At 42.0% G+C, this 221,976-nt stretch overlaps 21 protein-coding genes across 43 annotated transcripts; 8 read left to right on the forward strand and 13 right to left on the reverse strand.

Moving 5' to 3' along the window:
* The first annotated feature begins 11,424 nt into the window (after positions 1 to 11,424).
* Positions 11,425 to 12,393, forward strand: LOC128457639 (olfactory receptor 52D1-like). The gene has a single exon (XM_053442422.1). It carries the CDS (start codon positions 11,425 to 11,427, stop codon positions 12,391 to 12,393), a length of 969 nt encoding a protein of 322 aa, XP_053298397.1.
* A 3,963-nt stretch (positions 12,394 to 16,356) lies between these two features.
* On the forward strand, positions 16,357 to 17,298 carry LOC128457431 (olfactory receptor 52D1-like). The gene has a single exon (XM_053442113.1). It carries the CDS (start codon positions 16,357 to 16,359, stop codon positions 17,296 to 17,298), a length of 942 nt encoding a protein of 313 aa, XP_053298088.1.
* Positions 17,299 to 23,516: 6,218 nt separating this feature from the next.
* LOC128456673 (connector enhancer of kinase suppressor of ras 2) lies at positions 23,517 to 50,885 on the reverse strand. The gene is made up of 22 exons (XM_053440947.1): positions 50,822 to 50,885; positions 46,231 to 46,394; positions 43,784 to 43,986; positions 42,658 to 42,763; positions 41,735 to 41,776; positions 41,520 to 41,639; positions 39,692 to 39,751; positions 39,473 to 39,541; positions 34,461 to 34,607; positions 32,917 to 33,050; positions 31,767 to 32,020; positions 31,484 to 31,573; positions 30,504 to 30,694; positions 30,326 to 30,374; positions 30,041 to 30,219; positions 29,862 to 29,935; positions 28,710 to 28,781; positions 28,328 to 28,395; positions 26,942 to 27,042; positions 26,361 to 26,847; positions 23,652 to 23,851; positions 23,517 to 23,564 (listed from the first exon to the last, which is right to left on the reverse strand). Exons 1-22 carry the CDS (start codon positions 50,883 to 50,885, stop codon positions 23,517 to 23,519), a joined length of 2,922 nt encoding a protein of 973 aa, XP_053296922.1.
* A 3,922-nt stretch (positions 50,886 to 54,807) lies between these two features.
* Positions 54,808 to 59,545, forward strand: nlrc3l1 (NLR family, CARD domain containing 3-like 1). Its single transcript, XM_053440952.1, has 7 exons — positions 54,808 to 54,911; positions 55,893 to 56,174; positions 56,292 to 56,393; positions 56,541 to 56,618; positions 56,734 to 56,842; positions 56,941 to 57,181; positions 57,262 to 59,545. Exons 2-7 carry the CDS (start codon positions 55,990 to 55,992, stop codon positions 58,833 to 58,835), a joined length of 2,289 nt encoding a protein of 762 aa, XP_053296927.1. The 5' UTR covers positions 54,808 to 54,911; positions 55,893 to 55,989; the 3' UTR covers positions 58,836 to 59,545.
* Positions 59,170 to 61,853, reverse strand: LOC128456678 (interleukin-1 receptor accessory protein). The gene is made up of 5 exons (XM_053440954.1): positions 61,760 to 61,853; positions 61,639 to 61,680; positions 61,500 to 61,562; positions 60,842 to 60,971; positions 59,170 to 60,637 (listed from the first exon to the last, which is right to left on the reverse strand). The coding sequence occupies exons 1-5, from the start codon at positions 61,782 to 61,784 to the stop codon at positions 60,475 to 60,477; spliced, it is 423 nt and encodes a 140-aa protein (XP_053296929.1). The 5' UTR covers positions 61,785 to 61,853; the 3' UTR covers positions 59,170 to 60,474.
* Positions 61,854 to 62,764: 911 nt separating this feature from the next.
* Positions 62,765 to 69,364, reverse strand: rnf121 (ring finger protein 121). Its single transcript, XM_053440953.1, has 9 exons — positions 69,210 to 69,364; positions 67,529 to 67,566; positions 66,976 to 67,117; positions 66,405 to 66,559; positions 66,190 to 66,297; positions 64,874 to 64,994; positions 64,642 to 64,775; positions 63,804 to 63,905; positions 62,765 to 63,293 (listed from the first exon to the last, which is right to left on the reverse strand). Exons 1-9 carry the CDS (start codon positions 69,285 to 69,287, stop codon positions 63,173 to 63,175), a joined length of 999 nt encoding a protein of 332 aa, XP_053296928.1. The 5' UTR covers positions 69,288 to 69,364; the 3' UTR covers positions 62,765 to 63,172.
* Positions 69,365 to 69,830: 466 nt separating this feature from the next.
* On the forward strand, positions 69,831 to 78,257 carry LOC128456674 (ribonucleoside-diphosphate reductase large subunit). 2 transcript variants are annotated; one of them, XM_053440949.1, is made up of 20 exons: positions 69,831 to 70,055; positions 72,110 to 72,409; positions 73,003 to 73,091; positions 73,324 to 73,501; positions 73,762 to 73,862; positions 73,942 to 74,001; positions 74,091 to 74,130; positions 74,245 to 74,407; positions 74,496 to 74,637; positions 74,746 to 74,829; positions 75,097 to 75,258; positions 75,347 to 75,426; positions 75,506 to 75,707; positions 76,269 to 76,418; positions 76,514 to 76,735; positions 76,834 to 76,910; positions 77,027 to 77,162; positions 77,255 to 77,350; positions 77,457 to 77,645; positions 77,738 to 78,257. In XM_053440949.1, the coding sequence occupies exons 2-20, from the start codon at positions 72,391 to 72,393 to the stop codon at positions 77,936 to 77,938; spliced, it is 2,391 nt and encodes a 796-aa protein (XP_053296924.1). In that variant the 5' UTR covers positions 69,831 to 70,055; positions 72,110 to 72,390; the 3' UTR covers positions 77,939 to 78,257. The 2 variants fall into 2 exon arrangements, with proteins under 2 accessions (XP_053296924.1, XP_053296925.1); XM_053440950.1 differs by having other exon boundaries at positions 72,338 to 72,409.
* A 741-nt stretch (positions 78,258 to 78,998) lies between these two features.
* Positions 78,999 to 85,756, reverse strand: LOC128456675 (short transient receptor potential channel 2). Its single transcript, XM_053440951.1, has 13 exons — positions 85,736 to 85,756; positions 84,678 to 85,370; positions 84,389 to 84,589; positions 84,140 to 84,304; positions 83,876 to 84,050; positions 83,590 to 83,790; positions 83,324 to 83,486; positions 83,107 to 83,199; positions 82,277 to 82,469; positions 82,054 to 82,181; positions 81,896 to 81,968; positions 81,664 to 81,781; positions 78,999 to 80,908 (listed from the first exon to the last, which is right to left on the reverse strand). Exons 1-13 carry the CDS (start codon positions 85,748 to 85,750, stop codon positions 80,076 to 80,078), a joined length of 3,051 nt encoding a protein of 1,016 aa, XP_053296926.1. The 5' UTR covers positions 85,751 to 85,756; the 3' UTR covers positions 78,999 to 80,075.
* A 1,442-nt stretch (positions 85,757 to 87,198) lies between these two features.
* rb1 (retinoblastoma 1) lies at positions 87,199 to 106,290 on the reverse strand. The gene is made up of 27 exons (XM_053440986.1): positions 105,831 to 106,290; positions 105,314 to 105,434; positions 104,232 to 104,335; positions 103,597 to 103,731; positions 103,469 to 103,507; positions 103,275 to 103,324; positions 102,938 to 103,048; positions 102,121 to 102,266; positions 101,938 to 102,012; positions 101,091 to 101,200; positions 100,917 to 100,994; positions 100,129 to 100,216; positions 99,910 to 100,026; positions 99,759 to 99,815; positions 99,425 to 99,456; positions 99,219 to 99,295; positions 98,859 to 99,079; positions 91,313 to 91,428; positions 90,888 to 91,042; positions 89,782 to 89,927; positions 89,543 to 89,647; positions 89,324 to 89,437; positions 89,058 to 89,206; positions 88,918 to 88,948; positions 88,673 to 88,815; positions 88,377 to 88,423; positions 87,199 to 88,284 (listed from the first exon to the last, which is right to left on the reverse strand). Exons 1-27 carry the CDS (start codon positions 105,938 to 105,940, stop codon positions 88,220 to 88,222), a joined length of 2,742 nt encoding a protein of 913 aa, XP_053296961.1. The 5' UTR covers positions 105,941 to 106,290; the 3' UTR covers positions 87,199 to 88,219.
* On the forward strand, positions 92,524 to 94,540 carry LOC128456702 (lysophosphatidic acid receptor 6). Its single transcript, XM_053440989.1, has one exon. It carries the CDS (start codon positions 93,005 to 93,007, stop codon positions 94,061 to 94,063), a length of 1,059 nt encoding a protein of 352 aa, XP_053296964.1. The 5' UTR covers positions 92,524 to 93,004; the 3' UTR covers positions 94,064 to 94,540.
* On the forward strand, positions 96,746 to 98,366 carry LOC128456703 (lysophosphatidic acid receptor 6). Its single transcript, XM_053440990.1, has one exon. The coding sequence runs from the start codon at positions 97,305 to 97,307 to the stop codon at positions 98,295 to 98,297; it is 993 nt and encodes a 330-aa protein (XP_053296965.1). The 5' UTR covers positions 96,746 to 97,304; the 3' UTR covers positions 98,298 to 98,366.
* A 965-nt stretch (positions 106,291 to 107,255) lies between the features above and the next one.
* slc6a7 (solute carrier family 6 member 7) lies at positions 107,256 to 117,800 on the reverse strand. Of its 2 annotated transcripts, none has more exons than XM_053440987.1 (14): positions 117,454 to 117,800; positions 115,601 to 115,832; positions 115,017 to 115,148; positions 114,011 to 114,221; positions 112,542 to 112,680; positions 112,225 to 112,359; positions 112,017 to 112,120; positions 111,806 to 111,930; positions 111,508 to 111,620; positions 111,275 to 111,412; positions 111,071 to 111,170; positions 109,722 to 109,840; positions 108,162 to 108,335; positions 107,256 to 107,987 (listed from the first exon to the last, which is right to left on the reverse strand). In XM_053440987.1, the coding sequence occupies exons 1-14, from the start codon at positions 117,514 to 117,516 to the stop codon at positions 107,817 to 107,819; spliced, it is 1,956 nt and encodes a 651-aa protein (XP_053296962.1). In that variant the 5' UTR covers positions 117,517 to 117,800; the 3' UTR covers positions 107,256 to 107,816. The 2 variants fall into 2 exon arrangements, with proteins under 2 accessions (XP_053296962.1, XP_053296963.1); XM_053440988.1 differs by having other exon boundaries at positions 115,601 to 115,829; positions 117,454 to 117,781.
* Positions 117,801 to 123,724: 5,924 nt separating this feature from the next.
* On the reverse strand, positions 123,725 to 138,052 carry taf1 (TAF1 RNA polymerase II, TATA box binding protein (TBP)-associated factor). 2 transcript variants are annotated; one of them, XM_053441565.1, is made up of 41 exons: positions 137,738 to 138,052; positions 137,044 to 137,158; positions 136,752 to 136,875; positions 136,546 to 136,662; positions 135,623 to 135,745; positions 135,122 to 135,363; positions 134,778 to 134,993; positions 134,356 to 134,598; positions 134,046 to 134,274; positions 133,813 to 133,920; positions 133,538 to 133,705; positions 133,285 to 133,412; positions 132,896 to 133,003; positions 132,639 to 132,812; positions 132,358 to 132,531; positions 131,883 to 131,987; positions 131,576 to 131,776; positions 131,350 to 131,491; positions 130,756 to 130,886; positions 130,586 to 130,666; positions 130,327 to 130,476; positions 130,116 to 130,235; positions 129,724 to 129,899; positions 129,402 to 129,634; positions 129,091 to 129,298; positions 128,676 to 128,847; positions 128,336 to 128,547; positions 128,099 to 128,207; positions 127,919 to 128,017; positions 127,628 to 127,805; positions 127,472 to 127,539; positions 127,257 to 127,379; positions 127,030 to 127,122; positions 126,831 to 126,915; positions 126,634 to 126,701; positions 126,137 to 126,253; positions 125,678 to 125,785; positions 125,411 to 125,506; positions 124,847 to 125,075; positions 124,457 to 124,628; positions 123,725 to 124,257 (listed from the first exon to the last, which is right to left on the reverse strand). In XM_053441565.1, exons 2-41 carry the CDS (start codon positions 137,155 to 137,157, stop codon positions 124,017 to 124,019), a joined length of 5,985 nt encoding a protein of 1,994 aa, XP_053297540.1. In that variant the 5' UTR covers position 137,158; positions 137,738 to 138,052; the 3' UTR covers positions 123,725 to 124,016. The 2 variants fall into 2 exon arrangements, with proteins under 2 accessions (XP_053297540.1, XP_053297539.1); XM_053441564.1 differs by lacking the exon at positions 125,678 to 125,785.
* A 445-nt stretch (positions 138,053 to 138,497) lies between these two features.
* fam76b (family with sequence similarity 76 member B) lies at positions 138,498 to 143,452 on the reverse strand. Of its 2 annotated transcripts, none has more exons than XM_053442035.1 (10): positions 142,909 to 143,452; positions 141,811 to 141,875; positions 141,634 to 141,688; positions 141,363 to 141,518; positions 141,086 to 141,270; positions 140,920 to 140,970; positions 140,743 to 140,820; positions 140,468 to 140,600; positions 140,278 to 140,379; positions 138,498 to 139,645 (listed from the first exon to the last, which is right to left on the reverse strand). In XM_053442035.1, the coding sequence occupies exons 1-10, from the start codon at positions 142,993 to 142,995 to the stop codon at positions 139,556 to 139,558; spliced, it is 1,002 nt and encodes a 333-aa protein (XP_053298010.1). In that variant the 5' UTR covers positions 142,996 to 143,452; the 3' UTR covers positions 138,498 to 139,555. The 2 variants fall into 2 exon arrangements, with proteins under 2 accessions (XP_053298010.1, XP_053298009.1); XM_053442034.1 differs by having other exon boundaries at positions 140,468 to 140,603; positions 142,909 to 143,449.
* A 1,158-nt stretch (positions 143,453 to 144,610) lies between these two features.
* On the reverse strand, positions 144,611 to 151,143 carry mtmr2 (myotubularin related protein 2). Its single transcript, XM_053441889.1, has 16 exons — positions 150,889 to 151,143; positions 149,963 to 150,065; positions 149,833 to 149,856; positions 149,645 to 149,708; positions 149,431 to 149,525; positions 149,252 to 149,356; positions 148,936 to 149,040; positions 148,763 to 148,846; positions 148,532 to 148,681; positions 148,255 to 148,443; positions 147,847 to 148,032; positions 147,537 to 147,743; positions 147,336 to 147,428; positions 147,135 to 147,248; positions 146,836 to 147,012; positions 144,611 to 145,846 (listed from the first exon to the last, which is right to left on the reverse strand). The coding sequence occupies exons 1-16, from the start codon at positions 150,966 to 150,968 to the stop codon at positions 145,682 to 145,684; spliced, it is 1,941 nt and encodes a 646-aa protein (XP_053297864.1). The 5' UTR covers positions 150,969 to 151,143; the 3' UTR covers positions 144,611 to 145,681.
* Positions 151,144 to 152,031: 888 nt separating this feature from the next.
* Positions 152,032 to 154,594, reverse strand: cwc15 (CWC15 spliceosome associated protein homolog). 2 transcript variants are annotated; one of them, XM_053441352.1, is made up of 7 exons: positions 154,454 to 154,594; positions 153,658 to 153,802; positions 153,205 to 153,317; positions 152,998 to 153,095; positions 152,800 to 152,910; positions 152,560 to 152,690; positions 152,032 to 152,440 (listed from the first exon to the last, which is right to left on the reverse strand). In XM_053441352.1, exons 2-7 carry the CDS (start codon positions 153,786 to 153,788, stop codon positions 152,311 to 152,313), a joined length of 714 nt encoding a protein of 237 aa, XP_053297327.1. In that variant the 5' UTR covers positions 153,789 to 153,802; positions 154,454 to 154,594; the 3' UTR covers positions 152,032 to 152,310. The 2 variants fall into 2 exon arrangements, with proteins under 2 accessions (XP_053297327.1, XP_053297328.1); XM_053441353.1 differs by having other exon boundaries at positions 153,658 to 153,799; positions 154,454 to 154,523.
* Positions 154,595 to 155,764: 1,170 nt separating this feature from the next.
* si:dkey-125i10.3 (neurofilament heavy polypeptide) lies at positions 155,765 to 166,635 on the forward strand. Its single transcript, XM_053442330.1, has 10 exons — positions 155,765 to 155,888; positions 156,493 to 156,530; positions 156,617 to 156,728; positions 156,922 to 156,999; positions 163,584 to 163,631; positions 163,837 to 163,944; positions 164,048 to 165,499; positions 165,600 to 165,662; positions 165,804 to 165,906; positions 166,257 to 166,635. The coding sequence occupies exons 2-10, from the start codon at positions 156,521 to 156,523 to the stop codon at positions 166,359 to 166,361; spliced, it is 2,079 nt and encodes a 692-aa protein (XP_053298305.1). The 5' UTR covers positions 155,765 to 155,888; positions 156,493 to 156,520; the 3' UTR covers positions 166,362 to 166,635.
* Positions 157,254 to 162,156, reverse strand: LOC128457575 (uncharacterized). Of its 15 annotated transcripts, none has more exons than XM_053442334.1 (4): positions 162,094 to 162,156; positions 161,868 to 161,953; positions 161,566 to 161,669; positions 157,254 to 160,837 (listed from the first exon to the last, which is right to left on the reverse strand). In XM_053442334.1, the coding sequence occupies exons 1-4, from the start codon at positions 162,100 to 162,102 to the stop codon at positions 159,537 to 159,539; spliced, it is 1,500 nt and encodes a 499-aa protein (XP_053298309.1). In that variant the 5' UTR covers positions 162,103 to 162,156; the 3' UTR covers positions 157,254 to 159,536. The 15 variants fall into 15 exon arrangements, with proteins under 15 accessions (XP_053298309.1, XP_053298311.1, XP_053298308.1 ...); XM_053442336.1 differs by lacking the exon at positions 161,566 to 161,669 and adding an exon at positions 160,979 to 161,065 and having other exon boundaries at positions 161,868 to 161,956; positions 162,094 to 162,140; XM_053442333.1 differs by having other exon boundaries at positions 161,868 to 161,956; positions 162,094 to 162,139.
* A 67-nt stretch (positions 166,636 to 166,702) lies between the features above and the next one.
* On the reverse strand, positions 166,703 to 172,116 carry plp1b (proteolipid protein 1b). Of its 2 annotated transcripts, none has more exons than XM_053442348.1 (7): positions 171,995 to 172,116; positions 169,859 to 170,045; positions 169,604 to 169,760; positions 168,770 to 168,947; positions 168,425 to 168,498; positions 168,133 to 168,198; positions 166,703 to 167,455 (listed from the first exon to the last, which is right to left on the reverse strand). In XM_053442348.1, exons 1-7 carry the CDS (start codon positions 171,996 to 171,998, stop codon positions 167,384 to 167,386), a joined length of 738 nt encoding a protein of 245 aa, XP_053298323.1. In that variant the 5' UTR covers positions 171,999 to 172,116; the 3' UTR covers positions 166,703 to 167,383. The 2 variants fall into 2 exon arrangements, with proteins under 2 accessions (XP_053298323.1, XP_053298322.1); XM_053442347.1 differs by lacking the exon at positions 171,995 to 172,116 and adding an exon at positions 170,433 to 170,472.
* A 5,677-nt stretch (positions 172,117 to 177,793) lies between these two features.
* nlgn3b (neuroligin 3b) lies at positions 177,794 to 191,531 on the reverse strand. Of its 3 annotated transcripts, XM_053441532.1 has the most exons (7): positions 191,420 to 191,531; positions 187,796 to 188,468; positions 185,513 to 185,572; positions 184,457 to 184,606; positions 183,470 to 183,655; positions 180,646 to 181,435; positions 177,794 to 178,586 (listed from the first exon to the last, which is right to left on the reverse strand). In XM_053441532.1, exons 2-7 carry the CDS (start codon positions 188,274 to 188,276, stop codon positions 177,794 to 177,796), a joined length of 2,460 nt encoding a protein of 819 aa, XP_053297507.1. In that variant the 5' UTR covers positions 188,277 to 188,468; positions 191,420 to 191,531. The 3 variants fall into 3 exon arrangements, with proteins under 3 accessions (XP_053297507.1, XP_053297508.1, XP_053297509.1); XM_053441533.1 differs by lacking the exons at positions 185,513 to 185,572; positions 191,420 to 191,531 and having other exon boundaries at positions 180,646 to 181,452; positions 183,457 to 183,655; positions 187,796 to 188,015; XM_053441534.1 differs by lacking the exons at positions 185,513 to 185,572; positions 191,420 to 191,531 and having other exon boundaries at positions 184,457 to 184,599; positions 187,786 to 188,015.
* Positions 191,532 to 196,426: 4,895 nt separating this feature from the next.
* cchcr1 (coiled-coil alpha-helical rod protein 1) lies at positions 196,427 to 204,189 on the forward strand. Its single transcript, XM_053441341.1, has 19 exons — positions 196,427 to 196,789; positions 197,065 to 197,359; positions 197,448 to 197,615; positions 197,755 to 197,872; positions 198,083 to 198,277; positions 198,434 to 198,597; positions 198,695 to 198,809; positions 198,983 to 199,093; positions 199,227 to 199,370; positions 199,458 to 199,568; positions 199,842 to 199,948; positions 200,074 to 200,186; positions 200,273 to 200,345; positions 200,998 to 201,116; positions 201,227 to 201,415; positions 202,351 to 202,452; positions 202,619 to 202,764; positions 202,849 to 203,002; positions 203,103 to 204,189. The coding sequence occupies exons 1-19, from the start codon at positions 196,720 to 196,722 to the stop codon at positions 203,252 to 203,254; spliced, it is 2,646 nt and encodes an 881-aa protein (XP_053297316.1). The 5' UTR covers positions 196,427 to 196,719; the 3' UTR covers positions 203,255 to 204,189.
* Positions 204,190 to 221,976: the final 17,787 nt, after the last annotated feature.

A 221,976-nucleotide genomic window follows, 5' to 3' on the forward strand; every position in this document is an offset into this window, starting at 1 on the left:
CAAGAGTAAGGAGAACTATTTCAAAAATCCCTATTAACAGGGGGAAAAGAACGTAGAAACCTCAGAGAGAGCAACATATGAGTGATCATTCTCCCTGGACGGACAGAGGTGCAAGAGATGCCACATGTAACTGAGAACTTTTAGAAAGATAAGAGTATTAATCAAATTGATTAGAATAAACAGTTTGTAGCATAATGGAAGGTAAATTAATTGAGGAATCATTGTCAGTAATGGTCGAGTATCTGAGAAGACATATTGTAAAAAAAGCAGTCTTGTTGTAATCATAGTCATTTTTTTACAAAATGTACTTTTCTAGATTGCTTGCACTAACAGCTGTGGAGAACACTCTCACTGGGGACAGACGTTTATTAAGGGCTGGTATGACTTGCTGGCTGCAAAGCGGAGTGGACAAGAGGGAACTTCATAACGTGGCTCGATTACTTTCAGAATGAGTTTGACCCCTGCAATCTCAACAACACACGAACAGTCACATATCTGATGGGAGGGTCTTCGGTCACTATGACCACGAGCCTACAGCACATACGGCCTTTCGCTAAAGTTGTCCCTCTGGAATTTGAGATCCGTACACACACAAATATGTTACTCACTTCGACTTCCTGCACTCGTGCATACCGAACTGAAAGGCCCATACACCCCTAGTGACAATTGATCAAAAGCTGAAGCAGTTCCCTCAAGCGACTTGAGATATCACATTCAAATTCAACACATTTCAACACTTTTTAATCAGTGAGTCCAAATTAACATTTGTGCCAAATTCAAAATAATTCCCTTGAGAAGTTCCTGGGATACATTTACAAAGTTTGAGAGGTCAAATTCGAATCAAGTCATCAATGAGTCAATGTGAATTTTACCAGATTAAATCAAATTCCCTTCAGGCAATCCTGATAGATCTTGTTCACGGACCCTGAGGTCACTGTGACCTTGACCGTGATCTTCAGGCACCAAAACCAATAGGTTCATCTCTGAGTTCAAGTGAACATTTGACATTCCCTCAAGGCATTCTTGAGATATCGCGTTCGCAAGAACAAGACGGACGGCCCACCCGAAAACATAATGCCTCCGGCTACTGGCAGATGCCTGGCCAGAGGCAATATGTTTCCCGGCGGCATAAAGTATAGATCTACAAGGCCCAACAGAAATCTGCTTTTCATAACCAGCAGTGTAGATGCTTAAAATAATAATAGCTTCAATCTATATACTGCCTGTAAAGAGACCCAAGGACGCTTAAGTAATTTTACCACTAATCCAAGAGTTCTCTCATTCACCAGAGATGAAACCTTTTCACAGACGATGGTGTGAACCTGCCCTGAGCATATAAGAATATACACTTTGGATAACTTATAATTGTCTATTTACCTTTCAAAGAGCCACTCCCCTGCCTTTTTCCCTTCACATGTACTGATCTCATACACGGAATCCAACTGACAGTTGGTTTTATGCTACCAATGGAACATTTTAATCTCTTTATTGATATGACAACATTGTATTTAATTTTTACCATGGGAACAGGGTAAAACTTACAAATTGTCTCCTTCTGTCAGTCTGTCCTTATATTCACAACACCCGCCGATTCTACCAACTTCAAATTTGTTGGTTGTGTTGCTGAGGATCCTGGGAAGGATATTGTTGACTGTGAACTATTATTATATAAATGTAGAGTTAGGGTTAAGGTTGGGGTTTCCAGAAGCACTCGACTGCACTTCAAAGGGTCCTCAGCAATACATTGAGCCCTGAGGTTTGAAGTGGATGAGCAGTTGTGTGAAGGGACCTACAGACGGACAGTAATTCCTCCTTTTCATTATATTATAACCTTTTCAATACGTCCCTTATGGTGCCTGGGATTGTTTATAAAGAAATTTACTAGCCTTTGTTTATTGGGTTGGTATGTGTGTATGTATTGTTAGGAGGGTGGCCTCGTTGAATATATATAGCATGCCAAAAGGAAAATTTGCTGGTTCTAGCTTGGCTAAAATACTATAAGGTGAAGATACAAAGAAGCATAATCAAAGCTCCCATAATAACCACGATCTAGATATAATGCAAGCAAATAGTTAAATATTTGAATTTGGGGTGTGAATCAACTCACTAAAATCTGTCATTGAAATTGATGAAAGGCTATCAGATATCTACCAAGTAGTGTCAGATCTATAAATTTAGATACAAATCAAAGTTACATGAACAAAATCTACCAAGGATGTTTGATGTAATTTTTTATTCCATCTCAGCCATTTTAGATGCATTAAGGTTAACAACAAAGTGGTTAATTCTACGTCCTAACATCCACAGGGTTAAAAGCCAAATGTTATCCTCCAAAACAATGTCTTCTGTCTGTCTTATCTTGTGTGATGCTCATCAAGTGTTACAGTGGCTGAGTGATATTCTGCATGACTGCAGTGACAGATCAGACTTCTCTTCTCATGTCATTCAGGTGTCATAGAAAATGAGACACGCAACACCTGGAAATAAAAGAAAGAAATAAACAATGTATGAATCAATTTCACTCGCAAACACATACATAGAATGTATTCATATGCTGCATCTGGGTATCTGAACTTACAAGAAGCCTTTCCCACAGCCCAGGGGTCCAAAGAACATTTCTGTTGGGAGGCAAACCTTCTTACATACTCCACTTAGACTAGGGCAAGAAAATGGAAAGGATGCAGCCTCATTCTCTGCAACTGTAACCACATATGGGAAACATCAGCCATGTTAAAGCAATTTCACTTAGAACGCATGTCATTCACAGATGTAGGTTAAAGGTGCTGTACAGGGATATTCAAAAGAAAAAAGAGATACATTTTAAAGGAAAAAGCACAGTTTTGCTTCAAATTCAGGCAAAAAATTAAAGAGATTAAAAAGAGAAAAATAAATATTTAAAAATAATACAACACAAATTTATAGAGCTGTGTAAAACAATAAAATAGAAATAGAATAAAATACAATAATGGTAAGATCTTGTACAACAGTTTAGTTGAAGGCGAGTGTGAATAAAGACATTCTATCTGGTTTTTAAAAACTGCAAGGGATGGGGCCTTGAAATTTAGATTTTCCCTGGGTACCACTAGCAGACCACCCCGCCAAGTGATCTCAGAGGTCTCACAGGGGGGCAGTGGACTAAAATGGCTGTTAGGTATTTGGGAGCGTTAACAGATTTTAAAACGAGCAGTTAAACTTCAAAATCAATCCTGTGGCATGATGGAAGCCAGTGTAGAAATTGAAGAACACAGGTGACGTATTTTCAGATTTGATTAAAGGTTAACATTAGAAAAATAACTGTGCATCAATACATTAAGACTTACCATTCAGCAGTAAGACAACAAGAAGCACAAAAAACACCACGCGATAGCAAGACATCCTTGCGTCTGAAAGTGTTGCTCCGAAATGAAGATTTGGCCCCGGACTTCTTTGTATTTTGGTCAAAAGGGGAGGAGTGAACATAATAGGGAACATCACACTGGTCACTAGGTTCTGTATTACAGAGTTATAACGTCTGTGAGAGAACATGCTTTTCTTAATCACATTAAGCCCAGCTTGTGTTGTGAGTGTTGTCATGAGGAGAACATGAGGAGCTCTCTGCGGCTGATTTAAAACACATGCACATCCTTAATGCTAACTGCTCCCTGAGAATGAGGCCATGAGCACAAAGGGCAGCTTTTTATACATTAAACTGCTTGTCCTCTATCGGATCTCAGCAACACTCGCCAACTCAATATTTGATCGCATTACTGCTTCTTGGGTTGTGTGAATGATTTATGAGTTCGGTCAATTCCTTGTTTTGCGGCGGTGTCACTAGTGAGAAGCAGGAAGCAGTCTTGTCAGTCTTTATCAGACAAATGTATTTAATTCACAAAATACATTTGATTTTCTATCTCTCTGGCTAGAGAGAGAAAGAGAGGCTTGTAAGAGCAGCACTGAAAGTTTGATTCTTTTGACCAGACCAACTAGAATTACCGCACTGCGGTTGTATGCCTCAGGGAGCCAAAGAGCAAAGGTCAAGGTCACAATGGCCTCATAAAGTATGTTTATGTTTTTCTTGAAAGTGATATCCGAAGATCAGCATGTGAGAATGTCCTCAAATTTGAACTGATACCTGGAGGTCAAAGATCAAGGTCACAGTGAACTAATGTTCCTGTAAATGGGATATATCAGGACTACAGGAAGGAAATGTCAATGCATGTGACCCAATTCACTTGTTTTGCCTTGACAATGTAATATCTCAGGAACACCTCAACCTAATTCTATCAAATGTGTACTTAGATAACAGTGGCAGTTTACACTAGTTAAGTTTTTTCCTTCACCACTGAACAAAGGTCTCAGCCTCATAATTATCGCTTATTTGTTGAGTGTACAACCTAATGTGCAGTGGAAGATGGGTAAAACAAGAATACTGTCAGAAATTGTTTTTTATTCACCCGAAACCAGTTACCCTTTGGTTTAGCTCTCTCTGCATCTATATGTTCACTTCATTATACACCATAAGGGGACTGGTATAAGGGGACATAAAACATCCACCACACAGCCAAAGAGAGGCAATGGGGCTGGAGAAGAAGAACATTTTTTGGGATTACGAAGGGCACCATTTCTTTGTTTAGTATTCTTCAACACAAAGATCATCACATCCCTGCCCATTGGATTATCCCTGGCAGGATGCGTACACAAGAATGGGCCCATTAGCATCTTGTTTAAGTGGCAGACAACTGTTGACATATCCACAGCAGGGCACACAATATATATAGGCCCCAACTGATTCTGCTAACTTGAGGACTGTGGCCAGTGATTAGAGGAGGACTTATAAACAACATGTCCAAACCTACAACAGACAGCCAGAGCTACGTCAGCATGCCAACTCCAAGACCTGCTGAGGTAGAGGGGAATGTATTGCAGATGAGAAGACCAAGAACAGCTTTACACACTGACTGATCATCATAATTTATCATTGTATCTGTCGGCCGCAATTGAAGGTGCTTTCGAAACTGTCTATTAACAATCAGTTTTCAAATGCCGCCTCTGAAGGTTGCAGCCCCTGCATTGATACAAACCTTGGATGTGAAAACAAATAAAACAGTTTGAAAAACATTGCTGTCTTGATGAATTGAACAAAGTTCTACTGTAAGTAAGGTTGGTTGGTGGGTGGACATAAGTTGGACACACTTACACAGACATAAACACCTGACCTGATTATTGCTTTGAAGTCGGACACAGTTTCATCATGGTCACATTAGCGTTCTCTAAAGGGAGGTCATTACTGTTTTCATATGCTTCTATTCTCCAGGTGCTGGACAGAACTAATTGCTTTCTAGAGGAATTGAAACATAATGAGGATCCATGGCCTCTAATGAGTGTGTTTATCCAATTATGCTGAAAATGTTCCAACACCTGAAGAGTGGTAGATCTAACTTGTAACCACAAACTTTTAAAGTAAATACAGGACGTAGTATTTTTATCCATGTCATAAGAACATGTCAGACTAAACATGACAATTGACCACTGAGGAAGATTTCTTGACTTCAAGTATAACTAAGTCCAGTTGCCCTTGATAGAACCATGTTTGGATTGGATTTTGCATGATATAACCAATATGCAACTATGCACACAACCTCGCTGGTCAAGGCCTCTAGCTTTGGGGAGGCCTTATCTTAGCTGAAAAGGCTTGACCAGTTTTTTGTAAAGGTCCAGCTTATCTGAATCCTACATGGCATCAAATGACAATCCCGTGTTTATCAATGCTCCCCTTGAATGAATCTGTTTTTTGTTGCTTGAACAATCTCTCTGCTGTGCTCACTTTATTTCTCCAGGTCTCTTTTGGTCAAACACACACACAAACGTTCAGTTCATATGTACTTGCCCAGGTGTTATAGGCCCAATGTGATGGCTTGTGATGTTCAAGTAATGACACACACACAAACAAGGCTGGTTGGATCACTGTTTAAAGGCCAATTTTCTGATAATGTTACGGTTTGTGGAAAGGAGATGGACCCACGGGCAGAGGTAGTTAACAAAAAGAGTATTTAATATAAAAAGAATGTTAAAGGGGACATATTATGCCCATTTCACCACAGTTGATATGGCTCCTTGGGGTCTTAATGAAATGTCTGTAATATTTTTTGGTCAAAATACCACAAGGCTCATTTAAAACAGCACCCTTTTTACCCTGTCTAAAACAGCCTTCCTCAGATTGACCTGTTTTGAGTGCCCCCCCCCCCCCCCCTTCACCGCCCGCCCCCCCCTCTCACAAACAACCCACCCCCCCCTCTCACCGCCCTGCCCCCAACACACACACACACACAGACACACACGCACACACATCTTAAATTTCCGCCATTAGCATATTTAAGGTTGTTAAAATCATTTTAAGTCACATATTTCTTTATCCGTTTGTTGTGTTTCTTACGGTGGCCCTGAGAGCTCAACGAACAGCAACTTTAGAAAACACATGCAAGTTGACAAAACACAAGCAAAGTAAGAAAACATCTTCATCAATTTCACAACACAACACAACACATTACAGAAACGCGCAGCAAATAGACAAACGCCCTGCAAATAGACAAACGTGCTGCAAATAGACAAACGCGCTGCAAATAGACAAATGCGCAGCAAATAGAGATATACGCGCAGCAAGTTATGGACACTGCTGGCACAAAAACGTCCAATACACCATACAAATTCGGTTCCACACAGGGGTCGGCCACCCGCGGCTCTGGAGCCGAACGCTTTTCAGCCCCTCTGCAGTGGCTGTACAGTACAGTGTTGTGCATATGTTTCGCGAACGCTGAACATAGCGAATAAGTTTTCATATTGTTAACGTGAACGTAACGATGAACGTGAGTGAACGTCACGTTAATTTTTTTAATTATCATCATATCAGAACATCATGAAATACCAGGAGCGGGCGAGTGTTAGCTCCGGGCTGATTCGTTCAGCTGCTAACGTCATTGCTGTGCTGCGTTCAGGGTAACTCGAATATCCTGATCTCCTGCCACATAGCGAACATGCTGTAGTTTTCATCGATATATACACACACACACACACACACACACACACACACACACACCGACCAACCGACCGACCGACCGACCGACAGACAGAGAGACAGACAGACAGACAGACAGACAAAGGGATCGTGGAGGGGCTACAGCTTTGGAGGCTAACACTGCTGCAACTTTTGCGGCGAAATGCACTTAAAATCTCGGTTATGAGTCTATTTTAAAACGAGCGACGGAGGCAGCAACGAGCTGCTGGTGACCGGCACCGGTTCGTGCAGCTCGGGGTGCGTGGAGAAAATCTGTACGGGCCACAAAAGTTGTAAGGCGCAGCTCTCCCCCCCCTCCTGCTCCGCTTCGCCACCCGGGCATCACAGGAGAGGCTGTCGGCTGCAGCCGGAGACCGGGGGGGGGTCCTGGAACACGTTCCGGTGCTATTTTCTAACAAAGCTCCACAAACAGCTGTTTTAAGTTATACCTGCTGTTTCAACCGGGCGACACACACAGACGCAACGACTCGGGTTAGCCTCCGAGTGCATTGTTTTCTATTAATAGGTGCTGCGTCTACCGTGGCGAAACACACACACACACACACAAGCTACGACTCCGAGAGCATTGTTCCTCCACTCCGGATCCGAAATGGGATCTCTCCCCCCACATCCCAGTCCGATGCTTCCCGGCCGGGGTTCCACATGCAATACTGCTGTAAATACGTTCACAAGCAGCCATTCCAGAAAGTGCGGCAGCTTTAAACACAAACTAACAGCAAACTAGCGTTAGCCCGCTGCTGCTAACCGTAGCGGGACACACACAGGGGACACACAGGCTGGAGATTTGTCACAGATCGATAATGATCAATGATGAAAATGAGACATACCCTGCAGACGTGGGGAACCCTAAGCCACCGCCACCACCGACGCCGTACTGATTACTATGAGGCTAACGCCACCTAGCTTACATGTCACCATCAATTACCGAAACAAAACAACAGCTTTTCTAGTTGAAGACACTCAATGCGACACGAGACACGCACTGTCAACGCTCCCCTGTCCGTGGGGAGAACAGTCAGGCGGCTCCTGCTAAGCGTAAACAAACACCGACAGGTCCACCAGAAGCGAGCCGCTGACATGGAGCCAGCATCCCGATGACATCACCCTGCGAGCCCGAGCTGAGGAGGGGGCTTGGGCTTGTGACTTACCCCGACCGCAGGCTCTGCTTCTGGGCCAGATCTCCGCCTCTCACCCCGCTCACCGGCTGGTTAGCGTCCCCCCTCGGCTAGCTTCCCAGCTAACACCCGCCGCCTCGAGCTGAGGAGGGTGCTGTGGCTCGTAACGTAACCCGGTCTCCTCCTCCACCAGATCTCCGCCTCCAGGGGGGGGGGGGGGGGGCTATGCCATGTAGACCGACTGTGACGTAAATTTTGGTCGTATTCCCATTCGACGCACTCTATCGTATAGTTTCTTACATAGAGGAACCACAACAAATCGCGGGAATTGTTTTTTTCCAGAGTTTTTGGGACGGTAGACATGCCAGATACCCACATTAACGTGTAAAAGCACTACAAAAGTGGATTTTTCATAATATGTCCCCTTTAAATAGCCAAAAACAGAAAACATAAACACTAATAAAGTGGAAAAACTGCAAAGACAAGAACAAGAGGACAAAAACACAAAGAAACTTACACGAGGCTCAGGAGACCAGGACAAGGCAGGAACACAGGAAAGGACAGCACCAAGAAACACCGACGAGAACGACAAGAGGAACCAGACCAAGAACAGCAAGACAGCAAGAAGAGCAACAACACAAGAACAATCCGACAAGGACAAAAGGAAGGACAGAGGCTTATATACACAGAGGGAAGGCAGGGCCAATTAAACACAGGTGAAACAAATGAGGACTGGGAATCCGGGACGTGGACAGAGTCTCGGATGGACGCTCAGGGGCAGAGTTCTGAGACTCGGGAGGGCTGCGCCGTGGCCGCTCAGGGACAGAGTTCTAAGGCTCAGGAGGGCTGCACCTTGGCCGCTCAAGTGCAGAGTTCTGAGGCTCAGGATGGTGGCACCGTGGCCGCTCAAAGGCAGAGAACAATGCCTCCGGTGGACGGCCCGGAGGCCGGTCAGGAGCCAAGCACGGGAGCTCCTCAGGCGGGCTGCCCGAAGACCGGTCAGGGGCAGAGGGCAAGAGCTCCAACCTCAGCTCCGGACATGGGGCAGGAACTGGAGCTGGCACCGTGAGGACCTCCGACGCCGGAACCAGAGTGGCGTCTGCCGGGACCCTCCGGCATAGGACAGGGACTGGAGCAGGGACTGGAGCAGGGACTGGAGCTGACAGGGCGAGGACCTCCGACGCCGAAACCAGAGTGGCGTCTGCCGGGCCCTCGGACGCGTGACAGGGACTGGAGCTGGCACCGCGAGGACCTCCGACGCCTGAACCAGAGTGGCGTCTGCCAGGACCCTCCAGCGCGGGACAGGGACTGGAGAGTGCGACCCAGCCGGGACTGGAGGTGGCTGGTGCCTCTCAGTGCCTATGTCGCTCTGTCCCTGAGCGACATAGTTCTGAGGCACAGGAAGGTGGCACCGTGGCCGCTCAAAGGCAGAGTTCTGAGGCTCGGGAGGGAGGACCCGTGGCCGCTCAAAGGCCGAGTTCTGAGGCTCGGGTTGGCGGCGCCGTGGCCGCTCAAGGGCAGAGTTCTGAGGCTCGGGATGGCGGCGCCGTGGCCGCTCAAGGGTAGAGTTCTGAGGCTCAGGAGGTAGGCACCTGGAACCAGAATGGCGTCTGCCGGGACCCTCCGGCGCGGGACACGGATTAGAGCGGGGAATGGAGCATGCACCGCGAGGACCTCCGACGCCGGAACCAGAGTGGTGTCTGCCGGGACCCTCCGGCGCGGGACAGGGACTGGAGCTGGCACCTGCGAGGCCCTCCAATGCCGGAACCAGAGTGGCGTCTGCTGGGACCCTCCGGCGCGGGACAGGGACTGGAGACTGCGACACAGTCGGGACTGGAGGTGGCTGGTGCCTCTGAGCAGACTGCTGAGAGAGGCTTCTGCTGTTAATGCCCCCTCTCCAACGTCCACCACCCACACCAGAAGCCTTTTGGATGCTGCGGGGTCCCCCAGGAGCCCAACAGCCCCCCAGGTACTGGTCAGCGGATGAGGCTGGTGGCTGGTTCCTCTGAGCAGGCTGTAGAGGTGAGGGTTTTCTGCATCTGCCCCCCATAGCAGACACTCTTTGCAGGCTCCGGGATCCACCCAGAGCCAGACGGCTTCCCGCATCCAGGTCTGTGGCTGGTACTGGAGGGTTGCGGAGTCTTTTTAGTCTGCCGCACCTCCACCAGGTACGGCACAAAATGACTCACTCAAGGGCGATCTTTTAGCCATAATTCAATGACCGAGATCTCCTCAAGGGTCTCAGCAAGACAGCAAGACAGCAAGAAGAGTAACAACACAAGAACAGTCCGACAAGGACAAAGGGAAGGACAGAGGCTTATATATACACAGAGGCAGGGCCAATTAAACTTAGGTGAAACACATGAGGACTGAGGATACATTCACCGACAGGAAGTGAAGACAGAAACAACACACAAGAAACAGAGACTACAAAATAAAGCAGGAAACAGAAACAGAGTGTAAACATGAAAACAACTCAAACAGAAAACAGAGAACAGAATTAAGCCTGACAAATACAATATAAATTGCCAGACTGTTACACTTAATACCAAAACTCAGAATAGCTTCTGTTCCTAAACTGATTTGAGTCCCGGTTAAAAAATATTTATACTGGAATTAAAAAAAGTTAAATCCAGAAGTTCAGAAATTCTGGTCTATGTCCACCTATCGATCAATCCAATTTTATTTGTACAGCCCATATTCACAAATCACAATTTGTCTTATATGTCAGAATGGAGGTGATGCTTTAGCCATGCATATAGTTTGCAATGCATGTGAAGCAGAAAATGGATTTCTTAGTTAGAATGCATAACAGTAAATGGTGTTGTCTTTTCCTCACCAAACACTAGTGATTGTTATTGTGAAGGAGTTAAGGGAAGTTAACTTTGGTATCCGTGGTAATAAGAAACAGATTAATGAAAAACAAACTTTGGCCGGTGACATCAGCGCAGCAGCAATGTTAAAAGGCCGCCCATCCCGGAGCGACAGACTTCAGCTGCATGGAGAGGAAGAAATTCGCACAGCCCACTGAACTCCCCACTATAGTTCCTGAATGTGAGTGCCTGTTGTCTGTGTCAGTAGCTTTGACAGATATCTGTGTATTGAATTTGGTATGACGCTGGGTAATATTTTTCTGCAACATAGACTCAAATGTTTTATATACCCATAACCTTTGGTTAAGCTATAAGCTATGAATTAACCCATAACTCGTAAAACTCTTCCTTGCAATATTTTCTTTCCAGAGAATTCTACTGAAAGATGGACAACGAAACGGCACTAACATTCACAATGAGTGTATACGCTGTCATGGAAAACTACAAGTATTGGCTGTTTATACTATTCCTCCTGCTTTATCTGACTATTATCTTTTTGAATGTACTGCTCATTTCTGTCGTACACCAAAACAAAAAGTTGCATCAGCCTATGAATGTGTTCCCGTGTATATTATCCATCAATGAAATATACGGCAGTACTGCATTGTTACCCACAATAATGGCTGTGCTCTTATCTGAGATACATGAGTTAAGTGTACAGTGGTGCATTGCTCAAGTCTATTTCCTGCACACATATGCAAGTGCTGAGTTTAGCATTTTAGCAATTATGGGATACGACAGGTATGTTGCCATCTGTAACCCACTGCAATACCACAGCATCATATCTAATTCAAAGACAGGCAAGCTTGCTTTACTAGCAGGCATGTACCCAGCTGTTGTGTTCGGAGGTTTCTACTCACTGACCATCCGGTTGAGATTCTGTGGGAAAGTGCTGCCGAAAATGTACTGTGTGAACATGGAACTGGTCAAAAACTCCTGTTCGCCTGCACCGTACATAAGCATTGTGGGACTTGTATTTATTCTATTACTCGTTGTGCCTCAGATCCTGGTGATAGTTTTCTCCTATGCACAAATTTCAAGAGTGTGTCGGAAGTTGCCGAGAGAATCTCAACGCAACGCTCTCAAAACTTGCGTCCCACATTTACTGTCATTGACAAACTTCACAATCGCTTCCTTATTTGAAATTATCCAAAGCAGATTTAACATGAGTCATATAGCTATTGAGGCACGCATCTTCCTGTCTTTGTACTTTATCATCCTTCCGCCCATTACCAACCCTGTGCTGTATGGGCTCGGTACTCAAATGGTCAGAGTTAATCTACTGAAACTGTTTGTTAGATATAAGATGCTGCCAACACTGTTAGCAAAGGCAGTTGCTGTAGCTTCAGTATAGACTATCCTCCTCTTTCTTTCTTTGATAATTTAGGTTTGAGTCTAATCTGTAATAAAATATGAATAGTTTCAATAGAAATGCTCAGTGAGCATTTATATCCAATGATAATAACTTCTGTAATATGTTCTATATTGTCATTTAAAGCTATGGTTTCCATACGAAAGTGGAAAACAAAAATGCATATTTCATATTAGAAAATGAGGGTATTGCTAAAGTTGATGATACTAATTGACTTGGAGTTAACTCGGATGTATCAGTAAATAAATATAAAGGCATAAAATATCAAATTCACTGTTTATGATTGTGCATTTTAATCATCAGTCACTGTATGAAGACTTGTTTTGGCTATGTGTATGTTGTTTGCATGTTAAATACTGCTTGGATTTAAATTAAAACAGTTACCGGGTATTATGAACACAAACTGGCAAAAGAAATGTTTTCAGGATGATCAAAATGTAACTGATAAAAGGTACTTTGTCAAAATGTGACAGCAATAACAAGTCATCGCAACCGCTCCTGAATTTTTTTCTCAACCTTCTTTTCATTCCCGGTGTAACCTCCCTGCACTTTTCAATTTTATCAAGTTTAATATTGTGAAATCAAATACTTTTTATATCAACAATAATACACGTGGGAAGCAAATGTATTTGTCCTATTTACGTGAAATAAATGACAATGTGACTATTCTAATTTGTGACTTTGTTTCATTAGCATCTAAACCATCCCATTTATATATTCATTTAAATAGAAAAAATTGTTCGAACAGACAGTTTTTTATTTCACACTTGATACATGTTCAACCAATAAGATCACCTGTTTCTTCCCAATCACATGACATCTTGGTCTACCAAACAACTATCAAAACACATTTATATATGTCTAAATAAATCAACCACGACTACAGTTGAATCATAACAACTCATTTTTACGGTGGCCCTGAGAGCTCAACGCACTGCAACTTTAGAAAACACATGCAAGTGGCCAAAACACAAGCAAAGTAAGAAAACATATTCAGCAATTTGACAACAGAACACATTACGCACAATACAACAAATTGCAGAAACGCCCTGCAAATACAGGAAAACAGAAATTTTTTCAGAGGACTCCTAAAAGTGATTTTGCTGCACAGTTTGGAATTTTTAAGGCGCTGTCCGTCAGTGATTTTGGAAAATTAGCTAAACTCTACACGTTTTTGGTTTATTTTAATAAATAATCAACTTTATTACTGCCGATGTCTACTGTCAACCCTCTGAGACCCACTGGGCCATATACCATTTCAAATATCATGTTGTCTTTAGAGTGTCATGACTCCTCATGACGCTGGTTTGAGCTAGAGACGTGACGTTTTTTCCTGTTACAACTGAATACACAGTGCTAACAAGCAAGCCCCTGTTTGTGAGTAATTTACAGCACTTAGCATTCACATTCTTCCTTTTCTCCAGGCAATGTATCGTCCATATTGTGGAACCGAATTTGTTGGACGTATGGAAACACCCTCTATCAAGCTCTGTAGTGCATGAAGTTAAACACATAGTCTCACACTGTTAGTAGCAGGTACATCGTAGTTTGTTATAATTAAACATCTGCAGTAACATCTACAGCAGCTGCAGCTGAAGGGAAAGCTTGTGCACAATTCCTGACAAGCATCTGATGTTATTCACTTTATCATAAAATGAAAGAAGCAACAAGGAAGTCACATAGGACATGTGCACTGAAAAGAAAAAACACCTGCAGCATTTGGTGGGACTCAAAAGGGATTCAACTATTTATCTTAACAATTGAGTTGAATTTTTTATACAGACAGTATAATATACAGTATTCTCTAGAGGATATGGTTTGGGAGAGCACTAATGTCTGCTTTTTAAATGAATCTGACCATTTGTATTACCGTTGTGGTTGATCTGTCATTTTGTATTTTGGGGTGGGAGTTTGGCTAGTTAATTAGCAACTCCTAATTAGTTATTAGTTCATAATGTTTCACTTGATTCCAAACAAAAGCGTATGCAGGCATTTATAAGAAAGCAGAAAATTAAGGCAAATAACTGGTGTAATGGTTATCACACAACCCTAAGATGAATACACACAGTAGTTACTTTGCTTATATCACTAAAAATACTAAACCTAAGCCCCTGTGTGCAAATATGTGTAGGTTTTTAAATTGTGACAAATTTTATATTACAATGGTCATGACAAATCAAAACATAACAACAAATCACAAATGGCACAAATAAAGGTAGTTTGAGGATGCAAGTGGAAAAGCCAAAGTGACAATTGTATTCCGTTTATTCACTTTTCATAGATATTGCACATATGTATGCCAATAAGTTAATTTGGTTTTGTAATGTGAAGTACATAATGCACAGTGAACTCCACACATCAATTGTGTTCTGTTTAGACGACTACATAGTTTAAAGCTTTGTGTTCAGTACTGTCGCAATGCCTTTCGATGTGTGTTCATTTACCGAGGGAGACCAGGAAACAGCTAGACGGAAAAATATGCTCATTAGCGGTCAGTGTCTTACATCCCATTGGAAGCAATTAGGATGTGCTTCATAATGACAGTGAGACCAGAGTTGACCTGGGCACAATACCTGGGGAATAAATGACCATGTAAACATGTGTATCTATATATACACTTGTGTTAACATGCATATATGGTTATCATGAATATTTTTGCAAATAAGATTGATTACAAAAATAAGTGAAGCAATTCCAATAGGGTCATCGCACGTCAGTGCTCGGGCCCTAAAAAAAGAACGGGGTCAATAAAAAAGAATCGATCTTAATAATTAAACAGGAGTTATGCGATATGCCAGTTTCAGAGATAACATGAAAAGGATAACCCTCCAGATTACAGACACACACTTAACATGATTTCATGTATAACTCTTTTCATAGCGGTTCAGCTGTGTATGGTTTTGAAAAACAGAACCAGTCATCCCTGTCCTGTCTCATATCCCAATTTGCCTCAAATGGCTTAACAAGAGTAAAGAAATAACAATTAACAGGGGTAAAACAATTCAAAAACCATAGAGAGAGCCGCAAGTTAAGGATCCTTCTCCTCCACATATGCATGCAACAGAGCACGTTAATAAAAAAACTATATTTACAACATTCAAGAGAAAAGTCTACGTAAATATAGGTGTATCAATGTATTTATACAGAAGACAAATGTCTGACAGCAATGAGAATAGTAATGTTATGTTGGCTTAAAACGTAAGACCCTAATTTTGGCGCAAGCATTTGAGTTGTTTGTATTCACATCATATCATTTTATATTTTGTTTTTTTTGTATTGTGTTGTATTTTACCCTTTGCTGCATTTCGCTTTGTATTTCCTGTTATTGTACTGCACTTTGATCGACTGTAAACCTGCGTTGACTTGCTCTAAGTAAATAGTACAAATAAATTGTGTGTCCTTTTTTTTTATTAGCAATATTAATATCAATAAAGCTTAAAACCTTCAGGCCGCTTCTTTGACCATTATAACTTCATGGTTGATCAGATAAACAGAACTGCGGCCATTTTACAACTCATTAGGTCAAAGGTCAGGAATATCCCATCTCTGGGTGTCAGGTCGATGTGTATAGATGTCTGTGTGAAACACTGAGGATTGAGAATATTTAACATTTATTCTATATATTCTATTCTATAATGCAGTGGAGGGCCAGAGTTGGAACTAACTTTAACATATTAACCATCTCATCAAATATGTTACTTTATCTCAAATTAAGTTTCAGTTATTTGCTTTGCAGTGAAGAAAAAGATTCATGCATGCAACACCCTCACTAATTACAACCGTGAATAGCAATGAGTTGACGTATGATCACCTGACTTACTTCCATGTGGGAAGAAGAGTACAGGATAAAAGGCTGCTTGCAACAGTTAAACACAGGTGGGTGGGGGGGATCAGTGTACAAAGTGCAGCACCGTGCAGCATATTCTGTATTCTGAGTTGGTAAGAATGAACAATTCCTCTGAAGTGACGTCTTTTATTCTGTCTGATTACTACGGCATGAAGGACCTGAAGCCGCTGCACTTCTGCATGTTCCTGATTTTATACATAACTATTATTGTTGAAAATGTTGCATTGATTTGGGTGGTCTATCGTGAAAAGCACCTGCATGAGCCGATGTATTTGCTGCTGTGTAACTTGGCTGTGAATGGTTTGTATGGAGGCAGCGCTCTGCTGCCGGCGCTGCTGAGCATCATGCTCTCCCACACCTATGAGATATCTCTGTCGCTGTGTCAGACGCAGATCTACGCCATCCACACGTTTGCCGCCATTGAATTCACAATTCTCGCTGTGATGAGTTACGACAGATACGTGGCCATTTGTCATCCTCTGCCATATCATGCGATCATGTCACAGAAACTTGTGAAACTCATCATTTTCATGTGGCTGTTCCCGTTGCTGGCGTTTTTAACAGTTTTCATTTTCACTCTTCAGCTGAGGTTTTGTAATAGATCCATTGAGAAGGTGTACTGTGCTAACTTCCTCCTGGTGAAACTTGCTTGCACGGATACCTCTGTTTTTAACATATTATTATTGTTATCTTTAGGTGTCTACACATTACCACAGCTTATCATGATATTTTATTCATATGCACACATCCTAAGGATATGTGCGCTGTCATTCGGCAAATCCGGGTTCAAAGCCTTAAGGACTTGCACGCCGCACCTACTAGCAATCATTAACTTCTCCATCGGGTGTTTTTTTGAAGTAGTACAAAGTCGATTCAACATTAGGAACATGCCTTACGGAGTAAAGTTGTTTTTATCTTTGTACTTTTTGATATTCCCACCCATCCTTAATCCAGCGATCTATGGTTTGGGTATCCGAAGCATAAGGGTGCAATTGTTTAAGCATTTCAGCAGAAAAAGTAAGCAAGTGCGAATGATGTAAAGCCAAGAGGGCTGTTGTTATTGTGCAGTGAAAGAGTGTCCTGCTCGGGGCCAGTAAGACTGGGGCCTCTGGTGAAGAAACATGACATGTGTAATCTCCTGCTGTTTAATCTCATTTGCAGAGCAGACCTGCCGATGCACAGAAAAACATGTGGACTGTTCTTAATGCATGTCATGCCTCGTGAAATTACCGAAGCATCAGCAGGCTGCAGCTCAGGCTTTGTGATATGAACAGTAATGTTCTGAGTTTTCTGTCGGAATGTCTTATCTTCCACGGACCATGACTTATAATGCAGAAGGGCTGTAAACACACACTGTCTCACCTGTTTTGACCTAAATATACGATATAGGCCTGTAGCACTGAAATGTTGAAAACACATCTTTGTCTTTCATTGTCCTGTCTGCACTTCAAACTGTTAAATAGGACTGTTTGTTTACTTGTCTTGGTTGATAAAGTGTTTCAGTTATGAATAAAAGTGGTGATGGAAATCTAAAGTGTCTTGCTTTTTTAGAGTTGGGATCATGATGATGAAAGTGTGGGGGGGAGGGAGAAAGAGGTTGTGAAATAATTGAAATTATGTTGAATTTTCCTTTTTTTCGTGCAATGGAGACCGAACAAAAACTAGCAATAGATAGTTAATGACTTTCTTCCGGTTTATAAATGTCCTCTTTTCTCCCCTGTGATTATTGTTCAAACAGAAATGTCAGCTGTAAAAGAGAGAGAGTGAGGAACAGGGTTGTTAGAGCATGAAACACCACTTCACTCATTAAAACACGATGTATAAAGAGTTTAAGTACAACACTATCATTTCAAGTGTAAAAGATCAACCGACAATATTATTTGGCATTTTCAGTATTTTATGTGCATGTTAATGAATCAATAGGATTATTAATAAATTCAATAAATCATTCAAAAATAATGTTGTAAAGCCCATATTCACAAATCAAAATTTGTCTCATAGGGTTTTAACAAGGTACAATATCCTTTTCTCTAATCCTCGACAAGAGTGAGGAAAAACTACCACAAACAAAAACTATTCACAGGGGAAAGAATGTAGAAACCTCAGAGAGAGCGACATGTGAGGGATCCCTATCCCCAGACGGACAGAAGTGCAATAGATGCCACGTGTAACTGAGAACATCAACAACATAACAGTAACTACAATATTGACTGGAAGAAACAAATTAAAGTAGAGAAATTGTTTTATTTCCCCATACATACTGTCATGCAATTTCTTATGCATATACATTATATATACACACATTTGCGTGAGTGTGTGGTATAGGTATTACTTATGTTGGGGATTTGTCTTTTTTATGGGGACAAAAAGCAAGTCCCCATAAGGGGACAATATGATGTCCTCTGAATTCATGGAGACACAACAACTGTGTGTGTGTGTGTGTGTGTGAGTGTGTGTGTGTGTGTGTGTGTGTGTGTGTGTGTGTGTGTGTGTGTGTGTGTGTGTGTGCACTCATATTTCTTACTTTCTGAGGTCCAGTGACGTGGCAAGGAGCACACCAACGGTAAGGGGCCCAAATGCCATGTTGTGTCCACCATTTTGGGCCCCGTTTATTGCTTTAAATGAGCTGAGGAGCCGTGTGTGTGTGTGTGTGTGTGTGTGTGTGTGTGTGTGTGTGTGTGTGTGTGTGTGTGTGTGTGTGTGTGTGTGTGTGTGTGTGTGTGTGTGTGTGTGTCTGTGTGTTTTTGTGTGGGTGGGTGTGTGTGTGTGTGTGAAGTACCTTAAATATTTGTGCTGCCAGTGTTTGACAGGCACTCACATGGTAAACCTCATGAAACCTAATGGCTGTTTCTCTGAGCAGGCACATTCCGTGCATAATGGTCACTCAGACTCCTCTTTTGTGCACTCCCCTACCGCAGCTGCAGTCTCTTGTCTGATAGTTGGGTTCTCCACATGGAGAAACCTCTGGTAGTTTTGGAATAAAGGGTATGGCAGAAAGGTAATTCAGGTTAGTGACAATAATGTGTTAGAAATTCTTGGTTGCAACTGCCAAATACAAATGAATGGTACAGCTTTACAAAAGGATCAAGATTCATAGCGAGTCTGTGAAAATCTGAGACTGCAGTAAAATAGTCAAGCAACACAGGTGCTTCAAAATATTTAGAGATGTTCATCCAAAGTATTTTAAGTCAAAGTAGAGCTATGGCAATGGCAATTAAATGGAGCGATGGTTGGAGCTAGTTCAGGCAGCCATCTCAGGCTGTGCTGCTCCAATCATGTGACTCACATCATGTGACACACCTCACTCTCGACAATCATCTATAATAACCACCCACCCTATTAGGCGGTCTATTTAAGCAGAGAAAATGTCCCATCACTCCCTTTGCTTGCCCCTCTGCTGCCTCAGTATTACTGCCAGTTGCTTCAGCCCCTCCACCACCTCAGCATGCACCTGTAGCACCCCAAAGGTGGGTTATAAGTATTTGCTCATCCCTCTCATCATATTTATGTAATCATATCTGGGGGATTGACTAAGACGTCTGAGGATGACATATCTGACTCACTTGACATGTTTGTGTAGTGAATTTAAACGACAAATGCAGCACCAGAACTATATGTTCTGTCATCATGGAAAAAGCTCTTTATACCTGTCTTCCTTTATGATTAGTCATGCGTTGCCATGTTGTTAATGGAAATGGGAATAAAGTCCTAATATCTTCACACACATCCACATTTTCTCATGTATACATGCCTACACAAGGGAGAAGTGGCCTCATAAAGTCTCTCAGAAGATCCATGGATCACATTGAAGTTTCTTTGCATACCTGCACATAGTCTTACCATAAACTCTTGTTCTTTCAGATTTAGACTCACGCCTTGAACCTTGCAGATGTGAATTGGTGCTACTATTTCACCAAAGAGCCTCATGACAGGAACCCTGAATTACCCACCCCCATTCCACAGCAGGAGGATCACTCCTTCCATTAGCATTGGCATAGTGCCGAGTACAAATGTGAGATCAGCGGCCATCAGTTGAGATGACGACACATGTCATAAACGCAATGTTTTGCCATCAATCTCGGGGCCTAACCACCTCAGCAGCAGATGGAGACCCAGCAGGAAGGCATAGCGCATGCCCTTAGTCTCCTGTTTCACCACAGAGCGCACACGGCGGGAGTAAGAGGGGCCAGAGCTGTAGGTGAGACCCGGAACCGAACCTCCTGTGGATACAGCTCTGGATAAAGTCATAATAGCCTCCATGATTAATTAAAGACAAATGTATAACATTACTGCTGTGTAAGACAAGAAGTTTGTATTTAATTTGGATAGTCAATGGTCTTGCAACCCTCTAATGGGGGTTGTATAATCATCATAGACTGTATATAAAATTCATCATGAGACCACCTACTGGTAGCCACAGGTAAAACTGTTCCTCAACTACAAGATGTGCAGTTACACGCAAGTCACTGGAGCTGTTGAACAAATGTTGTATGTCCACCACCTATGGCTGAGTATCTGACCAACTCATTTGGCACAAATCATTCTCCGACTAATAATGCATACAAGTAAGCTTTTGTTCTGCTGCTAAGACAAATCTCAGTTCTAAAAGTTAGATTAACGATTTATTAACGTTTCAAGACGTACATCAAGGATGAAGGTCAAGTATTGTTTTATACAGTACATGACAGTTTAGTGTGGAGCGGATATTCTGGTACTCTAGTACCCATGAACAAGTCGATACTGCTTTCAAATTCATGTTCTCCCAACGGCACTGAGAAACTATTAGTTCATGAGAAAACTCTGAGAGCACAGGAACATTAAACTAAAAAGTCTATCTTGCCATCAGCACCAGAGTGTGTGCAGATACTTAGACTAACGGCATGAGATTAAGTGTGCTTAAGGTATTCCAACCTTAAGCACACTTGCTATTATCTTTAATGCTTTAGTTCTGTTCTTTAATGTCACTACATTAATACAGTTACTGTGTTTTATAATCCAGTAAATCGACAGGAGATGACTTTGAAGCAGCACATTATCATTATGTGTGTCTGTAGTGTATAGTGTCTGTGATTGTGGTGCTTGATGCAGAGGTCAGTAAAGAGGCTTCACTGCCCTCTTGTGGTGAATATATATGATACTGTGCCCAAAGTGTTTTGTACTATGTTGGTCTTGGTCTACTTGAGGAAGATTGTGCACTGAGATAAAGAACCAAGCAAAAATAATAAACTGAGAAAAAATAAAGACATGGGACACTGACAAAATACGGATGGAAAGGATACTTGTATATAACAGATTTTTATGAATGAAAGGAATCTAAATCCAACATTCCCTTTAGGATCAGTAAAGTATCTATCTATCCATCTATCCATCTATCCATCTATCCATCTATCCATCTATCCATCTATCCATCTATCTATCCATCTATCCATCTATCTATTTATCTCTTTTATCTATTTATCTATCCATTTATCTATCTATCTTTAATAAGCTGAAGTCAAAAGATTATCTGCAACCACAATCACCTTCTGTCAATCAGGAAGTAACTGAACTCTGTACTAAGCCTTTGTAAAAATAGATAAAAAAAAAACATTTTAAATAGCAAAATGTCACTTGCTGTATTTATTGTTTTAGTCTTAAAGTCTGTTATGCACTGATGTATGAATATAGGATGTGACTAACGTGCATCTCTATGTGTTTGGGCCTGACTCAGTGCAGGAGTCCTTGTTCTTTGCGTTTCTGGAGTGAAACGTACCCTGGAGGACGGCAGCAAGTTCCTTGTGGTTTCAGAACCACACCACCCTTTTCACATTTAAAAAATAACAGCATTGGAAATAATTATTCCTACTTCACCTTTCCAAGTTTATTCTGTGTTTTTGAGATTCGCTTTTAAACATCATAGTGTGTGTTTCCTCTAGACACCAGTTTTCAGATGAATAGACCCCCCCCTCTGTGTAATTATGTTGATTATTACACTGACCATATCCTATAAGAAGGCCCGAGGCTTTGTACAAACCAGGAATGGGTGTTTCATGTTTGAATATTATTATCATCCTGTGAGGGCAGTATACCTCAGCTGCCTGGAGGGAGGAGAATGTAAAAATTAAACATGTTACAGTGTGTCTTATGTGTGCCCGTGTCATTCTTTATTTAATAAAAAAAAAAGAAAAACGTATCTACAATGTGGCACACTTGAGAAATGTCAGTCAATTTCAAATGGCATGGTAATGTGTTTTAGTTATGCAAAGCATGCTTGTACATTAAACACTCAATAAATACAGTTCTTCCTCTTTCTGTGGTGAACACTTCAAAAAAAGAACCTCTCTGGGGTCAAATTGGAAAATAGGTCTCAATACACAATGTGGTAGAGGGGTGGACTCACTGAGAAATACAAAACCGTTTTACAAACAATCAGGTAGACGGCATGCATACAAAAATAGACGACTAATCTCATCATTCCTTTGTGATTTACAAGATTACTTCATTATTGCCTATTGTTTTATTTTTGTGCCCTTGTTTGGAGGAAGAGCTTCCTTTCTACGTCATCCCTTGTCTTTCATGGAGAAGTACAATGTACATTCACAATCACTGAGGCACAGAACTTGTTTTACTATTTGTATACTGTAAGTACCCCAAGTCACTGTTGCTGTAGCAATGTAATATTAAATATATATATATATATATATATATATATATATATATATATACACATATATATATACATATATTTATAGGTTTATATGTTTAACACCCTGTACATCCATGGAACAAACGTACCCAATATTCATACACACATGCATAACAACATTTTGTGTACATCCAAAATAGCTTTGTTACCAAATCCTGTTATTGTCAAAGCCTTTCAGAGCAGCTGTACACGACTCCCCTGCATGTTGTTGCAGTGACGGGAGGTGGCCATGCATATGAGCGGTAATTTACAAAGCTCTCCGGCAAATCTTTGACGAGGACAAAAAGTGCATAAATGCCAGTCAGAAACCCTGATGAGTCAACAAGTTCATTCTGTCGAGACATCTCTTTTTGCCTTTCTGTGACAGCCCTCATCTTCAAAACGGTGAGGTCAGGCGGGGCTCCTGCGCAGTAAGTGGGGTGCAGGGAGCAGTACAAGGAGAACAGATGGAAAGGTCAAGCAGGGAAAACGATTTTTGGTGCCTTTTTATCTCCAGCGAAGGAATGCTGGCTGTGTGAGGCACAGGCAGAGGCGATACGGTCAAGGTTTTATCAACATAATGATCCTGACAGGTTACCCTAAATAACCCAAGGACCGGTTTGTGTCTTGAAGAGGGATATTCTGCAAAAAAAAATGGAGGTACTGATTAGGCAAATGCAACACTTAAATATTTATACAGATATAAACGCACTCAACATGTTGTTATACCTTCAGTGAGCTGTTGAGGATGCGGAGGCGATGAAGCTTGTCATTTAGCAGGGGGTCATTAACTCGGCGGACAAATGAGCGCTTGTACTCCAGGCGGCTGGCTGATCTGTGATCAGCCGAGGTGGACAGACTCGTCTGCTCCAGAGCCCGATACAAGTCCCCCAGAGAGTCTGCCTGCATCCTGCAGTCCCGTCCACGACCTGCCGTGAAAGAAGAGCAAAGATTAACAACAAGGATTTCTCAATAAACTGAAGTGAGGGATGAGTTTTCTTACCTTTTCTTTTTTTTACAAAAAACACACTAAGAGTCCTTCTACTTTAAACCAAATAAAAACACTAGAGATTTTACACAAAATAATTGTAGCAGTGGATCTCTAAGCACTCCATCATATGAAAGTGAAAGCAGCCTCTCCCTGCCCACAAGCTGCCCACCTGCTTGCCACGAAATGACAGAAAGCTGAAACTAATAAGGGGCTGTTGAAGGGACTTATATATATATAACATATTCATACATAACACACACACACTCACACACATCACCAGCAAAGGTACTGTACTATCACAAGAAACACGTGTAGTATATGTATATAAAAGCCAAACTAAAAAGTGCTCATCATTTTACTTTTACTTCACAATTTTGTATTATTTAATTATTACAGATAAATCTTTTGCTGCAATTATTTCCTGAACTAATAATTTTCTGTTGGATTGTGAATCTTAAAAATAGTGTTATTAGTCAAATCTAAACATATTAACTTTATTCAAATTGTGTTTATAAAAGCCGGTACACATATTATTAAAGATGCTGGAACATTTACTGTTTGTCATGTTTTCTTAATTTGAATAATTTTTATTAAATACAATTGACTTATTAGAAAATCGCAATAATCCTTTCAGCTGCTTGCTACTGAACTATGATGCCCAATACAGTACCGAACTGCAAATAAAACTAAAGCTATCTTAAAATGAAAATCAGTTTTTATGATTTGGATGAACTAACTATTACTTTATTTATTTATTTCCATTCATTCTGTCAATATGTAATTTTCCATAACACGGGAGCCATTATCCTACCAGCGCCCTCATGTCTCCTGTTGGGATACACTGCCCTCTGTTGGGATGATACTCACACTACACTCGAGCTGAATCGGTTGTCACTCTATTTTGTGTTTTAGAAAGAGGGTGGCAGGTTCTGAAGCGCTCTGACGCGTCCTGGCTGTGCCTTGAAATGTATCATGCTGTATTTGCTGCTTGTTTATCTGTTTGCCTCCCTTCTTCGCAGGCAACGGTGGAGAGAGCGAAGTGTAAGATAAATGAGGACAAGAAGAGAGGGGCCTAGGGCGTGCTTCTTTATCCTGTTCAGAATCCAACATTAACACTGGCTGAAAGGATTCCTCCTCGCTTCACCATCCAAACCGTGCCAAGAGGCACAATGACATCTCGATTGGGCAAGAGAAGAGAATGGAGAGAGAAAGTGAGAGAGTGTGTGTGTGTGTGTGAGACACAGAGAGAGAGAGAGAGAGAGAGAGAGAGAGAGAGAGAGAGAGAGAGAGAGAGAGAGAGAGAGAGAGAGAGAGTGAACTGCCAAGATAAATCAGTATCAAATAAGACACTAAATTTCATCTCACTTGAACAAGTGCCCTGGAGCAAATGGGCTGGCTGCAAATCCAATCCAATAAAGCAATGACAGCCAGTAGACGACCTCTGACACTTGCCGGCTCTGACTCTCCTGTTAGCGGCTTTAATCGAATTACTGATGACGAATAAGTTCCCTTGCTCAACACCATGCAGATAGGAAGACTGATCTTAACAGATACTTAAAAAATAACAATTTGCAGGAGAGGATGAGCCCAGTGACACCTCAGGTTTCCTCTAGTGGCAGAGCCTCCGAAACTCTGTCAGATGAGGTAAGTGTCCCTTTATAGCTGTTTCAGACAAGCCCATTTGAACTGGCTTTATACTGGATGTCATTTTACACTGGTGCTTATACATAGGTGTATACTGTTAGATAACTTTCTCATATAAGACCCAGTGATCCTGTGAATGTAACAACTCATTACTTCTTGAGTGTTTGGACTTCTCTGCTCTCGTAAAGGTATATTTTAGTCATAGCTATAGAAGAAATAATTGAACACAGAATTAAACAGCAACACTGTGTATATCAGCTAAAAGGCTGTAGTTTAATAATAAAAAAACAATTATGAATTATATAAAATATGAAATAATTGATCCACATGAAATTATACACACAAAAAAAATGTTTTCCCTCTAAATATGTCCACCACTTGTACCAAGATTTAATGGTAGTTTTTGCATAAGCCTGCTAACAAATACACCAACAAAGAACTGCAGGAGCACCTCAGAGAAATATGAACAGATGATTAATCTGTCAAAGTTCTGAACCTATAAAAGAAAAAAGCTCCATTATTGTGTGTTGATGAACTGTAGAGTTGAAACTATAAATAACAGTTACAGTTTCCCAAAGTGAGCGGATTTCCTTGATTGTATAATTCAGCGGACATTGAGCCAGAGGCAGAGTTCACCCTGGACAGGTCGCCAGCCAATCAGAGGGCTCACATACAGAGACAAACAACCATTCAGGCTAACTTTTACACCTCAATCAGTTTTCTATTAATCAAACAAATAAGTCAAAAGCATCTAGTACAATTCAATTGGAATGGTCTATGCTTGCGGTACATGTGATGCTGACCTGTGTCCCTGACCCGGTCCCGCTGGTAGTGCTGGGACTCTCTGGGATCCGACGCAGCTGCAGTGGCGGCCAGGATGGCGTGCAGCCCGCTGTCCCTTGGTAGCGTGAAACTTCGAGGTTTTCCACCCGCCTCTGAATCGATGCTGGACCTGAGGGGCAGAGGCAGGGCTCTGTATTGTTCCTGCAGCAGGCTGCGTGGCGCCGGCAGGGTGGACTGCCTGCGGTACTCAACCGCCAGGTGTTCCCTGCCATCAGGCAGCAGGGATTCCTCCACGGGGAACGTCTGGAGGTAGTGCATCCTGGTGCTGCTCTCCATCTGGTCATGCCACGAGTTTAGATGGCCGCTCGTCTTCTGCCCGGGGGAGACGCTGTTGTTGCTGATGCTGCCTTCGCGAGGCTCCGAGTGGAACTCTTCATGGGAAGAGCGGGAATGGAACGTGTCCGAGGAGGAGAGATGGCCTCGTTTCGGTTCCAGGTAGGGACTCACCTGTGTACAGACAGATTGTTAGTGAAAGAAAGCGACGTCTGCCACATAGTGCGAAGTCCGGTGGGTCTAATCAACTGCAGGCTGACAGACTCACTGAGGATGCTCTGGGAAAGGTGTCATACGGTGGTGGCGGACTGTCCTGTTTAGGCATCGAGGGCATTTCCATGTCCTCGTGATCACTCTCACTCCAGTAATCTGTCATACACAAACAGATCCTGTCATATTTCTGTAACAAACATTCCAAACCAAGCTTATTACATGCAATACGAAGGACTATGAGACCATTCAGATGATTATAGTGAGTACAAAAATCCAGCTGCTGTGTCGTGTCAGAAAAATCATCTGCCTGCGCCTGTGGATGACTATTCTGAAAAGGGTATCTGCAGCGTTGGTGTGGTGTAGGTGTGATCAGGAAGGTGAGGATGAATCTAAGATGTGAGAACTTCTGGCTACGACTTCTGGAGGTGTTAAGGATCTAATTTAACAACTTGCTTGTGCAGGAAGAAGCTTCAGTGACAAACCTGCTCTCACACGCCCACCTTTGCTGGGTTCATATATAGGCTGCTTTTAAATAACTTTATAGGGTATGAGGGGGTATCATTTCCTGTCCGTTTGTAAGAAGCAAAAGAACATGACTATATAGACATTAAAAAAAAAGCTTTTAGCAATAACATTTGCATTTGTACAGCGCATAGCAGAGGGGCTTGAATCAGATGTGAAGTGAAAGTGAAACAGGAGAGAGGAGTTGAACCCTCCTTCTGCGGATCTAGAAATGGCACCTTTCTAGAAACCCCAGGACGCCTTACGTTATATCATAAATAAACATATGAAACCAAGCATAAAAATCAGATTCGGAGATACAAACACCTATCATTACGACATGTATAACACAATAAAAAAAAAGTAAAACCAGGATTAAAGCCTGGTTTTTACATGACGCCTCCAACTTTGTTAAGACACAACAAAGAGGAGACTATGTTCATTTAAGCTGAAGTGGAAAGAGTAGCTCTTCAAGTGCAATGTGTGCAAAGCTACAAATGTGCGACAAATGCAGCTAAAAGACAACATCCTGACCTCTAAAGACCTCACATGATATTAAACATCCACAGTAATATGCTCATGTGAAAGATTTTATAATCCTGCAGAAATGATACATAGGGAGTCTTGTTTTCTGAAGACATTTTAAGCAGTGAAAAGCACATATTGTGTATTTCAAACACAAGGAGCCTGTAGCTCTGAGCTGCTTTTTTGCAGCATGGAGCTGAAGGAGCAGATACATTGTGACAGCGAACGCACTAAGTGAGGGACGAGGCAAAATAATCGTCCATGCATTCGTCGTGACTTATTTGGACGTGATTTTTTACAGCTTGGCTTGTCGCAGCTTTATATAACCGTAAACCAGCGACCTGTAACAGATGAAGAGTGTTTTTTTCCCTCTTCTTTTGCAACACTGGGAAACAGCGTCTGTGACTAATCTCACCTTGGTCCTGGTGAATTTTCTCCTGCTCGGAGTAGCCTGCCACCGCCATACTGAGACGGCTCAGCCACCTGTGTGGGAGAAGAACGGGCATGACGCACAGAAGCTGGACTTGCAATGAAACGTCTTCTGCATGTGCTTTGTGTGTGTGTGTGTGTGTGTGTGTGTGTGTGTGTGTGTGTGTGTGTTTGTGTGTGTGTGTGTGTGTGTGTGTGTTGATCAATCACCTCACAGAACTGCCTGGTGTTAAGGAGAGTGGGCAGTCCAGTGGGGGGGATTTAATTTCCGGCCAGGAGACGGGTTGGGGGGGGGTTGTTAAATGTGGTTGCAGATGTGAGATTGTGGGAGTTTATAGAGCATGACTATCACAGCCTCGTTAACTCACCGGGACATGTCGTCTACATTTTCCGCCGCGAAGTAGAAGGTTTTTATCTTCGGATGGCACGCCTTGAAAGCGCTGAAAGGGAACCGAGGGTATATTTAAGCAAGTGTAAGAACAGATACGGTGACATAAAGGCGTTCATTAACATATGAATAGACACGACTGCCAAAATAAACTGGCACCTGATTACACAAACTGCCATTCAGACTGACGCAAAACAGCAAGACTTCGCATCATTGCATAAGCAGCTCCTGTTTATTTTTGGCATGTTTAAGACAAGTAAACAAACATAATTCTGAAACACAACGATTTTCAGAAACCCCTGAATTAGTTGGCATTCAACCTAAGAGTGAACAATAAGCCTATACATGATAAATGGTATGTTTTTATACAACTCACGCACGCATTCATGCAGCACTTCTGCACCCAGTGCTTTTGTATCACACACCATTCATACACTGTCGGCCGTCAGGGGCCATTTGGGGTTCAGTATCTTGCCTAAGAACACTTCTGAATGCAGACTGGAGGTGCCGGGGATCGAACCCCCGACCCTCTGCTTTTATCTCCTGCCCCCCAAAAATGGTTAACAGCTGTTTTTCAACAGATATGCGGTTAACAATATACTGAAATAGCTATGTGGGATTTTTAAGAACTTTCTTTGGGATTACACTTTAACTTTATGAAATTGATTTAATAATTACATATTTTTCCTTGAAAACTGTAGAGCCAGTGAAGGTGGTTATGTACCGTTCTCCCTGTGTTACTAACCGCTCGTTATCATGAATATCAGTTCCCTTACACACCTCTGATTTTATTCATCAAGAGCCCCAAATAATTCAGTGGAAATCAGGAAAATGTCAACTCAAAGAAAGAGAGAAAAGTAAAAAAATGGATTCCTGGACCTGTCACACCAACATTTTATGAGTTCATCCCTGACCCATTCCACATCCTTCCACCAGGTTTTGTGGTAATCAGTCCAGTTTTTGTGTTTTTCCTGTTCTTCTTTTATCTTTATGTATCTTCATAAAGTCTCTGCCTTTGGCTTATTGAATCATTACAAGACTTTTGCATCTGGTTCTGTCTAAATTTGAAGCTTAATGGAAATACTTAATTGTAGGTTGGATGTTTGTTGTCCAGATGAACAAAAATACTCACAACTTCCTCCTGCACTCAGTGGCCCGGTCGATGTTAAACTCCGAGAGGCTGACGAAGCCCTCTGCCTTCTCATCCTGTTACAAGCAAAAGCTAAGTGAAATCAAAACGCCAAATAATGAAAACCAAAAAGATTCTGGGATTTGTTCTTTTAAAAAAAAGAATTTAAAGAATATATTCACCTCCTCATTCATGTACCAGTACAGGCACGTGTCTTTCAGGATGAACCAGTACTTCTTCCACTTCTGTGAAAAATATGTTTTGGCATCCTTCTTCTTCCACAGCCAGCCCTCGCAGTCGCCCTGACCCAAGTCCCTGCAGGAAATCCGTCGCTTGCTGATTGAAGACATGGGGCTTTCAACTGCAGGGCAACAGAACAGACGGGGGGGGAGGTCAGAAAACACCCCTCGTGAAGCCCCTGCTCATGTCTGGATTCACGTCAAACACCTTGAAAGAAACGCTCCTACCTTTACTCTTCTTCTTTGACCTCGACAAAAGTGAGGACCGCTCAAACACCTGCAGGGTAAAAACAAAACAGAATGACGACATGCAGACGGATTCTGTGCTCAGCTCGTGCTTCTGTGTATTTTCTTAAACTAGCTCCCAACAAAATATTTGACTTTTCACCGACACCGAGGGACTGACATGGTAGAGGGACGCAGAGTCCGAGCTGGACGTGGACAGGGACACTTCCATCTGAAGGGCGGGGATGAGCGTGTAATGGGTGGGGCTCCCTCGTCGCTCCGTCTTCCTCCTGTTCTGACTCAGGCTGCGTCCCAGCAGGAAGTCCTGGGCCTGCGTTTTATCTTCGCTCGCGAAACGCAGCAAGGAGTTTTCTGCCGGGACACAACCGAAGCAATCGCTCAGTTTTGCACAAACTTTATAAAATAGCAATTACACTTTGAAATAAATATCAAATGCTTTGTAAAGTTCTGCTGCACACAAATGAACTGATGAATCTTTGTAAGTCCCGTTTGCCTGTGATCAGATAATGTGAACATTTCAAAAGATTTCCTTTGACAATATTGAAAGGTGTTAAAAATCTACAGAGGAAAGCTGTTGTCAGGCAGAAGGGCCTCAAGAGTTCCTAATACTGTCTCGGTAGATAAATATAGCTCCGTCACTTTAGTGAAAAGCCAAAAGGAGCAACATATCAGCAGCATCCCCAGAGGAAACAGACACATCACTCAGGCCCATCTTTGAGACTGAAATAAAGCAAATTCAGTCTCCTCCCACTCCATTTGCCACCTAGCACAACCAAACGCAAACATCTCAGGGAAAAATACACTCCTGCCGTTGCCAAAGCAACAGTGCACTTTCTATATCCAAAACAGCAAGAGCTAGAAGGAGAGAACCGGGGGAAGAGAGGGATGGAGGGAGTAAAGGAGCAGTGATAGATTACTAACGTACGGAGGAGATGGAGACAGGAGCAGATCTCCAGCATGTTATCGGCTTTGACAGGCCATGCTCATCCTTCTACTTTTTGGCTCACGGATCTGAGAGGGTGAGGATATTATGAGATATCAGCCCCCTCACCTCACATAGCTCTGTCCCTCTCTGTCATCCTTCTTTCTCTGCCTCCCTTTCTTTTCTTTTTTTGCTCTCTCCCACGGCCTCCCACTCACCTCTCCGGCTCTCTCTCTTCAGCTTGGCCGGGTCTTCGTTGTCTCCCACCCAGTTGTATTCCACTGGCATTGAGATGGGCCTGAGCCTGCCTGGAGCACAGGGAACGTCAATATCACAAAGCTGCCCACCCCACACACACACACACACGCACAAACATCATCAAACAGCTGCAGACATCTTAAATACATCTCAAGAACAAGCAGACGACACATTTACAGGGCTTTGAGCTCTTGCCTCTCACGACTGAGTCCTCGGATGAAGGAGGCCAAGACAAGGTCTTACCATAGGTGGGAGTGCTCCCCCTGCGGACTGATGACACCTCTGGGTTCTGGTCATACTCGTAACAGTACAGTATAGCATCCTCCTCCACCAGAGGGAAGCGCCGGCGACACTCCTGGTCCAGGTAGGAGTTTGGTGAATCAGATCCTTCCGCGACGTGGTCGTCCGATTGAGGATCGTCGTCTGCCAGATTTCCCTTGTCGTCTCTGCCATAACGGGAAGTGGGAAAGTCATTTGAATGTCGCTGAGGACCTGGACTAATGAGTGAGAAAAAATGAGGAATGGCAATCTCAGAAAATACTGTAGGATGAAAACAGCTACTTTAAAGGATAGTGGCCGTATCTGCTATGGTCAACAAATCTCATGAAAACACCAAAATCAACATCTCTTAATTCTTTGAGAGAGCCTGTGGCTCTCAGCCCCAATGGCCACTTGTTCTTAGTGAAGATGTACATTTACAAGAGAACATCAATATATCGTCATTGTTTTTTTAACAACAATATTTAGCAAACATAACTCAAACACTAGAAAACAGAGCACTCCCAAGGGACTAATACTTAATTGGTTCTTATTTCATTTTTATAATACTTTTGTATTTTAATGCTCAAACAATTATTGCAGCATTAGAACAGGTTTAGTGTTTGGTGTCATAGGCTCCAACTTAATCACTCCCCCATATGATTACAGAGGAATGATGGTAGTGATGAGCAAATTATAACCTTATATAAACGTATAACCCCCCGTTGGAGCCTAAAGGTGGATGCTGGGGTGGTGGAGGGGCTGAAGTAACTGGTAGCAGTACCGCAGCTGCAGTGCGAGCAAAGGGAGCAATGGGAGATTTCTCTCTGCTTAAATAGACCACCTGATAGGTTGGATGTGTATTATAGATGGGTTGTGGAGAGTGAGGTATGTCACATGATGTATGTCACATGATTGGAGCAGCGCAGCTCGAGTTGGCTGCCTGAACTTGCTCGCAGGCGTCGCTCCATTTATTCCAACTTTTTTCGAAAGTGAGCACCACCACCACCTTTCAATTGTTGAAAACATGAAACCTGTTTGTATATCAAATTATCAATTTGTTAGCACACATGCATGTGTGTCCTTGTGCTAGAGCATCAAACCAACTAAGAGGGAAGAAAGTGTGCGAGTTCACCTAGGGGTGTACGGCTCGGCAGGAGGCGGGGGTATGAAGAGCTCCTGCAGGGCACAGCTACTCCTCCTGGATGGCGTGCTTAAAGTGCTGGTGGGCGTGGCGACGCTGCTGCTGGGACTCTGGGGGAAGATTGGCTGTGTGAGCGTGATCGTGTGTGTGTGTGTGTGTGTGTGTGTGTGTATGTGTGCGTGTGGTAAGAAAAGGGGAGAGAGAGCGAGACAGGCAGACAGAGAGAGAGGAAGGAGGGGAACAGTTACAGGGATTGACACATCGAAAATTTGGAGTTAAGCAGTTCAGTCAGTCAGTCAGTCTGGGGCTGTTCCTTCGGGTTCAGACTGTGCTGCCTTGCATCTCATTCGTGAAATCCGTATACTGTATGTTTCTGATGCTCCAGTTCTAACTGGTGCACACGAGAGGACAGGTTGCTGTGCGGCTGAGTTGTCCCTCTCATTCAGGTCAAGGAAAATCTGGTTATAACCTACATAGTCTGTTAAATACAGCCCATGGACACCGATTTATCTGTAATACCATTGTAGCAATATATGGATGTAATATCTTTTTAATCACTCACTCATTTTTTATATCAAAGTAGCAGGATGACAAATCAGCAAAGTCACTTGACTAGTCAGAGTGATGTCGCACAATCACAAGATTCAGTTATAAAACATGGACTCTAAATGAAGAAGAGCTGAAGTTGAGAATACTAATTTATCAATGCTCAAAGTATGCTAATATATATAACTTGCAACTGACTAATATCAGTGATGTACTATCAGGAGATACACTCCCCCGTAAAACCATTAAGCATGTCGGAGTTTCTACAAGGCTTCAGAACAGTCTCCATGTTCGTCTTTCCACTTTTTGTCCTTGAAAATGCAGGCAGGAATGTGAATTCGATTTAGGTGGAGAACAGGGATGTGAGAATGTGGAAGGGGGGAGAAGGAGGCTGAGCTGGACGACTACGCCTCAGGGCCTCGGGGAGGGGACGTTTTCTCTGGCCTGGGACTCAAAAGAAAGGCTGGACTACTTTTGCGCATTCCCTCTCATTTCCACCCATTCTGGCTCAGGCGCACGATCCTAATAATGTAATTGCTTTGGCCAAAGTAGGACAGCAGATGCCACTTAGAGCTGAAATGTTAACTTGTGAGGGAAGGATGCTGGAACCTTCAACCAATTAGTTGGTTGAAGTTTTGGTCCCGAAAAAAGAGGTGGTCGCAATAAAGGCAATACCAGTGCAATGCAGTGCAACTCCCAAAACAGCTCATAGTGCAAAACTATCTTTAGGAAAATTTGAACACTTCGAGTTTTGTAATACTAAATGGTTTTGGATGCATGCTGTTGGTATTTATGGAAACACGGAACACGGATTTTGGTGTCTAGGTTCAGAAGTCTGGAGTATTTTTAACATGAACAGCGACAGAGGAACAAAGACATACTGTACACTCCAAAAAACGGAGATCACACTAGCACAGAAAACATGATGGGACCCCTTTTTGTGTGTGCGTGTGTGTGTGTGTGTTTGTGGAGCAGGAAAGCAGATGTACCTGCAGAGCCAGCGGTTTCCATCTCATGTTTTTGAGCAGAGCCGGGGTGGAGGTGAGCGTGCTCTGCGGGCGTTTCTTCAGCGTCAGGGTCACACCTGCAGGGTCCCCGCGCAACGAGTTCACTAGGTTCTTCAACTGCCAGCCCACCTAACAAACAACAACAAGCTGTGAGTTTCCTCCAAACGCAAACGCAGACGACAGAAATAAGAAGCTGAGGTTCCGCAATTAACTTCCATTTGGTATCGTAAACCGTGTATAAAGATGGACGTCATAACATCTCCACAAAAAATGAAGCCAAGCATGTCAATTGCCACCTGGTGGCTGGCTGCAGTAAAGGTCATAACCCCGTCCTCCTCCATGTTGGTGGATGGACCAAACATCAGGTCAAATAAATGTTTGTCAATGATGGTTTCTGTCATTGAGTTAGTTGTTATCACAGGGATGTTCGGTAAATTTTACATTTTTCTGTTAGTTTATTTATTTTAGGATATAAAGAATAGGCTGAATGATTGACAGCAAAGACTGACTTGTAAGTGGTCAAGTGTGTATTGGCAGGACCTTGGAACCATTGCTCAACACCACTTGGACGGATCTATGGATTCGACATGTTTCCAGTTCATAAAAATGCTATATCTGCTTGTCTAAATAGAGCAGATTTAACATATACGTGAGTTTGTTTTTCATATAGTTCACACCCTTTCTAACATGAAGAGGACGACTCCGGTTTTATTCAATCATCCTATTCAAGGTGCTGCTGTGGTCATTGTAACGATACAGTACATGTGACTCCTGATGGTTGGGACCTGAGGCACAGTCCCAAGGCCTCGCGGTAATGAGGATGTTTCATGCAAAGCTAGGAGCCAAAGGGCAACTTGTACAGCTCCTGGGACGACAATCTGCGGGCGCTGTCATGATGTGGAAAGTGCCCAGTGTTGTTAACAGCTGCGTGCCTTGTAAATAGTCTTTAACCCAGTTTAGATGATATTTGGCACAAAAAACATCTTGCCCCGAGGAACACTGTCTGCTGCTGAACCAAATATGCCAGGTCCAGTTTGGGGAGGAAATATCCTCTCTTGCTTGGCTGGCTTCACTGAGTTTCACTACGTCTTTTCCATGCAGCCGGAGTCTGGGCATTTTACAGGCAATGACCTCCCAATCACTTTTTTCCTTTCCAAGTCATTTTTCACTGTGACAGGCACTACACAGAGAGGGCATTAAAGAGACAGGCAGACTGAAACAGCTTGAAACTGCTTGAAAGTTTCTGCTTTAAGGTCCAGTGTGTAAGATTTTGGTGTAAGGGATCTATTGGCAGAAATTGAATATAAAATAATCCTAGTGATGGTTTTCACTGGTGTGTTTCATCTAAATTGTACGAATTGTTGTTTTCTTTACCATTGAATAGGGCCTTTATATTTAGATACTATATAATTACATCTGGAGCAGGTCCTCTCTACGAAGGCTGCCATGTTTTTTTACCATCCTCCAGACTGGTCAGACTGTTTTTCACCGGTTCTCTTTCATGATGGAAGAGAAGGGTGAATGAGGGGCATTCAGCTGCAACATGCAACTTTACCACTAGATGCCACTAAATGCCACACACTGAACCTTTAAGGTGTTTCTTATAAAGCATTGTGTCACTGTTTTTTGATGTTTCATTATATTTCTTTTTCATTCTGTTGACAATCTCCAGTGTTAAACAGTTAAGGTCTGGAGCATTGACGCCTTCCACCTTTATTGACCAATCCTGCTCCAGAAACCTGTTGTAAAATCTTTCACGGGTATAATTCTCCATTTATATACATGTTATTACATTTTCAAAGCCTTTGCCTCACAGGACTTTTCCTTCATTCATTTTCTTCTATCTGTGGAAAAAGATGCTCAAATCAAAGTTTCCCATAAGCACCGTCTGTCACAAAAAATAAAAGCATTTGCAGACGACTTCTTTCTGACTGTTTCGAGTCATGTCCCTGCCACTTTTTTCATTATCTTACAACTTTAACCAGATGAAGGATGGATCTTAAATTATTAGAAAAACAAGCTGAACAAACAGCTGCTCTCTCAGCCCCTCAATTTGAGAAACACTGATATCTAATGTAAACATCCATTTGCGTTAGTAATAAAGAGTCCTCTAAAAAAACACAGGAAAAACAAACACTGATCTTAACCTAAGAATAAAACAGCAAAAATGTAAATACTGCAATTTGTTATGACACCTTTAAAAGAAACAGAAGAAAAGAACACAGCTTTTTAAGAGCTTTTTCTTTCCTTGGTGGCATCTTTTAAAAAAAATGTTTCTCTCCTTCATTTTATTTTAAGTGCTTCTCTTCTATGTTTTCATTTTCTTGTGAGAAAAGATGCTGTGAGGAATCCTGGGCCGCCACAGACACATGTAGTGTTCAGTGCAGTCATCACCTTGTTTGTCCAAAGGTTTCTTCTTTGCTGATGCACAACCTTAATGGGATGGGATCACTTGATCTTAAATTAAATGTATTGAATTAAATGTATTAACAGCAGTGAAGCTACTTATGGCAGCCATTATGAGTGAGAGTGCAGTTTCGGTTGAGCAAACATGTCTCAGTTTACAGTTTGACATCACATATACTTAAGATGTCAAATTCACTCAGCTGCTGTTCATTTCAGCAACATAAGACAGGACCGTGCATCACTCTGTCACGCACAACCCCTCCAGCATCCACAAGGGAACACATACTGTATGGTTCACTTCCATACCACATACTGAAACAATTCAGTAAACACTATACAGAAATATTCATTTTAACCTGTTTTTTTGTAGCTACTATTAATGTGTTTCACTGTTTTGTACTGGTATTAGATGATACATTGGTAGGCCCTGATAGATGTCAATCATGCTGCCACTTTGAAATAGCTGCTGTCAGTCAAACTGTAAATGAGAGCTGAATGTTTAATAAACATAAATGATGGCTCGGTTTCATTTTGGCTCTTTCCAGGATGCTGGTAATGTTCAGTCATGGTCTATGTGATGGAGATCACTGAGCAGATGTCTTTGGCTGAAACATTGACTGAAACTTGTCCGGGGATAATAGAGATGAGCAGCCCAACTTAAGACTCTTTAATGACACATGATTCAGATGGTCTCTGCCAGAGACTTGGTTTATCACATCTTTTGCAAGCGTAAGGTGTGTGCTTCAACCTTGGTTGCCATGGCAACTGCCTCTGGGCACTGGGCATAGTTTGACCATTAGTGTCAGATATTGGACGATTGGTTTTAGGGTCTACTTGTTAGTGACCTGTATTGTGTAATACCATGTAAACTAACCAACGAGCATTACGAAAAGTCAGGGCAGGATAATAAAATCCCTGAGCCATCGTTACTTTTTCTTTCTATGACATGTCAAAATGTCTGCTGTAAACAAAATGTTGGACAGTAAAAAGAACATGCAGTGACAGTGAGCGGAAGATGTCTCTTTAAAAATGGTTGCATTCAGTGGGTGAGCTGAGAGACTGAAATGAACCTGACTTGAGCTGTGCAATTATCATACGTCTGGCTGGTCCACACACAAGCAGTAATTATTTCAGACAAAGGGTGCTATATTTAAATTGTGCAACACAGGAAATTTTAGTTTTCATCTGCATTGATTGTACACACGATGCTCTGTGCACTTTAGTAACAAGCAGTTTCGAAAATATTTCAAACAATTATGGCTCAGCTCGAGTTGCTTGAGTTGAATTTGCTATGCTATACCTCTAACACTAATATGGGGTGTCCTTGTGGCTAAGAAGCTTAAGTCATTAACCATAAATGGCAAAGGCACTAGTTCCAGCCCTTTCCCCATCTTTGGTTCACTTGGTACTGCTATTTCTCACTGTGTATCTCCAATAAAGAAAATAATTTTTTTTAAGGGGGTTTAGGTGTAGTGTAAGGTGTAGAGCGAGGTAATAGGGAAAGACTGACGACACTCCACACGCAGAGGACAACTGCAGTGGACAGGTGCCCATCCAACAAACCTCCGTCTAAGACGAGACCTTTCCTGACCCAGAGCACGGACTCTATTCACGGCACGTATTCACTATGCACAGGAATACTTCCCATCACGCCAAGCTGGGAGCCTGGCGTGGCGGAAGGGGACGCATCAGATACCGTGTCCTGGTTGACAAGCCTGCATATGGAAGACGTTGGAAAGTTCTGCTGAAGAGTGTGAGTAATCCATGACCTCACTAGTCAGTTCTTCTGCCTACACATAGGTGAGTGAGGCATACGATACAAATAGACTGCATACACCGACCGCATGCATGGGAATTAATTAAACGTTGCAAGGTGAATGTGAAGGAATTGCTTTGTGAGTAGGACTAGCTATTAATAACAGCGAGCCAGTTCATTTCGCCTCATAAAACAAAAGTATCCCTAAACGCAATCAAGCTGCACCAAATATCACACACTTCACACATTACATCACACAACAGTCCCCAAATTATGCCCCTTCTCCCAATGTTAAAACAGTGAGAGAAAAAACTACTTCTTCAAAAGACCCACTAACATCTGGCCTTTGTCTGCAAAGGGAAATGGATTCATTTGCTAATCACTCCTGGGTCAAACGACTCTGCAACAATCACGTTTGTGAAGTCAAATGAGACTCACCGGGGAAAATGAAACAGAGGAAAAACTCCTCTACTGGCAAAACGGAGTCAATCAATTTTCTTACGGGTTTATCAACATTTAAAACCCAGTGTATACACTCTAAGTTTGGTTTAACAAGGTATTGGACAAAACCCTAACCCTAGCACTCTTGTGTGCATTACATATAAAAGACTGATCCTATAAGCAAACATTTTCATCCAGAGAAAATGTTCACATCAACAATTGATAACTACATTGCAGCTCTTACACTTTACAGCACAGGTCCAGTGGCGCTGCAGTGGAACAGTGTGGATGTTCTGCAGCACAATGGTTATAAGGGAACAGGATGCACATGCACACCATAGGCATGAGGCTAAAGCAAACAAAAGCCAGTGAGCAAAGAACATGGTCTTACCACTGTCTGATGATTAACCTGAATGACTTCATCTCCGGCATGGATTTTCTTACAGCGGTCAGCCAGGGACTGATGGAGACACAGAGAGGCAGAGTCATTAACTTCTGCTTCGTTTCACTGTCATGACAGGGATGACAACCGCAAGTGACAACATGTCAGTCTGCGTGTTGCACCGGGGAGAGGATCTACACAGGTGAACCCAAAGAGGCTTGTACTTACTCCTTCTGTCGTCCCGGTGATAACGTGCAAACCGTCGTATGTTGATTTGATGTACATGCCCTGTGAGAAGACAGAAGGAATCTGATTCACATTTACATAACTCAGACACATGGTTCGTTTATTGCAGTGCATCCCGAGGCAGAAATGTAGCCATGTGCAGGTCACACCACGGTCATGGCGTATTTGCGAATATTAGCATTAGTTTTAATCAGCTTTCTGTGCAAAGAGTTTAAATCTGGTTAGATCTCAAATGAATTTAGTAGCAGTTAAAGATATTAGTGTTTTCTATTACTTTAATATTTCGCATATAGAATACGTTTGAATGAATACAGGAGGGTCCTTAAATATCAAATATCAAACATCAATAAGTGAGTATCCATCAAATGCAGATGGAATCAAACATAGTGGATTATTTATCTGCAAATGCTGTTTTTTTTGTTGCAAAAATAAAGAAGCTAAAACTCAAAGCTTCCACTAAAAGGGGTCTAAAGTGCAGGACACACGCACACCCAGACACATGTTTCTCAAACAGATGTGCATGAGTACACACACATACTGGCACAGATACACTGAAGCAGCGTGCCAGTCTTCAAGATGAATGTAAGAGGTTTATTTTTAGGTCACTTGACCCACTGTTGTGTTCAGGTTTCACTGAACGGATGAGAGAACTTCCATGCCCCCTGCTAGCATTAGTGGGGGGAGGGGGGGTGCGTACCGTGGCCCCAAGCAGGGAGCTTGTGTGTGAGTGTAGGTCAGTGCTGATGGACAGTTAGTGGCAGAAGGAACGAGTGTCCTCTTTTCTACCTAACACGGTATCTACTATCTTCAGTTGCTCCAAAAAAAAAGGAAGTGCGCACACAGCCGGTTGTTGATTTGCACATTTTAGCTGTTCATATTTTAACATGCACAACATGCTCATGTCATGTTGCCTTGCAGCAGCTGACTCACGCTCTCCAACCCAGTTTTGGAACAGCTACTAATGACCTTCATACGATACCAGACAGCAGCCACAGTGTTTGGGCTATATCTCAATACTTTTACTTCTTTGAAATGTGAAATGAAACCACACCTGATGTTTAAAGTGCCAATGTAAAAATGTTAAAAGCCACTTCCAGACACAACATACTAAATACTGTGGAAAATCGTTAACAGCAAAGTATTAAGATTAACCCAAGCAACAGGGACACGTTTCTTTGTCTGTTTCTTTTATCGTTTTCTTTTATAATTGTTTTAAAGTGATAGTGTATTATTTTATTTGCTGTTTTTGATTCTAGATCTTGTATTATTTCATGTATATGGTTTAAGCCCACAATCGGCATCCAGTGAGTCAGACTATGGTTATTTATAACATGAAGTCCAACATAAGGTAGGCTGTGCAGTGAAACTACAGCTGAAGATGTTTATTACTCAATAACTATTATATCATAACTTCTTCACTTGTACCTATACATCCTTACAGATCATTTCAATACAATTCCTACGTTTTTCTGCTTACATCTGACTCCTTCTTACTCAATGGCCATTTGTTGTTACTACTAGTTATTAGTTATTACTATTATTACTATGCAATCAATTAGCCTGTAGTTAATTATATATTTTAAATCTAACATTTTCTCTATAACTGAAATCCTCTGAAGGGAGGGATCTTCAGCCATTGAAGCAGATTTTTTCAGACAACATTTTGTGGGTTTAGATGAATCATTTACTCCAAATAACTGCTGTAGTAAGACCACAGAAACACACAGAGCTTCCTCTCATGAAACACTGAGACGAGAATCTCCCAGAGGATGAGTGTGGTTCTCCCAGTCTGACTGAGGGAGAGTCTTACCAGTCCTTCTGTGGATTTTATGTTGGGTAGCTGCACCACCTCCAGATGTGCAGCCTGGGACACCATGGGATCCGAGGACAGAGAGATAATGTGGTCGCACACTTCAGACAGAGTTTTACACTGGGGACGACACATTAGGGAAGATTACAAGCTTGAAGTGGGAGCATTATAGTGTCAACTTTATCAGATAGGGCAGAGTAGAGTCGACAACTCACCACATGCAGGATTTTGTTTTCTGTTTCATACACAGAGCAGTCCTGTGGAACGAGCACAGAGCACTGTTACCACAGGAGAATGAGTCAAAATTGAGTTATTATTGGCATTTCTGCTGTAGGTGGATATAAGCAAAAACAACACAAAAAGGAAAAATGAGCTGCTTGGCGCCTATAACCCCCAACCCTCCCACACAGGCACGCACAAACACAAAACAAATGAATCACCAATGCGGAGGCATGTCTCTCTCTCTCTCTATTTCTTCCTCGGTGCCTGTCATCCTCTCTCGCCCTTCAACTCGTTCCTTTTCTCCCTCTTTCACGCCCACTTTTGAATTTTTCCCACCTGAACCTTTCACTGAACTCCTGATAAACTTATAAAGACCAAGCTAAAACTTTTTTATGGATAAGTCCTGAAAATACATTTATAGATATAATGTTATAACTATATACAAATTTATTCACACACAGAATGGCGTTCATTCCTTCTCTTATCAGGGATCAGCCGACCTGAAGGAGGTATACATTATGCATACTGTAAATTACGTTTTCACTGTTTAAATGGATTGCAGAATTTCCGTTTCTCTATGTTCTGTTGTCTGAACTCTTTACTACTGTTTGAATATGTATTTGTATATATAAATACAAAGTGCGCAAAACTAGATTTGTCAGGTTCTCTTTTCGTGTAATGTACAGAAATTTCTAATACTATTGAATATATCATAGTTGCACTTGTGCATAAGTGTATTTAATAGCATAGACAATGTATAATACATTATGGGATCACCATAATATTCTTATGCAGGGAACAAGGTTTCTATTTCCGGTGGAGGTATTGGATCTCGCTGTTGTATTAGGATTAAAAAAAAATATTCACAGCGCTTGGACAGATTATAATGTATTTTTATATCATACAATTTATTTACCTGTTGTACAATTGTGGTGAGCTCCAGACACAGCTGGATCACATTGTTCCTGGTCAGGGAGTAATCCGCCACAGCAGCAAACGGAGATCTGAAAAAGAAGGAGCACCTGGAATGAACCATTAGATCATTCTTCCTTTGAGACTAAATCACTGGTCAATCTGTGGGATTATTTCCAAACAGAGTTTTGTGCATGAGTGCCCACAGATTTTAGAAACTATTACAAGATTCAGTGATTAATTAATCAGATAAAAATAAATGTAGTCATTATATTTGAGAAAAGACAACAATAGCTGCCACTGAAGACCACATGTGGAGACCAATATGCTAAAAATAATTCCAACCGTATCATATTGACGCATCAATCGTGTATTTTCAAATTTGAAAATAAAGGATAAATGTATTCTGTTTATTTGTTGTATTTGACTCAGAATATATGTTGCAGAATATGGCTGCAATTTTTCAGTTAGTCTGTTGAATGTTGTCTGCTTTGAACTTCCAAAATCATCACAGACACACACACACACACACACACACACACACACACACACACACGCAGATAAAAACACACAGCCACAATCCCACAGAGAAGCAAAGGGATAAAGCAACATATAAATAGACTTGCTCTGTGCCTTTTTGGCCATCCTGTCAAAATACTACTTACATAAGGCCCTTACGAATCTTTTCTTGTCAGCTGATTGGTCATGGACATAACAATAAAAAAAAACAGAACCGGTCTGTTTTTGATAAGAATTGAAGTTTCAACAAAACGCTCAAAGAACCATCACATAAAGCCACATAAGCAATATTTCTTTGCCTTTTTTTAGGCAAATTTGTCTTCATTTAATCTTCTACATGACAGCAAGCAGTGTTTTTTTCCAAACGACATAATATGTAAAGAAAATATATAAAATTCAAAAGGTTCCTCATATCAAGTTGAAGCCAGAGACAATTACTTAAAAGTAAGTTGCTGCAAAAACAGCCATGCCGCTGTAAACTACAAAACCTAAAGGGATAACTTTCCCAAAAACAGGGGAATGAATGTATCAGAGTGTGTATTTCTATGTGTATTCAGTGCCTTTTAAGATGTTTACATATGTTACAGATTGCACCTTTTTGCAAATCTCACCTGTCCAGCCACGCCAGAAGGCTTTTGGCCGCAGCGATCAGGTCCACCACGGAGGTAAGGAAGTCATTGGGAAGCTTGTGGGTGGCTCGGCCATCGTAGTGGCCGCTGCGTCGCCTGCCTGTGATGAAGTTCTGCAGGTTCTTGGCGGATGCATTCAGCTTATGAGAGAGTGTCTTCAGATTCTCAGTCTCCAGGCCATAATTCTGCAGGAGAGAGGACAGGTCAGTTCACTCTGTTTGTTTGTGGTGACACTGCTCTGTGGAGTAGAAAGACCACAGGCAGAGCAGCCCACCTTGTCCAGTGACACAGATGCCGCTGATATGACAAACATGTGAGGAAATAAGACCAGCAGCCCATCCACTTAGCCCCGCTCTCCCCCAGCTGTCACTTTGCATGTCTAGGGATCGCCGAACACTCATTACCCTGTACGGCAAACTGCACGTGCAAGGCCTGTGGGCGTCAGGGTTTCTTGGGAGGAGAGAGCGCGGCAGGAGGGCCACTAATCATATTTAATACAGCAGGGCCTGAGAGACTTTAAACTAAATCCCAGTTACATAAGGAGCTTTGGGGCTGAAGCAGGGCCCCCCCGTGCAGCGATGCAGGATGAGAGGACTTTAGATTCAGATTGCATCTGTGACCTCGGCCCGCTAAATCTTCATCCAGTCTCTCTATGTCTCTCTTAGGCGAACAAACACACATCTTCATCGCTTTTCCACCCGCTTACCTTCCTTCCTACTTCTCATTCTCCCTTCATCTTTCCTCAGCTTTTATATTCCCTCAGTCTAAGACTTCAGCTCAGTGCGTCAAGCCTTTGAAAACACTGGAGACTTCTGTATTAAAGCACCAAATTGGTATTTCATGCTCTGTGTTGTCCTTTGTGAGTACAAATAAAAAACAGGGTCTGGAGAGGAAGGATATTAAAGCATCTTAAGAAATGTACCATTCAAACAATATAGTTATTGTACCAGAAAAAGTGTTGTACATTTACATTTACAGTTACATACATACTAAATTAAGATAACTTATACCACTACTATATCAAAAGGACAGTACCTGCTACAACGGGAATGAATATGTAGATGAGGGGTTGAATAATTGTAAAAAAATGTATGTATTATATATTTTCTAAATATCACCTATTTTAGCTTCTGAAATGTGAGGATGTGCTGCTTCTCTTTGTTCTTCTTCTGCTCATTAACTCTGTGAAGTTTTTTTTTGTCTCCTGTTATTATCCTGAGCTGTTATTCATCACTTAAAAAAAAAAGAAAAGACATTTGAATTGAATTAAATTGAATTTGCCTCAACAAACCTGAAGAATTATCAATGAGACAGGCTCTTTGAACATCGCCTGGATAAGTAACATTTTCTTTTAAAACAAAAAAGCTCACGGCAAACAAAATATTGTGGATATGGAAAAATCCTGTGTGTCCATCTGAGGTATAACTGGTGACTACTCTGTATTTCTATCTCCTGGGGCAAAACATTTCTCAGCCTTTTCAGCCATTGATATCTGTGTAAACATTTCAATATTTAGCGACTAATTTACAGATCTATTGACGCATTTTCAGATTTGTCTACACACGTACAAATCTTATTATAGGTTCACAGATTTTTTACATGTTTGCAAATCTAATTACACACAAACACAGACCCTGATCAGATTATTGTACACGTTTTCAGGTCTCAGTGCACATTTTCTGATTCTGAGTTTATGCACTTTAAAATGTCGGGTTTGGAAAAAAAATATGAAAAGATAAACACAGACAGCCTGACTGATATTCAGCATTTGCTCTATTAAGAAGTACTAGGTTCCACGGCGGAGGAAGAAACTCTCATGACCAAGACATTTATGGGCCGCTGTTTTCTCTTTCGTGACCTGGATCACTTCAGTGGTACATGAAGAAAGTGTTTACAGGTTTGACATTATTCTCTAACTCTTTCGGCTGCACTTCAGAGTAATCAGCAGAACTGCGGGCTGTCGTGCCGACCCAGACACTAAACTTGTGTTTCTAGGATGAAGAGTAGACATGAGTTGGAGAGGAGGCTGTAATCCATGTCAGTGCTAATGACAGCTGCAAGATTTGCCTGTGGAGGATATTTTGGCCAGATTATTAGCTCTGCCAGATTTGCTAAGATGTTTAAACATTGAGGCCGAAGCAATTTTCCCTCTGTTGTGAAGTCGTAAGCTCTTAGTGATACTTGTAAGAATGTTATATCTATTTTAATTAAGCGATGACTTTGCGTGGGAAAAACTTTGGTCTTAAATATCCAAATTATGACAGTATCAGGACTAAAGAAACAACCTTATTTTGTAGCTTGAACCCGATACTTTTCCTCGATGAGCTGGGGAGGCGACAAATGTGCCACAGAAACATTGTTTGACAGCGCTGGGGCGAGACTCTCTGAAGTGACAGTAGAAAGCAGTGGTGCCACAGCAGGGGACTCACCAGCGCACAGAGCAAGTCCACAGCTTCCAGTACGAGCTCCTGGTGGCCGATCCGGGACACCCCCAGATCCTCCAGCTCCTGGTGGGTGATTCGCAGCAGCTGGTCCCCTCCTACTTTCTCCTTCTCAAAGGTCTTGATGTACTGCTGCAGGCAGTCGTCCAGGCCTGAGAGACGCACACGGAATGAGAGGAAAAATACTTTGAGTACAAGGCAACAAGATGATAAGTCTGTTGGCTGGTGGTTTCAGGACTTAATTTGAATGGCGTGCTCTGACTGGGCTGCATATTGCCTTCAATGCCAGAAACAGTGCTGTAACTGTGAAGTGTAAACACGGCATGCTTCTTTTTTCTGCGTGTGTGTGAATCTGTGAATATTGGACAAGGATTCTACACTTTTCCTCTACATCAACAGAGCCAATAGAAAATATTCAGCCTTAAACTTGAATATCCTTTCGGTAGTCTTTCGGTAAATCAGTTGATGAAGTCCAGCTGACTAGAGCAAACAGACTAATTCTAAGAGGCATTTTGTTTAAAAAGTGTTTGCATTACATTCGTCTCGGAGGTTGTGTTTTCACCTCTGTCCATTTGCTGGTTAGTTGTTTTCTCTGTGAGCAGGAATTCGCAAAACAGAACAGATCTCCATGAAACTTGGAAGGACAGGACATGGGCCAAGAAAGAACCCATTCAACTTTGTATCAGGGGGCACGTCCAGGAATTTTTTGATCGCTTTCTTTAACATTGCAAGATATTTATATATATATATATATATATGTATTGTAAGAAATAATTCATGGCTTTTGATCAGAATCAGGCACATTTATTTTTATTTGTGAGTCTTAATTGAATCAAGGAGAAAGAGGAATGAGCTCTCCTGAGTTCTATTGTAACTGAAAATTGTTATTACAAGTGTTGATAGAGTAAATACAGCAGGTCATCATTCAATGAGGAACTCTTGCAGAAGAAAAGCATCACACACTCAAATCCTCGACAACGGCCGTGAGAGACTTTAAAGGAACTTCTCTCTGACATAATTACATTGCATCTGCCCTGATCATGTAGAATTATGTTGAAACCAAGGACACTGGATGAAGTTACAAATAGATCCAACATTTAGATTTTTGCTCTGTAAACAAATTTTGATTTGATAACTGATGTTTCTGCCTCAGGGTTACTTGACTGTTACAGTTTTTACAGTTTCATCCACTTTCTAATCAAGAAAACACACAAATTAGTTGCAAAAACAATCGCTCATTTTTGTATATGTCATAGAGGTGAATGTCACTAGAGAGTGCTCGGCATGCTAAATGGCCATCCTTTTAGCAGTGGAGACAGAGACTAGTCTTTGTCAAGTGTATTTTCTATACACTCGGTCTGTTTCTATTCTCTCAGTAAGAGAGGGACACACACACATACACACACACAACTCCATGCTCAGCTCGTCTTTTCATTGCTGCGGACCAATCGTGTACATGTGACTCGGGGCTGTGCCTAAACCTGATCAAGCATTCACATCGGGTCCTGCTGGCAGCTAAATGTTGGAGGGGGAAAACATCGGGAGTTTCATGGCTTTGCATACAATTTAAAGGCTTAACTAATCAGCCTCTTTACCAAGTTAATTGAGACTCATTACATCGATGAAAGTATACCCAGTGTTGCCATAGGAACCCTGAAGCAGAGCTTTGGCAGGGATTCTCCCTGACCACGGGACAAAATAAAGAAATAAGTGAAGAGAGGACAGGACGCGTTCCAAAAAGTGGCTGTGTGGCAGCATGAGACATCTCGCCCGCTTAGCTGTCTGCTGATTTCATTAAGTCACACAGGATTTTACATTTCTAAATGTCACTGTAGAGGATCATGTTTCACTACATTGACAGGCGCTGTACAAATTAAGGTTACAGCTCTAATTGAAAGTCTCGAATGATTGCTGTTCACAGAGTTTGGTGGGCTTGAACTGATCCTCGATATCTTGTTACATGACTCTGCTCTTCTAAAAGAAGAGAGTGGTGCCATGTAAAGCCTTTCCAGATGGAGAATACTTTGTTGATTGCACTGAGCAATCTCAACTACATCAGTTTTGCTGTCCATTTCATTCAGATTATCCGGCACGCTGGAAAGGGACATTAAAAGCGCAGCCCTGACACGTCCCGATCTCCATTCGAGATAATCCGCTGGTAATGTGAGGTAAGAGAGTTCTTATGGCTGTTAGCATTGTTATAATGTCATTGATCACTGTGTGTGTGTGTGTGTGTGTGTGTGTGTGTGTGTGTGTGTGTGTGTGTGTGTGTGTGTGTGTGTGTGTGTGTGTGTATGTGTGTGTGTGTGCGTGTGTGTGTGTGTGTGTGTGTGTGTGTGTGTGTGTGTGTTTGTGTGTGCGTTTGAGAGTGGGTGTGTGGGTGGGTGGATGGGAGTTAGACAACAAGCGAGTGAGAGCACAAAGATGAAACTGATAGAGCTCACAAAACAGGAATTATACTAATGCATACAGTCATAAAGAATTGAGCTATTACACTAAGCCTGCATTACAATGCTGACAGCATGATGTGTAATATGTGTTTGCACGGCGACTGTACACTTGTCAAGAATACATCTTCAGTCAGAGCAGGAATTCCTTTGTGTTTTTTGAGACCAGAATCTTTTCTTAAAGGCGGCTTTGTCACAGCTGGGAATGGAGCGTAGTCAAACACACACACACACAAGGGGAGGGGGGGGGGGCGCACAGCATGATTGTGGGAAGGTCACAGAGGCCCCTATTTGGCCTCCAGTGACATCACCGAGCGGTATGCTAATAATGGGAACCGTGAATGCTTTGGGCAAAATGCTGCCGTTCCTTAGGAGCTCTCATGAGGCGAGAAAGGATGGGAGACACCCCCTCCACCCAGCCACCATCACCACCCCCATTCCTTCTCTCTCTCTCTCTCTCTCTCTCTCTGTGTCTCTCAGTACCACTCTGTCCCTCACTTTAAATTACCATTACTGGGCTCAGGGCACAGGAATTGTCTCTGCTCCACTTGTCAGATGTGGGACACTGAAGAGCCCTCGCTCACATCTCATCTCCGCTTCTTGCTGCCTGCATTTCTCACAAGTGCTATAAGCTTATGCACCCATCTTCTCAACATCTCACTTTAACTGCTGTGGTCATCTGTCTTTGCCTTTCTCCAAACATCATTCATCCTCCCAGTGTCTCCAAATGATAAACAATGTGCTTAAAAAGGCCGCATCACATTCAAGTACAGCTTGTAAAACCCAACTACTGCTGAAAGAGGTCTGATCCTGGCAATCATAATATGTCTGATCCAGCAGAAAAAGGCCTTCGGGCTTAGAATTATGACTGTGTGTGCGTGTGTGTTTGTGTGTCCATGTGTGTGTGTGTGTGTGTGTGTAGGCAGTAAAGATTACTGTATACATGTGTACATCTTATCTGGAGCATCTCCGAAGGGCTGTGGCCTGACACGTGAGCACATGGCTCAGCAAAACACCACAGCATGCCGCTGAAACACTTACATCGCTCCCAGTCACACACGCACACACACAAACACACGGCCCTCTTCTACTGGGTTCAACATTGAATCACCGTGCCATGATGATTTTTTTTTTTTTATGCAAACAGACAAAATGCAGCTAATGAGTAATGTGTGCCCTCAAAGTGTCCAGACAGGTAGATGTGGTCCACTGTTCTTCGTGTTTGCAGTGATTATGCAGACGTTGCTCTGAAGAACTTCTATGATTAATTCATTTTAACATCTGCACATTAATATCTATCAATCCAATAAATATCCCGCTGAATGCCCAGACCTCAACAGCAACTGGCCTTACAAGTCCTTTTTTATCAAACTGAAATGTGCATGCGTCTTTCAACCTCATTATTCTGCTGCATGTTTCCCAAACATTAAGAGGTGTTCTCTTAAAATGTTGCAAATGTACTCTCAAAATACTTATGGGCCTCGCATTATATTCCAGTACAGAATTGGGAGCTTTTTCAAACTGTCAAGTCTTAGGCCTGCATGACGCTATTCCAAGTCAGCTGTGACTTCTTAAGGACTTGGGGCATCTGTGGATCCACATATTTTGCACAGATGGCTTGTACCATACGAAGCCATGGCTCGAAATTATGTTATCCATGCACATAAGGACCCTGAGCTCAAATCCAGAGAGAAGGGGGTGGTTGACTATTTGGGGGCTGGATCCCTCCTCTATGTTTGCCAGCCTCCTGCGTGAACAATAACCACCGCAGGACAATAGAGGGTCTTTTGGGGCGTTTTGTGCCATTTGAGTGCGTCAGGCTGAGCTGTGTGTGTGTGTGTGTGTGTGTGTGTGTGTGTGTGTGTGTGTGTGTGTGTGTGTGTGTGTGTGTGTGTGTGTGTTAGGACAAGTCGTCCCCACGTTGTGAGTGCGCGGCAAAACAGATCGATCGAACGATTAAAGGGTGTAATTAAAAGGCTCCCGGAGGCAAAACACCCCGAGGCTCAGCAGGTGTTTTGTTCTCCCCGGGCATCTCGCAGCGCATGCAACAGCAGACTGGGCTCAGTGCAAAGCAGCGGTCCGCTGATGTGTTGTTATTTCTGTTCGGCCACCGTCGTGATTCACAGCCCTACCTTTCATCCAGTCCACCACTTGACTGGAGCTCCACTTGCTCACAGGCTCCATCACCAGTGCCATGGGTAGAAGTTTGGCGTGACAAAAGAAAGAAGAACACACCCAACAATCCCTGCACCCTCCTCGTCCGATGTCAGAAAAATCAACAACAAAAAAAAGGACGACAAAATTCAACACATGGATTCTGCTCAGCGGAGGCCGGGTGTTTACAAACAAAACGGGGGTAGCTCCATCAGGTCCGAAATAAAAATGTCGCTTTAAGCAGCAGGAGCGCAGCCCAGCGGACTCGTGCACATTCCTGAGCTCGGCTAACAGAGACCTCCTGCACTTGTCATTCACGTCAGGCTCAGTGGCGGTGATGCTGGTGGGTCGCTGCTGCCCGAGCCCCCTTCCAAAACACGTCCCTGTACCATCCAGGACAGAGGAGAGCAGCGCACAGGCTGATGGTCATCCTGCTGTCTGGAGAGGCTGGCTGCGCTCTGAGCATCCTCCCTCCCTCACACACACACACACACACACACACACACGTAAACACACACGCAAACACGCGCGCAAACACACACTCATAGACATGGAGTCATAGTCCTCAGCATGCGAAGTGTGTGTGTCTGTATGAGGCGCGATTAGTGCCACAAGGCTTGTGGGTGGAATCTGAGGAGGGTTACACCGGATTTTGGTGACAGGACGTGGTGAATGAAAGAGAAAAGCCAGTTGCAGACAGGAACTACTAAATATCGGTCCCCTACACAAGCGTGATTTAAAATTTACTGAGAAATTGAGGAATATTTTCCAAAAAAAATCCTTATACTTCAATGTTTAAAGTAGACACAAATTTGCTGGATCCATACCAACATTTTATAGGCACCTCTGTGACTCATACCACATCCTTACCCCAAGTTCTGCGTTATCTTGCGAACAAAGTTGTGCAGGCTCGAAGAAGTAGAAGGTTATGACCAATGGTTGACATTACCAAAGTTAAAGTTCAACAGCTGACCAATCAGAGGAGACTGGGCTTAAAGAGCCAGCAGCTAAAACAATTGATTCAGGCAAAGGCTGAAGTTTAAGAAAGTAAATCCTTTCAAGTAATAAATACAATTTCAATTATGCACCCTGAATATGAGTATAATATCTCTATAAAATGTTGGTGGTTTTGACTAGAAAACATACATTTTGCTCCATGATTCTGCTCCTCTGAAAAGAGAATCATGCAATAGAAAAAGCATCCTGAGAGCTAACTGTTCCGAGCAATCTCCACTGGCTAAACTGGCCTCAAATAAAGTCATATAGACTATGTTTTTGTCTGGAATAGTGGAAATGCATAAATGTGTGAAGACAGGCAAGTGCCCAGATAGACCCCTAGTGGTGCCAGTTTTTTCTTTATTCATCAATATTTAAGAATTGAAATTATTCTCTCTGTCATCAATTCCCCCAAATGTGTTATGATATCTGATGGGCATTTATTTGAGTTCTTGAGAGAATTTCGCCACGACATGCTCCACGGTGCTCACAAGCCCCCGCTGCGCCCCTCCCTCCTCATGCAGTGCTGAGCGCCAAACGGCTGCAGCCCCTCTTATCGGACCTGCAGCATCAGACAAACAGGTAATGAGCGTGTTTGTTCAATCCTCGGACGTTGTTTGTTGATAATTAACCACAACATTAGCGCCGCTGAAAACATTACGTCACAACTGGTCCGACGTTTCCTAAAAAATAAACAAACAAAAAACTCACGAAATCCATGATTTCAAAGCCTTGTCCAGCTGTTTACTGACGTTTGTCATGTTTAATGAAGAGAGAGAGGGAGAGAGATACAGGCGGGCAGACGGACAGACAGGCAGGCAGGCAGGCAGACAGACAGACAGGCAGGCAGGCAGACAGACAGGCAGGCAGGTAGGCAGAGAATTTAAAGGCAGTTTTACTGTTCTACAAATTACACAAGTTCACTAGTTTTGTTTAATTTAAAATCGTAATTATTTAAATGAAAGGTAGGTCTTAAGTTGAGCTACATGACAGTCTGGTGAGGTATATAGTGGTATATTATTAGTGTAATGCTGCTAATGCTTCAACTCTGTCAGTTGGCCTTGTTTTGTCTGTTTTTGCCTGTTATTCATTTAATTATTCAATTTGATCATTTGAGTTACTTTATTTTTTTTATATATGATTTATTTGTAGAAAGAAAATTACGAAAGCAAACAAAACACAACAACAACAACTGGCGAGTTAGTTTGTCAACAAAAATAAATATATAAGTTGAAAATATCCTACTGTGTTTTTAATTAATTAAGTAATTATTATTATTTTTAAGTTCATAAATAATTTTGGCGATGGGTGCCCTTTTTTGGGGGGTTTGAGCACCTGCCCCCCAAAATGTCTGTGCACGTGCCTTAGTGAACATCTCGAGGTACGATAGGCCCACAAGAAATCATGCAGATGCAGCCATCACTTCTAGCCTATATCTGGACAATTAGCTCCACTGCCCCCTCCACAAGGAGCCCCGAGCACCCAGAGGGATCCCCTGTGCCACAATGAAGACATGATCCATCACAAAATGTCCACCCTATGGATGCCATGGGTGAACCAAGATGGAAGCACTGGAGCCATGGAGAGGGCCCCAAGATCTATGCAGTTGCTGGTGGAATATTTTAAAGGCACAAACAGTTGCACAAGTTCAACTTTTCCAAATGCACAAGGCTTTTGTGCATTAATAATGAGCTAATGTAAACAACAGTTTTACTCCTGAAAACAGCATACACAATGAATAAATGCTTTCATCCCAATTCATCCCTTGTGCACTGCCTCCCCTTCCAATCCCACGGGCACTAATCACCCCTCATACCACCACTGTTTCCTGCTGCCGCCTTTGTCACTGCTCAGCCTCCATCACACAAAGCGCAGTGTGGTGGAAACTCGTTGGGGTCTCGGTCGCCAGAGAGACGAGGATTCTGCTGATTCTGTTACAGTTTCACGATGTAAACATCCGCTGCCTGATCAGTTATTATATACATGCCAGTAAACTGTATTGTCAAATCATATAGATCGATAGTTAAATGTTATATACTTCCAACAAATCATATATCCTTTCACTAGAATAACTTAACAATTATTCAACTAGACAAAAGCTGTGGTTTATTCAGCTCAAATCAAGTCAATAGGCTACGCTGAAATCATAATACCTCCAGAGTGACTAAAGAGCATGACAACCAGGATTTCACCGGTGAGAAGTGTTACCTATAAACAATGCAGCAGAAAGCTCAACAGTGTTAGTTCTGACATCAGTTTAATCAATAATCATGAATAAATACTGAGTCATACAATGTGAAGCTGGATAATATGCTCTCTCTTAGAAATGGAGTTGATACAATTATGATATACGAGCAAATGCACTGCTCTTATAGCAGCTGGTATGAATCATAGTTTGCAGTAGAAGGATATTGCAGTGCTGCTCTGGCCCTGCACACAAACACTAGTCGGAGTTACATTTGACATAAATCTCGTCTGACTGCAGCGCCACACTACATATGAAGGTGGATAGATTTCTCTTGCTAAGGGATGCAATAATTCATTTATTTTGTAAATATTAAGCAATGAACTGTTCTAATGCTAGTGAGTACTCCTTATTAATGGTAAAATTAGATTTATTAAGTGCCACAACCTCCAGCAAAATACACTTTTATGATGAAAATAATCATTAGCTACTGTGGTAATAGCATAATCAACTAAACACAATAATATTACATTATAAGAGGATATTTTCTGTGCAAGTACTTTTAATTTTTTGATAATGATTTAGATTTTTACAGCCTACGAAACTACTTGCCATAGAGCACAGCCTGCTGTGTGGTACTTAAAGTTTCATCTACGCAAAAGATACATATTCTCAAAATAATACAATAAAACTTTATTTTATATAAAATAGAGGGGGTCATTTTGAGGAGCTCTCATGTTTGAGTGCATGTTATTCATTTTCTGAACCACTAGGGGGCGTAACCTGTTTTACGTTTTACTACAAGAAGAAGCAGAAGAAGAAGTAGAGGAAGAAGAAGTAGAAGAAGAAGCAGAAGAAGAACAACAACCAGAAACATTAAATTTAAGGTCAGTCGGTTTCTACTCTATTTAATTACAAGTAATAATAACATGCTGATATGCGTCATTGACTTGTTTGGCAGATGACAGTTTTCGGTCTCAGACGTCGAGGCGGAAGTTTAAAGTTCAAATAATGAAAATGTCAAAAGTCAGATAAGATCGTGTCCGTCAGTTACAGACCTTCAGTCTGTGACATGTATATTATTACATGAGATAATGGTGGGCAGGCCGCACACGTCTCCTTGCATCGGGTGAATACACCTGCAGGTTCACTGTGTGATCTGGGAGGAATATTACCTGTTTATATGAGGCCTATGACTAAGGTTATTACACTGGTTTCAAAAGGGAGTCACATTTAATACAAGGGGTCAAAGGTTGACTGTTGTAACAAGAGAGGGCAAAAATTACGATATTAGGTTTACTGTCTCTCTTACTAAACATGTGAAGAACATGTTTAACATATGTAAAACTTTACAGTAACTCTGTAAAACGCAAAAAGTTAGAGCATTTGTTCATCTTTCTGTTATTTATCAAGTGTGAGACACTAAACTCTTGTTGTTCCACTCAGTTGGAAGTTCAGAATCCGAGTGGTGATCAGAAGCCGAATACAATGAACTACTCCAGTCACCTACAGAAACTGAAACAACTATCATTTAGGGAATTGTTGTAATGTTTAATGTTCAGCTGATTAAATAATCCTTATAGCTCCTAACAAGGATATGATCGCACTTTCTTTGTAGTCGAAGGATTGTGTGTCTAAGGTTTGTTTTTTTTGGTTTGAATTTAGTGTTTTTGTACATTCAAACTGAGCAATCATAGCTCACATACAGAATGTTAGCCATTTCCATGTTTAAAGTAAATGGACATGAACTTTTAGACTAGGTATTGCATTAACCCACTCAATACACAGAATCCTGAATGTGTCCTGATATCGATTTTGAGGACTGATATACTGATGTTTCCTCCATGTTTGCTTTTCTACACGTACAGACAGGTTACAGTCCAGAGACTGTCCCTGGAAAACCAAAAGGGATCACTGCTCACATGCTCGTCATGTTAGCCTTTGGCTGACCTCCTCAGTGACACAATGGAGGACGCTGAACCGGTTGCGATGGCCTTGGGGTCGGATAGCTCTTCAGTCGGAGAAGCTGTGTCTGGTAGAGGACAACAGATTGTGTCAAATGAAGACGACGATCTCTACTACATCCCTGAGAGAAGACCGTCTCTGGATCTGGGACAATGGACAACAAGTCCAATGGATACCAGCCACAGGTAATGAAGTAGAAATAGGAAAATAACAACTTGTCTCTAGTCTTATGTGTGTCCTGCACACTTTTTGTTATTAGGCCAACAAGCGATTAAACATTTGCAATCCTTCTGTTTTTAAAGGCATCATGTGGCCCGGGCCCAATCTCCAGTTCTGAGCTACACATCACTGGCATCTGAGGAGAGCTCAATAGAAATGGGTGATGGAGATGAATCTTCCACAAGGTACAAACAGGACAAAGTATTCAGTCCATACATTCATCACATTACGCAGCTGTGCCTAACAATATACTGTAGTTTACATTGTATCCATTAAAGATCTAATGACATCTTTTAATTCTAACACAAGCCCTGTTGTCTGTGTTATTTTAGGATCCAGCTGGAAAGATCAGATTCGTTCTCCAGCTCCTACTCCTTCGACAGTGACAATTGTGAAAAGATAAACCTCAAGTAAGAAATACACCCATGGCAAGGCACAACAACGTTTGTGCATGTGTTTGATTACACTACATTTGTTGGCTGACGCTAAAAACATGTTTAAATCTCTCCACTGTGCCCACTCCAGATCCAAAAGCAATGATGATATGGTCTCGGGACCTTTTGTCACACCTGAGTTTATCCAATCCCAGAGTGAGAGCAGCCACCCTTCTCTGACGGTGGCATTCACCTTTAAGGTCAGTCTGTCTTCCCCTATTGTTTGTAATCGATTGCATACAAAACACCCTTCAATTTACAACAACAATGCTGAATTTCTTCTTTCTTTTGGAATCAGGCAATCTTTGATACCCTAGGGAAGTTGTCAGCGGGAGCTTTCAAGACTTTCAAGATGATGCTGTGGAAGCATTACCCGCAGACGTTCAACACTCCTCCCCAGGACATGGACATACTGAACCTTGTGGACCGGCTGGTCGAGTGTTACAGCCTGGATGCGTCTTTGCAGATCACCAAAATCGTTCTCGGGGAGATGGGGGAAAAAAAGATGGTTGATTGTCTCCAGACTTTGTGTCTAAGACGTAAGTTCACTCCTCTAATGTCTTCATGGCTAAATACTGTGAATTAAATCTTAATATAACACACATTCACCTTTTTTCAGATGAAGTACGTCACGACTTATGTGAGACTCTGAAGAGGATGTATGGTGAAGTATGTGAGGATATGGCCGTGCAGGAAGAGAAGAGGCCATTTTACGACATCTTCACTGACCTGTACATAACCTCAACATGCGATAACGGCCCAAATATTGAACATGAGGTTATGACCATAGAAAAACTGGACAGCAACCGGAATGAAAAGCAGCGTCTTTCCACAGAGGATATTTTTAACTCTGAAAGCCCGGAGTACTCCAACACAAAGTTACTGTTGATGACTGGAGTGGCAGGGTCGGGAAAGTCAATGGCGGTCAAAAGGTTAGTCCTGGATTGGATTGGAGGGCGCTCCCACCAACACGTGTCTTTTTTGTTTCCTGTGCCGTTCAGGGAACTCAAACAGTTTGAGGATTCCACAGCCTCCTTTTTGGAAATAATACAAAAACTCTACCCTGAATCTAAAAAACTGAGAGATGAGGACTACAGATGCGAGGACTGCAAAATAATGTTTGTCTTTGACGGACTTGACGAGTACAATGGGAAGCTTGACTTTGAAAACACTATGCTTCTCAGCGACCACACAGAGCCCACCACCCTGAACGTCATCGTGGTCAACCTCCTCAGAGGGAGGCTGCTCTACCGCGGCCTCTTCCTGGTCACTTCTCGGCCGCAGGTAAAGCCCTGCATCCCCTGGGACACGCACTATGATGAGATCGAAGTGCGTGGATTCTGTGACCCGGAAAGGGAGGATTACTTTAGGAGGAGATTTAAAGACCCAGATCAAGCAGCCAGAGTTATTGCATATATCAAGTCTCTCAGAACCCTGCGCATCATGTGCCACCTGCCCTTGTTCTGCTCACTGGTTGCTGATGAGGGCTATCGCATTTTTAGAGAACAGGGGCCAGGGGCAGAGCTGCCCAGGAGCATCACGTACCTGTACACAAAGCTAGTGCTAGTGCTCACACGCCAGCATCGCATATTGAGAGCTCCAGATTTGAGCCTGGAGGAAGAGAGAGACTTCCTTATGAAACTTGGAGAGTTGGCCTTCAACATGTTAGAAGGAGGCCAGTTCAAAATCACCAGGCCCAACTGGAAACACACTGGAATCAACGACAAGGAGGCGGTGATTAACAGTGGCCTGTGCACACAATATATCACAAAGCCACATGTCTTGTTTCAGGAGAATGTCCTGAGCTTTATCCACCCCACCGTGCAGGAGTACCTGGCCGCCCTGTATGTGTTTCTCTCCTTTAGAAACCAGGGGAAGAACGTTTTGGAGCAGCAACCTAGAGTCAAGCTCAAGATGTTCAAGGGACATAAAGTCATGGAGCTGTACAAGAGCGCTGTGGACAGAAGCATGCTCAGTGAGGACGGCAAACTGGACATTTTCCTACGTTTCCTGTTAGGGATGGAGCGCAAGCCCAACCTGGAGCTCCTCCAGCCACTCTGCACATCCCCTGTAAAGTGGCCAACAGTGATTGAAGAGGCTGCCATCCTCATCAGGAAGAGGATCAGAGAAAATAAGTATCCTGGCAGAAATGACAATTTGCAGCACTGCTTGGAGGAGCTGGGTGTATGTTAGCATCAGAGGAACTATCAAAATACTAACTGCACCAAATCGTCACAGGAGAAAATATTTCCCACCTTGCTCACCCTCCTGATAAAGAAAAATGTTTCTCTTCAACCAACATTTGCACTAAGTTAGTTTGGAAACATTAAAGAGTCTAAAAGCAACCACATTGTTATAATCAGGTTGACACAGGACGGAGGCGTAATTCACGTTTTTATCAGTGTCGTATATACAAGTAGTCGTTCGAGCCTTTGCATGGACACATGCATTTGTTTACAAGCTGATGGAAAAGGAACCAGCAACTTTTGAACCATGTTCACTGACAGAGTAGAGTAATGTTACAGGATTGAAAACAAGTGCATAGTTTTATTTGTTGGGACATCTCAGATGACTCTTAACAAAAAGAATGGAGAGCATATGAGCAGAGAAGCATACCCTACATGAATGTTGTGTAAAGGCTAATGTATATACACACCGTATTTATCATAATACATTTTGACATTTAAACAACATAAAGGTCTTGAACTTTGTGTTTTTCTTTGTTGTTTCATTGTAGAGCTGTTTGCAGCATCACTTACTCTGCAACAAATCAAACCAGAGTAACACTGTGTTGTTGCGGGCGTTGCAGGAGCACTGTGGCGATCACAGAGATGCAATTCTTCATGTTATACGTTTGTGTGCCATCAAAATGAAATTAAAAAGTTTTTGGAGAGTAAAAAAAACAACTACTTTGTGCTGCTTTAAGTTCCACAGTCACATTACAATCTTTTAAGGGAATGGGGATGTTATTTAATGTGTGACAATATAGAATAAATTCACAGGTGTGATTTATGAAGGAGCTTCACTTTTGTTAAGTTTTTAATATATATCATTAATTACTAACAGACTGTTTTACTATATATCACTTTGCATCAAACCTGGGAAAAGGACAGATTTTAAGGGGACAAATTGCTTTTTAATTCCTACACTATTAAGGTCATATAAAGTATCATGAAGATTATAACTATTAGCTGTGTGGTGAAAGTGTGAAAACTGAATCTGCTGATCAGTTACTGCAGTCGACACATTAAAGAGCTGCAGTTCTGTCATTGCGTACATTACACAACTAAAACACCCTTCACTCTAAACCCTGTAGCTCACATCACTACCACAGTGTTCAGTCTACTTTCACATGAGACTAACAGTGGGGTAGAGACAGTGACACAACCGTTCAGACAGACGCAAGTTGTCTGTTTGAAATAAATGGTATAAATATATAGGAAAACAACCTCAGGGTTCAATCAGCACTAAACACTTTAGTTTGCGAGTGAAATGACAGCAAATGCTTCAATGGTTTACACATAAAAAAAAAATCTTTATGCCAGCAGACACAGGAATGATACAGAACCACAGCAAATCAAAGTGTAACAATATTCTCTCTATATTCTGCAGATAAATGACAAACCTGCTTTCCTTCAACTGTATCAAAGGTACATTCAGTTCCACGTTAAAATGCTCTGTGTAAAATAGAAAGGGTGCTAATATACTTCACTTGCTGTTTGGTCTGTATTGGCTCTCACCAAACAGTGTAACATCTAATATAAAATTCACAGATTTAATTTGATTCGCCGTTATAAAAAAATTAAGAGAATCCCATTGGTGTCACTAACATTCAGTGTTTTCCGTTCTTTCTTATTCTTCTTATCTTTATTTGCTTCTGGGCCATTCCAACAGCGCTCGTCACCACACAGGTGAAGCTGGATTTGAAGTCCTCTAGTGTGACGTTCTTCAACAGCAATCTCCTCTGGAGGATTGTACCGTTCTCCAACGGTAATCTAAAAACACACAAAGAGTCACGACAGCTCTATCTTCAGAATTCTTGTACTCCAATCACTGTTTACACTGCTTCTGTTGAAAGCAAGGATCCACTGCAGCTTGATATTCAACATGTGTGTGGATTATCCTCCTTAAATGGACACAATGCTGCTGTGATATGCTAATTTTCATTTAAGTGTTGATATAAAAGTCATAATACTCACTGGTCTGATTCTATTATTCTGTCCCTGCTGGGTATATCCTCAGGAAAAGAGCCATTGACGAGCCAGTAGATCAGCGTCACTCCATCTTTACTATTTGTAACTGCATCACAGTCAAGAATCAGTGGCTCACCTGTGAGCAGAACACACCCAAACAGTCTCAGTACATATATGTGTAAAAGCCAAAAAAACGCATGGCCTACGCCCAGATTACATCAAAATTTGGCAACAAATAAAAAATGCTGGAATAATTTACAGAACGATCTGAAATTGTCAGAGCTGGTTACTATGGGGGAATTTATGTCCATTTATAATTGAGAAAAATAGCTCTTATTGCCACTGTGGAAAAAATGCTTTACAGTTTTTAAAAAATTCTGAAATTCTATTTGATAGATTATGTATTTAGTAAACGATACAACAAACTGATATATGATGGCTGGATCTTTGTATTGTTTTTATTGTAACCATGTTTTCCATTTGGACAGGTCTCTCTTCAAATAGAGATTTGAACCTCAATGACACTTTATCCTTGTTAAATTAAGAATATTATATAAATATATGTACAGAAACCCTGATATTAAACTAATCCTTAACTGCGTAGCATGACAATTTAAAATATAATCAACACTTGATAGCAGTTGGTAATTTACATGGGTACTACCTGGATGAGCTTTGATATGGACTCGATCTGCCCCAATGATGCGTGGAGATCCATCCGCAGACACTGAAGAACAAATTCATGTTAGCAAAAAACTGAAATATAAAATATACATCTATTTCACCCATAAAACTAACTGTACCTGGGAATCCATCTGCAAGCAGCATACACAGAGATGTCAAGACTGCAGCAGGGAGACAACACATTAACAGTCTGTCGCCAGAACGATAGAAAACGAAAGGGTTGGTGTAATTAAATAATACCTTTTACAACAGAGGGCAGCTTCATGGTGATGACTCCAGTGAGAGGTGTTCGCTGTGCACTGCCGTTAAGAGTTACTCTATATATACACACGCCGATATAATTAACTTCCTCTCCGCCCACTCAAAAAAAATTACATAATTTCATTGTGGGGTTTTCCTCAGGGTGACCCAGTCTGGTTCTGACTGTTTCCATCAGCAGTCACTGAGTTAAAGGATCATTCCAGGACCTTTTCTCTCCTCATCCTCGACATACGTTATTTGAACAATTAATGGTTTCATTTCAGTTACTAGCTGATACGTAGCTTTGGTTTGTGCTAATTTTAGAAATGCCTTAATTTACCCAAATTACAGAAAGATAGCTTCTAAAGTCTCATAGTAGCTACCCATTCAGATAGATTTAGGTTTATAGCCAGCTGGACTTTCTGCTGCAAAACTCAAAATAGTGGAGGTAGATTAAGTGTACTTATTAATACCAACATAACAAATAAGACATTTAAGTAATTGTAAAGAAATACGTCTTACCTGAAACTTAACTTAATCCACAGAACACAGCTGATAGCTACATGAATTAGAACTAACAGCAGGAATAGATAAACAGAGAGCGAAGTAAGGAAACATTTTTTGTACATTTCTAAGTGAACCGATGCTTAAATTGAATTAAATGTGTACTTAAACATTAATGAAACAAAGAGTGAAATCAAAGACAGTTGTGTCATTAATGAGTGTCCGTGAAGACAATCACGACATTTTGAAATCCTGTCATTAAAAGATCTGTCCGAGAAATCTTCTGGTCATTTATGATTCACACTTTATACCCATGACAAGACTTTCGGTCACAAGGTCTTTTACTGTAAATGCTTAGGAAACTATCCACCGTTGCACTTCAGGTCAAAGAATGGAATCAGTCAGGGTCAAACAGGTTCATATCAGCGATTATCTTTAACCACAAGTGACGCAGCTGAAGAGGAAGTCTGTGTGTGCTGAAGAGGCAAAGGGGGCAATGACTTAAACTATTTCCATACAGTATTTATTTGTCATGTCATCAACATGAGGAAGAAAAAAACCAGCATGATCCTTCCACTATCAACACGCACACTTAAGACATAGATTATTAAAATGAGAACCTCTCTAATGATTTCCAAAAAAACGTTTTACTAGACTGTAAGATGCACGAACCTATTAAAGTGTAACGCTGGTGTAAAGCAAATCTTGGGAAACTGACATCAAATTTCAAATTGCTAATAAAATTCAAATAATCTGTAAAATGCAGACAATGTGCCTATAAATACATACAAAAAAAAGGTATAGACACTTTTTATTGGTATTTTTAGTTCAATGTTAGGCCCACAGTCTTTTGGAGCCACTGCACATCTTCTATGTGTAGCGTGTATGTCCTTTACTGCCAGTCTCAGGTCACTCCAGACCCAGGATGTAGTTGATACCTTGCACAAATCCAATAATAACAGGCTGCCAGGCAACCAGATACCGAAGCCAGTCCAAAAGTTGTCCATACATGACGTGTGGCCTCTCCCACCTGAAACATGGGTTAAGGAAAAACTAGGCTTTCAACAGCAAGAGGTCATTGTTCATGGTTAGTTTACATGAAAGCATTATTTAGTGTATGGAGTCACAGTTGTCAGAGCTGCCTGAAGGGTGAACTCTGAACCACAAAAAGGAACAGGAACTTTGTAGGCAACCTTTAAATGTCTCATCTCTAGTTCCTAACAGTCTGCAATTAAGCTGTCGGAACAACAAAAAAATCTCATGAATGTTTATGTCTAAACTTCTGTTACAAGAAAAACTTCCTCTTACCAGGCATAACTGTTTCCTGGATATTGATTGGGTATCTGTGGCTGGAAATTACCTATCAACTCTTATAATTCCGAAAATACTTCCTGCATGTTTGTCCTCAACTGGGATTTCCTACACTGCAGGAACAGTCTGTATATTTATAGATATGATCTCTGACACTGCATAAAGAGATTATTGAGTCCAGTGAAAAGGGTAAATCTATCATGTGAGAATCCAACAATAAAAAGGATACGGGTTACTGAACATCCTCTGCAGATCCACCTTCTCCTTGCAGTAAGGGCACATCTGCTTCTTTCCGACGATACACCATCCTCTTATGCAGAACTCATGGAACCTGGATGTGGAGTTAAGGCTTGGTAAAGAAGTATCAGTAGTCACAGTTCCAACCAATACACCGGCCCAGAATTATGAAATTAAACTAAATAATGCAACAACTTGTTGAATCAATAATGGATTGAAAGATCAATAGATTTTCTGATTCCATTTCCATCAACTACACCGATTGTCCCTTGATGGCACTTTACGGATTCCAAATCACTAAATAAATGTGTTATTAGAATAGAATAACACAACAAATTACAGATTAAACAAAAACTAGAATAAAAAAAGATCATTACACATAATGATTAAGAAAAATTAAGATTAGAAATTTCTCAACATAATGTGCAAGGTTGTGCAAACGGACTTCCAACATCCTGTCAAATCCATCTCGCAAGGAACTTAGACTATTTGAGAACAAAGGGAGACCCTCCCCACTATCACTAAAACACCCACACTGTGTCATTTGATAAGGTTGCATGCTATTTACAGTTTGTGAGCAGCAATAGAAAAATAGTGGGGGAAGTAATGTAAGTTCAGATGCCCAGTCGTAGCATCAACATCCTGGAACAAAGGTCAAGTTAACTGTCAGTTCCCCTTTACTGCTGTACTGATAATTCCATTAATATACCTCCTATAGAAATCAAATTCTCCATATTGTGCCCCAACTTTTTCTACAATTAATGCAAGTAGATACACATAATAAAGCAGTAATAGTATGAGAATATGTCAATAACTGGTAGGCAGGATACACATGGTTGCAGGACAATCTGTACGTGTTCTCAATAATCCCTTCCTCACTGACGTCTACGAGGATGGGCTGACCGCACACGGCACAGATATTGTCAGCGAGGTGTTTGGTTGGCATGCCGGATGCGCTGTAATACTTAAGAAGAAAAGAAAAGAGGGAATGAGACACCAGTGAGTATGATATTTTAACAACAGGGCACAAAAACATGCAGCGTCTTCAATCTGCCCACTTACCCCAACGGTTGAGGCCATGAAGTCTGCACACATTTCCGCAAAGTCCCTCCCCAGGACGCCATAGTACAGACCGTAGAATAGTAAAGAAACACCAAAGTCCATGGCATCCTCTGGCTTTATCCTGGAGAGAGAAAGCATGGTGTGTTAATAATGGCTCCGACTGATCCTCCTGCATCAGGGTTCAATGTCAACATCTGTTTATGTCATTATGTTTTATATTTGGTGTGTAGACCATGTTAAAATAAGAGTCAGAAACATATCAAAAGCTAAAAATCAACTAATCCAAAAAATAACAAAGATAGCCCTCTTTCTCAGAGTATCCTAGTCAAGTGAGCTGTACAAGAATATGCTTTTCTATTTATATTGTTTGAAACTAGTCAGAAAAACAGATGTAGCTACAGACACAGCTGCCATCAAAGGACGACTACATCTCAATCGTCAACAAAAGTTTATCATAAATAAAAAACTGACCTCGTCCTTAAGACTTGACCAGTATAAAAATACTGGAATATATGGACTAAATACTCCATGGGATGTATCTCACTCTATGTTTAACTGAACAACTTGAACTGTACTGTTGTGTTGTGTTGTCCCGAGCAAACCCTGTTCCCCTTTTAGTCTTTTGTCTATTTTCTATTTGATTGTTCTGAAATAAAAAGAACGACTTGACTTATGATAATGCCGTCCATCACATTTCCTAAGCTCCAGGTAACATCTTCAAACACTTGTCATTAGAAACAAACACAAGAGACAGTTGTCATTTCCTTGTCTAAATAGAAGTTGTTGTCATAACTATTTAGGTATGCATACATTGAGAATGATAATATCCGAAAGCAACACAGTACTACTTAAAACTTATGAAATTATGTTGACTGTGCGAGTCATGTGACCAGAGTTAACGTCTAAATACACAAACCTGGGGTCATGAAACAGGCACAACAAGAATGTTGTTTGTTGTCTATTTCAGATAAAGTCTGTGAAATTCTGTAATCCTGTTAGGTGAAGGATTTTGTAAAGAAGTTTATTGTTGGGTGTTAAGGAACATAAAAGGAAAAAGGGGCGAGCAAGACGCCTCTCAGTTGGATATTCAGATAAATGATGAATGTTGTGAGAGTCTGATATTGAAATCGAAAATAAGTTTGAAGTTTGGAAAGATGGCTACTCTTCCAAAGAGCAGCCTAGATTTTATTTAAAGAGTTTTAAGAGGTAATGTCCCCTCATTTGAACAACTATGTAGTTGTATTATAGGAAAGGACAGAAAAGGTTAAAACGTTCATTCATCAGCAAAGACATGCTGTGGACCTGACAATACGTACCTGAATATTAGGTTGATACCAAAAAGTGTAAACATGATGACACTGTAACCAACTATTCCTGTAGCATAGCTGACTTTGTAGAGGAGGAGGAACCACTTATACACCAACCTACAGGAGGCAGAAAAGGACATTTGTCATATCATGCCATAAAAGGTTATCAGCAGTTCAATGCCTTTTCATAAATGGAAAGGCTCATCTCTTAGATATAGTTGTACCTCGGTGTGGTGCAGGCCAATGGCTTGCGGGTGGCACGGAAGGAGATGTAGGCTGTGACGACAGAGAAGATAAACCACGTGGTCAGGAACCTCCACCAGTGGAGTTTGGTAGTAAAGTAGAGAGGAACTACCCACATCTGGAACAGAGTCACTAGCTACAAGACAGCAGAGCGTACAGATTAGAACGTGTGTGTACATCAGAGATAGAGGCGATTGCATTATGACACATCTTTTCAACGTCAAGACAGACACTACTGACAGCAATTCATATATGGAGAGAATGGAGCAAGGGTGAAAATACAATATTTGTCTTTAACTGAGAAAATATGTAAAGATAGAGTCGTGAATCATGCATCTAAGAGCCAATGCAGGTGTTTGAGAGACAACGCTTTCAGTGCAGGTACTTCTATCCCTTCCTTGATCGTAAACAAACACAACCCACTGACACCTAATCTGTGTCTGTAGCCAAAACAGAAAAATGTCTTTCAAGTATGTGTCTTCACACTCGGGCATTTCCAGACTTTGCAATCACAACTTCAAACATATTTATTGTGTGACTTTTGTTTCTTACATTGTATGACTTTGTATGTCTCTGTTTCCACTGCACAAGGACTAACTGGGCGACGACCAGGGTGACGATGAGGATGAGCACCATCTCTGCGTGCATGGCCTCATGGCCTTTGTGTTTGGCGTGCATTCTTGCATGCTCCACCCTGTGGAAGAAGAAAAAGAGGAAGAACGTGCTTAACGTTGCCAAGTGCCAAACCATTTGATGATTCAAAACATTGCAGGACAGGCGTGTCTGAAAAACTGCAGTAGACTTCTTATACACTGGTGACTCCCGATGGTAATGAATGAGAACTGTTTGAAAAAGTGTCATGTAGGTGATGAGCAGTTGCTCTGGGCAGAGCTTTGTAACTGTAGCCTACTTTCTAAAACCTTGTGGTTAAGTAATGTGTCAGTACAAAAAAACCTCTTTCAAGCCAATCCAAAAACCTTCAATTGGAATGTAAAGTTACTTTACCAAAACCTAGTTTAGAAAGTGATTAAAAAATATATTTAGCATGAAAAACAAGAGAATGTTACTAAATTAAATCCATTAAATGTGTAATAGAGACACTTACCTCCACTTTTCTTCTGGTGAGAGCTTGGACACGTCAATCTAAAGACAGAAAGGGACAAAATAATGACTTTTATCTTTAAAACTACTGTAATTTGCCCTAGCAGAGTACATTGTATGAATCTATTTTGATCAAAGACAAACTAGTTGAACTTCTAAGCAAGATTCCTTGATGACTTGCAGTAAGGAAAGAGTTGCACTGGGAGACAACAAGACGGTCACAGTTGATTGAGGCTGCTGAGCATTACCTCTCACACAGTTGGCTTCAAACACCCAAAACTTACATTGCATACCAATTAAACGGCAGCTGAAGTACAATCTGCCTCAGACCATTTAGGTTTAGTTGTGCCGGAAATGGAAATGTTTGTGGGTTCGATACCATGTTTTGGGGTTGTTGCTAATATCACACTTCCTGATGTACACACTGGCAAATACTTTAGTTTCATTTAGGCCCCATAAAAAACATTTAAAAAAAGCGTATGTCAAATGTGTGAATAACAAAGTCTCGCCAAACTTGAATCAGTCTCAGTCCTCAGATCAGAACATTTTAAGAGTTTACATCATGTGACAGGAGAGAAACAGGTTATCAGAGCGCACAAGGTCCAACAGAGATCGTCACTGGACCAAACACAAGGATCCCATGTGCATTTCAATTAGGTCACTGTGATGACAGCCATCTACAGTATATGTACTGACTACACTTCATATGTATGAGCTAACAGGATCCTTAATGACCAGTAACTCTATTCAATAAGGAAACGTGTTGATTCGGCCATGTATCTCACTACCCTTTGCACTGTGACTGGCACATTGAGCACTCTGGTTATTATGTTTCAACCCCAGTATTTGATTTTCATCTTTTATGCATTATTTCCTTCTTGTGTTGATAGGGCAGGTGCAATATTCAACTCACTTTTATTCTGCATTATTATTCTGATTCTTACACGATATATCTGTGTGTAGGGTTTTTTATTGTCCGTTAAACAATGTACATTACTGCCGTACAGTTCTCTCAAGAAAGATTTTTCCATGGGGACAATAAAGAATATTTGATTTGATTGATCACTAGTTTTTCTTGTACTTTATGAACACCTGCTCTAACATCACTTCAACATTTATATGTTAGTTTGACCTCAAGCTTGAAATCCTACAGGAAGTGGTTAGGGTACCTCCCCTGGCTTGACACTTGCAAACCATTAAGCCCATTGCAGAGAAGCCCATAGATGACCTTTGACCCGATGGGCCACATCATCATTATTCAAAGGGACATTTAAGAACATGGCCGTGACAACGGGGTTTAAGTTGACTAAACAAAGGATAATTTTATCATTAAAGTTCCAATGTTTGCTCCTTGAACCAGGGTAACAACATGACTGTAAGGTTAGCCAGTTAGCTAGTTTGGCGATGCTAAATGACATCTCCCTGCTGCTTTAGCAAGCACGGCTCTTTTTGCTGAGCCAAACCCACCCAGTAATGTTCAGTGCACCGTGTGGTTACCGGTGAACCATGCCCCTGCTTGGTGACAGATGGCTGTGCACCGGAGGCTAGCTGCTGACGCTATGCTAAACCTATGTGTAGCAGCTAGCACGAGAGTTCCGTGTTTGCGGCTAGCAGCAACATCGTGAACCCAACCCCGGCGTGTTTTATCCGCCGTCACACGTCGGTGTTTCCCGTCCGTCTCTCACCTGGTGCGGTTCATCGTGGTGCCCCAGTCCGTGGTCGTGCTCCACACCATCAACCTCCACCTCAAACACCCCAGCCATCGTCGGAGTGCTGCTTCACCCTTCTGGGGCCATTAGCGTTAGCATGAAACCGGTCCTGTTTGGCGTGCTTCCCTCCCCTTTCAAAATAAAGTTCGGGGTTAATGTAGGTCAAACATTGAGCCGGTGACAGATTGAGTTAATCACAGGATGTGTGAAGCTTTTTGTTTACGAGTAAGAGTATGTTGATTTTCCCAGGACAATTTTTTGTTTCGACCTTTACACAGAGATTGACTTGATCACATGTGACCTGCTTGTGAGGATGCAAAACAGGGAAATGTTGAATGACACTGATGGAAGAAGTCATCAGATCTTTTACTAAAAAATAACAATACAACAGTGCGAAAATACACAAGCAGAAGTCACGCATTAAAAGTATAAATGATAGATGTGGTCAATAAAAGAACAGTAAGATTAATTGTGGAGTGAGATGCTAGAAATCCTCTACTAATCGAATGTGACCAAGGAGGACGAGAGGAGGGTTTCAAAACCACTGTATATGGTTATGAAACAAAGGATATTGTCACAGTTGAAGATTACAAGTACCTGGGCGTCCACATCAACAACGGACTGGAGAGGATAACCAACACCAAGGCTGTGTACAAGAAAGGGATGAGCCGACTCAATTTCCTGAGGAAGCTGAGATCTTACAACATGTGCAGCAACATGTTGGACATCTTCTATCAGTCTGTTGTAGCCAGTGCACTGAAGAGCCGCTGACACCACAGAATCAACAAGCTGATTAAGAAGGCTGACTCTTCTGAAGTGGCGGTGAGGCTTTGAACAAACTATTATCCATCATTGACAATCACAAGCACCCTCTCAACCGCCTAGTGGATAGACCGGGCAGCACTTTCTCCAACAGACTGGTTCAGCTACAGATACAGGAAGTCTTTCCTGCCCACAGCAATAAGACTGTCCAGTTCTCACCTTTCTATCGCACACCAAAACTCTCTGAGTAATCCTCCTGCAATAACTGTGAACTTGTTTTTTCTTTTCGCACATAATTTATTCTTATTCATTTTTTTCTGCACACCTCATAGTCATATTTATTTATTTGGTCATTTTTCAAACAAATGCGAATATGTGAGATATTTTGCCCTTGACATGCTGTTACAATACAATAATTACAAGAATACAATCATTTCCCAAATTGGGATCAATAAAGTACATTATCTATCTATCTATCTATCTATCTGATTATCTATCTATCTATCTATCTATCTATCTATCTATCTATCTATCTATCTATCTGTCTATTATGCTTGATTATTAGTATTGGGTGATCCATCATCTATAATTAGGTACTGAGCACTGACAGGCACTGACAGACAGTGAAGCCCTATTTAAATTGTAAGGAATATTATTATTATTTTTCAGGCAAATTAATTGGCTTTTTGAGGGCTTTAATATGCTAAAATTCTTACAAAAAATTTGCGAAATTTATTGAAAGAAGAGAAATTATTTAATTTTAATTTAATTTGTTAATAATATAATTATATAAATTCCTGCGCAGAAGCAAGCTGCGCACATTAATTTAATTTAATTTATTATTTTGTTTATGTTTCAAAATATGCATAAGATATTTGGATTGGATTACCTAAGTAATCCTGTACTTACTTATTACCTAAGTAAGTACAGGAAGATGATTGGACAAATTATTCTGTGTGTGTGTGTGTGTGTGTGTGTGTGTGTGTGTGTGTGTGTGTGTCTGTGTGTGTGTGTGTGTCTGTGTCATTCTATGCTGCTTTTGCTACACATTTCAGAGAAAACCATGGTAGTTTCTACTTTACTACATATTTTTGACAACCATACTTGAAAGTTACTTTTATATTTTTGGATTTTAAATACTGGATGATTTAACATGCTTAAGAAACTTATTGTTAGAGAATAACCCAGTAGTTTCCAGCCTTGGCTTCGGACGCCTTACAAGAATCACAGTGTGGGACACATTTCATTTATTATAATTCTGAAAATTCATGCAAAACCTTCTTGTTTATATTCGGTGATCAAATAAATGACATATTGTTCCCATCAACTAGCACAAGGAGCAAGGGTCACTCATTACTCATTAATTTATTATATATTTCAGAGGTATCACTATGATGTTGCAGATGTAAAAAAAAATGGGGCTGCTTAACAAAAGATTTAGGATACTGCCAGGTAGTTTATCTACAGTAATACATCATAAGAGTATGTAAACATATCATATATTAATAAATGTAGTTAATACAATATGTACAATATTGGTATGTGAAGTGAAATTTAATGAAACGCAGAGCATGAAATAGAAGCAATGAAAATTTTAATCCAATCGCAGTATTCAGTGTTTTAGAATTACTTGGCTAACTGATTGTTAAAATCACTCAATAATTCAAAAACTAAAAACGCATAAATCTTGCTATTGTCTGTGGTGGTAAATCATTATGTACAAATCATCCTCATACTTTCTGCTACCATTGTAAAGCATCTTGTGGTGAGATTTTGAAAAGTGCTTTATACATAAAGTTTAGTATTATATTGTTTTTCTCCAACTTTTCTCGAATGCTCGAATGCTTTATCTTTCTGAAGTGACACCGAAACTGATGATTTATGATGATTTCCAGCCCATTATATTACCTAAACATCCACAGATATTTATATTAAACGTTTTGTGTATTTCATTGATTTAAACTGCTTGCTTTGTGATGACAATAACACAAGTGGATGTCACTTATAAACTGCAACACACACACTGTAGGCTAACAGACTCCGTCCTGTTGCGGAAATGAAACACAATAATTACATTTGACAACTTGAGCTCTTGTTTGATAACGTCCCGCCAGGTTTGGGCCGGAAAAGGAGACCGGATGCTGTGAATGTCTCGAGCGCTGGGTCGTGATTGGCTCAGAGGTCTGCAGGGCTCTCCTCTGATTGGCTGAGCCACTGACACAAAGCAGTGTAACTGGCCGGGCGGCTTGTTCGCGCCGTCAGTTTGAGATTCAACTGTATTATTTGATCGTTCTTACGGTGTCATAAGCCGCTGTAAATCAGCTCCTTTCACCTGATTCCAGAGAGAAACACCTGCAGCCCCCGTGGGACCGGACTCAGCCGCTCGGCCGCCATCATGCACGTCATTAAACGAGGTACAGTCGCTTTTTTATCAAATAGTGTAAGATAATGCAATAGTAGGATGCGGGACATGTGCAGAAAAAAATTAATGCATTTAAGCTCTGATAATAACAATACAAAAAAATGTAAGACTTTATGTGGACTTCAGCTCCAGTGTTGAAACGTGTCTTTTTGTTGTTTCTTTGCTCGGTGCGTGTACGACGACACAAACAAAGAACCGGGGCTTATCAAGAGGGCACATACTGATTGGGGTTTTGCTCAGATGGCAGATGTACAGCTTGTTTTATCTCCATTTTAAATACCGCTCAGTGTTGTACACACTTTTTTTTAATGATTATTAGTTGCAGTACAGCAGAGATTTTAACTTATTTTCTTTTCTGTGCATTTATATCACAGTGAACTTTTCCATAAGTGATGTGTAAGAGGAGGGTTGTCATCAGGAGGTATTGATATTGTTTGGTTATGGCGCGAAGCAGCTGAGGCTTTTGCTGCGATAATAACTGGTTAGACAGGTGTTCGTGTGGTTAACAGCTGCCACCATAAACATCAATATTCACCAGGCTTCAGTAAATGCGCTCATACGAGGAACACGTTGCTTGTGTTTCAGATGGTCGTGAGGAGGAAGTCACCTTTGATAAAATCACCTCTCGTATTCAGAAGCTTTGCTATGGACTCAACTCGGACTTTGTGGACCCTGTAAGTTCCAAACACTTCAGTGCAACTACATCCACTTTAAAGGAAACATCAGGTGCAGGCCAATGTCAGATCACTTATATTCTGCCTTGTGTAGTTTCAGAGATTTACTTCAGATAAACCTTTATGGATCCCACTCAGCAGATAGTTAAGATGGGGTAGACAAGAGAATAAAAAAGGCAAAAGAACGAAAATGAAATGTTCATGTGGAAACCCTTTGTCTCTGCTCCTGCAGACCCAGATTACCATGAAGGTGATCCAGGGTCTTTATGACAGAGTCACCACCGTGGAGCTGGACACCCTGGCAGCAGAGACCGCTGCCACCCTCACCACCAACCACCCTGACTACGCAATCCTGGCTGCACGAATAGCTGTGTCAAACCTGCACAAGGAGACAAAGAAAGTGTTCAGTGGTGAGTAAAAGTGTTAGAATCGACAGAGGTTCTGCCCAATGACAAACTGAGTGATTTGTGTAATTAGAATTGCATTGAAATAAATGAGAGCCCATGTTACTTTGTGTATTTTATCCATGGTGTTTGCTTTCGGCATTCATTTTTTTAATCTTCTCTTTAAAACGTAATCAAATTTTGTTTAATTTTAATAAAATATATGTGTTTTAATATGTTTGAGGATTTACTGTTTTTACACCTTCTTTCCTTTTTCTCTGTTGCAGATGTGATGGAAGACCTGTACAGATACGTGAACCCGTTAAATAGACTTCATTCTCCCATGATCTCCAAGGAGACGCTCGACATTGTGCTTGACAACAAGAATGTACGTCAACTTGGACGATATATTTTGTTCGGTAATGAAGTTTCACATTTATTAACAGAATGTCCCCTTTCATTTGCAGCGCCTCAACTCAGCCATCATTTTCGACAGAGACTTCTCTTACAATTTCTTTGGATTTAAGGTAATTACAAATTTTCACTAGGCCTACATTGAACATCTCACTCAGATGATTCTGACGTGTAAATCTTACTTTTTCTTTTGCTCCGATAGACTCTTGAGAGGTCGTACTTGTTGAAGATCAATGGGAAAGGTGAGAGTCGTTTTTGTTCTTGCTGAAAACTTCTTCGGAAGTGCATCTTTTGTTGTTTAGATTTTTTTTTCAATCATTGTTAGTTTTATCGCTAATCAAGTTCTGTCCCTGCAGTTGCTGAGAGACCCCAGCACATGCTGATGAGAGTGTCTGTCGGGATTCACAAAAGAGACATCGATGCAGCCATTGAGACGTACAACTTGCTGTCAGAAAAGTGGTTCACCCACGCCTCACCTACACTGTTCAATGCCGGCACCAACAGACCACAAATGTCCAGGTAAATAAAGAAATATTGCTCTGAACAAATTTAACCCAAATGTCTGAAACTTGATTTTTGTTACTAATACTTGTTTCCTTTTTTGCAGTTGTTTCCTACTATCCATGAAGGAGGACAGCATCGATGGTATTTACGACACACTGAGGCAGTGCGCACTCATCTCCAAATCAGCTGGAGGCATTGGATTGGCCATCAGCTGTATCCGAGCAACAGGCAGCTACATTGCTGGGGTGAGAGAAATAAACATAACAAAATATTGTATTAATAGAGGAGCTTACATGTACATGTTGTACACTATGTAAAGTTCTTTATGACTTAAACTGGTGTGTGTATTTCAGACAAATGGCAACTCCAACGGGCTGGTTCCCATGCTTCGAGTTTACAACAACACGGCACGGTATGTCGACCAGGGTGGCAACAAGGTAATAACAGAGATAAACAATACACAAAAATGTTATTGATATTGTTACAGAACAGAGTCAGAGTATATTTTAAGTATAATTTTGGGGCTTTTATGGCCTTTAATTTTTGATAGAAAGGAGAGCAAGCTGTGACGGGGGGGGGGGGGGAGGACAGGATGCAAAGGGCCACAGGTTGGAACCGAACCCTGGTTGCTACGGTGCAGGCACTGCCTCGTTGGGGCGGCAGCATTTTTTAAATCACCTGACTCTCTGCGTTCGCCCGTTCAGAGACCCGGGGCCTTCGCCGTGTACCTGGAGCCGTGGCATTTGGACGTGTTTGAGTTCTTAGAGATGAAGAAGAACACAGGTAAAGAGGAGCAGAGGGCCAGAGACCTGTTCTTTGCCCTGTGGATCCCAGACCTCTTCATGAAACGAGTGGAAAGCAATCAGGTGAATACTGGAAGCATTTCCCACCCTAACTCAGATACTACATCTTCTAAGGCTCCTCAGTCTTATCGGTCCTCTGATATTCTTGTAGGACTGGTCTCTGATGTGCCCCAGTGAGTGTCCCGGGTTGGAGGAGTGCTGGGGAGAGAAGTTCGAGGAGCTCTACACAAGGTCCAATAAGCACCACCAAACCTTGTTCTCAACGAACCACTCATTTCTCCACATTAACTTGTCTCATGATCGTCCTCAGATACGAGAAGGAGGGCCGGGCTAAGCGTGTGGTGAAGGCTCAGCAGCTGTGGTACGCCATCATCGAGTCACAGACTGAAACGGGTACGCCGTACATGCTCTACAAGGACGCCTGCAACGGGAAGAGCAACCAGCAGAATCTGGGAACCATCAAATCCAGCAATCTGTGCACAGAGATAGTGGAGTACACCAGCAAAGATGAGGTGAGGGGATGGAGACATCATGTTGGTGCCAAGTCAAGACAATCCGATATGGATTTTGGGGGGGTCAATGTCAATATATTATACATTTTTGATACTGATATATTGGCCATTGCATACATTTATATAGAGGGGAATTTATACAGCCTTTCTGTACGAGAAAATCTATGTAAGCATCACTGCTCACATGCTTCTACGAGTCTTTTTACATGAGCGTGGTTGTTAAACAAAGTGTCCACTGGAGGGCAGCGCAGTGTGAAGAGTCAACTGAGACAACAACAAATATGGCAGTGAAAGAGGATGTCGTCATAATGTACCTCTTAAGAAAGAGATGCCTGTTTCTTACTAACCTTGCTAAGTCTCTCCAAAAAGTTCCGCCATTGTTGAAGCTTCTTCCTCATGTTTTATTTTTATGTCACTTTGATTATTAGCTACAGTGCCAACAGATATGTCAGTCCAGATCTAGTACCAATAGATTCAGCTTGCTTCCTTCTGTAAACTTCTTTTGTGCAGCAACATTATTTTGTCAGTTTTCGTATAAAAATTGATTTGTTCTTTCTTCAGGTTGCTGTGTGTAACCTGGCTTCCATTGCACTCAACATGTACGTCACCCCAGAGAAAACCTTTGACTTCAAAAGGCTTGCTTCTGTCACCAAAGTCATCGTTAAAAACCTGAACAAGATTATTGAGATCAACTACTACCCTGTGCCGGAGGTAAGCTCCCTTGTCTCGTGTTGCATCTTGATCGACCCTGCAGCCGAGTCGTGTGTGCTCTGTCTGAACAACGTTCCCTCTCTCCTGCTTTACAGGCTGAGAGATCCAACAGGCGTCACAGGCCGATTGGAATCGGTGTGCAGGGTCTGGCTGATGCCTTCATCCTTATGCGTTATCCGTTTGAAAGCCCGGAGGCCCAGCTACTCAACATTCAGATCTTCGAGACCATCTACTACGCTGCCCTGGAGGCCAGCTGTGAGCTTGCAGAGGAGTTTGGCGCTTATGAAACCTACGCCGGCTCTCCTGTCAGCAAAGGAGTGAGTAGCTTTCCCGACGTCTCGAATCCAACATGGGGTACAGCTTAGTCGTTTTGGCTCAGGTCGTAATTGAATGTCTTGGTTTCTTTGTTTTCTAGATTCTTCAGTACGACATGTGGGATAAAGTCCCAACAGATTTATTGGACTGGAAGGCATTGAAGGAGAAAATCGCTGAGTAGGTCTTCCTGATTGTCCTCATTGTTCCTGATTGTTCTGATGTCATATCTGCTGTATGTTGAAATCATAGCTCATCCCTGACCTGCACCACCCCTCGTTCCTGTGTGTCTTCAGGCACGGCGTAAGGAACAGTCTGCTCTTGGCCCCAATGCCCACCGCTTCCACTGCCCAGATCCTGGGCAACAATGAGTCCATTGAGCCGTACACCAGCAACATCTACACCCGCAGGGTGCTCTCTGGAGAGTTTCAGGTCAGCACTGAATCCATCTGCTGCTTTCAGCCTCTAAAGTCCTGTTTAATAGAGGGAGGAGTTGCTCAGTGTCATTTCTGCGTCTCCTATAGATTGTGAATCCTCACCTGCTGAAGGACCTCACAGAAAGAGGTCTGTGGAGTGATGAGATGAAGAACCAGCTGATTGCTCAGAACGGCTCCATCCAGGTAATACAATCTTATCTGATTCGATTATTTATATCACTCTTATATACTGTACATGCCCTTATTTTTCAAGCCTAAGCAAGTTACTTTATGTCTGACTTGTCCACAGGACATTGAAGAGATTCCTGATGATCTGAAGCAGCTCTATAAAACAGTGTGGGAAGTCTCCCAAAAAACCATCCTCAAGATGGCAGCAGACCGTGGTGCCTACATCGACCAGAGCCAGTCACTTAACATCCACATCGCTGAACCAAACTATGGCAAACTGACCAGCATGCACTTTTACGGTTGGAAGTTGGTAAGTCAGCCCTGAGGGAATGCAGGCTGGACAGATGCTGTGTCACACGGTAAAGAAACATCATCTTTAACCTTATATTCTTGTCTCTGCAGGGCCTGAAAACCGGCATGTATTACCTGCGGACGAAGCCCGCTGCCAACCCCATTCAGTTCACCCTGAACAAGGAGAAACTAAAGGAGGCTCAATCAGGCAACAGTACCGAGGAGGGGGAGGCGGAGGACAAGGAGCGCAACACCGCTGCTATGGTGTGTTCCTTAGCAAACAGAGACGATTGTCTGATGTGCGGCTCCTGAGGGGAGGTTCAATCATCCAGGCACACTCCCTCTTAAACTCCCATTGAAATAGCTTTTTTTATTTTTGTATTTGTATATGATGCCATAATAACAGGTGTTTAACACATGCCACTGTCTTCTTTACAGTCTTTATTTAATGTGTGCTGGTTTTTCATCATGAGGTGTATGTTGTATGTACAGAATCAACAGGGTGCAGTGAAGTGATGAACTTGTAACTCTTTTTTTTTATATAGTTTTGTAATAAGTGGGTCACATTAATGAACTGCTTGGTGGTCTGTATTTTAGCTGTTTGGAAAAATACATTTTGTTATGCAATGATGTTAATCTAAGTTTCCTTATTACATTTTCTAAAATATGAGTTATCTGTCAGAATCCAAGTATTTATACATCCATCCATCATCTATACCACTTATCCTGCATGTATATATACATAATGTATACATGCATAATAAGCATATGTAGACTTACAGTTATTAAACCAAGAACTATTGTTTAAAAAGCTACATAGATAACTTAGCTAACTAAGGCTGGATAAGTAGTAAACATGCTGATCTGTATTTCTTTTACTGGGAATTGAGAGGGAGGGAAGAGTCTTTCTCCAGGGACGTTCCAACAGCTGCTGTAGCAGGATGGAGAGTGTGAAACAACATGCCACTACAATATGAACACAATTTAGTTGATGGTTTACGTTGGAGTGTGTTTGAACTCTGCTGGCAGCTTGGAGAAGAAGAAACCGACGCTAAAAGAAGGTGGAAATGGTGATGACATCAGTCGTGCAATGCTAGAGAGAGCCACAATGTGTTTTCCACTGGAAGAGTCTGGATACAGTGTGCGACCCAGGGGCACAAGAGGCTGCAGGCCATTAATTAATGAACTGGTGTGTGTTCAGGCCTGCAGCCTCATGGGACACGTGTGTGTATGTGTGGCGTGTGTGAGTGTGAAGCAAGCTGAGACCTGCACTGTCACACTGTTGCAGCAGGTGTCGATACACAGAGGAAACATTGATTCATAACCCCAGACGTCCAATTCTCCCACAAACGGAGTCAGTGAGACACAGAGACTACTTCAAAGTTTTTATTTGTTTTACAAAGACACTTCTGACAAACCTGGATGGAACAGAAGTCTATTTTCGTGCAATATCTGAACGTCACATAAAAAGAAACCAGCGAGACGGACACAGAATCTTTGCTATTTAACAGTGAAGGTGTGGCAGTGAGAAGGAGAGAGGCCCAGTGTAACTGAGCAGTGCAACTACGACATGTGACTCACAGATCTGACAATTAAACTCAATTAAAAAAAATGACAGTTGGTCGCTGCTTGAAATGTCATAAGGCACCTAAACCCAACCTTACTTAACACTCAAGTTTGTGGAGGTGAACTAGTGCATCTGCTATGAACTAATCTCTTCAGGCTGCTGAATTTACGGTGTTAACTGACTTTAAAAAAAAACATTGGTCACTTAAAGAGGACTGGCTACAAAGTCATCTTTCTTATTACGTAATCACAAGAGACGAGCACATTGACACCATCGTGGAATGACTTTTCTATTTTCATGACTAAATCTGAATGCTTGAATTTGTCATATTCATGTAAGAAGGCCTCAGATTTTCAAAAAAATTACTTTTTAAGACGAAAGAAAAACATTTTTATTCTTTGAGGGTTTTTCTGCATCAGTATCATTATAGAAATATCCAGAATATTACAGAGTTTTACTCGACTACAGTCACACAAGATGACAAATGCAAAGATTAGATTATAAAATACAAGAGACACTTCATCTACAGCCACTGAGTTTTCTAGAAACCTTTTCGAGGATCAAAAGAGTTCGAGAGGGAATTTTGATGAATCTAAACCAGTCTCAATTAGAGGGGTTGAATATTTGGTATGTAGCTGTTAGAAAATGTAGAAATAAAATCGCCACCGTTGGGCCGGTCACTACGAGAGCTGAGATGAAAGAGCTGCAGGGCCATGAAAAAAAACAAAAAACCTGCTGCCGTCTGTTGAAGTCACATATCTCCCTGCAGTCAACGTTTATTTGTGCAGCCGGAGCACAATCTTCCCCAAATATTGGATAAGGTAACCAAAAGGCCCAACCCTGAAGAAGTCAGCGTGGTTTCTAACTGTGATGTCACTAAGGTTACGGTGTCACTAGCGACCCAACGATGGACCCCTCCCCTTCCTGGGAACCGAAGCCCGTGTCCTGGGAGATGCTGCTGCCCGTCGGCGAGGGAATGGTTTTCTTGGCGCCGGGTTTGTCGTTGCCCTCCCTGACGCCAGACTTCTCTGCTACATTGTGCTCGAACTTTCTGCCCTTCCCCCATCTCACCTCTGCTTTTTGTTCTTGCAGCACTATGTCTTTCATCTTGTTAACAATTTTTTTTACGTCTGTCTTCTCACTGCTGACTTGGAGGCTCTCAGCTTGTCCAGCGTTGGCCTCTCTGAGTCCCTCTCCTTCCTTTATTTTCTCCACCTCATCCTGTGTGGCCTCGCCTTTCACCTTCCCTTCAAGATTACTGCAGCTGTTCCCTGCTGCCCCCTCGCTTTTTATTTTATTGTCAGTGTTTTCATCCTTTTCTGCTTCCAACTGCTCTTTTTTCTCAGTTTGCCTCTCATCTCCTGACTCTACTTTAACTCTGCCTTCCTCCATCTTCACCACGTCACAGTCGGTCACCTGACTCTGCTGCATGTCTGTCTCCTGTTTTGTGTCTGAGTCAACTTTGTCCACCTCTTCCTCTTCCTGGTGCACTGTCATATTAGGTGACGTGTTTTTGAATTCATGTATGCTGTTAAAACCTCTGAAATTGTTCCTGGCACCATGGATGTATTTCCCCAGTATGGAGGAGCCCTCCTTACTGGTCACCGGATCACTTGCAGAGTGTTCGTCCTCCGTCAGCAGCTGCTGGATCACCTTGATGTCACCGTGCATCCTGCCGATCGCTTTGCTCAACTCGGTGATGCGATTACCGATGTCTGAGGCGAGAAGAGACACACCACAATCACAACACAGCATCAAAACATTTACAGAGGAGGTTAATGTTTTCATCCTTTTATTCCTTTGTTTGGTTTTGTTTGTTTCTAATCAAGATAATGCTGGACATATTACCTTAAAACTTGATAAAAGGATGCAATATAAAACAAAGAAGAACCCTTTAAATTTTGGTGTGGATCCAGATCAGGGCATGGATCCAGGAATTTGGTTTCAATTTCTTGAATTTTGCCAGATTTGGTGATTTTCCAAATGTTCTCCTCATTGATAAAAAAAAAACAATGATTTTGGGAACTGATATTTGTTTGTGTAATTTGGTGTAAATCCAATGAGTGGACAGTGACATCAGCTCTACTGAGGGACATTCTACCTATAACTTCATCATATCTAACTTATTATTTGAATTAAAAAAATGTGACAATAAAAGCAGTTTTCTTCTTCTATCAAAACCATAGATTGACTCTCTCTCAAGCTGCGTATAAAACAAACAACAACATGGTTGACAAAGGAGCACCAGGGTGTTAAATATTGGATAATAAAAATCTGTATCACACAAAAAATGAGAAGATAACTTAAAATCAATATTTTTCTAAATTACACTGACTTCCTGACAGGGATTACTGAAACGAAAGCATTCATTTCATTTATAGAGATGAGAGAAGGGGAGGCGTGAGGAAGTAAAGCTGCTGTGTGAGCTGACAGGACTTTTTGTTTCTTGACAGACTGATGCCAGACTAACCTTTCCTCTTGGTCTCCTCGAACTCTCTGCGAGCCGACTCGATGTAGCGCTGCACCAGAGCCCTGATCACCTGCTGCCGGTACGGTAACTGGGCTTCCTCAGATTCCTTGTCATTGGCCTTATTGCATGAAACAGAAACCATGTTAATAATCCCACACATCAGCGCAGCGTATGATTGCAGAATAATTTTGTAGCTTGAAAATATTTCTCCTACTACATCGGACACACTCACCATGTTGGTTATAGGGGGATATTCTTGCACAGAATTACAGTTGCAGCAGCAGCAGATTCTCCTGAAGATGGCCCTGGAAGAGAAATTAAACTGAGTGAATGAAAAAACACCAACACAGGGATCTGTTCTTGCAGATTTTCTGAGGTTTTAGGGCCCACCTCAAGATGTAGAAGAAAGCTTTGGGTGAGGGGATGATGTTGAAGGGCACCGGCATGGTGAGGCCCTCTCTGAAGTAACTGAGGTACAGCTTTGACCGGGCAAACTTCCACTCCACATCTGCATCATCCTGAGATTAAAAATGACGAGATGTGAGAGATCATCAGAGGAGGTTCTGCTTTCTTCTTATTGCAGATGTGACGTAAAAAAAAAAAATCTCTTAACCTCAATTTTCTGAAAGGTGTTGGTGATCATAGCAATGAGCATGTTGAGCAGGACGATGACAATGACGAGCGTGAAGATGCCGTAGAGAATCCTGCCAACAAACTCTGCCAACATAAACTGTGGCATGTCCACGTAGTCCTGGTTGGCTACACCGAACATGGTCCAGAATAAGAAGTGGAACGTCTCATTAAACCTGCCGTGGAGAAGTGGAAAATCTGGATCTATACCTTTATTCAACCCGATTAGGGGAGTGGAGCATAGTGAACCACACACAAACAGTCTTCTGTATCTCTCTATTCTCACTGAGATGCTAAATAAAGAGCTTTATAGATCAGTATGATTAAATTGATTAAAGGATGAAGTCTAAACAAATATGTATATATGACTAGTCAAAATAGAAAGATATGAATAAAATATCCATCCTAAATATGTATTATTACATTTTCAATTTGTGTTTTGATAAATAAATAACCAGATTTATTGGGCAAACATTGCATGAAATGCCACCTGACCAAAACTGCATTTCTGGGACTGACAGGGTAATGACACATCAGTAGATATTTCTTCACATAAAACGTATTATATAAAAACATTGTGAAAATAATCAATAAAATATGTCTCCACTGGTTTCCTGATGACCCCACAGTGACTGGAAGAATGCATTTTTCGCATCTAAATCTTATTCAGCTGTCTTATGTGAGCTCATTATTGTATGTATTGGCTCAGGTAATATTTCAATGAACGGCTCAATCAATTACATCTTATTTGTATAACCCATATTCAAAAATCACAATTTGCCACATAGAGCTGCTTAATCAGCAGATTCTTACCTGCCAAGATGTGGAGAGATGACATATGGAACATACACGTTGTTAATGCCACAGAGAAAGGCTGTTCCAATGATCATCAGTATGAACATGAATCTATGGAAGAAAAAATATATATATCCTCACTGGCTCTGACATGTGCTCTGACCTTCCTTCCAGGCACGGATCACACACACGCAGTTGTTTGTGATGCAGGAGGCTGAATGAAAAATGCTTGCACCTCATCATGTCGTCAATCATCTTTCCGATGGAGATCTGTAGAGTTCCCAGAGACTCGTGGGCCGGCAGGATGTAAGCCAGCCGCGTGAAGCTCAACATGCTGGTGACTGCAAACAGCACCTCCGCAATCAGCTGGGGGTCCTCCTGGCGCCAGTCCTCACGCACTGAGGGACAGTGTCACACAGCAACAGACCGGCTGAGCCTTAAACTCAAAAAAATACCTACCAACAGTCAATTTGGACAAAAACTGTGACATGATGTTCTCACCAGTCTGGGTGAAATAAACACAGTCGTCCGTGCCGCTGTGTTCTTGGCAGAGGAGGTAGCCTTTGAGCATGATGAGCACCCGTAAAGCGAAGGATGCCAGGTACATGCTGAGCACCATCATGTCCAAGCAGTTCCACCAGTCCAGGAAGTAGCACCGCAGCCCCTCGATCCACACTTCCTTACACTCGTACCAGAAGAATCCTGCATGTGGCGGCACAGAATGATTTAAAACCTTTCCATCAGTGCCATCACGGACACCGAGTAAACACAGAGAGAGTGAACGTACCAACCACCCACACCATGTGGAAGGAGCTGTGCAGGATGTTCTGCTGCCTCGAGGCAAACTTGTCTCGATACATCTCCATCGTTATCGATTCTCCGAGCAATGTGATGAGAAACCAGAGATATGAGGCAGAGTGGAGGAGGAACTTGATCACAGGAACCCTCAGGATCTTTCCTACCTGGTGAAAACACAAAAGCCAGGTTTAGCTTCCTGTTTCCGTGTTTTAATCAGAATCCTCTATGTTTGGAGATTTCTGCGCCCTGCGACCTTTGACTTTGGTGCGATCCAGTAGACGAGGCAGAGTAACGGCATGGTGAGAAAGATCCCCACAGAGACAAACAGCTTCCAGGCGGTCCTGCTGCCTCTCCATCCTTCCAGGTTCCCACACCAGATGGATGAGAGCACCTGCTGACAGATTGGGTGCGCCACAAACTGCAGGAAAACAGAGAGGGAGAGAGATGTTACAGATCGCGTATATGCCTCTTTTTTTTTTTACTGGTTTCAGTTTGTTCATACCTCCTTCTGGTTGTAGTTAACAGCAAGCCGCAGTCGTGACAGGTTGGGTATCCCCTCCTCGAAGGCCTGCTGATCCAAGGCATCCTGGCTCTCGTCTCCGCAGCTGTTGAGGATCGTGGTCACCTCGCTCTGGTTGCGACACATGCCCAGTAACTCAACCGCAAAATCCTGACAGAGCTGCTCCAGGCCCAGGTACTGAGGCTGCAGGAGAGAGGCACCACAGCCCAGGTCAAGCAACAACAAACATGAGTCGAACATAGAGCTGGGATATCGAGGAACGCCGTTGCACCTTGAACTCGGGCTCTTTCTGCGAGAGCTTGCGGAGCTCCCTGCTGAGACTGAAAGCGCTGAGCATGGCGTCGTCGGAGGTGACGGACAGGAAGGCTCGGCTGGCGATCCCACGGTAGGTGTTGATGCGAGACAAGGAGAACTTCAGCAGGTCGTACTGACGCCCGTTCCGACACTCCAGACAGGCGCAGGAGATCTTGTGTGGCCACGGGATGATGTGGCCTTTTAGGGTGAGCATGGTCACGATGTCATACAGGTCTTTCTGGCAGGCTAAGGTCAGAGGGGTCACCCCTGGGGCAAACTGGGAGTTGTCAATGGAGTGGTCAAAGATGGCCTGAGAGAAAGAGTGCACGTCCATCTTGTTGCCTTTCTCTTGGTCCAGCCGGTCCAGCAGACGCTTCACCACTCTGGGCTGGTTGGTGTCCACGGCGACCAGCAGAGCCTCGTGAATCTGACGGAAGTCGAACTTGACCCCTTGCAGGAGGGTGACCATGGCGTCCTCATTGCCCAGGCGGATGGACAGGTTGAGGGCCTCTCTCCACTGGCGGTCCTCGGACTCCTCCAGCTGGCGGACGATGCCGTCGCCGGTCTTCAGCAGTCCACACAGCTGCTCGATTTTCCCCTCCTGAATGGCCCCGATGAGCTCCGGGGGGAACTGCAACTTCTTGTTCATAATCTCGCGCCATTGCTCTGGCTGAGAGACGGAACAAGTCAGTGAGCAACAGCAGCAGCAGTAGAAATGCATTCATTCATATGTATAGGATGGAAGAAAACAGGGAAAAGGGGCAGCTCACAATAAGATTTTTTAAAAGCAAAACAAAGTCTCAATAAAAATATAAATAACACATATTTAACATTTTCTTGACTGGGGACATTTTAAGACATCAAGGAAAACACGACTTGTTGATAAAGCAGCGATTTTATATTATTCTGAATGATTAAACAAAGCTGTAAACATTAGACTGGAAGAGCAGTATGTCTAGACTATTGTCTATTTTTTTATCCTCACTTCAATCTGTTGAATGATAAAGAACCATGGTAGAATAAAACTCTACCTACCGTGAGGTTTTCCATCCCTGAAGACAAAACAACACAACCTTGAAGCAGTGATCCTACGGTGAAAAAATCACATTCTCTGGAGACATAAAAAAATATGTACAGTATATATACATATACATATATTTTTTAAACTTCAAAGGTGAAGGTGAGAGATGTGGGTATCGATCTCACAAGTAGCTCTAATCAGAGGACTGAGCGCTGAAGTGTCCTGCGATCATGTGCAAACAGCTGACTGCATAAAACCAGCACCAACAAACTCAATAACACACTTCAACCCCCTATGGGGCAAAGCCAATTAAAATTCAAAGTGTTTCATGCTTGGCCGGGCCCAAACCTTACTGTTACCGCCTTCGAACAGGAATTAACTCTGGTCTCCCACTTGGAAACAGTGCCACGGTACAATTAAGATAGCTGTTACTGAACAGGCAGCAGCTGTCATCCCATTCCCCAGAGGAGCTGGACGGGCTTCTCAGCAGTGGGAAAAACAAGGAGCTGCAAGCAAAAGATTTACAGATTATTTCACCTCCTCTCTTTTCTTGTAGTTGGCTTTGTGGTCCATTCTGTCCAATCGTTCACATTAGACGTGATTTATTTTGGTCTCGTTCTTTCATCTTGGTTTCAACTTTTCAATCTCTTCATCTAACTCTGATTTATGTCTCTGCTTTTGAGAAGTTTTGCAGATATCTGTGGCTCTCCATCAGAGTAGAGTCATTTCAGCTGGAATGTATAACTGCACTGCATACATTATATAAATGTAGAGAGATGGGTAGATGTTATGATGATCAATATATTTTTCTTTAAAAACAGCAGATAATCATTGTTTTTCTAGAATGAATCCTTCAGCGGATCCCAGGTCATCTTACAGAGCAGAAATGTTTAGAGGAGAAGCCAGCTGCTTCGTGTGAGCATAATGTTGCATGGCAGAGGGAAGGAATGGACAACTTCAGACTTTAAAATCAGACTGTTTGATGTTGGCTGGCTCAGGAGGTAAAAAAACATGACTAAAAAAAATCTTGTTCTTTTAAGTGTGCAAAGAATTTGCCTTGTGAGATCATCGTGACCTTCTTTGACCACCAAAATCTAATCAGTTCATTCTTGAGTCCAAGTGAATATTTGTACCAGATTCGAGGAAATTCCCTCAAGGCATTCTTGATTTGGGACGAACGGACGTACAAACAAAAACATTATGTCTTTAGTCACTGGCTGTCACCGGCTCGAATGCATACACAAAACCAGGGATTTAAAACAAAGCTCTAAATGTGTCCTTTGTGAGAAGCTGGAAAGGAACATAAAATACTTTGACAGATAACAATCAGAAAAGAATCCAAGAACACTGTCAGTGTGATGAGAGAAAATACAAAAACCAGATAGCTACTAAATGTTTCTTCATTTTGTTATACGGTATATCTCTCTGCTTTCTATGTGTGCTATTGTCTTCACGATATCAAAATTAGAGTCATAGCTATTGTTAAGTTTTAATGTCTCGTTGCAAAGAAAAAGAAAAACATATTTTTTACGCAAATATTTATGTAAAAGTACTACTTCAATAAAGTACAATATAAACACATTTACTTTACAAAATCTCTGGTAGTTTAGTCCTATTTACTCACAGAGTCCTCATTTACATGAAATATTTGGTGTGAATAGATCACTGTACTTTTCCCCTCTTTTCCGTAACCCTTCAAATCATTTCCAAACATTTAAATGAACCAACATATTTGACTTCAAACATTTAAAAAATCCTTAAGCTGGATCTTATAAGCAGTTTTCATTAGATGTATTGTGCGATTTTACTACCAATAATTAAAGTAAAATCTATTAAACTATATGCAACACATAAGAGAAACCTGACATGCAACCTTTGAAACTAATATACAGCATAATAATGAATTTTGGTTGAGTGCAAACAATGTAAGATCACTTTATGTCACAAATAAGAAATTCCCGATTTTGAATAAAAAAAAAAAAAAATCACCTAAAAAGTATAACTTGTGCATTTAAAGATGTAGTGATTTTCCACTGGGCGGACTTTTTGTCCTTTTTGAGGAGAGTGATCATGATCCTTCAAACACCTGAAATGTTGCATCGTGCATAAAACTATTGAAATACTAACATTTTAAATGAATCTCAAAAGTCTAACTGGTGGTAGCAAAAAGCAAACAATGAGTAAGATCGTGTCACTACTATACAGTGATTTCTTATAACATCTAAAAATGTATATCAACTTTAAAAACAAACACACTTAATCTCAAACAATTCATCTGAAATTCAATGATTTAGTAAAAACACTCAGTGGAAGCTTCGACAAGCGAGCGAGAGGAGAACGACTCTATATTCACATGTTACTCCTCAAACACAAACTTAAATACTAAAACTAAAAAACATTGCTAAATGTACAGAGAAACGAACTTTTCACTTTGTGTGTGAACAGAGTGTCGTCTTCACGCTGCGACAAACAGCAGGTCAGTTCAGTAGGTTGTAGAGTTACTCCTTCCTTGCTTCCGCGTCCTCCTTCAGCTTCTGCTCCTGCATACGACTTCGAGCGGAGCCTAAAGAAAAAAGAAAAAGAAAAAAAATCATAAACGGAAGAACATACATCCACCTATTTAATTCTGTTGAGAATACAGTAGTGTTTACTTACTCATCTCTGCAAGCTTCTGTATCAGTGTAGAATCTCCACCAGATTTGCTGTAAAATTGAAATATATGAGGTGAGCTCCATTCATCCATTTTAGTTGTTTACTAAGCTTAAATAAACTGTAATAATATTAAATAAGTTTCTACAGTACAAATGTCATCTATTTTCAGTTGGGCTGAAACTGACACTCATTGCTTGTTGTATAAATACTATGTTCATGTGTTTAGCCACTTTGATGTGAGGTAAATAAATCAGGTTGCCTGTGTTACATTAGCAAATATAACACCATTTGTGACCAACCTGCCGTCAGCTTCATCTTGTCCGTCGACATCGAACCGTAGCCTCTTCAGAGGCTTAGGAGCCGAGCCGAGATCCAGAGTCCTCTTAAAGGAGCGATCGCTGCTGTTGACCATCTGGTTGATCTTCTGGAACCGACTGGACAGCTGAAGACGAACAAAGAAAAACATAAGCAGCAGAGTCAGTGAAGAAAAGATCAGACATATTTCTTTAACAAGTGAAAAAGCTAATAAAAAAGGGTAACATACCCCAAAAGATTCGCCGATCGATACCAGCATTCTGTAAAGGTGAAAAAAAGGGGGTAAATGCAGGGGTTATTTTTTAAAATCTATTTAAAGGATCCAGCCTCTGGACAAGTGTCAAACTGCTGTGAATGTGAAGAGCTGACCTGGAGCGGGGAGTCATGATACTCGGGGAATTGCGTGGGCTCTTCAGAGGGGAGATGTACACGTTGTTGCTGCCAGGCACACGCAGAGGGGAATTCAGGATTTTGTAGGGACTGCGTGGTATTTGTGGGATTGGAGAGAGGGTAGGCGGCTAGAAAAAATAAAAACAGACACAATGAGAGGGTATCTTCGATGTACACATTCTCGGCATCTGATTTGTGCATGTGGTGAGATTAAACTGTGGCTCCTGATGGGGAAGGCGTCTCACCCTGGTGGACGCATACTGCAGGATGTTGGTTTTCAACCTCTGCATGAACACTTGATTGTAGAAGATTATGATGGAGTCAAAGTGGCCCTCAGTGATCAACACGTGCTTAAAGGTCTGCAACACGGAGCCACAGGAAGAGATGCAAAACAAAGTATTTTATATTATTATTCAACATGAGGCATGGGAACAGAAACAGTAACTATTGAAAGGTTAAGTCACCTCCTGGTTGGTGTTGGGCAAGTTCTTGTAAGCCGTGACAATGGTCTTGAAGCGCAGATCAACACTCTTCACTTTACATATGGCATACATGGCTGACATCATCAACTGTAGGAACAACACGGAGCAGTTTGAGAAAAACACATGGAGAGATGCTGAGAAAACAAGAGAGCAAGAGACCGAGAGAACGAGCAGGAGAAATGAAAGACATAGAATTGAAAGCAGCAGGCTCATCAGGCTACCTGGTCGAGGTGGCGGTCTCGCATCAGCTCGTACTCGTGCTGAAGCGTGTGCTGGAAAAGTGTCCACATGATGGGCTCCAGTTCAGGGTGGGAGGAGAGCAGGTAGGAGCAGAGGATCTTCAGCCTCGTGTAGGCAAGACGGTACACTGCAGAGAGGGGAGAACCTGGAGGATTACTGCACTGGAAAATACCAATACCACAAACATTTGTGTCATTATATAATACTTTCAAATACAAATACATGTAAAATGTAAGAATAATTCATGTCACTATTCTATATATTTTTTTAAATCATCACTGAAGTGCAGTTGATACCATCATATTTTGTTTTTCATGCCGGCTATGTGAATTCGGGGGGCGACAGTGCTGAGACCAAAGGTGGAAAACCTCCACAAAAAAATGTCAAACTCTCATGGTTTAGTGAAGAAAATTGTAGTCGAACATGTCCGAAGTGGAGTTCGCTTCTAGCTGTGTGACTGTCAGGTCACAGTCTGGGTGAATGAAAAGCATTTGTAGCTGTGATCGCTGACAGGCATCACGGTGACTGACAAGAAAAGTAGATGTGGAATGCTGCACTTTCCAAGAGTGTTGTTGAGTAAAGGAGGAGTCGTGTAATCACTTTGATGAAAATATCCAATATGCTGTTGTAGGCCCTAAAACATAATAACAAAGAGCTCAAAGCTCAGTGCAACAACTTCCCACTGCTCCAATTTGATAAACTCAAATTCTGAGGATTTTAAATTGCATATATTTGGTAGAACCTACGAATCTACCAGAAAACCAGCTGCGAACATCATCATCACTATCATCTGACATCAGACACCTCGATGCAGGAGCAGCCATTGCATTAGAGTGGTTTTTATGATGATGTATACAAATTCCATAATCAGATATGGCCCTTAAAAGGACATTATAAAATTGAAATGGCTGTTGATGGTAAAATTCCCACTCCTGGTCTAGAATTTTATTGTCTGCACATCTTTATGATACAGAATTTATCCAAACAATATCTTGAGAAAATGAAGGTTTACGGAAACATTGCAGATCTCAACCAAAAAGAATCTGCACTGATCAAAAAGAAGGTAAGAAGTTGAACGATATCTTACATTTTTTATAGAAGAGGCTGAGAGAGTTGGACTTGGGGTGTCGTGGAATCGGAGTAGGCGGCTGGGTTGGAGCGTGAGAGGAAGCCTGAGAGTTGACCGTGCCTGGAGACTCAGGAGGCAAGACACGATGGCCCGGACGCACGGGGGACAGATATCTGTGAGAAAAGTGAGTTAAACCAATATTATTGTAAAGTAGTAAATGTGAAACACGAGGGGTTTAAGAATAACGAGGAAGACATTGGGCTCGCTGTGAATGAACGTCATGGAACCTTTTTTTATGATGTCTATATGACTCAAAGGGAGAAGCTGTTGTATTAACGACTTCCAGTAGTTTCACAACAGCCAAAAGGGGTTTAGGTCAAAGAAGGTTTCTTAGTTGCTGCATACCAGCAGCTGAAAAACAGATTGTTGGGAAAAGGACTCACAGGTCAGCCGCGGTGTGGTTGTGCTGCAGTGGTTGGTTGAAACTGGCTGGGGTCTCCACCTGCTCGGCTGCTCCGCTGTCATGCTCCTGTTTCAGCAGCTCAAATAGCGGGGAGCCCTGTAGAGACACAAACATGATGATTACATTTAACTACACTTGAATAGAAACATATATACTGCTTACTGGACAATGTAATGAGTAAACCTTGGAGCAAAGAAAAAAAAACCCCTGACAGCTGACATAGGGGAAAGTTGAAAGTGAAGTTTTACTGATAGAAATGACTTGAGCAGCCAGTTAACACATAAAAACACAAAAACTCTATTAAAATGTCTTATTAATTTATAATTCAATTAATATTTTAGCTAATCTTAATCACATTGTACATTGTATATTATTTTAATGTTTTATGATTAGAAATAATTTAAAGAGTAGTCATTTTCAGTTTCCCAGAGCCAATGATAACCTCTTTAAAGTCTGTTATTGTCCAACGCCCCAATCTGTCCAATTTACAAAGATGCAAAATTGAGAAAAGCAGCAAATCCCCTCGTCTTACTGACAATTGGAAACCACAGGACAAAATAGAATCAGGGATGTTAATCTACTGAAAGAATTTAAATGAAAAAAATGCTGAAAAATACAAATAGACTGATAATAAACCGGTTTTCGCATTTTATGTTGATAAGGACATATCCTATCTGATCATATATCAGGGAGAGAGAAATCAGAAATGAGATCATAAAGGGAAGTGGGTGTAGCTACTACTCAGCATTTTACCCAGTGAGGGCAGGTACAGACCTATTCTGAGTACATTCTTCATGTCACTGCTGCCACACCCGGCTTACGCAACTGACACATAACACACAAGGAGTACACCGGCCAGTGATCTGAATCCACAGCATTCGATGAAATGTGTTTACTATAAACTTGTGTTAAATTTAAAGTATCTAGATTTAGCTGGATATTTGTTTGAAAACTGTAAATGAAACCACCACAAACAACTACAGCCATAAACAGGATGATCTAAGCTTTCAAGAAGAAAAGCCCATGATTTAAGTTCGTAGTTGAACAAAGGGATAGTGAATATGGGGAGCAACACACATTTCTGATTAGTGTCTTTATTCAAATTTCAGGTAAATGCAGGAACAAATCAGCAATGGGAGGACTTTGCTCCCAGTGGAGGCTCCTCCCTCTATGTTGCAACAGACCAGTGAGTTGGAGCCTTTCACTTGCAGCCTGCTCTGAGGGATCAGATTTACAGTCCGACAGGAGCAGGGTAACAATCACCATGCCCCCCCCCCCACACAAAGGGCTGTTGCCGGAACAGACAGAAGAACGAGAGAGGGGGATATCCGGTCAACTGTTCGCAGAGTTGAAAAGACACATGGAACTTCTCTCCGAAAAGGATCAACATTCTGAAGGTGGACGACAACTGAAAAACTCGACTTAAATGAGGAATATTAGACGTGGACAGCAGTCACAGAAGAAAAAACTAAAGTTCCGAACTTTGGATTCGATCCCAGGTATTTTGCAGAGTTGCTGTCTCCTTTTCGTCTCGGCATTTCCCAACATAAAAACAGTTTTTGGTGCTTGTTGCACACAGTTGGATTAACAAGTTAAACTTTTATTTTTTTGGACACTCCGGGACAAGGCTGAGGTCTTCACTCTGCAGACGTTCCAGACTCATCAGTTAAAGATGAATAATAACACTAGCTGCAGTAAGAGCGATGGCTTTAAGTACCCTCTGTACAGCTCGGTTTTCAGCCTGGTTTTTGTAATTGGACTTTCTCTCAACATGGTGGCTGTATATATCTTTGGCTGCACATTGAAGCTGCGAAATGAGACCACGACATACATGATAAACCTTGTGGTTTCAGACTCTCTCTTTGTTCTCACCTTGCCTTTTCGAATCGTTTACTTCATTAGACGCAAGTGGTTATTTGGAAGTGTACTCTGCAAGATCTCGGTGTCCCTATTTTACACCAACATGTATGGCAGCATCTTTTTCCTCACCTGCATCAGTGTTGACCGCTTCCTGGCCATTGTGCACCCATTCCGGTCACAGGCTATCCGCACTAAGAGGAATGCCAAACTAGCCTGCTGTGTGGTGTGGGTGATGATTCTTTCGGGGAGTATACCCACAGGGTTTCTTTTGGACACCTCTTCGGAAGAAAATGTCAACTCATCCTCAAACTTCTGCTTTGAAAACTACTCCAAAGACCAGTGGAAGAGTGAGCTGTCGAAAGTGGTGGTGTTCATTGAGACTGTGGGCTTCTTAATCCCGTTGATGCTCAACGTGTTCTGCTCTGTCATGGTGCTGCGGACACTAAGTAAACCGCAAACCATTAGCCGTGGGGGGAGCCTCAACAAAAGAAAAATCCTGAGGATGATCCTTGTGCATCTGTTCTTCTTCTGCTTCTGCTTCATCCCCTACAATATCAATCTCATCTTCTACGCCCTGGTGCGCTCCAATGTCCTGAAGGGGTGCGATGCAGAATATGTGGTCAGAGTTATCAACCCTATAGCTCTGTGCATAGCAGTGACCAACTGCTGCTTTGACCCAGTCATTTACTACTTCACTTCTGAGACCATTCAGAGCTCCATCAAACGCAAGTCCACAGTGTGGCACAATGGGGCTCGGCTATTCGAGAGACTGCAGGGGGACAGCTCACAAAGCAGCCCCATCTCATCACCAAAGAACCTGACACTGAGAAGTCTCAGGTCCAAAATGTCTATCAGTGAGTCAACAGTCTAATGAAAAGTCAATAATGTGACAGGATTATTAATTCAGGTGAAACTCAAAGCAGAGTGGAAACAGAGTGGCCTTAAAGACCATAACAGCACAGACCACTGTTTCTAAGGAGTCACTGGACGCCAAGGAGAGTTATGATTGGGACTCATGACACTGAGACAAGTCAGACATCGGAGTGTGTTGCGGCATAAATACTGTTTGGTACTTTCACAATGCATTTTTGAGAAAAGAAGATGGAATAAGAATGTGCATGGTGCTTTTGCAGAAAAGACATTGTACTTGTTCTGTTAATTCTTAGAGCAGATTTTAATTTTTGATTTTTTTAAAGCAATGCTGCACCTGTATAACTTTTTATATGAACTGTGCTGTGGTTATTTTAAGCATTTGTGGCCTAAGAAAAGGCTTTTGAGCACTTTAAATCGCAGCCTGTTAAAGCATGTATCCATTATACTGAAAGAAAATAAACAGTTATTAATTTAAGATATTGGAGTTTTAAATTGACTACTTCAGAAATGTCTGACATTAGAATGGTTGCAGTTGTGTGTATGCCTTTCAGTTGGGTGCTACTAATCTCTCACTTATCTGGATCAATTATTCATACAGGTAAGATCAGCAGAGCAACACAAATTGTGTTTGGCCAATTCCATGACTGCATAATGACTCAATAGTTTTCAAAGACAGATTACAGGTGTGGTGAATGATTGACGGCAGCGCTGCACTAACGCAGCCTTATCTGGATAACTGGGCTTTTCTGTAGAGAATGAGGGAAGGATAAAAACTGATTTAGAATAAGCAACACAAACTAATAGTGAAAACACAGCTCACAGTGGAATGGTAGCTTGGTGTATGGTGTGGCTTGAATGCAGCTTGTTTCTTCTTGTAAACGTTGTGCGCTGCAAGACTCAGCACTACTGCATTCCTGTTGTGTTGCCCTGAGGGTCTGCGCTGACGTGGGGAGTCTCATCATCACTACGCAAGAGTGAGAATGCTTGAGAAACCGAAGCAGACGAGCGACGACATGCCTCCCGAAAGAGAAGAACGTTTCCAGAAAACAGTACAGAAGTAGTGGACGCAATCATGAGTCAGAACTGGTGACTAGTGCATAGCATCATTGAGATAAATAAAGGATTTTGCAATTTCTTTAAAAGGGATAGTTCACAGGAGCAGTATGGTGGCATGTTATGTTTTCTTCTCTTGTTTTATTACGTCTGAAGAAGAGCTCGCCTTGGCTGAAACAAAATTCACTTAACTTTAGAATGCAAATGGACCTTCTCCACCCTGAACAAATATTTGTACAAGATAAAAAAATGAATCTGATTGTGAATAATGATATTAATTGTATAAAAGGATTTATTGAACAGTAAGAACAATTTATTCGATATTATAATCTACGTTGATATTCACAGTGTGAAGTTGGTATTCATTTTTTTACAGAGCAGGATAATGAATTTAACCAGTTATTTTGCAATCAAGAAATATTGTGTCTTTCACTCGTCTATATTTGTATCTCATTCAGATTTGTGTAACGTGGTGTGTAAAGTTTGTATGGCTAATTCATAATTTGTACCAGAGAAACTAATATTCTCCTAATTAAAAGTATTCAATCAGAGACTCGATAGCTCAACACTGGTTTAATCATAGCTCAATTGAAATGGTGAAGATTGGTTGTCTTATTGTAAAGTGTACCTAACAATCTGACTTGGACAATAGGTGCAAAGACTAATTCATTTATGACATATATGGCATCACACAGTTTTTCTCTGGTTGCCACACTACTTCTTTCAACGATTCATTACTTAGTCCAACATCTGACCAATAAAGTTAATGATCAACTCATTTTTAACAAGTGCCCATAAACATAAATGTAATGAAACTGTATGTGTGTAACTGTAAGACTGATCACAAATTTGGTTTAGTAAGAAAACCAGTTCTAATATGTCCGATCTGAACATCTAATCAAGTGTTTCAGACCTTTGAGGCTTACTAAATAATTTCACTAAGTCAGCTAAAGCTTAAACAAACTGTTTGTGCATTTGCACATGTGTGCATGTGTCTGGGGAGAGAGAGTGGGCGATAGCTGGAGGGAAAGGGGGGAGAGGGTGCGAGTGTCTTTTCCAGTCAGTGGTATTAGTCCAGTTGCAGCATCCCATCTAGTTATCCTGCTGCAGAACACCAGCTAACAGGAAAACTAACCATCAAAAGGTCACTGTACCAATGCGATCCTTATACTGGTGAGTAATTAAGTTCTTCTCAACATATTTCGTATATAATGGATCAAGATATGACAATTTATATTTTAAAAGAAATACTTTGATTAATTAAAATCAGCATGTGTAAATTAATGAGGATGTTTATATCAGTTGTTAGTGGCACTCTCACTTTTTTATTTAAAAAATGATTCATTATTTAAAATTTTCCCCAAAAAAACATCTTGATCACATCAAGCAGACTTTAAAAGTTACTTTTCAGAGAGTGAGGGTGATAACAGCTACAGTATAATTATTTAGTTATGAGACTGCCAAAGTAAGTAAAGTAACTAAATTTTGTATATATGTATATATACATTTTGTTTTTACAGGATCAGTGATTTAATATGATATGGACATTAAATAATGTTATGGAGAATGAAAAAGTGCGCATTAAGATTCTACTTGAAGGCTAAACGAAGATGGTAAGAGATACTTCATTAATTGGTATATATTTGTTTTTATATATTTCACAATTGTATTTCTTAAATACAACATAAATATACAGAATCATGATATAACTAATATTAAGAAAATACTGAAAATATTACACAAGAAGTCAGCGGGACCGTTTTAATTTGAACAGTGTTGTCATTTCTCGACTGGGAAACTTCATTAAATGTTTAATGAAGTATAATTACTGCAGAGCAGTGACATTGGGAAATTGTTTTTCGTTCTTTTTTCCACGCTCTGCATGACATGAAACCGAATGTTTGCTTGTTTTATGGGAGCAGCACATAGCAGTTAAAACTTTATTGACAGAATTCGTTCCAACCTTCCTCCTACACATCAAACATTAATTCAGCTGTGTCGGCTATAGTGGGGCATTCCCCTCTGTGAATTTACATCCCATAAAACGGGAGACATTTTGAGTCTATTAAGCTTTTACTGCTCCGGCAGATGCTACTGAACATGCTCCTAACTTGATTTTATGTTTACTTCAGATTTGAGAGCGACACAATGATTGAAGGTTCTGGGGCAGAAAATCATTTTGGGACATGGAGCAGTGGAATATGAGTGATGCTCCAGTCAAATCATTCTCACTATTGTCTAACTGCACCATGGACACCAGCTACCGCTTCACTTTCTACCAAGTGTCCTACAGTGTCATCTTCGTGCTGGGATTGGCCACCAACACCCTGGCTCTGCGCAGACTGTGTCGATCGCCCTTCACCGTCAATAGCACAGCCATCTACATGGTCAGCCTGTCCACTGCCGACTTGTTTTTTGTCTTCTCCCTTCCTCTGAGAATCTACCACTATTACCAAAAGGCTCAAGCCTCTTCCTCCACCACGAGAGAGCTGTCCAGCTGGACTCCCGGAGTAGCATTCTGCCACCTTACTTTCACCCTCAAATACATCAGCCTGTATGGGGGCATCTTCTTCCTGGTGTGCATTGCCGTGGACCGTTACTTTGCTGTGGTGCACCCTCTTGCATCAACAGTCCGCCGGCTGCGTGTTGCACAGCTGGTGAGTGGGGGGATCTGGTGCCTGGTGCTAGGGCTGAGTGTGGGTCTGTCTCTGCTGCGATCAGCAGCTGCTCACCAACACCAGCCCTGTCTCCTGGACCCGACCTCCCAGCGCCACCGCACCATCATACTGGCGGTCCTCTGCACAGTGCTGGGCTTATTTCTGTTTCCCACTATGCTGCTTCTCTACAGTTACTGCAAAGTGCTGAGCGTGCTGAGCCAGTCCAGACACCGCTCCCGTAGTCAGCGCTACAGCCGCAAGCACACTCTCACAATCATTTACTGGGTTCTGGCCATCTTCCTGTTGTGCTTCCTCCCCTATCACATCAACCTGCTGGGATACACACTCACTCATTTGGGGCTGCTGTCCCATTGTGGCCTGGCCAAAGTGACCAAGGCTGTGCACCCTGTGATGCTGTCACTAGCCAGCTCCAACTGCTGCCTGAACCCACTCATCTACTATTTCTCCAGCAGCCTGGCGCACAGGGAGGCGCCTGGCAGTGGAGGCAGCGGCAGTCGGTGACACCGATCGTTTCATATAAGCATGGAAAATGACACAATCGTAAAAAGCACTAGGGCTGTTTTATTGAAATTAAGTTACCAATACTTAGTCTATTCACGTAGAGTATTCAGTTCCCCATACTGTGTGCAATACTTTGTTGTAGATCGCCACATAAAATAGGTAATCAGCATTTAGCATGAATTGCAATAGATTTAACAAGTTTTGTGTGTTTTCACTTTGGTTCACTGCAGAGTGTTGTGTCTCTGCAGCAGGTTCCAGAGGGTCGGGCTCAGTGCCACACTAAAAAGTATTGTTGGCTGTGGTTAGCTGAGTCACTTTGCTCTGTATATTTCATTAGTGAAACTTTAATATGTTTGTGAGAAAATGATATGCAATGAGACTTTTCATGTGGAATCTGCCTCTATCTGTATTGGTCCAACATTATGGATATGGTTTATATGTTGTGTGTTCTTTCATGGGCCAATAAATGCCATATAAAGTATGTGTATCTGTATGTTGTGATGTAATGAAATCTTCGCAATATAAGTATGCATGTATGTGTAATGAAGTGATGAAACTGACCGTCCTCCATGCGATCCTCTCCATGATGAGGTTCTCGCAAGTTTCCAGATGTTTAACAATATCTTTGCTCAGTGTGGGGTAGGCCTTGATGAAACTCTCGATGACTTTGTAGAAGTCGAAGGCGGCGAGGTTGAACACATCCAGTATCCAGGGGAAACAAACATCTGTCCCAGCTGAGTCACCACCGCCATGGTTGTATCCTCCAGCCTTAAAACCGCTCTCTGAGCATGAGGAGCAGACAACATAGATTCGACTCGTCACAAATCTACTAGACATTTAAACATTGATGTGATTATTCATCGATGTAAGACACAACACGAAAATATTGATCTTATTTGGAAGCAATTCAACGGGACACACCTCCATATGCTGCCATGACCACCTCCAGAGCACAGGCCAAAAGTGATGTGTGGAATGTGGAGTCATTGAGGAGTTTACTGGAATGGAAATCATAGGACTCTGCTCAAGGCAAATAATGCTCGACTACACATCAAACAACAAAAGGCTTCAATAAAAGTTGAATAATAATTCTCTTTTGAATAAAACTATTTTTTTGTAATACATACCTGAAATTTTGCACAGACAGTCGCTTCTCTTCCTACAGACAGAAAATAAAAGTATTGCAAAAAAAACAACAGTTATGACATTGTCATATGTTAAGTACAAGTGGGAGAACTTCTGCTATAACGTCTACACTTCCTTTCAGTTACTTCCTGTTGACAGAGGCCATTTTTTCTCAACTATATTGCTATGTAAGCAGAAGTTACGAGGGCATGAACAGTGAAAGAACATATTGGAAAATGTTACGGAGTTGAGTTCTCTTCAGCCTCCAAATAAATACATTAACAATAAAAATACTGAATGAAATGGTTGAAAAATAAATCAAATAGGTCACTGTACCGATTTCAACATTGCCTCCATGACTCTATAATACAGTTGTACTCCGAGGCTAAATCGCTGAAAGACAAAAGAGCATTGCAAGTTGAACATTTCAATCATTTCAGCACATGTGGCCATTGTTTTCATTTTCGAGTTCAGTGTTAGTTCATACCTGCTTTCCAAGGACGATACAGCGCGGGCCGACTGCCTGACCAAAACTCCTGCTAAACTCCTGATCGAGGGTCTCCAAGCGCTTCAGCACGTCTTGTGTCGGGTCCACAGTGCAATTCTGACAACAGGTAAGAAGAAAACAGGAAATATGTCAAATGAAGGTGGCGAGATGCAGCTTCAAGGTCCATTTTATTTAGAGGAAGCACTTGCAGGGACCCACATTGAAATATGAATACAGGTTAGTAGATGGCTGGTCCCCAGTGGAGAAGAGATCAATCCTCAACTGTTGAATGGAGGTCATGGCAGCTCTGACGAAACAAAACAAAAATCAGACAGTGTTAAAGGACAAATTCAATAAACATAGTGGACAGTACAACCAATCACAGAGCCAGCTGCCATGTTTGGTTTCTTATTTGTTGACTTATATACACATTCAATACTGATAAACTTAGCTTTTTACATCTTCAAAATATTTTGAGTTATAACCTAATATTTGCAAACTAAATTATTATTAAAATGCTGGTTAATGCCATTATTTTCTACATATATATATATATATATATATATTTAAATATAATTGAATTGGGAGTCATCACACATCTTTCCAATGCAGTTAAACCTGGTGCTCACTTAGTAGGAAGGTGGTTTTGGTTTGATACCAAGTGAAACCAGATTCAGAGGAAAAGTGTATTAGTCCATATAAGATAAGCTAAATTGATCGTTTGTGTTAATATTGGATTTGATTTTTTCATTTACTGTAGCACCCAGTGGTGATGCATGTACGTTTGCTTACATGTCAGTAGTTTTTTGAGTGGGAGATCTTGTCAGCGTTGAAAATTCTAGATATCACTTGGAATCCCCATTCAGGGTCTGATGTAAATAGATTTCCCCACACTGACAGCTTTTCCAACAGTATAATTGATGTGATGCAAGCACAGCTTCAGTCCTTCTACCACACATTACAATAACTAACAGAAAAGAACTGTTGAGCTACGGCTAACCGCTCACCTGATTGGTGTCTGTGGAGGGATGAGTACAGCGTCTTCATCTGCCAGGTTCTTCTTTGGCGTCATCTCCACCTCTGATCTGGAAGCATCAGGAGCAGATAATTAAGCACTTTACTCTAAATCATATGAACTCACCAATATCCAAAACATTGAATAGAGAATAAAAGAAAATTACACTTCAACTTTAGGCACAACAACAGTCTCGTCTCTGTCAAAAAACAGCCGTCCATCGATGTCTCTAGTCTTGAGGTAGTGTTCTTCATATTGTTGATCAAGATCATGCACCTGGGGTGAAAATTAAAGGTTGAGGTTACGTGCAGGTAAATTTCAACACAAAATATAAACACCATCCCTGTGTTTCACTTGTGCCCAATAGGTTGAGTTTTGTCCATTTAATCCTGCATTTACCCAGGAGCCAAATACAAAAGAACTAAACACTACAACTAAAATAAAGATTAGAAAAACAACACTGAAATAAGGTAAAGATTCGGTTTGTTTGCAACTAGTCTAGGAAAACAGACCAATCGTAATAAAACAATCTGGACCAAAATCACAAGTCTTCACTTTTTATTTCCAGCTACCCAGGCCCGTCATGGATGAGATAAAATTAGGTGAAAAACTTGCACATTAGTCATATCAGACACTTGTGTAAATGATGTGCACCACCTGTCCGTTACTGGGGTAATGGAACAGTAAAATAAATATGTCCAGTGTCCTTCGGAGGAGAGTGTCACTGTCTGCAAACAGAAATATCCTGTGTCTCTTGTTGTCATAACTGTTGATATATAACCCCTGACACACTACATAGGGTCCCCTGCTTGAGTACACATTTTCCTGACACCATGTATGTGTAATCAAACATGTGAGAGCAGCAAAGACAACCACCAACAGCTGTCAGACACTCAAGTGTCCAACAGCAGCCACCACAAGCAGGAAGAGATAGCTAATGGAAACAGTAAGTGCAGAGTGAGCAAAGGGAAATCAAACAGTGGAGCAGGTGTTGTCAAAATCACACCATTTACCTGAGGAAAATCTGGACATCTGAAAACCAGTGACTCAAGGAAAGCCGTGAAACTGGTCTGGTAAACATTCTTCACCTGCAAATACAATCGTATTGAGGACACATAAGGCAAAGAAAACCACACAGGAGGAGGTCGAAAATTGTAAATATAAGTGTATACAAGTATAAATATAAGTGTTCAGACCTCCTCTACATTGCATTCATTCTCATTGCACAAGGTTTCAAGAAGCTGCACATCCATCTCTGGCTCAAGAGGTCGGGCCTTGACTTTGCTCTGGTTACGACGAGATGTTCGTGTTGGGGGGCTCTGGACTTTACTGATGGCTGATTCTGAGAGAAAACATGTCAAACATTAGTAAATATATGCTCGCCATAAACAACCAATCTTTTCATGAAACAGAATATCTGAAGTAATTCTGTTTTCCAGAGCCCACGGCTGAGAAATATGACACACAGGCTTAACGCAGCAGGTGGTTATCTGCACACGGCTTCACAGCAGCAACAAATGCATTATTCAGGCAAGAGGTGGAGCAGCCGGGTGCAGCAGGCAGACGTGTTAACTCCGCTGCGGGATCACGGTATTTTGTTTACAGAACTCAGAATCCACCGTGAACTCTTTTCACGACAAACTATCTTGACATCTTTGTCGGTGTCACCTCTTTCTCACTGGGAGATATTTGTTTTCTTCTGGTTCCTTTTAATTTTGGCGTGTGTTGCGTGTTAGAAGCGTAATCAACCCCCCCCCCCCCACTCGTTGAAGTAAATCCAGCGGGTGATCCCCTGCTGTGCTCACACATCAACTTCTCCTGGATTTCTATGGACTTTATACTAGAAGGTCAGCTGGATAAATTCCATAGAAACATACAGTCAATGTGGAGACATATCTACATCACTCAAAAATGTGTTATTATTCTATAAAAAAATTGTTCCACCTAATTTTTTGACACTTTTAAAGTTTATTAAAGAAACCAGATAGTAAAGTGAATGAGACTTTATCTTACTGTAAAGAGGCTGCAGAAGGTCTGAAGGGCAGCGCTTGATGAATAGCTCCAGCATACAGAGCAGCAGCTGGAATGATATGACCAGGTCATCCTCCATCTGTAAGACCCTTCCTGCAGACAGCACAGATGTTACACACTAGATGCACCATCACAACAATACTGTTGCACAATGGAGACGACAGCGCTGCAACAATGAGGTGGAAAACTTTCCGATACATTTGAGCTCTGCAGCTGAGCACTCAGGGGGAAGGAAGGATTAAAACTATTCCATCAAGTGTGTTAACAGCTTGAACTTTCTTGTTTTTGTTCTTGGTATCGTGTCAAAAGCTTAACCTACCTTTGGCCAAGAGAAACATTGTCCAGCAGCTCCGCGTGGTCTCCCTCTCCCTTGAAAATAAGACACTGAACCATTAACCTCTCACTAGCTCTGCACGCAATTATCATCATCTCTATTAACTAGAGAATATAAAGATACTCAAAAAGCAGTGCGTTTAATGCATTTAATTTGAGTCAAATCAGTATCAAACTTACGTGCCATCAGAAACCATAGTGAAGATCTTCTTGCAGGTCCTGAAACAAGGATATTATGTTAAGTTCAAATGTTAAATTTCCCCACAAACAGTTTTATATCAATGAAGCCGTGGAATGTGTTCACTCACTTTTCAAACCTCTGGTAAAGAGCCAGAGTCATGTCATACTTCTTCTCCAGTCGTGTCATTGCTGAATTCACCTTGGTGGTAATCGTATCCAAGTTCACATCCAACTTCCTTACCAGATCCATGAACTGTTTAACACTACAAAAGTAAGGACGACGTATTAATTCCACTGCAGAAATCGACAGTGTGTGTACACATCGAAATCTGTGTCGGCTGGTATCAGTAAAAGCCCTCGAATGTCTTTTTCGACATTGACTGCAGTTATATCATTTCTTTTTAATCCTGAAATAAATATTATTTTAGTTTTTCTAGTTTCACATCTGCCGTGTGTCAGACACCTTATCAACATGGCCACGTGCTTTACATTTTCCAACTGTGTTCTTATATCCCCTTAGTCTAGACATTTTACTAGTGGGCTGGCAGGAAAACTTCTGGAAAATTACCAGAGCAACTGACAAGCAAAATTGCGTTCTCACATACATCCCATCTGGACATTTTCAGGGAAATGTCCAGAGTTCAGTGAATGTCTAACAGAAGATTAAGAAACTTTGCAATATCCCCTCAGTGCTCAGCCCAGACATACTGTATATTATTTGTGTTCTAGAGAGTTTTGCTAACAACGCCCGACGAGTACTTACTTCAGACAAACTGCTTTCAGAACCTGAGTTAGGGTGAAACAGGAGGCATCCATGTCTGTCACCGTCACAAACAGACAAGCACCCCACAGCCTTTTCTGACTGTCCTGAAATACAATGAACAAAGAGATCTTGATTTGAGATGCTGTTTCATCTACTTCTCCAAGTAGAGGTCATTTCTGATACTGTTCTCAGTGACCAAAGACAAGCTAAAAAAATTGCAAGAGGACAACACAGATTGGATATTGCTTTCTGTAAAGCATGGCTGATGCTGACAAATGGGAAGTTTGGTATTTATGTTGAGTTTCAAAACTAAACCACTTTCAGTCAGTTATCCTTTGCAGTAACAGGAACACAAACTAATCTGAAAATCTTTCATAGGAAGGTTAAACTCAGCACTCACTGATAACACGGATTAATTACCTTAATCGATGATGATTTTAGTGTGCTTGTCGGGTTAACTTGTGTTTGTATCGTACCGAATATGTTGTGACCATTTTAGATGAGAAAAAGTCTAACCAGGGACAAGGACTGCAAATTATCTTTGGCTACAAACATGCAGTAAATGTTTGTTGAGTTCTTGCAACCTGTTACAATCTTTCTCTGCTTTGTCCCCGACAAAGAAACAAATATATAAATAATAAAATAAACTAATGAAAGTCAGCCGTCTCTAAAAAGGACTTGCATGTTATCTTGCTATCTGTGCAGTATTCATTTAATCATCAATGATTCATGTCACCTTTAAACACTGTGCAATAACAATCATATCAAACCACTTAAATACACACCATGCAATATTCATATATGTATTGTTCATCATACTTATGAACCTTTATTACCTTGGTTTATGTTTACTCATATTTTAGTGAAGAACTTAGAACTTTAGTAAAGGGTTTGTTATTTGTTTATATTTGTACCTGTCCTTTGCAAATCTTTAAAACAGGCAGTTTTTTAATCTTGAGTCTTACATAACAGCGTTCACACAAACTAATACAGATCCCACCAATGACCTTTCCTTCGCTTCACTATGACGACAAGATCATAACAAGTCTACTGTCACTTTGAGTACATATGCAAATACTTACAGTGACTTCCTCCATGGACTCTTGCACAGTTTTACACAGGGTCCAGGCTCTGTCACACACCACGTCTGTGACGTGCAGGCTCTTGCACAGGGTCACAAACTCTGCATCCTTGTCTCTGTGTCTGGAGGAGAGAGACATGCATCAATGATCACTACGGAGAACACAAACACAACTACCGCCTCCCTGACTGTTTACCTCACTGTGCGTCGGTTAACTTATGTGTGTTTAAGTGTTATAACAGTGTAACAACAGTGTCACAACAAATGACAATGACCTGTGACACGTGGACGCCGTTGTGTGAATGAAAGAAACTAAGCGACATTATGTTAACACACAGGCCTAGCTTAGTGCGAAGCCGCAGCTAGCTAAACAGCCTCACGATCAGTCCCTGCTAAAGTCAAACACCAGTAAAGATAACGTTAGCTTCATATGGCGGCTACAGCGTGTAAACAGTTTCCAGAGCAGCTGGACAAGTCGCTGCTGAGACGAGAGAGCAGCACCAGAACACGGATCTTACTTTTTAACAGATAACTCTGGACTGTCCTTCTTGTCCGGGGAGACACTTTCAGCCCTGGGCTTCAGCACTTTGCTCTGCGGTGTCACGGAGCCGCGCTTCTTGGGTGGCATCTCTGTGTTCGCTTAGCGACGAGCTAATAGTGAACGTTTTCAAAGTAAAGCCGCGTCTATGGAGGAGCGGAGAGGATGTTTACTAAGTTTAAAGCCCCCCGCACGAATTCCGTAGCAACACTACAACAAAACCCCGCTGCCGACTTCCTGTGTGTGCGCTCGATTTGTAACATGGCAGTGCGCGGCGGGGTCTCAGCTGTTAGACTCACTCAACGACCAGAAGTCCCACTAACGATAATATTCACATCCCCACTGAGATTCGATTATGTTTTATCTTGATTTAAAAAATAATAGCGGTGCAGAAAGTGTCGATAAATAACCAGATTACAGCCTCCCGTGTGGTCAACACGGATCTCTGTGAACATAAACAGTACTCGGTGTGTGTGTGTGTTCGGTGGGATCACGTGACGCACCAGAAACGAACGAACCCAAACGCACGAGAAGAAAACGCGGGAAAGGTTACCACGCAACATCCGCTCTTTTGAGTTTATCCCGCTAACCAGAGCAGTCACAAAGGATTTCTCCGCTGCTCAGTGCGTCATGTAGAGGAGCGATTGTCTCATTGTTCCAGCTGATGTGATGAAGCTCTGTAGTCGCTCCAGAGGATAGATCCTTCAGCGCCTGACGTTGTTTCACATGTGATTACGCACTGATGTCTTGACCCATTTATCTTATCCAGGGGCATTTCACTCTTCTTAAATGGGATCATCATTCAAAATCTTCTCTTTAACAAGTATCACAAGCTTTTTAGTTAAACTATGTATTACAAATGCCCTCTCTGCCTCCTGATCGATATACAACACTGCCCTCTTCGGGTTAAATACACGTATTGTTATTTTTTACGCCTGAGTCGTTCACCATGAGTTAAGTCTTGTTTATATAGTAAATAGCCTAGAGAATCGACTCAAATTTAATACATAGGAATAGGTGATCAAAACTAATTAACATGTTCATATAAGGTATCTTATTACGAACCATTTTCACAATTAAATTCACAATAGAATCAAAGGGAAATGTTGTGCTTTGTGTCACTGGATAAAAGTCAGTCGAGGTGTTTGGACACATGAGGGCCAACGTAGCACTGACTCTGATGGCATACTACACACTTAACCTTTAAAAGCCTGTCTGCAATATAATGTTGAATGTGTATGTAAGTGTGACAATATCATATTATTCTCAGGAAAAAAATGAATAGGAGAGAACAGTTTTCCATGTTTTCTGCAGATATGCTAATTTGCAATATATTTGCGATATGCTAATGCAAACCATCAGACTAGCCTGTAGGGATCAATGAACAGTAACTTGAAGAAAAAAGTTAATTTGTCAAGCCATTTTTGGTACCTTTATTTATACTAGGAATCATTTTTAAAATCCTTAATTTAAAATGTAAAACAAATTAAAATAGTTCCAGACTGAGGTTCACTAGAGTGAACCCAATTTAGTCTGGCCGGCTGATGACTGGTGTGGTCACTTCTCCAGGTGATGCTGTGGCGAGTAGCAGCCAGGATTCCCTGCACTTTGTCCCTCCTCCTTGTACAGGATAAACTAAATCTGTGCATTCATTGTACTACACAGCTATGACAATAAATACACATTCAGGCATATGCACATACAAATACTACAATGAAAAATGAGTTTGATCCAAACTTTACAGCTCCGATCTTATATGCTACACAATGTAAAAAAAAAGTTAAAAAATACTTTGCAATCATACATGATAGTATAAATAAAGCAATTCATCCACTCTGCCCTGCAGGACACCGTCTGTTTCGCCACCAGAGCCAGGCTCGGGGCCAATGTCTTAACGATAAATTCCTCTCCCTCTTGACAACGTAGTTTGCTCAATGCTGTGCTTTCATCGCCGCTCTCCACGCTGTCACGCCTGGTATCCCTCCTCCCACGTCATCGCATTGAAGTCCATGTCTGTAAGCGTGACAGTGAACGGAGCCTCCACCCTCTCGGGCTCCACACTCTCCTGGGCTGCCCTGGTGCTGTTCAGGTTGTTAACTCTCCAGGAATTCAGAGGTCGAATCGATTTCTGGAAACGCTGTTGGAACAAGAAGGAGGAGACTCAAGTCAGAAAACGTCCTACACAGGCCATTTCATCTACAAATATATTTAAACAGATGGAGCGGTGGTGTTTGGTTGGTTCGTGTGACCAGAGTAGCAGAGGTGTAACCAGACCTCCCACCAACAACAGTGACATAGTGGTGATACTCACTTCTCTCAGTGTTCCAGTTTCCTTGCAGATGGCCACAATGGCCCAGATGAGGATCTGCAGGCAGCAGGTCGCACCGATGCACACGCCCAGCGCTTTACCCCACAGAGGGTACACGTAGGACCCGTAGTGGAGGGACGTTCTGTACATCTCAATGAAGATGTACGTCAGGATGAGCTACAGCCACAAGGGGAAAGGCACAGAGTGAACAGAGGGATGTTTTCCTCACAACTAAGAAGAGGAAGAATGACAGAGGAGGAGCAGAGAAATGCTGCAGGGGGAACTTGGATTGAATGTCAGTTTCTTCTTTTGAAATGTTCACCACTGTTGTTGTGAAGATTCCAGCACAGCTGGCTACATTTCATAAGAGAGATGTCCTTTTAGTTTATTTGATATTTTGTAATCATTTTTAATTGAGTGATTACGCTTTTTTTTCCCCAGCTATTTAATGGGATATTTTCTAATTTTCAGGGGCTCATCCCAGATCAAGTTACAACCTGAGAGTACAAAAATACAAAACAATAAAGGAGCTATTTCAATATCAGTCAACCTTGATTCTGTTACAGGCCACATAAAGAGAGGAACAGCAGAAATGTGAGAGGGAGTGATGTCACATGCAAAATGATACCAACCAACAATATTATATAAACTGTAGATGATACTCGTTCTAGCTCAATAGGTCACTTAGGCTGGTAGTGAAGGTCACGACTTCTTATTAGTAATAACTAGGTTACATATATATATATATATATATAAATAAAAATTATATTTTCTTTCTCTCTTCACATAATATATTACCAACCGCCACAAAGAAATCTCAAGTTATGTTATTTTTAGTTTGAAGTGCTCTGCAGAGGTCATATTGATTTCCAATAGTCTAATCATGTGACCTGAGGCAATTTGAAAATCTAAAAGTAAATCAGGAACACAATGGACCAAGTGAACATCAACATTTCTAAGAACCAAAAGGGATCTGCTATTAACTAGTGACCCCAAAGGGATTTCATCCACAACAAAAGTTCCTCATTATTGTGTCAGCTGTTCTCCTTGTAGGAAGGAAGAAAAGAATCCTCATTGATTCGGTGTCAGGTGTTGTCCATGAGAACAAACAAGGCAGGTTATTTTTACTTCAGAGTGAGGAGTAGCTAAAGCAGTATAATGTCCATGCATTGCGATCAGGGCTGGGCCATATGGTTTCAAATTATGTCAAGATAAAATCCTCATGTTAAAACATCACATCATCATTTCTAAGCTTAAAGGTTCAGCTCCTGAGTGAAGGTTGTGGTTTTAAAATATTATTTCTTCTCCAACACTTGATAAAACCCTTGATAAAAATCAATTTATCAGTATATATATATATATATATTGTATTTATTATATTGCTGTTGATGAAAACTCTATTGGGATAGTTACTGATTTGGATTGAACCCCTCGGATTTTAGAGATCCGATGACACAATGAGCCAGCCACCCTCATGGAAGTTTAATTCTGATATTCTGAAAAGCAATTGTGTCCCATTGTACCTGCACCTGGCCAAATACCCACAATATTGTGTTTACTCACCAGTAGAAGAACCGGAGTGAAGAAAACCCAGCATGCTTTGAAGTAAAGCAGCACTTTTCTGCACCAGGGAGGGCAGGGGTTGATCATATCAAGAATATCTTGACAAAACTGGTTGACTCCTGAAAAGAAAAGTTCATAAGGAGATGTGTATTATGAACGCTAGAAAAACCAACATACCACTGGGGCAATCATATAATAGAAAACTGTGATCAGATTATTATTATTAAGTAAGAAACAAGACTGTGAAATTGTGTGATGTGAAGTGGTTAAAATAACTGCTTGATATCTATGCAGTTTTAAAAGGAAACATATTCTTCTTATAGCCTGGTTTGGGATTATAATTTGGATAATTACATGAATTAGTTTAAATGCTCTAATGTTTAGAATGTTCACTCTTCTTTTGCACCACCTCTTTTCAGATACTATTGGTTCTTTACGCCCTGTCACTCTGGATAAAGGGGGGAGTGCATTATGAAAAAAACACAAACAACGTACTCGAGAAAAGGGGAAATACTATGTCTCCTTTAAAATTTTTTGAACGGCCCCGGTTCTGGAAGTAAATTTCCACTTTTTCGTTTCAGAAAATCTCTATAGAAAGAGTTTTCTCATCTCAAGCAGGCTAACCAGCTACTCGATGAATGTGACCATAAAATATTTAATTCAGGGCAAAATAAATATTGGAAAATGGAAATAAGGGTAGAGGTACAAGACTGTGTACATAATCATCTTAACAGTAAATGAACTACTCATCCCATAAACCATTTCAAATGAATACTTTAAAAAACTTGAATTTGCCCCTTTGGACTCTTTTCTTCATCTCTAAAAAACCTTGCAACTGAGTCAAAGAGGGAAACCATGGTTGCTCTGTGGTAAACGTAATGTAACGCTGAATGATCTGATCGTAGCCAACATGATTTGCACGGTTGTGATGAACATTTCCATGGTAACAGTAAGCTCCACAAATCAGGGAGGTCACTATATCACCTGAGGATTGTGGGTAGTGTAGAATATCTCTGACACCGTGGATAAAACACGTTTGTCTTAAGTTATACTTGTATCATACGCACCTGTGGCTTCTACAGGAGCACATAACGTTGTTTCACAGTCTCGGAGAGTCTACTTTGGATGGTTACAATATTATGGCTGATCATCAAAATCTCTATTGAGAATAAACAGGACTTTTACTTTCGAAACAACACTGTTGATCTCTAGAGAAACTGGATTTGCTTAACAACACAGAAGCTCAGGTTTCTCTTCTTTTAGAACTTGCGTGTCTTGGATGAGACTTATACAGAGGAACAGTGTGTTGTTAGTTTGATGTGAAGGTTAGGGGGAGTGAGATGGACTACCATAGAAGAAGGAGATGCCAATGCACATGAAGAGGGTGATGATGATGAGGCCGAAGCTAGTGCTGAAGGAGTCAATGAGGGTGAACCAGTAAATCCCTCCCTATGAAGACACAGACAACACAGGGGCATGTGAGCGAGATCAAGGAGCAGATGCATTTGCAGACAAATTCCTTGGTTACTGCAGTTCACTGAAAACAAACTCACGTTGGTCACTAACAAGAGACCCATAAGGTAGAAGCAGAAACACAGCACGCCCAAGAACAGCGACTTGTGCAGCGCGTTCCCTCTGAGCTGTGGAAATTCATCTATCACGGCGGTTGTGATGCCCTCCATGTTGCCAAACTGTGAGGCGGCAGAGCAGAAGTCATCACACATGAGGACTTCAAAAGTGTTTTTGCCAGCATGCACCAGCCGGTTGATTGAGTGTGCGTACTTACCAGTGTATCAATACCAAGCATAAAGAGCATGATGAAGAACAGGATGGACCAGAACACCGAGCCTGGCAGGAGAGCAAGGGCCTCTGGGTAAGCAACAAAGGCCAAACCAGGACCTGGAGGCAAAAAAGTTCAAGAACACAGGCAAGACAATGAAATATTACTGACTGACTGCAAAGAAAAAAAGTAAAACTAGATTAAATCCATAAAGAGAGAAGCACAGACATATATAATTCTTAAAAACTGCAGAGAGGAGCATTAAAGTGGGATTTTTTAAGTTTTAAGTGGTTGAAGTAACTACCCGTATCAGCCACCTCTCCAACAGGTACCCCCTTCCTCCAAGCCATGTGGCCCAGGATTGAGAATATAGCAAATCCCGCTAAGAAGCTGGTGGTGCAGTTTCCTGTCGTGATAATCAAGGTATCCCTGAAATAGAGAGAACCACGATTAAGAGCCTGAAACTGTCTGGATGGCAGCAGCAGAGGAAAAGTTGGAGCAAAGCGCTAACTCACCTGATGACGTTGTTGTCGAACTTATTGTAAGAGGCCATAGAAAGCAGCCCTCCGACTCCAATACCTAAGGAGTAGAAGACCTGTGAGGCCGCGTCATTCCACACCTGCAGAGTTTCAAAGAAAAGTTAAAAACAATGAAAATATCTATTGTTATTTTTTTATATAGTAACAGAGCATTGACATTAACAGAGTCTATCGTCCAAAGTACCTGTGCATTAGATAGTCTGCCCCAGTCCGGGGTGAGGTAGAAGGCAACACCCTGAAGGGAGCCCTCCAGTGTCGCACCTCTGATGATCAGAACAAGGAGCACAAAGTACGGGAAGGTGGCTGTTACATAAACCACCTGAAACCCAGACAACACAGACATGTATTAGTATAGGAAGTTGAAGCAGCAAAGGGCAGGACTGTGTGTGTGTGTGTGCGTGTGTGTTCGTGTGTGTGGGTATGTTCGTGTGTGTGTGTGTTCGTGTGTGTGTGCGCGTGTGTTTCATGGGAACTAATAATAGCAACATTATGTATATTCACCTTGCCAGAGCTGCGGATGCCCTTGAGCATACACAGGAAGATGATGATCCAGGCAGCCAGGAGGCACAGGGCCAGTTGCCACCGAACAGGGCCCGGGTCATGAAGGCCTTCGCTGTGTACTACACCCAGCACACGCTCACTGCAACACAGGTCACACACAAATATGTATCACTGCACACCCACTACACACTTAATACAGATTAACTGATGCAAAACAAACAAGAGTTGTTAGAGTTGGCCATATTTATGAGTCTGAATAAAAGATAATTATTCATTCAATTATGGTATTGTTCTTTTTATTGTCTTCTTTTATTTAAATTTTTTTTTAGTCCATTACTATAAATGTAAACTATAAAAGTACTTGACGGATAACATTATACGTGGAAGAAGGATGTGGTGTGGGTCAGGGAAGAACTCGTCAAAGTTTTGTTTGGATCTGGACTTTCCACTTTCTTTAACATTGTGAGACAAGGCATTAGTCAATATTTTCCTTGTTTTCCAAGATTTTGATGAAAAAATAAATCCCACAGGTGATATCTACAAGTGTGTACAGTTTGGTGCAGTTCCAAATAAAATCAAGATCTAGCGAATATAAATGTGGTTTCAGAAGGAGATGGTGGAGATATGGCTCCTACTAAATTAAATTCTGGTATTTTCTAGGAAATCTTAAACTATAGCGGGTTATGTATTAACATGTCCAGCATATTCCCTTTGGACCATCACAGAGCAGAGAACGAGAAAGAAGCTCTGGAGTGTTCGGTCACAGGTCGACCTTTCCCTGCACAGTAAGGAGCAGCAGGAGCACAAGGCCCCTGTTGTCTAAATGCTCCACTGAAAGTTTTTTGTTTTGTTTTTGACTCTTTCATGAGCAACGTTGATGAAATTTCTAAATAAAAGGAATTCAGGTATTTTTAAGAAATAACATCTCAATCAGTTCAGTCTTCTCTAAAACACCATCCTAGCATTTCGAAACTAGTTCTCTGGTTATAGTGTAAACAAACTTCTGGCTCAATCATTATATCTGGCCTCATCCTGAGACCTCTGGTTTGTTTGCTGTATATCAGTAAAGCTTCACTTTCTCTCAGAGCAGACAGTAAGCTGTTATCACTGCACTATGGCTGAACATATCATTATCAGCAAGCTCACAACACCACACAACCTTTCATGCAGTGGTTTTTTAAAGTTCTTTGTCACCTTAGCTGAAAAGAGACGGTTTAACGGCTCTAGTCATTGTAAACTATGGTGGCGCATGCTGAAAAAAAGTCAAATATTTGAACAAGGTTTGTGTTTGTACTGCCAGAGCAATTTGCAAGTCTGACAAAAAGAAATGTATGTGTCCTGAAATATTAGATTTTCTCTTAGTATAAAATACATTAATGGTCTGAAGTAGTACAGTATACATGAGAAACAGTATGAAAATATGTATTAAATAAAGAGAGGTGAGTGAGTGAGAGAGAAAAGACACTTACTTCCAGAAGATTTCGGTGGGGCTGAGGGTTTTACCGGTGGAGCTGTTGCCCGTGTTGTTGTTACCACAGAGACCTGCATTGGCCAAAGCCTCACAGGACCAGGGCAGTGGGCTCTGGAAAGAGCTGCCCAGGTAGTAAAATGTCCACGCTATGATGACGTTATAGTAGAGACACACCAGCGTGGACACACAGAGCATCCCAATGCCAATACCTGTGAGAAATGACAAACAGAAGCTTTTTAGATCTCATGAAAACAGAATATGAACTATTGTGTCAGGCAATGATTACAAAATATCACTTGAGTGAAATAGATGTACCTTTTATCTCATAGTACTATTTTCTAATACAATCCTTTGGTGGGAATTTTACTTACATGATGATATTTAATATGTGCAAATAATATATATATATATAATAAACACCTCAGTTTTCCAGATTATTCGATGCTGGGATGTTAACAAGAATTTATTGTAAATTAGTTTTTTGTAACAACAACCTGCAGCTGATATTTCAGTTTGAATCAAAACTACTCTGATGATAAAATCTGCTTTTCTGGCTTTAGTTTTTGAGGCTCTGAGACTTTCTCCAGGTTTCTTTATTAGTTTATATTTAGCAACTGAGTTGTATTGTTCTGAGGAATGTTTAGGAATGGCAAATGACGTCAATATAATGTGACGGGATGACACGAGTCAGCATGTTACGTACGCTGGTTGTATGATCTGACCGGTGAAACAAATATTATGTTGTCAACACGAGTTCCTGCTCACCCCATTCAAAATGGAACAGATTTGTGGAAGAAATAGTGGTGAAGACACCTATGATCCTACATTGTGTCATGACATCAACAAAATAACTCTTTTGTCCTTATTGATGGACTTATTTTGATGGAGTCACATATTGTGTGTTACAGTCAACATGCTGACAGTTACAACAGTTTTCAAGGTAGGGGGGGCAGAACTACAGTGTATAAATAGCACACTAAAAGCACGACGGAGCAGATCATTACCTTTGAGCAGAGGGCAGCATTTCCACACAGTGATGGGGCCGGCGGCTCCGTACTGGCCTAAACTCAGCTCCATGAGGAAGAGTGGAACGCCAGTAACAAAGAGCATAATGAAGTAGGGGATGAGAAACGCACCTGTGAAGATTAGGAATAGGTTAGCGTGAGGAAGGGGGGTGCTGAGGGAGGCATCTACCGTGACGATTGGGTTTGTGCAGCCAACAGACAGCCTGTAGACGCAGGCTAACCTAAACAGCCTCTGTCTATGTGGCCGCCTCACAGACACATGTTATTCTGCTTTACAGTAAGTCAAGCTCCGACAAGTTTGATTTCAGTTGAGGATGCAGAGTAAAGGGAAAAACACACTGTCCCTACTTATAGGATTAGGAAATGCTTTGTGTTCCAGCTCCCCGTACCAAAGGCTGCCATGGAGAGCCCCGGACTGACTAAACTAAGCCAGCGTGATTACAAGGTAGTGCACACCCAAGGGCAGGGCGAAGAGTGCCTCCTGCCCAAATGAGTGTAACAAATGATCACAGACGTGCACCCTGGCATTCAGACGAAAGCAGACATGCTTGCAGACCACTCACCTCCTCCATTGCGGTAACAAAGGTATGGGAACCGCCACACGTTGCCCAGTCCCACGCAGTATCCAAGACAGGAGAGCAGGAACTCGTACTTCCCTCCCCACTGCTCCCTCGGGATGATCGGGGTCGAAGGGAGTGCAGGACTTGGAGGTCGGAATTCGAACTCTGGAGCAGGTGTAGCTGCGGCGCTGTGGCCATTTTGAGTGATGCTATGCCCTTTCAGATGGGCTGACTTCTAGGGGGAAAAAGTAAGATTATTAAGAGAGGGAAATGGGTGAGGAGATATATAATGATAAGAGTACAAATCTGGAATCGATCCATTATAGGAGAGAGAGAGAGAGAGAGAGAGAGAGAGAGATTAATCCATAATATTAATTGTTAAACAACAGTGGGTTAATCAATGACATTTAACAAGTAACAGAGGTACCTTTTTACTATTTTTTAACAATCAAATTAGTTTGTGTAAGGTTTACCCTGTGTGTGTGTGTTTGTCTGACTATGACGTGTAAAAAAACATAAACTGGACTATTTCTTCCTGCTTCCTTTCAGTCGGTGATCCCTCTCTAAACAAGAGAGGAACTACCTTCTCTCACGTCAGATTGCAGGGAGGAAGTCCGATTAGAAAGACTTCTGCTTTATATGCAATTCATTGTTTTGTCTTTACTTTAGTAATCCACCCGTCACACACAGGAACCAGAGTTTGAATAAAACGATGTTTAAGTCACGTTATCCAAGATATGACGTCTCTGAGATTCATTGAATCACTGCAGAAGGAAAATGTATCCAAACCGATCAAAACATGTAAACATGTAAAGGCTCAGGGACACTGATACAGGAAGGAGGAAGTTGAAACAAGACACAATGCAAATGTGTTGAAAGAGAACTATAATAACAGCGGATGGGGATCAACCAATGGCAGCGACTACAGTAAACCAAGAGGGCTGAGCAAGTATCGGTGATAGACCAATAGACTCATTATCTCCAGCATTGCTACTTTTATTTTCTGTCCTTAGTCTGTTGTCTTGGATACCTTTAAAGGTCCTATATAAATCCAGGTCATTATTATCATCATCATAACTAGCATGCCTAGGATAATTAATATATTACACAAAAAGTTACATCCCTACTGACTTGAGAACTTATATATGTATATATGTACACACGCTTCCTTTTTGACCCCGTAAGGAGGACAGATCTGTTATGTGTTATAGGTTCCTGGACCACACACATACGCATATGTACATACATGTATACATACATACACAAACAAACAAACAAACAAACACAAAGGATTTACTTTTAAAAGCATAAATACTAAAACCGTGAGATGTGTCCATATGATATTGATTGTTTGAATAAGCAGTTATGAGGAATGAAGCATAAACTCTAAACTAAAGAGACATTTGTTGGGGGTTAATATCTGATTATTTTTATTATCTGCAAATTGCTCTGCCGATGTTGGATCACATCTGGAACCCTGTGGTCCAGCTGTTGTGTAAACACCCTGAGAAAACTCTGCTCTAACACATCTGGGGACTGACTGGAGTCACACCGGCTCCTCAGGCTTCACCTCTGCCGGCTACAGCGAGTCTCTCCGCCCCTGCTGCTGCTGGAGCACTGGCTCCGAGCCTGGAGCTATGTGGACGGACAGGTTAGACGGCTTCACCTGGAGAGTTTGTACTTTTCCTCCCGTGACCACGGCACCTCGGGGAGGTGAAACTGTATCCCCCCGCAAAGAGGGTCCCACGTTGCTTAGAGAGCCGTAACTCGCCTCAAACCCCCCACACATAGAGACAGACAGGCGGGCCATGTTAGGCTCGGATCCAGCGGTAAAGACCCAGACCTCCGATCCTTACCTGCGCCGAGCTCGCACTGACTACATCGGGACTCCCGGGTGCTGGTTTGCCGCTGTCCTGCATTTCCCTCCCGGCTTTCACCCTCTGTGCTTATCGCTCGGTGTTCCACATGCTTAAAGGCTGGGGGGAGTCCTGCTGATATAACACCGGGTGGCTCTGGTTTCGGAAGCCGGTGGAGAGGTGCAGTCGTTCGGCTTTAAACGAGTGAAACACGACCGGGAGGCATCAGCGGTGACGAGGAGGAAACAGGCCGGTGGGTGGAGAGGTGCAGAGCGGGGAGGGAGGAGGAGGGCAGGCGGGGCGCAGGTGCAGCACACACACCGGGGTGAGGAGGAAGAGGAGAAGGAGGAAGAAAAAGAGGGCTCCTCCTTCTACCTGCTGGGTTTGGGAGGAGCAAGTGGGATGTTCAACATGATAATGACTGAAGTCACAGAAACTGATCCAGATCATTCATTTTATTGTGAAAAGTCTACGTGCAATCAAATGTGTCTATGCTGCATATATGGGTCCTGGTCCTCACATACAACAACACAGTGTAATGTACTTAATAATGAATAACAGTATAAGTATATATTAAATAGTATTAAGGGAGCATGAAAGTCCTTGAAAATGGGTCTAGGAGTTTTAAATTAAAATGAAATATCTAGTAACTGTACAGACCATGACTTGAACGTATTTTGTAAACTATATCTTCTATTAAAAATAAAACTTTGTCATTTTAGGAAATAAGGTTATTTCTTGTGTGTGCAAAAAGCTGCTAGCACCCTTTAAGAAAACACTCTCAGTGTGTGTGGAGCTGGAGCCACGCAAATAAGCTTAGATTAGCATAAAGACTGGAAGAACAGTGTCTGATAACCTACACCAAATGTTTTAACTGGTGAATGAAATGTCATTAGAAATAGGTCTACTATCTTCAAATTGGAGAAGTCATATGTAAGTGTTTGCTTGTTACTTTGTCAATTTCATCTGAACTAAAATTATTTCTTTGTTTCATCTTAAAAATGTATATTTGAAAAAAATTGGGTAAATATATTTATTTCGTGTGCAAATCAAATTCTAAAGCACTCTCAGATGGTCGGTGCACATTGTATGAAGCTATGGAACCAGGGCAGAGTTAGCCTAGCTTAGCATAAAGACTGGAAGCAAGAGATAATGTCCAAAGAACACAACTCCCTCTCCCAGCACCTGATTAATACCTTCTGTCACGTTTCTCTGACCCGTACATGCACAGAACTGTGAAAACAGCTTGTGGCTTTAATCAGAGTCGTGCATTGGATTTAATTCCTGACAAACAACGTGTTGGCGCAGGGCCTCGGCTGCACTGTTGACATGCTCTTTCCACACCTGACCACACCCAGATGTGATCACGGGTAAGGTCAACAAGCTTTTGACCTTTGAACCCCACAGGTCATTGCTGCTATGTTTACCTGCGATACAAGATCGAGTGGAGCACCCGAGGTCTTGTAGATTCAATAGAAATAAATAACTATCCTTACATATGCACAAGATCAGACTTGATGTGAACACATACAGGAAGTTTATAATGAATATGCAACAGCAGTGTCACAGGAAGAGCTCTACTTACTTAGCCTGTTGTCTTTTTGTTAGATTTCATGAACCTACTGCTCTGGTTCCAAAAAGTTCAGCAACACATACAAATATTACAGGTTATAAATTACGGTAAATGCTCAACACTATTCAACACTGATTGTCAGTTTGTGTGAGGACATTTGTGTGTGTCAATTGCATTACTGCGTGTGGGTGGTGTGCGAGAGAGAGAGAGAGAGAGAGAGAGAGAGAGAGAGAGAGACCGTATCTATGATCTGACCACACTTCTCGTTGCAACTTCCTTGGGTGAGATGTGTGAGGCAAATACATCTGAAAACAAATAACCACAAATATTCAGCAACAGCTTTTGACATGACAACTAAAGAAAGCAGCAGCAGCAGCGCGGTGAACAGTACAACATCCGTGCTACAGGAACAGAAACACATATAATCTATGCACACTTTAGAGAGAGAGAATCCTCCTCCATGTCCACAAGTACAGTGGCTATTTTTCTTTCTTAGTAACAGCTCACAAACTCTTTAATCCACATAAGCTCATGATGCTTCTCTAAATCCATCCAATCTGTTGAGTGTCTATACTTAACAGCCCTACTCAACAAATCCTGGTCAATATATAGTACAGTGAAGCAGCACACACAACATGGTTGTGCAGCCCTACAAAGCCACGACTGCAGCTCTGAAGAATCCTATTGTCTTGAATTTACGTTTTTGTCAGATTCTGGTTGGACCACATCTTCATTTTGGAGAGCCGGGCTGGAAGAACACAAAACTGGACAAGGTGTTTGAAGAAGTGACGAGCTGTGAGCATCTCCAAGATCAGCCGAAGAGCGACTGGAGTCTTCGTTTTTCACCAGTGCTAATAACCATCTCTTCTCCAGTGAGATGAAAAGCAAATCTAAGCGGCCGGAGGACAGCTCACATTCATACTGCAGCACCTGGATGGACACAGAACCTGCAACGTTGAAGAGTTGTGACGGTCACTCGTTTGCCATGGATGCAAGGGTCAGACTGGATCATTTGAAGTCAGGGTGTAATCCACCCCCACCTGGCTGCGTCACGGACGGAACATTGAACAACTACAACAGTCAGAAAAACGCTTCGGACGATGAGCCGAAAGAAGAGGAGTCTGCTTTGGACTCGGTGGAGCTCCTTGATGTAGAGGATGGAGAGCAGGATGAAGAGAGGTGGTAGGTGACATCACATCTCTGATGATACTCTTGTGAGACCTGCGGCAGGATAGTTCTGGATATAGTGAGGGAAAATGTTTTATGTAAGAAAGTAATGAACCCATCTGTTGGCCAAGTAACTTTACATTCTTATATCATACAATACCTGTTAATACTGTACTATTCCATATATATTTCTTACCGCTCATAGTTCTTATAGCATACAATACCTGTTAATACTGTACTATTCCATATATATTTCTTACTGTACATATCTATTTATTCACATTCCACTTTAAATATGCACAATACTCTGCACTTTACTGCCTTTTTTTTTGCACTTCTGGTTAGATGCTAAACTGCATTTCATTGTATAAGTACTTGTACTGTGCAATGACAATAAAGTTTAATCTAATCTAATCTAATCTAATTTAAAACTAGAATCGCACTCATTAACGAAAACATGCCTCCACCAAGGCCCAATAGTCTATTAAAATTCAATGGATCAGAAGCCAAGGTTGGAAACTACTGGGTTATTCTCTAACAATAGGTTTTTGTGGTTGCTGATCAGTATAACCAAATTCTCTATACAACTATTGTTTGTAAACTCTTCTGAACATGTCTGTTCTTCATCGAACTGGAGCGGGGCCTGTTCTCAGTCAATAAAAAGGGCGAACGTGCTCTTCTATTCCTCTCAGGTTATACGAGTCTCCAAAGAAGCAGGCGACCGAGGAGCAGTCTGAGTCGGCTCTCACATGGTGTCGACAGGTCCTGGATAACCCCGGTCCTGAGGTGGAGGCGGCGTGTCGTCAGCTGATGAACAGGCTGGATGGACGTAAGGGAGGAGCATCCTGGAACCACCTCTCCACGCTGCTGATTTCTTTGATTACAAAACATTGTGGTCTGAGTAGCCCCCACTCTCTGTGTTGTCAGGACCGAGCAGTCATCTCTACAGACGTCCTGCAGTTTGTCATCGCACTGGGGGGAAATCTTCAGGTAACACAACCCAGAACATCTCCCATAGTAATAATACTCCAGGTATTGAAACAACAAATAACCTGAGATATAGCTTTAAGTTATTTTAACACCTATCAGTGAAATAAAATCAAGATGGCCAAAATCAATTTCTACCCGTCTTTAGTATTGTATAATTCAGTCACATATGTTGCATGTAATAATCTGCATAGATAACAAGGAGCTGAGAATCACCAACAACTCCATAAACACAAGCTACAGATTGGAGGACATCACAGACGTCCGCATAATGGCTCAGATACAGGAGGCCAGTGAGTACACACGTTTTTTTGATTTGATTTACTGTACACTGAAATCTCAATGACGTGTGATTATGTTGAATAGAGGTAACTTCAGTCTGCTTCTTTCAGGTTTACGACAAGACTATGTTTCTGCGCCTCGGAGAAGCCCTGAGTCTCCTTTTTATTTTAACACTGCTGTAGAAAACACTGAGGACTTCACTCCAGGGAATAAAAGCGAGGCGTCATCTCCCTCTCGCTGGTCGCCTCGTCTGTTGTCCCAGAGCTCTCCCTCGAGCCAGCCACCAACATCAGCTGCCAGGCAGAGTCCCAAACTGGCCAGACTTCAGCAGCAGGTCACCCAGTTCAAGCTGCTTAACCTGACGCAGAATCAAGGTGCACAGAGAAAACCCCCGACTATATTATCAGAGGCCTCAATAGGATGTGAGGTGGAATGATAGATTGATTGTAAATAAAGAGGGATGTTTAATGGCTTTAATGAGATTTGAGTGACGTTTCTACGAATATGATTTGTTCCCTTTTACAACGAGGAGACTCAGTAGAGTGCATTCATCACCATACTTTAATGTGCTCCAAATTGCAAACACTCATAAACATCAGTCCTCTAAACATGTCCGATTTTTTTATCGATAGATCCATTTATTAGTCTCAGAGCCTATGATCACGCTATGATCCAGATCTGCACCAAAATGTCAAGTTTCTTTCCTGACCTACACCACATCCTTCCACCAAGTTTTGTGGTAATCTGTTTAGTAGTTTTTGTGTAATTCTGCTAATACACATAAAAACATAACCTCTTTGGTTAAATAAATACCTAATTACTTCTATTTAGGCGCATGAAATAGTTTAGACTCACAAACTACGGGTTTATGTGACATAAAAGGCACCAAAATGCTCCATATTGTAAAACCATGACGAAATGTCGATAGAAACATAAAATATTTGAGAAACTATAGATTCTGTCAAAATTAGCATCACATAAATATACCTTGTGAGACTGAATGAGTGTGTGTGAACTGGATATGACCCTGATGTGTTTTGCAGCAGTATCAGCACGTAGGACCGGGTCGCCTGTCCGGACCAGCCTCCGCTCCCTCCAGGCTGTTAGGAACAGTCGGAGTTTGGAAACCGACGAATACGTCCCTGCTCAACAAACTGCCCCCACTGCTTCAGGTTTGGATCTGATTCCTCACATTTAGAGAAGCAACAAGACTGGAGTTTTCATTGGACTGCTCTGATAATGCTACATCTATTGAACAACCCTCTTTGCATCCCTTCCGATGAAACATTGCATTCCCAGGTGCCTCATCTGCCAGAATGGGGTCCAGCAGCCAGTCTCCATCACTTTCTGCAGCATCCGTGAACCCCAGCTCAGCGAGAGAACACTTGGTCCGGATAGCGGCCATGAAGAGGCCGCAGAGGACTCAGTCTCTCAGCCCCGGCAGGATCGCTCAGTCTGCTAAAGTATACCTGTCTCGTCACGGGCGCGTCTTTGCGTCTCCCGAGAGGTCGACCCCTCCGGTTTGGGCCAGATACGCACCACATGCTCAACAGTGAAAGACATCAAGATGTTCCTGGGACATTTTACTGATAGGTAATTTACTTCTAGAGTTAAGCCTACAGAAAAATATATAAATCCTTGCTCTTAGATAATGTTTGTACTGCAGCCGTGTTTCCAGCTTCCATTACATACGCTGGATTTCTTTCAAGAGGGTGTATCTGGATTGATTACAGTAATTTATCAAGTTAAAAACCTAAATGTGTATTGTAAATAAATAGGTGTTGAAGCACGTGTATAGTCTTTCTCTGCTGATAAAACCAATCTGAGATGCACTGGAAATAATTAACGTGAAGAATCATTTAAATAAAATGAGTTTGATAAGGTCTTTCTCTCGCTGTCAGTGACTCTGTGACCATTGCACGTGCATGAACTCATCAAATCGAAACTGAGCTAGAAGCACAACATGACTATTCTAAGCTGATGTGAATGTGGAAGTGTGGTCTCACTTCACTCTGGATTGCAGAATTGGCCGTCTCCTTCATTGGTTTTGTGTTGCAACAGGCAGTGTGCAGGTTGCCATCAAGAGAAACTAAACAGGTGACGTTTGCATAATAGGAAGCTCGCTTGTTAACAGGAAATATAGGTGTGATCTCTCTTTTCACTCTCTATATAGGGTCTGTGGGTTTTACTCTTAAACCTAATAAACACAAGCAGGAAGAGGGAGTGGTCTGTTAGCAGTAATGACTTGATGACAGCTCTTCGTTAATCTTCGTTGTGTTTATTCCATCTTTCATGTTGGCACTGGTTAGAAATAACAGAGCTGCTGAAATTTTAGTGAGCACAGGATATTAAATGACTTAAAACAGCATATAACAATGGAACACACACTTCAAGGTCAAGGTACATCATTGTGCACAACAGTCAGCTAACATGTAAAAAAAGGGTCAAGAGAATGTCACCCCAGATGTACCGGGATAACAAAACACAAGGAAGCTATAAACATGATCCATTTACAAAGGAATAAAAATGTACAATATGTTCACCTGAGGAATCTCTATTTCTGATTTTCAACAAAACTGTTGTCAGAGTCCAGGTCGCTGTCTCCCCCGATTGATCGGAACTCTTCACTCTCCTCGTCCTCACTGAGCTGGACCTGAGAGAGCACGGCTGGGCCTCTCCTGCGTGCCTCATCTTCTTCATCTTCCTCCTCCTCGCTGATGCCATATTCTTCTCCATTTCCCATGCCCAAGGGCAGCATCGGAATCTGGCTCTCTGTCTCCTCATAGCTGCCGTAACTGGTACAGAAGAGATGGAAGGTGGGAGAGAGAGAGAGTGTCATCAGGCCACATCAGTATTACCAATGATCCAAGTAGAGCAATGCATGCAAGAACAATATGGCATCCGACAATATGTTATGATGGTGAGGAAACCTGGCTGACAGTAAAATACAATAAATATGAGAGTAGGGATTCTTCACTCTGGGGCCTGTCGTACCTGACGTTGCTGTCTTCTATGTGAGGCACATCAGGCCCGTCCCCGTCGTACGACATCATGCTCTCCTCCTGCTCCATTCCCATGCGTGCAGTATCTTGAGCTCTGCGTGGAGGTGGAGGTCGCACGTCCACCTCTCTGTCGGAGTCACTACCACTCTCGGACAGCTGAATGGCTGAAGGGGACACGCAATACATCAGGACGTATATCAAGCACATCGCTACACATGGTCTTTATCGGACACTGAGTGATGATAAATGTTTGTTTACTGACCAATAACTATTTTGTCTGTTGTACTCTGTCATTTTCAATTTTCAGTACAATGCAACTATATTTTTTATTATACTAAACTTTACTTTTCCCTTTTTACTTGTCTCAATAAGGTGAACTTACAGGAGAAAGGGTTGTCTCCCTCCTCTTCGCTGGCGTCATCCTCTCCGTCAGACATGAGCAGGTCCTGGTACAGGACACTGGCTTGGGCGGGGCGGTTAGATCGCCCGTCCTCTCCCTCATCGTCTTCATACTCCTCTTCATGCTCGTGGTCGTGCAGCCGCCTGCGAGGGGCCAGCAACATGTCCTCGTCGTCATCTTCATCCTCCAGATCTCCTTCAGCGTCCTCTGCCTAGAGACACAGGTCAGGCAAACAAGAGGTAAATAAGACAGCCATGAGCAAGCTAATTATGTAGATAAAATTCAACAAAGACTAATGAAAAGTTAAATAAATACCTCCTAAAACTGTGCAAGAATTAAGTTAACACATTTCCTAAATCTGTAAAATAAATATAAAAGCAAATATAATGACATAATAAAATAAGAATTAACCGAAACACAATCAGGTGGTTCTTAGGTGAGGATGGTCTGTGTATAATTTGTTTAAGGAAAATAATAAATGATTATTTTTAGCATCGACGGTGCCATGAACTTTAGATGTACTTTCATTAAATCTATCTGTCTTACCGGAGCAGGAGTCTTGGGTTTTCCATCATATTCCTCCTCAAAGCCTTCAATGTCCACATCTGACTCCTCCTCTCCAGGTCGTCTCATGTGGCGTCCCTGAGAAACATGATGATAAAAGTCTGAATTCACCCTTGTGGAATGACAAAGTGTTAAATGATAACTTGTACAGTATGTACAACAAAGCATGTGAACACGCTTGGTGATCTGAGGATAGTTTGAGGAGAGGTGGCATGTGGTTGCAAGCCTCATTTCTGTCTCTCTCCATACCTGCCCCCCTCTCTTTTCTGAAGCAACCACTAGAGGTCCCTCAGAGAACAGGCTGCTGGACTCTCTGGGCAGACTTCCCGAAGCCCCGCTGTCAAACAGATCAGCAGGCTGGCCAACACCACACAGACAAGCACGGACACAAGGAGAGACAGGACAAGACAACAGGAGCGAAGGAGAAAAACAGGTTGGGATAAAGGAGACACTGCAGTGAGGAAAAGTACTTTGTAGAAAGAGGAAACATAAAAGTGAAGAAAGAAGAGTAACTGCAGATAAACAGTGAAAAGGGGCAGAAGGAGTTCTACAAGGAGTGGCAAGGACAATACTGTGCATAGACATGTTTACACTACCTGGTGTGGCAGGTTATAAACCGCTATAGGCCTGAGGTCTACCGTCAGTGTACCCAGGAAACCACCATTTGCTTACTATTAAATAAAGCCTGGGTCCTGGCTGCTCTCCTACCTGCGGTGTGTAAGGTCCAGGAGTCATTGGGTCCAGACACTCCAAGTCTGCAGCATCCAGAGCTGCCTCCTTAGCCGTCGAGATGTCCTTCTCCAACTGGGTCAAGTGCTCATCATACTGGAAACACAAAAACATGCAATTATTCCAGCACCAATTAGTGTTTCTCCCACTCATTCAAATAATGCAGGCATATATTTAGCTGAAATAAACCTTCAGACAACCTTCAAATTTTGAAATAGACAGAATCTAGTTTGATATATTTCTCAATCCTCTGTGTTGTATCAATCAACACGACACAAACACTGCTTTTACAGTAGTCTATTTTAACTACCTTCCACAATAAGAGTTTGTGTGAAAAACAGAGGAGCAACTGGGTGTCACTTTATAAAATCCCTTTAAATTGTTCAGAAAATGTTTAAACCCAATGTAATTTACTGCACAATTAGTAACAACTCTTCCCCTTAACACACTGGAAACCAAGTATCGACTCATCATACCTCTGCCAAGGTCTGCTTGCACACGTTGACGATCTCCAGGGCTGTATTTGTGTACGGACTCTCTGCACCTGTGAAACACCAAAAAAGTAATTAGGCTTCGACGAAATTTGTACTTAACTACGGAAATGTTATTGGCATTGTCAGTAATTGACACAGAGACACCGAATGCAGAGGTCACAGTAACGGTGATGATTTACCGTTGTACTTGATACTGTTGGCGTGGATGAGACTGACATCTGAGAGGAAGGAGTCTCGGTTCTGGTATTTGTGTTTGGAGATGTACTGGTGAACCATGAAAAGAATAGAAACATTTCTGTGTTAGCTGTCTTCATATTGCTGATATTAAAAATGTTGTTCATATATTTGTTTTAGGTTGACCCCTTGTATGATCCTCACCTTGCGAACGGTCTCCAGATCCATAGGGGTTACAATCACCTTATAATAATCTGGTACAAACTTTTTGTTTACAGGATGATGGAACGGCCATGACTACAGAGAGGGGAGGGATGGAGAAGGAGACACAGATAATTACTTTTATTGCATGCAGAATTATGAGAAATAGATACAAGAAATATCTAACTTGCACACAAAATGCTAAGAAACGCTAAGAAATGGTGACTCACATCGAGAACCACCATCATTTTCTGGGTCACGATATTGTCCAGGATGAACGAGAAGGCCACCTGATCATCGTCATCCAGCAGAGGGTTGATGGCTTTCTCCAGCCTCACCAGTCTGTCCTCCTTCTGAACACACATTCACAGGTTTGAGAGTTAACGTGGAAATAAGCAAGAGAACAGGACGATAAGAAATAAGATAAAAAAACATTCCCACTCACCTCTTTCAGTTTGGTATCGCACAGGTCCAGCATGGACTGGGCCACCTGCGTTATTGGATGCTTTGCCCCTGGCAGAACAAAAACCAAAAATCTATCTTAACACACTTAGTCACTTTTTGAGCCTAAGAGGTTTTGAAACCAGTTTTTATGCTTTACCATTGTAAGTGCCACTGTTTTTGACTACGAGCTCCACTGCTTCACGGAACTCGTCCCTTGATGGGTACATTCGTTTGCGTACATTCTCCCTCAGCGTCTGCAGGTCCATGGGCCGAGTGATGATCTTGTAGTAGTCCTTCACCACCTTAGCATTTACTGGTGTGTGGAACGGGTATGTCTACGTAGAAGTGGGGTGACAGCAGTCATGTTAAGACCACACAGCACTAAGGGAAATGTATGGGAACGGTCAAATGTTGGGGGGCGATTGGGTGTGTTCCTGGCGGATCTTACGTTGGGGTGATCCCGCATGTCATTGATGATGCTCTCGAGCACCGAGGACAAGGTCACCATGGGGTCAGTGCGTCTGCGGTGGATGGCCTTGTGTGGTTTCTGTGAACAGAAGAAAAGATCAGCTGCCGGGTCTGTGAGCTCAATAACTTTTAAAACAAGCGGTACAATGGCTTCGCGTACGTTAAGATAGTCACAGTGCACAGCGCTGCCGACACGTCTCTTCTTCTTTGGTGGGAGCTGCTGTTTGGGGAACTTGAGCACTAAGGACTTCCTGCGCACCTCATCAGCACTGTAGGAGAAAAATAATTACAACATGAGGGGTGAAATTTTGAGCTGCTCTTGCTTTGCATCAACCCAAGTTTAAGGAATACAGAATTGTTGATGATAAAGACAGGAAGAGGAGTGACAATCCATTACCTCTCAATGAGCTGTTTGCCCAGGACGATCTTGGTGCCCTCCACCTTGATCAGTTCCTCGTTGTCGTTGTGGATAACTGTCTTTTCCAGCTCCTCCTCTTGCTCCTCTGTCATGGCAACTGGGTTAGAAGGTGGTGCGTTGGTCTGATAGTACAGTGGGCAGAACTTGTTGGTCCTCATGTGTCCTATGGCTCCACACGCGCCGCACTTTAGCTGGAGAAAAGAGGCCAACATTAAGGAACAGGACAAAGCGTCTGCGATATAATAATATAATACATAATCATATAATATTAAAAGAAAGCAAACCGGAGAGGAGAATAGTATTGAATCGGTTTGCTTACTTTAACCTTGAGGTCTGGTCTCTCCTTGACCTTCTTGGCCTTCTTCTCTGGAGGACCCTTGATCTTGTCCTTCTCTTGGTTTCTCTTCAGTCTCCTCAGCTGCTCCTGAATTCGTCTGCGCTCCTTCCTCATCTCTTCTCGGTGCTGCTCGTCGAAGAGGGCGAACTTTTTTCTGAAGAGATAAACATCACTGGCTATTGGAAATTCACAGGTTCCTTTGTGAGGATGGCACTAATTAAGTGGCATTTCTATCAAATTAAATTTAAAAGTTATTTTACAAAATAACTTTTTACCAATAGACCAAGCCACCCTGAAATATTGGATCATAGCCTCACATGGAACTGTTGTTACGAAAACAGTCCAAATACAACTGTCAAGATAAAAAAATGCTTTAACTTTGATTAAAAAAACCTACATGAAATCATCATCCTTGGTGGTTCTTATCCTGGTGTAGGCGTCAATGACTGAAGCCTTCCGTACTGTCTCACAGCGGACATATTCCTTGCCATCTTCATCCCTGAAGGTGCGATAGATCTTGAGCCGCCTTCCTGTGGCTGCGGAGTTCAGGCTTGTGACGGAGGACGTGTCGTCATCCTTGTGTGAGCCGGTGGACATGGAACTGGCTACAGAGCGGAGAGAAGTTTACAATGAGAGACGTTTTTGACAGAGCGCACGCATGTCTTCAATGTACCATGAGAAGATAACACAAGTAAGCGGTGTAAGTACACAAGCCTTTCCGCCGCTCCTTGCGTCCCTTGTGGTCCCGGTCACTCTCCTCGCCCATAAGCATCCTCTGCAGTTCCTTCCTCTCCTGCTCCTCCCTCTCGCGGGACAGCTGGGAGCTGGTCTTTTTGTTCTGCAGCATGTTCTCGATGTTCTTCCCCATTTCCTCAAAGTCACTGTCTTCTGCTGAGCTGCTGCCTGTGTCTGTGGAGAGCACCTCTGTCGATTCTAATACCCTGTGGTGGAAGTGCAACAAGGAAAATGAGCCAAACTGTGCTCACACAGAGATTGTTATAACATAAATAGTCCTAAATAAGAGCCTCACTTGTTCTGCAGGTCAAAGATCCTCTGGCACTCTTCCTTGTAGCGCTCCTGGTGTTCAGCCACAGAGAAACGGGACCCTCGGGCAAATTTGCTCATGGGTCCCTCGCCTGAACGTGCCTGCTCTGTGGACATGGTCCTCACCACGTCAATTACCTCCCAGCGAGAGAGCTTCTTGATCTATCACACAAAAACACACAATCGCTCAGTGACAATCGGACACACAGATTGAGAAGATGTTGTAATCATTGTGAATAAAAGAGGAGAACGGCCAAGTTTAAGTTACCCATTATTGCGATTTACGCAATGGTTGTTGGACGTCAACAATATTATGGGACATCCTCCTGAACTTCTAGACCTTTCTACCTTTCTCTTTGTATTTTGTCATGTTCTTACTTCTTCCTCTGGAACACCAAACTTGCGCAGCAGCTGCTTGGCGTTTTTCAGCGACAGTCTCCTGAGGTCGGCGTCTGTCCCCGTCACCGTCTTCTTGGCGGGCTGTGGCTCTTTGTCATCCTACAAAAACGCCACAGGATAGAAGTTTTCTCCTTCTATACATCAACAAGCAGTGCAAGGAGTGGCAGAATGTTACTTTAGCCGGTCTGACCTTTTGTTGAGTGGGCTTGTTGGGAACTTTGACATAGGAGAAACCCTCCCCGCAGCCGGTAGGATCGGCCACACCTGTAACCTCCAGCAGACATTTCCCCTTCATGGCAGAAATGAACGCTCTTGTTGTGTTCCACGGAGCTGTCCGCACCTATATGGATGTGTGAGAAAAGATTAGTGTGACGCAAGTCCTAAAAGCTTCTTGTTATCTCAAGTCTGAGTCATTTAGACTCATTATTAGGAAGCACTTGGGTCAGTACCTCATCATCAATCTTCATCTGGAAATCCTCTTCGTTCTCTTCCTCTGGAGCAAAGAAGGATTTCTCACCATACCCAGCATCCTACATGGAAACAATAACATGTAGTGAAGCCGTGGACACACAACTCACCTGTGTTCACCATCAAATTGCTTAGAGGAGAAGACAGTTACCTTGAGTCTCTGCTCTGCCACCAGCATGCTGTAGTAAGCACAACACTGCTCTGGAGACACCATGGCTCGGATCTCTTCTTCTGTGGGTAATCTGAAGTCAGGCTTCAGCACCCACCAGTTAGAGTCCATCCCTAACACCAGGACCAGGACGTTTTAGAATCAACATTCATGCTCGTGGATGGATGCACAAAAAGAAATATAACTATGATTGCGAATCATAAAAATATTAAACTACACTTACATATCGACAAGATATAAACACACACCCACACATTATCATTTAAAAATACATCCATGTTCTTCGATAGGTCGGAAAAAGTAATTTAGCCATGTGGATTTGATTAATGTATAGGTTTGTCTAAAAATAAAGTTAAATCCTTAATTGGCGATGGTGTCAGAGGTCCTCCTTCCAGCTGTTCCGCAACAAATTTTCCTGTGCACGGGTTAAGTAACATCATATACACGACTGCAGTTTCTTACTTGCCCTGATAGAAAACAACTGGATTTGGTTAGTTCCTCAAATGCTGAAAATCACGTTTCTCACTGAATGGTGAAACTTACAGAGAACAGAATTGATGAATGAGCAAAGTCTACCTGTTCGTTTGAAGTCGGCACAGAGTTTAAGTCGTTTCCTGATGCTGCTCTCCGAGTGTGAGGGAAAAGCTTTCTTTATATCCTCCATGCGGATTCTGCGTGGCCGATCCTTGCTCTTCCAGAACAAGCGATAAATGAACACCTATAGAATACACAAGGGACACACTTCAGCATTCGCGACATCAGCAGCTTGAGTTTCTGAGAGGTGTCACTAAATTAAACAAACCTGAAGGAAATCTCTGATGTGGGTATTGGCTCGTTTCGAGTTAGGCCCAGGAACCTCGAACAAGGGGCACTCCTGACCAACCACAATGATGTCCACAATCTCTCTGATGTAGTAGCCGTGGCGCGTCCGTAGCACCAAGAAATCAGTCTCTGGCATCTTGTGCAGGTAGATTGGTGCACGGAAAAGGTTGTTTTCAAAGGCCTAAAAGATAAAGATAACACATCCCAGTTTGTCACAGTTGCCAGGCAGGCGATGCTCCATATGTTGCTGATTTGAATATTGAATCTTTGACTGTGACAGTGCTGACCTGGAGCAGCTGTCCCGGATGCAGAGAACCAAGGAAAGGAGATGTGTGGCAGTACACGGTCTCTCCATATTTACAGTCAGGAGCTCCAGGATCCTTTCCAGGTTTCTGAAGACGAGAGCAAAACATTGCCCCAGCGTAATTAAAAAACTATTTACAACAAGTGTAACATTTCATGTCTCTTAATTTCGCAAACTTGAATAGGATGATCTGTAATAACAGAATATCACACCTACAGTATTTGTATACAGGTCTGCAATTGTTGGCGAACAAAAGCTATATATTTGACTCAGGGTTTAAGGTGTTTCAGTTAAGAAAAGGCTAAATATTGCAGGAAGATTTTACCAAGAACTATGCAATGCTTTATTTTGGTTTTCCTTGGGTAACTTGACCAGTGCTATATAAATCAAAGTTATAATTTATTATTATTATTATTATTATTATTATTATTATTATTATTAATAAAGATGAGACTCACCCTTTTGTAGTAGTTTTTGATTTTGGTTGCCATGCCTACTTGCATGATGAGAGGGGAGTATTCTTCACTGTACTCTGCCAGGATCAGGTCTCCATCTTTGCCAGTCAAGTCTTGGGGCGTTCTCATGAAGAACATGTCCCCTCCTCCTGAGGCCTGACGTTCCTGCTCTCTCATCTATCACACAAACACGTACTCCACTGAGGTTAATACAACAATGGAACTCAACATTGTATTTGTATGTGTAAAGAGTAATAATGCTTGTTTGAACCAGTAATGTCTACCTTGGCTTTCTTCTTGATTTGTTTGAGCAGTGCCGAGACAGGGTGAGGACCCGGCTGAGCCACTGCTCCAAATGAGTACTTCTTCAGAGCCGGTCGATGGAACTGCCGCAGCTTCATGGGCCCCATGTGAGTGGGGAAGAAGGGTTGCCTGAGCTCAAGCGCCGGGATGGAGTGCTATTAAAGACACACAAGTTAAACAGCTTTGACTTTGTGCAGGAGTTCCATCACAATGTTTACTTTCAGGCTCAACTACTCACCTGGATGATGTTTCCACCAAAGGTCCCCCTCAGGCCCTGCTGTTTGGGATAGTAGAACTCGTCATTGGAGAGGTTCCACGGGTCCTTCACTTCAGGCTGGGACATGTTCTGATTTGGGAGGAAAGAGATTTCATACGGAATAAAATGTCATTCAAACCTTTTACATTTTTTGATTCGTCAGACAATTGTTTGGTGTCAAGCACAAGAAATCTGTAAATTTACTTTACGTCATCTGCTCCATTATACAGCCATGATCTTCCTGATTAGAGACATATTTTCCCATTTCCTGTTTCTAATGAGTTGTATCGCCGTTGATGAAGCACAGCTTTTTATCCACACTTTGCAATAATCAAACACGTTGCCTCCCCTGATCGGATTAAGCAGCATACCTGCTGTGGCTCATCTTTTATCACCCCAGTCTTCCCCAGCAGGATGCGGCTCTTTTTGATTGCCGTTTCCTTCTTATTTTCTTTTGATGGGGAGTGGGACATCGTTTTCTCCTTTTCATCTGGAATCTCTACAAGAGACAGTTCATGGGGGCATCAAAATAAGCAGCATGGAAATAAGCTGAGAGTAAGATGTTGTAAGGGCTCAAATTTGAATAAAACAGAAGTGAATATGGCAAGATTTCTTTTTATGTACCAAGAATAATATTCTCATCATTTGGATCCAGTGTGAGAACTGGTGGCGAGAGCAGGTAATCCATCTCCTGGTCATCCCAGATGATGTTGTCCTCCCAGCGTCCGTACACTAACTCTTCATTGTCAATAGGAAAAATGGAGAACCAGGGACAATCATCTTCGTGGAAGGCTGTGGAGGGAAAAAAACACAAATTAACACAATTCAGAAAATGAGAAGTTAGCTTGAGATGACCCCATGAATGTTTTATTTGTAGATTTGTCTAAATGTAAACTCACCATGAATATCATGAATATTCTTTTCCCGCTTGGAGCCAGAGATTGAAGAAACTTTCGGCATGGGGGGAGGTAGAGGTGGCACCAACTGCGAATTACTTCTACTCAGACCTGTAAGATTTTACAACATAATACATTTAATTTTACACACATTAAATATTACAGCAGGCTGGGTCACCATCAGTTATTTATGGACACTAATGATACAAATTCAGTAATTGTTCCTGTGAACTCACCCTGCTGAGCATTGTAAGCATTGGCATTGCGGGTCATACTAGAGGGTAGCCATCCCGCAAGGCTGGCTCGCTGAGTCTTGGTGCCCTTGTGTTTTATGTCTTCCCCGTTCCAGATGATATCGTCTTCCCATTGCAGCTGAGTGACCATCAGGAAGAGCTCGTTCTCAGGGTCTGCTCTGCTTTTCTCTTGATCATCGGTATCATCATTATCGTCTTCTTGCCTTTGAAACTAGGGGTGAATTACACACAATATCAGCAACATAGTCTGTATAATGGCACTGTACAGCTTCAGATGTCTTTGTCTATGTACCTCTTGAGAAGGCTCTGAAATTTCTTTAGGTGCATCCTGCTTCTGAGGGTCACTGGACTGCTTTTCTTTTAGCTTGAACCCATAGTTGAAATAGCTTCCGTCCTCTGGGACGCCGAGCATGTCGTACCAGAGCTGGGCTGGACCATATCTCCATTCTGCTACTTTCGGTCGAGACTCTGTCTCTTTGTCCCCATCACCACAAGTCTGTGAGAACTTAGATTCCACTGGAGCCATCATGGTTATCTGGATAACACAGAGAAGCACGTTAAAGCGGTTTTCAGACATTTAGAGCGGGAGATTCTCTGCAAAGACGCCTTCACAACCGCCTTATTACTTTAGTGTTGAATACAATTATGAAGTGCCGCACTACTACCAGGTGACATTATGAGAGTCTGATGTAGCCTATAACACTGAAGTTTTACCTCATCATCAGAGAGACACTGCTCTGGTGGTGGAGCGTTGGCATACTCATATATCCACCCAGACTTCTTCTCCTGGCTTTGCTCTGTGGGTTCTCCTTCTGGAGGAGGAGTACCAGGCTGATGGTCCCGGTGCTTCCGCTTCTTCTTCCTGCGGGCACTCCTCCAAACGGACGGCATGCTTTTCCCAGGACCAAACAGTCGCAAGAACCTAAGCACCTAGTAGTACAGCCAAGACAAATGGTATCAGTTCCCACCTTGATTTTAAAATGATGATGATTATGATTATTCAATAAACCTTTGGTGTACCAACTGACAAAAAAACAATGGCAGTGAGGAAGCTTTACCTTTCCCGGCCTAAACTCTGGGAAGAGCTCTGTGACACCTGGCAGTGCTTTGGCTGCATCCTTCTGCATGATGCCAGCAAGAGGGAGAGTGAGCCTGTCTGGGGACCCTCCATCCCCGGACTCCTGGCAGGGACGATCGGTTTCGGACTCAGAGTCTGAGGAGCTGCTGAAGTCGACCTTATCAGCCGTGGAGGACGGTGCAATAATGGATGGCAGGATGATGCCATCGCCCTCTTCCCCGACTACAAGTAATCAAAGTGATCGAAACATAAAACCACATAATCAGCATTTTTTATCTTAAAATACATGAACCTAGCCTGAATTATTTTTGAATTAACTTCTAAACCTTCTAAACCGTGACTATATCAACTTTCATGCAGTACCCATTACAGTGCAATTCACTTCTTTCTTTTTTTTCAGACTCCACAGTTAAAGAGCAAACCTCAGAGGGTAAGCGGAGTATAATTTCTCCCCAGTGACAAATTATGAGTCAGTCCTTACCATTCGCGGTCTGAGGGGATGGCTCATCTTTCTTAGCGGCTGCTGCAAGACTTGGTGGTGGCGGAGGAGGCATGAGCTTAGAATCAATATCCTCACAGTCTGCATCATAGTCATCCTCATCATCTTAAGTAAAGAAAAATCAAAAAGGGTTATATAAACATAAATAAAAGAGTGAACAAAGAGTTACAAAAATGTGAAATACGTTAAATAAAATTCAATTTTAAATGGTCCAGTGTGTAGGATTGGCAGAAATGAAATATATTATTCATAGTTAGGTTTTCAGGAGCCTAAGAAGGACAAAACCAAACTAACTAAACCAACTGGCTCCAGAAAGGACCCATAACATCTGTTAACAGAACAACACAGAATATACTTCCCAACCGTAGAGACAAGAGGGTGAGGCGAAGGTTATTCATTTGGTTGCAATCTGCAACCTCACTGCTGGATGTTACTAGATCCTAAACATTGAACCTTTATATATATTAATATTTTTTAAAGATAAAACAGGAGTTTGATATATATTTATAAGAGATAATATAAATAAATTAAAGCAAGAAAAAGTCAACTTAAAGCCCTCAAAAAGCCAATTCATTTGCCTGAAAAAATTATAATATTAATGAAAAACGGCCAAAATGGCACGTAAATGCAAAATGGCAGGTTTCCTGTTGCGTGTTCCATAATGCCCCATTGAGACTTCTTTGTTTGTCTGGTCATGATACACCTGGGCTACGATTTTTATGAGGATCGGTCAAAGGGAAACCTAGCGGCTGCGTGCCAGGGGCTGCTGTTGAGCCATTTTGCCAAGCCCATTTAAAATTACTCCAGAATACGTACATTTTCACCACTTTCAAATTTTCTGGTAAGTTTGGTAATAATTTGAGAGGCCCTAAAAATACGCCTCTTGTGTGTTGCAACATGATCACCTGTATGCCTGCAGGGCTGCAAAGACCCCATGGCCTGACGGTATTTCCTCGTCTCATCCTCAGCTACCTCAGTAATGTCCGAATAATCCACTGCATCTTCAGTGCTTTTCACCCAACCTGCATGAGGCAAATTATTAAATTGTTAGTCCATCTTGACCATGGCTACATTAATGCAAAGTTCTTTCATATACAGTATTTGGCCTCACCTTCTTCATCCACACTATCAGGGTCCCTGTTTTCCTCTTGATCATCATCTTCCTCAGCAGTAATATCTGTGATGAGTGAGCCCAGACCCAGAGTACCCAAACCAGCCAGATGCTTTTTGGATTCCTGGAGGGAGAAAGGAGAAGAAAGAGAAGAGAACCGTGAAGAACACGGGTTTGAACAGATGATAACAGTCTCATAATATACAACGTTATTAACTAAAACCTTACTTCAATGTGCAAAATAATACAACTGACAAATGCAGCAGTAGAAAAGTGTCTTCAGAACACCTACATTGTCTAAGACACTGTCGTCCTCCAGCTGTCCATCTTCGTTGATGTTTCCAAAGAGGAAGCCGGTGATGGAGAAAGGACGATCTTGGTCCTCGTCACTGTCAGAGTCCGACATCCTGAAAGGTCGGGAGAGAAAACAGACACATTATAAGCATTGAGCTGGGCCTCGTTTTATCTTGAGTGACTTGCAACAACTAATGAGACACCATTGTGATCCCTTAATGATTAGTGCACGAGAGATGCACCTATACTTAACCTGATCACAGACTACCACGATATTTGTTGCTGTGTGTGTATCAAATTATTTGATTTAATAAAGACTATAATATTAATGCCAGTGTTTTACTTTCAGTTGGATTGTTTTACATTGACTTCTAGATTATCTCTGTATCATGATATGTAGTAAATATTAGTATTCGTTACAGTCAGCACTGTAGCGTTGTTGTTTGTTTGTTTGATCTGCAGCTTACGTTAGAACCTTGATTACTTAGTTATTTTTATTTATTTACATGTATTGGGACACTTAACTTCATCACATTCATTTTAAAGCTGAGAATTTGTTAGTTGCACTGGTAACATCAACATTAGCTGAGCTGCGGTGTCTCTTACATTAGGTAAAGTTAGCTAACTCACTCGTTAGCGTCGGTTGACACAAACCAAACATCAGAAATGAAATAGATACATAATGAATTTACCTCGCGCAGCTTCTGTTGCGGTTTAGGAAGTTTGGGTTTAATCCAGTTAGATGAATCTACTGAATGCTAAGTACATGTAGCATGCTAACCTGCTCCCGGTTCAGCCTGGCAAAGTAAACTGTTCGCAACAATAATACCTTTTCATATGTTCACTGCGATCTATTTGGTAAAACCATGTCTTCTTTGCCCTCGCCTGCTTAGTGAGGGCAAAAGAAAACGTATTTATTACAGCCTAAAACATCAGAAACTTTTGTTTTTATTCTGTCTGGTCGGTGCTACTGGTGCTAACTGGCGGACAAGCCGAGTGACCCGGAAGGACACGGTGATGCGTTCAGGATCTCCCTGTAATGTTGGTAACAATTGCACAACGTATTCAATGTTTAATATATAATATTGTTTGGCAACATATAAGAACACTCAACCAGGTATTATTGTCTTTCTCTGGTAATGTGACATTATGTTGCATTTAATTTTAGACCATATACAACCATAAAATCCTATAACTATATTATGTGCTTTACACAAGTCATAAAACTAGTTCAGAGAGGTAAGATTAAAATAATTTATGAAAGGGGGATTGGAAATAGCATGTAGGAGGATTTATAGGTTGACTATCTTTGATACCATTTGATGCAGCTGTCCTTACCTTGCCCAGACCATAAGTTTAATGTGCTGGGTGCATGACTTGAACTGTATACATTTATGAAAACCCTAAACAAAGTTAAACAGTTTTACAGCAGGTAAAAAAACGAACAACAGAAACAGTTTAGCCAGTTTTAATAGATTTAAAACACTTGGTTTGGAAAAAAGTACAAAAGTGATCCTGGATGCCCCAGTATGAAACCAGCCCAGTAACGCAAGGTGAAAGGTGTGTTCCTTTAAAAAGCATCTTCTACAACATGTTAATTTCAACTGGCGTTACCATACACATACTGTACTCACTAAAACAGATACAAGCAATAGTTTAAATACAATGGCTGACCCCAGTAATACATTTACAAGTGATTCTTAAAAAACGAATTAAAAGGGGGAGGGGGGAAAGAAGTCCGACCACAATGCCATCTGGTATCTGGCAGTAAAATCATGCATTATTACAATCGTTCCACTAAAGAGAAACAGCGAAGCACTATAGCTGTCACACGGTGAGAAAGAGGGCAGCCAAGAGGTGTCTCTCTATCAGACAGCCTTTCAAAGTGTTCATTGGTTGATTTATGAATTGTTACTGAGAGAGTTCTCTACTGTTGAGCAGCAACCCAGTGGTCACACTTCTCCCATTTTGCATACATTGTAAAGTTGCTGAGGGTCTCCGTTTAGGAGAGCTAGTCTTCCACAATCGCATCGTTTAGAAAAATATATCTAACTGCTATTGAAGAAAACCCCAAAATGTGGGATGTTCTCTCAGTATGTTGTGAGGAAATAAAAAAGCTAAGAAATACAGTTGAATAAATAAATTGCATGACATCCATAAAAGTTAAGTGGATACATTGAGTCGACAGAATGCTATTCACATATGCACACCATGTTTTTTATGTTTTGGCCCGGCAGTGTTAAAAATGACTCCCATCCTCCACTCCGCACATCCCAGGTCACATCCTATGATCCAGTGGAAAAGTTGCCATAAAATATCTAAAATATGTTGACATTTCGAGAAAAAAAAGGTTTCTTTGTTTCGACAATTGGTTGCCATGTACAACATGGTCTCTGGCTTTACCAGTTTAGTAAATCGATGTTGATGGCAATGAGGAAACACAGGAGGGAGACTCTCAGTGTTATAACAATGAAGCCGCTCTGTGTCGTTACCCGCTGGCCGGCCTATTGTTAGGATAACAGCAGTGAGCTTCCTGTCCGGTCAAACTTTTTTCCTTTGGAGAGTGCAGCCACTTGCTTCATCAACTCCCTGTTCTTGCCCTGTGGAAACAAATGATTTACTGTGTTAGAAATGATACACACAGTCACAATTACTCATTAGATGTTTCAACCTAGTTTTGGCTCAACATGTATTATTGTTTGAGGTGCATCAATGCAGTCCACTTTTTCGGGGGCTTTATTAGTACTCTTATTGGTTATATCATTGTTATTATTTTCAAAGTATAAAAAGCTGGTTTAGAAAAATAAACTTAGTAATAAAAAAAATATATCAATAGCACTGTAATTATTCTGACTTCATTTCTGCTCATGTGAGTTCATTAGATGCTGGTGATGCTTTTAGTGTCTGTAGCTATAAGTTTACAATAATCTGACAAACTTGTAGAAATATTAAAGTCCACACATATAAAGCTTCTGTATCAGCTTGTTAATACCAAGTCATTTTTAGCTAAACAAGCACATTGAGGTTGTGTAAAACCTGAAGCGCTGGGTGGGGGCAGTGGAAAATATCACTCTAATAAACAATGTTAGAGCATTTGAACAGCTGCTGTGATCAAGGGTTCTTATTGGCTTTTTACTCACAAGAGGTTTGATTGCAGTAATACACAAGTCGCTGTTGTCAACACAAGTATAATTTATCTAACTGGTCTGCAACAATATGTCGTTTTTTTTACCTGCTGGTGCTCCATGGACTCTTTGTGCGATTTATCCATTTGGTTCATCTTCACTCTCATGTTGGACTCCTGGTACTGAAAGTCTGCTTTGATCTCTGTGAGCTAGAGAAGAGTTTCATAATTAATACCTCAGAGGACATCCAATCAGCAACAGTGATGCAGTTTTGTCTCATTTAAGCGGACGTCCTACCTTTCGGTCCTTCTCTAGGATGGTCTGATCCCTCTGCTGCAGAAGTCTCTTCAGTGACATCACTTCCTCTTTGAGCTGGCTGATGAGAATGAAGTTGTCTGTTCCTCCTGAATCCATTGACTTGGTGATGGAACTACTGATGGGAGAAAGGGGAAGTGCATGAGCCTAATGCTGAGATGAGTGAACAAAATATGGACAGGTGGTGTTTTTATGTCAACAGCAATGCGAGTTAACTCATTGCATCTTTCCTTTAGCAGTTAGTAAATCGATCTCACCTGTCCCCATTGGACGGCTTCAGCTCCAGTTTTGGTTTCTTCTTTGGTGTCTCCTTCTGGATCAAAGAGGATTTATGGCTGCACAGAAAGTCAGATGAGAATATAAAGTTTGGGCCATAAAAGCTCCATCAATACACAGTATTCATTAAGTGGGAGAAATGAGAAAGAAAGTCTTACCTCTGCTTCCACAGTCCCTGCTCCTGCTCAGGACTCAGGCTCCCACTCAGTCTGTGAAAGACGAGATAGCTCAGCAACACACAAACTTTATTTCTTTCCTATTCTGACTGAGACAGCCTGGCTGAGCAGCCTGAGGATGGAAGAAGTGATAAAGCGAAGAACGTACTTGTGGTTGGAGCTGCTGTGTCTGTGCTGGTGGTGGTGGTGATGATGGTGAGGTCTGGAGTGGTGGTCTTTCTCGTTCAGAGACGAGGAGTTGGAGGAGCCGAAGCCTTTCCTCTGTTCCTTGGTCTTTTGCAGGACCCGGCGGTAGGACAGAGTGCAGAGCCAGCACAGCAGTTTCCCATCCACCTGTAGGACATTTAGAAGATGGTAGCTCAAGATGATGCTGTTACACATTCACTGTAAAATCAGAGTGCATGTATGTGTGTGTGTGTTTTTACCTTTCTCCTGCCTTCCTCCTTGCGGTCAAAGGCGCACTGCTGTTTGCACTGCTCACAGGTCTGTGGAGATCCATATTTCTTTTCGGAGTTTGTACAACGCTGGCACTTTGTCCCAATAAAGGCTGCAATGATGTTACAGTACTGGCAGGGCTTGGGCTGTGAAAGCAGATAAAGAGAAGATGAAGGTTAGAAGGAAAACTACCCATCATGTAACTTTAAATAAATGAACAATAAAGCTTGAAAAGTGCTTCGAGAAGAAAAAGTTACTCACAGTTCCAAACTGTTTCACGTTCTGTGCACATTTCTTGCAGATTGTATTGGTTTTACTGCAAAGAATAGAAAGGAAAGAGTCACATCACAAACAAATTGCATAAAATAAATACAACGAGAGTCACTGTAGGAGCATTAAATAAAAGCTGAAATCTATGACGAGGCCCAAACGTCTCACCTTTCCTGCTGAAATTCAGATCTGCAAAATGTGCACTTCACTATTGGGTGCGCGATGCGACACTCCTGAGGAATCAAAACAAAAGGAGAAGCACGTGTCAGCTTCTCGACATAGAAGTGGACAAATTGGATTACATGTTAGATTGACGTTTTGGAAACAAGACCGCCCTTTTGTCTCTCACCAAATTTTGGCCACGACACGTGTGGAAATACCAGTTTCAAAAAATGTGGGTGTATACAATTGAGGACTGGCATGTGACTGGTTATGTTGACAGACACCAACACACTATAATGGTGGGGATTGCGGATGAAGGAAACAAATGTCAATAAGGATAGATTTCTAAATTTCATAATTTTGTTCCTGTACGCTGAGGTTCTACTTGAATGGGACATCTGTGGCTCCGGAGTAAGAGTGGGATGACCACCAACCAGAAGGTTGTTAGTGCGATTCCCTTCTTTCTCATCCCATGTGGCAAAGTGTCCTAGGAAAGATACTTAACCCCAAAAACCTTTATGAATAAGTGATGATAACGCCACCATGACATGATTGACTTCTGTTTACAGATCTCGAATATATGTATTTTGTCTGTTTACTTTATGGCGATCATTTATTTTTAGAAAGAAAAAATTGTTCAGTGTTCCATGACAATAAAGGCGTTCTATTCTCTATATGACAGATGTATGGTAGATCAGGTGCTTTACATAGATGCACTGTATAAATGCATGTGGACGGGTGAATGACAAAAACTGTAAAACCCTGTGTCCATCCACACTTTGTAAATACAGGGCATTTACCCGTGAAGCTACACAGAGCAACAAGTTGAACTAGGTGGCAATTATTAGGATAAAGCTTCTTTCATGGAGAACATCCAGCTGTTCATTATAAGTAGTATGAGTGTCCTGATGTGTCGGTGCTCTTTAACAAACAGATCGTGGAGATGGATTGAGATAAACAGGCTTTCATTGAGCGTGTGTGAGTGTCCAGGTCGGAAAGATAAAAGCTGTTGCATAATCAGAGATGAGTCGTAAACACCATCGCGCCAAGATCAACAACAGCACACACGGATCACACGGTTGCTGTGTTGTTTACAGTCCGAACCTTGCACAGCTGCTGGCCCTGCGACAGCTCCTCGAAGGGATACCGCTGGTTGCACTTCGTGCAGGCGTACAGAGCCGACGTTGCCATTCTCGCCCGAACGAAAGTCACCGAGCCCGGGGGGAAGGGTGGGGGGTAGGATCGCGTTGGCTGAGTCCAGCTGCAAACCGAACGGATTAAAGGCACGGTGTTCTTCCGAGCCGCCCGCTTGTCGAGACCGTGGCGCGCACACAGCTCGGCGTTGGCATCCGGCGTTAGCTAGCGTTAGCGAGCTGTGCTCGACGGAACAGAAATAGCTTCGTTAGCCGGAGGGAGCAGCCGAAGAACAATAAACTCCAGATATCTCAGAGCTTCCGCCGCTCGCACGTCGTCCCGCAACACCGACGTGACGCCGGCCGTCGGATGATCCTCCGCGAACACAACCCGCTACACCCGCTGCTGGTTATTTCGGAGGACTTTCCACTGTTCTCGCGCAGAAAGGAATTCTACTGTTCTCCTTCTCTCTTTTTTTGTATCGATGCCGTCGTCGTCATGTCACCGGAAGTGGCCGACGGCTCCTGCGAGAAGAAAGAGAAACCTATCGCGACACGACGTCCGTCCGCGGGATCTGGAGTTTGAAATGCTGCGAGCCAATCAGCTTTCACTCAGCGGTTCTGATCAGCTCATCCACCTCCAGATCGATCACACAAGAGTTTGATCCATAAAGAAACTGATCACAATCATTCACTCATTATCAACTCACCACTTGGCCAATGGAGGGTGGGTGGAGTTTGTGGTTCCACAAAACACTTTCGGAGTTTCAGGGGTAAAGAAAGTTGCAGCCAAATCCAATACAATGGAAGTCAATGGCGACCAAATCTTCAGACATGAAATGAATACATAAAAAGCCTCCATGCTGCTCCTGTGGTGTCACCCAAGTGTCCGTAAGCCCCGATATTCAAATTCGACTCAAAACGGCGTCATTTTCACCATGTTTGAAAATGGCCTCTGATATCATCCTCTGCAGCCGCGTTCACGCTCGCACCAGCTCTCACCTCTATGCTCTCGCTCAAGGGACACATGCTGATACTCGCCATGTTGTCGAGCGATAACGATTTGGCCGCAACTCTGTTTACCCGTGAAAGTCCAATTCAAACACCAAAAGTGTTTGTGGCAACAAACACCTCACCCTGCCCTCCATCCGCACAGTGGTGAGGAGATAATGAGTGAACTTTCATTTTTGGGTGAACCATCCCTTTAGGTCGTTTTCATACCACTTGGTCGTACAGATAACAATAGTAGGGTATGGATTTTCAGCAGCCAATACCGATACCAACATAAAATGTAAAGAAATAATTAAATCTTGAACTAAGGAAGAAAATATAACTTTTAAATCGGACATGGTTCAGGATAGAAGTTATTTTATCCAAACACACACACACACACCATTAAAGGGACAATTATTAAATATAAGCGGCAATAAAACGTTATAGGAATAACAGGTCAACTAATGGAAGGATTATGCCATAAACCCTTTTTATGGCTACTGATATCAGATCTAATTATGATAATGAAATAGACTGAAGATGGTAAAATAAATGTTTTCAGAAATATTACAGTTAAAATTTCACATGGTTATATTTCTTTATTTATAACTGTTAAACCAAGGGTAATGGACTATCTGGAGGGTGTTGTGTTGGCAAGAGGCTCAAGTAACAAACCATACTGAGCTGAGTCATGTGTTTATTGCAAGTATTCACAAACACAGTGGAAAAGCAGGCTAACACTGTATTTAGCGTTCAACCGTTCTACTCTCTCATTCTCCCAATCATCCAGAGCAAGGCACAGATCATCATTAAGATTTATTATACTTCAAAATACCCAGAGCAAATTATCAGTCGTTACAATTTTGGCTACTTATTAAAAGATAAACATGAAATTTGATAGTAGTTTTAAAAAAGCATTTGGCGAAAATGTTCACAAGTGTGAGTCGATGCTTGTTAACTGGGACTGATCGATGAACTGTTGGGTGCAGCTTATTCACATTTAGATGGGAAGATCTCTTAAGAATTGACAACATGTGTGTTTGTGAGCTATAAATACAAAGTCTGAACTGAGGGAGATTAAATAGTGCCGACTAGTTGATGAAACTTACAAAACTCAATGACAGGAATGTAATTAACTGTTTGACACAGGAACTATATATTAAAAAAACAGATATTTGGTCACAACAATCTAAAAGCACCGACTCCGAAGAGAAACCATCAATGTTCTTTTTATGCGCTCTATGACTCGTTAGAAGAAGAAGCTAGGATCACAGCCCTTAAGCTACATTTTAAAGTCAGTATTTAACAACTTCCACGCATTTTAAGGTGATATTTGCAGCATTTTACATGTCCACAATTGCTTCAGCTCAACAAATCATCTACTGCAAATATTTGCAGTGTAGAAAAGCAACGCAAGTGTTGCTATGAAATGTATAAGGCAGACATGTTTAAAACCGTGTAATATTTTAGTGTCCTTTAAATATGATCAACACTGATTGTAGTCAGTTTAATGCGCTGAACAGTCTCCGATATTCTTGTTACATTTCCTCTCACCCCAGAGGATGAGAACAATATGGCTGTGGTCAAGTGGTCTGAGACAGACTCTCTTCTGTTGCAGGCAGATTCTACAGAACCTCTAAGAGACGCAAGCACAGTCATCCGCTTCAGCAGACGTTTTGGTGATAGTGCATCGACGCGCCAGGTGAGGCCTTCTTACTAGTGGGACTCAGCTTAATGAGGATCAAGTTGTGTCAAACAAAAGTCTGCACTGGAGTGATGGAGCGTGTGGGGGAGCCCGCCCGCTCAGAGGAAGAGGAGGCTGAACGGTTGGTCACCTCTCTCTGAAGCTCGTCCACCCTCTTCTGCAGCTCGGCCCGCTTCGCCAGCAGCTCCTTATAGCGCTGATGAACAGGCTCCTGTCAAATAAAAAATAAATAAATAATGGCGAGACACTGAAATATAGTTATTTTTCAGTGCCCATGTTTCGAGCATTTAGAGGTTCATCATTTTAATTTATGGGTTTAATAGTATAAGTTCAGATGCTGCAAGGCTAAAAATACACATTCTCCTTTTCATACTGTACACTGCTGCTAAGTCGGCTCTGATTGGTCAACTCGCCCACTCACCGCACACCAATTTGAGACTGAGTCAGTTATTGAAAGTCTGGAACAAGTGACATCATGCATTCGTTTTTTAGCTGCAGTTTTAAAGCCTCAAGTTTGGCATTTTCGTCCTGAAGTAACCAAATTTGGAGGAGAGGGAGGAGGATCCTGATCGAGCTTGAGGACAATGAGTTCTCACCTACGACCTGCACCCATTGGATATCACTTGAACTCAATTACATGCTATCCATGCCCCAATTCATAACATGCTTCATTTTAGATTTGACTTTAAATGTGTCCACAATTTATAAAATAAACATCATGATGTATTAAAGACAACTTGAATCATGTTAGAAGTAAGTTCATTTTCTCACAGATTTGGCCAACGTCCTCTGCTGGTCGTTTCAGTGAATACATGGTTTCAGGCACTTCTGCATTGGTTTCACTGTCCGGAGTCTACATCTACATATATGTATATATAAAGGATGAACCAGCCAATAGACTTGCACTACCACATTTCACAGTGGTTGTTTTCATTTTGTTGAATTCTTGTGTATTTAATAATAAATGTTATAGTATTGTGATCCCTTTACCATGCGGAGTAAACTGGGATATTATATGTTATTTGGTGATACAGAAATAAAAGCCAGTTATGCAAACCAGGCCTTTCACGCTCTTCGACTCTTGTAAGTAGACCTTTAAAATAAACCAAAAAATACATGACACACAGAAGCAAAAGTAAAGTATCATGTGGGCGCATTAAAAACCTTGAACTCAGGTACAGACAGGATTCCTTGACATACCTGAGGTCTCATACGAGGGTTCCAGCGTATGTAGTAGCCAACCCAAAGCTCCAGATGGCGCAGGCTGACTACAGGGAACAGCACATGGTTGGAGTAGTTCACATACAGAGGATTGGTAAACTCCTCCAGCTGGCTGTTAATATAAGACCACAGAGACCCCGTCCTTCTGGGAACCTCCTGTAAAATAAAGATGTCATAACACTGAATGTGCAATAAATTCTCTTTTTAATAACAGACTTTGCATCCTGCCCTTTATTCAACTACATTGTTAAAATGTGCAGAGAAACAAAAGCACTCACCTCCTTCACCCTCTGCTGTTCACTGTTACACAAGAATGTCCCAAACAGGCAGCTGTACAGGTGATCCAGAATGGTGACCAGGAAGTATTCATTAAACTCAAAGGCTGCAGGGAACTTAAAAAACAAAAAACTGCTTCATTATTATCCTTGAAAGATTTTTCTGAAGATTATTGTCACATTTCAGTATCATTTATTTGTTACCTGACGCGTCAGCTGCCAGACGCAGTCAATGAACTGAATAAAAACAGGTGACCGGTCTGCGTCTGTGTGGTTTTTATCGCCATGACCGATTCTCTGCGAGAAAAAGAGGAAAGAAAGAAGGAATATCGGTGATGTTACAGGAAAAGTCACAGCACATTACGCTGGAATACGCCCCCAAAAAATGTATGAGTGATTGTTTACCAGCTGGAAGCGGTGACCAAAGCTCAGCCACTCTTTCTCCAGCAGCACTTCGAAGCCGCGAATGGTGCGGTAGTAACCGTCCAGCATGAGCATGGCCAGGGAGGTGAGCTGGGCTGTGCGGTCCCAGCCGTCGCTGCAGTGGACCACCACTGACGTTTTCCCAGACTCCACCTTATCGGCAATCCGCAGCGCTCCAGCCAGAATCAGCTACAAACACACACAACCCAGTCAGGAGTCTGGGGATGGCTTCATTTCCTTTTTATTTATTTTTACTTCATTCCACTGCACAGGGACGCATCACTCCGCTCACCTTGATGTGCTCGAGCCAGTGAGTGGACTCCAGATTGGAGAGCCAGTGGGAGTCCTCGATGTTGGGGTAGACCACGTCCTTCAACTTGCGCAGTGACTCCCTCATCACGTGGATGTTGTGAATATCCAAGAACACCAGCTCTGCATTCTGATAAGCGTCCTCACTTTCATATCCGCCCCCTTTCATCTGGAAGAAACAAACGGACATCAGACCGGTTGCATTTTGATCCACTGGCCACAAATCAGCAAAACCTCATTCGCTACCAACTCCATTTCATTGTCTGACAGCGGAGTGTAACTTCAAACCTCTGTGTACAGGGGGCGATAAAACGACAGTTCCTTGAAATAATGTTTTGAAAATGTTGTGCTTCATAAATATTGCTGTTGAATTTAGATTTAAAAAAGGAACCTTGTTGGCGGCAGCGTTGACACTCGGCCTGGCATCAAAGATGAACAGTTTATGGGACTGAGCATTAGCATCCATGATCGACTGGAGGTATTTCTCATCCTCCTTGCTGCGCTTCCCGGTTACCCCGACCATCGGCTGACTGCAGCGCGTCACGGTCGCTTGGCTCTCCGGATGGATCCACGATAAAACCTACGAAAGGGAGTGTAGCAGAATATCAACACACACACACACACAGGAGAGGAGGATTTTATTCACTCTGGAAAAGTTTGTCACTCACAGGTATCCTGGACTTCACTCGGAAGGCAGCGACTCTCTTGACCTCTTCGTCTGGTATGTTGACGGGCACGGCGAGAGTTGATGGGTAGGTGTCACACAGCTCGAAGTGTTCGTTTATTTTTGTTATCCTCCAGCTTTCATTGGGTATACCCTTCCAAGAAACACGCAAAAATCAATACGTTCCTTTCTTCCTTTATCATTTAGCTGACGAGTCCACGTCATCTTTAAATACCTGTCTTTTGTACTCCGAGACAGCGTCATACACCTTCCACCCGTTTTCAGGAAACACTTGTCCATAATCAAAGGCAAAGATTTGCTGTGGAGAGTTGAAGAAGAAAGGTAGCAGTTGATCAACTCGAGTGCAGAGCAGCAGCGTCAGAGACAGTGAGGCTGAGGATCACTCACCAGCCCGTTGGAAACGGGAAACGCATATTTTATCAGCACTTCGAAAATTGACTTCCTGAGTGTGTCCTCCAACTGTTTGTGTGCAAATCGAAGATTACGCACATCCTGCAGAAAGGCAGAGCCACAAGTTCAGGGGTCAAGAGCAGATTGTACAGATGAGTTTCATTGGTGTGAAATCACTGCAGGACTGCAAGCTGAACATATAATATACATATACGCATCATCACTTTGCTGGCTTGCATCTGTAACCAGTAAAACTCTGACCTGCCATAAAAAAAGAAATTCAGTTATTCCAGACCATTTCTGTGTGACTCACCTTGCAGACTAACCCATAGGACACGTCACCGCGGCTCGAAGCACTTCCAATCTTTTCCACACGACTCACCACCCCGAGGGGCAGGTCCAGCACAAACGCTGGTTCCTGGAAACAAACACTACATTAGCAAAAGCTTCACATACCCATGAAACAAATTGTTCTTAAATCACAAAGCATACCCTTTCAATGCATTTGAAAAACAGTCTGTAGTTAGTAACCATCACTGTTCCCCTCAGTGCTCCGGTGAAGGGACAGAAGTAGGTGATGTCCTGGGCTGTGGAACAAAATAAGGGGGGACAAAATCTTGATTTAGCGAACTATATAGCAAATCTCTGGAGTTAAGACAGCTGATTAAAGCTGACATTTTTCTCTAATACAGATAATACAACCTACCCATGTCTTGCACAGTTTCATTTGGAAGTAACTGTGGTTCCTCTTTTTCAGAATCCCTAAGCACCTGGTGGAAACACTAGATATAATTTAACATGCCAAATAAATACTTGGTAAATTTAATATACTGGACAAATTATTGAGTAACAAGGCGTTAATGAATAGTTTGACCACTAGCATGAACTTCATACCTTGGCAGGAGTTTTGGGTTTGACCTGAAAGGTGCAGAGAAGAGGAGAGTCACGCTTCAGTCACTATTATCAGCTGCTTTAATGAGGAAGCAGGATCTCTGTGGTCTATGTGTTCGTGCACGGTACTGACCCTGAGCTCCGGGGAAAACTCTGCAGAGGTGGACACAGAGTCCGAGGACATGGCAGAGGGCGGCTTGGACTGGGCCGAGCGGTCCGAGCGAGAAGTGGACGTACTGTTGAAAGAGGGGGCGACAGATGAGTCAGAGGAAATACTGCAGCCATTTCATCCAATTTCCCTGTTTTTCTCTTGGTTCATAGATTGTATTCATATAGAGTTTTTCTAGTCTTATCGACCACTCAAATCACTTTGAAGCACAAACATTCACACACACAATCAAAAGCTGCAGTTATTCTGTCTCACAGAGGAGCTGTGACAGAGGACTTGGTCATTGAATTGTTAATCTAAATAGAAGGCTAGGATATTTAACCATATAGACTGAACAAGCAGATTATACATCCTGCTGGATTCTGGTGCTGAAACGATGAATAATAATTACTGATAATAAGAAATTAAAGTTATTTAAAAGTAATTTATCAACCAAATAGGACAGGCTTTCCCTTGGTCCAGGATTTGCAGATGTTCTTTAAAAGTTAAAAGAATGAGCACACCCACTATCTGACAAAATCGATCCGGCACAATATAGTGAACATCCTATAGCTGCTGGTCAGATCAACTAAAAACATGTATGTTCTCCCACTAAATCTGGGCTCCATAACCACTTAACAACTTCGCATTAATATTCGATCAATCGATCAAGCATTGATAACAACCGATAATGAAGGCGACCATTAAGCTGTGTCCTAGATTGCTGTCAACCTACAGCAGGTCGTTACCCGGATGATCGTAGTTGTGGTTTAGCAGCCCCGCCTGCAGGTTTATATAAAACTACATGAGGATAAGACGTGTTAACTTCAGCTGTAAATAGATTACAATAACCCTCTGTTAGTTGAACACTTCTCTGGTTCGCTAAGTGTTGTGTTGTGTTTAGCATCGACCTGGACAATGAATCAACACTCGGATGACGGGACGAGGAGCGTTTCGAGCCCAAACTGTCGATGCTCGCGCTTTTCTCCATCTTCTCCTCGGTCGACTGTCGGTGTGAAGCCCCGGGAGAGCGACGGAAACCCGGGTAGGTGCGGAGGGAAGTGAAGTCCACCTCAGAGTGAAGTCAGAGCTGAGAAACAAAAGCAAGCTGCCATCTTTATCCCAGCAGTCTCCCTGTCAATGGCAGAACGGAGAGGGCGCCCCCTGCCGGATGTCTCCTATGTTGACCTAGTCCCGTGCTGCCTTCACGGCTCCTCTTCTTCTTCTGTCCGGCAGACCATAGCAGTTGCATTGCTGCCTCCCGCCGGTAGGGAAGAACCACTGCAGTTTATGCCCTCAAAACTTAAATCTTGCCATATCAATTTGTAGTTTTAATGAAGTAGCAGAACTTCGATAGCGCTGTCTTTATACATCCTATCACCAAGCGGTGATTTTAACAGAAAATGTCTAAGTCACCATTTTGCCTATTGCTCTCAATTGCTCCCTCCTTTATTTGGCATAGAGTTGCCGATGCATCAAAACATGCATTAGACTCCAGGACTCGACGGGGGCTTCACGGTTGCCATCTGTTTCCCCAAAAGCACTAACCCAATGCACAAGCCTTGTCAATTTATATCATCTATTCGAGGCATGGCTATTTTACTGTCAGGTTTAACTGATGCTTGGATTTAATAAATAGCTTTCTCCCTCTGCTGTCTGCCCTTTCCTGGCCTTTGATGTTTCATAAATGCCACATCTGTGTAAGTTAGCTGTTTCATTGACATTATTGTGCACATTGACAACTGTGTAAAGAATGTAAAGCCTGAAATGATGAATCAAAAATTAAAACATGTCAATCCTAATTGGGAAGGTCCCAAATGATTCTGAAGTTTGTCCTTTATTCAAGACATAACGTTTCATGGTTCATGAGTTTGTATTTGTACAAACATCAAACCCATTCTGTCAAAACTGATCTTTATTATATGTTTCTTTATAATAGTTGTAAAGTATTAGAGATTAATTGTATGAAAATAAGCAAAAGGTGGAGTAAATATATATCTTTCCTCTCTTATCCCCAACATCAGTCTTTTTCAGATCAATTCTAAGGAGCCATATCCAAAATAACCAATTTATTGAAATGATAAAAAAGGACAGAAGGATTCAGATGCAGAATCCCATTTAACAACTAAACCCACTTTGTTTTAAGCTTTATTCAAAGGATGCAAATTCATTTATATACAACATTTTATCTGTTGTCTGTAGAGAAACTCACATTTAAATAAAGAACGTATTTAAATGCATTAGTTGTTTCTACCAGGTGGAACAATGAGACCAAAGAAATCCGTTTAAAAAACCCCACAGACAAACAATAAAATGAACACACACCAAGTCCTTTACTTTACATATTTCTCCATAAATTTCTTGTGGAACTCAGAGCGCAGCGTATCGTTGATAAAGCGTTTCTCTTTCCGCGCCTCGTCCACTCCTTTGGCGCAGTTTTTGAACACAACGTCATCATCCCACCTAGAAAAATATTAACAAATTCATTTTGATGATTAGTATTGAGTGAGAACTTATTTTCCGGAAAAGAAAAAAGATCAACTTTAGGCATACATGCATATTTGTGTGTACGTGTGAGGTACCTTCTCTTGACCCTGAATGTATTCTGAGTCTGGGGCATCGGTTGCTGTTGCCCTGCCAAATGAATCAATGGATTCCCACTCAGGATGTTCTCCATACGAATCCGCTCCTCCTCGGCCTTTTGCTCCCGCTCCTAAGAGGAGAAAAGATTTGAATTCATGAACTAAATGGGGGAGTATTGACCTCCTCTCAAATATAACCAATGTCCAACTCTAATCAGAGAGCAGGTGCAAACACTTTACCTTGCGTTCTTGCTCTTCAGCCCGCTCCTTCTTGATCTTCTCCAGCTCAGCCAGAAGAGCTGCAGTGTCGTCGTCATCACTGTCCTCCTCAGAGTCCTCGTCCTCATCATCCTATAAACAAACAAGCATCACCGGTGAGAAAGCTCGATGGGGGCGAAACAATAAGTGTCCACTAAGTCTCAAAGTGGCAACACTTACGTCAGTGAGAGGGTCGTCTGCGTCAAGGTTGGCTGCTGGGATCTGATCCAGTCTAGGCCTCTTTGAAGATGACGAGGAAGATGAGGAAGTTGTGTGCTCTGCACAATTTGGTTAGAACAGTATTTTAAGTTAAAGTTTCCATGGGTATAAATGGTCATTAAGTCATCTGTACTACTCATTACGTCTAATATTTGCAGACAGACAAACCTCTTGGTCCCCTCTCTCTGGTCTTATCACGTACAGCTACGCGCTCTCGTTCCTCCAGCTCTCTGCGGAAGTCACGGGCACGCACCTCCTCGACATTATCCTGAGTAGGTTGCCTGAGGGTGGGAGAGCATTGAGGGAAAAAAAGGAATTTAGATTCCAGCACACATCCACCGACCTGGTACTGGCATCTGTCCTGAGTGATCTAATCGCAAAAGCTTAGTGCTAAGTACAAGTGATAACACAAAGAAACAAGTCTTCAGATCTGATCACACTCAGAGGTGGTTTGGGACAATGTTAATAGCCGCTCGGAACAGGGCCACAGAAGATGATTTGGGAACAGTTCAGACAGCATCTTCACTGGATTGATAGTAAATGAATACCTGGCTGACCAGGAACGGAGCCAGTCACACACAGGTAACAACCCAAAACACCATTCTCGTTGGATCTGCTGACCTGTATTTGATCTTGGTGTGACCTGGAAGATCTCGGCTGGAGTACTGCTTGGACAGAGCACTCAGGTCGCCTTCTCCTTTACCTCGACCTCCTCTGGCCGGCTCAAACGTCGGTCTGGCAGCTGTTGTCATCTTGGAAGGCTCTGCTGTGGAAAACACATGGAAACAGAATGAATATAAACTAACACGCCAAGATCTGAAGGATTTACCATAGGGATGATGACAGAGTTAGTAGCAGGCAGCTGCTGAAAAAAGTGGGACTGCAACACAAAGACAATTTGACATTTTTAAAAGCTGATTTTTCAAATATTCAGCTTTGGATTTCTGGGCTGTTGATGAGATACTTCAAAATCACCAATTTTGCAGCGGAAGCATTTGCTTAAAATATCTAACGATGTGTTCAGTTTTCACACAATAGACAGCAGAAGAAGCTGCACAACACAAAACAAAACATTATAAAAGTGAGCACCTTGGATGTGTACGTGTAAAAAATAACAGGCATGTTACTGCTATGTCGAATTTGTGAGAAATAAAACACGTATTATTAAACAAATTATGCTGATTGTAAGAGAATAACAAAGCACGAACACAAGTTATCTCGTTAGCCGCTGTAGCTAAAAGAGGCTAGCAGGCTAACCAGCTTTAACAGCGCTTCAGATCAGGAAAACCTAGCTTTTTCACGTCACCAGCAGTTTAAGAAAAAGTCAACACTGACTGTTTCAGAAGGTTACAACAAAGGGATCAAAACAAAACTCAAGATAATTGTTATAAGAGATAAATAGAGGAATCAGACTTACGATGCTTCCACCACACGACAAACCGGAAGTACCGATACAACCATTCATTTGTACGTCACGTCCGGTAGAAAAGGTGCGTTCAAACGCGTTCAAACGCACTTGGAACCGAGAAAAAACAGATTAAGATATGTATCTAATAATACTATAAATAATAATAGTTAACTTGTCTGTGATCAGGATACAAAAGAAACAGTTTGAAGGGTTTTCCCTTTGTGAGAACAAGGAAACAATAACGTGCAGGGATGTTGTGAGGGAGACCACAGGCATATCAGAGGCACAGATAAACACTATTCCAACCCTCCACCACGTGATGCATGCCTGCTGTCTGTAGGTGCTTTCATCACCTGCTTGTTTCTCTGTCACCTTTCAGCACAGGGATTAAAAAGATGTCATGTTGCCATTGTTGCGTTAGTTGGACATACTGTACTCAGACTGTACTGTTCTCTGTACACTGTGTTTTACAAGGTCGTAATTTATAAGCTCTGCCACAAGACGTAGTTTGGGTGCACTAGTTATCATTGCTATGCCGACGAATATGTGAACAATGTTGTTATTGATAAAAAAGACCAGGGTCAAAGTAAAAGTAATTTCCACAGATATTGATTAAATCGATCCAATGTATCACATTTTCAGGTGGTTGTAAATATCCCTACATTAAGTCTCATTATATCAAATATTCATGACCAGTTTCCAAATCTATCATAGGAATCAATGACAGTGAAGACAGCCACAGGAAAACAGGGCTGCATAGCTGTCTGTAACTTTGAACTGTATAGTCCCCAAGTGGGAAACACAGTAAACATAAATCATAATAAAATACATGCAAAATGCAAAAACAAAAAAAGTTGAATGTTAATAAGAACAGGTCTCAGATTTGATCAAACGGAACGGCACCATTGTGAAGGAATGTCTTTCTTTGAAGTTAAATCGAACAAGATGGAAATGTTTCTCCTGAAATGCATCAAAATGATGAGCTGCAGGGTTTCATCTACATCAGTGTGGAAGGTGCAGTGTGCAGATCTCAAGTCAGGATAAAAAAAGAATTCCGGTGAATACTAACTTGAATCGCAGGTTTGAATTGTGCAGCTGTTACACATCAGAAAAGCAGAAAGAACAAGAATGCTTAGAATATTTATTTGCCTTTCATTTGGTTGTCACGAACAAGCTGCTTTGAGAAGATTCCTGTCAAACAGCTATGGAACGCATCAGTTCACAGAAATGTAGCAAGAATTTATGTTAAATGGCCCCTATCAATCCATCCCACCCGCCCACATGACCAGCCTGCATGGCAGCATCTCCGACTGGATGGTGCGGCAGGACAGGTGGAATCTAACATACCAGGGGGAGGGGGCTCGGGTTGAACTGTCTCGTACCTGCGATCCAGAGATCAGAGCCGGCCTGACACCACTCAGCGCTGACATTGATGACTTAACAGGTGAGAACAGCAATATGGTGCATGAATGGACTTGACTTTGTTTCTGATTTCATTGACTCTGCAGGGCAAGGGCTCATTACAGAGTCAGAATGGCTTTAATTTTCTATGCATAATGAATTTGACCTGGTTAATCGTCGCTGGCTCGTCTCCAGAGAGATTCATCGGAAGTGATTAAAGCACTAAGAGCAGGGTGAAATGTTAAGAGGGGCTCGGGGAGAGTAAGGATGCACAGTGTGATGTGATGCTGTAAACACAAGGAGGATTCACAACATTCAGAGTGAAGGGAACATGCAGTCATCGTTTTCAACTGGGTGTGTTTTTTCTAGAGTCATAATTTAATGTAAAAAGTGGAAAACACTGGGCTCACACTGAAACTGTGCACTGAGGAGCTGTTGACAAATGATAAAAACATTTGAGCATTTACGTGCAGAATGCAGATTTCCCGGTTTTGTATGAGATGTGTGGTCACTGTATATGTCACTTGTGAAAGTACGGAGAAAGAAACTAAGAGATATAACATCTCTGCATACAGCAACTGCTGTACTATTTGCATTGATGTTTAAAAAAAGGCTATGATAACTTAATCTTGACCATATTTCAACAGGTTGAACATCTGAGAGAATATTAGCATCATGACGCAATGTAAGTTCCACTCAAATTCAATATCTCTTGTGTGAGCATCATCATTAGTGTGCACGGATATCCAGACGTGTGTGGGTGTGTTGCAGACGTTGACAGAAACCAGGTGTTAAAAACCACCAAGGTGCGAACATCGCTGAAGAATGATGTCAGCTGGATCCAAAGCTCCGAACGGGAAAAAGAAGAGCAAGACGAAGCAGGGTAAACTTTTAAACAGATATTAAAGCCTTTGTGTTTTTTTCTCGTGAGCTGTGGTGCAGTTTGGCATCGCTTCAATTGAATCCTAGGAAAACTAGGATCCTGTTTGGTAGTTTTAGTTCTACACTATGAACACAGATTGTTTGCTTAATTAGTTTTTTTAATAAATGGTGCAACAACTTCTTCTGTCTTGCAGGACGGACCTCGGTGAGGAGACCACACCCGCTGAAGTCAAGCAGAAGTCATACGTCCTCTCCACGGCCAAGATATTTGAGTGAGTGCTACAGTTTGAATATTCAGATGTGAACGTCATCGGTGTTCTAGAGTTATTTAAAAAGTACAAAATGTTTTTGAACAAATGGGTTTCAAAGAAAACATTCAGAAAGAATGAGGGAAGAAGTTATCGAGCTTCTTCAGATACCAAAGGTATTGAAGCAGTGGAAAGACATAAGTGGTGATGATTGATTTTAGTATCTGAGAAAAATGAAAAAACAGCTGTTGAGAGATGAATGGACAACAACAGTCTCATCGTAATATAGATTTTTATAATTTTCAGTAATTATAGTGATTTAATTAACAATTTAGAAGATTTTTGGGGTTTTCAGTAATACTTAAATGTCCGACACCAGTGTGACAAATCTTTTGATATGAAAAACATTGTAGTGGCAGTTCTGCAAGTCAAAGCTGCATTCAGTGTCATTTAAAAATATTATATAAATGTTGTGAAACATTCATAGACTGTTTGTACAGTAATTATTATTAATAATACATATAGTAAAGTTCCCTGTGGAATGACCTGGTTTCCTGCATCAAATATGATGTGATCGTTATGTAACATACAAGTCACAGGTTTACCTGTAGTTCAACACACTAAGGAATGTCACTGGGTGGAGAGTATACATCTGCCAAGGACAAACAGTCCCTTCAAATTCAGTTGCACAAGAGTTAACAAACTCATAAATATCAGTGCCCTAACATATGCTTGATGGGAATCAATGAGATCCATGAATTATTCCCAGAGAAATATGTGAATATGTTGAATAACACCCTGCCTTGGAATGTTAAAGAAAGTGAAAAAAACAACAACTCCCGGATCCACCCCCTGATCCGGATCCTCCCAGAAACTTAATGGTTTCTTCTGTGGCTCGTACCCCACCCTTCCAACAGGTTTCAGGGAAATCTGTTCTGCATTTGTTTTGCGTAATACTGCAACGAGACAAACAGCAGTGAAAACACTCTTTCTGTGCCGAGATAGCAACACACTGATCTCTACTGATCGTTCTGCCTTTGAGTCATCTTAGCTGGATGCACAATTCTAGGGAAAGTAGCCACAGAACTCAAATACCTTCGACTAAATACATTCTTCGAGATGATTCTGTCAACCTGTCCAGCATTATGCAAATCAACAAATCCTGATAGCAATTATTTTAAGATCTCTTTCCTGCAAGTTAACTTTCAGAACAACTAAATGTTTGAATGCTGAGTTTAAAAGAGTCAGATTAACTCTTACACACACCTCCGATCCAGTTTCATTGATCAGACTCTCCTGGTTTAATAACTCCTGTTAACTGCTGTTGATGTCATCAGACGAGGGGTTCACATTATTTTTCCTTCCTACACTGAGAATGTTAGATAGTTTAAATCATGAGAAGAACAATGTAAGGATTTGTGTGTCAAGCTCTAAAACAGAATTGTACTGATCACCAGACTAAATGTGTACAGAAATGCAGGAGATCCCAAAGGGGTTTAATGACTTTTCCTGGTCACTGTATTGTTTATAGTTGAATCTATTGCATTGATATTACATCACCTTCCTTTGACACATGCATGACACACAAATGCACATCATCAACCCACAATTAAGTGAATTATTGAGGGGTGTGGACACATTTGTGCTGCAAAATGAAAAAGAAATAAAATCCTTTAACTCGGGATTTTCTTCCTGAGGAACAACGTAGGCTTCCTTCTACTAAGAGCATACAAAACCTTTTAAGTTTGAACATTCCTTAGTAGTCAGACACCCCTCCGCAAATAATTTAAAAGGTTTAGAGTTTCCTCAATAATTCTTTGCTATTTTAGACAACATATTCATTTATAACTGTCTAATGGACCAAACTGATTTAGAATTGTCCAGCAAAAGAATTAAAGATTCACAACTGAAGTGAGTCAACAGTTTCAAAGGTGTGTTATCATTTCTCTTCTCAGTGTGAGTGTAAAAAAGAAAAGAAAAACATGTTCACCCCTCTGTCCGTGTTTCACAACAGGCTTGAACACTGTGAAGAAGCAAACACTGAGTAACTTATATTTTGCTAAATAAATCTTGCCAGATCTCCCTTTCCCTGATTTGTTTCATCAAGATCATAATTAATAATAATCTACACCAAAATTTAATAGTTTTTTCCCCTGACCCATACAAAATCCTTCCACCAAGTTTTTGTGGAAATCCATCTCTGGGTAATCTGATTAAAACAAAACCAACCAACTAACAAACACAAACATATAGCATTGGTGGAGGTAAATAGCGAATACTCACAAAGAGGAAACAGAATTTCACACAGCAGAAACGTAGCCTGTAGTTATCTTTATTTTTGGATTTGAAAATGTTTTGTCTCGTTTAGTGTTATGTAGACTCACCAGCTGTGAACCACCGTTGAGCAGCATTCCAACATTTAATCACTAAACCTGAACACAACGTTGAGAACATCCACACACTCCATTCTTCTCTGCGTGCTGACAAACGCAGCGCTCTGCAGGAAGCCCCTTGCCTCAGAGGTACTAATTGGATATTTGACAGTCATGAGTAGTAATGAGCTACAACGAGGGTCCGGCTGCTGTGAGCTCTCCTCCAGTGTGCACCCCCTGTGCTGACGCGGCAAAGGAAGGGTCAGCTGCTTCGCCCATGCTGTGCGATGGCATTAAATGTCCCTCAGTGACAACAAAGTGGTTCAGCGGGTAGATACCACATTTGCTAAAGCCTTCCTTGACAATCCTGGCGCCCTCCTCTTCCTTCGCTAGCTGATACGTCCCTTTAAATACGCCTGAGAACTCCTTCTTGCTTATTGCAAAGTGAGTGTCGGTGGCGCAGCCTTCCCCTAGGAGCGCTGCGAAACGCTGCCTCAGCAGCACAAAGAGTCCTGCGTTGAGCGGCTGCAGGATGTGAGAGCAGTGAGACGGAAGGCACAGCAGGACGACGTCCTCCTTGCGAGCGGCCTCCACCACCTCAAGGTTCACCGGTGACTTGTGGCCGTCAAAAATCAGCAGCAGGGGACGCTGCTTTGGTGCGTGCAGGAGAAAATGTTTGAGGAACCACTTCTTAAAGAGGTCCGAGTTGATACACCCTGAGCCGGACCACCCGTAGAGGGCGTTGGGGGGCCCTTGTGTCTTGTAACACACTCCCCCTGGATAGGCCTTTGAGTAGACAATAAACGGGGGAATGTCCTCTCCAGCAGCGCTAAAGCAAGCCAGGACGGAGATGTGGTCCCTCAGACCCAGCACTGGCCTGCAGCCTAAACTGGCCGGTTTGGGGACGAGCACCCTCTTCCTGCCCAGTTGAAATCCCGTCTCGCTGCAGTTGAAGATTTGGAGAGGCTTGTCTCCGAGCCCATGAGCGTCTATGACGGTGCCCAGCAAATGAAAAAACTGGTCCACTGCTTCCTTCCTCACACATACTGTCCTCCCACGGACGACATTGTCCGCTGGCTGTATGGCGATGTTCTTCTCCTGCCGTTTTCTAAAATTGAGCCACCATGTCTGGCCCAGTTTGGAGAACGCCACCCTCCGATGCTGCCGCTTGTAAATGGACGAGGCGAAGGACACCAGCTGCTGCTTGGTGAGTGGGAATCCATGCTTGGACATGTGCAAGGAGAACTCCACTAGCAGCTCCTCGTCAGCAGATGTGATGAGCTGAGCCGGCCCGCTGCGGCTCCCCGGTGTCACCCGTCCACTGACTCTGTCCCCCAGGGACGATTTGGGGACTGCGAACTCCTTGGCGGCCTGCCTCACCGTGCACCTCCCGGACTTCACCTCGATCAGTGCACGCTCCATGGCCTCCTCCGTCCATTTCTTCTTCTTCCTCCCAATTTTGTCAAGATGGTTTCTTGATGGCATTTCTTCTAGAAGGGCGCAGGAAAGAGTCATGACTGACACATTAAACCAACATGACGGCAACAAACTAGTCTAGTCATGTATTACTAAAATAAAAAGACATGAACAATAACAAACTTTGCACATGACTTAATTAAACAGATTCTTACACTTTTGACTTTATCTGGCCCCTTTCCTGACCAACAGGATATCTGGCAATGGATGGTTGCATTGGGCTGAAGTTGGCATCTGATTTTCTAGTTCAAAAAGAGGTTAAATAAAAAAAATAAAACTAGAAATGTTTACCTCCATCAAGGAAATTATGTTTTTGTCTGACAGTAGGCAGGATTATACAAAAACTACTGGATGCCGCATTGCCACACAACTCGGTGGAAGGATGCGGTCTGGAAAGAACTCATTGAATTTTACTCCAGATCCACGATTTAGTTTTTCTTTAACTCTGCATTTTCTCACATTGTCATTTATGGCTCAGAGAATAACTTCAGATCGGGCGTGTTTTGGGACTGGTGATGAATGAATCCAGATCTAGTGAATTGAATGTAGTTTCATAAGGAGACCGTTAGGACTTGGCAGAGGTTAAAGCCTGTTGACTCTTCTGATAAACGTTTATGAAGACAGAGAAGCACTTGTATATGTGACGAGTGAGACTAGTGTCTTATTAAATGAATAGGGTTAGGGGAATTTAACATTATTCATTATTCTTGATTCATCATACATGGGTCAAGATGCAAGATACCTGCAACACAGGGACTGTTTGAGATCCAACCCAGAGCTGTTTCGTTTGAATGATCCACATTAAGATTGTCCAGCTTGACTTGATCTTCTGATTCAGATCGTTGCCTGGATGTAGAAAACCAGTAAAACGTCTCCTTGTTGTCTGAATATATGAATAGTTTTCATTTTGAAAGAGGGTTTTCTGGTTTACTGAAACTCGTGAAGCTAATTGAACTCAAGGATCTAAAAGGAGGCTGCTGTTGCTTTAGCTATAACACGACACAGTTCGTTTATTTATTCCAAACAAGGCTGAGCGGGACTTACTTGTTGTTGGGGAATCGTCCTGCTAACTTTTCATGGGGGAAAGAAAAAACAAGTGGTCCAGTGTTGGTTGTTGTCACACCGAGCTGCTGCTGTTCGGAAACATGAGTGTAAAGACCGAAAGTTTTTAAAGAAATCAAGCGTAAAAACATGAACTACAGTGTGGCGTGTATTCTGGAACCGCGGCTACGTGTCTTTAACAAACTGGAAACACGAGGTGACACTTTACTTTGACCATGTTTTGCTGCCGGGCTGGAAGACAGGATACAGCGGAACACTGCCGGAAGTTAAGAGACGCAGTCTTCAGAATAAAAGTAATTTTCTTCCTGTTACCAAAATAAGTGTCAAGCTCACGTAAGAAACTATTTAATATTTTTTTGATAAACGGATATCATTTTCTTCTTTCTTTCTTTCTTTCTTTCTTTCTTTCTTTCTTTCTTTCTTTCTTTCTTTCTTTCTTTTTTCTATCTGTCTTTCTTCCCTTTTCCATCCTTCCTTTCTTTCTTCTTCCTCCCTCCCTCCTACCCTTCACTCCTTCCTTTCTTTCTTCCTCCCTCCCTCCCTCCCACCCTTCACTCCTTCCTTTCTTTCCGTGCAGTCTCTAAAGTTTTTGGATGAGCGGCTGTCAAGACATAAAAAAAGAACACTGTCCGCTCCAATTTATTTATGAGTACCATGGGCAGTAAAATTGTTGTATTATTCATCCTTGTACTTCAGATTCACATTTTTATCTTTGTGCGACCTCATTCGTGTGTCCTTGGCGAAAGCTACATCAGCATCAGATTTGTGGAAGTACACTTAAATACGTATGAATTGACCAGTGTGCAGCTGCTTCATCTTGAACTTGTAGTCAATACTAAATAATAAATAAATCTTGTTCATAACCTAAAGCCGGTGCATATCAACACATGCACACATCTCGTTTGGACCCACATTAGGCTGAGTTATAAAACTGAGGAACATTGTAATTATTACACCCATTGCTTTCCAAAAAGTTCAGTTCATGTGAATATACAGATAAGCAATTTTGTATCTTTTGTTGTATATACTTCATTATTGTCTATACTGTATTTTTTTTTTTACATATTCTTGTGCTTTGTATTTCATCCAGCAGCAGGTGTTGTTGTTTACTCGTAGTACTGCATCAGATGAGAAGCACAAACTGGGACTCTGAGTCGACTCATGCGTAACTGAATCACATTCCTTGCTCCTCACGTCAGCGCAAAGTGTTTGGTGTTACATCACTTTATACTGCACTTCAATACAAAGTCTTACATCATTTTCGTTGCCATTTAAGACTCTATTTTTTAGTTTTGTGTCATCAATCAAAGTAGCTGGTGTTTTTGCTTTTTCAACGGCTTGTATAGTGGAAACATGGAGTTTCTGCCTATCTCATAGACAGTCCATTTAAATTTAATATTTTTGGATGAAGCTCTCACTTATATAAAAGAATAAACAGTGTCAAATAATCTGAAACTGTGAAAGTTACTCGTACTAGTAATATTGTAAATGTACTGTATGCCATGCTTAAATCAAGATTCATCATTAAAGCTGAAACTTCTCCTAATGTGAAAGTTTAAGTATAAGAAATAAGTGGTTATGATGTTTGCTCGTGTGAAATTCATTAGCAAGATGTAATTTACCGCTCTTCTGTATTTGTTACAAGGTTAAAAATACCAAGGTTCTTTTCAAGGAAAGTTTCTTATTCCTACCCTGCAGATCAGTGGAGGATCCTGTGAGTCTTCCTCCCAAACCGACAACTGAAGGGTATGTACTGTAGGTGCTGAATCTTAATTAAAAAGATTCAGTGCAAAATATGAGAAACTACACACTGCTCCTCTCTGAGCCCACTTGTTTCAAGTTTTGCATTATTAATCTCCTTTAAGCCTGAACTTTTTAACCGAATATCAAATGCTAATTCCAGATTTATTTGTGTTATGAGTTTATCGTTTCTTCTTCTCTTTTGCTTTAGTGATTCAGCTACAGAATCACTATCACTAATGACAAACGGTGAAGTTGTTCTTCCCCAAGAAGATGCTCAGCCTGGGGGGTCAACAGAGGAGACCACAGACAATACAAAGTAAGTGTATATTGCAAGTATGAAGTTTAAAGATGCTAAGTATGATTTTGTGTGTGTCGTTTTTTACATATAAAGGTAGTAAGGGGCTTCTTCTCTGTTACAGGCCCAAAGAACACACAGAAGAACACGTCCAAAATGACGAAGCACAACCAGGCAACACAGCTGAAGAAAACAAGGAAGTTGCTGATGCACCAGTCGACCAATCAAATGCAGGAGAAAAACAGAGCACTGCTGAAGTCTCTGCAGATATTCATGTCCAAAATGTAGCACTGTCATTCTCTTCAGTAAAGGAAAACCCAGATGCAGCATCTCCTGCAGAGCCAGCCGAGCAACCGGTGGTAACAGCTGAAAGTGAAGTGGAACATGCTGTTACAGCAGCTGAGCAGTCAATTGGAGATCCCACCCAGGACAAGGTCTCTGCAGATGCTGGCGTGGAAGATCCTGTTGCAGAAACCTCAGATGTGGCTGGAACAGAGGAGAAGAATGAACCTGCCGAAGTCCCTTCTGATGCTTTCACGCTCAAACCTCATGAGGAACCTTCAGTCAAAACTGCGGCAGCAAATGATACACACTTGGAGGTCGCCACGGTAGAATCACCTGAACAAGCTGCAGAGGTTCCTCAGGAAGACGCTGCAGATATTCATGTCCAAAATGAAGCACTGACATTTTCTTCAACAAAGGAAAACCAAGAGCCAGCCGAGCAACCGGTGGTAACAGCTGAAAGTGAAGTGGAACATGCTGTTACGACAGCTGAGCAGTCGATTGGAGATCCCACCCAGGCCAAGGTCTCTACAGATGCTGGCGTGGAAGATCCTGTTGCAGAAACCTCAGATGTGGCTGGAACAGAGGAGAAGAATGAACCTGCCGAAGTCCCCGCTGACGCTTTCAAGGTCAAACCTCAAGAGGAACCTTCAGTCGAAAATGAGCCAGCAAATGATACACACTTGGAGGTCGCCACGGTAGAATCAACTGAACAAGCTGCAGAGGTTCCTCAGGAAGATGCTGGAGAGGTTTTTGAGGCTGTAGCTGCAGTTGTGGTGGAGTCTGCACATGATATGAGTGACGGGATTCATGCAACACCAGAAGAAGAGGCCCCTCTGAAAAAGAGTGTGGAACCAGTCCCAGATTTATTGTTCGACTCTCTAGCCGATTCATTAAATCTCAGTCCTGTATCAGAATCGCGGAATCAGTCTGCTGCAAACACCACGATCGAGTCTGAAGAGTCAAATGTTGAAGCTGCAGCTCCAGCAGAAGCAGGTTTAAAGACCAGAGCTGAGGAAGTGCCCGAGAGTGAGGTCCAGCCTGTTGATGACACCGCACCTGAGAAAGCAGCAGATCCTGTGCTGGTGGAGTTGGACATCACTGACGCTGCTGAGCCTGTAGCTGTCTCAGAGGGTGGAGCGGTTCAGAGTGAGTTACCTGACGGAGGTATTGAGCTGACTGATGCATTGGATGTGGAGCCGCCCACAACTGAAGCTGCTCCTGAACCTGTGGAGGATCCCGAACAGTCCCCCTCAGAGGAGGCGGAACCGAAACAGTCTGATGATACCAATACGTGAGTGAACGTCACAGTCATTCTTTTTTTCTCATATAATTTTCACATGTTTTTACCCGAACTATGAAATGCATCTCATGGATTGCTATTTTTTTTATAGCACTGACTTGTTTCAAAAGCGCAGAGAGGAGCAACAATCCAAGTACAATCTGAAAGTGACCAGGTAACATCTCAATTTAAAGACCATGCCCTTATGGAATTTCAAAATGAGCTCTTAAAGTCACTTTTATGGTATAAACCCGAATGTTTGTAGACAGATTTAAAGTGAGGGTAATTTTTCTTTCTCACTTTCTCTCTATTTCAGTGATGGCAAATCTATTTGTTCGTTCTGTGACCAAATTATTGATGGACTGATCAAGCTCACATTCAGCGACCCTCTGCTGACCTGCCATGCTGAGTGTCTAAAGGTGTGGTGATATATATACAGGCTACGTGTGTGTGCGTTGATAAACATGCTCTTGTCATGGTATGATGTTGCTCTTGACCATCTTTTGCAGAGTGTGTGTGTGTGTTTCCACGTGTGTGTACATGTGTATTTACTGACATGCTCTTCTCATTGCATCATGTTACTCTCGACCATCATTTGCTGCCTGTGTATAGTGTGTGTGTGTGTGTGTTGATTGACATGCTTTTGTCATTGAATGATGTTGCTTTTGACCATCTTCTGCAGCGTGTGTATGTGTGTGTGTATGTCTGTGTATTTACTGACATGCTCTTCTCATTGCATCATGTTGACGTTGACCATCTCTTGTTGCAGTGTGGTGTGTGTGCTAAGGGCCTAGGAGAGTTGCTGAGGCCCATGTTTCTGCGTGACCAGCTGATCCAGTGTGATGGCTGCTTCTTCTCGAGACGTGAAGCCTGACTGTTGTCAGAGGACTCAAAGTATACTGTGATTAATGGGCTGAGAACTTCATCCCTGTTTCCTTTAGGCTGTTAAAATTTATAACAATTTTCTCAGTTAACGCTTTTAAGTACATTTTGTCAGGATTGGGAAATCTGCAAAAAGCCTCTGCAGTTTGTTATGTGTTACAACAACTGCCAAAGATCCTTGAATGAAATACTTTGCAGGTAGCATGAATGATTTTGGGTGTAATGTACTTTATATGGTTAAAATAAAATCACTGCTTAATGCTTTAGATTTGAAATTGTTTATTCAGCCTTAATTTCAAAATGAGCACAAACAACACTCAGTAGAAGGGCTACACGTCAAACACTTGGGGTCAAGTTATCGAAGCGTCAACACCTCAGTGGCATAAAAATAGCTTATTTCAAGCAGTAACTGAAAAACCTCCGGGAAATGGATACACATGTGCAACATCACCTCAGCAGTGGTATTTAAACAAAGCAAAAATGCATTAAAATTGCATGTTTTGTAAGTGACACAAAGAGGAAGATAGGAGAGAACATATGTACATTCAGCTATACTTTAGTACACACACAATACACAAGGTGGTGATAATGAGGCTGCGGAAAAATCCCATTCAAGGCCCATGTACCCATCAGTAAACACTGGATGGTGTTTTAGTATTTTTCCAGATGAGGTGTCATTACTCTTAATTATTCATAAAACATCATACATCACAATCCGACGACAGCATCTGCACCAGTGAAGCCTCATGAAAAAAAGAATCAAGCTGCAAAAGGAAAGTGAACAACAAATCTAAGAGAATCATCTGAGATGAGGATTCGCTGCTGGGGGGTGAATTATCTTCATCTCTCTGTCTGTTGTTCATACAAAACACTGATGCTGTTATCGGACAGGCCTAACAGAATTACAAGCAGGGGATTCCAGGTTTTGGAGGAAAGGAAATCTACGGTTGGAAAGGTGTTGACCGTCCATCTCGTAGCCAGGAGATGGGGTTGACTGGGATGAAGAGGTCGGGGTTAACGGACACCTTTTCTGCCCAGAAACCGCAAGACGGCATAGTTGTAGGTGGTGGCAAACAGATACACAAACTGTGAGACAATGGTGTGGAGGATGGAAGAAAAGACAAAATCAGGTTTGCATACATTTGTTGGGAAAATGTAAAAACAGCATGGACAAGCATACAGGTAACATTCTATTGGCTCATCAAGAATACTTCATCCAAATTGCAAAATATATATATTTACCCAGTGGGTTTTAGCCATACAGCACTTTTCATTTGGAGTTGTCCAGATTTCTTGATAAATATCAGATGCCACTACAGTTTATTTGCGAGACTCAATCCAAACTGAATTTGACAGTCAGCTCTATTGTTCCAGACAAGGGCTTCAGTGTGAATAGTGTTTTAAGGAACTACTCTCCATTTGAGAGTAGTTCTACTAAAACTGTTCACATCAAGGCCTGAGGATCATGAAGGCTGACTGGGACACTTTAGTTTTTTGAAGAGAGATGCTGAGTCATGCGTCAACACTTTTTGAAGCATCATAAATGTCATTCACCTCCATTGTTTTTATTGAATGGCAGCCAAAACCTCAGAGAGAGATACTGTGAGATTTCACCAAAACAAAGCTAAACCATGATATATCTCTTTTTTATATACTTTATATACTTTATATACAAACATTTGGCTCTATAGAGCATATAGATTTGATTTTATTGCTGGTATTACCTATAAAAACCTTATATAGATATAACAAAAATTGCTCACCAGTGCTAAGAGAGTGACCCCAGCACCAGCAAATGCAGCAATGTACAAGTCATAGGTGACGTAGAACTGTAAGACATAAGAAACACAGGTCAGAGAATTGAACCAATCCCTATTCCATCATATAAAAATACTCTTTACACACATTCATAGTTTGATGAATAATAAATGAAATATCTATGATTAATAATTTATAGTTGATATTTCATTGGCTTCTGTGATTCTTCACACTGGTGTTAAATGAGAAATAAAATGCAGAGCTGTGTAAAAGAGATTATTGGATTCCTCTACTCACTTCGCTGGTTTTGCAAATGGATGTCAAGGTCATTCCACAAGCTTTGCCTGGCATTGCATTCCAAGGAAGGAGACCTTAAATGAACACATGACGTAAGTGTTGTGTCTCTTATACTGGGGCTGAATCACAATGAGTTATGATGCATTTAAGTGCCAGATCGCACACAGCACATCAGGGGGGAACAGCAGTAACCAAAGATACAGGCATAGTTATCTTCATTATTTCATAACTGATTCAACAAGCAGTTTTGCATCCTCTCCCTGATGGTTAATTCATCGCTCTCAGGGCCGACATTAACATTCTCATCAGGTGGAGCAGTGGTCAGTCATTATCAGAGCAACGCACCATACTGCCTGGCGTCCATGCAAATCCAGCCGTGCTGATTAATGCTGGGGGTTGTCTCGGCCAGGATGTTGATGTTGTGGCAGGTCTGCTCCATGTTGAACAGGAAGAAGACCGGGATGGCACTGAAGGCGAACACCACCAGCCAGATGAAGGCCAAGATATACGTCACTATGATGAACTGTTGGGATAAGGGAGTACAGTACATAGGGTCAGAGAGATGTGGCGAGGAAAGCTCAGGTGATAAATGTGCTGTCGTTGAATCCGCTATCAACCATAACTCATGGTTCTGTGCGGAAATAACCGAAACAAATAACATTTGATTATGGTTAAGAGCCTAGACCCCAGCAATTTATCAATGACCAGTCATCACAGGATACTCCCCCCACCCCCCCTCTCCAGATAGCATACAGATGGGGGCCACTTCAGGCAATGATGCAGCACTTCTGGCCTTCTGGTGGTCCGGACAAAATGGACGTCAGCCTACAGTGTACCGCTTGTAAAAGGCAAATGTGGTCCAAATATCCCCAAACAAATTTGGGCCTATTTTTGACAAACATGAGGTGCGCTTGGGAAGGTGTATTTGGTTAACATGGCCAAAATACCACAAAACAAATTTGGACAACCTTTGTCACCTTCAGTTGATATACTGTATTGCTATGGCTTACTTCTGGCCCAGATCTGGCAAACAGTAGCTGACTGGCCAAGTACCATCACTCCCAGTATGCAGGCCGGACAACAGTGTAGTATGACATTGTGGGACAGATCTGGGCCAAAACTATTTTGCTATGCGGGTTACTTACTCCTGCTCCTCCTCCTCCTCCTCCTCTTTCTTACCGTCAGACTGAGGCAGCGTCCACAGTGGGTGCTCCTGAATTCACCAAAGGTCTGCTTGACAGCGCTCGTGGTGTAGAAGCCCTCAGCCAGCAGCAGGATACCAAAGAGGAAGAAAAATGATGCCAGGCCATAGATCACAAACTGGAAATATTTGATACTGAAAAAGTCACAGGGGGAAAAACAGTCAGTGAAATGAAACACCTCTTCCGAGGTCAAAAACAAAGATTTTAGAGAATTTAATGCAGCGTCACTCACAAGGACGCCATGACCTCATAGTCCTGAGGGTTGCGGGCGAAGTAAGTCTCAACAAGAACTGCGGTCTGGGCCAGCGCTTCGTGCCCGCAGCCACAAAATAATGCCATGCCAGCATAGCACAGCAAGGTGGCCACCAGGGACGGGTAGGGCACTGCCCCAATGCACCGGACACAGCAATCATAACAACCTGAGGGGGCATAATATATCAGCACACAGGCGGCACACACCGCACATATAACCACACAGCACATCTACGCCACAGTTGGGGAACTCGGTCACCCTGTCGGCGAGCTATGGAAAAGGCCCCGCTCTGTCTGCAAATCCATGAGCATTCACCAAAAACCCACCAACAGGCAAGAAAGCAACAGAAGTAAAAAAAAAAAAATTAGACAGCAGCGAGAATCAAGAGTTCAAGCAACGATTCCCCAATGAAGCGTCCAAACAAAAGCAGCCACCACTGACTTCCCGACAAGCTCACGCGCCTCTCCTAGTGTAAGCTGCGCTGTTGAAGCAGGTAGCAAATATCCAGAGCGTTAATAAATGCATTGGCAGAAATGGGATAGAGGAAAAGCACCTAAGGCTTTGCAAAGCCAAGGCTGCCTGACCGGAAACATTTGCTGCTTTGGATCTTGTACTCCACAAGAAGAAAGATCCCAGTGCCAACCAGTGATGTACGGTCCTGCCTATGAGGTCTGTACCACTGTAAAATAAGCCTCTCTGCACAATTTCATCCGTGTGTGGAAGCTGCTCTGTTCGTAGCGACACCTCACAGCTCGACCCCAACTGACTCTGGTCCAGCCCTCTTGCTCCGGCGGTCACAGGCGTCACCGGGCGTGAGACAGTGGTGAAACTCTGGGCTCTGGCGCCCCGAAGAGAGAGCGTCTCTTTGTGGCTGAAGATACAATATCCTTTGTCTTTGCTTATGATTAGCGAGGAACAAAGGGCAGCGATGTTAAGCAAACAAAGACCTTGGTGCAACAATACACACACAGTAGTATGAGGTGGCAGAGGGGGGTCACCGGGACCACCACAGCCAGTGACACCACTCAGGCCATCGTCCATCCACAGCTGGCTGAGACTGGTACCATGGCACTCAGCATCAATGCCAACGGGGGCTGTGTTCAAGTGTTCTAAGAGTGGGCGGATGCATAGTGAACGAGAGGGCCAATTTGAATATCTTCACAACAACAACAACCCCACTCAAAATCATGTTGGTGCACTTTGTGAATTCCTTAAGTGCCGTGGGTGACTATCCACAGTGAATCTTTTCAATTTCACTAAAAACCTCAGCTGGAGGGGAGTAGAGGCTGTGAGTTAAAACAAACTGCCTGTTAAGTATAAATAGTAACAGCAGGAAGACTGCTACAGTCCCTTCAAAACCATTGTGCCTGCAGACGCCCACGCTTCAGCTGCAACAGTCACACGGTGGTAGAGCGAAACAGGCTCTATTCGAAGTCAGTGCAAAAAGAAAAAAGGCATTAGTGCATTTAACAGCAGACGCAAGTGAATCCATCAACATCGCAAAGGCGTTAAAAAAAAAAAATGTGAACGATAGAGCACAAGTTGTTTGCAAGTGAGAAACAACTGTTAACACAAGTTGTTTGACTCCACAGTTCTCATGGAGAATTGCTAATTTATACCAGTGACACATGTGGGAGTTTCTGACCTCTTTCACACGAGTGGCCTGGCATGGCCCTGCATGGCATGATGAGCGAAACTGACCATCAATGTCGGCCACTGTCTAGTCTATGTTTACAAGGGGTCAGAGGAGGTGAGCCAGAGTTCTGTATTTGAAAAGTAAATCATAAATACATGTAATAATATATAAATAATAATAAGCTATGTTTTATAATAATAACAAAGGGGCACTGGGGGAATCAATCACTGTCTGCAATCCCTTCAATCAATATTAAATGACACATAATCCATATGGGGATATTGAAAAATTGTATAAATTCTAAATGGAAACACATGATAAATTTGCAGCGAATCTCGCCGACAGTGCACGAGGGCAACATGATGTCGAAGGACAGAGAGGACATATTAGAGGCAACATTAGTAAGTTATTGAAGTCCACATTTTTCAAATCACATTAATAATAGATGATCAGAGTTATTATGAATTCCGTGCACTCACCCATGTCCAGAAAGGAGTGCAGAGTTATTGAAGTTTCGCTGGGGTGGCTTTGCGACTGTGATATGAGGATATGAGAAGTTATTCCCCGCCACTCCTATATGAATCTGACTCCCGCTTTTGTCTCATCAACAATAGATAGACCACATCTCCCCGGGTCACATCTTAAAGTCACAAAGTCCCATTTCAGCTGCCAGTCATTATTTATGGAGCCTGAGGACTGGGTACAGAGAGTGGGTCACAAATTCCCTATTTAATGTAGTTTAGCTGCCCTGACCAATACTTGTGGATACTTTTGATTAAGCTCAGATATATGGGTAGTAATATGCATGCAAAAAGGCATACAGTATATCAGCCAGTATATTAATTCAGGTTCTACATAATTTTCAGCCCATATGTCAAAACAAAGTCTATTTTTATTTTATTCTTATTTTTTAACTTAAAAAAACACAATGCAAATGAGATTCCTATCTAGTGATTTTCCCACATTTTCTGTACATGGTTTATAATCTGTTATGGGCATTCATTTGCAGGGTGCATGGCGTTTCATTAACATTCAATAGTTTATCATCAGCATGCATGTGCTGTCTGTCTGCACACACATGCTACACATCAGAATGACAGAGTAAACATCCCAGAGGGTCCGCGGAGCAGCATAAAAACACACACACAGATAAGATAAGAGAAGTGCGCCGACAAAAGAGCGAAATAAATCGAAACGCCGGTGACTGACATTGATGAAGTTGAGTAACAAGGGTGACATTGACAACCAGGTCCAGCTGCTTCTCTCCTTCCCTCCCTCGCTCATGTTTGACCCAGTTGATGTCAAAGCTTGGGCTCAGTACAAAGGAGCCAGTGTGGAGCAGGAGAAAACACTTTTTGGGGGGAAAATCCCTCATCCTATTTCTGCTTTTCCATTTTACCCCAAACAGCTGGACATAACTCAAAAGAACACACATGTTGGTATATTGCTCATTTTTGCCTAAGTGCATTTATTTTGGGAGCAACAAACACTTTGACTGACTCATCAGAAATTGATGGTAGATTAAAAAAAATAGCCTTGTAGACTGGTCCGTTGTTTGGTCTTAGTTTCTAGTCTTTATCCCTTGTCCTCTTAAAAACCCTGAGCAACATCAGATTAAACAATTAATCTGTAGAAGGGATTAACAGCACAGTGGTGAGTGAAGAGGAAATATGCTTTTGAAATCTCTGAGAGAACCATTAGCATACGTGTGTGTGTGTGTGTGTGTGTGTGTGTATGTGTTTGTGCATGTGTGTTTCTGTGTGGAGAGGGTCGGGTTCATTAATTAACCTCTGTACTGTAAATAAATATGTATCCCGGTCGCCAGCTTTACTTGTGAGATGTAAATAAGAAGTAATGTTGACTACTCTAAGGACAGGCATTAGGAAGGAGGTCGAGCTAGTTGCATTAAAGAGGATGTGTGAATAAACGATATTCCTCAGAACCGGATGCAGACGGTGGTCAGGGATGTGAGCGGCACAGATGATGAATTATGACTTGCCTAACAGTCATTAATTAATGATGTTGAACAAATACAGTACTCTACAAGCTTTCATCTAAGTTGCGTGGATGCATATATTAAAGTATGTTTTGCACAATCAGATCGAAAATGGCACCTATATTGCTTAAATCAGTGCACAATACATGGCTGTGTGCAGTATGTGGAGTAGCCCAGTGATCTATCTGTGAGTCATTTTGATAACTGTTTGCTGTGGGGTCACTGCACATGCAAATATTTATGCACTAAATGCGGTGATATGCATGTGTTGATACAAGGGAGGAGGAAGCCCCTGCTAAAATATTTGCACCATCTCTCCATCCCTGTTATGGTAATGTGTTATCTCGTCACAAAAATGAACAAACAGCCATCAAACAAACAAACAAACAAAACGACCAGTGGGAGGACAAACACGTGTCAGGCTCACAAATAATTCAACGCCAATGACTTCCCGCGGTGAGTGCGTTAAGTATTTGTTTTACTGCATGATTTAGTAAGGACGGCCTGTGCGCTTCTTCGACCGGGTGTTTACTTGCTTTTTGATTGTCTCTCATGATAATCTCAGACTCTTGTTGGCTGCTTGTTTGAAACCACGGGGGCCAATGGGTTTTAAAGATTAAACCCCCCCCCCCTGGAAATTCTGCAGGAGGAGCAGAACAGTAGAGGAGCAACAAGGATAGATGAAACATGAAAGATAAACCCAATGAGGTTTGGAGAGTCAAATCATTTTCACAACATTAAGTAGAGGTTCAGGAGCAGGTCGTCCACACTAGTGGTTCGATCCCTGGCTCTAAAAATCTGTATTTTAAAGTTGCCTTAAGCAAGACACTGAACCAAAAATTTCCCTTGTTATGAATGGCATGTATGGATCAATCAATCAATCAATCAAATTTTATTTGTGTAGCCCATATTCACAAATTACAATTCGTCTCATAGGGCTTTAACAGGGGGTGACATCCTCTGTCCTTAACCCTCAGCAAGAGTAAGGAAAAACTACTAAAAACCCTTTGAACAGGGTAAAAATACGTAGAAACCTCAGAGAGAGCCACATGTGAGGGATCCCTCTCCCAGGACGGACAGAAGTGCAGTAGATGCCACGTGTAGGAAAACATCATCCAGATAAAAGTTTTTAGCAGCATTGATGAGGGTAAACATCCCGAAGGATAACCCCAACATGGCATGCCAAGCAGTCCCGCTGCAATCACAGTCCATGGTCAGCAACCAGCAGGACCACGATCCACCATCCATGTGGATGCATTATATGAATGTGTGCACGAGTGGGTGAATGTGACTTGTACTGTAAAGGTGGGTCAAGAGCTTTGAGTGAAGGAGTCGACAACCATGGAAAAGTTCTACAGAAATACAATCCATTTAGAATAGTCCATTCACAGTAAATTGACCAACGGCGTTAATTCAATCAATGTCTCATGTTTTCTTTGGTGTAGGTCTCTATCCAATAATGACCCCAACACAACTTACGTAGTGTCTTGGGAATGAAAGTCTACATTGGATCATAGTGGACAATGCAACTAGGAAATCTCACAATAACCCCACAAGGCTACTATCAAGTATTACTTCTTTGAACATTTCTTGTTGTGTGCCACTGACAAATAGCAGCACACTTACAAACATGCCCAACTGAAATAGGACCGACGTTGCTGAAATTGCCAGGGGAAGTAGTTTAAAAGGAGAAAGCTTCACAGAGATGTGGAAACATGCACGGCCTCTCTCTGATGTGTCTTTTTTGTCACGAAGCTCTACCAAACAGGAGCCGGTCGGTATAACGTTGCCTCGGAGGCCGTTGCTTCTTCACATAGTTGCTCCCCGAAGTCAGCCGCTGAAATCGCACAGGTTGTGAAAGTTGTCAAGCTGTGATTGTTCAGGAAACAACGTGTACTCTGTCAGGTCTTATAACAGAGACACAATAACGACCTCATCTCAAAAACATGGTGTAGTTTGAACGTGACACAGCGAGTGTGTTTCAATGTGACAACTAAAAAATGTAGTGTAAGAATAAAATCTAAGAAAATCGTCACATATTCTGACACACATTACTATTAGACTGCAGGTCATACCAGACCGAGCTGCAGTGGTAAAACCCTCAAGTTAATGGAATAAAACAAGGTTTCATGCGAGTTGCTTGTGAACTCATAAATGTATTTGTCAATGGAAGAATGTGTAAATGATTTGACTTCTGACTCTGACCTAAAGTAGCCCAGACCAATTTTTCATTTGTAACCCTAAAATAAACCCAATTTCATTATTTTTATGGAGAGAGGGCTCCTATACAGATTGGTTACTTGACTCATGATGGACGCATCAAGTTCATGCAGATCATGTATTTTTTATGTAAATGTCACTCCAGGTGGACATTCGGTTGTGTTGTACCAGATTAGAGCTGTTAGAGATGAGGAGTGGGCTACAGAGGCCCAGTGAGCTCACTTCTCTGTAACTCCACATCCTATTTAGTCTCAAAATTCACATACTTGCCAGGGAGTATTTCAGATTTCCAGGTTTCAGAGCATGACTTATTATTTCACAATCGGATTTTGTGATGCTTTCACTCTGCGCTTGCACTCAAATATACCCTGCTTCTCTTCTACTTGGCTCCCACTGTGCAAAGAAGCAGCTCTCCGATTTCTCCTCTGCCCTCTTTTGTGTAGCAAGTCTATCCAAAATCATCAACCAATATATGCCAGGTGTAGTGATCACCTGAACGTGAAATTGGTAACTGCTGCTCTCAAACTGAAAGACCATGCACACTCTCAAATAAAGATAGAAAATAAACCCATGAAGACCTGACTGATTTATCAAATTTTGCGCATTTTCCTCTGAAGCCACAGAATCTTTATAGCAAACACATGAAGTCGTATTCACCAACACATTACAGACATTTATCACACCTGCATTATTCATATAAAATGCAATCAAATCCATCTTTCTGACTCGTCTTTAGTCCGAAAAAGATCTTTTAATAGTGGTCTCATTTAGATTAAACAACATTATGATAGGTTCAAAGAAATCAAATCTCAAAGCTTGTTGTCCATCATGTCCATTTGGTAAAGGATTGACCCCTGAATATATCTTAGTATGCAAGGGGTCCAAAACACAATCTTTAAAGTTTCATGAAACTCACTTTTTAAATGTGAATACTTGAGTTGGTATACATACAGTTACAATGTTATTACAGTTATCTCTCTGAAGACCTTACAGTATTCATAAACAACCGACAAATAAAATGTTGTTCTAAGTTTATTCTGTACAAACAAGCCAAGCCAAAATAACCATGAGCTGGTTAGAGTAGGAAAACACATTTAAAGCGATTCTCTTTTTATAGTGAAGCATTAGATATAGTCCTGCAATGTTGAAAAGAAAAGTCATGGACACGTGAAACCAAAGTATAGGTAGGATACTCAAATGGACTACAATAGATTACACAACACTACATATGCAAACCTGAATGGTAAATTTCAAACAATGCCTAATTTACATTTTTTAAGCACACCCCTCTGCCCCACACGCATACACACACTCACACACACTCACACACACACACACACACAAACACACACACACACACACACACACATGCACGCAGTCATACACACAGAGGTGCTATATTTTTGCACCACCAGAGAGAAATACTCTGGGTGAACTGGATTTATTTTTTTACCACATGTGCGACCAGTAAAATCTAAATCCATTATTATGAATCCCCAGTAATTTCTAGTGTGAGCGAGTTACAAGGCATTTGAAAGTAATTACAATAAAAATACATTTTCATAATAAGCAATGTACCATGAGAAATATGTATAAAATAGCTTGATAATAGTAATAATAATAATAATAATAATAACAATAATACCGCTTTTTTTGGCTTTCCCCAGATATCATCTCTGTCCACCACAAGTTGTAATTGTCACTTTGTTCCTCCAGATCAAAATAGATATCACAGAGTAAGAAAAAGCTTCCCATACAAATCCAACTGTATAAACATTATACTAAGTTCTTGCTATGTAAAGTTCCAAAAAAGCCAACGTGGAAAATGAAATGCACTTTTTTTCTTCTTTTTGACTGCCTTTTAAAATGAGTACTATAAAATGACTCTGCAGTTAGACTTCCTATCATGAGAGAGCAAAGGCAGGATGTCGGCGCTTTTAAACCGTTGGAAAAGACAGAACGAACATATTCAATCCTATTTGACCTACACACCCTAAATACAGCTTTACATTTCCACGTTTTACGTATGTCGCTTCGTTTCCCATCTCCGTCTCCTGCCAGGTTATACCCGGGTGGTGGAGTGGGTGCTGGGCAGGCCCGCAGAGCTATAGCCGGCCGGGAAGGTGCTGTACGGACTCATGTTGGAGAGGCCCATCAGGGAGTTGGGGATCATGGTGATGTTGTTTGGGGTCATCAGAGGGATGTCATCAGGGGAGCGGTGCTGGGTGAGCGAGTAGTCCATGCTGGGCGAAACATGGAGAGGATTGTGAAGGGCCTCGCACTGGTTCCTTAACGACAGGGTCTCGTCCACAGTGTTGGTGTGGCCCAAGCTGTTGCCTTTGCTGTCACGCTGGGGACTGGGCTGCTGGGACGTGTCCTGCCGACTGCGTTTATCCTTGCGGTAGTAGAGAGCCGCGAAGGCCAGGACGTTGAGGAAGAGCAGGGACGCCCCTACAGCGATGGTGACACTAAGCTCTGTGGAGTAATCTCTCGGGTTGGGCATGATCAGAGGACCCATCTCCCTCCCGCCGTCGCCGTCACTGTTGGAAGTGGAGACAGGCGGACGTCCCGTGCTGCCGGACCTCTTGCCATTGGACTGGGTAGGATCCAGCGGGGTGACCTTGGTGGTGGTGGATGAGTAATGGAACATGTCGTGGAGGTTGTAGAGGTGAGGTACCAGGTGTTTCCAGAAGGCCACCTTGGTGGCACGGTAGTGATCACGGATACGCGGCTTTAGGCCAATGTGCAAGTACAGTTGATCGTAGGGGTCGTACTTTGACCAGGCCACCTCCTCGAAGCGGTTGGCCTTGGTGTGGATGAACTTGGTGTCCTGTGGCACCGGCTTGTTAGGATCCCTGCGGAAACATCATAGAAAACAACTCTGTTGGAAGAAATCTTTGAAGAGTACTGATAACTTATTTTTCAGCTGAATCATATATTGCCATGACGGGATCTGTTCAAGCTATTGATGCAGACATTTTCTTGTCTAAATTAAATAAAGAATGGTTTTGCCATATTATAAAGTTTTTTTTATCAGAAAATGTCCATTTTAGCCACCTTTCTCAGCCATAGCATTTCTAATACATCTGGAAATGTCACCTATATAAGGAGGACAACACAATGTGTAATATCATCATCTCTCCTCAAGGGCTCAGCATTCCTTCATTCCTACACACTGACACAACAGCCTACAGCGGCCTGTGCTGTGCTTCCTACTGCTGCGAGGATCGCCATGCACAGAGTCAATCAGTTCAATATGGAGGCAGCAGCGGAGTCCTCCACCGCAGAGAGACGCATGTATGATTCAGTTATCATCAAAAAACACGCCACATATCTCTGTTGCTGTGGTACAAATTGTAAAGAAAACTGTCAGGAGAGCTGCAGAGTTTGACTCAGTTGCACTTTGAACAGCACTGAGTCGGTGATGGTGTGATATCAGGTCAACATCCGTCCGGAGCTTGTCTTGAATATTAAACTCTCGTTCGCTGAAATCTTATTTTGTGTCTCTGTTCAACCAAAATAAGCTAGTAGGAAAGAAATATTCCCAGTGAGCAGTGGCGTCTCTAGTATTGTTATAAACCAGGGTCCATAAAGGGGCCGCAATTTACAAAGAGAGTCCAAGTACATGTTTAACATCCATGAACAACCCCTGATTCAGTAACGTTCACATTTCAGTCATTACTTGTTTACTGTTGGCTCTAAAGCTTTGAGCTATATTTGGAAAATTGTTCTTTGTTTAAGCACTTTGTGTTCTACAAAAAACTTAAAAGATAGAAAACTAAATAAATGATAAATATCTTTTTTAGACTACTGACAAGACAGGGCCACTTCAGTGGGGCCAGGGCCAGTGGCCAGTGCCCCCCTGGCCCCACCCCTGGATCAGCCCCTGCCAGTGAGAGTTTATTTCCCACAATCTTAAATCTATACAGTACCTTCAATAAAGACACTATGATTTGGTACCATATGTGAATATTGTGCATGACAAGCCGTGATATGTACTGTGCATGATTTATGTCTGCACTGATTATCTTTACCAACCCCACTTGAAATCACAGCTGACGGTGAAGTTGTACGAGGTTTATGAAGTCCATCTTAACTGCCTCTTTAACATAACCTTTTTGTTTAACAGCGAGGAACTGCTTTAAACATTTATGTGAATGAAGCTGTAAAGACTTTACAGATCCATCACCCTCTGGAGGTCGGCCCCGCGTGATCAGATTTTGCCACATGCAGAGTTTTCACAGAGGCTTAACACAACACTGATGATCTAAAGAAGAGACAACTCTGCATTTCAAGAGAAAACAGCTTTTCATTAGATGGTCTGTTCAGAATTGTGTGAACTCTGCAGTTTTCTCAGCTAAAGTGACGACACACTGGAGCATAACCAGATTTTCTTAAGCATCCGGTATTGAGAATTGAAGTATGGTTGTGCAGATTTGTACGCCTTTACACATTCAGCACATATGGTGTCGTCTTATCAGTTACAGCAGGGGGAAGCACACATAACCTACATGTCAATCCACAGACTTTTGATGTTTGTTAAGGAATTCATGTTAATTGGTAAAAAACTGAGGCACCACTTTTCATGTGTGAGCTTGAGTGAACTAACAAAGGAGAAAAGATAAAGCTCGAAGACATGGAAGTGGGATTTCAGACTGCGCCTAATTAGGAGACACTACTTAAGGATAAATCCTGCAGTCCTTTAATCAGGGCGATAAAGGAAGGGTAAATGTAGACAGGAGTTTCGAATCTCCACACAAATCAGGTCTGCACAAGCAAGGCCACTTAAGTTCCGCACTGGACATTCCTCAGGCGAGAATGCAAAACGTTCTGCCGGATAAGAGTCTACCTATGTAACTATATGGAAATCAGCGTGTTCGTGTTAACGAGAACTCTGGTTTTGCTGCTACTCACCCACTCTTGGCAAAGTTGGTCCAGTAAGTCATAACCACGGCGCTGAGCATGATGTCGTTCCTGGAGAAGTTGCAGGGGAACAGGTCAGTCGGGCCCACCATGGGGATGCCAAAAACGTAAGGTACCTCGTCTCCGTGCGCTGAGTCTGACCACACGGGCTTCATGAGGCTCTGGCAGTGGTGGTAGAAGGCGTAGAAGTACGTAGGCGAGCCGTAGCGGGCGTGCAGGTCGGCCGTCACCACTGAGGGCTCCACCCACTGGTGGTCAGTGAAGAGAGCCACCAGGGTCTTCCTCCTGGTCTCCGGGTTGTCCTTGTCAGCCCAGTCTGTGTACATGAATTTAATGGTCTCCCTCAGCGTGTCCTTTCCTTCTGGGTAGCCGTACAAACTGTCCACAAAGTCTGACACGGCAAAGTCAAAGTCGCTGCCCGACACGCCGTCCTCCATGTCCATCACGTTCTCCACAAAGCGCAGGCCTTCCCCCTGGTTGACCCCCAGCATTATATCGTAGTTGAGGAACTCGCCCTGCTCCATCAGGATCTCGGGGTCGTCCGGGATGACGTCTCCATCGATGACGGGGCCGAAAGCCACGCGGTATCGTGCAGGCTGGATGTCTTGCTCCACCAGCTCCTTGGCACTCTTCTTCTGCAGGCAGGAGACCATGTCCACGGTGTCGAGCACGTTGCAGCCAACCTTCTCGGCCAGCATGCGAGTGTACTTGACCGGCTGGTAGTTGACGGCCCAGCTGGAGAGGGCTGAACCGCTCTGGATGATGGCTCTGTGGAACAAACCTTGGAAGACGACATTCAGAACAAGAAGACAGACGGACAAAGGCCCAGAAAATTATGGTTACTACTTAAGCTCACCAAATGATTGTCATTAAGAGCATTCTGGACTGCGTCACAGCAAATTATTCCCCTAACTGCTGTTAAAAGTAAAATCTAAGCCACATAGAGGATACTGGAGGATACTGAAATAAAGAAACACAATAAGTGAACAGGCCAGATAGTTAAATAGAAGCTGCTGGTAGAGGAAATTAACACTAATTGGATGTTATTGCTTGCCATTGTTCTTATAATGATGTAAAAAAGCAACAAAAAATATCCTTTCCCCAGTTGATCCTCTCATTTGTTTGATGTGGTGTCATTGCTATGCAGATGAGGGTGAATTAATGATCACTTGTGTCAGTGCAGAGGTGCAGAGGCAGGTTTCCCTACACCAGCTACTGACAGGTGTACAGTAATTGTAGAATCATTAAAACTGTGTGTCTAACGGCTTACACGTAACACTGCTGATGTGAAGTGTGCGGTGGAGGGGGGCTGTGCAGGGAACTGGATATACGCAGTAACCCCAATCCTTCAGTGTTGATACAGTCAACATGCCGCTCGCTTGGATTTTGTTTATATGCAGTTTGTCACCTCTGTCTCAAGGGATTTTCTATCCGAACCAGAAACGACACATGATATGTATCAACTCAATAATACTCTGCTGAGGTTAAGGCATTCCAGTCGCCGGGTAAAATAAAAAAAATAATGGAAAGGACAATGTCACTTTCTCCCTCCTTTGCTGTCATTTATTTCATTTATTTTTAGGGCAGCAGCAGCAGCTATAGCTATTTACTTCAAAGACAGCTGAAGATCTTTGTGCATTCGCTTCAGCCCAAACTGGAGCATCAAATACAAACCTCACAATGGACATTTGCTGCAGCCTCACTGGCATTGATAAACACACAGGATTTCTGCCCTTCTTGTGGTTCATAGGAGGACCAGGGCAGTAATGCCACAAAGAGGTTCGGTTCTTAGGGGGCCACCACTATTGAAATACACACCTCTGATTCTCTCAGCGCTCAGCAAATTGTATTTCTATTTTTCAGAGGGTGTCAATCACCACTGGATATTGTATCCTGAATTGGTAAAGCAGGATATGCTTTCATTTGGTTTGTTTGTCTATCTTATGGTTAGCACGATTATGCGAAATCTTCCTGATTGTCATGAACCTTAGTGGAAGGTTGGAGTTTGGATAAGGGAAAAACCCTTAAAACGTTGGTGCGGCTCTGGATCAGGGGGGCAGATTCTGCCATTTATTCTCACTTTCTTTGGCTTTGTAAGATTTTTCAACATTTCATTGATTTCTCAGAGAATAATTTAGGATATTGATAGAAGAAATATCTGGCATATTTATAGGACTGATATGTATGAGTGTCGGTAATTTGGTGCATAAGGGTCTGTTCAGCCTTGGTGTGGTACGTGCTCTACTGAGCGTCATTCTAGTTTCTATATTTTTTCTAAAATTAACACATAATACATAATAAAATACAGAAGATATTTAAAGAATTTCTTTCTGGTCCTGTTTCATCCTCACATCAACCTAGCCTTGGGTAAACAGCATATTCGTTAAAGCTTCTACACTTGACAGTGCAGGTGGATAAACAAAGTTCGAAAATATGTGACACCAAAACTTAATCAGTGGTAACGGTTCAAACTGATAGAGACAGGTGAGCGTGATGACATGCTGAAAACTTTATAATGCCAGTGGGCTTCTTTAAGAGCTTCACATTTTAAGAGGCAAAGCTTTTAGGCTGATTAGACTGAGTACAGGGGAACAAAAGCAATCACTTACTAAACGAATACTCCTTTTACCCTATTTCCATATCATAACACTTCATCTCCTTAGAGCTGCGCCCGAAACAAAGCACAAAACTCCAAATGAACGATTAAAACTGATAAATGTTAATGTTAATGTGGTTGATGACATTGCTGTGCATTAAGTCGCATTAATTATGCGTGTCAAAGATAACATAAATGCTAAATGGCAGTTGTTTTTACCCTCTGAGTGGTGGGACAATGTCAGCAGACTGACGCAGGATGCACCGATCCCTGATCCAAACACTGTGATGCGGCCGGGGTCTCCTCCGAAGTAACCAATGTTCTTACTGATCCAGCGGAGAGCCTGAATTTGGTCCAGGAGCCCATAGTTTCCCTTTGCTGCCTGGTCACCCGTGCTGAGGAATCCTGAGGTACACAGAGAGCTAGTTCATAAAGAGAGATCGACAGTATATTCCATAGCTTTGATCTAAAAGTTAGAGCCCAGCTGGGTATCTGAAAGAACTGACACCGTTTCCCCTCAGGTGCAAATATGCCTTCTCTCTCTCCCACAGTGTCTCCACTACTTTAGTCGACTCCTTGTAAGAGCCTCAACGCCGGAGAGGCACCCTCAGGAAGTGATCCGCGCTCTGCTCATCAAATCTGCTCTCCTCCTCCCCTGGCAAAAAGTGTCTTCATCACATTCAGCATGCTTTCATAAATAAATCTTCCACTTCACCATTTCTTTAAATGAACCTGATAAAACCGCACAGAGGTCGGAGGCTCTCACAAGTGACGCTGTTCCTTATTGCCTTGTCTAGTCCTATCTACAAACCACACCATTTTGAATGTTAAACACACATTGACCTTGTGAATGCTGCAGACCTCCATACTGTATTTAAATCATGTTTCTTTCAAAAATGGCAAAGACTGATAATGTTGTACAGATTAGATAAATCCATGTAAGGAGAGATAGACTGTGTTTTCACAGCATGCACGCAGCAAGGACAAGTCAGGATGAGTATTCACGCAATTTTTCTGTCTGAGGACAACATTTTATGCATATAAAGCTTTTGTACCAATATATCAGTTACACTTTCTCATGCTTGTTCACATATTTATGAGGAAATTAATTACCATTATGACCGTTTATTCTCCCATATCAAACACGGCCAAATACCCCATATCAAACACCATTAAAGGTAACCACACAGAGATGCTCGTAATCACCTAATATTCCAATTCTGTAGTTGAGCGTGACGACGACAACATTCCCATAACTGGCCAGTACGCTGCCGTCCATCATGTTCCCAGTGCCCTCCATATAGGAGCCTCCGTGGATGTAGACCATCACAGGTCGCGCTTCGGAGTCCCTTATATCTGCAATGTCAACACACACACACACACACACACACAGAGAAACACACACACGCTGAGCAAACAACTGCAGAGGCAACAGTAATGAAAGGGAGAATTAATGAAGCACAGTGACTAAAAGTTTATATCCCAGGGATCCTAGGTGGGAGGTATGGGTAAAGACTGCTCAGAAAAGATGCTTAGAAGCAGTGGTAGGCCTGTGGTTTGGAGGCTGTGATGACATTCAGAAAATGCATGATAAATACACTCTCGACAAGGGAATGAAATTGTCAAATATAATGACCTTCAACACTTTAACCGTGTATGCAAAGCACTGAACTAAATAGAGAGAGAGATAAAAAGCCTGTTTATCTGAATCGTCGTTTGATCTGAAAAGGGCCAAATTTGACATTTCAACTTATGATACGAGATAAGATAAGATAATCTTAATTAGTCCCACCATGGGGAAATTTGCACGCACAAGCATACAAAAAAAACGTTCATATGTGTAGGCTTGAACTGAAAAATAACTCGAGCTGTTGCATAACCCTAGAATAGGAATTGCAGATTTTCTTCAACAAACATAAAAAATCAATGTTTCTGGTTTTCAGACCAATTGGTTACTGAGCATAATGACTGGCTTTTACAGGGACTATAAGACAGATAAGTAGATAATGCAATCTCTGGATCAATGTGCAGAGCAGCGCAGAGGTAGCCCTTATTGAGAGCGTTGCACCAGAGCTCAGTTCAGGACATGATGTGCAGAAAAAAGCTTACGTATAACAACATTTTCCTTATTCCCCTCAAAATAAGACTCCCCCCCATGGTTCTTCAGGAAAGTAAAAACTATAAGGATTGAAAGATCTTCATCCCCCACATTCAAACTAAAAAAAATCCATGCAGCAAGACTTTGAGCTCTTAAAAAAATACCTTCGGATATATGAGTCTCAGCATGTGAGAAAGCCGCCCCCTTTTTCTTGTGTTGGCTCCCTGGGATTCATATAAGGAGAAAAAAAGATGAAGAATTGAAAAATGCAGGGTTGACTGTGCTTCTTATCTAATGTACAGTCCAATCACACTGGCAGAATCAGGAGAAAAGGGATCCATAAATTATAGGAAAAAATAAATTCCTCTCATTTACATGCAGTATTGCACTTTTCCTCTGCAAGATGTAGATGACAATATGTAAAATCTGTAGATATGTATGACACAGTTACGCACAATTGTATTATAAGTAAGCGTATAGCTACAAGATAAAATGATCTGTAGTTCTGCTTGATGCAAGGAGCCAAGGTCACGTTCTTTGTTAATTATTTTTACTAAATGGCATAATGTATATGCACTATAGGGCTTAACGAAATGCAAAACATTCAAATTGCAATTATTTTGACAGATATTGAGTTGATACAACACATGATTTTAGTAGGAATGGTCATTTTTGCTCCATGATGTAATTTATATTGCTGGGGTCTGTATCAAACAAGCACGTTCCTTAATGTCTGTGTCGAATATGAATTGTAGGCTTTGGCATTACGAGGATAATGTTATGTTTTAAAACATTTACAATTGTATCAATAAACTGCAGAAAATTTAGCTTGGGCATATTTAAATGATCTAAATGCATCCTTTAATGTACACATACACATGCATAAATATGTTGTGCTGTTACGTTTGAATGGTTTATTATCAGCTGTCTCAGTTTCGTTTCAGGCAATACTATATACTATACTATATAATTCTTGGTTCAATTTTCTTCTCTGTTCAAGTGTGTATTTAAACACACTGTCATGTAAACCACTGCAGGGTAATTATTGAAGATATAAATTATATGGTTAATAAATGAATAATTAATAAGCTCCGACTCGAGGGGGAGCATCAAACCACAAAAATAATTATTAAATGGGGGTAATTGCTGAAACACTCTTTGATTTGACATAGCAAACACAGTGACCACTGGTAATAAGCAAAAGTGAAAACAGCAAAGGTTTCACATCAGTGAAACTCAACGAATGAAGCCACATAATGCCTGAGGTGTATTTAAATAAACAATGACAAAGTCTAAAGAAATACCAATAAATGTTAGGAACCAATTGGTTGAGTTGGGTCCTTTGAAGTATGAATACAAATGTGAAATTTAATTAGCCTGTGTGTGTGTGTGTGTGTGTGTGTGTGTGTGCGTTTGTGTGCCAGGTGACAAGGGCCTTCGGGCAGCACTCAGACTGGGGGCTTTTTATAAAACGTGGGCTGCACCATTTTGGACAGCTACCTCTCAAGCAGGCTGTTTATCTGTTGTTGCTACGCTACCGTGGAAAAAAAGAGCCACACGCCACGGCGGCGCGTTACATACACAAGCAGAACACGGTTCTACTGTGAATGCTAAACGCTCTGTATCACGCTGAATGCCAGAGAGGATGGCAGCGTATTCTCGGGAGCCATGTTCAATTGGTGCGCTGAAGTAACCTGCATTAGAGAAATCTGTTTTGCCAACAGCAGATTTAGAGAAGATACAGCATTACTGTGTGATAACATTGTTCTGCTAATCTACAGACCCAGAGCAGACTCGCACATACACGCCTGCTGCTTCATTTCACAGACGAGATGGATGCAAAAACAAAAAAAGGAGAAGGATTCAGCCGGCGATAGACAGTTGACTTCTCACTAATTGGCCCCCAGCAGAGACACGGGCGACACAGAGCAGTGATCCGCAAGAAAGTAACATTTTTAACAAACATTTTAAAGGTGGCCCTTAATAGATCTCCTACGTAATCCTTCATGATTACCTTCGATGCCCCGAGGTGACAGCCCAATGTGCTGGGATCATCATTTTACAAGCTGTTAAATTGATTGCTTAGTTTAGGTGGACCAATACTAGAACAACACCTTAGCTCAGCAATATCTTACTGGATGTCTATTAGTGAGAAGAAAGAAACACATATTTATGCCTCTCTGACTTTCAGGGGCGTCAGGACAGTGTCTTCATTTGCCACGACGGGCCAGATATGACTTATGAATGGGAACATGGTTGCTATTTCAAATGGAATATGATGAACACAACATGTGAGTCCCACGATGATGTTTGCTTTGGATGGTAAATCAGCCTCTGGTGGCAGCAATGACAAGAGCAGTGGTCACACGCATGCAATAGATGACGATCACAGGGTAGTATCATGGACATGGAAAGTCATTGCCGTCCGGTTTACCACGCCAACTTACCATCCTCTGTCGGAGCGTAGATGTTTAGATACAAACAGTCCTCGCTCTGATCCTGAATGTATGTGGCCACTGTGTCCAGGTTGTAGGTGAACCAGATGGGCATCATGATCTCTGGCACGGTGTTGCGGATGTTCTGAGGGCACACAGGCATGAAGTGGGTGGCGTTCTTGATACCGGACCAAGAGGAGGGCTGCTCTGGCGGCATGAAGCGCTTCTCACCCACGGGTGGAGCGGCATAGGGGACACCCAGGTACTGGTCGACGGGCCTGAGCACCTCACTGGGCACGGGCACCCGGAGGCCCCGCAGCTTCCCGAACTGGGTGGTGACCGTCGGGTAGAATTTCTGGCTTGTTGCCTTGGTGAACGACCAGCAGGAGCATAATATCCACCAGAGAAGAGCACAGTGGGTGATGGTTACAGTCCCTTGCTGGTGTGGCAGGTGTGCAGGCAACAGATGGTCTCTAAATGTAGCCAGCCACATGGTCTGGGCAAGACAGTGCCCTTTGCACAACACAAACGCACACTGTTTTGTCTGGTCAGTCCGGCTGCACTGACCCGGTCAGTGCACAGACATCACTCACAGCCTTTGACTCTGATGCTTATCAAATCCAAATACACGTCAGCCAGGTATGGACCACCTCCACTTCCACTTTTCATTTCAGTGCACACAGATCTGAAAGAAACAGAACATGGTAATCAAAGAAGCATCAAACTATTGACTAAGGTTTCATTTACAAAACATTATCCGTATCTTGGGGCTTAGAAAACACATTTTTAGATCAGCTTAATTCCAGGATGCAGGATGCCGGATCCACTGGAACACTTTAAAGCTAATAACCTTTCGGGACAAAGTGCTGGCATGAAAGAGTAAATTAATGCTTTAACATCTACAAATCACTGGATATCTGTGTATCGGTGGAGGAGGAGGAGGAGGAGGAGGCGATGGGTGGAATCTGGAAAGAAACCCATCTCCTGTGATGTTGGAGTGATGCTGCGAAAGAGTCTCAGGATAAAAGGTGTTAAGCGCCCCTTCTCTTATGTAAAAGCAACAAAGTGAACAGCGGAGATAAACCTTTAAGATGCATTCAAGAGCGATTAAAAATACACACTTGGTGGGAACGACATTTCTGATGTGTGTGATACTCTTTTGTGTCTTACATCCGAGCAACACTGTCAACAACACACTCGAAGGGGTATAATGGAAGTGTTGAACATCCCCAGACCAAACATGTCTGGCGGGACCAAACTATAGCACCGAGCCCTCCCCATAAAGCAGAGTAATTGTAGGTTAACTGAACGACTTGGGGCAGACTTATAGGCAACAACAGACCATTTGAGTTCAATATCAAGAGGAAAAGGATCTTTTAATGGAAGCCATGACTGAGTCCCCAATTCTCTGATTTCCTAGTGGAAGAATTCCCCTTTCTCTTCCCTTTACATGCATACAAATAAATTTAAACCCAGCTACAGTCAACATAGGTTCTCCGACAACTTCATTAGTCAACAGCAGAATACACCTTTAATTAGATTTGCAAATTATAAAACATAAGCCCAGAGAGAGCAAACTGTATCGTGCTTCTTCCAATTAACACCTTAATCCCAAATGCATCACGTCTCACTCCTCTTAGTCCAGGACAGCAGTGTAGGTTTAATATGCTCAACACAAGGTTCTCACTGACTCGTCGGTGAACAAAGCAAAAACAAGCTTGTTAACCTAATCAGATTTATCGATGGCTACTACCCCCGAGCGTTGTGAGACACCGCAGCCACAACATCTCTCTTTCCATCCAATGAGGCTATCTGTTGAGACGGGAGACGATACCTGCCTGCGAGTGTGAGAAACTAATTAACCGCAGACGTTGCTGGTGCATTGGCTTTCCTCCTCTCTCTTTGCAACGTTTCGGGTAAAACAGCAGGAGAGGTAAACGCAAATAAAGGCGGCTCCTGCTAAGTTTCACATTACCTGCTATGGACGTCAACGGTTTGTCAATTTTCCAGCCAAATCAGACAGATAACACCGTCAGAAAAGAAACATCACAGAGGTTTATTTGAGAAATATTGTACATCTCTGCTCGAGGCCAGCGTTGTCAGTATTAATTAACTCCAAAAAAAGGGAAAAGACGTGTTCCATCTCCATCTGTTATACGACAATGATGTACAGCACCCTTGACAATAAAAATGGAAAAAGACAGACAACCTAATTTTATTTTGAATTTCTTTTCGTGGAGTGGGGCAGATCCTCGGGTCCTGAATTGACACTGATGATACATCACTCGGATTCCATTTGGAGGCAAAACTGCCATCACCAGTCAGACTAGGTTAGTTGTCTCTGGCTTTAGAAGCAGCCCTGGCAGTAAAAAAAAAAGCAGCTGCTGTAGATCAAAGCGTTGATATGAATTCTTAAAATGAGCGGCACTTCCTTTTAAATTACACATGGATTGACGATATTAGCATCAATGCATCACCTCATTAGCATATTTGTGCTATTTTGACATCAAGTCAAACATGTAATTCAATTTACTGGAGCAGGGCTGAGGAAGATTCTCAATGGCTTTCTCTGATATACAGTGTTTCATTTTCTTTTACTTATTCTGCTGCAGACAGTCGAGGCAGCCGAGCACTGCTGGGCTGCAGAGTAGTCTTTTTCCAACTTATGGTCTGTGATGGGACAGACGTGGATAAAAGCTTTATGGCTCGCACCAAATGGGCCATGCGATAAAACCGAGCCATCAGTCAGGCAAGTTTGATACACTGCGAGTTCTTGGGGGGGAATCATGGGTAAGATTTCCTTTTTCGCCAAGTGAGTGAGTGATATGTCCAAGAGCGCAGATGTCTCGAAGCTTTAACATTTAACACAGGACAACTCTGCCCCATGTAAGATGTTCTCATGCATGACGGTGGTCTGCTGGGTTTTCCCTGCATGCGCCCAAATACTTTAATTCCCACTGGACTGGCTTGATCCCACTTAGAGACCTATTAGAATGATTGCTGTAATCACTCCCACCATTACTATCTCTACACCTACACCATTGACAGGCACACAATTCAACACCAATTCAGTAGTAATACAAATCTCTAGGACAACAGTATTGATCAGGCTCTGGTATAGCCCGGGGGCCCCACGACATGAAAGCATTGGATTGAGAGAGGGGGGGGGGAGCCTCAGACACACTGGGCTCCCGATGCCCTTGTAATTCGACTGGTGCCCCCCCCCCCCCCCCCCAACCTCCCCCTGCCCCAAATATGTCCCCTTATAATTTAGCAGTGCAATGAAAGGGGGGGGGGGGGGGGGGGGGATTGATGCATAGAAAAGGTGCAGGTAGTGCACTCAACACAATGACCAGTGCTATGGAAATGAGTGCAAGGATACAGAGACACAGCCCAGATAGCATCGACACACTGCTATAGTGTTTGTGTGTGTGTGTGTGTGTGTGGGGGGGGGTTGAGGGGTTTGGCATTACAAAATAGGGGGTAAATACATACGAGCCAACAGATGAAAAAACAGGATAAATCCCCTAGCAGAGCAAAACGCATGCAATAATACAGGGGGGGAAATGAATCAGTGATCGGTCAGAACACAAAGATTCTTCCCACGGATCATAATCAAAATCATCATTCACTCACCTGCTTTTACAGAAGAGTCTGACACGCGCTCCATGTCGAGATTTCCTCCATCGCGTGCCGTGCCGTTCCAGTGAGTCTCGTTACAAAGACACCGTCTCTCTCTCTCTCGCTCTCCCTATCTCTCTCTCTCTCTCGCTCTCTCTCTCTGTGGCTGTGTGTGTGTGTGAAATGTCCCCCCCCCCTCCCGGTGTCGCTATCAAACGCACGGATCTTTTACTCTTTATCTGCCGCTTTGCACGCTCCGTGTGCTTTGCGCATTCACGACGCCAAGGTCAGGAGCGCCAGCGGTTTTCATGGAGCGCCCACCACAGAGACCACTCTGCGCGGCGCCCACTGCCAGTGCGTTACTAGGCAACCGCCGGGATACGCCAGTGTATTAGATTCAGCCTCCAACACACCGACCACATCCCAATTTAGAAACCATTAACCAACCACCTTTACCTTGGACGGCACACAAACACACACGAGTTTACATCTATGCGCTCCGGATGAACCCGCGCCTTCCATTGGCCACATAAACAAGTGGCCATTCAAGAAGCGTGCACATGCACCACGGGCCTACGTGCAAGAGAATATGTGCAAATGATATCTTACTGGGATAATAAGCCTGTTAGCAAAAAAAATAGACAACCATGATAAAATGGTGTTTGATAAGAAAAGGCCAGAGAATTTGCACAGCATCACCCAATTTGTGTCCAACATTTGGTTTGTAAAGCCTTTTTAAATTTGAGTCAAAATTAAGCTTCCAGATATGAATTTGCAAATCAAAGATTAAAAACCCTGCAATGACAGCCCCTTGGCACACAAAGCTCATGGCAAGTCACATTTGTGTAAATAGCATGTTAAAAACAACAGAATCTGAGCCAAAATTGCTTATAAAAATGGTAAAAACAATAATGGATGAAAACAGAATGGATATATGCAGATAAGAATATGAATAATTAGAACGCAAAACCACTGGAAGAGGAAGATCCACTAAAAGCCACACAACAGAATAGTAAATGAGATAATCAACAGAATCATAACGATGAATAAAGCTGAATTAAAAGGGACAAGGTGGGATTTTAAATTAGTTTCAAAATGATTGATAGCAGGGCAAGACCTAATCTTAAACTGTTGACAGGTCTGAGTTGACAGGACAAGACCATTGCGAGCTTTGTAGAAAAACAGTAGTACTTCATATATTTCTTTTTACTTAAGCTGTGAAGTGCAAGTCTTTTGAGTTTCAGACTGGACGGGCAATGCTGTGAGCACGAGGCAGGAAATGAACCCAGGACAAATAAATGAAAGTTGCCTCTTTTTGAAATAATCTAATACAACTAACAAATCAATGGATATACGTGTTTATCCCAACCATTCTTCATTTCAAGATTTCAAATGATTCAGCTGCCGCACTGCTTGCTAAATATGTTATTTAAAGTAAATTAAAAATATAAACACAATTCTGGAATCTGCTTTAATCATACATCATAAATCCGCAAATTTATACAGTATAAGGCAATATCCATGCAGACAGTTGCTGACGAAGCAACATTTTTTTTTCCACATATGCTTTTTTTTTTTTTATACCCACTGGCCATATCTGCGGTGCTGTGCTTATTGTGCACGTAGGCCTGTAGAGCAGAGGGAACGTCTTTGCAGGGCCGTCAGAGAGATACTGTCCAGTGATGTCTGTTTCAAGCTGGGTGGCCAACATAAGACAATCTTGTTACAGATAACAAGATTTTTTGTATTTCGGTGTGCTACTCAAGCCGGGCAGATACTTTGTTTTTCAAATGCAGTTATAGGCCCTCTTACCTTTCAGTTGATCTATTACAGGTCATCTGTGGCTGTATTGGAAGGTATGGCTCCATAAATACTTAAGTGGACAGTTTTTATGGAGTGGACCAGTATTACTCTTGTGGGATGTGTGCGGGAAGACATTTTAATCAAAGACACAATTTCCAGTCCAGATATTTGCATCATGAACAGTTTCTCAACATTAACCTTTGAATCTGCTTGATTAGGGACAAAGAAAAAAAGAGCTTCTGCTACAACAGGCGTGCCAGAATATCCATTGTCCTTTTCATTTTCTCTCATAATGAAAAGATTTCCATTAAGGGTTGAACTGACATGGGTTGATGTCAGCAGTTGTAATCGGAGGACTGTTGCCATGGTGCCACAGGCCTCAAAAGACAAAATTATGTCAATCTGTCAGGCCCCATATATTTACTTTCAGCATCTTTACAGTTTTTTGCCAGTGATGAATCTGCAAACGTCCCACCGTCTCCCAAGGGCCTTCCTGGCAATGCACCATGAACCTTAACCCGCTCTGATGAGTCCACGTGTTGACTGATATTTGCTTTATTGAGCTGAGCCTCACTTGAGCCCAACAGTTGCAGGCCTGGGCCATCACACACTCTCCGACGAGTTCCTCCGCAGGCATTACTCAATGGCCTGTGCTGCAGGGGGGGGGGGGGGGATGGGGGTGGACCTAATGTTGGGAAGACTTTGATAAAACCACTGAGCCGCTGTCCTTGCAGAAATTAAAGAAAACTGTCGGAGAGGTCAAAAGAGGAGATGAGGTCATGCCTGAGCTGTTTTGAGCAGGGGTATAGAGATAATCACCTTCACTCACTGTAATCAGCAGCGGAAGGAGAACTTTAAAAAAAACGTACAACTGGCCTCTGTGATTGCGAGCAAGTGTGAAAGATTGAGACTGCAGTGACAAGTGAAAGCCGGATGTCTGGGCTCACCTCCATGGACTGGGTAAAGACCTCAGATGTTTAAACGGTGCTCGGGGTAGAGCCGATTCCCTAAAACTGAAAAGCACCAGTGATGTGTTGGACATTTGAGAAGGATTCGTCCCATGTGGAGCTATTTGTGGCACATCCAATTGGAAGGAGCCCTCTGGGGGCAACACAATGATGAGATTACTTATTCCATCTGGCCTGCTAACTCTTTGTGATCATCCAGGAGAACCTGCGGGAAACTGCTGAGGTGCCAGCTTGCAACCAGTACCAAGAATAATTTCACCATGATAACATGTCTTCAAACTAACCTGTCTCAATCAGCTTTCTTACTATCTTTCATTTTTGAAGATTGTCAACATGGAGGCTGGCATGTGCATGCTTCAAACGCTGCAGGTGGAGAATAGACACCTTATTAACTCTCACATATGTTCAAAGAAACAGAGCTGTATCTTGGCTCTGACCTCTTATTTAATAAGGGTCAGATTTGGCTTTGTTTACCCGATTCCCGGCGGCCCCCTCAGATCCTTCTTTTCCCCTGCTTTGTTCTTCACGACCCACTGCAGTGTCTGCCGTGCGCTGAGAGCATACAATTGCAGCATGCTCAAATAATGCAGAGCACTCCTCAAACAACCCTTTCACTACTACATTATGGATATGATACAAGGTCCATTGTCTTTGATGATTCCACTGACATTCCTTGTCTTTCTTGGGAGGAGACCATATCTTTTTTTGGGGGGGGGTTGTTGATTTATTTCTCTTTCCTCCATCAGTTAATGTATATATGTCATACTAGTGTATTGATGGGTTGTTCTGAATACCTGATCAATTGTGTAAAAAATAAAAAATATCTACCTTGTTCCTTGAATACACTGTAAAAGATTAGACTATATGAAACTTTAATGATCCCCGGGGGGAAAGGGGGTCATGTAGCCCTGGAGAGGAGGATGTATCGCAGGTATGTGCAAACAGAAACAGCTGCTGAATTAACCAGAGGAAAGCAACACAACAGGATACGGTGGTAACAGAGAATATAGCCTGCTGAATATTGAACATACAGCCAATCGCATAACAAGCAACAGATGCAGTCCTTCATTTGCAGGTCAGCGCATGTTAATTTATAGATTTACAGCAGAAGTGCAGTGTGTGCAGAATGTGCTTCAATGCCGAGGGAGGACAGTAAGAACACAGCAGCCTGTCAAAAGTATGCAAATGCATGATTTATATGATAATGATTCTACAATTGGGAGTACAAATATTGCTTTGTATTTTATCGATGTACATCAACCCCAAAATTAATTTACATAACCAAATGATCACTCTGTCATTTTCAAACCGTACTGGAGCTTACCTGCAGAGGTGGTGCTGTTGTCAGACTCCCCTGAGCATTACGCTGTGAGGCAGCTCCAGGCAAGAAGGTGCATTTTCATTGCTGTTTTCACATTCTTCATCACAATAATATCTCTCAATAATCTCTGAATCAAGAAAACCTAATCATGTTTTCGTCTGCGTTATTTTTTTGTTTGTTTGTCTGATGGTTAGCAGGATTATGCAAAATCTGCTCACCAGATTACCACAAAACTTGGTGGAAAGATGCAGTATTGGTCAGTTAAGAACCCTCTGTTTTTTGGTGAGTATCCACCTGAGGGGGCAGGTCCAGGAATCTTTTTTCCCCACTTTCTTTTCACGTTCTGATTTATTGCATTTTCATTAACTTCCCAGAAAATAATGCATGGCTCTTGATGGTAAAAGAAAACAGGCATAGTTGTTAGGGGACTGATGTTCGTGAGAAATATGTTGCATATCCAAACAAAAACTCTGGATCTAGTGAATTTTAATATGGTTTCATAAGGGGACTGCCGGGCCTTGGCGGAGGTATGCGCTCCTGTGAGTGCTAATTTTGTTTGACATATCAAATATTATTGTGTGAATGCATGTCATTTATCAGCGGTGTTTACTGCAATGAAGGGAACAAAAGAAGGAAGACATCAGACAGCATTCAATGTGGTATATGATTTTGTTCTCTCAATTATGCTTTCCACAACCAATCCCTAATGTTAATTGCTGTCAATATCTAACCACCAAAACACATTCAGTGATTTTCCCTGCCCTGTCTATGCAAATACATATATTTTATTTAATAAGCTATGCTCTGCACCATAAATATGTATGGAGCCAATCATTCTTGTCAGATCTGAATGCACAGTGGGAGGGGAAAAGCCTGCAAGACATGACTCAGGGAAAAACAACAACCACGTACTTTCGCTGTTCTTCGCACTTTCCCATGATGCACCGCGCGGCTGTAATAGTTGGCAGTTGTGTTAGAGAAATTATTACCATATCTTTTCTTTTACATATTTATATATATCATACATATTTACATGTGCGCTGGAGACATTGGTAACTTTGAGCGCGTGAAGGCGAGCTCGCAAGGCGTCCAGTTTCCGGAAGGTTACCGCTGTGACCCGTCACTACGGCAACGACGAATGACGTGACGGACGCGGGAGAGTGAACGGTTGAAAAGCAGCCGAACAACCTGCGGACTGTGTGTGTGTCTGTTTGTGTGTAGACATGGAGAGACGCGGTGCGGGGGGGGAACAGCTCAAAGCTCCCACGGACTTCACCTCCCCCGCTGTTTCACGTGAGTTGACTCTTCTGTTTACATGTTAAACGCCCGCTCGTAACTTTATAGCAAGATCCAGACAACGTTAGCTGACGTTAGCTTAAGATGAACCTGATTATCTTAACGCAGTGGTCTGCAAGTGTCACCTCCAGTGTTAACAAACAGCTCACATTGAAAGAGGTTGCATTTAGGAGAGGGAACTGGACGTGCTGGTAAATGTACTGAACAAACATTAGAGATGTAGACTAGCTAACGCATATGCAAGCACATAAACATAAGTTAATATTATGCAGGGAATGTCCAGGAGGACCTTGTGCCCCCGTCACATTTTGCATCGAGTATCCAGTCTGCTGCAGCCCCCAGAGGCGTTCAGGTCACAGGGACGACCCCACCCATTTCCTGGTTAAAGCCAGGCGTAACATCAGCACCACCGGGGGACCCTCACCCTGCCAACCAATGGCTCGCCATCACTCAGGCCCAACAGGAAATCTTGGAGCTGAGGAAGGAAAACCAACAGATCAGGATGTTACAGGAAAACAACAAAAAAGGAAGAATCCCTGCAGATCATCCATCAGACCTCAGGGCGAGGTATCCCACAGTGTATTTTACATGGTGAGAAATACCCTAATTGTTATTTGTTCTAAAATATTGAATCAGTCTTCTTCCTTAAACACAGATCTGCAGAGAGGAGTGAGCATTGGTCCAGATGGGAGTCAGAGTGGCGCCTGGAGGCAGAAAAGCACAGGGCCGAGGCGGAGAGGTTGAAGGGCCAGGTGGACACCCTGAAGGAGTGTGCACGGAGACACAGAGAGGAGATTAGAGATGGAGACAGCACCCTGAACAGGTAGGAGATATGTGTATGCTAGAGAGCAGTCGAGCCATTTCACAGTTATGTTCAAAATTCTCTATGTTAATACAATTTCAGAGTTTTGTGATTAATTGTAACCGTCGAGCTTAATTTGGACTAATCTTTTGTGTGACAGACAGAGCCTGGAGTTGGAAGCGATGCGTGAGGAGCTTTGTAAGAAGAAGTCTGAACTCAGCCAAATCAGAGAGGAGCTCAGTCACAGCAGTGTGCAGAAGGAGAAAATAAGCTCACAGGTAATGCTGTTTACTGACTAAACATTTCATTTCGACACAAGGTTCGCCGGGGAGTTGCTGGCGTCTTATGATTCATTTTGGAAGTTTGTGGTGTGATATTTTTAGAACAGTATTTCACAGTCAACTGACCCTTTTTAAATTTAGCAAGTTTCACTGATGAATTCTATCTATGAATATTCTCCTTTGGTTTAACATTTGTCTTTGTTGCAGCTTGAAAGACTAAAAAGCGACTCTGGCGAGGAAACTGCGAGGCTGAGGAGAGACGTAGACAGGAGGAGAGAGGAAACCCGGGAGCTCGCGCTGAAGGCTGAAATGGGCAGGTCACAGGCTGAGGAGGAAGCCAAACAGCAGACGCTGAGGCTTTCAGAACATTTGGAGCAAATTCAGAGGAAGCAAGAGGTGGAGGTGTGTACACAAGGAAGATTAAACAATCATGGATATACTGATTTGGGGGACTTTTCTTGAGGTGTAGGCCTAGTATCCAAGAACACAGGTCAGCAAGGGGCAAGTATCCCTGTATGTGTCTGAAAATGTCTGATGTTTCCACCTCTTAACTTCCAGCTACAACAGTTGAATGCATCCCACTCAGCAGAGTTGGGCGCAGCAAAGCAAACAAGCAGCGAGCTACAGGACCGACTTGAATCAATGACCTCAGAAGTGCTGCGCTTGAAAAGCACTCTGATGGAGGTATCAACCGAGAGAGATGAGCTGAAACAGCATCTGAGGTGCCACACTCAATCTACAGCTGCCAAAGATCTAAATACTTTTCTACATTTGTTGTCACCACATACACTTGACTCTGGGATGTTGTTTATTTTTCAGCCAAATGGGACAAGCCTTTGAAACGCAATCTGCAACACTGCACAGCCTCAGAAATTACATCGGCCAGCTTGCCCCAGAGAAACAGGAGAGGGAACAATTAAATGAAGTGGTTGAGGTGTGGACTTTTTAAACAGTATTGATTGCCATCAGATCACTATGAAGTGCTTGGATGGGAAAACCCTTTTAAATGTTGTGCTTTTTCAGTAAAGCGAGACTGGTGGAGGATTTAAATTGATTAATTAAAATGCCTGTTATAATAATTCATCCGAACCTTATTTTATTTTGCAGAGGCTGAACAAAGAGAAGGCAACTCTTAAGATGACCGCAGAGCTTTTGACAATCAGGCTTAACTCTGTGAACGAGATACTCGCCCTTCAAGAAGAGAAAATGGTGAAGGAGGTGGGTGTTCTTTACACTTCATTTAAAAATTCCTCAAGAAAACGCTAATTTGTAAGCAATTGTTGACCATGCTTCATCTGGAGTATTTGCTGTGATTGTGTGCACATGTTTTCCTTTGTGTTTGTTCCAACAGACCTTGACAGATCCACATGTAAAGAAAGGATCTGAAGGCCTTCAAGTGATTCAGCTCTGGAGGGAAAAAGTGTTCAAGTTATGTGTTCAGCTTCGCTCAAAGGACATTGAATTAAGAGGAGAAAAGGATGAAGTCCGTTCGAAAGTACGAACCTTGGTAGTACACATGTGGTACAGTCAGATCCCCGTGTGCTTGAGACTGTGATTAAAATGTAATACTGTGTGTTTTTAGCTCGGCTCTTTGGAGGTGCACCTCCAGCAGGAGCAGCACCGGGCTAGTGTCCTCCAGCACAGTCTAGATGACAGGATAGCTGAGCTGGACCTGGAGAGAGTGGAAAAGGAGGTTAGTAGCAGAGAAAGTGATGTGATTAACGTGGCTGCCTGCAGTTTTTGATGATGCTAAATAAATTTGGGGCTGCTTAGAAAAGTGATAAACTCTTGGCATTCATAATTTTGTTCCCACAGCAGAGGATGCTGAATATGTGAAAACTTTGCTAGTTCCTGAGAGTTGAGGTTGTAAGAACAGCAGCTGGCCACAAAGAGATTCTCAGAGGCGTGCATCATGGTATATTTGTATACGATACCCCATCATATGGTTATGTGTTTTTCCAACCAGACGTTAAGACAGGACTTGGCCCAGGCTCACAAGGAAAATTGTCAGCTAAAGTCTCAGAGCCAGAAATCGGCGGCTGAAATTAAAATCCTGACAGAAGCTGTGCAAAGGTAAAACAACTAGAATTAATTCAAGGCTTTTAAATAATAACAATAATTGTAGAGGCAAAATGGTTATTCATGTCAGTTTTAAAAGGTTTGATACAGTTAATTACAGATTTTGGTTTGCCTCACAGATTCCGTCTGGCATTTGAAAGTAAGATGGCAGAAGTGGACGCAGCTCAATCAAGGCTCAACACTTTCACCCAGAGGCTAATTTTCGCTAAAAGACGAGTGGAGACAATCCAAGGTGCGTCACACTGGAGGTTTTATGGAAAGACTGCGATTGTTCACTTTATAGTAAAGAATTCACATGATGGTGTTTTTGCTTTACAGCTTTGATCATGAGGGGAGTGGCTCTGCAGAAAATTAAGCAGGCCAGTAAAGAGACAGAAGAGGCCGCTGACAGGTACAGTATGAGGTTCTTCCATATATGTTCAGTTTATTGATCAGTCTCTGAAGCCCAATTTAAACCTGCTTACTTGTTCCGAAACAATGGCTTCCAAATTTCAATCATGCTTTTTGTGAAAATAAGTAAGTCAAGCACCTCTTTGTATTTTCATGCTGTAAATTTCAGATCTTTTAGTGCTTTTACTGGGTTAGGGATTTCATGGAAATGAAATTAATCATTATGGGTCAGATTTAAAGTGAGCTAATTAGGAAAACATTTCATCCAAATAAATGTTCCCTTTCAACAGTTATTCAGAATTAATAGACTTATTGAAGCCTACTAATGCATTTCACATTGCATTGACAGATCTACTGTATACACAGTCCAAATAAGAGTATATTGCCTTACATCCCTCAAAAGAAGAAGTGGTCAAACATGAAAATATCTGTTTCAGCATTGCTGGAAATGGGGCAGAGTAAATCAATACAGTGATATTAATAACACAAGGTCAGGATATCACTATATGATTAGAGTATTATTCAACATGCCAAAGCTGTTTCTTTCTGGATAGTAATAGCGAAGCTTGCTTTGTAAGATGTAACTGTGCAGTTTCTTCTCAGCCTCTCTGCATGACTCTCTGTTCCTTCATCTTGTCTGTGCTGCCCTGCAGCCTGACAGACCTCCAGACAGAGCTCGGGTTGGTGTGTGAAGAGAGAGACAAGCTCACACAGGAGCTCAAAAGAACCCCGGAGCTCATCGAGAAAGCCTTGGCCGATCTGAAAGAACAGTGTGAGCAGCCTTGCACCAACATGACAAAATATAGTGGATCATCTGTTGGCTGTACATGTTTTGGCAACCCATGTTTGTCAGCTCACTTTGCACCTCCTCCTCCTCCTCAGATGAAAGCAAACGGAGGCAGCAGCAGCAGGAGCTGGAGCAGAGCTGGACGGAGGTCCGGCAGGCTGCGGCTGGGAGAGAGGAGGCAGAGAGGAGCCTGCTGCACTCACAGGCACAGCTGGAGGAGTGCAAGGGCAACCTGGAGAAACTCCGCTCTGAGCTGCTCACCCAGCAGGAGCACAGCGAGCAGGGTGAGGCAGCAGCTCTCTTAAGCCACATTACTGGTTTTCAGCCTTGATTTATCAGAGGAAAGGAGACAGAGTACCCCTGCTCTTTTAAAAAAAAAATGCCCTTCATCACATTCTCCTCATATTCACACCTGGGATTCAGCTGCCACTCCCCTCTGCTTGGTGGCATCACTGGAGCATTTGGGGATTAAGTGAGATGCTCAAGAGCACCTTGACAGTAGTTGTTCCACCAACTCCTCCGGAGGGAATATATCTCCCTCATTCGCTGCTACGTGCGCCACTATTTTTGTAGTCCTGCTGTGAGGGAATCAAACCAGTAAAGTTGCAAGGCACAAAACCAATGTGATGATCTTCAAGTTGCCACAAAACTCTGACTGCAAGTCAGGTGATACATTTCTGCTTTGGTTTCTCATTGGACACTCTTTTCATTAACATGATTTAAAAAAAGAACAGATTATAGCCACTTCAATGATGCAGACATCAGATCCACGCAGTTTGATGACATTTTTCTTCTGAATGCCAGTTCTTAACATGCCTCTCTATTCCTCAGTCTTGTTTAAACAAAAAAAATATTTTTCCATTAGCTGTACCTTTAAATTAAACGGAGGTGCTCTTTTCTGACCTTTAGGCCACTGCCACCTCGCTGTGTTAGAGTTTGTTACATGCTACCCTAGTCTCATTAAAATAATTTATGGTGGGATTTTTTTCTTCATTTATAGAAACAGGACAATACTAAACAAATACATATACAATAATATTAAAGTCGTATTGTAATATTTGATAAATCGGATCCTTTAATCCGCTCTGTTCATAGAGGTCGTGCTGTCAGTGAAAATTGACAATTGATTGTATGAAATATAAACAAATACAGCATAAGACCCTGAGGTCCCAGCGTGCGAGACACTGCATTAAAGAATGGTACATTTGTTTCTCTTCAGTCCTGCAGGAGAGGGTGTCTGAGATTGACGCCTGCTGTGCCGAGAAGCTGAGAGAGATGGAGGTTCGAGTCAATACAGCCAGGAGAGAGCACACCAAAGCAGGTAGGAGCCGGTAATCACGGCGCTACCTCCTCTCACAGAGGGCTAACACAAGGGACTGAAGTCATATCTGTAACGCAGACTGCCAGCTAATATGACTGGAATTGTTTACGCAGTAAACAGCAGCATTTCCTGATGGCGTTTCATCCGTCTGTGTTGTCTCTCGCAGTTATGACATTGCGGCAGTTTCAGAGAGAGGAAGCAAGGAAACAGGATGAGAAGGGAGGAACTCAGTATTTAGGGGGTTCACACACAAAGAGGAAAGTTCAGAATGCACAACAAAAGGAGATGGAAAAGGACAAAAGCCTATTGATGGTGAGACTTTCTTTAAACAAATGACACTTGTTGTTTGGGTCTTCGTTTCTGATGATGACCTCATACGACCTGAATCTGTTCCAGGCCACTGTTGCTGAGCGAGGGCTGACGAGTGACTACACAAGAGTTCATGCAACAGCTTCACAAAACTCTGCTGCTCCCAGAGAACAACAACAACAACAAAATCCTTCAGAGAGGAGTAGCTCTGTGCGGGAAAATGTCCAACTACCTCCTGAGGGTAAGAAATATTTTAACTCCTACTTATGCTCTTTTTATAAACCCTAACACTTACGCTGACATGAATGAAATGCATGTCTGACCTGTCTGTGTCCCGTCAGAGAGACTCCTGTCAGTTCTGGAGGAGCTCCGCACTCTCAGTGCAGCAGTGGTACACAGCTCGGAGGACTCTGCTGCTGAGGAGGAGGAGGAGGAGGAGGAGGAGGGAGAGAAAAACCGTGTGGGTCCATCCAAAGACAGCTTGCACAGCTGATACCTGAGGATGAGTCACTGGAGGCAGTTAAAACACCTTCATTTGTACAAAAGGTGGGCAGTGTTAAAGATGTTGGAGCCAATTACAGTCAGTAGAAACAAATTGTTTGAGCCAAACATTTCAGAAAGAAAAACACACTACATTTCCTGGTGGGTGTATAAGAAGAAAAATAGGTATTTAGTGCAGACATAGTTTGCATAAATATCCCAGTCTTCTCCCAGGATAATCTATATAAACAGATTCTGCATGTGAAAATGGAGAATAGACAAAATCCGACTGGACCTAAAACGCCTACAAAAATGACCACATTACCATTTGTGTTTTGTGAGGGGAAATGTTCAACCTCCTGATAACAGAAGCTGGTTGGAGTTCAATCAGTGTATGGCGATTAGATGATAAAGTCTTGGCTTGGTTATCCACAGTCTCCGAAATGCATTAATGAACAAAGTTAATTTAACCCAATCAACATATTATACCGTCTTTCCCAAACACTCCTCAACAAACATGAAATAAAAGATTTAGATGTTTATGGGGAGTTTCAGTTGTAAAAATAATCAGTTTTTTAATTCTCTGGTCTGCCCACTGAGTCGATGGAATGCATCAAAGCTGAAGATGATGTGTTATCCATAAACAATGTATTTATAATTTCTCTATAGATAATTAATAGAACTTATGCTGATGTAAAATTGATGTTTATGTAAAATAGCTACGCAGATGGTGATGACTTAAATAAATAAATGCAATCATGTGATTAGATGAAAGCCTGCGAGATAAAGAAAAATACAGCTGACTAGTACTTTCCCAGTTTATGTGAATAGAGTCTGTCTGTACTGTCGGAGTTCATGTGATGGTCTAAGTGTTTCCTTGCTATGCAGAGGTTGGTGTTTTACTTTTCAATGCAACCTATATAATAAAGTATTTTTTATAGTTCATTACATGGTATTCAACAATATTGTCTGGGTGGAGCTGGTGAAAAAGAAATTCAGGATTTGATAAAAATGGAACTTCCAGTATTGATGTCAGACCCCAAATGAAAAAGATCTGACGTCGGTGTCGTCTGACTGGTCCCAGGTCTGTCGAATCCAAGTTAGATCCCTACAGCAGGTTTTAATGTGATGTTGCATCTGCTCTCTCTTTATATAACACATGAACTATGGGGGGGCCCCCGAATAATTTCAAATGGAAAGAAATCAATACTTTCTATTTAGGTTCACGGAGGTCATTTCTGAAATGACTTTACAGTTGCAGGATTGACGATGATAAACATCATGATGAACTGGATAATTGTTCTATTTGTCATGTTGTCATGAGTGCTAATAAATTTTGCAATAGGTCGTAGTTTCGAGCCTCTAGGTTAAAAAAAACTCATGGAGAACCGAGGGACAGCAGAGTGAAAATACGAATAAAGTCCAGCCGGTGCTACTCTATTTTCTAAGAGCATCAAAATTAATTTGCGGGGACACACTCAACGCTTGAGAGGTGATTCATCACAGTAGAGGATTAATGCATTTAATGTAATTTTTTAAAAGAACATTGATGCGGTCCAGTAGTGCACGGTTGCTTTTATATATGGCTCTTGAGAATTTGTACAACAGTACCTAAGCCATCTGAATATAATATGCGCTGTATTTTAAATCTGAAAATCTATTATTCGATTGATGACGATTAAGAACATTATACGTAATCTAAACATACATACATTGTGATGGATTATTTTAAAGGAATGTGCCACCAAATATAATACACCGTTTATCGTGTATCTATCTGTGATCCACATCAGATCACATGCACTGGTACCCTGTACGGAATGTGTTGTCTTGTGCAGATCAAAACCAGCAGAGGGCGACATTGTCAAAGGTGAGCTAAACACATGGAGCGATCTCCATCATCTCGTTGGTCCACCCTCTGTAAAAGGCAGCTCATCCATTTGAATATTACTGGAGACGATAAAGAACAATTTGATTTGAAATGGTAATACAGGTGTTTTTTCTTGCATCTTTAGATGTGGATGTGAGTGAGGGTGGAAGGCTTAACATGTGGTTTAAAGGATATTGCTTTCAATCAGGCTTAAAGCAACACTCTGTAACTTTTACGGTGCAACAGTGCCCCCTGCAGCCATATGTGTTGACTAAATCTCCAACATCGAACCTGAAGCTTAACAGAAATAGTAGTTTTCATAAAAATAATAAAAACTTTCAACCTGTTGACTGCGTAGTCCCGGGCCCTGAACTGAAACACTACTGCTTCCTAAACCAGAACAACTGCAGCTGTAACAAAACCACCAATATTTAAAAAAAATTCCTCACTGAATATTGTTTTTTAAATCCCCCCCCAAGTCTAATTGATCTAGAGTTCGACAATACTCTTGAACTTGTTGGGTCTGATCAATGTAAGTTACATATAGAGCAAGAAAAGGCACGTGGTTTAATTCTTGCATTTCTTCTATTATGCTGCTTTGTTTCTCCACAAACATGAGCAGTTCTGAGTACTGTTCACCAGAACGAACAACTTTATGTTGATGGAAAACGTGGTACTACATTTTATAGTATACATCCTCAGTAAATGCATTTACTTCGTATATCATTGCCTCAGCAGTGTCGAGAGAGTAGCTCAGCAGCCAGAGTACACCGTGGTTAACTGGTGAATAATTTAGTAGAGCACTACAACCTAGAAGAGACATGAAATAAATGATGTAGTAAAAACCAATCAATAAGCTCCCGAACAATTCAGAATTAATGACAATGAAAAGAAATGGTCCAAACAAACGACTGACTGCCAACTGAGTTTATCTCTATGTTGACACTGTTTCATTTTTGTCGTAATATTACCAGTGGAACTAACCCAGTGGTTGGATGCAGGCTCCACTGACTACAGCTGTTTTATTGATAGATTGCATAGATACTGTGATGTGCCTGTGGTTGAACCCTCCTCCCTCTGGCGGTGAGGCTGCTGCTGTGCCGTCAGAGTGCAGCGCGTCAAATCCGAACATCTGCTGTCATCAGCCGTGCCTGTCATCACGTGTCTGCGTCAAACCGCTACGTCTGTTTCTGGGTATAATCGAAATGACCACATACCTGCAGGTTCTGTCTGTTGGATGTGGTGGAAAGAATTTTCCTGATGTTCAGCAGCACTGGATCATTTTCAAGAAATGATTTATGACATCATTATTGTTAAATGTTATATCAACTATTTATGATGTAAAATGAAGAAACTAATTATTACAAATGTCACGGGACTGGAAACGGCGCCACGACCAGTTTCCTTTTGCTAATTTGGGGTGAATTACTAGAAATGGTGAACTGTACACAGCCTGTTGCTCGTTAGGAAACCATGTTTGTGTACTGGTTAGCTAGACTGGTTAGTCAGACTTCATGTGTCTGAGATGTGAAAACTTTATCCTCTGTCACGTTCTGTGACACTTTGCCAAATGTCCCAAAAGCAGAGTCCTCTCGGGGCCAGTCCTCATTCAAGCTTGCTACAGTCAGTGACTGGAATAAGCTGCAGAAATCCTGGTCATTATTATCACTGTGTTTTCTCTCATGTAGCTCTTTCTTAGATGTGTCCCAGTCATCTGCCTTTTTATTGGCTAACCCCTAATATTTGATAACTTGATATCTTCCACCCCCTGAGCACTGGCTCCTGCACAGTTGTTTTTAGATCAGAATACATGAGAATCCTCACAATCCTAAGTCCTCACATGAAGACATCCCTTTGCATTCAGGTATTACACTGTTTCAATCAAACAGCGGCTCATCTTCCCAGGGATTCCCACAGGCCGGCGGTCAGAGGCGCCTTGGCTCTGTGTCCGAGGTTGACGTGATCCAGTGAGGCAGGGGTGTCGACCACCAGGGCCGCATGCTGCCCGAGAGCCCGGGTGGATGGTGTTGTGGCAGGACACGCTACAGGGAGGAGCAGCAGCCACGGAGGAGCAAGGGACATGCAGCCAAGGAAGTAACCCTATTTATAGATGCAGGCAATGTGGGGCATTGTTTGGAGGGAGGGGGGTTGCAGTGGACCGAAGTGTCTTCAAACAGCAGCTGTAACGCTGCTTTATCCTTGATCTCGATCGGAGCAATTTACTGTACTGACATCTCTTCGGTGACAAAAGTCAACAAACAGCAGGTATCGAGAGTTATCATAGAATAAGAACTTTGCCATATATCATGCAGCTAACTTCAGATTTTTACCTCTGCTAAGGAGGTTATGTGTTCACCCCTGTTTGTTTGCTGGGTGGTTGGTTTGTGTGTATTTTTGCAAGATTACCCAAAACAACTCAGCAGATTTAATCAACACTTGGTGGAAGGATATGATATGAGACAAAGAAGAACCCATACAATTGTGGTGTGAATCTGAATCAGATCTGGCATTTCCCCCCCCACTTCCTATAACATTGCAACATATATTTAAATATATTGATGTTATAGATTTCCCAGGACATAATTCATGGAAAAAAAACACAATCAGGCACATTAGGAGAACTAATATATATGTATATATGAGTGTTAGAAATTTAGGTGCAGCTTTATTTACTGTTGGGCCTTGACGGAGGTATGCGCTCTACTAAGTGCCATAATTACAAATATATTGCAACATTTCAACTACAAGGAGTCTTCAGAAAATTATGGAGAGTGCATGAACTCATGGTTTTCTTTTGATAACGGCAACAGTAAAACCTGTTGTTTTCTGAGGATGATAAAGTCTCCACCTGTGCCAATCAGTCAACGTGTTTGGAGCTGTGATTGCACTTCCCCTTCGGGACGATCGGTGCAATCTGAAGTGCGGCTCTGGGATGTGTTTACCAGATGCGTGAATGAATGAACAAATGTTGCAGAGGATACTCGCCCTTTGTAATTATCACAGCGCAACGCAGCCATTTAAAGACATGAGTTACCTGTGCAACTATAAATGGATATTCAATATGAATTTTAAGGCTCCCTGACCTTCATAAGCAGAATAAACTGGAACAATTCTAACTGAACATTACATAGAGAAATATTGAATTATCGCATCAAATATAGAATACGTACAGGCTTTTGTTTGCTCACAGAGGTAATATATGAAACTGAAAGTCAGCCAAAGGGCAGAGCGTCTAATGTTAGTTCCGTCCTTTCAAACATCTGTTGTTGAGATCTCATCAGGCAGAGCAGAGAGACAAGGAATCTTTTAGAAAACAGCAGCCTGATAATTAAAATGGCCAGGCTCATTTGTTTTGTTCTGTGAGCGCTTTGCCTGTGGGATATTCAGTTAAAGACGTGGGGATGTTTAATCAAATTTCCATTAATATTCATCTGTGCTGCTGCACCTAAGCTCCCTTTGGTTACCAGCATGCTGTTCGACTGGGGCCTCCTAATTACCAGGTTCTTGGACTTCCGTTTCATCATTTTCTCCATTTGTGCTCAATCTGTTCTACAGAATATCATTTGGTTTCTGTTGCTGCTGTTTCTTGCAAAGATACTTGGTGTGAGAGAGTCAATTTGTGACAGTTTAATTACATACTCAATATAGTAATAGACAAGTGGACTCCCCCCCCAGAGGAATTAACACCCTTTCAATGATGTAGAATCAGTTATTCATCATGTCAAGAAGAAAAGAAATGGTGGTGCACTGAAGCAATTCTGCCATCTGCAAACAATAAATACCCTTCACCTAATCTTGACTAATTATTTTAAAGCACTGTGATTTATTCCTCTCCATATACACGCTGCCTTGAGCTTCCTGTCATTCAACTCATATGCTAATGCTGGTGCTGGTAATAAAGTAGGACACACTGTATAAGCAGGATGATAAACGCGCCCAAGCTAATATTTTTATCACACTGTACACGCCAGACATAGCTGAGATTACATCTTTTCTGTGTGGAATACAGATTTTCACTCATACCAGAGTAGATGCTGTGGTTTTCAAAGTAAAAACGCTGATTACCAAATGTTCATCAGTGGACCATGTGGACCGCTCAGTAATATACATCACATAAAGGAGAGGCAAGTGGCCTTTACATGAATGTGCACTGAGATCTTTTAAGGAATGAAACAGGGGAGAGATCTGTTTTTTAAAATGAATAGATAAACAGAAAGGGTATCTCCACCCCATGTATGTATAATATGAGAGCTGTGCTTGCAGCTTGGTGCATTGGATTTTGGGGGATTACCCTGTCATGTTGTTCTGCAGACTTGCTAAAGCCTAGTGAAGATGGATGGCGGAGCGACTGCGATCGGTTGCAGTATCATGTAAGTCATGCTGGCTTTTCAGTGGAAGTCAAATCAAAGCTGGGTTATTCAAGGACTTTGCCCGTGCCTCTGTCACATCCTGTTTAGATTATTGTCGTGCACTTTCTCCTTTCATAACTCAGTCATTTTTAAAGCGTCTCCAGTTTTGATTGAAATCCCGCCGGCAAGCTCCGAGCAAAGTCTCCTCATGAAGACTCATGTTTGACCTGTTTAAGCTTCTTAACACTCAGCTCAGCTCAAATTGATTTAAAAATCCTATTTATTACGTATCACTCCCTCCAGAGCAGAACTCCAACAGAGTTCCTCTGATCATTTATAGATTCACCGCCTGTTACACCTATGGAGGCAGCAAAGTAAAATTCATACTTTATCAAGGCAAATACACATGTATTTGATTTTCTTTTACATCACTGGGCAGTAGTACACGCAGATTGGTAATTATCTGTGTACTTGCTCATTTGCCACACGGCATATATATATATATATACTTTAATTCCCTGCTGAGACCAAGAAACACTGACCAACACCTTGTCCAGTAATACATTACGAAATATTTTTCCGACCAAAGTTTCTTTCCATTTACTAAATAGGCTGTTTCAAATGGCTGCTGAATAAAATAGATAATTTTTTTCTTTCTTTAAAGAAAAGAGGAATTTAAAGAATATATGGGTAAGGCACAAAGATCAGCTATTAAGCACATATAAAAACAATTGTTGAAACACAAGTGATGAAGTTATGTCTCATTTATTTGTCCAACAGATTATAAATCATACTGAAAACTCAATGAAGATGAAGATAATCTCAAGAGAAAGGTTTTTGTAAATAAATACACATTGTTGACAGTTTGTCCTTGTCCTGCTTTTAATCCACTGAAATAGAGGGGGTGTCTACTTGTTATCCTAATTAGAGTTATAAGCTGAGTATAATTATATATAAATAATGATTAATTAGACATTATACGAATTTGTTGTTATCATGTCAGGTCAAACACAGACACATCTCCCACTGTGCACTGCTGATTACTCAGAGCTGTCAGATAAAACCAGTGTCATGGTGGAAACTCATCTAAACTTTGCTTTTGTCCACTGAGCTGCTCCAAAGAAATACGTCTTCTCATTAAAACAAATCCTCCTCTCATACTGATGAGCTCACCGCCTCTGTGCACTTCACATTATCTGGTTTGTGTTTCTGATGATGAGATAACCTGCTGAGATAAAAAAAACAAAGAAGGCCCTGAACATGAATTGAATTATCAAAATCAAACAGAAAATGTGCAAAAACATCACAGAGCTGTATCCTAAGATGTGGTATCAGGGCACCTACTGTAGCTGAAGCTCGCGGCTGAGCCATAAATACCTGAGCTTTACAGGAAGCCTTATAGGGGAATGAAACATACAAGCTTTATTGTAGAGTTTTATAACAATCAGTGATCTCGCTTTTATTTCCCGACCTTTCTGGGGGGCTTCAGACCACTTACTGCAGCTGTAACGACGGGTAACATAACACAAAGCGATGTCAGACAATTTTATCTGGAGAATTTTTTACGTGCATTTTGCTTTTATTGTTGTGTTGTTGTGGCTGCACATAAAACCTCTCTGGGGAACCACTTCACAGCACAAGCAGGCGTGTCACATGCTGCCCGTTGTTTTGGTTGCGTTCTATTAAATCATAGTTAATCCACTGCTCAGCGTGCCCCCAGGTTTTTTCCCGCCCCCTGTGTATGGCTGAATGCAAAGTTGTCATATTAAAGCAAAGAGTGCCGCAGTCCAATCTGCCGTGCATACGAGAGAGAGAGAGAGGAACTCGTTATCACACTGTTTGGCTTGCTCCCTCTTGATCCCTGACCAAGAGCACACAATGGCGGAGATCCGCAGAGCGCCGCTTGGTTCTGAAGACGTTGTTTACAGCTGGATGTCTCACCCTTAATTAACCAGTGCCAACCCTCGTTTACGCTATCTGCCCGAGGAGAATGAAGCCGCGCACGCCTCACAGCACTTCCGCTGGGCGCTGTTCACTTCGCCCAGCGCACTTTGGCCCTCGCGTCCCCTTCGATGTGAAACGCGAGGCCGCGCACGTGGCTGCCCTGTGCCACATCCGATTTCACAGGTTCAAGCCCTGAGTAATGAGGCTAGGACAGAGGCCATGACTAAATACACAAGAAGAGAGGCAACCTTCGAAAAAATTATTATTTCAATTAATAATCTGTCAAAGAAAAAAGCTGGCTCGGCTTCACAGCTGATAAATGTTTTAGGAATTATGCAGGAACCCAGATGTGGTTTAGCTCAATGTGATTTAATGGCTGTAAAAGACCGTCAGTTTGTTATGAAATGTGGTGATGCAGACACTTACACAATGAAAGAGTTTCTATTTACATTTTAGCATCAGTTACCTGTTTGACAGTTGTTCCCAGTGACTTTTAAATAGTAGAATCAGTGGCCTTCTCTTGATGACTTGATTACTATAAATGTGTGTGATTGTAACTGTGTGCTCCCTGTTACTGTGTATGCCACTATAAATTATATATACCGTATATTACACATTATATCTGTACAGGAGAATAGTGCCTGTCTAATCCCACACATACTCCCTTCTCTCTCCAAGAAGTACCAAGTTCAGGTTATAGGAAAAAGGGCACCAACTTCAACTCTCACCCACTTCAACTCTTTTGCGTATTTCACCAGTGGCCAAATGCAAGGACACTATTTGATTTAGGAATGCCTACTTTAGGCTTAACTATCCAATCCGATGTGAACACCTACATGTAACATAGAGAGTGACAGCATTCAAGCCAGTCATGGATGTGCAGTTAGAATGGTTGACGCAAGTAGAGGGAGATATATGAGGATGCTGTGGAAGACATCTCCAGACTTGGGGGTGACAATTGCTCATATTGCTCTGTTAGCGTTGCGATATTGTTCCACCTTCTGGTCTCCCTGATGCATCAAGTCTACAACTAAATCTTTTGCATAAGACATCAGCTGCTTCCTGAGTTCTCCTTTCACCAGCTTCCAGAAAACTTCCATCACAACGTGGAACACAGGATATGCCTGTATTTAGGCCACTGGACTCCCTCAGGCTTACAACTTGTGTGCATAATTCTTTCGGTATAACGAGCATTTGCTATGTATAAAACAAGGTTAAGATCAAAACTTTGGTCGAATTTCCTCGCTTGAATTTTGAGAAGACAACTGACCTCAGGAACCTGTGAATCGTTCAAGGTCCAGGGATGTTCACTTCTATCACACAATGTACACAGTTCCTTATTTAAGGCCAATGTATGCTTCTCCGTTTTGACGGACACGGACAGATAGGACCGCCCTCTCCAACGTGGAACCCCCTCTCCGGGCCTCTCCGCGACTCCTCGCAGAGCTTTTCATGCAGCTCTCATTTTTCTAACTACATGTCGAAATGGCGGAGAGCCCACGGATAGCCCTTGGCTGTGATTGGTCCGCTAACGCCAGCATTTCGGGACCTCAAACTTCCTGTTCCATTCTCTAAATCACATTAAACCAAAATCACAACTACGACTCTATGATTAATGTGACAAGTGTGTTAAGCCAGCGGCGTTGTCCGGCTGACGGTGGCTGGTTAGAGCACTTACAGCATGTGTGTACGGTCACATACGGTTATAACGAACTTTCATAACGGGGCTAGCGGGCTAGCCACCATGCTAACTGCGGTGGGAACAGTGCAAAAACCCGCTGACTTTAATCCCAAGGCTGTCATGACACTGTTTCTCAAACACCGTCAGGTTAGAAGCAAACACTTGGTAGTAGTTAGTATCGGCTGTCCGTGCTGACTGTGTGTGGAAGTTGGAGGGAGCTAGCTGCCTCCGTGTAGCTTCAAGCTGTTGCAGCTGTTGAATTAGCAACGCAGTTTGGAAACAAGACCGGGGAACCGCTGCGCTAAGACACGATAACATGAACGCTAAAGTGACACACGCTGGGTGTCACTTTATTTCAGCAAAAACTGTCTCGTCGCATTGTCGTATCTTTGAAGCGACAGTGTCTTGTCGAAGTTGGTGTTTGAAGAGAGGAGACGCGGACCCAGAACTTGCAGCATAACAGAATTTATTACACAGAAGTTTCACAGGTCAGACGGGCTCCATGGTATGCCCGGAGAATTCACAAAGGCCAGATAGTGAAAATCTGGCTCCCCTCCGCCAGGCAAGCCCTTTTATAGAGGAGTTGTTTACCACAGACCTATAGGTAAAATGACGTACCACATAGGGTCTATGTCTAAATTTGCACATGTTTTTAGTTACTTTAAGTTTGAAGTCAACCCCCACATCTTTGCTCCTCCCTTAGCAGGCAAGATAACATATGATAGGTCAAAGATCATTCCCCAGAGGGGGACGAATACCTCAAACTCAAAACTTAGGAGGAAGCATGTCAGCATAGTATATACACATATTAGAAAGCTCCGTTAGCTGAATTTACAACAGTAACATGCCATCATTTTATATAACCATGTTCAAGCTGAATATACAACATATTTCCCCCCTACGAGGCTTAACAAAGTCTCGTAACCATACAGGTGTATGACTTCAATAATACAGCAACTGTGTGTAGGAGCGAGAGTGAAAAACCTGTCAGGCAGACATCTTTCCTGAAATATCCATCAAACAATTTAGACAGGAAAATTCTCTCACAGCTCCTCTGCCAAGGCAACTATACATAGTACTCCTACACCACTGAAATTAGGAAATTCTAGCAAATTGTGTAAGGTAATTACTGTAAGCAAATACATATGGAACTCTCAGCAAATAAAAACAAAACAATGTCCAAAGTCAGCCTGGTCTTCCCATTGGAGCTTCCAATGGACCTTTCCCTGCCTAGCACCACTATCCTTAAAGATCACGGAAAAGAAAACATCTGAGGTCCCAGTATATTTGCTCAATAACAGAAAACATCATTTTCCAAGTAATTAACACACAGAGAATATAATTCACTTTTAATATTGCACCTTCAAAATATAAGAGAAAACCCAAAGATAGAACACTGGAGTCTCTCAGCAGCATTGACTCCCAGTTGTAGTATTGATGACATGTTGAATCTGGATATTGTATCGTTGTTCAGAGTCCTTCAGTCCATTGGTATGGTTCATGTTTGAAGTGTCTGAATCCATTCAACACATCGGTTTCCCTGAACATTCACCACTCTCATAGTGATCTTCCCCCAATATGTTCTAGAATGAAAGAGAAGAAAAGAAAACCAGTATCTTTGCATACAAAACAGATACAAATTAAAAACATCAATCTGATTAACACTCTTTAAGTAAGTGAGAAATTATAAGTCACATTTTTCATTTCCCCCCTGGAAACACCTCACTAATGTAATGAGAAGCTTTGAAATAACTAAGCAATAATCGAAGTAGCCCCCCTTTCTCCTGAACTGCCAGTCAGGGTACCTTTCTCTGTTAGGTCAACAACAGAGAATAATTTACTATCATTCAGAACTTACTAACGGAATTTAAGTATTTGGAAAAGACGAAGCACACTGTTGTACTGCAACGTTGACAACTTAGAATCTTGAAAGAATCACAAATCATGTCGTCCTCCTTTCTTTCTTTCACTGATGTTTCTTCAATATTCTCCTCCTCCATATTCTATCCAGCTGTTGCATTCACAGGCAAACTGTCCACAATTATAACATTCTTCTGAATGCTGTTCAAAATTTGGATCGAACCTTCCTCTCCAGTTCTGCGCTTGATCAAATGCTGTCTCTTGGTAGGAGATGACTGGAACCACTGATGATGGCTGGAACGATTGGAGCTGAACCTGGTTCAGCTGTGATTGTTGTAATGATTGATCTACTGGAGCCTGATTCTGTATAACCAGAGCTTGCTTCTTAATTTTCTTATTATCCACCAGTTGTATTTGATGGAGTTTTCTAACAACCTCTTGGTCTTGTTGTCTCTGATCATGCTCCTTTGTCCTGTAGAGCACCACATGATGGGCTATATGATCTGTATAAACACCTTTTTCCATGCTTCCCAGACCAACAACCTCTGCAAGTTTGCTCCCCACTGTTAGGGGCAACCCCTTCTGTATTTTGGCTCTCAAAATTGACTGCTCCATTTGATTCAAATCAGGGTAATTTCCTGTAACATTTCTCCAAACTTGATGAGCTCTTGACACATAGGCTCTCGGGTTTTCTTCCTGTCCCAGTGGTTCAATAAGAATGTTGTCAGGATGTAAATTTGTCGGAAAGGTCTCTTTCAGCGCTCTACACACTCGACCTCTATTTGCACAAAACAAATCTGAATCATTCACAGCAGTTCCCACATATTGAGTAAGTCCTGCTTTCTGTAGAATATCTCCCATAGCATGAACTCCAAGGAGATTAGCCAATAGTCTCTTAATATCTCCCATAGCAAGTTGCTCTCCCACCATGATTTCTTCCAACTTCGAAATCCAAGAATGGGCTCCATCTTGAAGAGTCGGTAACTTCTCAATTATGCTTGACATATCTGTAGTCTGCCAAGACTTATACTCCAAATTCTGCCCTCGGATGACCACTGGAAGCATCTTCTTGGGTGCAGACTGTTTTCTTGAGCGCAAAGTATTTTCCATGCACAATAATTGGAATTTTTTGTGCAGCATTTTCCTCTGTCTTTGCAACACTTCTACCTGGTTTTCCAGTGTTATATGTCCTTCTGTCTGTCTTGTTTTTTCTATGTCCTCCTCTCTCTTATCGTTTGCAGCTTTAATCAGATTCTGTCCCTCATTTTCAAACAACTGGAGAATGTCAAGCTCCAATTCTCTCTTTGCTTTGCGGGCCTGTCCCTTCTTACCTCTCTTTTGCTCTGCCTTGTACGTTGACACAAGTACTCACATTATTCTAATTACATCTGGGTTCATAGTCCCCTCTAACGGCCATGGTCTGTCAATTTGAGACCAGCGTTTATGCCATTTCTCCGATATTCTTGCAATGCCTTCAACTAAAGGATTATTCTTCTGTACTACATCAACAGGAGTAATTACTTTTGGACTTTTAGTGTCCTTCTTCCCCATAGTAGCAGCTACCTTTTGTTCCCTTATTGTTAATTGAAAAAATGTAACTGCTAAAATTTAAAGCTACTTAAAGCTTTTTAGATTACTCCTCCCCCCTTTTAGGAATTGATTAATCAAAAAATCAATCAAACACTCAACAGATTAATCAATTCATAAATCACATAGTAAAATCACCTATTTACCAGAGCAAATACAAATGAAATTGACTTCCCAACTCCAAAGGAATCAAAAGCTCATCAATGTAATATCACAACTCAAAATCTGCTTATAATGTTTGACAAAAAGATCACGCACTCCCACAAGTGACTGACTGTCACCCAACGTGCTCTTAATTGCAGCAAACAATTACCCAATGTTCATCTCAAATCATCAAAAAGTCACAATAGTGAATCTCCAACACAGTTGAGATCAGAATAAACCATGCACAAACAATACAACTCACATTTGCAACTCTCAACAGAATTTAAAACAAATAATCCTATTTCATTAATTAATTAAATGCATTAACTGGTCAGTCCGTTGCCAATCCTCATATCTTGTTTTAACTGACTACAGCATATAGTTTTTCATGTGCATGTAAGCAGATGAATCTGCTCTATCAATCTCCTATAATAGCTCACAAATGAAAGCAGGTTGAAATGGTTATCAGCAATAATAACTATAGATGAGAACACATACAAATATGTAAAATGCAGATTTTTGCTAAAGAGTTTGTGGATAAAACTGTACCGGCCTTGATCAGACTGAAGACAGAAGCTGTACATGCAGATGTCAGCAAGCCTCAGTCCGTGCGATTCAGTGGTCAGCTGCCTTCTCCTCTTCTCACCTCAATACTCAACCACCGTAAATGGATCAGAGAAAAGAAACAGTCAAATGATTTAGTATCATACGAACCCCCTTACAATTGTATACAATGCATCATTAATGTATGATTTAGTTTATTTCATTCTATTACTATCTTTAAAGTTCTCAATAGTGTAATTTTTATTCATAGCTGTATTAACAACTTGACAGTTCTTTCGTAAAGCAGTTCAACAGATTAATACTCCGTCTTTGCACCGCACATGTGTCATTCCCAGTGAGGAGAAACAGCTCACAGGGGGGGTTTAAGTTACAGAAATCATACCTTGAAAGTACCCCCCATTTCCTTAGGCTAAAGCTTTTAGAGGGTTCATGTTCCCCTCGCACCCCCTTCTCTGAACAGATGCTTTCTCTTAGGGGAGCCAAGAAGAGGTCTGAAGAAAAACTTGATTTCATTTTTGTTCCCTTTTCAGTGGTTGATGTTTAATTTGAGGAAAAATCATATACCTCCTAATTTAAACCCTGACTTGTGCAATAGTCAAAGTTCCTTTGATACTTAAACAGAATTTAAAGTTGCCTAATCACTTTAAACAGCTCTCTCTCCTCTGTTTTGAGAGTCTATTTAGATCTCTGTTGCAAAGTGCATAAATGTAGTTCTCATTATTTGTCAAAGTGACGCCATTTGTTATCAGATTTCCCATTTGTAACCGTAACATATATATATTTAGTCAATCATAGAACCATTTGTTATTAGCTTTAGATCACAAAAACCATCGCCTGCTGCATTTTTCAAACACAGCTAGAACAGAGCAATGTCCACATATATCACACACCTCAACACTGAGGTCAAGCTCCCCAGCACTAGAAAACACTGCAAACCAGAAATGAAAGGTGTGTTTATATTAATTTAAGTCCTCCTAATGAGGCTCATTATTTTATTACGTCTGCTTATAAGGGCAGCTCATGGTGTTATTAAACCACTAGTTCAAAAGTCACCTTAATAGGAGCTCATTGTGTAATTACAAGATTCATGTTCATATGTTTATTCAGTCATTGATTTAATCCCGTCCGGGAGACAACAAAATACACACACAAATCCAAAAAACACTGCATATTCGCTTCACAAACTTTTTTTTTCCTTTCTCACACAGCTCAAACACTGTAATGATCCCATTCTTCATACACACACACACACACACAGAGACAGACCACTGTTTGAGATGGGGCCATTCCTGTTATACACACACATCTGGGAGGTAGCTCCCTGCAAACAGACGCACACACATTCTCATCCAACAGCTCAAGAGCTCATTCAAACCACGAGCATGCTTTTTGCCACTATTTCCTTATTTCCATTATCTTAATTTTTGCTACCTTTTGAGATGTAAATAATCCAATGAGAGGCTGCATCAGACACTGTTCGTCAACAAATGTCAGAGTGGGAACAGTCAATTGAATTTTTATTTTTACAATCTCCAGTTATTAAAAACTGACCTCTGGTGAGGTTTTTACGGCCCATACTAACGCTCCTTCACTGAGGGCTTTCACTATTCAAATTCAGCGGCTCATTGATCAATTCCTTTACCTTATTTTTCTCTCATTACTCTTTCTCTTATCACTTTACATTTATTTATTTATTCAAATTGACCTGGACCCAGGTTGTCCCAATTTTCTCTATAACTCAATTCCTGTCTATGCCTTAGCTTTAGATCGTAACACAATGGAATTACCATGACTTACTGTTAAGAAATTGAGGTACCATTTTTCTTAATCCTGCACAGATTTACCACCTCATCTTTACAATTTAAGCTATTCTAAACTATGTCCTATCTTTACCTTATTTCATTCCTTATTTCATTATTTATTTAGAACTATCTTTACCTTATTTCATTCGTTATTTAATGTTACCTTTTCCCCCCCTTTATTTGCGACGTGCACTTCGCAAATAAAGTCAAATTTAGCACGGAGCCTCTCCCTACACATCAACACAACCAGACACATCCCCAAAAACAGGTTCTTTAACGGTGTGACCCCTTAGCAGACACAGAACAGCCTAGTGAGAAATGCTCACCCTGGTTGAAATCGTCTGAAGATGCAGCAGGACACAAATCGTCTCTGTCGTGACGCCAATTGTCGTATCTTTGAAGCGACAGTGTCTTGTCGAAGTTGGTGTTTGAAGAGAGGAGACGCGGACCCAGAACTTGCAGCATAACAGAATTTATTACACAGAAGTTTCACAGGTCAGACGGGCTCCATGGTATGCCCGGAGAATTCACAAAGGCCAGATAGTGAAAATCTGGCTCCCCTCCGCCAGGCAAGCCCTTTTATAGAGGAGTTGTTTACCACAGACCTATAGGTAAAATGACGTACCACATAGGGTCTATGTCTAAATTTGCACATGTTTTTAGTTACTTTAAGTTTGAAGTCAACCCCCACATCTTTGCTCCTCCCTTAGCAGGCAAGATAACATATGATAGGTCAAAGATCATTCCCCAGAGGGGGACGAATACCTCAAACTCAAAACTTAGGAGGAAGCATGTCAGCATAGTATATACACATATTAGAAAGCTCCGTTAGCTGAATTTACAACAGTAACATGCCATCATTTTATATAACCATGTTCAAGCTGAATATACAACAGCATCAACAGCCTTTTTCTGTTAGTTGCCATCGTTCACTGTGTGTGAGGAGCCGGGAGGACGTAAATAAACCAGCGTGGACTTCTTCTATATACCTCATGAGGTAGGCTTCTCTAAGCTCGACTTCCGTTTCGCCATCTACTGTTCTGGCGGTGAATTGTTTTCACAACAAAAAGGCTCGTAGAACTATAAATCAAAAAGGGTCCGTCCGATCCGTCCGTCCGTCAGTCCGCAACGGACTCGGAGAAGCATACTGAGGCCTTTATTTAGTTGGATGCACACTTGAGTCATTCCTTGTTTACGGTCAGCACTGAGTGACACCTTATGTCATTGACTATATCTTAAACATTGTTCCTTGTTCAAGTACATTGTGTTCTTCCAAAAATTTTAAAAATGTGTCATGTTGTCACAGTTTTAGTTGGTTTTGTTAATAGTGTTAGTTTTTAAAAAGACTACTAACAGGATAAGGCTACTTAGGGGCCAGTGAGATTTCAGCTGGGGCGAGTGCCCCTCGAGACCCACCCCTGGAGCTGCCCCTGGTCCGTCAGTTGGATCCAACACAGAGAAACAACACTGGGGAAAGACTTAATGAACACCAGCCTTTAATCACTTAAAACATTGCTAATGTTTGCATGCAGTGCATCTCACTAACTAGCAGGGCTTCACTATTTATCATCTTATTGCCGGTGTTGCCTCTTGGAGCGGTGCCAGAACTTCACCACGCTATTAATTGGACCCACCATATGGTCCACACCTCATTAATGCCATTTTGACTAACACACCATGGGGAGTTATGGAGAGGCCTGCTGATATGTGGACTCAGTTGAAACCTACTAAAGAGGCCGACAGAGAGTGAGAGAGTCCCCGAGCAGATTTGCTGCTGTGTAGAGTGGGAAGCTAGGTGTGCTGTAGTAGCAGTGCAATGATATCCTGAGAGCTCGCCTAATATTCCACCACTTACTGAAAGAGTGTCAGATACGTGCAGGGGAACTCTTCACTGAGGGAAACGGTGCTTTCCTCTGTGGAGCCGGATGTTTATAAGTAGAGGCTGCAAAGTCCTGCTGACACTAATTCTACCATAAAACCTACTCATTAAGAGGCAGATAGGAAGGTGTAATAAAAATGACAGAGACATCATCATACTTATTAAATTCACTACAGCATATACCTATATGAATGTATATGTTTATATATATACATAACATTCAAAGAAAGAGAAACGTTGGGGTTTCAGACATGTTTTGGACGATGTAAACATCATTATCTAGGGTGGATGTGGTGCAATGTAATTGTTTTGGGGGCTTGAAGTTAATCTAGACTGAGAGAAACAGGAATTTTATTCTGATCTTTACCAAATTTATATTTTATTTTAGCGTTCTTTACCTTTAAGGTTACATTAAGTCCGGGTTCGGTTTGCATAATCTCCTGGACAGATTATCACAAGGATGGTGTGGGATTCAGTGTGGGTCTGGAAAGAACCCATTAAATGTTGGTGCAGATCTGGATCAAGGGGCAGATCCAGGAATTTTGAAGCAAGCATATTTGACATTTGAAGAATCAGGCACATTCAGCCGACTGATATCTATGCGTGTGTGACATTTGGTGCAGCCGGGTTGAATTTAAGGAGACTGTGAGGTATGTGCTCTACTGAGTATGTAATCTATATACTAACTACATATAAAGTAACATGAACAACTTTAACCTGCACCTTTGTTCATATGCAACAGTTATGTGTCAGGGTTTTTACCAATGAGCCCATCAGTTGTCCAAATATGAAGTCCTCAAAAATTGGGAAATTTGGTCTTAATAAAGTAAAGTACTAGTAGTAGTAAGAAAATTGGAGTTATGTAAGTAGTATTTTTAACCTTGTACAAATCAAATTATTTTAACCGAACACACTGATAATATAAAATCAGCAGGAGATATGAAATTGTAAAATAACTTTCGGTGCTTTTTTCCCTTATTGCCAAACCGAGATGGGAGCTCAAAAAAATATTAATAACCCTGCTGTGTCTACACACAGTGATACACGAGGTTCAG

The sequence above is a fragment of the Pleuronectes platessa genome, chromosome 15 (assembly GCF_947347685.1).
Source record: "Pleuronectes platessa chromosome 15, fPlePla1.1, whole genome shotgun sequence".
NCBI classification, from domain to species: domain Eukaryota; kingdom Metazoa; phylum Chordata; class Actinopteri; order Pleuronectiformes; family Pleuronectidae; genus Pleuronectes; species Pleuronectes platessa.

Bases quoted from the DNA above. Each gene is read 5' to 3' on its own strand.
- si:dkey-125i10.3 (XM_053442330.1), top strand. The intron at 156,729-156,921 runs GTAAACTTTTAA...TCTGTCTTGCAG, and splicing joins GAAGAGCAAGACGAAGCAGG to GACGGACCTCGGTGAGGAGA. The intron at 163,632-163,836 runs GTATGTACTGTA...CTTTTGCTTTAG, and splicing joins CCCAAACCGACAACTGAAGG to TGATTCAGCTACAGAATCAC.
- LOC128457639 (XM_053442422.1), top strand. From the start codon at position 11,425: ATGGACAACGAAACGGCACTAACATTCACAATGAGTGTATACGCTGTC.
- cchcr1 (XM_053441341.1), top strand. From the start codon at position 196,720: ATGGAGAGACGCGGTGCGGGGGGGGAACAGCTCAAAGCTCCCACGGAC. The intron at 199,094-199,226 runs GTGGGTGTTCTT...TTGTTCCAACAG, and splicing joins AAGAGAAAATGGTGAAGGAG to ACCTTGACAGATCCACATGT. The intron at 201,416-202,350 runs GTGAGGCAGCAG...GTTTCTCTTCAG, and splicing joins GCAGGAGCACAGCGAGCAGG to TCCTGCAGGAGAGGGTGTCT.
- LOC128457431 (XM_053442113.1), top strand. From the start codon at position 16,357: ATGAACAATTCCTCTGAAGTGACGTCTTTTATTCTGTCTGATTACTAC.
- slc6a7 (XM_053440987.1), bottom strand. From the start codon at position 117,516: ATGCAGGACAGCGGCAAACCAGCACCCGGGAGTCCCGATGTAGTCAGT. The intron at 111,621-111,805 runs GTAGTTACTTCA...TTTTGCCTCCAG, and splicing joins TGGAGAGGTGGCTGATACGG to GTCCTGGTTTGGCCTTTGTT. The intron at 108,336-109,721 runs GTGAGTAAACAC...TTGTGGCTGTAG, and splicing joins TCACTCCGGTTCTTCTACTG to CTCATCCTGACGTACATCTT.
- LOC128456702 (XM_053440989.1), top strand. From the start codon at position 93,005: ATGAATAATAACACTAGCTGCAGTAAGAGCGATGGCTTTAAGTACCCT.
- taf1 (XM_053441565.1), bottom strand. From the start codon at position 137,157: ATGTCGGACTCTGACAGTGACGAGGACCAAGATCGTCCTTTCTCCATC. The intron at 130,887-131,349 runs GTAGACTTTGCT...TCCTGGTGTTAG, and splicing joins TGCCGACTTCAAACGAACAG to GGATGGACTCTAACTGGTGG. The intron at 127,380-127,471 runs GTGAGTGGGAAT...ATGTGTGTTCAG, and splicing joins GCGATACCAAACTGAAAGAG to AAGGAGGACAGACTGGTGAG.
- rnf121 (XM_053440953.1), bottom strand. From the start codon at position 69,287: ATGGCTGGGGTGTTTGAGGTGGAGGTTGATGGTGTGGAGCACGACCAC. The intron at 67,567-69,209 runs GTGAGAGACGGA...TTCTGTCTTTAG, and splicing joins ACCACGATGAACCGCACCAG to ATTGACGTGTCCAAGCTCTC. The intron at 63,294-63,803 runs GTATCCTTTTTA...CCCATGTTTCAG, and splicing joins CAGAGGATGTTCAGTAACCC to GTGGGAGAGGCCACACGTCA.
- fam76b (XM_053442034.1), bottom strand. From the start codon at position 142,995: ATGGCAACGTCGGCTCTGTACGCCTGCACGAAGTGCAACCAGCGGTAT. The intron at 141,689-141,810 runs GTGAGACGTTTG...TATTCTTTGCAG, and splicing joins TCTGAATTTCAGCAGGAAAG to TAAAACCAATACAATCTGCA. The intron at 140,604-140,742 runs GTGAGATCGATT...TTCTCCCATCAG, and splicing joins AAGCCGTCCAATGGGGACAG to TAGTTCCATCACCAAGTCAA.
- LOC128456673 (XM_053440947.1), bottom strand. From the start codon at position 50,885: ATGGCACTGGTGATGGAGCCTGTGAGCAAGTGGAGCTCCAGTCAAGTG. The intron at 43,987-46,230 runs GTGAGTCCCCTG...TCTCTCCTGCAG, and splicing joins TGGACTTGCTCTGTGCGCTG to AATTATGGCCTGGAGACTGA. The intron at 42,764-43,783 runs GTGAGATTTGCA...GGTTCATTCCAG, and splicing joins CTTCTGGCGTGGCTGGACAG to GTGCTCCTTCTTTTTCAGAT.
- LOC128456675 (XM_053440951.1), bottom strand. The intron at 84,051-84,139 runs GTCGCAGGGCGC...TGTTTTCACCAG, and splicing joins GGATCGCACCAAAGTCAAAG to GTAGGAAAGATCCTGAGGGT. The intron at 81,969-82,053 runs GTGGGCCCTAAA...TTTCTCTTCCAG, and splicing joins GCTTTCTTCTACATCTTGAG to GGCCATCTTCAGGAGAATCT.
- LOC128456674 (XM_053440949.1), top strand. The intron at 75,259-75,346 runs GTGAATACTGGA...ATATTCTTGTAG, and splicing joins AACGAGTGGAAAGCAATCAG to GACTGGTCTCTGATGTGCCC. The intron at 76,911-77,026 runs GTAGGTCTTCCT...GTGTGTCTTCAG, and splicing joins TTGAAGGAGAAAATCGCTGA to GCACGGCGTAAGGAACAGTC.
- plp1b (XM_053442347.1), bottom strand. From the start codon at position 170,472: ATGTTTCCGGTCAGGCAGCCTTGGCTTTGCAAAGCCTTAG. The intron at 168,948-169,603 runs GTAAGAAAGAGG...TTATCCCAACAG, and splicing joins GACGCTGCCTCAGTCTGACG to TTCATCATAGTGACGTATAT. The intron at 168,499-168,769 runs GTGCGTTGCTCT...TGTTCATTTAAG, and splicing joins CATGGACGCCAGGCAGTATG to GTCTCCTTCCTTGGAATGCA.
- nlgn3b (XM_053441532.1), bottom strand. From the start codon at position 188,276: ATGTGGCTGGCTACATTTAGAGACCATCTGTTGCCTGCACACCTGCCA. The intron at 185,573-187,795 runs GTAAGTTGGCGT...TATGAATCCCAG, and splicing joins CTACGCTCCGACAGAGGATG to GGAGCCAACACAAGAAAAAG. The intron at 181,436-183,469 runs GTAAAAACAACT...TCGTCTTCCAAG, and splicing joins ATTGTCCCACCACTCAGAGG to GTTTGTTCCACAGAGCCATC.
- cwc15 (XM_053441352.1), bottom strand. From the start codon at position 153,788: ATGACAACAGCTGCCAGACCGACGTTTGAGCCGGCCAGAGGAGGTCGA. The intron at 153,096-153,204 runs GTTTGTCTGTCT...CAAATTGTGCAG, and splicing joins CAGAGAGAGGGGACCAAGAG to AGCACACAACTTCCTCATCT. The intron at 152,441-152,559 runs GTACCTCACACG...ATATTTTTCTAG, and splicing joins ACATTCAGGGTCAAGAGAAG to GTGGGATGATGACGTTGTGT.
- nlrc3l1 (XM_053440952.1), top strand. From the start codon at position 55,990: ATGGAGGACGCTGAACCGGTTGCGATGGCCTTGGGGTCGGATAGCTCT. The intron at 56,394-56,540 runs GTACAAACAGGA...GTGTTATTTTAG, and splicing joins GGAGATGAATCTTCCACAAG to GATCCAGCTGGAAAGATCAG. The intron at 56,843-56,940 runs GTCAGTCTGTCT...TTTTGGAATCAG, and splicing joins CGGTGGCATTCACCTTTAAG to GCAATCTTTGATACCCTAGG.
- rb1 (XM_053440986.1), bottom strand. From the start codon at position 105,940: ATGCCACCCAAGAAGCGCGGCTCCGTGACACCGCAGAGCAAAGTGCTG. The intron at 103,049-103,274 runs GTAGGTTAAGCT...TGCTGTCTGCAG, and splicing joins AATGTTTCTCTTGGCCAAAG to GAAGGGTCTTACAGATGGAG. The intron at 99,816-99,909 runs GTATGAACTAAC...TTTGTCTTTCAG, and splicing joins GTATCGTCCTTGGAAAGCAG to CGATTTAGCCTCGGAGTACA.
- LOC128456703 (XM_053440990.1), top strand. From the start codon at position 97,305: ATGGAGCAGTGGAATATGAGTGATGCTCCAGTCAAATCATTCTCACTA.
- LOC128457575 (XM_053442331.1), bottom strand. From the start codon at position 162,016: ATGTTTTTACGCTTGATTTCTTTAAAAACTTTCGGTCTTTACACTCAT. The intron at 161,670-161,867 runs GTAAGTCCCGCT...TTCTACATCCAG, and splicing joins GGACGATTCCCCAACAACAA to GCAACGATCTGAATCAGAAG. The intron at 160,838-161,565 runs GTATCTTGCATC...GCGCCCTTCTAG, and splicing joins AAACAGTCCCTGTGTTGCAG to AAGAAATGCCATCAAGAAAC.
- mtmr2 (XM_053441889.1), bottom strand. From the start codon at position 150,968: ATGGAGAAAAGCGCGAGCATCGACAGTTTGGGCTCGAAACGCTCCTCG. The intron at 149,526-149,644 runs GTAGGTTGTATT...TTTGTTCCACAG, and splicing joins TGAAACTGTGCAAGACATGG to CCCAGGACATCACCTACTTC. The intron at 147,013-147,134 runs GTGAGTGCTTTT...TTTATTTTACAG, and splicing joins AACAGCAGAGGGTGAAGGAG to GAGGTTCCCAGAAGGACGGG.
- LOC128456678 (XM_053440954.1), bottom strand. From the start codon at position 61,784: ATGAAGCTGCCCTCTGTTGTAAAAG. The intron at 61,563-61,638 runs GTACAGTTAGTT...TTTGTTCTTCAG, and splicing joins GCTTGCAGATGGATTCCCAG to TGTCTGCGGATGGATCTCCA. The intron at 60,638-60,841 runs GTGAGTATTATG...GTGTGTTTTTAG, and splicing joins AGAATAATAGAATCAGACCA to ATTACCGTTGGAGAACGGTA.